General features: G+C 42.1%; 3 protein-coding genes and 2 pseudogenes across 13 annotated transcripts; 4 read left to right on the forward strand and 1 right to left on the reverse strand.

Moving 5' to 3' along the window:
* Window positions 1–5319: 5319 nt before the first annotated feature.
* On the forward strand, window positions 5320–34736 carry LOC147058853 (ankyrin repeat and BTB/POZ domain-containing protein 2-like; annotated as a pseudogene).
* A 4213-nt stretch (window positions 34737–38949) lies between these two features.
* Window positions 38950–185867, reverse strand: LOC147058854 (serine/threonine-protein kinase BRSK2-like). 4 transcript variants are annotated; one of them, XM_085908565.1, is made up of 19 exons: window positions 185495–185867; window positions 134744–134838; window positions 107420–107505; window positions 106331–106471; window positions 104748–104864; window positions 97889–97922; window positions 92403–92471; window positions 89917–90063; window positions 88357–88388; window positions 87850–88014; window positions 87608–87705; window positions 85693–85843; window positions 75977–76037; window positions 53576–54233; window positions 52600–52648; window positions 52362–52485; window positions 50738–50918; window positions 49674–49766; window positions 38950–40086 (listed from the first exon to the last, which is right to left on the reverse strand). In XM_085908565.1, exons 1-19 carry the CDS (start codon window positions 185586–185588, stop codon window positions 39863–39865), a joined length of 2619 nt encoding a protein of 872 aa, XP_085764691.1. In that variant the 5' UTR covers window positions 185589–185867; the 3' UTR covers window positions 38950–39862. The 4 variants fall into 4 exon arrangements, with proteins under 4 accessions (XP_085764691.1, XP_085764689.1, XP_085764692.1 ...); XM_085908563.1 differs by having other exon boundaries at window positions 38950–39580; window positions 85693–85846; XM_085908566.1 differs by having other exon boundaries at window positions 85693–85846.
* On the forward strand, window positions 108936–110129 carry LOC147058855 (uncharacterized; annotated as a pseudogene).
* A 21777-nt stretch (window positions 185868–207644) lies between the features above and the next one.
* LOC147058856 (up-regulator of cell proliferation) lies at window positions 207645–214937 on the forward strand. 7 transcript variants are annotated; one of them, XR_015065696.1, is made up of 4 exons: window positions 207684–207702; window positions 208253–208307; window positions 208388–208459; window positions 208638–210295. XR_015065696.1 is itself a non-coding variant. In XM_085908019.1 (3 exons), the coding sequence occupies exons 2-3, from the start codon at window positions 208423–208425 to the stop codon at window positions 214781–214783; spliced, it is 3288 nt and encodes a 1095-aa protein (XP_085764145.1). In that variant the 5' UTR covers window positions 207775–208307; window positions 208388–208422; the 3' UTR covers window positions 214784–214937. The 7 variants fall into 7 exon arrangements, 1 of the variants encoding a protein (XP_085764145.1); XR_015065693.1 differs by having other exon boundaries at window positions 207673–207702; window positions 208388–210295; XR_015065694.1 differs by having other exon boundaries at window positions 208253–208294; window positions 208388–210295.
* Window positions 214938–216055: 1118 nt separating this feature from the next.
* On the forward strand, window positions 216056–238235 carry LOC147058857 (uncharacterized). 2 transcript variants are annotated; one of them, XM_085908021.1, is made up of 6 exons: window positions 216056–219606; window positions 219715–219747; window positions 219835–219882; window positions 227339–227624; window positions 227709–227861; window positions 236697–238235. In XM_085908021.1, the coding sequence occupies exons 2-6, from the start codon at window positions 219727–219729 to the stop codon at window positions 236858–236860; spliced, it is 672 nt and encodes a 223-aa protein (XP_085764147.1). In that variant the 5' UTR covers window positions 216056–219606; window positions 219715–219726; the 3' UTR covers window positions 236861–238235. The 2 variants fall into 2 exon arrangements, with proteins under 2 accessions (XP_085764147.1, XP_085764146.1); XM_085908020.1 differs by having other exon boundaries at window positions 216056–219747.
* Window positions 238236–288358: the final 50123 nt, after the last annotated feature.

Below are 288358 nucleotides of genomic sequence, written 5' to 3' on the forward strand. Positions count from 1 at the left end.
AATATTGTTGTAATATGATAGTTATTTGAGATACACTTTATATATCCTTATATGGGTCTGTGGAATAATTAGAAATGCAACTTACAACGGGTCCGACGTCAGCATATGCGGCGCATACGCGGCATTGTTTACATAAAGCAAGATCGATGGATTTAATGAATTGGAGTGACACAGATGGTTTGATAAACGTGTTATTTATGTAATACTTACTTGAATAACTGAATGTTACGTCAGGCCCGTTCTCAGCTCCTCGTTTGTGTATATGTCACGTTAGCATACCGGATCGTTTAGCCTGTTGTTGCTGGTTCATCTCTGTTTTTGGTGTTGGATTTTGACAAATAAATTTGCCCCAAAAGTGCGACTTATACTCCAGTGTGACATATATGTTTTTTTTCACTTTATTGTGCATTTTATGGCTGGTGCGACTTATACTCCGGAGCGACTTATAGTCCGAAAATTACGGTATATGAAAATGATATTAAAATATCATTAAAAAAAATAGTCACTGTATGTTTATATTTATTTTTAGATGAGCAGGATAAATAGTATGACGTTATTGATGAATAAAATTGATTTGTTTACCTCTAGCATCTCAAACAATGATGTACAAGTATTTCCGGTGTGAGCACAGCAGACAACAGCCATAGACTCTCATGAATAGTTTGACATGCAAGCTCTGACGACGCAATATTTCAGGGCTTTGAGTAAGCCCTCTAATTTTAATGTACTTGCATTTTCATGCAAGCCTATAGGATATAGTCTGTGGTTGAGCTAGATTTGATCATTTGTCTCAAAGAGTCCACATTTCAAAATCTTTATTGTTGTAAGAACTTGAGTACTATTTACATCAGAGGTTGAGATAAGAGGCCTGAAAGATGACACAATTGCAAAAGCATTTTTTTTTTCTTCGTATAAATGTGATGCAGCTTAAGAGCAAAAACAGATTGCTACAGTTTAGATAAACATACTGTTCCTGTTTGGTGACATAGGGTTCATTCATGTGTTTGGCAATACATTCATTTCAAATGTAATAATTTCAGTTTATGAGCAACTCTTTTTTTCTAAATATTTTACCCAATTTAGAGTGGTGTCGTTTTCTTTTAATATTTGATGATTGAACATTAAAAAATGGACTATATTCACTCGTCATTAGAAAAATAGAACATCCATCCATCCATCTTCTTCCGCTTATCCGGGGTCGGGTCGCGGGGGCAGCAGCTTTAGGTGGGACTCCCAGACCTCCCTCTCCCCAGCCACTTCATCCAGCTCATCCCGGGGGATCCCAAGGCGTTCCCAGGCCAGCCGAGAGACGTAGTCTCTCCCGCGCGTCCTGGGTCGTCCCCGGGGTCTCCTACCGGTGGGACATGCCCGGAACAGCTCCCCAGGGAGGCCTCCAGGAGGCATCCTCATGAGATGCCCGAGCCACCTCATCTGGCTCCTCTCAACGTGGAGGAGCAGCGGCTCTACTCCAAGTCCCTCCCGGATGACCGAGCTTCTCACTCTATCTCTAAGGGAGAGCGGAGGAAACTCATTTCAGCCGCTTGTATCCTGGATCTCGTTCTTTCGGTCACGACCCAAAGCTCGTGACCATAGGTGAGGGTAGGAGCGTAGATCGCCCGGTAAATCGAGAGCTTTGCCATTTGGCTCAGCTCTCTCTTCACCACGACGGACCAGTACAGAGTCCGCATTACGGCCGACGCTGCACCGATCCGCCTGTCGACCTCGCACTCCATCCTGCCCTCACTCGTGAACAAGACCCCAAGATACTTGAACTCCTCCACTTGGGGCAGGATCTCATCCCCGATCCGGAGAGGGCATTCCACCCTTTTCCGACCGAGGACCATGGACTCAGATTTGGAGGTGCTGACCCTCATCGCGACCGCTTCACACTCGGCTGCGAACCGCTCCAGTGAGAGCTGGAGATCACGGACTGAAGAAGCCAACAGCACCACGTCATCTGCAAAAAGCAGTGACGCGATGCTGAGATCCCCAAACCGGACCCCCTCAACGCGTCGGCTGCGCCTAGAAATTCTGTCCATAAAAATTATGAACAAAATCGGTGACAAAGGGCAGCCTTGGCGGAGTCCAACCCTCACTGGGATCGAATCCGACTTACTGCCGGAAATGCGGACCAAACTCTGGCATCGGTGATACAGGGACCGAACCGCCTTTATCAGTTAGCTCGGCACCCCGTACTCCCGATGCACCCTCCAGAGAACCTCCCGAGGGGCACGGTCGAACGCCTTCTCCAAGTCCACAAAACACATGTGGACTGGTTGGGCGAACTCCCATGCACCCTAGAGGATCCTGCCAAGGGTGTAGAGCTGGTCCACTGTTCCACGGCCAGGACGAAAGCCACACTGCTCTTCCTGAATCTGAGGCTCGACCTCCCGACGGATCCTCCTCTCCAGCACCCCTGAATAGACCTTACCAGGGAGGCTGAGGAGTGTGATTCCACTGTAATTGGAACACACCCTCCGGTCCCCCTTCTTAAAGAGGGGAACCACCACCCCAGAGTGCCAATCCAGAGGCACCGTCCCCGATGTCCACGCAATGCTGTAGAGGCGTGTCAGCCATGACAGCCCCACAACATCCAGAGCCTTTAAGAACTCCGGGCGGATCTCATCCACCCCCGGGGCCTTCCCACCGAGGAGTTTTTTAACTACCTCAGTGACTTCGACCTCCGAGATTGGAGAGTCCGCCTCAGAGTCCTCAGGGCCTGCTTCCACAGTGGAAGGCGTGTCGGTGGAATTGAGGAGGTCTTCGAAGTATTCCCCCCACCGACTCACGACATCCCGAGTCGAGGTCAGCAGCACACCATCTCCACTGTAAACAGTGTTGACCGTGGACTGCTTCCCCCTCCTGAGACGGCGGACGGTGGACCAGAATTTCCTCGAAGCCGTCCGGAAGTCAAACTCCTCCCACGCCCGGGTTTTTGCCTCAGCAACCGCCGAAGCCGCGTTCCGCTTGGCCATCCGGTACCTGTCAGCTGCCTCCGGAGTCCCGCAGGCCAAGACGGCCCTATAGGACTCCTTCTTCAGCTTGACGGCATCCCTTACCGCTGGTGTCCGCCACCGGGTTCGGGGATTGCCGCCACGACAGGCACCAACAACCTTACGGCCACAGCTCCGGTCGGCTGCCTCAACAATGGAGGCACGGAACATGGTCCACTCGGACTCAATGTCCCCCGCCTCCCCCGGGACGTGGGAAAAGCTCTGCCGGAGGTGGGAGTTGAAGCTCTTCCTGACAGGGGATTCTGCCAGACGTTCCCAGCAGACCCTCGCAGAGTGTTTGGGTCTGCCAGGTCGGACCGGCATCTTCCACCATCGGAGCCAACCCACCACCAGGTGGTGATCAGTTGACAGCTCCGCCCCTCTCTTCACCCGTGTCCAAAACATAGAACATTTGTGTCAAATAATAACTGCATGAACAACTAGTGTAGTACAATGTTGGCACATTACCTCTGTAGAGGCAGCATCTGTTTTCTTATCTGCATTTACATCCAGTCAAAAAACGTACTTATGTTCAGCTCTAGTTCATGTTCGGCAAGTCTGGCAAGATTAGTTTTAAAAACTTAAATAGTGGTTTGGGTGGATATTGCTTCAATTCCTGCAATTAAGACACACTAATTTTACAGCAATTTGCTGCAGTTTGAAGTTGTGTTAATGATTTTTTTTCAAAAGTGCGCCTACGAGGGAGTTTTAAAATGAGCTTTTACAGTAACTACCCACTAGTTCCTCAAATTGAGAAGAGATGCTTGTTTTTAACAATTATTTGGTCAGTATTTAAAACCCCTCTTTTTAAACAGTTCCACTCTTTGTGTTTATGATCATACTATTCCTAAAATATTAGGATCATTTTCATGTCAAATTTGGAACTTAAGAACCACATTAAGCTTGATGTAACGTTTAGATTAGAGACGTCAAACAGAGGCCTCACTCTTTTTAGACCTATTTTTTTGTAGTTTTGAATTTTTTCATCAGGGAACAAAGGGTGTAAAACTTTTGCTTGCCCTTTTACCTTTTTTACTGATATTTTGAGGCCTTAATTGAATATTGATTACATACTTTATATTTCAAACAGTATCCATCAGACATAAGAGTTAAACTCGACTGAAAAATTAACTTGAGGCCTCTGCCGTGGTGAGCTGGCTCACTGTCAGAATTGCACCCAGTGAAACTGTTTACTCACGCTTGTTTTTTGCTGTTATTTATGGTTTTACTCTAAAAATTGATTCCATCAGTACTGCACTTTGATTATTTAATACAATAAGAAGCTCAAATATGGAGCAGTCCATTTTATTTTGTATGATGATTTTTTCCTCAAACATTGCATTTAACACCCTAACAAGAATGTTTATATCGTTAGTGTACATGTTAAATACATACCAGGACCCACTTTAGTGTCATAGGACAAGGCGGTATAGCTGTGCTTAAAAATGGTAAAAACCTGACATCGTGTGGTTGTTTTAGGTTAAGCAGAGCTAAAGTCATTTGTCAGAATTTATTGAAGTATGAATCCTGTAAATTTTGTCTAATTAAACCAGTGCCAACAATAAAGTGTTGTTTATTCGATCAGCAAAGTGAGCAGAAAACTATTAATTATTCTGTAATGATTTATTAAAAATTGTTGTACATTCAAATGCTAAGTACATTTTATATTACATTGTCTGTTAAACTCGGGTTCTTAAATATTAAAACCTTTGACTACACTCTGTGTGTGATGATATTGACTCTGTATTTCACATCTAACTCACTGTATTGTACAAAATAAATGCACCCGAGAGGGTCCAAGTACATTTTGGTGGGGGTCAGTGCCCTTGTGTGTAGTTAGTTATTTAGTTATTTTGTTATTTAGTTAGTTAGTTAGTTAGTTAGTTAGTTAGTTAGTTAGTTAGTTAGTTAGTTAGTTAGTTAGTTAGTTAGTTAGTTAGTTATTATAGCACAAACAAAAGCAAGGATGAGTTAGAATGATTATAGCATGAACAAAAACAAAGATTACAAACATTCATTTCCTGTTTAGGCCTAATGATGCTGCCACGCTGTTGATTGTATCCTGTAGTGGGTACGCACCCAAAATCGACCAAAATGCCAGAAGGAGGCGGTGTTGTACAGATACACTGTCATTTTTATGGCGCTACTGGTTTTGGGGTCGGTGCATTTGGTCAACTGGGCAACATCGTGGTTGGCTTGCGCCAATCTCACTTTTAATGAGGCCCCACCCCCATTTATTTTCGGCAGTCAGACCAGCCCAGGGATAATCTTACTTTAATTAGCCCGTGATGTTGAAGTGGAAATCATTCATCCCCAATTCTGCATCATGTCGCGTGGTGTGTTGGTGAAAAACTTGGAGTCACTGAGCCTTGATTCAGGCATCGCGGCCCGATACCCTGGGCGTTCTCTCAGTTGGTCTTCCTCTGATGGGTCGACCCATAATCCGCAGGGTCAGGCTGTCTCCTTGAACAGCAGGAATGGAAGTTGGGACACAGTGAGCACACTTCTTGAAGATGTGACAGACCTAGTGGCTAAGTGTCCCATCCTACCTGAACTCGAAGAGTATCCGTGGACCGAGCAGGAGCTAAGAAGAGTCGTGCGTAAAGCAGTCGGTTCGGATGATGTGTTCAATGTGGTAGTGCGCCGATTCTCCATGCTGCTCGGGAGGGCTTTAGTGCGTATCTCCAGAGAAGCGCAACGACTGAGTGAGTTCCACAAGCGATCCACACGCCAGGAGGTCGAGAGCACCGTGAGACTGGTGCTGAGCTGGGCTTTGGCTGACACCTGCATTTCCTCCGCGGTGAAGGCGGTGTCCCTGCACTGCATGAGCTCCGGAGATTCCGTGCGTCAGTTTGGCAAATCTGCGCAGTGCGGATTGTCGCTCTCCGTCGCTCGCTTCTTCAGATGGATGGTGGACACGCGAGTGTCAGAGCGCCTGCACGACTTCGCCGCGCTCTATTTGACCTCATGCATGAAACGTTTGGGGGAGGAGGTGGCGGTTTGTGCGACACAGGCAGCGAGGTGGAGTGAGGAAGACGCCGGCAGCATCACCTGCTATCCAATGAGCGCCGAGATGCTGGAGGCGACCGTCAAGAACGACGCGGAGCTGTGGGGGCTGCTGCAGGTCTACGAGCATCTGATCTGATGCCAAGTACATTTACTACAGTACATTTGTCTCCTCTCTCTCTCTCTCTCTCTCTCTCTCTCTCTCTCTCTCTCTCTCTCTCTCTCTCTCTCTCTCTCTCTTTTTTCTTTAAAAAAAAGGAGTTTCTTCAATCGGTTGAGTTGTAGTGCCTAATCTAATTGGGAAAAAAAATATTATTGTAGACGAATTTGAAAAAACTCAAAGCTGTTTTGTCATTGCCACCCCCCCCCCCCACTGAAAAATAAAACAAGTTTGCACTATGTGTAGATCTAAACTTGCTGCGGCAATTTTATGGATGACTAATTACATTAATTATTAATTAATTACTACCGTAATTTTTGGACTATTAGTCGCTCCGGAGTATAAGTCGCACCACCCATAAAATGCACAACAACGTGAAAAAAACATATATAAATCGCTCCGGAGTATAAGTCGCACTTTCTGGGCAAATTTATTTGTCAAAATCCAACACCAAAAACAGACACAAACCAGCAACAACAGGCTAAACGATACGGTATGCTAACGTGACATACACAAACGAGAGGCTGAGAACGGGCCTAACGTAACATTCAAAGTTATTCAAATGATTATTACATAAATAACACGTTTATCAAACCATCTGTGTCACTCCAAATCATAAAATACATCGATCATCGATCGTGTAAACAATGCCGCGTACGCGCGCCGTCGGATTCGTGATTTGCATGTCTAATTATTCCACAGACCCATATAACGATATAAAAAGTATATTTCAAATAACTATCATATAGCAACAATATTACCAAACCACCTGTCACTCCAATCATAAAATACATCGATCATCGATCGTGTAAACAATGCCGCGTACGCGCGCCGTCGGACTCGTGATTTGCATGTCTAATTATTCCACAGACCCATATAACGATATACAAAGTATATTTCAAATAACTATCATATAGCAACAATATTACCAAACCATCTGTCACTCCAAATCATAAAATCCATTGATCATCGATCGTGTAAACAATGCCGCGTACGCGCGCCGTCGGACTCGTGATTTGCATGTCTAATTATTCCACAGACCCATATAACGATATATAAAGTATATTTCAAATAACTATCATAGAGCAACAATATTACCAAACCATCTGTCACTCCAAATCATAAAATCCATCGATAATTGATCGTGTAAACAATGCGGCGTACGCGCGCCGTCGGACTCGTGATTTGCATGTCTGGCGTGATGTGTGCTCGCATGCTGTCCATCACAAGCAGAGCTTGCATCCTAAATTGCATTGCTGCCCCTACTGTTTTTTTTTTTTTTTTTTTTTACATCACCACACTAAATTCTCTTCACCAGACCTGTGCTTTTTAAAAACTCAAAAAAAAAAAACAGTGCTTTCCAGTCCCAGTTGTTGCGTCACGGCCAATGGTGAAATTTAAATCACCCTCGTTCAGTTTAGTTTGAAAATAACTATATTTCTTTTTCAGTTGTTTTTTTTGTTTTGTTTATTTGTTTCATGAACTTGAATATTGTGCTTTAAAGTGTGAATTGCTTTATTCGTTTTTTCAGTGTATTAAAAATATGTGAGGTGATCAACTGTACTAGTAAGTAATGTGTTAATGATCAAGTAAATTATTTGGAAAAAAAAAGACATATAAGTCACTCCTGAGTATAAGTCGCCCCCCCACCCAAACTATGAAAAAAAACGCGACTTATAGTCCAAAAATTACGGTAATTACTAATTTTGGGAGCTCAAGATCAGGGGATGCTTTGAGAATAATTGGACAAACAATTGACAATTATTCTCAAAGCATCCCCCTGACAATTATTCTCAAAGCATCCCCCTGATCTTGAGCTCACATAGACTATGTGAAGCCCTTTGAGACTGCTTGTGATTTAGGGCTATACAAATAAACTTGACTTGACATAAATATATTTTTTCTTTAAAAAGAATATTTGGGGTTGCAGCGTTACTCTGCGGTAATGTCATCTCCCAATCACGTTACTTGAAATTGAATTTGTACAATGCACAATAAAAAGACACAAGAAGTTAAAAAGAGAATAAAACAAAAACTTAACTTTAAAAAATACAAAACATACTAGAACTAAAAAAAAAGAAACAGCAGTCTTGCTGTAAAGCTCATTCTTGTTGGGTGAATTTACCAATCAGTTTCTCTGTAAAGGGAACCCAAATCAGGGATACTATTACTGTAGAAAGTAGTTTTGGACACATGTCGCAAAACAAAAGAGACTGGCACCTAGGCCTGACATAGTTTTGTTGAACCGCAAGGTTATGTTGACCTTTACCCAAGTTTTTTTTTCAATAAATTTATTTTTACTAATTTCTCGCAGCTAAACACAAGAGCAGCTTTATACTTGGCAGCAGAAAATGACCTTTGTTTTGTTTGAGGCCCTGTTTTCTTTTGGGAGACACACATGAACATGGATGTGTGTGTGTGTGTGTGTGTGTGTGTGTGTGCTTGCATGCGTGCGTGTTTTCAGGGGCCACAGGTAGAATCACAGAACAGAGCAGTGTTTGATGCAGTAGCCAAGGTGGATGTGTGTGTGTGTGTGTGTGTGTGTGTGTGTGTGTGTGTGTGTGTGTGTGTGTGTGTGTGTGTGTGTGTGTGTGTGTGTGCGTGTGCGTGTGCGTGTGTGTGTGTGTGTGTGTGTGTGTGTGTGTGTGTGTGTGCGTGTATATGTTTGTGACTGAGTTTTTAGGGGCCGCAGGTAGAATCACAAAACAGTGGCGTGTGTTTTGTTCTCTGCAGACTGGTCTCCTGTTGTGTACTTATGAATAGATTCCTGTTCACCCTTTAGTAAACACAACAGAGTAATCAAAGCCACGTTCGTTTCAGGTTCAACTCAACTTATTATTATTATTACTATTATTTTTATTGCCCTCAAAGCATCTATTCAGTGGCCTCCGGGTGAGTTTTCTAGGTCACAGTGATAATTCTGGTCAGGCTGATGGACACTTTTCCCCAATTAAAGATCAGCTAAGCTCATGAAAAGTAAAGGAAAATGTTGAAGTTGATTCTTAATTCAATTCCATTCAATATACGGTTAACATTCTTCATTTTATTAATGTAGACTGTACTCACCAAACTTTAAGGTATTGCACAGCATAAATACAATATACAGTTCACATACTCTCCAAATTACAGATGGCTATCTCAAACTCACTAGCTGGGTCAGTGAAGGCTTTTACCAATTGTTCTCACTGCTGTTGTCATTGTCCGGGATGGCAGGGTCAGCAAATAGTTGCTCTAACACAAAAGACATGGATGTGTGTTGTCCATCAGCAAACTTCCACAAACTTTGATTGGTGATGACTTCGAGCATGACTCTGCTGGCTTGGGCTTCTGCTGGCATGTGGCAAAGCAGACCTGATAGTAAACCTCTAAACATTTTTTGTGAACCATGGCCCTTTTATGCAACTTTAAAAGTTTAAAAAATTCTGCTATAGCTTGAGACTAATAGTGTTAGTTACTATTTCTTTAATATACAGGAATTGTATACAGTAGCAAAATAGTAAAGGAACAGAAAACCTTTGGGGAGACACTTCTGGGTCTCGAAGCACAAATGTGGAGTTGCAGGTATTGGACGGTACTTAATGTTTGTATGTACATCCAAAAATGAGTCCATCTTCTTGAAGAGGTCTACTGCATGTGTTATTTACATCGATACATTTTTGATACTGCTTGTTCATATTAGGTGTCCCACGCACTTATTTTGTCAGAATGCAAAAAATATTTCACATCCCACAACTCTCTGCTACAACCATTCATCCTATCATTTAACTAAAAAATTTTGTAAGTAAATGCCTGCATAATATACTTCACCTGCGTGACTTCAATTTGTGTTTACAAAGCCACAGATGGGGTTCAGTTCCTATTCAGTGAGGTCAGGGGCAATGTTTCCTCTAATTTTTCATGTGTCTGGGCATACACAGAAGCTCCCTGAGTACACTGAGAACCACTGTGAGCAACATCAGATGTGCACGCTGTGGCCACACAACAGTATCACACCCGTTCAAAACCTTGGATCATAGCAAGTTACATGGCTTATTAAAAGAATCAAATTACAGCAGCAATTTTCATTAGTTTACTTTTACTATAAGTGATTTTGCCCACTTAAAATGAAAAAAAGACAAAAATCTTGTTCATGAGATGTGTAGTATGTTATATGTGAGAGTCCTGCTTTGGCCATGGGAAGAGTCCTGCTTTTGTCATAGGAAGAGTCCTGCTTTGGCCATGGGAAGAGTCCTGCTTTGGCCATAGGAAGAGTCCTGCTCTGGCCTGGGTGAAGTCCAGTTGTGGCCTGGCTGAGGGTCCTGTTCTGGAAGAAATGATACATATACATCTTTCAGACATAAAATTTTGTTCACATTAAAACATTCATATTTTGCACAATGACATGTGCTGTAGCTTGTGATACAGTGTAAATTCCTGTAACTCTTTGTCTGTAAAATATCTAATTACTCAGTTTTTTATTAGCATTTGTACTACCCAAAAAATATCTAGTAGTAACAGCATTAATGATTAATATCCATGAATAAAAAATCTTAATAAATGTCACTAGAATACGCAAATCGGACTTAAATTTTACCTTATTTTTCACGTCTGTCCTTCTCACTTCTCCAATGGTTGTACACTTTGTCCAGGTTGATGGCTTCGTCTGCTTCTTGCTTTGACTTTATGCGCATCAGCTGGTCCAAATGTGCCACTTCAAGACGATTTCTATACGCTGTTTTGATATGATTCATTAAACTAAATCCTCTTTCACAATCCGCACTGGAAGCTTGAAATGTAGCACAAATATCCACAAGCTGTGAGATCTTTAGCTCCTCACGTCTAAGTGCAGTAGCAACCATATCTGAGAATGTGCTGATTGACCCATAGACTGTGGGTGGTGGAGAATGGCCAAATACTTCTTTGCCAGTGTGGCAATGTCTACTGATCCATAGTCAAAACTGATGTCTGAGCTCAATGCTTCAATGTCAAATGCAGACCAATCCTTTAATTCATCCTCTGGAAAACGAGCATCCATGTGATCACAGAGTTTACTAATGAAAAGAGTAATCTCACCAGCATTTCTGCCATTAGCTGATGAGGTCCCCATTGCCTCTTTGACACGGTCACTCCACTGTACATCCTTCTCCTTCAAGTGTTGGGAATGCAACTTCTCAATCTTTGCTCTAGCAAAGAAGTGTCCTTCCATCACAGTCAGGTTGCGTCTTTGTAAAGTGAGGCAGAGTTGTGCTAGCTCACCAAAACATCTCCCAAAGCAGTGACAGTAACCTTGAACATTGAATCACTCAGCTTTTTGAAGCAGTACTTTGCCACTGGATCTCTGTTATCAGTGAATTCTTCAGCTTCAGCTTCAGCTTCATCTTCTTCCGCTTATCCGGGGTCGGGTCGCGGGGGCAGCAGCTTTAGGAGGGACTCCCAGACCTCCCTCTCCCCAGCCACTTCCTCCAGCTCATCCCGGGGGATCCCAAGGCGTTCCCAGGCCAGCCGAGAGATGTAGTCTCTCCAGCGCGTCCTGGGTCGACCCCGGGGTCTCCTACCGGTGGGACATGCCCGGAACACCTCCCAGGAGGCATCCTGATGAGATGCCCGAGCCACCTCATCTGGCTCCTCTCAAGGTGGAGGAGCAGCGGCTCTACTCCGAGTCTCTCCCGGATGACCGAGCTTCTCACCCTATCTCTAAGGGAGAGCCCGGACACCCTGCGGAGGGAACTCATTTCAGCCGCTTGTATCGTGGATCTCATTCTTTAGGTCACGACCCATAGCTCCTGACCATAGGTGAGGGTAGGAGCGTAGATCGACCGGTAAATCGAGAGCTTTGCCATTTGGCTCAGCTCTCTCTTCACCATGACGGACCGGTACAGAGTCCGCATTACTGCCGACGCTGCACCGATCCGCCTGTCGATCTCGCGCTCCATCCTCCCCTCACTCGTGAACAAGACCCCAAGATACTTGAACTCCTCCACTTGGGGCAGGATCTCATCCCCGATCCGGAGAGGGCATTCCACCCTTTTCCGACCGAGGACCATGGACTCGGATTTGGAGGTGCTGACCCTCATCGCGACCGCTTCACACTCGGCTGCGAACCGCTCCAAGGAGAGCTGGAGATCACGGACTGAAGAAGCCAACAGCACCACGTCATCTGCAAAAAGCAGTGACGCGATGCTGAGGTCCCCAAACCGGACCCCCTCAACGCCTCGGCTGCGCCTAGAAATTCTGTCCATAAAAATTATGAACAGAATCGGTGACAAAGGGCAGCCTTGGCGGAGTCCAACCCTCACTGGGAACGAATCCGACTTACTGCCGGAAATGCGGACCAAACTCTGGCATCGGTGATACAGGGACCGAACCGCCTTTATCAGTTAGCTCGGCACCCCGTACTCCCGAAGCACCCTCCAGAGAACCTCCCGAGGGACACGGTCAAACGCCTTCTCCAAGTCCACAAAACACATGTGGACTGGTTGGGCGAACTCCCAAGCACCCTCGAGGATCCTGCCGAGGGTGTAGAGCTGGTCCACTGTTCCACGGCCAGGACGAAAGCCACACTGCTCCTCCTGAATCCGAGGTTCGACCTCCCGACGGATCCTCCTCTCCAGCACCCCTGAATAGACTTTACCAGGGAGGCTGAGGGGTGTGATTCCCCTGTAATTGGAACACACCCTCCGGTCCCCCTTCTTAAAGAGGGGAACCACCACCCCAGTCTGCCAATCCAGAGGCACCGTCCCCGATGTCCACGCAATGCCGTAGAGGCGTGTCAGCCATGACAGCCCCACAAGATCCAGAGCCTTTAACAACTCCGGGCGGATCTCATCCACCCCCGGGGCCTTGCCACCGAGGAGTTTTATAACTACCTCAGTGACTTCGACCTCCGAGATTGGAGAGTCCGCCTCAGAGTCCCCAGGCCCTGCTTCCACAATGGAAGGCGTGTCGGTGGAATTGAGGAGGTCTTCGAAGTATTCCCCCCACCGACTCACGACATCCCGAGCCGAGGTCAGCAGCACACCATCTCCACTGTAAACAGTGTTGACCGTGCACTGCTTCCCCCTCCTGAGACGCCGGATGGTGGACCACAATTTCCTCGAAGCCGTCCGGAGGTCATTCTCCATGGCCTCGCCAAACTCCTCTCACGCCCGAGTTTTTGCCTCAGCAACCGCTGAAGCCGCGTTCCGCTTGGCCATCCGTACCTGTCAGCTGCCTCCGGAGTCCCGCAGGCCAAAAAGGCCCTATAGGACTCCTTCTACAGCTTGACGGCATCCCTTACCGCCGGTGTCCACCACCAGGTTCAGGGATTGCCGCCACGACAGACACCAACAACCTTACGGCCACAGCTCCGGTCGGCTGCCTCAACAATGGAGGCGCGGAACAAGGTCCACTTGGACTCAATGTCCCCTGCCTCCCCCGGGACGTGGAAAAAGCTCTGCCGGAGGTGGGAGTTGAAGCTCTTCCTGACAGGGGATTCTGACAGACGTTCCCAGCAGACCCTCACAGAGCGTTTGGGCCTGCCAGGTCGGACCGGCATCTTCCCCCACCATTGGAGCCAACCCACCACCAGGTGGCGATCAGTTGACAGCTCCGCCCCTCTCTTCACCCGAGTGTCCAAAACATGCGGCCGCAAATCCGATGACACGACTACAAGGTCGGTCAACGAACTGCGGCCTAGGGTGTCCTGGTGCCAAGTGCACACATGGACACCCTTATGCTTGAACATGGTGTTCATTATAGAAAATCCATGTTGAGCACAGAATTCCAATAATAGAACACCGCTCGGGTTCAGATCGGGGGGGCCGTTCCTCCCAATCACGCCCTTCCAGGTCTCACTGTCATTGCCCACGTGAGCATTGAAGTCAGCCAGTAGAACGATGGAGTCCCCAGAAGGAGCGCTCTCCAGCACTTCCTCCAGGGACTCTATGAAGGGTGGGTACTCTGAGCTGCCGTTCGGTGCATAAACACAAACAACAGTCAGGACCCGTCCCCCCACCCGAAGGCTACCCTCTCGCTCACCGGGGTGAACCCCAATGTGCAGGCGCCCAGCCGGGGGGCAATAAGTATGCCAACACCTGCTCGACGCCTCTCACCGTGGGCAACTCCAGAGTGGAAGAGAGTCCAGCCCCTCTCGAGAGGACTTGTACCAGAGCCCAAACTATGTGTGGAGGCAAGTCTAGTCGGAACCTTTCTGCCTCACACACCAGCTCGGGCTCCTTTCCAGCCAGAGAGGCGACATTCCATGTCCCCAGAGCCAGCCTCTGGAGCCGGGGATCGGACCGCCAAGGTCCCCGCCTTTGGCCGCCGCCCAGCTCACTATGCACCCGACCCCTTTGGCCCCTCCTACAGGTGGTGAGCCCATTGGAAGGGGGACCCACGTTTTCTTTTCTGGCTATGCCCGACCGGACGCCATGAGCGAAGGCCCGGCCACCAGGCGCTCGCCTTCGAGCCCCACCTCCAGGCCTGGCTCCAGAGAGGGGCCCCGGTGACCCGCGTCCGGGCAAGGGAAAACGACATCCATTTATTGTATTCCTCATAAGGGGTCTTCTGAGCCGTGCTCTGTCTGGCCCCTCACCTAGGACCCTTCTGGCATGGGTGACCCTACCAGGGGCATGAAGCCCCAGACAACATGGCTCCTAGGATCATAGGGGCACGCAAACCCCTCCACCACGATAAGGTGACGACTCACGGAGGGGATCAGTGAATTCTCTTTTGCAGAATTCTTGAAGCACAGTGTAGTTCCTCAGAACAGCATTGACAGCTTGGTGCCGCGACAGCCATCACACTTCGTTCAGAGGCCTGAATGACAGTGTATCTTCATCAAGAATCTTTGCTAGGTCCTCCATTTTGCCCCTCTTCACAGTGGACCGAGAGAAAGTGGAATACACAGTTCTAAGAAGAGTTTCCACATCTCGCATCAAAGGTACATTTTTCCAGGCATCATCAACGCCCAAGTCCTCTCTATGGGCCACACAATGCTGTTCAGTTAGGGGTGTTATTTGGCGCTTTAACAAAGCCGCAACTCCGTTGTGTTTTCCTAGCATTACTGAGGCACCATCGGAGGTCAGCATCACCATTCTCTGCATGTCCAGTCCATGTTTGGAGTAAAACTGAGTTATTGCCTGCACAATATCCTGAGCAGTGCATGCTGTCAGCTAGATGATGCCACCAAACACAGTTTTATAGTTAACATCATTTTCCTCCCTATATTTAATATATAGGATTAGCATTTTGTGTACTGATATGTCTGTGCTCTCATCTACTATCAGGGTATGCCAGGGTGCATTTTTAACACTGCACATAGTCTCATTCTGCATTGATTGAGTTCACAAATTCAAAGGCATAGCTTTTGCTTCGCCAGCTTTCTGGTATACTCACATACTTTGCCATGTGACCGTGGATTTGTTGAACTGACAGCATTGATGCATTCATTTTGATGGCAAGTAAAATATTGTCAATGCGAACTTGAACTTGCTCGGGGTCAGATTTTGTTTTGTGTGACAGCTCCTTCCTTTTCTCTCTGTCTTTTGCGCTCTCCCGCAATAATGTACCAATCCCCTGTCCCATCTTGAGTCTTCGTACAATTCCAACAGCTTTCAAATGACTTTTCTGCTGAATGTGACGCTTGAGGTAGTCCAACTTCCATTCAGTCCACATTTTTTCCTTCGAAAGCTCACATGCTACATTGCCTTTATCAAAAGTCAAAGTCCGCTTTATTGTCAATTTCTTCACATGCCAAGGCACACAAAGAGATCGAAATTACGTTTCCCACCGTCCCACGGTGACTAGACACAGTACACAACACTCACATCAAATAGCACCAAGAGTAAAAACGAACAGACAAGAGCAACAAATAAGTAATAAGCAAATAACCCAAATAAATAAACAATAAATAAATAAATAGACAAATAAGAGCAGCAAAATGGAGCAAGCGCGCTAATAGCAGACAGCCAGATCATAGCGCAAAAGAACCGGACGTCATGTAGCAGAGGGTGGAGGGGGGAGGGAATTCAGGATCCGGACAGCTTGGAGCACGAAGCTGTCTCTGAGTCTGGTGGTATGGGAGCACAGGCATCTGTACCTCTTCCTAGAGGGCAGAAGTACAAACAAAGAGTGAGCGGGGTGACTCACGTCACACAAAATCGCGGCCGCTTTTGCGGGTGAGACGGGAGGCGTAAACTTCCTTCAGGGAGGGGAGCCCCATGATTTTACTCGCAGTGGTCAGTATGCGCTGCAGGGCCTTCATGTTGTACTCAGAGCAGCCACCACCCCACACAGCGATACAACTGGAGAGGACGCTCTCAATGGTGCCACGGTAGAATGTGGTCATGACGGCGGGAGGAGCACTTGCTCGCCTGAGCAGAAAGTACAGGCGGCGCTGAGCTTTCTTCGCCAGCCACGCAGCGTTGGTGGTCCAGGAGAGGTCCTCACTGATGTGCACCCCCAGGAATCTGGTTCTGCTCACTCTCTCCACCACAGCACCGTCGACGGTCAGCAATATTAAAACAATATTATTGGTCTAATTCATTAGATTAGATTAGGTCTAATATTAGATATTAATTAATACGTTTATGTTGAATTTTATTTTATGCGCTGCATAGATTTTCTTGTGCGCTGAGAATGTGCAAGCAGTGCGCGATTGCGCAAGTGCGCAGCTTCGAGGGAACATTGGTCAGAGGTGTCTCTCACTTTGATCTACTGTCACTATGATTGACTGGCAACAAATCAGGCTGATATTCTCCCTTTCAGCAAATTGGCTCAAGCGCCCAGTCTCCTGAACAGAGTTTGAAACAAATTCACAAAACCGTTCTCTATACTAGCTCACGCAAGCAGTGTTGCATGCAAAGCCAATAGTGATATTCTGGAGTGTATATAGTGATACAGATATCATGTACCAACTGCTCAATGTCTTTTCGGTGACTTGTTTTGACTGTGTTTAAGAGAGATGTCGTTGCCAGCCCATGTCAAGCCTTCCAAAAAAGTTGCTGATGAATCTTTGGAGAGCCAGGAAGACACATATATTCAAATGGAGCTGCGAATGTTGGAACAGGCCCTACTTGCCACCAGTGTGGGCAGCATTGCGGAGCTCAGTAAGTGTGTGTGTGTAAAGGGGGTAGGGGCTTACTGTGTGTGTGGTGCCGCAGTCACAGTTGGCACTTGTGTTTCGTGTGTGTTTGTTTAAACTGTGAGCAGTGTTAGCCTCATGGGGCCCATCACTATAAGTTGCCAGCTCCCCCAATGTTACAATTTACCGTAATTTTCGGACTATTAGTCGCTCCGGAGTATAAGTGGCACCACCCATAAAAAGTACAATAACGTGAAAAAAACATATATAAGTCGCTCCGGAGTATAAGTCGCACTTTTGGGGCAAATTTATTTGTCAAAATCCAACACCAAAAACAGACACGAACCAGCAACAACAGGCTAAACGATACGGTATGCTAACGTGACATACACAAACGAGAGGCTGAGAACGGGCCTAACGTAACATTCAGAGTTATTCAAATGATTATTACATAAATAACACGTTTATCAAACGATCTGTGTCACTCCAAATCATAAAATACATCGATCATCGATCGTGTAAACAATGCCGCGTACGCGCGCCGTCAGACTCGTGATTTGCATGTCTGGCGTGATGTGTGCTCGCATGCTGTCCATCACAAGCAGAGCTTGCATCCTAAATTGCATTGCTGCCCCTACAGTTTTTTTTTTTTTTTTTTTACATCACCACACTAAATTCTCTTCACCAGACCTGTGCTTTTTAAAAACTCATAAAAAGAGCGCTTTCCCCTCCCAGTTGTTGCGTCACGGCCAATGGTGAAATTCAAATCACCCTCGTTCAGTTTAGTTTGAAAATAACTATTTCTTTTTCAGTATTTTTTTTGTTTTGTTTATTTGTTTCATGAACTTGAATATTGTGCTTTAAAGTGTGAATTGCTTCATTCGTTTTTCCAGTGTATTAAAAATAATATGTGAGGTGATCAACTGTACTAGTAAGTAATGTGTTAATGATCAAGTAAATTTTTTTGAAAGAAAAAAACCACATATAAGTTGCTCCTGAGTATAAGTCGCCCCCCCACCCAAACTATGGGAAAAAAACGCGACTTATAGTCCGAAAATTACGGTATAACAATTTTGGCCTTGTATCCAGAATAAAAAATGGTCACAGCACTCTCATTATATGTGTATATATATATATATATACACACACATAATATATATATATATATATATATATATATATATATATATATATATATATATATATATGTATGTATTTATACTTTGTACATGTTCTATTCAGAGTTGGTAATTTTGCACGTTATTGACTCAGAATCACAACAGTTTGTTCTTGTTTAGGAGTAAATGTTGATTGATAGCTCAGTGGGGTATTCCAGGTAGATGATTTAGCAATGAGTCCAATTGTGACTTTGAGTTTGACTTACCTTGAGACAGGAAACTGAACTCGGATTTCTTACAGAAAACGTTCAAGGAGCATTTTAGCTACCCAGTGTCAGTTGCCTTGGTGAGCAACTCAGAGTTTCACTTACGTCTATTCTTCAAATTACAAACCCAGACATTCCTTTGGATTCCATACTCACAAATTTTCACTAAACCTGCTTTCTGGAATATCCCTCATTTGCGTGTTATTGCCAACAAATGTACAGTAGACGTTTGTCAACATAATCATATTTGAAAACAATGAAACAAATCACAAATTTGTACATTGTGACATTTTTTGTCTATTTTACATGCGTAAATAAAGAAAAAATGTTGAAGTGTGCAGTCTGGAGCCATAATGTGAATGATTATTTTACCATATATAGTATGTGTGCCCAGCCTCTTGTCCCTAGGTCATCTTCGGTTCTCTGTGACCATAACGAGGCCAAGTAGGATAGAAAAATAATGGATGGATATGAACTTCATGTCTTACATTCAAATGAAATAGCAAGGCCTCAGTGCACAACTGACCTTTTTTTCCAAATAACACATTTGCACAGGTGATCTGGTGTCTAGAACGATGCACCACATGCACCGTCTGCGAAGTTTAACTTCTTCCATTAGCCCTCCTCGCTCAGCCAATCAATGCTGGGCGGCTGATGCCCTTCGCTCACTGTACTACTTCCTGTCCAGCCCGCAGATGGAATCAGTGGAAAATCAAAATTTAGAACCTCCAATGATGATATTGAGAAGAGACAGGTGCGTTCTTGTACGTTATAGATTGTTGTGTTTCCAAACACATAAAAGGTCTGAAGTACATCAGGTTCTATGGTGGAACCCGGTTGTGATTCATGGCAGTCAATTTTACAACTCAGTGGCAAAGCCTGGAAAAAGGGGTCATGACTAGCAATAAGCTACTAGCTGTCCTTTTAATCATCAAAGTGGATCCGTCAAAGTGGGGAAGAGGCCAATGGTAAAAAAAATAAAATGATAAGGAATAACCCAACAGTTTCAAACTTAAAGTGCAAAATGCAACTAAATGACACAAGTGGTCAAATGGAGAGGAAGGTCAACAGGTGAAATTGGTTGGGGATTTAACTTAGCTTTACTTCAGTAGGGCTCATAACATTAGAAGTTCGCCAACTTCCTCTGTCATCCGGGATGGAGGAATTAAAAGTAAGTCCAGAGCTGTAATGACATGCAAAGACTATCAGAAGGAAGGACTTTACGAGCATACAAGAGAGACTGGATTAAATTGGAGACAATCAGGTGGATGAGACACCGCGCAGGGGGGATGGGATGGATAAACGTGACAGGCCGTGATTGCCATGGATACAAAGCCAGATGTTTAAACGGTAAAAGAAAAATTGCAACAGTAGTCAATGTGTGCATGAAAAACACACTTAGGCAATTGAAAAGGGGACGAAGGCAACAACATTTGACAGTGTGTAACAGCCCATGATAGTGTGTTGGTTAGTGAGATGTACTTCACATTGCTACAAAACAACATTTGATGGCAAAATCTGACTTTTAAAAGAAAATAAAGACATTTAAAAGCAAAGTAGTACAATTAATAAAAGAATCTGGAGCACACAAACATCATTATTGGAAAAAATATTCTAGAAATGCTTTAAAACACAATTATACACCTTTGAAAAAGCTGGGTCAAAAATATCCTAAATTGGGCCATTCGGATTGGACAGAACTAGCCAATAGGTATTATGGATCATTTGGGCTGGATGATGGGTGTGTTGAGTTGAGCTTGTATACCACAAAAACAGGATTAAATGTGACTTTTTTGTTGAGGTAATCCAGTATGACAGAAAAATGCAATTGTTGTAATATTAATTCCAATGAATAATTAAATATTTAATTCATTTTAACAGAGTCATTTTAAATTAACATACTTAAATAAACATACTTAAAATTATCTGCTCCACTTGGAGATGTTATGTAACACTAGTTCTTCAGGGAAAATATTTTCTGAATCGCATTTACATTATTAAGTAAAATACAGACAGGTAGCTTGAGCTATGCCGCTATCTTGCTGTGACCATTCTCTTGCTTTCACTGACCTTCCCTTCTCTACGACACTCTTTGCACATGCACGTTAGTTCATTTCAGTTACGACTGCAAAGGATCCTTTTCTTCCTTTCAGTGGCCTGTCCTTCTCTATGACACTCTTTGCACATGCATATTAGTTGATTTCACTTTAGACTGCAAAGTCACACATTAACACAGGCTAGGCAGAGCCGTCCCCTTGTAGGTGGGCGGCCAAGAGTACAAAGAAGTTATCCTAGAGGTGGGGGTTAGACTTTCTTCCGCAATCTTGCAGAAAAGGCTCCACAGCTGTGTCTCAATCTTTCTGGCATATTCATTAACTGAGAATTCATCCCGGTAATTACTATTAGCATAGTGAGCATAAAAGCTGGGAAAAACTGGGAAAATATAACAAAAGTTTGATGCTGATACAAGTACTCCACAGTTAGAGAATCCTTGGAACCATTTTTAAGTCCAATAAATTGTCCATAAATCGGTGCAGAGGTGCCTTGGTGGGCGGATGACCCGTCCAGCGGGAGTTGCAGTCAACGGGGAAAGCTGATGGGTGTGTAGGTGGACTCTGCGAAAGCACGCTGCAGTGATCCTAGGCAAAAGGTAGGTAGTTTGTTTGTGTCACAAGTGGAAGAAGTAAAAAGCACACGTCTTTTATCACTGACTGCCAACAAGTAAATAAAGACACAATGACTAAAGACACAAAGACAATATTTGCAACAAAGAACATCTGTATAAATATGCCTACCACTGTATGCCTGTTGGGTGAGAGAGCTCCTAATGTCCAGCGTTTTACTTCTTCCCACACTTGAAGGGTTGTACCAAACTGAACTTGAACTGGATTTCACTCAATAACTGGACTGTTGTTCCATTGTTTCCATTTATTTTCTTCACCTGTCTGCAAGTTAGGTGAAAACCCGTCCGTCTGTTCAGAACGTTTTGTCTCTTTTTGGTACTTTTCCGTATTTGCTCTGTATTCCCGTGCTGCTAGAGGTGATGCCTTTGCTCATCATGTCTTTCCTTCTGGCGTCCTTGATTATATACAGGTGAGCAGCGCGCACACGTCCTGATTGGCTCATTTGACGCAGGTGAGTAGCGCGCGCGCACAGTCAGCTGCCGTTTGCCGCGACACCTAATGACGTCTATCAAAGTCCCAATCTTATGGCCAGCATTTGTAGTGACTTCCAGGATCATCATTATGACGGGGAATTCTTCAAGGCCAGTTTCTGCCAGCAGACTCCTCTCTGGCACGGTTGACCTGAATGTTTGTGAGACAGAATTGCAGAATGCATCTCGTCATCGCTGAGCTAAGTCAGGGGGCAGGCTTGTCAGGAACTCTTTTTGGGCCTCTGTGTACTGTCTCCATCCACCTCTTGCTGGGTGGGGCTCTGGCCTTCTCGGCCCATCTCCCTCACTCCCAGTCTTTGGACAGAGGTAGTAGTGATGACCTTGAGCATCCTTACACCCCTCCTTCTTGCACAGGAAGGTTGTCTTGCATTCTGCATCATTGTCATGAAACTCAAGGCACCTCTCACATGCACCAATTTTCTTCATAGCCTTCTTCTTCTGCGTTACTCTGTTTTAAACTTCATGCAGTAGTAGAGTTTCTTTCTGTGTCCCCTTTCTCCACAGACAACACAGGATTCTTGGGAGCTCTGGGAGTATGTGGACTTTGTGCGCATGCTTTTGCGGGCCTCTTGCCTCCTTCCCTCTCCAGCTGGGGTCATCGTCCTTAACCTGGTCCAACTGCTCGTAAATCTTCTCCTGGCTTCTCAGGAATTCAAGGAGCATGTCGAACCTGTCTTCTGGGGAGGCATCTTCCTCTCCTGACACATGGACCAGCCACTCCTTCTTTAAGCTTGTTTTCTAGGGACTTTGTGACGAGTGGGTTCTTCAAAGCACCAGTATTTCCCAGTCCACTGAGGTCATACAGGGCCTTTTCCACAATTTGTATTAAGTCAAAGTTAAAGTCCCAATGATCATTGGCACACACACATCTGGGTGCGGTGAAATTTGTCCTCTGCATTTAACCCATCCCCATGTGATTTTGATCCATCCACTGGGGGAGAGGGGAGCAGTGAGCAGCAGTGGTGCCGCGCTCGGGAATCATTTGGTGATCTAACCCCCCAATTCCAACCCTTAATGCTGAGTGCCAAGCTGGGAGGCAATGGGTCCCCTTTTTATAGTCTTTGGTATGACCTGGCCGGGGTTTGAACCCACAACCGTCCAGTCTCAGGGCGGACACTCTACCACTAGGCCACTGAGCTGAGCACAGTCTTTCTGGGTTGGTGACTTTTCACTGGTGGCAGCGCCTGTAGCTCCTCAATTATTTCCAGCGCAATTGCTGTCTTATTTCCGAACCTGTTTTCGAGGACACGGAAAATCCCCTCTGCTGTCCCATATATTGACAGAAAAAAGGTTCCTCGCAACTTTGTCCTCCAGGTTGCCCAAGAGCTGGATCTTCTTAACCTACTTGGAGCCAGTCGGTTCCCCCTGCGTTTGGAGTGCATCCCACTCTTTTCTCCAGAGGTAGAAGTTCTGCTTGTTGCCATCGAACCGTGGGAGGGCAGTTGGTTTCAGCTTGATAGCAGGTGACTGGGTTGGCATTTCCTCTGAGAATTTGTTTTGCAGTTTTGTCTGAAGTAGACCAGCTTTCTCAAAGGTTAACTCCAACAGTGAGGCTTCTACGCTCCTAACACGCTGCTGGAAGTCAGATCACTCTTCTTCTGGGACCCACCGAGTCCGTTGGCACATGGATTCTTTCGCCGACTTCACCAGCCATTCAAGGTTGCTGAGCATTAGTTCATACACCTCCAGCTTCAGGTCAGACTTTCTTGCAGCCAGACGTCTGCAGTCTTTCTCGGCTGTTTCCACCGCACGGGTTCAGGGCAGCCAAAACCTTGCCACAGAACTTTTTGGGCGACATCCTCTACTTCCTCCAGCTTCTGTTCGCAGTCCTTTGTTGTTTTCCTCACTTATGCATCGATTTCCTCCTTAGCAGTCGAACCAACCTCTACCTCCTCAGTGAAGTTTTCCACCTCCTAGTTTGCCTCCATTACCTTCTCCGCCTCAAGTGTGACCTTGCTGAAAGCTTCCATCAGTTCTTCGGCCGACATTTTCTTGCAAGACTTCAACAGTGAGTTTGCTTGCCGGGTAAACCTCAGTTTAGCGGTCGTTCTTTCTCTTTGACTTTGACTCGGCCATTTTAGGCTTTGCGGAGAATGTTGGGCTTAGCTTTGCAGTAGTAGGCGAGCTGGACGTGGACAGTGGCTGGCAGGCTGGGCGTGGACTCAGCGGCTGGTGGGCTGGGCATGGACCCAGCGCCAGGCGGGCTCGACGTGGACTTAGCGGCTTTCGGGCTCGGCTTGAGTCTGGCTGGATGGGGTTCTTCAACCAGCTGGACGCGTTTTTTCACTGTCAAGCATTTCACTTCTTCCCACACTTGAAGGGTTGTACCGAAATGAACTTGAACTGGATTCCACTCAATAACCAGACTGTTGTTACATTGTTTCCATTTATTTTCTTCACACGTTTGCAAGTTAGGTGAAAACCCGTCTGTCTGTTCAGAACTTTTTGTCTCTTTTTGGTATTTTTCCGTATTTTCTCTGTATTCCCGTGCTGCTGGAGGTGATGCCTTTGTCCATCATGTCTTTCCTTCTGGCGTCCTTGATTATATACAGGTGAGCAGCGCGCACATGCCCTGATTGGCTCATCTGACGCAGGTGAGTAGCGTGCGCGCGCACAGTCAGCTGCCGTTTGCCGCGACACCTAATGTCCGCCACAATGTTACATCTTAACTGAAAAAACAAAACTCATTAAAATACATAAATCTGTGTGTTTGCAGGGAACGACTCCTCTGATGTATGCTGCTTCTGGAGGAGATGAAGCACTGGTACAAATGCTCATAAATGCTGGTGCTAACCTGGATCTTCAGGTAGAAAAGAACTGCTACTCTGCTCCTACACATTCTTACTCCACAAGTGAAGTAACGTCTGCACTGTTTATGTTGTACAGGTCCCCAGCTGCTCTGCAAGAAACCCATCTGTTTATCCCGGTAGTCGACACTGGGTAGCCTTAACCTTTGCTGTGCTGCACAGTCACTTCTATGTCGCTCAGGTTTGATTTTTACCCTGACTTCAAATTAATTATTTACTGCATCTACCTACCAATTTTCATGTTCAATAGCAAGCAGCAGTCGTAATGAAAACGTCTGACACTCAATGAAATCTTCCAATTTTGGCTGCGGCCTTTCTGTGACAAGTTTCCATTTCTTCCCCAATGAGTACGTGAGTTTTCTATAGGTTAGTCAAGTCAAGTTTATTTATATAGCCCGAAATTACAGACAAGTTTCAAAGGGCTTCACGTGCAAAATTGACAATTATTCTCAACATCCCTGATCTGACCTGTTACCTCTTCATTAGAGTGTGTATATAGACGCCGTTCGCTGGTCAGTCCTCGCCATTTCATCTGTTTTGACACACGCACACCTGCCACCCGAGATCCGTTTGGCTGATCTGCTGTGTAGCGGTACGCCTGGCTGGTTGTCTGCCTTGACTCACCCATGCCTTCCACCTGATTCCCGTTTGTCTGAACGGCTGTGTCACCACAACACGAGCTCGCTGACCGGTTCGTCAGTCACCTCTTGCACCTGCTCTCCTGATGTTCTTGCCTCCCTTTGATGTTCTAGCCTCCCTTTTCCCCTTTTCCGTGTTGCACATGGTTGTCCTGCCTTGTTTGTTACAGGCTGGCTGCCGCGCTTCTCACGCTTGTCCGCAGTGACACACGTTGCTCAGAGGCATGCCATCAGCGTGTATTTAAACACCGTTCTCCCGTCACTTATAAACCCGCGAAGTGCATTCATGAATGGTGCAGCGCAAAGTGGTGAGGGATCACTGTACATTATACAGCGGCACCATTGAGAGAGGATTGCATGAAATCAGATAACAATGGATAATAACAACAATGATGTCGTGTAATTCAAACACAAAGATATGGTAATTTCATAACAATCAAAATCAGCTTTATTGGCCAAGTTTGTGCATGCCAAACAAGGAATTTGAGTCCAGTTGTTAAGTGATCTTAATATTCCCTTTTTATCTGATTCATGAGAAGAGAGTCATTGGAAGTTGAACAACAGAAACTTTACTGCCACGCAGGTTTTCAACACAACCAAATATGAATACAATATATGGGACAGAATATACTAACTAAAAACAAATGAAGTTTTAGACATGTGCACACTGTTCTTGCTACTACAGGAGTAGTTTTGTGTTATCAGACTCAGCGTGTTGAGTGAAATTGTGATTAGGTGTTCTCCGGATAGATAGTGTGGCTGGCCACACCATTTCCACTGTCTTGGATTGATTTACCAGTGAATCCTCAAACCTGGATGCTTGTCAAAGTCTATTGTAAGATGAAAGAATATATCAGATCCACTACATTATTGCGAGCCTGACATCATTGACAGACAGACAGCAAGGAATGATGTAGACTCAATCAACATTAGTGTGTAGTGAATGTTAAGAAGATGCTAACAGTGTTCACTCTTCAATCTGGTAGCTAATGTTGGAGGCTGGCGCTGATGTTGAGGGTGGAGTCCTATTGGATGGGAGAGAGAGTGCCGCTGAGACACCATTGCAGCTTGCTGCTGCTGCAGGTACTTTATTTAATATAGGACTCCATAACATACAGTAAAAGAGATATTCGTGTTCTCCTCATTATTACTTGTACAGTGACACAGTCATGTTATATTTGTTTATTTCAAGAAGGACGACAGAAATTGTAGAATATATACCAGGGGTCGGGAGCCTTTCTGGCAGACAGAGCCATAAATGCCCATTTTTAAAAAAATAATTTCCCATGAGAGTCATACCATTAAAAAAAGACAGGTTAAATACAATAAATGCATGTATTTTAATTAAGACCCACGATTTTTTGTGTGTAATCTATTCTATTACGTTTTTAATGTCGCCAAAAGAGCCATATCTGGCTCGCGAGCCATAGGTTCCCGACCACTGATATATACTGTTGAGAAGCTGAAATTCCGAGTATGAACACCATTTTAAATGAAAAACAAATCATCAAAACAATTAATTGATTATTAATAATAATCAATGGGTTCACAATTAATTGGTAATTATATGTACTGGCTGGTGAAAACAGCATCATGTATGTGATGATCTCATTTTTATGTTAACATGTTTCATGTTTAGGTAGAAACTGCTAACTTTGGGTCTGATTATTAGATATTGCTATTCTACGTTACTAGCTTACTGCTCACCTATGGAGCAGATCCTTTGCTCAAAGTGCATAATAGAAACTCTTTAACGTCACCACTGTATGAGGACATGAACTGCTTCAGTTATGCAGCTGCACATGGACACCAGTGAGACGGTCATCTTTTTTACCCTTTCATTGACATGGACATACGTATGATTTAAATTTTACAATCACATGGCTGGTACATTTCCAACACTAAAAGCAATACACCACACTTGATTCACTCCACGACACATCTTTGATCATATAAACTTCCTGGTTTTCTCTAGAAATATTTTGAGAAGACTGCTGTTTCAACCACAGCAAAGGAAGGAGAACATCCTTTTTCTGGAGGAGATCCTAGCCGAAGGAGTGGAGAACACACCGATTCCAATGCGGTCTCCTGAGACAGACTGCTCAAACACCACTCCAAAACTTTGCAAGGCCAAAATGAAAGCCCTTCAGCAAGCAGCATACTACAGTGCTGAGCACGGTTACCTGGACATTACCATGGAGCTACGAGAGATGGGTGAGCACATGAAACAAACTGCGGTAGGCCATAGACCTGAACGCCTTTTTTTGTATGTATTTCTTGTAAATTAACTTTCACTAATTTGTCCTGGAATCTTTATAAAACGTCCAAGTACACCCCCTAGACCAGGCGTCAGGAACCTATGGCTCTCGAGCCACATATGGCTCTTTTGGTGATGTTATTAAAAAGAATACATTAGTACACTCAAAAAATCCATCCATCCATCCATTTTCTGAACCGCTTTGTCCCCATGGGGGTCGCGGGCGTGCTGAAGCCTATCCCAGCCGTCATCGGGCAGTAGGCAGAGGACACCCTGAACCGGTTGCCAGCCAATCGCAGGGCACACAGAGACGAACAACCATCCGCACTCGCACTCATACCTAGGGACAATTTAGAGTCTTCAATCGGCCTACCAAGCATGTTTTTGGGATGTGGGAAGAAACCGGAGTGCTCGGAGAAAACCCACGCGGACACGGGGAGAACATGCAAACTCCACACAGGGAGGACCGGAGGTAGAATCGAACCCGCACCCTCCTAACTGTGAGGCGGACGTGCTACCCAGTGCCCCACCGAGCCTCCTCACTCAAAAAATTATTGGTCTTAATTAAAATACATGCATTTAATTGTATCTAGCCTATCCTTTTTTTAAATGGTATGGCTCTCACGGGAAATTATTTGTAAAATATGGGCATGTAGGGCTCTGTCCGCCAAAAAGGTTCCCAACCCCTGCTCTAGACAATGATCTCTATAGTAGTTTGTTCAATCCAAAAGTAAATGGGTCAGCGTAACTCTCAAGTGCCTTTGGTACGCTCATGAGATTCACTCTGTCAACAGCAGAATAATGAAAATTTGAGGTCTCATTGTGAGTGGACAAATGTTTGCATATATGTCAGTACAATAGGAAATGTGAAGTAATAATGTAAATATCAGTGCAATAAGAAATGTTAAGTAAGAATGTAAAACTGTAATGAAAATAAGTACCTTGAAATGTGTTTCTTATGATTCATACCATGTACATCATTTTGGCATGGCCACATACTCTGTTAAGTCAAGTCAAGTTTTCATATAGCCCTAAATCACAAGCAGTCTCAAAGGGCTCTGTCCTCTGCATTTAACCCATCCCCATGTGATTTTGATCCATCCCCTGGGGGAGAGGGGAGCAGTGAGCAGCAGCGGCGCCGCGCTCGGGAATCATTTTTGGTGATCTAACCCCCCAATTCCAACCCTTAATGCTGAGTGCCAAGCAGGGAGGCAATGGGTTCCATTTTTATAGTCTTTGGTATGACCCGGCCGGGGTTTGAACCCACAACCTTCCAGTCTCAGGGCGGACACTCTACTACTAGGCCACTGAGCTGGTTACTGTTAAGTAAGGAGTGAGTGAAAAGGGATTAAGTAATACTGTTTTTAAAAAAAAACAACATGCTTTTACTGTGCACAACAAGCTATTTGATGAATTAAGACAGTTGGATTGTTTATTCTCCTTTCATGTTTGGAATGAACAGTTTGTCTAACTGAAAATGCTGCCCACCCTGTGATTGTGGAGGTTAAGACATCTGATTTTTTTCAGTTAGTTGCAACTAGCATTTTGTCTTTCATCAATTGAAGCTGAAACGGTGGGTTGTTGCATAATAAATATTTCCACCCATCTTTTAGAATTTTCTTCATTATAATAAGTGCAATTGGATCATGAATCTCCGTGAGTCGTCACCTTATCGTGGTGGAGGGGTGTGCGTGCCCCTATGATCCTAGGAGCCATGTTGTCTGGGGCTTCATGCCCCTGGTAGGGTCACCCATGGCAGAAGGGTCCTAGGTGAGGGGCCAGACAAAGCACGGCTCAGAAGACCCCTTATGACGAAAAAAATATATGGATGTCGTTTTCCCTCGCCCGGACGCGGGTCACCGGGGCCCCTCTCTGAAGCCAGGCCTGGAGGTGGGGCTCGAAGGCGAGCGCCTGGTGGCCGGGCCTTCGCTCATGGGGTTCGGTTGGGCATAGCCAGAAAAGAAAACGTGGGTCCCCCTTCCAATGGGCTCACCACCTATAGGAGGGGCCAAAGGGGTCGGGTGCATAGTGAGCTGGGCGGCGGCCAAAGGCGGGGACCTTGGTGGTCCGATCCCCGGCTGCAGAGGCTGGCTCTAGGGACATGGAATGTCGCCTCTCTGGCTGGAAAGGAGCCCGAGCTGGTGTGTGAGGCAGAAAGGTTCCGACTAGACATAGTCGGACTTGCCTCCACACATAGTTTGGGCTCTGGTACAAGCCCTCTCGAGAGGGGCTGGACTCTCTTCCACTCTGGAGTTGCCCACAGTGAGAGGCGTCGAGCAGGTGTTGGCATACTTATTACCCCCCGGCTGGGTGCCTGCACATTGGGGTTCACCCCGGTGACCGAGAGGGTAGCCTCCCTCCGCCTTCGGGTGGGGGGACGGGTCCTGACTGTTGTTTGTGTCTATGCACCGAACGGCAGCTCAGAGTACCCACCCTTCTTAGAGTCCCTGGAGGAAGTGCTGGAGAGCGCTCCTTCTGGGGACTCCATCGTTCTACTGGGTGACTTCAATGCTCACGTGGGCAATGACAGTGAGACCTGGAAGGGCGTGATTGGGAGGAACGCCCCCCCCCGATCTGAATCCGAGCGGTGTTCTATTATTGGACTTCTGTGCTCGACATGGATTTTCTATAATGAACACCATGTTCAAGCATAAGGGTGTCCATGTGTGCACTTGGCACCAGGACACCCTAGGCCGCAGTTCGTCGATCGACCTTGTAGTCGTGTCATCGGATTTGCGGCCGCATGTTTTGGACACTCGGGTGAAGAGAGGGGCGGAGCTGTCAACTGATCACCACCTGATGGTGGGTTGGCTCTGATGGTGGGGGAAGATGCCGGTCCGACCTGGCAGACCCAAACGCTCTGTGAGGGTCTGCTGGGAACGTCTGGCAGAATCTCCTGTCAGGAAGAGCTTCAACTCCCACCTCCGGCAGAGCTTTTCCCACGTCCCGGGGGAGGCGGGGGACATTGAGTCCGAGTGGACCTTGTTCCTCGCCTCCATTGTTGAGGCAGCCGACCGGAGCTGTGGCGGTAAGGTTGTTGGTGCCTGTCGTGGCGGCAATCCCCGAACCCGCTGGTGGACACCGGCGGTAAGGGATGCCGTCAAGCTGAAGAAGGAGTCCTATAGGGCCGTTTTGGCCTGCGGGACTCCGGAGGCAGCTGACAGGTACCGGATGGCCAAGCGGAACGCGGCTTCGGCGGTTGCTGAGGCAAAACTCGGGCGTGGGAGGAGTTTGGTGAGGCCATGGCGAATGACTTTCGGACGGCTTCGAGGAAATTCTGGTCCACCATCCTGCGTCTCAGGAGGGGGAAGCAGTGCACGGTCAATTTACAGTGGAGATGGTGTGCTGCTGACCTCGACTCGGGATGTCGTGAGTCGGTGGGGGGAATACTTCGAAGACCTCCTCAATTCCACCGACACGCCTTCCATTGTGGAAGCAGGGCCTGAGGACTCTGAGGCGGACTCTCCAAACTCGGAGGTCGAAGTCACTGAGGTAGTTAAAAAACTCCTTGGTGGCAAGGCCCCGGGGGTGGATGAGATCCGCCCAGATTTCTTAAAGGCTCTGGATCTTGTGGGGCTGTCATGGCTGACACGCCTCTACAGCATTGCGTGGACATCGGGGACGGTGCTTCTGGATTGGCGGACTGGGGTGGTGGTTCCCCTGTTTAAGAAGGGGGACCGGAGGGTGTGTTCCAATTACAGGGGAATTACACTCCTCAGCCTCCCTGGTAAGGTCTATTCAGGGGTGCTGGAGAGGAGGATCCGTCGGGAGGTCGAACCTCGGATTCAGGAGGAGCAGTGTGGCTTTCGTCCTGGCCGTGGAACAGTGGACCAGCTCTACACCCTCGGCAGTTCGCCCAACCAGTCCACATGTGTTTTGTGGACTTGGAGAAGGCGTTCGACCGTGTCCCTCGGGAGGTTCTCTGGAGGGTGCTTCGGGAGTACGGGGTGCCGAGCCAACTGATAAGGGCGGTTCGGTCCCTGTATCACCGACGCCAGAGTTTGGTCCGCATTTCCGGCAGTAAGTCGGATTCGTTCCCAGTGGGGGATGGAACAAAGTCTTGTCCCATTAAATCCTTGCTGCATTCTTCATTTGCATCAAAATCAGAGTGTTTATAGCAAACGCCTGATTACGCCATGCTCAGACTACTTTCTGTTACTAATTTGTGGGATGAGTCGTATGTGAGGCAAGTCTGTGCACTGGACTGCCCAGAAATGTGCAACACGGCCTCCAACATGGTAGTCGAGACATGCACGAGCACAAAAACAATCTTACACCTGTTGTGGCATACAGCGCATGGGCACCAGTCTTCCAACATAGGGCCTATACCCCAGGGGTGGGCAAACGTTTGGACTTGCGGGCCGAATTGGGGTAGTCGAACCAGGAGCAGATGGATGTAGTGTATGTGTGAAGTAATAAAAACGACATTTAAAGGTCATTGCATTAAAGGTTTTGGCCTTTAGTAGGTAGTAAAGCATGGAAATTAAAAAAAATCTTTTTGAAAACAAATGCATTTATTAACAGCATTAAAAAAATATTTCACCAACAAACTACTATCAGAGATTCTCATTAAATACGACACTGTTATTATGAATAACAGTTTCCATCACGTCAGCGCCTGCAAGTCAAATTTATGAATAATGTTTATCTTATGATGCGAAACCACATCAAACGGCAAACATTCTGACCAAATGCATCGTCTTGAAGAATCAGTGAAAGAATACATCTAAAGAAAGTAATATAGAAATCAAAACGGCAACACGGTGACGGATATCTGAAAATCAGAGCAGAGCTTTAACTCACAAACACCTGCTGACAGAGGTGAGGAAACAGGAAACACTTCATGAGAGTTGGCCTTAAGAACTTTAAAAGTTAAGATTAGTCGCAAACAGGTGGTGCATCAATGTCCTTGAGCATCCTGCATTGTTTCAAAATGAGAATTGTCGCTAGTTTCAATCCCTGCTATTTTTATAAATTATTTTCAAAATGCTTTTTTTTTTTTTTTAAATTTATTTGAGAAACGCCCCTTCATTTTCAGTGGGAACAGTGTTGTTGGTCTCCCTTTTTCCCTAGTGCATCATAGTCAAGAGTAAAATTTGTTGTGGCAATTCTTAGGATAGAGCAGAGGTGTTGGTTCTTTAACCTAGATCTGTGACGGGGCTTTGTTGATGTTTATGTGGCTGAACATCTTGCTCACACCCGTGGGTCATGCTAAATTGCCCACTCTTTATTTAAACATTCGGCACTCAGTGTTCACCTTTCTTTTTCTTGGGCCACTCATTTCAATTGAAGGATTCCAGGGGAAGGTTTGTCAGTAGCTTTAGCGTAAAACTGTATCTGAAAGCTCAGTGCGCGAATTACGAGAATGCTGATGTCACAGCCCACACTAGAAATTTGGCACTGATAGAAATAGAGCGCGGAGTGCTACTGAGTACATACATGCACTGAGCTTTCTGACACGGCTTCCGGGAGTAAAGGGTAAATGCGCCGGCGAACCGCAGACATTGCAGGGAAAATGACCCCAAAAAATGTTTGTTAATACAATTTATTCAGGTTTGGCGTGCCGGATTAAACGGCCCCATGGGCCGGATGTGGCCTGCGGGCTGTAGTTTGCCCATGTCTGGCCTATACTGTTAGTATTGTTAACATTTTGGTTTTATTTTATTTTGTAGCTGTTGCCTGCTGCCAGTTTCTTCGAGCTTAAAGGTCTGCAGAGATGCTGTGAGATAAAGCTGTCGCAAAGCACGACTCTGGATAATGTTGTGTGACATCTACCGCAGCAACAAGGTACAAAGCCCAATCAAGTTTACCAATTGGCAGGTCTTTTACAGAGAATAGTTCACATTCAGTGGGTAATTATTCATAGAAGAGACCATTTTACCTAGAATTCCTTCCATCCGTCCGTTCATCTGTCTGCCTGCCTGCCCGACTAGATCCACCGTTAAATCGAGAACTTTGCTTTAGGCTCAGCTGTGTTGATATGATGGCGGTACGGTGGTGCACTGCTTAGCACGTCTGCCTCACAGCTCAGAGGTTGCGGGTTTGTTTACGGCTCCGGCCCTCCCTGTTTCACACAGTGCATGTTCTCCCCGTGCCTGCGTAGATTTTCTCCGGGTGCACTGACTTTCTCACACATCTCAAAAACAACAATGGAATCCCCAGGAGTTGCAGTATCCAGCATACCTTCCAACTCGTCCAAAAGGTTGGGTACTCCGAACTCTTGTTTGGTTCAAGGGAAAAACAACAGTCAGGACCTGTCCCACCGATTGAGGCTACCCTCTTTTCCACAAAAGTGAATCCCTATGTAAAGGAAAAGAGTCCAACCCCTCTCACGAGGACTGGTACCACATCCCAAGCTAAGTGTTAACCAACTGTATGTCCAGTCAAAACCAGCTCAGTGGCCTAGTAGTAGAGTGTCTGCCCTGAGACTGAAAGGTTGTGGGTTCAAACCCCGGCCGGGTCATACCAAAGACTATAAAATTGGAACCCATTGCCTCCCTGCTTGGCACTCAGCATTAAGGGTTGGAATTGGGGGGTTAGATCACCAAATGATTCCCAAGCGCGGCACCGCTGCTGCTCACTGCTCCCCTCTCCCCCAGGGGATGGATCAAAATCACATGGGGATGGGTTAAATGCAGAGGACAAATTTCACCACACCCAGATGTGTGTGTGTGTGAGACGATGATCATTGGGATTTTAACTTTAACCTCTCAATCGCACACACCAACGCTGGCTTCTTTCCTGACAGAAGGGTGACACTCCACATCCTTAGAGCCAGCTTCTGTAGCCCTTCAGCCACCTCCCAACATTGCAATTGACCCCCATGACCTCCCTCACATGTGGTCAGCTCATGAGAAGCCACAACATTCCCATTTACAATAATAAACATGTAGTTGAGGTTTTGAGGTGAAGGAGATGTTGAATGACAAAGTAGATGGTGAATGCATACATTTTTAGACATGGCTCAAGTCACAATCAATATAATGAATGGGTGTGTCTTCACAGGTCGATAGAGCAGCTGACAGGTTTTGTGAAGGCCTCTTCCTCAAGAACATGGAGCTGCTAATAAGCAGGGAGGACTTCCATTGCCTGCTGCTCTGTGCAAGTAATCAGGAGCGGTTCTGTACAGGGACGAGAACGTGGTCTGCACTGAGACTGGACCAGAACCAGCCCAGCCTGCTTAAGAATCTGTAGACGGCATTGATTAACAGACTTTATGTTCTTCACACTACTTGTCGAGAAGAGAGCCATCACATTCTTGATCATACAGTATAGCGTTGAAAACAATGAAAGAGGCCTGATGACGCATGAGGTGACGCTGGAATCGTACTGCTTAGAATTTGATTCTGCTTACTTTGCAATGCACACTGTTTATTCATTCGTCTTATCCTTTCACAACCTTTTCTCTTACCATTTAGTATTGGTCCTTGTCAGGCTGGTCTTTGTTTTGGAATAAAAATAAGCCATTCGTCCATGCTCTGTACTGCTTTATATTCAATTGAATCATGGGGCCTATCCAAGGTAGGCAGGGTATATCCTGTACTGTTTGCCAGCCAGGAAAAAAGCATGATATTTTGGAAGGCAGGAATTGAGCACAGGAAGGCTAGAGCCAAGATTTTAACCCATAGCCTCGTAACTATGAGGTGGAAGTTCTAACCACTTCATCACCGTGCTGCCAACAAAATGAAATACATTTAGCGAAACACACATATCTCACTCATTTGAAGCTTGTGGAAATTTAGGTATTGTAAGGTACACATCTTACATATCGTGAATGTTAGCCGATGGAATACCGAAGGTTTCGCCTGATTTTAGTCATATTGTTTTCTCCCCTCACATCTGGTCTAGTTATGAACTTTATAACCTTAGGGGTGATCGACTTTCAAGGCAACCTTCTCTGTACTAGAATAAAATGACATGTCTTCATTTACTCTTACTCTGTATAATGGACCTTGGATTGTTTTTCAAATCTCCCACCTTTGAATTAACAAATAGCCTATGTAGGCCTACAGTAGGTAGACCTACTATACACTTTAAAGGGAAATGTGCTTTCAGCGGTTTGCAAACATATTTTTTAAGGTTGTGTGAAACATATAATCATATCAATATAATATCTAGTATTGGAGTGCTTGTGTGGATTGGTGGGGGGTGAGGAATGTGCAGGCACACTGCATGAACTTGTTTTCTTCTAAGAGTTATGGAACAGGGAGGCCCAGGAAGAGAGTACCAGACAGGGAGTACGGGATGGCACGGGACGAAGGAAGTACTGGACGATAACACCTCAAGGTCGGTGAGGAACGAGAACAAAGAACAATACCACGTCCAGGTGGTTGGGCTTCGAGAGGAAACCCCCCTGACCACAGTGATGACACCTCGACGGGGAGGAGATGACCATCGACCAATCATCACACAATATTTTGCATGCTTTAATATTCATATTGTGTTTCTTTAAAACTGGGCAACTGGGAAGAATGTGTCGTCTTTTGGTGGTCACAAAAACGCACGAGTTTTAGTGTGAGGGACCCGGGACCCAGGCCTGTATTAGTGCGCTTTGTTAGGAATAAACAATTGGTAAATTTGGTCTGATTGATCTACTGGTCTTCTCTTTGACAGAACGAACTCGCAAAATTGTTAGGTGCGCCAGTGTGTGGATTAGGACATAGAAACTTGTGTTAAGTGTTGATCGCAATTTGGAGTCAGATCAATAGCTAAAATCGGTATCCTAACAACTTTAAGGGTAAGGGGTTTCTAAATATACTGTACGTATGGAACAAAACTACTGCCACATCACAACACAGATGTATTGCACAATGAAAATGTTGTATTTTGAATGACTTGTATTTTTTCCACTCTAATCAGCTTCTGACCCTCCCTGTGTGGAGTTTGCATGTTCTCCCTGTGCCTCCGTGGGTTTTCTCCGGGCACTCCAGTTTCCTCCTACTTCCCAAAACCATGCATGATATGTTGATTGAGCACACTAAATTGCCCGTAGGTGAGTGTGAGTGTGAATGGTTGTTTGTCTATGCGGCCTGCGATTGGCTGGCAATTGGTTCAGGATATCCTCCACCTACTGCCCGATGACTGCTGGGACAGGCTCCAGCATGCCCGCGACCTTTGTGGGGACAAGCGGTACAGATAATAGATGGATGGATGCATATATTATGCCACTGCACAAGAATTATACCCCAACCGAAAATGTAAATCATTGACATGTTCGCAGAAATCAAACAATTGTAATAAAAGAACACCCAGCTCCAAAATCAACAGATTTATTTCCTTTAGCACTGAAGTTGTTCACAGTTACATCACAAGGGAACACATTGCCAGTATTAATCCTGCTCGCTCAGTTGGATGTCCATTCTGTGTGCTCTGGATTCCCAGTGTAGAAAACGAGGAAAGCAAACAATGAAAGATATTGCTTTAAACTTCTCTTTGATTAGCCAACAGCCACACAGCCGAGTGTGGCCTGGTCCCCAGCGAGGTCCCACGTGGAGAGACACAAGTAAGGACGATGAATTGCATGATAATGATAAGCATGTTAAAAAAAGAGTTCTTGTAGGTCAGGGAATGTGAATGAATGAATAAAATAAAACAACATGAGCAACATAAGTTGAAAGAGAAAAGGGAACAGGAGAATAGGTACGACAACGACATGCAAAGAAAAGCCAAATGCTAAACATGCAAACAACCTTCAGAGGTCAAAGCTAAGTAGGAATTCCTCTGGTAGTTAAACAAGCTTGTAAGTTAACTTGTCTTATTTACAGGATGAGAGCTTGGTGAGATCTGAGTCATCATACAAACTGACAATAAGCAACAAAGTTTGAAAGTTCCTTTCAAAGAGCTACCTCTACATTCTTAAATTACGGCAAATGACTCCCCCTCCCCCAAACACACAGTATTACAAAGTTTTGTTCAACAACACAAAAATAGTGAAATCTGACTAAAGATCTCTGCAACCAAATAAATCAAATATGGCAAAAGGAACCCGAACCCTTTTTCTACGCATTGATATAAATAAGTGAAAATAAATTAACAAAAATAAGGTACAAAAATAGACACAGCAGTTCAGTCTTGTCTTAATCCTGCAGTACCTAATAAGATATAATTTGAATTAAATACAGGGGCTTAAAAGTTTTCAGCCACTCATTAAAAGTGCAAAGGAAAATGAGATATAGTGTCAGTGAGGCCCAGTCACACCAGGTCAAGGCAAACAATGCATTAGAATTCCACATTCATTCTAGAAAATGTGTATAATCATACATAGTAAATTCCAAATGGTAATTGGGTTCAGTATTCATTTTGTTTTTAAATGGCTTATTTAAAAAAAATACTCAAGTGAAAAATACAAGTAGTGACGCAAGACATGACATTGTAAATCATATGGTAGATTGTAATGCAAATGTTAATTAACTGCTTTGACACATGCGGAGATGCAGTGTTTTCAAATAGACAACGAATTGTCCTTAAATAATGTCTTGGTAAATATATATATATATATATATATATATATATATATATATATATATATATATATAGTATTATATATATATATATATATATATATAGTATTATATATATATATATATATATATACACACACACACACACACACACACACACACACATATACAGTGGAGCCTCGGTTTTCGAACACAATCCGTTCCAGAAGTCTGTTCGAGAAGTGAAACTTTCAAATTCCGAATCTACTTTTCCCATTACCAACAATGGAAATTTTTTTTAACCTGTTCCAAAAAACAAACAAAAAAAAAGTCTTTTTTTCATTTGCGCATTTTTGTCTGATCGTGCAACTGCAGCGCACCGCCGAACGCGCAACCATAGTGCGTCGCCGACCAGCGCAACTGCACCGCGCTGGTCGCATTATTGTGACAGAGCGGTCGCTAAAATTTAGAAAAATATTTTTAAAGTCCTAATGGACTTACCAAAATTTAAGTGGACCTCAGTGTGCAGGGAGCTTAATTTAGTCCGATCGCGCAACCGCCCGCATCGCGCCGGCTGGGCGCTCACTGTCACATTGCTTTAGTAGCGTCTTTGTTTTAGGATGGTTTTACTGCTCCCACTTACTTCATTCGGAGGCATGATTAGAGTTGATGTAATCTTCAGAGTAGCGAGAATGTAATAACGAACGGAGTCAGTTGGCATGCGGTTCCTCTCGGGTCATCTCGCGAGGTTCGACAACCAAATTTCGTCTGACATCCGAACCAAAAAAATCTAGAATTTTTTGTTCGAATACCGAATTGTTCGAGACTGGGACGTTCGAAAACCGAGGCTCCATTGTGTGTGTGTGTCTGTCTCCATCCATCCGTCCATCCATCCATCCATCCATCCATCCATCCATCCATCCATCCATCCATCCATCCATCCATCCATCCATCCATCCATCCATCCATCCATCCATCTATCTATATATATATATATATATATATATATATATATAGTATGTCAGATATCATAACTACGATAACTTTTTATTGTTACTGGTTTGCTTTCACGCTGTGACCAGGCCTTTACTACAGAGAGCAGAATATGTAAAATAAATTTACATGTTACAACACCTACAAAACAACACATATTTTGTACAACTGAACATCATTCATTTATGCAAGATCCCCACACGTTTGAGCCGCATTAGAAACAAATGTTCCAAAGCTTTAAAAAAAATGTCATCCACAAAGAAAGAGAACTTGATAACGAATCACAGCCTATATCTTTTTCCATTGCTCCATCTGTCTGCTTCATTACTGTTTCCTATTATTTGCATGGAAGTTATCACATCCTGCGTGTTTGTATTTGTGCAACTAGGCGTGTTTTTACGTGGGATATATTACATGGGAGGAACTGAAGCAAAAAACAAAAAAACACAGTCAAACGTGAGCGAATTGACAAACATCACTGTCTTAAGGCTATTTTTTCTTTAATACAACTCTTTCAGAAAGAGATTTGTCTGGTGAGCGGAATGGACTAACAAAAGGCTTGAAGAGTTGGAAGTGGAGAAAAGTGAGGGTGGATGCTCAGTCTGTTCTGCAGACGCTTGTGGTGACGGAAAGCGGCGAGCAGGTTCTCAAGGACGTGCCGGGGTTAATAGTTATTGTGGATGATCCCTGGTGGCAGAGACAAGTTAAGCTATCAAACAGGAGGACCACACAAAGCTAGTGAACACCCCCCAGGACAGCGATTGTGACAGAAGGTTCAGCCAGCAAAGCTACAGTACATTTGCTACAAATTAATTGAAATAGCCATTCCCATAAAGCCGTATAAAATCCCTAGGTAAAGACGAAGTAGTTGAGTTGTGTCTCCCATCTAAAGGGCAACATAAGGGGCTCTCCATCTTGTTTCAGGACCTGTTAACAACCTTTTTCATCTAGATACGCAGTTACTGCTCCTTAAGGTTGTTCTTGTGTCCTGTTGCTGGTGACCATCTTTGTTTTGTCTTTGCCAGTGGGGCATTTCGAGTCATTGGGCGGAGGCTGGTGGGGCTTGCTGCCGGGAGCATGCTTGTCAGGGGAGCTAGACTCGACAGGAGCACCAGGGGAGTGGGACGCTTGGGTGTTCTTGTCGTCTGAAAAAAGCTGTTTAATTACGTCAAAGAAGTTACTCAACGGGCTGCCTACACAGACGGATAAAGAAAAGGAAAAACAGAGAGAGAAAGAGAGAGAACAAAACACATGAGCAATGGGGTCAACATGAGGAGAGGGATGAGAGGAGTGGAGCTGGAGAAAACAAGACTCTTGCACATCTTGGAAAGACATTGTGGGTTAGTTGGAGCCAACAGACTGTATGGTCAACAATCATCTGCTTTGACTGTGAGCATCCTAACTTCCGTTTTTACTGATTAAGGGATTCACCTTGCCATTGTATCTGCCACTAGTGTGGCTTGAAGATTTGAAACTCATTTGAAACAATATATTCAAAAATAGATCGAGACATGATTCTCCCATTAGTTACATAAGGGAATCATAAATATAATCAAACAGCACTCTGCTGTACAGTTTGTACAGGTCACTGTATCCACCTTATTCCCAGGGTCAATTCTGTGTGGACAAATGTGGGAGGAACTTCTGGTAAGAGACCTGCAGCTAAATGCTCCCATTGACATTTGTTTCATGGAGCAGTGTTTTTGAATGTTTTTTTACACCCACTTTCCCAAGCGAAAGGAAAAAGTGCCTCCAATGATTCCAACTAGTATTTGCAGCGGGAGGGACTTTGAGTAGTAGAAGTAGTGATGTTCATATGAACTTTGAAAAATGATTGCAGATGTATGACATCAACATGACGCGTCCCGGTCATGTTATAATGCAGTGGGAAGTAGTTTGGCTGCAAACTGATACGTTTGCTTGAAGCTAAACAAAACTATGTCCAACCTCTTTTAACAAAACGCAACCAACTTTATTACTTTGTCGGTATTGATACGCCTCAGAGGTCTTCAGATTCATCAAGACTTCATTATGTAGTTAGACGTGACTGTAACTGTCGGTGGCCGCATTATTTGTCGTCCTACTACCCCGCTAGATTAGCAGGAAGCGTGATTAAAATGTTTTCTCTTAAAAGTGGAAACAACTGACGTTCCCACATTGATAAAAGTCTAACTGTCATAGAAAGTAAAGTAGCACCAATTGTTCTCAGAGAAGTATTGGGCCTCACACATTACATGTAAAGGATCACAGGGTGTAGGTATAAGGCGGATGGTTTTACAGCTGCAGTCTACAACCACAATGATTGACACATGTACCATATTTTCCGCACCATAAGGCAAACTTTAAAGACTATAATTTTCTCAAAAACAAAAGGTGCACCTTTTAATAAGGTGCGCTTTTTCTGTTGACCGAATTCCAAAATCTATAAATATTGTCGCCACACCGGGGCGTAATATGTACCGTATTTTCCAGAATATAAGGCGCACCTAAAAACCTAAAATTTTCTCAAAAGCCGATGGTGCCCCTTATAGTCCGGTGCGCCTTATGTATTGACCAAATTCCTACATTTAAACTGGCCCGAAGCATTGTGTCATGAAATTAATCATGCTGAAGACTATGAATCATGAATCAAAGACTATGAATCACTATTTTGTGATTATAAAGTAATTTGTTGCGTCTGAAGTTGAAATAAAAAAGATAAATGGAGAATGATTTGATTTGGATTAAAAATCTGACATGATGCATTAATGGTGCGCCTTATAGTCCAGTGCGCCTTATATAAGGACAAAGTTTTAAAATGGGACATTCATTGAAGGTGCGCCTTATAGTCTGGTGCGCCTTATAGTCCGAAAAATACGGTAGGTGAAATATTTAGACCCAATGAATCAATCAGAGGACTACATTTTATGTAGATCGGGCAGTAAACCAATCAGTAGAGTGTATATAATACGTAGAATATTATCCCTCCGCCCTCTGATGAATAAAGACTAGCGGTTTGTGCAAAGCAAACAGCATTAAGGACCCTCTAAGATGGCATCGACAAAAAGACATGCTTATGAGGCACAATTCAAGCTTCCTGGAAAAAGCCGGGATCCTTGCTGAAGAGCAACATGACAATGACGAGAGGGAACTTGGCATGTTTCATGGCGAATTTGCCCAATTGTTTAATTCAGATACAGAAGATGAGGACTTTGATGTAAATCCATCATATTACGTATGAATATCGATTAACAATAATGTGAGTACAGTATATGGTTAAATAGTGGAATAAAATACAACTGAAATCATACAACCAAACTCACTGTCTTGCTTCCGTGACATTTCGTTTTTGGTTTACCTTAAGTCATGCATGGGCCCTATAATGCCGAAAAACAGAACAGCCCACGCAATTGAGTTTACGCCTTTTAACCCGAAGTGCTTTATGGTGTGGAAAATACGGTATATCTCTCTGACAGTGTCGCTAAAAATTGGACATTATTAGCCATAAGAAGGAAAAATATGCTCGTTTACACGTCATCATAAATAGTGTGGCTCTTCATCCTTCGCACGTTTTAGTTTTGAATCTTTTGGAAAAAAAGTTTGCACACATTTTTGACCATATTTAAGACAAGTTTTTTACCTGCAATATTTTTATAGCTACATTCAGACCAAACGTGAGGTGAGCATTTCTGGTGGTGCGATTCTAATATATGTGTGTCATGGTACGGATGACGAGTTTGGAGAAATGTGATGCACGACCGTGTACAGATAATCTGCAAATTGGCTTATTTGACCAAGTTAGGAAAACTTAACTGTTGTCAAACATCACCTCTTGGCGGCCAATCAGCTTTGAACATGTAATACGTCACACACAACGTTCTGTATATCTGTCTGTAGTCATCCTACAACACAGCAATGCAGGGACAAAACCAGAAGACAGCAGGCTTGGAAAATGTTGAGTGAGGAAGTTGCCATACCTGTCAAATGCATTTACTTGTATTTACTGCAGGAGGAAAAAGAGTAGCTCGGCTGCAGTCCCAGGAAAGAAGTGGAAGGACTCTGCAGTGTTGTCTTTTATTGACCCGCTGAAACGCTGTACCAAGCAAAGCCCCTCCCCTTCTCTGCATGTGAGAATGAAGCATCCACAACCCATACAAACTCTGCGGTTAAACTTTGGTGAGTAAAGTGAGATGAAACATTCATCTCGCATTTGGTCTGAGCACAGCATAAGGATGACTTGTGGCAGATATATGATTGACTTGGTCATATCAATAAAGTTATGGGTGCTTTCACTGTGATATTTTCCTTTTCCCATTCAACTATAAGCCCAGAGTTCCAGTTAGAAAAAATTATATGACACAATATGCATCACAACCATATCGTCCACATGTTTTATTGGTCAGGAATGTGAGTAAGAATATAAACATTTTTGCTGTATAGATTAGTAAGCGGCTCGGTGGGGCACTGGTTAGAACGTCCGCCTCACAGTTAGGAGGGTACGGGTTCGATTCCACCTCCGGCCCTCCCTGTGTGGAGTTTGCATGTTCTCCCCGAGACCGCGTGGGTTTTCTCCGGGCACTCCGGTTTCCTCCCACATCCCAAAAACATGCTTGATAGGCCGATTGAGCACTCCAAATTGTCCTTAGGTATGAGTGCGAGTGCGAATGGTTGTTCGTCTCTGTGTGCCCTGCGATTGGTTGGCAACCAGTTCAGGGTGTCCCCCGCCTTCTGCCCAATGACGGCTGGGATAGGCTCCAGCACGCCCGCGACCCCCGTGGGGACTAAGCAGTTCAGAAAATGGATGGATGGATGGATTAGTAAGTGAAGCCGCGCTAATAAATCTGTGTCATGCGATTGACTCATGGTTCACAGTCACTTGTCCTTTTAATTCTTTTTAATGCTATTTTTTATGGAGGATTTAGAACAAAAAGCACTCTCAACAGCCCCGGATACATACAAATGCTGGTTGCAGCACACCAGCAAATAGTGCACGCGACAGGCAAATTAATCCAACATCACATGGTGAAGGAATGTGTATATAAGTCAGTTTTGAATCAGTCAGTTCTTAAGGTCACCAAAAAGTTGGTTTGCGCCAAAACTGATGAGTCAGTTTACTCAGGTTAAGCTCAACCATGCCAGACAAAACAGAAAGCTCACTTTTTGGTTCTTTTATCACAAACACTGTATTTTAGGTTGCATTACCTGACCTGTTTCGGCATGAACTTCCGCCTTCATCGGAGTGTCACTGCTGTAGTTGTGACGCGTCTTTATCAGCTGATCCTTGAATGAAGGCGTGACTCACCTGTCAGATTTGACAGATGAGTCACGCCCTCTGCTGTCCCTTCACCTCTCCAAAATGCTGCTCCAGGTGGTAGAGATCATGTAGCTCCCTCGTCTCTGTTGATGGTACTCGGGCCAAACAACAAAAACACACAACACAAGGGGAAAGAAAAAAGAAAACACAGAGACAAGAACCCAGAGGTATGGTGACGTTGCCGTATGTGAAAGGAATTACGGAACGCATCAAAAGGGCCATGAAAAAATATAACATAAACACACCCATCAAACCACACACAACACTCCGTCAGATACTGGTCCACCCAAAAGACAGAATCAACCCGGAAAATAAATGCAACTCCATATACGAGATACCATGCAAATCATGCAATAAATCATACATCGGGGAGACAGGGAGGAATTTCACCACCAGAAAAATGGAACACAAAAAGGAGTGTGAGAAGGAGACAGCAATAAGACAAACAAGAGCAATAAAACAGCCAGCAGAACATGAACACTACAAGTCAGCCATCACCGACCACTGTAAAAGAGAAAACCACATCATGGACTGGGAAAAGGCCAGAGTCATCCGCACCGAAGAAAATAAACATCAGCATTGGATCAGGGAGACCATTGAGATCCGTAAACGAGGCCCGAGGACCATCAACAGAGACGAGGGAGCCTACATGCTCTCTACCACCTGGAGCAGCATTTTGGAGAGGTGAAGGGACAGCAGAGGGCGTGACTCATATGTCAAATCTGACAGGTGAGTCACGCCTTCATTCATCGATCAGCTGATAAAGATGCGTCACAACTACAGCAGTGACACTCTGATGAAGGTGGAAGTTCATGCCAAAACATGTCAGGTAATGCAACCTAAAATACCTTGTTTGTGATAAAAGAACCAAAAAGTGATTGACAAAGGAAACAAAATTAACTTAGTACAACTAAAACAGAAAGCTGTGAGGGGGGGGGGGTAATCAACTACACTTCAATTACTGTAAAACGTCCCAGTTTGAAAGCACCCAAAAAACAAGAGTGAAGACGCTGGACAATACAGAGCAGACAATGAATGTTGTATTGTGTAAATACTGGTGAGGGATGGGTGGTTGTCAAATTGTTAGCAATGTTTGTGTCTGAGTTTCATTTTCCTCAGTTGAGATGGAGAGCTATTCAACACAGTGGAAGACAACTCATGAGTGGCTCATACGTAGAAAAAAAACACACAACCCATCTGTCTCTACAGCCACCGATTGAATGTATCCAAAATATCTGGACATTGAGTGAAGAGTAAATATAATATATACCGTAATTTTCGGACTATAAGTCAAAAAAATTTTCCCATAGTTTGGGGGGGGGGCGAATTATACTCAGGAGCGACTTATATGTGATTTTTTTCACAAATTTTTCAAAATTAAAAAATCCGCGATGTAGTGAAACCGCGATAAACGAACCGCGATGTAGCAAGGGATTACTGTCATTTGAACTGGAAATGACGTCACCGGTGCCGCGCGGTGGTTGTTTACATAAAGGACAAAGGATGACGAAGATGACGAAGATGACGAAGGGCCCCACGTTCGTTCATTCATTCAGTCAAATTGTTGTTAGGTTTATAGTGTGTTGTCCCATCCTATGTCCAGGTTTTTTTTTACACCTGCAGCTGCGTTTATTTAGCGTTCGATAAATAAAACTGATTTGAGTTGCATTTGACATATTATTCTATCACGCATGTCATGGACCTGTCTTTGATTGTTGAAACGTCTTCCAAACCTTCTTTTAGCTCTCCATCTTCCTTCCACCACAAGACAAAGGCAATTGGTAAGTGCAGTAACACAGTCAATGCAAGAACATGCATCAGTCCAGTTATTTATATCAGTTATACTTATTTGCTTGACTTTGTCTCCAAATGATGCTCCATCTCTATGCGCTGTTATTGTGACTAACTTACCATGCGCATTCTCCAAAAACACAGCGACTTGCATTCATGATACATCATGTTTTACTGCGGAGAATTTTTCAAATGTGAAGCTGATGACAAGGGCTGTACAACACAGCGTTAATGATTACCATGCAAGGTTTGTACATACCATAAACATACATTAAGGCAGACACACAATCTTTTTATTTGTAATTTAACAGATCAGATATTTAATATCTATGTGGTTGCAGAACAGAAAGCAGGGTTCTTTCATCTGATAAATTCCCGTGTCAAATATATTTATGTAGTCTTACTTCCTTGCTATTTATGCTATTGAGTGCTATGTTATGTTGCAATGCTTTTGTCAAATAATACCTCAGCAGTGTGGTTGCTGCATAGTGTATTATGGCAGGTTTCATTTCGGTTCCTTTTTTTTTTAGCCAGCAAACTCCTTACAAACTAAATAAGCTGCATCATCTCCTATCTACTGCCAAGAAGCAATCATACATTTGACCTCTATCCTCAATAAATGTGCCTGTCATCAAAAGTAAGCGACTAGGATTCATTCAAGAAGTGAGTCTGCTGTAAAGAAACAATTATTTGTATGGCTCACTCATAGTTTCAGATTTAAACGTTAGTGCAAACAAGGTGTGCTTGTCAGCGTCTCCAGCATGTTCCCAATGTGGGTTAATGCCTGAGGTCCAGTATTCTAGTCACTCTGGGTCTTACCACGCTTGAAGGGTTTGCTTGGAAAAGGGGTCAAGCATTGACAGCCATCTGAGAGCAGAGTGACTGTCATTCGTTTTAAACATTGGGTTCCAAATAAAACACCACAATCAGTAGATGGTAAAAGAAAGGCGAGAGAACTGCAAGGAAAAATTCCCTTATATAATTCAGAAAAAAAAGTCATTCTGATAGCAGATCTAATTAATCATTTTACACCTTTTAGCTATGTTACTTTGCCTAATAAAATGTGAAAAAAGTGTGGTATTGTACCATTCATAATGCAAAAAATTCCCTTATATAATTCAGAAAAAAAAGTCATTCTGATAGCAGATCTAATTAATCATTTTACACCTTTTAGCTATGTTACTTTGCCTAATAAAATGTAAAAAAAGTGTGGTATTGTACCATTCATAATGCAAAAATTCTAATGATGCTCTGCCTCGAAATAAAGTAATACATATTTGATGAAACTGAATCACTGAGAGCAATTGTACTTCTTTCATTATCCTAATGCATAACAAGCTGAGGATCAGGGTAATAATAGTTAGTATAGTAAGTATTTATTGTATTTAATTTTCATTGTAATAGGTCTTTATTTGAGTTTGATTTTTATGTTTTTTAAATTAATTTAGTTTTAATTAGTTTTTAGATCAGTTAAGTTTTTAATTCTCCCCGAATTGATTAGTTTTAATTAGGTTTATATAAGTTTTACTCATGGAATATTTGCTGAACGGAATATGTAAAAAAAGATCATTGAGTATTGTGTAATATTGATAATGAAGTCCAACAATTCCTAAATGAGTGTTCCTTTTTCTGGACATCTGAACAGTAATAAGAATCAATTTACATTTGAAATAAACCCTGAAAGTTCATATGGGAAATTATCGACAGATGAAAATGAATATATAATTATAATTTTAACTATAGTTTATTTTATAAATATAAAATGTAGTTTCAGTTACTTTTTAAAACACTTTCATCTTTATTTATCAACAAAAAAAATATTCTGTTAGTTTTCATGAACTACAATAACCAGGATATTATGAATTTGAATGAGGATTGAATAGATTGCAATATTCAATCGTGAGCTGTGTTTGCTCACTAAAACACATTGCAGAAATAAATGTGGTTATTTTAAAATAATGTGGCTATCTATTGTCAGGCAGTACATCCAGAACCATCTGCACACACAGTTTTTAACAGATGGACCTGCCCATGCAAAGTCCATATACAGTGGCACCCCGGAAGTCAACCGCCTCGACTCGACATATTCAGTCAAAAATGTCTGGAAATGTTTGCCTCGGTTCTTGGACCCTAACCTTAACACAAAGTTCTAGCTGAAGAGTTGAGTTCACGCAATAACAACCGCGTATAAAAAGAGCTACTGAATTTGTAAACAATAGTTTCAGCTTCACTGGGGTCGTGATAACACGTGATAACAACCATGTAAAAACTGTGATTTTTAATCCATCCATCCATCCATCCATCCATCCATCCATCCATCCATCCATCCATCCATCCATCCATCCATCCATCCATCTATCTATCTATCACACATATTTATTTATTTATTTATTTATTTATTTGTCTTTTAAATATTTGCCGTGTCAAAGGCCGCTTACGGAGCGCGTAAGGCTGTGCTCCAACATTTTGTTGTATCGTATTTTTTGTTGTTTTTGTGGGTTTATGTAGTTTTAGACAAAATTAGACAAATTGCTTCAGAATGTGACGGCTTTGCTTCTTAATGCTCCTTCTGGAGTTAGCGTTGAGATCCGGGATTTTACTGTGTGTATAAAGCTCTGCGTGAGCGTTTAATTCAGCATGCGAGTCTGCAGATCGTTTCATCCAAGTGAGATCAGTGAGAAGCTGTTCATGATAAGACGCAAGTATGCATGGATGAGACGAGTGACAGAAAGATAGACTGAATGTGAGATTTGTGGTCGTGTTCTAAATGTTTGCATATAGTATATTGTAATTACTGATAAAGGTTTAGCCCTGGCTCTAGTCACACTTTAATGATCTGGAACTTTTTGGTCAGTCGGCATTTTCTTTTTTAAGCTGTTCATTATATTGTTTTATTGTGTTTTATAAGGTAGCTATTGTCAATCATTTTCATCTAAGAATTAACTTTGGTAATTTTATTCAGATGCGTATATCTGTAGCGGTCCTTGGCTAAAGCCTGATTCTGTCAATTAGTAATATTTGTATTCCTCCAGTTGAACAAACTTTCATATGGACCACGAACACATTATATTCTCTTCTACATCTCTGGAAAGATTCTTTAAATAACTCAGGGCATTGAAGAAATCACAGCTTTGACCTGTTTGCAAGTAGTACATATACTACTGTATGTCCTCATGGCAGCAATGTATGCAACAAACAGAAAGCAGTGTGAATTTAACATATGGCTGTGGAATGTTATAGCGTCACAATAGTACATAGAATGTGAAGTCACACTTTTCAATTTTCTTTTGAAAAACCCGTCTGTCTACAGGCAGCCCAAAACATTAAGTCCAGTCAGAAATATGATTTTATACCTTCTTTTCTGTTTCTAGTATTCACGTACTGTAGGTATCAACCAAATAGCCAATCATCGGAAAATTGCATCTTCAAATACCTGTGTTTTCTTCTCAAAAGGGATGACTTGTAGCGGGGATGTTTGACCCTGTACACATTTAGAGCCTGGTGCCTAATGCTGTATATTGCAGGTCATGGTATGCTGGTGAGTATATGCACGTTGGAATGCTGTGTGCAAAAGTAGTGTTCTGAGCCGAGCTGAGTGGGTCAAAGCTGCGTGTGTATGTGATCATTGCCAGGATGCTGAGTAAGGCAGGAGGGAGCTGTGAGGAAAAGGTTTGGGGGATAAAGGGATCAACTTACCAGAGATCGGGGGCTGGATGCCTGACTGGTCATTGGAGCTGAGCAATTGGGCCTGAATTATCTCCACCACACGCTTGAAACGTCGACTGGGACCTGATGGGCAAGGACAATATTGTTATAACACTTGAAACGTCATTAAGGGTGTGTATATATATATATATATATATATATATATATATATATATATATATATATATATATTTTACAACAGTAAAAGTGAAATGTCTTCACTCGGTTCTGCAGGAAAACAACTGCAATGATCAACGAACGTCTTCTATCAGTGTTGATATATATATATATAGAGAGAGAGAGAGAGAGAGAGAGAGCCTATCCCAGCCGTCATCGGGCAGCAGGCGGGGGACACCCTGAGCTGGTTGCCAGCCAATCGCAGGGCACACAGAGACAAACAACCACCCGCACTTGCACTCACACCTAGGGGCAATTTGGAGTGCTCAATCAGCCTACCAAGCATGTTTTTGGGATGTGGGAGGAAACCAGAGTGCCCGGAAAAAAACCCCACATAGACAGGGGGAGAACATGCAAACTCCACACAGGGAGGGCCAGAGGTGGAATTGAACCCGCACCCTCCTAACTGTGAGGCGGACGTGCTACCCAGTGCGCCACACATACTCGCACGCGTGCACACAACCACCCACTCACAAGCTTACTGACGGCTGATATTAGAGTTTTCAATGAAACATACAGGGACTTTTTGGCGAGACTATAGGAGAAAACTGGAGTATTAAGGTAGTCAGTAAATCTTAGAATATAGGTCTAATATTTTATAGCTCATTTGTGAACTACATTTATTTTACTTTGAATCATAATTTTCACATTCATGAATTACATTTTTTCTCAGGAGCTAGAGTTGGGACCACGGGTTCACTGGCCCCCCTGAAATATGCGTGGACGCCCCAGGTGTCAGGCCAGAGAATTTCCTTTTGGTATTTTTCCTGGATTTGTTTACAAATTTCTCTCCCTTCCCTGTAGGTGACTTATAATGAATCCTTATTGTTTCTTGGAGAATTTGGGGGGAGGGTTGTAAATTTTTGACCTGACCTGACCTGAGAGCAGTGTGAAGGTGACAGAGTATATGCCGTTCTCCTTGCTGGCACAGGTACTCTCTGAGTAGGTGATGTCCACCTGGAACTTCACAGGCTTCTGGAAAACTGTTGGACCAGTTGTGGACTTGTACTCAGCTCGAAAACTAGTTTGGGATATGACACTGTGGCTCAGACTGGGTATCTGAGGAGGAGATCAGACCATTTACGCATCAGATGTGACGATAGTATGGAGCAAAACAAGGACACATGATGTTGATGTTACATTAAATGTTACATTGTCCGATGTCAGCATTGACAGCACGACAAGAACATCGTACTAAAAATCGAGGTCACACGGTACTGTGTCTTTGAACTGGAACTATGCCACGGAGGAAGAACAAATAAAACTAAACACTCCAATTAGAGGCAAAGCTTACATTTGAGATATTATTTTTTTTTTATCAGAACCAAACATGCTGTTGAGGTAATGAATATTGATATTGATACATATATTTCTATTCAGGGGTTCATCAAATAATGTTCACAATATATATTTATATAATGCATATACAGTCTAAAAACTCCCCTCCAAAAGTATTAGAACAGTCAATATCTTTATTTGTAATGTAGATGGAAACCTTTTGATTTTTATTACTTTGGTCAAGGTTCTTTGTTTGTTTATAAAACGTTCTCTCTACACATTTTGGCAAATTCAAGTTCAGTCTTTCTATCCCTGAAAATGACTGATTTGCATTTTCTGGTTTAGTTTCTGTGCAATTGTTCATGAATTCCTCTCTAAAAAAAGATGGTTGTATCCTTTACCACATAGGTGTCAAACCCAAGGCCCAGGGACCAGATACGGCCCGCGACATCATTTTATGGGGCCCGCGAAGACACATTTTGCATCAACTTTGTGTCATTACAACATTACAAACTGTCTTCACTTTTTAAAAATAGAGATATTGCGAGCAGTTTTTATTACTATTCATCTTTTTAAACTATGTTTACTAGTTTCTGATTTCAAAACTAGTTATTCATTAGTTTGTCGTGTAGCCTATGCTGTAAATAATATAAGGTGTTGACAGTCATAATGGCCCTTTGATGGAAACTATGACGACAATGCAGCCCACGACAAAAATGAGTTTGACACCCTTGCTTCACGAGAAACCTATGGAGACTGTTATTTACTACAAACCTTTGGAGATTGTCTTTGTTGAAGTCATTAACAATTATTTTGAGGCCTTTCCTGGTCACACATTTCTGACATCAGCAGCTTCTACTTTTACTTTCCTGCTTTACACTCCCTATTTTTAATCTATTAGGCTATTTAGTACACCAGTAGTTTCTTTTGTTTTTAGGGAATTCCACATATTTGTATTGTGCATTGTGTATTGGCACTGATTGATTTGAAATATTGTCATTAGCTTCATCTTCACTATTGGTTGTTATTGTCTTATAGACATCCTTATGTTTTGCTTGCTATGGTTTGATTCACTTCTAACTAGTGGATTCAAACCAAATACGTGTATTTTATCTCCTTAAGCTATGATTCTGATGTACAAAGTACGCACATAAAAGCTGAAGTGCTGTAGTTCTAATAATTTACAGGCGGGTGTATCAAGAGGAGACAAAGAAAGACACCTACAGAGAGGAAAGCGTGGACAATGTCTGCTTTTATGGAGCTGAGAGGTTTGTCTTTGATCACAATGAAGATCTGCTCCTCCTTCTCCAAGTTGATGAAGTTACCAAACCAAGATTTTTTTGCAAGTCTACAAAAAACGAGACAGATGACATCAAACCTTGAACTTATAATATGGTATAATCAAAAATACTGCACTTTTGTGAAGGCAAAGAATCATATGGTGTACTGCCGTGTCACTTACTCTGGAGAAGAGTCCGGGGTGAGACTAGACATGTCCTCCTGTGTGGGCACTGCACATGCAAGAACTTGGTTAGTATATACTTGAGTGTGTGTTTGAATCTGTGTGTTTAGAGGTGTACTGTATTTAAATAAGAAAATAAAAACATAAAGAGGCCAATTAATTTTTTTTCATCCAGGTGCCATGACATTTTTGCTCTGTTAAATTGTTAAACATGTTCAGACTAAATGAACAAATTGATTTATCTACACAGTTGATCATCATTTGGGGACATGGGTATGTTGGAGCCTATCACAGCTGGACACCTGCTAATCGAAGGGACCTACAGTATAGTGAACCATTCAATTTACAAAGCAGCCATGTTTTGGGAATGTGGGAAGAAACTGGAGAAAAACCAACATAAGAAGAGGGAAAATATGCAAACTCCATGCAGGAACGCCGGAGTCCGGATTTCAAGCTCACAAGTCGCTGAATTGTGAGCTCTATGTGCTATGAACCACGACACTGAATTGATTCAACACCGAAAAAAATACTAGCTGTATAACTTGCAGATCTGGGTAAATGTAGTAAGTTCTTTTGTAGTAGAAAAGAGCCACATTGTTGGACTGGAACAGTATGTTATCTTTTGTTCCATGATCACCAAACCAAGTCTGTCATTTCATTTTGTGTACAGTATATTAACAGCAAATTGTAAAAACGACCTCTTTAGAATGGTAAGTGATGATCAAGATTGGTAACTAATAATCTCAGGCATTTTCAATTCATCTTTTATCCACAGGTTTGGTCTACACAATGCTAAGTGTAAATGTTCCTTTTTGTCACTGTCATCTGCATGGATATGACTGGGTTTAATGTATGGGTTACATGGATTGTTAGCTCAAAAGCCTGTTTTGGTTGTCTTGCTAACAATTAGAACGCTGCTGCACACATACAAACGGTAAACCAGTTGCAATATGCCAACCTTTCACTCCAACTTTACCTTGCATTTTCTTGCGATGGAAACGAGGGGAGCCCAGGAAGCTGTTCCTGATGGAGTTGAGGCGCGTCCTCCAGGGCATGCCCCCGATCGAGGGGCTGGGTGGAGGTGTTGGGCTAGGTGTGCCTGTTGGGCTGTCCTTTGGCGTGTGCACTGGGGTGCCTTTGGGAGTGGGGAGAGGGCTGCCTCTGGGGGAAGGATGGGGGGTTACCTGTGAGTTGGGGAAAGATTTGCCATTGTGGTCAGGGTGCAGGTGGTGGCGGCGCAGGGGTGACATTGGAGGCGCAGGAGAAAGAGGGATGGAGAGCTTTGGGGGTACAGTAAGGGGGGCGTGTCGCCTCACATGCGTGCTGTCGGGAATGCAGGGTGCTAAAGGATGGCTGGGTGTGGAGGGCTCAGACTTGGGGTTGAAGGTGGTCTGGGCTGTGTTGGGGAGGGGGTTGGACCTGGTAGTCAGTAGAGGCTTTGCAGACACTTTGGGCTTGGCAGGGAGGGTCTGGGTGCGAGGGTGCATGAGGGCAGACCCCATCTTGGGCTGGAAGGAGTTGGGTAAGCGGGGCCCCACGCCGTTAAGGCGGACCTCAAGTGAGTGTGTGGGGCTGCAGTTGGGGGACTGACACAGATCTGGCGACTGGGGTGGTATGAAAAAACGCCGGTTGGGCTGTGATTTGTCATGCGCCAGTAAATATGACAACAGAGTCAGCCAAGAGAAAATGCGGCAGCCAAGGCATCATCATGGCCCAATAAAAGTTCATTCCCATGAATAAAACATAGCAGGAAATGAAAAAGCATGTGGCAGATGGGTTGAGAAGTGGAGCAGGCAGGAGGTGGTGAGAGTGCAAGAAAGAAAGAAAAACAGAACATGCGATTAGCAAAGTGATTATCAGCCAACCAGGAGGCAGCAGTGGAGCATTCGTGATGCATTAACAGCAGAGATGGACTGAGACCAAAACAGCTGATCCGAGCTGCTATCACTTCGACATACAGTACACTGTAAAAAATAAAAGTAAAATATTGGCAGCAAGGATGCCAGTAGATTACTGTCGACCTATTGTAATTTATTACAAGAGTATAGTACTGTCTTTTGGATTTCAGTATATTACCATCAGATAATTTGACACCACTTCTAATATTATTAGTGTGAAGGCGAAGGCCTTCACACTATTGTTATTCTACTTTATTAGTGTGAAGGCGAAGGCCTTCACACTATTGTTATTCTACTTTATTTTTCTTCTTATTATTAGTGTGAAGGCGAAGGCCTTCACACTATTGTTATTCTACTTTATTAGTGTGAAGGCGAAGGCCTTCACACTATTGTTATTCTACTTTATTAGTGTGAAGGCGAAGGCCTTCACACTATTGTTGTTCTACTTTATTTTTTTCTTCTTATTATTAGTGTGAAGGCGAAGGCCTTCACACTATTGTTATTCTACTTTATTAGTGTGAAGGCGAAGGCCTTCACACTATTGTTATTCTACTTTATTTTTCTTCTTATTATTAGTGTGAAGGCGAAGGCCTTCACACTATTGTTATTCTACTTTATTTTTCTTCTTCTTATTAGTGTGAAGGCGAAGGCCTTCACACTATTGTTATTAGTGTGAAGGCGAAGGCCTTCACACTATTGTTATTCTACTTTATTTTTCTTCTTCTTATTATTATTAGTGTGAAGGCGAAGGCCTTCACACTATTGTTATTCTACTTTATTTTTCTTCTTCTTATTATTAGTGTGAAGGCGAAGGCCTTCACACTATTGTTATTCTACTTTATTTTTTTTTTTATTAGTGTGAAGGCGAAGGCCTTCACACTATTGTTATTCTACTTTATTTTTCTTCTTCTTATTATTATCCTACTTTATTCCTCCCACTTTTTTGACACCTAACTACTCCCACATGCTTTAACCGATTCACTCCATTCCAACTTTCACACGTTCCAAAAATTCACGGCATGACTGCTAGTATTTTATTTGTTCATAACATTTACCGTTTTTGCATAATTAGCAAATTTGTGCCTTAAAATCCCCCATTCATTCTTAATGGCACATTAGACACGAGCGACGTTCAGGAGTGAGTTCAAATTTTGACATCTGACAACTTTTTTCATGATTTCTTTCCTTAACTCGTTTATTTAACTCTTTTATTTTTTATTTATTTATTTTCCATTCATTCATTTAGTTATTCATTTAATTTTAAGTTAAAAACATCATTTTACCGATTTAACGGCATTTACCGTTTTTATTTCTTGTTTAATATCACCATTCCACCGCAGCAACACTAAGCCGCTGTTTAGCTCAGTAAGAAGACAATGATCCTAAGAACACGAGCCACGTCCGCGAGCGAGTTCGAGTCCCGGTTGGCCATAATTTTTTTATTCATTAATTCTTCATTCATTCAATTTTAACACATTTTAACAATTATTTTCATCATTCATTTAGTTTTTCATTTAATTTTAAGTTAAAAACATCATTTTACCGTTTTAACGGCATGTACCATTTTTATTTCTCGTTTAATATCATCATTCCACCACAGCAACACTGAGCCGCTGTTTAGCTCAGTAAGAAGAGACTGGAATTTGAAGCACGAGCGCTGTTCCCGTGCGAGTTCGAATCCGGCTTGACCAATATTTTTTTTTCATTCATTCAATTTTAACACATCACTTTAATAATTATTTTCATCATCATCATTAATTTAACATTTTTATTTTATTTAATCATCAATTTACCAATTTTATGTCATTTAATCATCATTTCGAGTCCCACAATAGTGTGAAGTGCCTTCGCCTTCACACGCAATTTCTCCAGAAATTGCCAATTCTAGTTATTATTAAACAATTTATTCCTCCCACTTTTTTGACACCTAACTACTCCCACATGCTTTAACCGATTCACCCCATTCCAACTTTCACACGTTCCAAAAATTCACGGCATGACTGCTAGTATTTCATTTGTTCATAACATTTACCGTTTTTGCATAATTAGCAAATTTGTGCCTTAAAATCCCCCATTCATTCTTAATGGCGCATTAGACACGAGCGACGTTCAGGAGTGAGTTCAAATTTTGACATCTGACAACTTTTTTCATGATTTATTTCCTTAACTCTTTTATTTTTTATTTATTTATTTTCCATTCATTCATTTAGTTATTCATTTAATTTTAAGTTAAAAACATCATTTTACCGTTTTAACGGCATTTACCTTTTTTATTTCTTGTTTAATATCATCATTCCACCACAGCAACACTAAGCCGCTGTTTAGCTCAGTAAGAAGAGACTGGAATTTAGAGCACGAGCGCTGTTCCCGTGCGAGTTCGAATCCCGGTTGACCAATATTTTTTTTTCATTCATTCAATTTTAACACATCACTTTAAGAATTATTTTCATCATCATCATTAATTCATTTAGTTATTCATTTAATTTTAAGTTAAAAACATCATTTTACCGTTTTAACGGAATTCACCATTTTTATTTCTTGTTTAATAGCATCATTCCACCGCAGGAACATTAAGTCGCTGTTTAGCTCAGTAAGAATACAATGGTCCTCTGACCACGAGCCACTTCCGCGAGCGAGTTCGAATCCCGGTTGGCTCTAATTTTTTTATTCATTAATTTTTCATTCATTCAATTTTAACACATTTTAATAATTATTTTCATCATCATCATTAAATTACCATTTTTATTTAATCAGCATTATCAATTTACCATTTTTATGTCATTTAATCATCATTTTGAGTCCCACAATAGTGTGAAGTGCCTTCGCCTTCACACGCAATTTCTCCAGAAATTGCCAATTCTAGTTATTATTATCCTACTTTATTCCTCCCACTTTTTTGACACCTAACTACTCCCACATGCTTTAACCGATTCACTCCATTCCAACTTTCACACGTTCCAAAAATTCACGGCATGACTGCTAGTATTTTATTTGTTCATAACATTTACCGTTTTTGCATAATTAGCAAATTTGTGCCTTAAAATCCCCCATTCATTCTTAATGGCGCATTAGACACGAGCGACGTTCAAGTTCGAATTTTGTCACCTGACAACTTTTTTCATGATTTCTTTCCTTAACTCATTTATTTAACTCTTTTATTTTTTATTTATTTATTTTTCATTCATTGATTTAGTTATTCATTTAATTTTAAGTTAAAAACATCATTTTACCGTTTTAACGTTCACCATTTTAATTTCTTGATTAATAGCAACATTCCACCACAAAAAACACATAGTCGCTGTGTAGCTCAGTGAGAAAACAATGGTCCCTGAACACGAGCCACGTCCGCGTGTGAGTTCGAATCCTGCTTGGCCATAATTTTTTTTTCATTCATTCAATTTTAACACATCACTTTAATAATTACTTTCATCATCATCATTAGTGTGAAGGCGAAGGCCTTCACACTATTGTTATTCTACTTTATTTTTCTTCTTCTTCTTATTAGTGTGAAGGCGAAGGCCTTCACACTATTGTTATTCTACTTTATTTTTCTTCTTATTATTATTAAACAATTTATTCCTCCCACTTTTTTGACATCTAACTACTCCCACATGCTTTTACCGATTCACTCCATTCCAACTTTCACACGTTCCAAAAATTCACGGCATGACTGCTAGTATTTCATTTGTTCATAACATTTACCGTTTTTGCATAATTAGCAAATTTGTGCCTTAAAATCCCCCATTCATTCTTAATGGCGCATTAGACAAGAGTGACGTTCAGGAGTGAGTTCAAATTTTGACATCTGACAACTTTTTTCATGATTTCTTTCCTTAACTCGTTTATTTAACTCTTTTATTTTTTATTTATTTATTTTCCATTCATTCATTTAGTTATTCATTTAATTTTAAGTTAAAAACATCATTTTACCGTTTTAACGGCATTTACCGTTTTTATTTCTTGTTTAATATCATCATTCCACCACAGCAATACTAAGCCGCTGTTTAGCTCAGTAAGAAGACAATGATCCTAAGAACACGAGCCACGTCCGCGAGTGAGTTCGAGTCCCGGTTGGCCATAATTTTTTTATTCATTAATTTTTCATTCATTCAATTTTAACACATTTTAATAATTATTTTCATCATTCATTTAGTTTTTCATTTAATTTTAAGTTAAAAACATCATTTTACCGTTTTAACGGCATGTACCATTTTTATTTCTCGTTTAATATCATCATTCCACCACAGCAACACTAAGCCGCTGTTTAGCTCAGTAAGAAGAGACTGGAATTTGGAGCACGAGCGCTGTTCCCGTGCGAGTTCGAATCCGGCTTGACCAATATTTTTTTTTCATTCATTCAATTTTAACACATCACTTTAATAATTATTTTCATCATCATCATTAATTTAACATTTTTATTTTATTTAATCATCAATTTACCAATTTTATGTCATTTAATCATCATTTCGAGTCCCACAATAGTGTGAAGTGCCTTCGCCTTCACACGCAATTTCCTCAGGAATTGCAAATTCTAGTTATTATCCTACTTTATTCCTCCCACTTTTTTGACACCTAACTACTCCCACATGCTTTAACCGATTCACTCCATTCCAACTTTCACACGTTCCAAAAATTCACGGCATGACTGCTAGTATTTTATTTGTTCATAACATTTACCGTTTTTGCATAATTAGCAAATTTGTGCCTTAAAATCCCCCATTCATTCTTAATGGCGCATTAGACAAGAGTGACGTTCAGGAGTGAGTTCAAATTTTGACATCTGACAACTTTTTTCATGATTTCTTTCCTTAACTCGTTTATTTAACTCTTTTATTTTTTATTTATTTATTTTCCATTCATTCATTTAGTTATTCATTTAATTTTAAGTTAAAAACATCATTTTACCGTTTTAACGGCATTTACCGTTTTTATTTCTTGTTTAATATGATCATTCCACCGCTGCAACACTAAGCCGCTGTTTAGCTCAGTAAGAAGACAATGATCCTAAGAACACGAGCCACGTCGGCGAGCGAGTTCGAGTCCCGGTTGGCCATAACTTTTTTATTCATTAATTTTTCATTCATTCAATTTTAACACATTTTAATAATTATTTTCATCATTCATTTAGTTTTTCATTTAATTTTAAGTTAAAAACATCATTTTACCGTTTTAACGGCATGTACCATTTTTATTTCTCGTTTAATATCATAATTCCACCACAGCAACACTAAGCCGCTGTTTAGCTCAGTAAGAAGAGACTGGAATTTGGAGCACGAGCGCTGTTCCCGTGCGAGTTCGAATCCGACTTGACCAATATTTTTTTTTCATTCATTCAATTTTAACACATCACTTTAATAATTATTTTCATCATCATCATTAGTGTGAAGGCGAAGGCCTTCACACTATTGTTATTCTACTTTATTTTTCTTCTTCTTATTATTATCCTACTTTATTCCTCCCACTTTTTTGACACCTAACTACTCCCACATGCTTTAACCGATTCACTCCATTCCAACTTTCACACGTTCCAAAAATTCACGGCATGACTGCTAGTATTTTATTTGTTCATAACATTTACCGTTTTTGCATAATTAGCAAATTTGTGCCTTAAAATCCCCCATTCATTCTTAATGGCGCATTAGACACGAGCGACGTTCAAGTTCGAATTTTGTCATCTGACAACTTTTTTCATGATTTCTTTCCTTAACTCATTTATTTAACTCTTTTATTTTTTATTTATTTATATTTCATTCATTCATTTAGTTATTCATTTAATTTTAAGTTAAAAACATCATTTTACCGTTTTAACGGCATTCACCATTTCTATTTTTTGTTTAATACCATCATTTCACCGCTCCAACACTAAGTCGCTGTTTAGCTCAGTAAGAATACAATGGCGTTTGGAACACGAGCCACGAGGGAGTTCGATCCCGGTTGGCGATAATTTTTTTATTCTTTAATTTTTCATTCATTCAATTTTAACACATTTTAATAATTATTTTCATCATCATCATCAATGCCGTGCCATTTTTATTTTATTTAATCATCAATTTACCATTTTTATGTCATTTAATCATCATTTCGAGTCCCACAATAGTGTGAAGTGCCTTCGCCTTCACACGCAATTTCTCCAGAAATTGCCAATTCTAGTTAATTTAACATTTTTATTTTATTTAATCATCAATTTACCAATTTTATGTCATTTAATCATCATTTCGAGTCCCACAATAGTTTTTCTTCTTATTATTATTATCCTACTTTATTCCTCCCACTTTTTTGACACTTAACTACTCCCACATGCTTTAACCGATTCACTCCATTCCAACTTTCACACGTTCCAAAAATTCACGGCATGACTGCTAGTATTTCATTTGTTCATAACATTTACCGTTTTTGCATAATTAGCAAATTTGTGCCTTAAAATCCCCCATTCATTCTTAATGGCGCATTAGACACGAGCGACGTTCCTAGTTCGAATTTTGACATCTGACAACTTTTTTCATGATTTCTTTCCTTAACTCGTTTATTTAACTCTTTTATTTTTTATTTATTTATTTTCCATTCATTCATTTAGTTATTCATTTAATTTTAAGTTAAAAACATTATTTTACCGTTTTAACGGCATTTACCGTTTTTATTTCTTGTTTAATATCACCATTCCACCGCAGCAACACTAAGCCGCTGTTTAGCTCAGTAAGAAGACAATGATCCTAAGAACACGAGCCACGTCCGCGAGCGAGTTCGAGTCCCGGTTGGCCATAATTTTTTTATTCATTAATTCTTCATTCATTCAATTTTAACACATTTTAACAATTATTTTCATCATTCATTTAGTTTTTCATTTAATTTTAAGTTAAAAACATCATTTTACCGTTTTAACGGCATGTACCATTTTTATTTCTTGTTTAATATCATCATTCCACCACAGCAACACTAAGCCGCTGTTTAGCTCAGTAAGAAGAGACTGGAATTTGAAGCACGAGCGCTGTTCCCGTGCGAGTTCGAATCCGGCTTGACCAATATTTTTTTTTCATTCATTCAATTTTAACACATCACTTTAATAATTATTTTCATCATCATCATTAATTTAACATTTTTATTTTATTTAATCATCAATTTACCAATTTTATGTCATTTAATCATCATTTCGAGTCCCACAATAGTGTGAAGTGCCTTCGCCTTCACACGCAATTTCTCCAGAAATTGCCAATTCTAGTTAATTTACCGTTTTTATTTTTCATTTAGTTATTCATTTAATTTTAAGTTAAAAACATAATTTTACCATTTTAACGTTCACCATTTTAATTTCTTGATTAATAGCAACATTCCACCACAAAAGACACATAGTCGCCGTTTAGCTCAGTGAGAAAACAATGGTCCCTAAACACGATCCACGTCCGCGAGCGAGTTCGAATCCTGCTTGTTTTTCTTCTTCTTATTAGTGTGAAGGCGAAGGCCTTCACACTATTGTTATTCTACTTTATTTTTCTTCTTATTATTATTAAACAATTTATTCCTCCCACTTTTTTGACACCTAACTACTCCCACATGCTTTAACCGATTCACCCCATTCCAACTTTCACACGTTCCAAAAATTCACGGCATGACTGCTAGTATTTCATTTGTTCATAACATTTACCGTTTTTGCATAATTAGCAAATTTGTGCCTTAAAATCCCCCATTCATTCTTAATGGCGCATTAGACACGAGCGACGTTCAGGAGTGAGTTCAAATTTTGACATCTGACAACTTTTTTCATGATTTCTTTCCTTAACTCGTTTATTTAACTCTTTTATTTTTTATTTATTTATTTTCCATTCATTCATTTAGTTATTCATTTAATTTTAAGTTAAAAACATCATTTTACCGTTTTGGCATTTACCGTTTTTATTTCTTGTTTAATATCATCATTCCACCGCAGCAACACTAAGCCGCTGTTTAGCTCAGTAAGAAGACAATGATCTTAAGAACACGAGCCACGTCCGCGAGCGAGTTCGAGTCCCGGTTGGCCATACTTTTTTTATTCATTAATTTTTCATTCATTCAATTTTAACACATTTTAATAATTATTTTCATCATTCATTTAGTTTTTCATTTAATTTTAAGTTAAAAACATAATTTTACCGTTTTAACGGCATGTACCATTTTTATTTCTCGTTTAATATCATCATTCCACCACAGCAACACTAAGCCGCTGTTTAGCTCAGTAAGAAGAGACTGGAATTTGGAGCACGAGCGCTGTTCCCGTGCGAGTTCGAATCCGGCTTGACCAATATTTTTTTTTCATTCATTCAATTTTAACACATCACTTTAATAATTATTTTCATCATCATCATTAATTTAACATTTTTATTTTATTTAATCATCAATTTACCAATTTTATGTCATTTAATCATCATTTCGAGTCCCACAATAGTGTGAAGTGCCTTCGCCTTCACACGCAATTTCTCCAGAAATTGCCAATTCTAGTTATTATTAAACAATTTATTCCTCCCACTTTTTTGACACCTAACTACTCCCACATGCTTTAACCGATTCACTCCATTCCAACTTTCACACGTTCCAAAAATTCACGGCATGACTGCTAGTATTTTATTTGTTCATAACATTTACCGTTTTTGCATAATTAGCAAATTTGTGCCTTAAAATCCCCCATTCATTCTTAATGGCACATTAGACACGAGCGACGTTCAGGAGTGAGTTCAAATTTTGACATCTGACAACTTTTTTCATGATTTCTTTCCTTAACTCGTTTATTTAACTCTTTTATTTTTTATTTATTTATTTTCCATTCATTCATTTAGTTATTCATTTAATTTTAAGTTAAAAACATCATTTTACCGTTTTAACGGCATTTACCGTTTTATTTCTTGTTTAATATCACCATTCCACCGCAGCAACACTAAGCCGCTGTTTAGCTCAGTAAGAAGACAATGATCCTAAGAACACGAGCCACGTCCGCGAGCGAGTTCGAGTCCCGGTTGGCCATAATTTTTTTATTCATTAATTCTTCATTCATTCAATTTTAACACATTTTAACAATTATTTTCATCATTCATTTAGTTTTTCATTTAATTTTAAGTTAAAAACATCATTTTACCGTTTTAACGGCGTACCATTTTTATTTCTCGTTTAATATCATCATTCCACCACAGCAACACTGAGCCGCTGTTTAGCTCAGTAAGAAGAGACTGGAATTTGAAGCACGAGCGCTGTTCCCGTGCGAGTTCGAATCCGGCTTGACCAATATTTTTTTTTCATTCATTCAATTTTAACACATCACTTTAATAATTATTTTCATCATCATCATTAATTTAACATTTTTATTTTATTTAATCATCAATTTACCAATTTTATGTCATTTAATCATCATTTCGAGTCCCACAATAGTGTGAAGTGCCTTCGCCTTCACACGCAATTTCTCCAGAAATTGCCAATTCTAGTTATTATCCTACTTTATTCCTCCCACTTTTTTGACACCTAACTACTCCCACATGCTTTAACCGATTCACTCCATTCCAACTTTCACACGTTCCAAAAATTCACGGCATGACTGCTAGTATTTTATTTGTTCATAACATTTACCGTTTTTGCATAATTAGCAAATTTGTGCCTTAAAATCCCCCATTCATTCTTAATGGCGCATTAGACACGAGCGACGTTCAAGTTCGAATTTTGTCACCTGACAACTTTTTTCATGATTTCTTTCCTTAACTCATTTATTTAACTCTTTTATTTTTTATTTATTTATTTTTCATTCATTGATTTAGTTATTCATTTAATTTTAAGTTAAAAACATCATTTTACCGTTTTAACGTTCACCATTTTAATTTCTTGATTAATAGCAACATTCCACCACAAAAAACACATAGTCGCTGTGTAGCTCAGTGAGAAAACAATGGTCCCTGAACACGAGCCACGTCCGCGTGTGAGTTCGAATCCTGCTTGGCCATAATTTTTTTTTCATTCATTCAATTTTAACACATCACTTTAATAATTACTTTCATCATCATCATTAATTTACCGTTTTTATTTTTCATTTAGTTATTCATTTAATTTTAAGTTAAAAACATAATTTTACCATTTTAACGTTCACCATTTTAATTTCTTGATTAATAGCAACATTCCACCACAAAAGACACATAGTCGCCGTTTAGCTCAGTGAGAAAACAATGGTCCCTAAACACGATCCACGTCCGCGAGCGAGTTCGAATCCTGCTTGGCCATGATTTTTTTTTCATTCATTCAATTTTAACACATCACTTTAATAATTACTTTCATCATCATCATTAATTTACCGTTTTTATTTGATTTAATCATCATTATTAATTTACCATTTTTCTGTCATTTAATCATCATTTCGAGTCCCACAATAGTGTGAAGTGCCTTCGCCTTCACACGCAATTTCTCCAGAAATTGCCAATTCTAGTTAGTGTGAAGGCGAAGGCCTTCACACTATTGTTATTCTACTTTATTTTTCTTCTTCTTATTATTATCCTACTTTATTCCTCCCACTTTTTTGACACCTAACTACTCCCACATGCTTTAACCGATTCACTCCATTCCAACTTTCACACGTTCCAAAAATTCACGGCATGACTGCTAGTATTTTATTTGTTCATAACATTTACCGTTTTTGCATAATTAGCAAATTTGTGCCTTAAAATCCCCCATTCATTCTTAATGGCGCATTAGACACGAGCGACGTTCAAGTTCGAATTTTGTCACCTGACAACTTTTATCATGATTTCTTTCCTTAACTCATTTATTTAACTCTTTTATTTTTTATTTATTTATTTTTCATTCATTGATTTAGTTATTCATTTAATTTTAAGTTAAAAACATCATTTTACCGTTTTAACGTTCACCATTTTAATTTCTTGATTAATAGCAACATTCCACCACAAAAGACACATAGTCGCTGTGTAGCTCAGTGAGAAAACAATGGTCCCTGAACACGAGCCACGTCCGCGTGTGAGTTCGAATCCTGCTTGGCCATAATTTTTCTTCTTATTATTATCCTACTTTATTCCTCCCACTTTTTTGACACTTAACTACTCCCACATGCTTTAACCGATTCACTCCATTCCAACTTTCACACGTTCCAAAAATTCACGGCATGACTGCTAGTATTTCATTTGTTCATAACATTTACCGTTTTTGCATAATTAGCAAATTTGTGCCTTAAAATCCCCCATTCATTCTTAATGGCGCATTAGACACGAGCGACGTTCCTAGTTCGAATTTTGACATCTGACAACTTTTTTCATGATTTCTTTCCTTAACTCGTTTATTTAACTCTTTTATTTTTTATTTATTTATTTTCCATTCATTCATTTAGTTATTCATTTAATTTTAAGTTAAAAACATTATTTTACCGTTTTAACGGCATTTACCGTTTTTATTTCTTGTTTAATATCACCATTCCACCGCAGCAACACTAAGCCGCTGTTTAGCTCAGTAAGAAGACAATGATCCTAAGAACACGAGCCACGTCCGCGAGCGAGTTCGAGTCCCGGTTGGCCATAATTTTTTTATTCATTAATTCTTCATTCATTCAATTTTAACACATTTTAACAATTATTTTCATCATTCATTTAGTTTTTCATTTAATTTTAAGTTAAAAACATCATTTTACCGTTTTAACGGCATGTACCATTTTTATTTCTTGTTTAATATCATCATTCCACCACAGCAACACTAAGCCGCTGTTTAGCTCAGTAAGAAGAGACTGGAATTTGAAGCACGAGCGCTGTTCCCGTGCGAGTTCGAATCCGGCTTGACCAATATTTTTTTTTCATTCATTCAATTTTAACACATCACTTTAATAATTATTTTCATCATCATCATTAATTTAACATTTTTATTTTATTTAATCATCAATTTACCAATTTTATGTCATTTAATCATCATTTCGAGTCCCACAATAGTGTGAAGTGCCTTCGCCTTCACACGCAATTTCTCCAGAAATTGCCAATTCTAGTTATTATCCTACTTTATTCCTCCCACTTTTTTGACACCTAACTACTCCCACATGCTTTAACCGATTCACCCCATTCCAACTTTCACACGTTCCAAAAATTCACGGCATGACTGCTAGTATTTCATTTGTTCATAACATTTACCGTTTTTGCATAATTAGCAAATTTGTGCCTTAAAATCCCCCATTCATTCTTAATGGCGCATTAGACACGAGCGACGTTCAGGAGTGAGTTCAAATTTTGACATCTGACAACTTTTTTCATGATTTCTTTCCTTAACTCGTTTATTTAACTCTTTTATTTTTTATTTATTTATTTTCCATTCATTCATTTAGTTATTCATTTAATTTTAAGTTAAAAACATCATTTTACCGTTTTAACGGCATTTACCATTTTTATTTCTCGTTTAATATCATCATTCCACCACAGCAACACTAAGCCGCTGTTTAGCTCAGTAAGAAGAGACTGGAATTTGGAGCACGAGCGCTGTTCCCGTGCGAGTTCGAATCCGGCTTGACCAATATTTTTTTTTCATTCATTCAATTTTAACACATCACTTTAATAATTATTTTCATCATCATCATTAATTTAACATTTTTATTTTATTTAATCATCAATTTACCAATTTTATGTCATTTAATCATCATTTCGAGTCCCACAATAGTGTGAAGTGCCTTCGCCTTCACACGCAATTTCTCCAGAAATTGCCAATTCTAGTTCTACTTTATTTTTCTTCTTCTTATTAGTGTGAAGGCGAAGGCCTTCACACTATTGTTATTCTACTTTATTTTTCTTCTTCTTATTATTATCCTACTTTATTCCTCCCACTTTTTTGACACCTAACTACTCCCACATGCTTTAACCGATTCACTCCATTCCAACTTTCACACGTTCCAAAAATTCACGGCATGACTGCTAGTATTTTATTTGTTCATAACATTTACCGTTTTTGCATAATTAGCAAATTTGTGCCTTAAAATCCCCCATTCATTCTTAATGGCGCATTAGACACGAGCGACGTTCAAGTTCGAATTTTGTCACCTGACAACTTTTTTCATGATTTCTTTCCTTAACTCATTTATTTAACTCTTTTATTTTTTATTTATTTATTTTTCATTCATTGATTTAGTTATTCATTTAATTTTAAGTTAAAAACATCATTTTACCGTTTTAACGTTCACCATTTTAATTTCTTGATTAATAGCAACATTCCACCACAAAAAACACATAGTCGCTGTGTAGCTCAGTGAGAAAACAATGGTCCCTGAACACGAGCCACGTCCGCGTGTGAGTTCGAATCCTGCTTGGCCATAATTTTTCTTCTTATTATTATCCTACTTTATTCCTCCCACTTTTTTGACACTTAACTACTCCCACATGCTTTAACCGATTCACTCCATTCCAACTTTCACACGTTCCAAAAATTCACGGCATGACTGCTAGTATTTCATTTGTTCATAACATTTACCGTTTTTGCATAATTAGCAAATTTGTGCCTTAAAATCCCCCATTCATTCTTAATGGCGCATTAGACACGAGCGACGTTCCTAGTTCGAATTTTGACATCTGACAACTTTTTTCATGATTTCTTTCCTTAACTCGTTTATTTAACTCTTTTATTTTTTATTTATTTATTTTCCATTCATTCATTTAGTTATTCATTTAATTTTAAGTTAAAAACATTATTTTACCGTTTTAACGGCATTTACCGTTTTTATTTCTTGTTTAATATCACCATTCCACCGCAGCAACACTAAGCCGCTGTTTAGCTCAGTAAGAAGACAATGATCCTAAGAACACGAGCCACGTCCGCGAGCGAGTTCGAGTCCCGGTTGGCCATAATTTTTTTATTCATTAATTCTTCATTCATTCAATTTTAACACATTTTAACAATTATTTTCATCATTCATTTAGTTTTTCATTTAATTTTAAGTTAAAAACATCATTTTACCGTTTTAACGGCATGTACCATTTTTATTTCTTGTTTAATATCATCATTCCACCACAGCAACACTAACCCGCTGTTTAGCTCAGTAAGAAGAGACTGGAATTTGAAGCACGAGCGCTGTTCCCGTGCGAGTTCGAATCCGGCTTGACCAATATTTTTTTTTCATTCATTCAATTTTAACACATCACTTTAATAATTATTTTCATCATCATCATTAATTTAACATTTTTATTTTATTTAATCATCAATTTACCAATTTTATGTCATTTAATCATCATTTCGAGTCCCACAATAGTGTGAAGTGCCTTCGCCTTCACACGCAATTTCTCCAGAAATTGCCAATTCTAGTTATTATCCTACTTTATTCCTCCCACTTTTTTGACACCTAACTACTCCCACATGCTTTAACCGATTCACCCCATTCCAACTTTCACACGTTCCAAAAATTCACGGCATGACTGCTAGTATTTCATTTGTTCATAACATTTACCGTTTTTGCATAATTAGCAAATTTGTGCCTTAAAATCCCCCATTCATTCTTAATGGCGCATTAGACACGAGCGACGTTCAGGAGTGAGTTCAAATTTTGACATCTGACAACTTTTTTCATGATTTCTTTCCTTAACTCGTTTATTTAACTCTTTTATTTTTTATTTATTTATTTTCCATTCATTCATTTAGTTATTCATTTAATTTTAAGTTAAAAACATCATTTTACCGTTTTAACGGCATTTACCTTTTTTATTTCTTGTTTAATATCATCATTCCACCTCAGCAACACTAAGCCGCTGTTTAGCTCAGTAAGAAGAGACTGGAATTTGGAACACGACCGCTGTTCCCGTGCGAGTTCGAATCCCGCTTGACTAATATTTTTTTTCATTCATTCAATTTTAACACATCACTTTAATAATTATTTTCATCATCATCATTAATTCATTTAGTTATTCATTTAATTTTAAGTTAAAAACATCATTTTACCGTTTTAACGGAATTCACCATTTTTATTTCTTGTTTAATAGCATCATTCCACCGCAGGAACATTAAGTCGCTGTTTAGCTCAGTAAGAATACAATGGTCATCTGACCACGAGCCACTTCCGCGAGCGAGTTCGAATCCCGGTTGGCTCTAATTTTTTTATTCATTAATTTTTCATTCATTCAATTTTAACACATTTTAATAATTATTTTCATCATCATCATTAAATTACCATTTTTATTTTTATTTAATCAGCATTATCAATTTACCATTTTTATGTCATTTAATCATCATTTCGAGTCCCACAATAGTGTGAAGTGCCTTCGCCTTCACACGCAATTTCTCCAGAAATTGCCAATTCTAGTTCTACTTTATTTTTCTTCTTATTAGTGTGAAGGCGAAGGCCTTCACACTATTGTTATTCTACTTTATTTTTCTTCTTCTTATTAGTGTGAAGGCGAAGGCCTTCACACTATTGTTATTCTACTTTATTTTTCTTCTTCTTATTATTATCCTACTTTATTCCTCCCACTTTTTTGACACCTAACTACTCCCACATGCTTTAACCGATTCACTCCATTCCAACTTTCACACGTTCCAAAAATTCACGGCATGACTGCTAGTATTTTATTTGTTCATAACATTTACCGTTTTTGCATAATTAGCAAATTTGTGCCTTAAAATCCCCCATTCATTCTTAATGGCGCATTAGACACGAGCGACGTTCAAGTTCGAATTTTGACATCTGACAACTTTTTTCATGATTTCTTTCCTTAACTCATTTATTTAACTCTTTTATTTTTTATTTATTTATTTTTCATTCATTCATTTAGTTATTCATTTAATTTTAAGTTAAAAACATCATTTTACCGTTTTAACGTTCACCATTTTAATTTCTTGATTAATAGCAACATTCCACCACAAAAAACACATAGTCGCTGTTTAGCTCAGTGAGAAAACAATGGTCCCTAAACACGAGCCACGTCCGCGAGCGAGTTCGAATCCTGCTTGGCCATAATTTTTTTTTCATTCATTCAATTTTAACACATCACTTTAATAATTACTTTCATCATCATCATTAATTTACCGTTTTTATTTTTCATTTAGTTATTCATTTAATTTTAAGTTAAAAACATCATTTTACCATTTTAACGTTCACCATTTTAATTTCTTGATTAATAGCAACATTCCACCACAAAATACACATAGTCGCTGTTTAGCTCAGTGAGAAAACAATGGTCCCTAAACACGAGCCACGTCCGCGAGCGAGTTCGAATCCTGCTTGGCCATGATTTTTTTTTCATTCATTCAATTTTAACACATCACTTTAATAATTACTTTCATCATCATCATTAATTTACCATTTTTATTTGATTTAATCATCATTATTAATTTACCATTTTTCTGTCATTTAATCATTATTTCGAGTCCCACAATAGTGTGAAGTGCCTTCGCCTTCCCACGCAATTTCTCCAGAAATTGCCAATTCTAGTTGTAGTTTGAATTTGTAGTAATGTAGTTTGAAACATGATATCTGTGATTGTATTTTTATAGAACACCCCACTTTAGATATTAAATCGGTATTTCATAATAATGCATTCTATTTGGCACTTTTCTGTCACTCACTCAAAATGCCTTCAATGGATATTCATGTTCATTCATATTCACACATTTACACTCTGTGGAGGTAAACTACAAATTAACCATAATGAGCAACAGCCACTCCGTAGTTTGATGCCTCTTGTATTTTATCCATATTGAGTATTTTGTGCTTCTAAAGCATATAAAAAACACATCCAGCAACATGCTGTATCATGTTCAAGAGTGCCTCCATTTCGATGTTTTGATGTGGAAATGGAGCAATATAGTTAAGTTTGAGGTCGAAACTGGATTGTATTTGCCACAACAGCCTGCCTGGTTAATTTTATTGCAAGATGATTAATAAAGAAGTGGACTGTATTTTCTGTCAAGAGGTGGAAAGCACTGTGGTGCCTTTCCTTTAGAAAATACTGTTTTACTCTGTCAAATTATTACAACTTAAGTATGCATTAACTGAATTTACCTGTATGCATGAATATTTCACGGTTAATTACAAATAAATAAATAAATAAATAAATAAATAAATAAATAAATAATATATTGTTCAAACATCCGAAATTTACAATAAACCATAGTTATATGTTGTTAAATTATATTGATCATCTGTTTATACTAACGGACTGATTTAACTGTTAATTTTCATGCTATGGGTGAATATTTATTAGTATTTTGGATGACTATTTAATAGTATTTTACAACAATTATAAATTAATTAATTATTTAAAAAAACAGGAAGATACTGTTACAAATTCTCCATATTCATTACAGTGTAAAATTACCAACCATGGAAAAAAATGACAAAACTGCCATGTTTCCTTTAATTTCTTTCCATTGTCTATCTATCGATTTAAAACGAAGAGGAAACTGAAGAAACAAGAGTGGTCTCATAGCCATTGTGTTCCTTTGTTCAGACAAATTGAGCAATGCTCAATTTGTCTGAACAAAGGAACACAATGGCTATTAATAATGGAGACATAATGAACACAATTCAACGACTAAGAGTGGTCTCAAATTTTGGTCTTAAGGTCTATTTAAAATGAAGAGGAAACTGAAGAAACAAGAGTGGTTTCAAATTTTGGTCTTAAGGTTTCACCCGTGTGTGTCCTTGTGTGTGTGTGTGTGTGTGCGCGTGCGTGTGTATATATCATGAATCAGAAAAAAAAACAATACAAAAATTAAATGTAACGTATGTTTACAGTCGTATGCAAAAGTTTGGGCACCCCTGATCATTTTTATGATTTTCCTTTAAAAATAATTGGTTGTTCGGATCAGCAATTTCAGTTAAATATATCATATAGTAGACAAACACAGTGATATTTAAGAAGTGAAATAAAGTTTATAGGATTTACAGAAAGTGTGCTAGGGTTACTTGAACAAAAGTAGGCAGGTGCATAAATTTGGGCACCCCAACAGAAAAATCCACCTTTTATACAGGGTCCGGCAAAATGAACACATTTGTAGGTTTAATACAATGCAAATAAATTAAAGAAACAAAAAAGGTTTTTTTTTTTATTTTCAAAAAGAATATATAATGCCATTTTGTTTCGTTTCGTTTCATTTCATTCTTGTTTCGTTTTCAAATAATGTTATTTTGGTCTTACCGCTGCCACATTTTCTGGAGTTCTGGCGAAGCGAGGTCGGTCGGTTGATTTTTGTTTTAATGCTGATCCACTGGCTTTGAAGTTAGTAACCCATAACAAGATTGTGTTTCGAGCAGGAACAGGATCATGTCTACCAAGTCTGAAGCACAAACGGAACGCTCGTTGTCTTGCAGTTACAGATTCGTTCTTGATAAATGTTTCCACAATGAAAGCGCGATGCTCACCGGTCCAATTCATGTTAGCAACTGAAACGAAACAAAATACAGTGGACCCTCAGTTTTCGACCATAATCCGTTCCAGAAGGCTGTTCGGGAAGTGAATCGTTCGAATTCCGAATCATGTTTTCCTGTTACAAATAATGGGGAAAAAAAAATCCGTTACAGGCCAAAAACCCCGCCTTTTTAAAGCATTTTTTTCATTGGTGCATTTTTGTCCGATCGCGCAACTGCAGCGCACCGCTGAACAGCAACCGTAGTGCATCGCTGATCGCGCAACTGCACCGCGGTGGTCGCATTATTGTGACAGAGCCGTCGCTGAAATTTAGTAATTATTTTTAGAGTCCTGAAAACGGGTCTCCATTATATGTTGCCTTAAACAAAGTTTATAATATACTGTTTCATTGTGAAAATTCATTTCGTTAGCAACCAAAGAAACACAACACGAGCATCAATCAGCTTTTATTTTCAGATTCACCCTGAACCACACTTTGATTATTTCCTATAGTATCTCAACATCAAGGTAAAAAATGACTAGTTGCTAAATTCTTCAAGATACTTTCTTGTATAATCATAAGCAGATGTTTCACACTTTCTGAAAATATTGCAATGCCAAGGTAAAACTGACCCCATCTCTGATTGTGACACACCATATACAGCCACATTAAAAAAGCGAGAAATTAGAAAAAGCAAGGTTATAATCTAATCGTGAAAAGTGTATAGTGACAATTATAGGCCCATTGTAGTTATGGGGAGGTGCAAGTCATGGAATGACACCACAGCAAGTGAAAAGTCCATTGTCAACTTGCCAATAAAAAATGAAAACTGACAGTTTCCTCCTCTGAGTCATCAAACTGCACTGAGCTTGGACTATAAATACATAGCTCCAAGCACACTGAAACAACTTCACCACAAACACACTCGTACTGTTGTTCATTTCCACCTCATGCCACCCCACACTCCATCCTGCTATGGGATAAAAATAGCACACACAGAAAGCTGTGTTTGCTTTTTTTGTAAGTTAGAATGTTGCTATATAAAACTGCTAGATATAAAACATTGTTCTGTCTATGCAATAAGCTAAGACTGAAACTATGAGTTATTGACAATTGGGAGGTCAGCAAATATTGTGCAAAGGGACATATGCAATGAATATCCTTCGATACATTCTGTTTGGGAAAGCCTTTATGGACTGTAGTTTTTCAGTTTTGCAATTCATTTTACGTTGATCCCCTGCTTTATGCAGATGAAAAACCCTCCTTGTTAGGTACCATAATTTTCTGACTATAGGTCGCAGTTTTTGTCATAGTTTGGGTGGGGGGACGGCTTATACTCAGGAGCGACTTATATGTGATTTTTTTCACAAATTTTCAAAATTCAAAAATCTGCGATGTAGTGAAACCGCAATAAACGAACCGCGATGTAGCAAGGGATTACTGTCATTTGAACTGCAAGTGACGTCACCCGTGCCGCGCGGCGGATTCGATCACGGGATGACGAAGATGACGAAGGGCCCCATGTACTACCGGCATCATTAGCGTCTTTGTTTGTAAGTGACACGGAGGACGAAGACTTTAAAGGATTTAATGATTTGGAGTGACACAGAAGGTTTGAAAAACTGCTATGGCTTTTACGCATGCCCGGTCGTTCTCGACGGGAGCTCTCTTTCACCTCCGTGGATGGAAGTCGGGGGCCGGCGCTAATGATGCTGGTAGTACGTGGGGCCCTTCGTCACCTTCGTCATCCCGTGATCGAATCCTTTGCCCTTTATGTAAACAACCGTCGCGCGGCACGGGTGACGTCACTTGCAGTTCAAATGACTGTAATCCCTTGCTACATCGTGGTTCGCTTATCGCGGTTTCACTACATCGCGGATTTTTGAATTTTGAGAATTTGTGAAAAAAAGTTACCGTATCTACTTTGCGGAATTTAGTTTTTTGCGGGTGGTTCTGGAACAAATCTCCCACGAAAAAGGAGGGATCACTGTATTCAGATTTTCATCGGATTAGTACTGAGGCATACCAAGTTCCCACATTGAATATCAAGTGTTTTGTAAGCGTCAGGAAAAATTACTCACTCAAGTCCAGTGGTTCTGGAGTTGCTGGAGGTACCGAACACCTCCAGTTTCATATGCGCATTCACCGAACTCCTCTTTAGTTAAAAAATAAAAATTGTTTTTTTCAAACTCAAGACATAGATGATTTTTACTGGTGCAGAAAACGAGCCGTGCATAAACAACACCTTGTTCAAAAAACAAAACCAACATAATGCATGAACTCACAACAAATTACACACCTGCAAATCAGTGTGACTTCTGCTGTTGTCTTTGCGAGATATGCATTATCATGAATTAACACAATAAATCAGACGGTTTGGCCACCCGCAGAGGAGGCTCTGCCGAACCCCTGAGACCGACTCACTGAACCCCTAGGGCTCGATTAAACCCAGGTTAAGAACCACTGCTCTAGTTTGTAGACAAACACGGTGCAGTTTTTTCCTCTTGCTAACAGACATCATAGCTGGCAACATGATTTTAGTGGTAGTGTCAAAGTAATTTGAGACTACATTAAAAATGTAACAAGTATTTTCAGAAACTATTTGTCACTCACCCCCCTTCCACAAAATGCTTCATTGTTCTTAACGTCTATGAAATGGGTCGTAACTTTGCAACAACTGCCTTTGAACCACAGTTTTATACAATTTTGTCACAATATTAGTCAAGGAATAAGAGGCAATTTACAATTTGAAAGAGTTGTTTTTTGAATAATAGTTAACTTGAAATAATTTATTGCATATCATTCACAGCACTACAAAATGCAAATTACTATGCTAAGCTCTGAGAACTCTGAGAGAGAAAAAAGATGCTCTATGAGCTAAACGTCTCAAAAATGTACCAGAATGTGGCCCAAACTTTGTTAACATCCGTGACCATTTCAGGATTGGGGTGTTTTAAAACAAGAAAAGTCTGAAAAAAAACTGTCAGGTTCTGGCCTGTTATACAGAATGATGATGAAGAGTATAATTTATGAGCTGGTGATGAGTGGCTTCCATACAGTACAGTATCTGCATATGTGTGAGCGCCATGACATGGCAGGGAAGCAAGTCAGTGAGGATACACTGAAGAAAACCAATAAGTAGCATGGACAAGACAGACACTTACCCTTGGACTGCTGAGTGGACTGATGGACAGACCAGAGGACGCACCACTGATTGACCGTGACCTACACACATACACACAATACAATGAAAGTCAGTAGTCATTAGTTATTCGATAAACTAAGACAGAATACAAGGCAGAAAGCATACAAGAGGCAGATTTTTTTTTTATTGAAACAACTGATGGCTTGAGTGACATCTGGTTTCAGAACTTTGGAGCAGTGACTCATGTAAGTATGAATGTTCAACTGTTAATAATCAGAAGCTTATGAGACTTGATGGGCATAGTCCAAGCAAAAAAATATTACACTAATTTATTTCTTTTTCTTTATGTTAACATTCAATATCCCATTGCTTTTTTTCATTTTAATCTTCATATACTGCTTGAATTGAACTCACCTTCTAAATGTAACAAAATAGTTGTGAAAAATTCAATTATGTTTGCAGTGTATAAAAAGCATTTGGGTTGTCATGTCATGTCAATCCATTTTCTAATACAGACTCACAAACAGGTGACAACGTCATGTGCGACTAGTAAGCACCACTAACAGGTCACACGTTTTTTTTTTTTTTAGGATGGGCCACGTGTAATCCACAGTGAGAGCAGCACTCAGCTCCCACAGGGCAACCAACACAGAAGCCACTTTCAAGGCCCCACACATTCCAAAGTCCAGTCTGGGTTTCATTCCCAACTTCAACGCTAACGTTTTTTTGCCATACACTGACAGGCAAAATGAAGCCTCCTTAACCACTGGGGTATCAGTTAACAATTTATTAGTCAATGCTTCATTCACATTTGCTCTCTATGAACATATGCTGTACAGTGGCAAGTATAGCAAATGAAATCTTAAAATGTATTTTGAAAATATTTTGAAAGAATCTTCCAATTTGGCAGAACTAAGCTTCATAAACCATTGAGGCTTTCCAACTAATGAGTTTTCACATGCTTTTAAGCAATCATGCTTCATTTTCTCTATGGCGTCGTCAAGCAGTAAGCTACTTCATGTACAGAAAGAATAAAACAAGAATGTATTCTTAACAGTGTCTACAGTTTTAAACTGTCAAAATGATTAGGTACCAAAGCCGTTACCACGTTAAGTAGAGCTCTGCTCAACCAACTATGCCAGGGGTCTTAAACCCGCCGGCCAGTTGCGAAGATAGTTTGTGGCACTCGCCGTAATATCAAAGTTTAATGTTAGTGTGGGCCAAAAATTTGATATAAATGGTTGTGTGCGGAACTGATTTTAATGTGTCTTTTTGGTAGCATATACGTACTTGTGCGAAAAGCTCTTTTCTACCTTGAACTTCAAGTCCAAGTATAGGTTGAGACTTACTGATGAGAAACTTAAAGCTCTGCTGAATGTCTCAACTTCTTCCTCCCTCATGCCAAATGTGACCTAGCTATGCAAGAGGATACACTGCCAGGTGTCTCTAGCATCAAGAAGTAGGCAGAGGCCATGTTCAGACCAATGTTCTTTCCAAGGTTAAAGAACTATTAATACAGACATGTGAATATTAATACATTTCTTTGGTCAGCAACTATATGTGAGTTCTTCAGTTTTCTATGTCTGCTGTATTATTATTGTTTTCATTATTATCATTTTATTTACCTTATTTTCCGGACTATAAGTTGCTCTGGAGTACAAATCGCACCAGCCATAAAATGCATAATAAAGAAGTATATATGTAGAGCGTACGGGTGTCCGAAGTTGCCGCAGCCGCGTTAGCTGGTTAGCTTTCCAGAGAACAACATCGACGTAAGAAGCCCAAAAGAATTTCAGATCTTTCAAAGAACAACACCGGACCTACCCACTCGGCGTTGAAGCAGGAGTATGCATGCAACGCCTCACATATTGAGGCGAACTCTCAAGACATGTCTGCACGTGAGCGTGTGTGTTTTCACCCAGCTGATTGAGCTGTCAAATAGATAGCTGCGACTAACGTGAGCAATATGGGGCCGAAAAAAAAACTAACCATGTCCACGGAGGAGGTTGAGGACATAAAAAGGTCACTTGACTTCCTTTCGGAAGAGGTTTCTGCTGTAAGGATGCAGCAAAAAACATCTTGGCACTGGTGGAAGAGGTAAAGACGCTCCGTATGCTCAATGCTGAGAAGGACAAGCGGCTTGCCTACCTTGAAAGTCGGGTAGCGGATATTGAGCAATATACAAGAATAAATGACATTGTCATCATGGGAATAGCAATTAAACCTATATCTTATGCAAGGGCAGTGACGGCAGGTAACGATGGCTGTGAGCAAGATGCAAGCTCAGCCGAGCAACAGGTAGCTGCGTTTCTGCAAACTAAAGGAATAACTATGGACTCCAACCAGGTTGAAGCATGTCATCCACTGCCCAGAAGAAACAGTAATGACAAGCCAGCAGTCATTCTGAAATTTGTCAACAGGAAGCACAAAGTTGCACTTCTAAAGCAGGGTAAGTTGCTCAAAGGCACAGCAATCTACATAAATGAACATTTGACAAAGACCAATGCGGATATTGCAAAGAAAGCACGTCGCTTGAGAAGAATGGGAAAAATACAGAGTACATGGACCAGAAATTGTAAGATATACATCAAACTAAATGGATCATGGTCCTCAAAAAAAGGGTGGGGGTGTTGCCCTCATCTCAAATTCCGATCTTAGATTTACGCCTCGTTCGATTAACATATTTAAAACATTTGAAGTTCTCACTGTCCGATCCACCGCTTTACCGTCATTTTATCTTGCTGTTATTTACCGTCCACCTGGGGCTTACGCTGGCTTCCTGGATGAATTTTCAGAATTCGTGGCTGATCTAGTGACAAACGCGGATAATATAATAATCATGGGCGATTTTAACGTCCACATGAATTTACCGTCAGAGCCACTTACTTCGGCGTTTCAGATTCTAATTGATACGTTTGGTTTTACGCAAGCCGTACAGGTAGCAACGCATTAGAATGGTAATACCTTAGATTTGGTATTATCCCGAGGACTGGCAACCTCTAATATAACAGTACTGCCATACACTACTGTTTTGTCTGATCACTACTTAATAAAATTTGAAATTTTAGTTCTTAGTCAAAGACAAGAGAGCAATCAGAATTATAGCAGCCGTAATATTAACTCCATGACTGCGACTGCGCTATCTGGGCTACTGCCACCAGCAACTGCCGTATTGCCCTCATATACCGGCTCTATTGCTAATCTTACAAATGAATTCAATGCTACATTGTTAAATGCCATTGATTCTGTGGCGCCGCTACGTCTAAAAACTCGCCGTAGATTGCCTACTCCGTGGTTCACAGATGAAACACGTTCGCTTAAACAATTAAGTAGAAAGCATGAGCGCGAATGGCGTTTAACCAATCTTGAGGTTTTCCATCAGGCATGGCGCGACAGCCTCCTGAAATATAAAGATGCGCTTATCTTAGCAAAAACTCGTTATTTTTCGCAGGTCATTAATCTCAATAGGAACAATCCTAAATACCTATTTGATACGGGGGCAGAGCTAACACTACGCCAGCCAACCCCCGATAGCTCCTTTCACTCGGCTGACGAGTTCATGAAATTTTTTGCTCGAAAGATTGAATCCATTAGGGATGAGATCAAGATGACCATTCCGATCACTCAGTCGGGACCGCCGATTACCGGCGCCGACGATCATGCAATAACCCTTTCAAATTTTAAAAGCGTGTCCCTCGAAAGGCTTACACAATTAGTTAGTGCGGCTAAACAAACAACATGTTTACTTGACCCGCTTCCAACCAAACTATTTAAAGAATTATTTCAAATCTTAGGACCGTCCGTTTTAAATATAATTAATCTGTCTATCTCTTCTGGGATAGTGCCAACAGACTTTAAAACCGCTATTATTAAACCGCTACTTAAGCGACCAAATCTTGACCCGGACTGTCTCAGTAACTATAGGCCAGTTTCAAATCTCCCATTCATAGCAAAACTGCTTGAAAAAGTAGTAGCGCAGCAGCTTATTGATTACATGGTCGCTAATAATCGATATGAATCTTTTCAGTATGGGTTTAGAGCTAATCATTCCACTGAGACAGCACTTGCTAAAGTGACTAATGATCTCCTCTTAGCTATGGATTCAAATACTTCATCGGTATTGTTACTACTCGATCTTAGCGCTGCCTTTGACACTGTTGACTTCAATATTTTATTAGAGCGTCTTAAAGGTTGTGTTGGTATTTCGGGGTCAGCGCTAGGCTGGTTTCATTTGTATCTATCAGACAGGACGCACCGAGTGGTCCATGGCAATGCGTCCTCTGACCTCTATAAAGTTACGTGTGGTGTCCCACAGGGATCGGTACTAGGACCAATTCTATTTAATATTTATATGACTCCGCTTGGGAACATATTACGTAAATATAATATTAGTTTTCAATGTTACGCGGATGACACCCAATTATATATGCCATTATCAATGACAGATCCGCGGGACTGTTGTAATCTTGAGGCATGCCTTGCGGAGATCAAGCAATGGATGTCTCTCAACTTCCTTCGTCTGAACCCAGATAAAACTGAGATGTTGATAATTGGTCCAGCTCGTTATCAACATTTATTTAAGGAAACCGCTATAACTCTAGATAACAGTACTATCACTCAGAGTGATACTGTAACTAATCTTGGGGTAATATTTGACCAAACGCTCTCCTTTCAAAAGCACATTAAGAATATAACCAGAATAGCATTTTTTCACCTTCGTAATATTGCTAAGATTCGCCCAATCCTCTCGACCGGTGATGCCGAAATTATTATACATGCATTTATCACGTCGCGCCTGGACTACTGTAATGCATTATTCTCCGGTCTTCCCAAGTCCAGCATCAAAAGTCTACAGTTAGTACAAAATGCTGCTGCAAGGCTGCTCTCACGGACAAGAAAATTTGATCACATTACCCCAATATTAGCCAATTTACACTGGCTCCCGGTCCATTTAAGATGTGACTTCAAGGTTCTTCTATTAACCTATAAATCATTGCATGGCTTAGCGCCTTCATATCTCGTCGACAGTTGTTCCTTATGTTCCGTCTCGTAACCTTCGTTCGCAAAACGCTAGTCTTTTAGTGACACAGAGGGCCAAGAAAATGTCTGCAGGGGCTAGAGCATTTTCTATTCGGGCTCCAGAGCTCTGGAATGCCCTGCCAATGGATATTAGAACTGCTACCTCAGTAGAAACATTTAAGACACGTTTAAAGACGTATTTCTATGATATGGCCTTTAATTAACCTGTAGTAGCCGATTCGGCTGGAGTTTGTTTTTGCTCCCTCTCCGACCCCACTCCCCCCACCCCTCCCCGGCTGGGGAGGTGGTTAGGTGACACCCAAGCTGACGACGGCTATCGAGATTCTCGTGGACCAATTCAGCATGAGGGAACTGCAGTGGAATACCCTCCTAGAGGACACTGCCAGGACAATCGAAGGCACCTCCGACAGCTCTTCGCTTTGGCCTGGACATCCACTTTTTGATTTCCATATCATGTATTTTATGTGCCCTCTTTGCATCCATTGCAGCCTGGTGATCCTGAAAGGGGGATCCTTCCATCTGTGGTCCCTTCTCAAGGTTTCTCATTTTTCCCCTGGTAGGGGTTTTTGAGTTTTTCCTTGCCCTTTTGGGAGCCCAAGATCAGGTGATGCTTTGAGAATAATTGTCAATTGATTGTCTATGTGAAGCCCTTTGAGACTGCTTGTGATTTAGGGCTATACAAATAAACTTGACTTGACTTGATCACCAGAAGAGGCCAAGATACTGATGGTGAGGAGTATTGAAGAACTGGAAAAGCTTGAATAAGTATCCTCAATAGAAAATCAACTGGAGTGGACTTGGAACTGAATGGAGGTAACAACACAAAACATAAACATAATGCTCAGGGACACTACTCAACCTACATCAAGCAACAATGGACATGTAACACAGTGGATACAAGAACATGAACAACTCCAACTAACGTTTGATTACAGTGAAAGCAGCACTCTGGACATAGATCAGGACATTGACCCAGACAATAATTTCTTCTCCACCACAAACAACACATGTTATTATTACAGCAATGATCAGTACAACACGGACATCTTAACAAAAGATAAACTATCTATTATCCATTTCAATAGCCGGAGTCTATATAGAAATTTTAGTAGCATTCGGGATTACTTAAACACATTCAAACAACCATTTAATATAATTACTATTTCTGAGACCTGGATTACGACTGAGAAGGGAATGCACTTTGAGATGGAAGGCTATGAATTCATACATAATAACAAACAAAGTAAAGCTGGGGGTGGTGTTGCAATTTATGTTGATTTGAATACGAAATTCAAGATTGTAGAGGCTATGACACAGGTGGTGGACAATCTTCTTGAATGTCTCACGATACAGATTTGTGTTAAAAAGAAAAAAGACATTATTATAAGCTGCGTCTATAGAGCTCCTGGTTCTAGCATTGAGACATTCACAGAATGGATAGAAAGTGTGATTATACAAAAAGGCAACAAAAATATTTTTATTTGCGGGGATTATAACATTGATCTATTAAATCCAAACAAGCATCAAAATATTGCTATTTTTTTTAATTTGATGCATAGCATGAGTCTCTTTCCTACAATCACTAGACCTACTAGACTCTAGTAACTAGAGTAACATCACAGAGTGCTACTCTGATCGATAACATATTCACCAATATAATAGAAAACAGGACAACAAGCGGGTTATTAATTACTGAGATTACTGACCACCTTCCAGTGTTCACAGTGTATGACAATAATTTCAAATCTGAAATTGGGGTGTATAAGCAACAAAGAAGATTTACGACAGATGAGACAATTGGTACTCTAAAACATGAATTAATGGAACAGAACTGGGATGCAATATATAAAGAAAAAGATGTAAATAATGCATACCATAAATTGATGACTACATTCACTTTATTATATAATAAGCATTGTCCAATCAAGGAATATAATAAAAAAACTAAATATAAGAACAGTCCATGGTTGACAAAAGGATTAGTAAATGCCTGTAAAAAGAAAAATTTACTCTATTGGAATTTCATAAAACAGAGAACAAAGTACGCTGAAAATAAATCTAAGAGATATAAGAATAAATTAAATAAGATTATAAGATTAAGTAAGAAAGAATATTATAAAAATAAATTTGAGGATAACAAAAATAATAAGGGGATATGGACTCTCCTAAATCACATTATTAGAGAAGGTACCGAACAACACAAATTACCTAAATATTTTGTTACAAATGATACTGAAAATTATAATATGGAAGAAGTGGCAAACAGTTTTAATCAGTTCTTTGTAAATGTTGGGCCTCAAATAGCAAAAAACATACCGATTCCAGCGCCAGATGCAGGCAACAGAGATAAATTAATAGAAAGGCATCCTCACTCAATGTTTTTGAAGGCAGTTGATGAAAAGGAAATTATTAACACTGTAAAACAATGCAAAAATAAAACATCTACCTACTGCAATGGGATTGATATGATGTTAGTTAAGCAATGTGAGGGGATTTCAAAGCCACTTGTGTACATCTGTAACTTGTCATTTTTAACTGGTACATTCCCAAAGAAGATGAAAATTGCTAAGGTCATTCCTCTTTATAAAACTGGGAGCAAACACAACTTTACAGACTACAGACCTATCTCAATATTGCCACAACTCTCGAAAATATTGGAAAAGTTTTTTAACAGTAGAATGGATGGATTTTTGGAAAAAATATAAATTATTTGCTGAGAACCAATATGGTTTCAGAGTAAACAGATCAACAGCACAGGCATTAATGGAATCAATCGAGGAAATCACCGATGCAATAGACAACAAACGACATGCAGTAGGAGTTTTCATTGACCTCAAAAAAGCTTTTGACACAATTAATCATGATATACTATTTAATAAATTAGAAAAATATGGGATAAGGGGATTAGTATTAGACTGGATAAAAGATTATCTGCGAGAACGGCAACAATATGTAAAGTTGGGTAATCACTGCTCTGGATATTTGGACATAGCTTGTGGTGTTCCACAAGGATCAGTTTTAGGCCCTAAATTATTTATTTTGTATATAAATGACATATGCAAAGTCGCTAAAGAACTAAAACTCGTAAATTTTGCAGATGACACAAATATCTTTTGTTCAGGTGACAACATTCAACAAGTAGAATCAGTGTTGAATGAGGAAATGAAAAAAATCAAAATGTGGTTCGATTGGAACAAATTATCATTAAATGTAAGTAAGACCAAGTTTATGGTATTTGGCAAAAAGAACAAAAAGATACGAATAGAAATAGATGGGACTGAAATTGAAAGAGTGCAGGAAAACAAATTTCTTGGGGTTATAATAGATGACAGGCTGAGTTGGAAGCCACACATCGAACACGTAAAGTCGAAAATTTCAAGAAGCATGGCAGTCATATACAAAGCAAAAGAATTACTGGATTATCATTCACTTCGTACACTTTATTGTTCTCTTGTCTTGCCCTATTTGCATTACTGTGTTGAGGTTTGGGGGAATACTTATAAAACTTCACTACAGCCACTTATCATTCTGCAGAAAAGAGCAATAAGGACTATTCATAAAGTCAACTACTTGGAACACACAAATCCACTTTTCATACAATCCAAACTATTAAAATTCACCGACATAGTATCTCATCAAACAGCAATCATCATGTATAGGGCAAAAGCAAAACAACTACCAGAAAATATCCAAAACTTATTTTGGAATCGGGAGGGAGGTTATAAGTTAAGGGGGCATCACAACTTCAAAATCTTAAACATAAGAACAACCTTAAAACGTTTCTGTATAACTATAACCGGGGTTAACCTATGGAACAATCTAAGTGAGGAACTCAAGCAGTCCAAATATCAACCAGTTTAAAAGAATGTACAAAAATATGTTGTTTAGCGCGTACAAAGGCTAAAAGTGCCAAAGGGCTACATGCAGGTAAAAATGAAACAGAAAATAAGTGTGAAAGTGTCTACTTGCGTTCTGTGGTAGAATTACAGTATATGTTGAATCACTGGTTTTAGGGATAAAGTGAAAAAGGGGTAGGAAAATAAAAAGCTATGCTTCCTCCTACTCCTTTTCGAGCATTCTTTATTGATCTATTTATCTATGTATTATTATTATTATTTATTTTAGGCTGTCACATAAGGAATCCTCCTGTATACGAATGTAACACTCATTCAACAAGCAAAACCTTAGAACAAACTGGGCAATATGAAATGAGGATCAATTGCAAATTCCTGTAAAAGTCAAAGTCAAAAAAGTCAAAGTCTGCTTTATCGTCAATCTCTTCACATGTTTAGACACACAAAGAGATTGAAATTACGAATCAAACAACCAATGCGATCTTGAGCTATATAATATATATAAGTAATATCAATCCATTGGTTTCTGAACCGCTTATCTTATCTTCATGATAATAGGCATGGAACTCCCTGAACTAGTTGCACAATCACACCTAAGAACAATTTAGAGCGCTCAATTCACCTTCAAATGTGAGAGGGAACTAGAGTGCTTAGAGAAAACTCAAGCAGGAACGGGAAAAACATGCAAACTTCGCACAGGAAGGTTTAAGCCCGGAATCAAATATGACTTCTACACAGTAAAGCGGATGTGCGAACCAGTCGACCATCATGTCGCCCATATCAGCATACATTTTAGAAACTTTGTGAATTATGTTGTTTATCTCAATAAGGGATCTCCTACCTTTGACCATGAGTTGCGATGTCGATAGCTCGCCGTACTGGGACAGGTGATCCTCCCTCTGTAACGCTAAGCACCTCCATCGACTTCCTCTCTGGTCTCCGCTTCCCGTGCCGACTTAGCATGGGTGAGTCCACACGCTTCCTGGGAGGGTCTGCTGAGCAAATTCAGAGTTCAACAAGTGAATAAGTGGGTAGTGTTTGAATTTTATTCATCCTTGATTGTTAGACACAGCTCCTGTCGGCTGCCTCAACAATGGAGGCGCGGAACTTGGTCCACTCGGACTCAATGTCCCCCGCCTCCCCCGGGACGTGGGAAAAGCTCTGCCGGAGGTGAGAGTTGAAGCTCTTCCTGACAGGGGATTCTGCCAGACGTTCCCAGCAGACCCTCACAGAGCGTTTGGGTCTGCCAGGTCGGACCGGCATCTTCCCCTACCATCGGAGCCAACTGATCAGTTGACAGCCCCGTCCCTCTCTTCACCAGAGTGTCCAAAACATGCGGCCGCAAATCCGATGACACGACTACAAAGTCGATCAACGAACTGCGGCCTAGGGTTTCCTGGTGCCAAGTGCACACACGGATACCCTTATGCTTGAACATGGTGTTCATTATAGAAAATCCGTGTCGACCACAGAAGTCCAATAATAGAACACCGCTCGGGTTCAGGTCGGGGGGGCTGTTCCTCCCAATCACGCCCTTCCAGGTCTCACTGTCATTGCCCACGTGAGCATTGAAGTCACTCAGTAGAACGATGGAGTCCCCAGAAGGAGTGCTCTCAGCACTTCCTCCAGGGACTCTAAGAAGGGTGGGTACTCTGAGCTGCCGTTTGGTGCATAGACACGATCAACAGTCAGGACCCGTCCCCCCCACCCAAAGGCGGAGGGAGGCTCCCTTCTCGCTCACCGGGGTGAACCCCAATGTGCAGGCGCCCAGCCGGGGGGCAATAAGTATGCCAACACCTGCTCGACGCCTCTCACCGTGGGCAACTCCAGAGTGGAAGAGAGTCCAGCCCCTCTCGAGAGGGCTTGTACCAGAGCCTAAACTATGTGTGGAGGCAAGTCCGACTATGTCTAGTAGGAACTTTTCTGCCTCACACACCAGCTCGGGCTCCTTTTCAGCCAGAGAGGTGACATTCCATGTCCCCAGAGCCAGCCTCTGCAGCCGGTGATCGGACCGCCAAGGTCCCCGCCTTTGGTCACCGCCCAGCTCACTTTGTACCCGACCCCTTTGGCCCCTCCTACAGGTGGTGAGCCCATGGGAAGGGGGACCCACGTTTTCTTTTTGGGCTATGCCCGACCGGACCCCATGGGCAAAGGCCCAGCCACCAGGCGCTCGCCTTCGAGCCCCACCTCCAGGCCTGGCTCCAGAGAGGGGCCCCGGTGACCCGCGTCCGGGCGAGGGAAAACTAGGTCCATATATTTTACTCGTCATAAGGGGTCTTCTGAGCCGTGCTTTGTCTGGCCCCTCACCTAGGACCCTTCTGCCATGGGTGACCCTACCAGGGGCATGAAGCCCCAGACAACATGGCTCCTAGGATCATAGGGGGCACGCAAACCCCTCCACCACGATGAGGTGACGACTTACGGAGTAATTGTGCTATAAGAATCACTTTACCCATTCAAGAAAAAACAAATAGATTCAACCATTTAATTAACTTTCTGTTTGCATAATGTACATGTAGTCAGACTTACAGTGAATATTTAAACACTTAGCGGTTTGCCTAACTAATTTAAATACACAAATAGAAAAATCCTTTAATGATAGAATATGAACATCACAGTGGTTCAAAAGAACAGGCTGGGACAGAGTGACGTAGAGGTACTGATACACAGGAGGAAATTTCAAAGGTCATGATGAATTTAAACCACTTCTGTGCTCCAAGAATATTGTGTTTCTGTTTCTGTTTGGATGAACCTACCAGTCTCATTGCGTGGAGGCAGGTTCTGGTCCTCGTGGCTTGGATATCTTTCCTTGCGGTCAAGGAGAAGGAAGTAGATCATCTTTTCCTGATTGTCACTAAAGAGAGGAAAGGCAAAGAGCTAAGTGCATGCTGGTATGACAATTGCTCCAACAACACGTCTCATATTAAAACAGAGGGACTTGTATGCTGCCGCATCAATCACTCCTGACAAACAAGTTGTCCATCTGCTTCTCACTCACTCATCAGAAAGCAGGTCTTTGGTCAGCTTGTCCTTATCCCTGAAGCAGCCTAGAGAATGCATACTCTCCAGGACATCGGGGTCGATCTCTTCTACTGTAGCCAGCATCTTGATCGCCACTTTCCTGGGGACGGGCTGTTCGGGCTCGGGTTCGTTCTTTCCAGCTCTATAAAACAACATATAACGCATACAGAGCAACTCACTCAACACAGCCCAAGAAACTGCTTTCGGTGTCAGTCGTTAGCACAGATTCGGTCTTGTATTGCCTTGTCATGCTAAATAAATGACCCCGAAATGCTGTTTACATGCACATGCGGGGTGCCAACCTACGTATGTTGGAATTCTAAATTCTATTTAAATACAGTGGTAGGGTAGTTCAAAGTGCTCTAGGTCACATTTAACTACAGTAGATAACAAGCAAATATAAACAGTACAAAAATAGTGATGCACAATGTCCATTAAAACTCAATACATTCATTGGCGATTCTGCTCAGGTTTGTTTACTTACAGGTACCATGTATGCTTCTGAATCTGCTGTAACTGCAACACAAGAGATAAAACAAAAACAAGATAAATACATGAACCCAGACGGCACTGATTGAAATGTGTTAGTAGAAACTACTTGAGTGTTTTTGTTTCTATATAATGCAATGATATCAATGCAATCCCCGGCCCAGTCATACCAAAAACTATAAAAAAAAAATGGAACCCGATGCCTCCCTGCTTGACACTCAGCATTAAGGATTGGGGAAGCTGTAAAAAGTTGCACCGTCTTGGGCCGCCCTGCATGTGGCAGTACCTGGACCTGCAGGGCAACAACCCTCTGAAGGCGAGAGGTTGGCAAGGGGACGGCACGACCGCTTTACACCTAAAACAATCTTTGTGCTGGTAAGACTTGCAGAAATAACTACTAGTCTACTCATCCATCGGATCGACGGGAGATTCCATCATCATCATCAATGCAATGAAAACATCTCATCACTTATGCTTCCTGTATTTTCATATTTGATACTTGATACTAAAAATTAACTTCATGATTTTTATAATGCAGCTGTCTGTAAATGATATGTTTTTCTTTAATAACCTAAATGTAATGATCCGTATCCAACAACTAAAGATGTGCAAATTAGTTATCAACCAGATTAACCAAATATAATTTGCATGGATGAACTTCACAAAGTGAAATTGTAAGTTCATTGAGCTCTTCGCCATACCATTCAAAGGAAGATAAGATTAGGAGAAAGCACTGCATCAAAAACGATTGGTTGGGAATGCTGTACTGTCAGGTTGAATTTAAATGGAAATAATGACAATACATCATAAACATGCAGGGTTAAAAACACGCCAATTTGGGTTAAAAATGTAACCAACCCTGAAATTTGCCCCCCAAAAAATTATTTTCTTGCAAAAAAACAACCCAACAACTGGGTAGTGTTTATTTTCTCAAAACAACTCAAAGTTGACTCAATTGACCCTGGGTCAGTCCATTTTTTAACCCAGTAGTTTTAAGGCTGTACCTAATTTCTCTAAAAGTGAGTCCTAAATATTTCATTCTTGTTGGGCCCTACACATTAAATGGATATTCGACTGAACAGAACATTATTTTTCCACTTTTCCACATCCAGCAACATGAAGTGAATTATTACAATATTTGTGAAAACCCATCAATTAATCTCCATAGGGAATGAAATATAAATACAATAATATAAAAAAGTGGGTGTGATATACGTATTTTATTCATTTGTTTTTAAACTAGATAGATTACCCTTGCAACGGAAGCTCTGATGCTAAATTATGGGCTATAATGACAAAAACGTATAAAACGAGAGAAGAGAATGTGCCTCTCCAAACACAACAACATTTTTGTCTTTTTTTAAGCGAAAATTAATAATGGCCACAAAAAGGTTTGACTCAATTAAACCTATGCAAATCTCTTTGTTAAAAAATCTTTGAGACAATACTTGCCGAACTAATACACATTTGTTGTTGCTACTACATATGACTTTTGCCCCAGTTACAAACGAGCAGCAAGGCTGGATGATCAACTTGCATACAGTACATATCTTACCGTCAGTCTCTTGGAAGCGTCCACTTCAATCATGCCCTGAAGGAGGTTCTGGCATTCCGGAGGAATGAAGTGAGGCATGTGGAAAACTCCAAGTTTCACTTTCTCCAAAAGATTCCTCAAGTTGTCGTCATCAAAAGGCAAAGCGCCCTGAGGTCAAAAGCAGAAAACTAAAATTAACTACATATTACATGTACTATAAGTACCCTAATCAACATAGTAGAGCACCATTTCCGGTGTGTTTATTTGGTTAGCGGTTATCTAAATACATCACAAGAAAATTATTATTTAGTATTAATGTACTGCAATGACATTAAACATGCTTATAACAATGGGCAACACAAAAAAAGGCCAGATTGCTAGACAATTTGAAATTATGTAAATTGGTTAATTTTGTTATGTTGTGGTCCCGCTCAAGGCTTGTCCCAACGCAATGGGTTAAAGAACAGTGCAACTTTCCTGTTTCTATACCTATTGAACAGTGAATCTGTTCAAGATCAAATAACTAACTCTGAAAAGTCTCACCACATCAGTAAAAAATCCTGCTATTATTTGAATGAAAATGTCAAACAATATTTGATCACCATTCAACGGGGATTACAAACGGTCACAAATTTAGACTGTTCTGGAGCCGATCTACGTCATCAGCGCGAGAAGTTGTGATGCAACTAGGTCGAACATGGAAACGGCAACTCGTATTTAAAATGATCCCGTGGAAATCTGGCCCACAGTAGTTGAGGGATTTTGAAGGTCTAATGGCAGTGTAATTTGAGAAATCAAGCAGCACTTTCACCAAAAAAAACCCCTATCCTTCTGTTGTCAGAGAAAGAGCATGTCAGATGCTTATTGATTAGTTGAACTTTGACAGAGGATGATGCTATGTGTAAGAGATATTGGTCACCAGTGATGATGAAGCAGCTCTGTAACTCTCTGCTCTCCAGCTGAGGAGATCACTCAGTGACGTCAGTAAAATGAGCAGAATGGAGCCAGATGGCCACTGACTCTGATTGTGTAATCAAAATGAATCACATGGAGAGTGAGCTTTACGCAACACACATTGTGGGAACAACTAAAACATCCTTGAATGTTTTTTTCTGTAGCTGTGTGAAAAAAAAAGAGACAAATCAAAACATTTTGTTACCATTTATTTATTTGTAATGAATCCACTTTACTGAGTGGATATTAAATATTATTTGGGCTCTAATGTATATGTATGTGTATGTAAATTATGTAAAGTACTTTGGTATCAGTGTCTACTTACAAATGCTAATTGTTGGAGTAATCTCGGGAAAGCCTTGGCCTGCCAGACCAGGGGGCCTTATCTTTTACAGGTTTACTACTCTTCTTTGAACTAAATGTTTCCTATTTAGTTCAAAGAATGTCTTTTGATCCCCGTCAGCTTTATGGTTCCTTCCTGTCCTTATGGTACTTTTGTGTTTGTTTTGAAAGAGGTCTTCACTGACAATGAGCAGGGCTTCTTTGTATAGGCAAGATGTTCTTTGTTTAGTTTAAAGGGACTTCATTCCTTTTGGTTAATTGTAGCTTTGATTCATAGATTGTAGATGATCTAAACTGGTTTTCTTTCTTAAAAGCTATATACAGTTTGAAGTGGTCACATTAAAGTTATCCCAAATTTAGTCAATGTTCGTTTAAGGAACTGTATACCAGTTACCTTACATTTACTTAATATGTGTTGAAATGTTTAAGTAGGGCTAGATATTCATTATTATTATGTGTTGTTTACTAAGAAGATAAACTTAGCAAGGGTTTAGTTGCATTGTTCCACAGGTAAGCGGCATTCAACATGCTTCAAGTTATCTGATCACAGTCGAGGAGGAGTCAGCCACCCAATGGAGAAGACAACTGGTTGAGGGAAGAGAACAGACTCGGCAATCCCAATGCGGAGGTCGAGGGCCGACAATTAAGTGCTAAATCACACCACACTACATTCCTTAGCTAATCAGCGTTGCTACAACCACTATCTCCCCTCCCTTTAGTGTAGCAACGCCTTTGTAACCAGGGCAACCAAGACATTAAAAAGAGGAGCACGTGGAGGAGGAACTCAGAACTGGTGGAGATTGTAACTGAGCTTCCTTTCTCTATCGTTCTCCTCGCGAGTAAACTCATCCATGATGTAGTGTCTGATGATATTTAGACCCAACACTAATATTGGTAAATAATGCAACTTCTGTCACTTGAATCATGCGATGAATAAACCCTTGATCGTGTTTACTAAATTCTATCCTGCTCATCTTCTGTTTGATTAGTAATGTTTCTCAGGTGAGCACAAGAGGCTCGGCACAGTGGAGGGGAAAAAGATGACATTCATACAGTTTTCTCGGCGAACAGAATACAGTATTTTAATCAAAACAAAGTTATCCCAAATAAAATAAGTGTCACATGTATTCTGCAAACAGAACACTTGAACACAAGACTTGACAGTATAAACTTTTATGAAACCAACCTGGTGGGATAAAACAACAACTCACCACTAAGAGTGCAAACAAGATGACTCCACAGCTCCATGCGTCTGCTTTTCGGCCATCATACTTCTCCCCCTTGTAGACATAGTTTGAGAAAGAAAAACACAGCAAAATAAATATAATAAAAAATATAACTGGAGACTCTTTACTAAACTACAAATCACTACAATTTGTGTCTTGGCTCCATCATTTTCGGATGGCAAACACAAGCGCACATACTGTATATGGTATGTAAAAAAAGTGTCAGCTGTTGTGTATTCTAGTTTGCATGATCCTGGTAGTCTGTCAGATTGTAATCGGCATCAGACAAAAGTATTTTACACTTTATTGCATCACCCTTTATACCCTTCACAGGTTTATTAAATATTGTATTTCACACAAATGTAACAAAAAGTTGCTTGGCATATCTGAGCTCAGTTAAACAATGTAAAATTTGAACCAATGTCGTGTTTGTTACACATCTAAACAATATTAAAACAGATAAAGAACTATAACTGTTTGAACATATCCTTTTCATTTTTGATAAAAATTAAGCTAATGTTGATATGTTTCATGAGTTACATGTCTTGTTAAGGTTTGGTAAGTTTTGGTCTTCAGCAAACAGTGCGAAGCAGGGGTCACCCATGGTGCCCATGGGCATCAGGTAGCTCCCAAAGACCAGAGTAGCCTGTTGTAAAAATAGCTTAGCAGTGACAGGACATTGTCATATCCTCGGAATATTGTAGGTGGGATCTTTTTGATAATTGTGAACCCTTGCAGAGAAAAAAATAAAGTGCTGTGTCAAAGTCAAAGTCCGCTTTATTGTCAATTTCTTCACATGTTAAGGCACACAAAGAGATCAAAATTATGTTTCCCACCGTCCAACAGTGACTAGACACAGTACACGACACTCACATCAAATAGCACAAAGAGTAAAAACGAACAGACAAGAGTAACAAATAAGTAATAAGCAAATAACCCAAATAAATCAACAATAAATAAATAAATAGACAAATAAGAGCAGCAAAATGGAGCAAGGGCGCTAATGGCAGACAGCCAGATCATAGCGCAAAAGAACAGGACGTCATGTAGCAGAGGGTGGAGGGAATTCAGGATCCGGACAGCTTGGAGCACGAAGCTGTCTCTGAGTCTGGTGGTGCGGGAGCGCAGGCATCTGTACCTCTTCCTAGAGGGCAGAAGTAAAAAACAAAGAGTGAGCGGGGTGACCCACATCACACACAATCGCGGCCGCTTTGCGGGTGAGACGGGAGGTGTAAACTTCCTTCAGGGAGGGGAGCAGAGCCTTGATGATTTTACTCGCAGTGGTCACTATGCGCTGCAGGGCCTTCATGTTGTACTCAGAGGAGCCACCACCCCACACAGCGATACAACTGGAGAGGACGCTCTCAATGGTGCCACGGTAGAATGTGGTCATGACGGCGGGAGGAGCACTTGCTTGCCTGAGTTTTAGCAGAAAGTACAGGCGGCGCTGAGCTTTCTTCCCCAGCGACGCAGCGTTGGTGGTCCAGGAGAGGTCCTCACTGATGTGCACCCCCAGGAATCTGGTGCTGCTCACTCTCTCCACCACAGCACCGTCGACGGTCAGCGGCAGGTGGTGGGTGTGACCCTTAATGTTGTCAATGATAATCTCCTTGGTCTTGTTGACGTTCAGCAGAAGGTTGTTGTCCCTGCACCATGCGGCCAAAAGGTCGACCTCCGATCTGTAGTGAGTCTCGTCGCCCCCGGTGATCAGACCCACCACAGTCGTGTCGTCGGCATATTTCAGCACACGGTTGCTGCTGTAGGTCGCAGTGCAGTCATGCGTCAGCAGGGTGAAGAGCAGCGGACTGAGCACGCAGCCTTGAGGGGCTCCCGTGCTCAGCGTGATGCTGCCGGAGACATTGTAGCCCACACGCACTACTTGACTCTACTCTGACAGAGGAAGTCCAGTAGCCAGTTGCAAAGGGAGGTACTGAGGCCCAGCTTGTCGAGTTTGCAAATGAGACGCTGTGGAACAATGGTGTTGAATGCAGAACTGAAATCCACAAACAGCAATTTCACATACGAGTCCCTGTTCTCCAGGTGGGTGAGGGCAGAGTGGAGGGCAGAGCAGATGGCATCCTCAGAGGACCGATTGGGTCGGAAGGCAAACTGGAAGGGGTCCACGGTGGGGGGGAAGAACAGATCTGACGTGCGTCAAGACAAGCCTCTCAAAGCACTTTTTGACGATGGGGGTCAGTGCCACAGGGCGGTAGTCATTGAAGCAGGAAGGAGCAGGATTTTCCGGCACAGGTATGATGGTGGCTGCCTTGAAGCATGACAGGACGACGGCCTGCTGCAGGGAAATGGTAAAGATGTCCGTGAAGACATCCATCAGCTCCTCAGCGCAGTCCTTCAGCGCCCGTCCCGGGATGTTGTCCGGGCCCGCCGCCTTACGGGTGTTGATAGCAGCAAGCGTCCTCCTCATGCTAACGGCAGAGAGGCACAGGGGCTGCTCGTCCGGATGGGGAGGGGTCTTCAGCGGGCAAGTGGGGTTCTGTGCGTAGAAGCGAGCAAAGAAGCGGTTCAGTTCGTTGAGCAGAGGGACGACGCCCTCACATCTCTGCGGCGCGGGCTTGTAGTCCGTGATGGTCTGAATGCCTCGCCACAGGCCCCGAGCATCCCCGCTGTCCTTGAAGTGGGCAGTAATCTTGGAAGAGAACCCCTTTTTCATATCTTTGATGCCCCGGGACAGTTTCGCCCTAGCTGATCTCACGCCCGCTTCATCCCCAGCCCTGTAGGCTTTGTCTCTGGTCCTCAGCAGCCCGAGGACAGCCCCTGTCAGCCATGGCTTCCAGTTAGCCCGAGTGACGATGTACTTAGTGAGGGTCACATCATCAATACACTTAGCGATGTAAGAGGTCACAGAGTCAGCATACTCCTCAATGTCTGTCCGATTGTCGCAAGTGGCTGCCTGCTTAAACATTTCCCAGTCTGTAGTGCCAAAGCAGTCCCGAAGAGCATCAGAGGCCCCCTCAGGCCACACCCTAACTCGTTTGCAAACCGGCCTGGAAGTTCTCACTCTCTGTCTGTACGCGGGGGTAAGCAGAACGGTGACGTGGTCAGAAAGTCCGATGTTGGGGAGGGGGGTGGCCTTGAAAGCTCCTTAATGTGCAGTGTAGACCAAGTCCAGGAAACTGCCACCACGCGTTGGAAAAGTAACATGCTGGTGAAGCTTTGGAAAGACAGACTTCAGGTCAGCATGATTAAAATCACCAGCGAAGATGATGAGACCGTCAGCGTGCGCCGTCTGCTGATCATTGACAGCCTGATACAGTTCATTAAGGGCTGTGATCCTGTCACTTCCAACGTTGGAAGGCGGGATGTAGACCGCGACAAGCAGAATCGCAGTAAACTCCCTTGGTAGGTAAAAAGGACGGGACTTAACGATCACAAACTCCGCCAGTGGCGAGCAGTGTCTGCATACCACTACAGAGTCCCGGCCTCATTCGTCGCGGGTGTAGACACATATACCTCCTCCACGCGATTTTCCTCCTTTATCAAAGGCCCGGTCAGCTCGATAGCACGCTAGCCGCTCCAGTTGCACAGCAGAGTCCGGAATGTTGACATTCAGCCAAGTTTCAGTAAACACGAGGACACAGCAGTTACTCACTGCCCGGTTTGTGGATCTCAGCAGACAAATGTAATCCATTTTGTTGTCCAGCGACCGGACATTCGCCAGAAGAATGGAAGGCACGGCCGGGCGAGTTGGGTTCGCCGCTAGCCTGGCCCGGACGCCTCCGCGCTTTCCCCTCTTCTGCCTCCTGACACCGCACAGGAGTAGCAGACGAGTCCGGCGTTGATTCAGGTCGGAGTAGTCCCAGTGACTTTAATGTCCCCGTATCAAAGTCCAAAACGCCGCAAAACTCACTTTTGCCGATGTCGAGCAGAACCTGCCTGCTGTACTTGTAGCACAACGTGGTACGATCAGATAAACACATAAAACTGTCTGACAAACACTTATTAAATGAACAAAACACAGATCGGTTGGAACGGAGAGATACTGATCAGTGTTGTCACAAAGATGAATATCTAACCAGTCTAACTCAATATCCTAGATTCCCTCTGCCCCCAAGCTTTTAAACAGACTACACTCATTAGTGTGAAGGCGAAGGCCTTCACACTATTGTTCTTCTACTTTATTAGTGTGAAGGCGAAGTAGGGAATGGCACATTCAACACGAGCCATTTTCTCGAGTGGGTTCGAATCTCACTTGGCTGTTATTTTTTATTCATTCATTTATTCATTTTTTAAATTTAAAACATCATTCTAATAATTTATTTCATTCAACATCATCATAATTAATTTACCACTTTTATTTCATTTAAACATTTTATTTCTCATTATTTAGCATCATTCCACCGCTTCAATAGTAAATCACTGTTTAGCAAATAGAGAATGGCACATTCAACATGAGCCATTTTCCCGAATCTCACTTGGCTGTGTTTTTTATTTATTCATTTAATTTTAACATATTTTAATAATTTATTTTATTCAACATCATCATCATAATTAATTTACATTATTTCATTTATTCATTTTATTTCTCATCATTTAGCATCATTCCACTACAGCAATAGTAAGTCTCTGTTTAGCTCAGTATGTAGAGCATCAAACTTCCCCCCTCAACGTCGTGAGTTCGAGTCCCGTAACAACAATAGTGTGAAGTGTCTTCGCCTTCACATGCAACTTCTCCAGAAATTGCAAATTCTAGTTCCAAATGTTTTTTTCTTATTTTATTATCTAAATCTCATTTGTATATGTTTCTCTTTTCATATCCTATTAATTCATTCACTCACTCAACTGGGACAAGAAATATAAACTGGGAAGCTATAAATGAAGTGTGGGCTAAATAACGTCTGAATCTGATTTCAAACCTAACCCTAATTATAACATATTCGATAATTAAAGTTTATTTGAGTATTTATCTTTTTCAGAAATCTGAAGCAAATGGGGTGGCTCAATGGCACTCCGGTTTCCTCCCAAAAACCAGATTGAGCACTCCAAATTGCCCCTAAGTGTGAGTGCGAGTGTGGATGGTTGTTCGTCTCTGTGTGCCCTGCGATTGGCTGACAACCGGTTCAGGGTGTCCCCCGCCTACTGCCCAATGACTGCTGAGATAGGCGCCGGCATGCCCGCGATCCCCGTGGGGACAAGTGGTACGGAAAATGAATGGATGGATGGATGGAAGAAGCAAATGGGTCACTCAGTTTCAGATAAGACTCCTGGTATAAAACATGCAAACTAGGAGAGCCAAAAATTGTAAGACCATATAATAAATAATATAAAAAGCAGCAGTGACATAAAGTGTATTTTTCCCAGTAAGGCAAAATAGTCTGAGGCCAGAAAAAAATTAATAGAGTAAAGTGAAAGCTGAGAGGATACAACAATGACGTAACAGCTGCTGCAGAAGTTTGCCACCACTATTCATAAAAGCCAGCAAACAGAGAGGGGCCAAAGGAGAGAGCTCTTACCCTGATAACCTCTGGGCAGGCGTAGTGCGGCGATCTGTAAAAGAGGCACACAGGGGTTGATGCTGCGGACAACTTAAAGTGGTTCACTAAATCACACACCATACTCACTCAAAGAGAATACAGCCAGCAGCCAACACACTGAAGAAGGAATGACTGAAAAGCCAACCTTTTAGCTCACCACAGAAAAACGTATTGAATATTTGGCCATTTTCCCACACTGGTATAGCATAAAATTGGAAACCTGAACTTTGTTATATGAACAAAAATAATGCAATATTGCTTAATGAATGTAAAATATTAGTATTAAATATATTATTATTGCTAATTTGAACTGCATGGCAAGACATCATTTTTCTTTATGCTGTAAGTAGATGAGAAAAAGAATGGAAGGCTGGGTGGCCACCATATTTTTTTGCTGGCACAATTACTGTATTGGGTTAAAAAAAGTGAGCCTGTAACACTGTATGAAGGCCAAATACACGGATGCTACATTGTTCAGAGCTCAGCTGTTCTCGAAAAGCATGGAAAAATGGTAAAATATCTATTCCGAAAACACAAACACACATGAAAGAAAAATGTCACTTTGTCAACTTTTGCTGGTTTTTCATGACCCTAAAGACTGTGAAAACACAATAGAGTAAAAGAGTTAACGAATAAATGTTTTTCATGAACCTAAATACTGTTAAAACAGTAAATTAATTAATCATGAACAAACGAAGACGTTAATATGGTTGACTGTTGGAGTAGTAACAAAAAATATTTACATCTTGATTTGCATCAAAGTAAAAATATGAGTACAGATGACACTAACACCAGGCTTAAAATACGGACAGGGGCTCCCTAATTTTAATACTGAAGATAGAAAACAGTTGAAGTTATATGAGATAGAGAGAGATAAAGATAGAGATAGAGAGAGCGAGAGCGAGAGCGAGAGCGAGAGAGAGAGAGAGAGAGAGACCCAGTCAGTAATTTTTCTGAATAGGTTTTTCAAACATGGCTTAATGGAGCCATTATTGTGACATTTGCTCAATGACTTATCGGTCTGTGTTGATTCATTGTAGAATAAATAAAGCAGCTAGCGTGACTCCCTTAAAGTATCTTATCAAATTTATGTGCAAAACAAACACTTATTTGTTTAACTGCTCATTCCATCACTTATTTATGCTAATGAAAATGAACGTGAAGTAGTTCAATTGAATAATTCAGGCAACTGCTATCACATGTTCCCAGTCTTCCTGCTTGGAGCAACACTGAGTAGTGTTTAATAACCCTTATTGATCATCAACAAAAACACTAAGACAAATCATAAAATTGGAAAAAAGTCTAGACTGAAACAAGCCTAAAAAATCTGTGGGAAAGTTATATGGATTGGATTTTCTAGAGTTCAGACCAAAATGAACCCAAACAAAAGTGATGGAAAAGCTCACGTTTCATGAAAGGAAGTATGTGTGTCACGACTCGCCCCCGGTCAGTCCATTATGTGTAGGTTGTCATTAGTTCTGACAGTCTGCTCGCCCCTCCCCTCCCCTCCTGTGTGCCCATGATTAGTTTGATTATTCTCACCTGCCTGTTGTTACCTGTTTTGTATTTAAGTTCTGTCTGACCCTCAGTCCCCGTTGGATCATTGTTATCCTCATGTCTTGATGTCGTACCGTCTGTAGTCTTCTTGTCCCACGTCCCGGTCTGTCCAGTTATTGTTTTGTTAAGTTGTGTCAGTTTGCCTTTTGAGTTTGTCCAATAAACCCCGGTCCAAGCTGTACTTGGTCGCCCTGCTCCATCCGATCCGTGACAATGTGCTCATGATAACAATTATACAAGCTCATCTCTTAAACCCACAATGTCATGCGTTTGCCTTACATGGCTTCTTCTGGCAGAATCTTATTACCGTAATTTTCGGACTATAAGTCGCGGTTTTTGTCATAGTTTGGGTGGGGGGGCGACTTATATTCAGGAGCGACATACATGTGATTTTTTAAAAAAAAATTCAAAATTCAAAAATCCGCGATGTAGTGAAACCGCGACAAACGAACCGCGCGGCGGTTGTTTACATAAAGGGCAAAGGATTAGATCACGGGATGACGAAGATGACGAAGGGCCCCACGTACTACCGGCATCATTAGCGGCTTTGTTTGTAAGAGACACGGAGGACGAAGAGTTTGAAGGATTTAATGATTTGGAGTGACATAGAAGGTTTGAAAAACTATGATGGCTTTTACGCAATCCCGGTTCTTCTCGACGGGAGCTGAATAACTTTGAATGTTACATCAGGCCCGTTTTCAGCTCCTCGTTTGTGTATATGTCACGTTAGCGTACCGTATCGTTGAGCCTGTTGTTGCTGGTTCATGTCTGTTTTTGGTGTTGGATTTTGACAAATAAATTTGCCCCAAAAGTGCGATTTATACTCCGGTGCGACTTATATATGTATTTTTTCACTTTATTGTACATTTTATGGCTGGTGTGACTTAAACTCAGGAGCGACTTATAGTCCGAAAATTACGGTAATCTTCATGTATGCAACACATGATGGCAGCAGGAAAATTAACTAAGTCTACAATAATGTTTTGTTCATGAAGTGAATGAAAATACATCCATAATGAATTGGTAGCGACTTTACTTCGCAGAAAGATAATGAGCCAAAACAAACCCAGGGGCACAAAATGGAATGTTTTTGTCTCACTAGTGGATTTGCCAGCAACTCAACTACGTCATTCCATATGAACCAGTCAAATGTCGTAAGGTTCCTCTGGAGTCGCATAAAAACTATGAAACCAAAATGGAAAATTAGCCTGTTTTTCAATTTGGACCTTCATAGAGAGAATTAGATTCAAATAAGGTCAAAATTTGATTTTTTTTATCCCAAAGCATTCGATTATGTTTCAATCTATTTCACACTGTTCACTGTTCAGAATAACAAAAGATGATATCCTATGAGGTCAAGTTTATTTTTGTTGGTTTGTTGTTGTCTGTGCTTCTGTTTATATTTAATATGTTATGAAATCCCCAATTATAAAATTATGTGGATGCCAGGTATCATAGCTGCATGAACTATGTTTCTAATAAACTGATGTTTTAGCCAATCAGATTTTTTTATGTACTACTGTATAATTGTACTGTAGATGTGACCTAATCTTTTTAGATCAATGTCATAAGACATGTTTTACTTGGCCGTGAAGTGCAACGCTGAGAGGGTTGGAGGTGGTAACAGCAGACCTAAAAAACCTTTACTTGAACAAACACTTTTCCAATCTAAAGGTGTTACACCGTGTTAGCACGCATGATATTGCAAGAATTACGCTAATGTGACCAGTCATTAATTTGAACAAAGTTAGGTTTAAGTTAACCTTCATTCAGCATTAAGTACGTATGCTGCACAAACTCTGGCGCACGAGCGCACGTGACAGCTCTTTCTTTTTCTGTGGTTAGGCGGACAAGGTTTGCAAAAATGGTTCTTGTGATCTCAAAATACATGTTTGAGCTCAAAATATCCTTTCTTTACTTCTTCTAATAGTGATCTTTCCAGGGTAGATATTTTATATCAAAAATGAACATCTCAATATTACAGTTCGGTTTGTTGTTAACCTCTGTATTACAAATGTGCAATTACCGTAATTTTCGGACTATAACTCGCGGCGCATATGCGGCGCATACGCGGCGCTACACGGCGCATACCTGGCGCATACACGGCGCATTGTTTACATAAAGGACAATCGATGTATTTAATGAATTGGAGTGACACAGATGGTTTGATAAACGTGTTATTTATGAAATAATTATTTGAATAACTCTGAATGTTACGTCAGGCCCGTTCTCAGCTCCTTGTTTGTGTATATGTCACATTAGCATACCGTATCATTTAGCCTGTTGTTGCTGGTTCATGTCTGTTCTTGGTGTTGGATTTTGACAAATTAATTTGCCCTAAAAGTGTGATTTATACTCCGGTGTGACTTGTATATGTTTTTTTTTCACTTTATTATGCATTTTATGGCTGGTGCGACTTATACTCCGAGCGACTTTAGTCCGAAAAATACGGTATGTTCAAACTTTGAAGGGAATTTAATGAGCAAACAAAAACAAAGCAAACAAAAACATTATTATTTTCATTTATTGAGGCACAGTATTACATTACAGCAAATTGATATTTCAGTCAATATTATACTACCGTTATTCTCTGTATTACAATGTGAATGATGCATATTCAGAAAACTCAAGTATATCATGACTGTAATTTGTTGGGGTTTAGTGTAGTTTCTTCAATTGGAATTATCACCAAGTCCTATCCAATGTGAATGAGGCATATTCAGAAAACTCAAGTATATCATGACTGTAATTTGTTGGGGTTTAGTGTAGTTTCTTCAGTATGAATTCTCACCAAGTCCTATTACCAAGTATTCCTTTTGAGTACATTTTTCAAGTAAAGGTTATATTAAAATGTTATTTAAAATTATGTGTCTTAATCAGAAGTGGGATTCAGTGCAGCTCTCTTGCTTGTGGTTCAATCAATCAATCAATCAAGTCAAGTTTATATAGCCCTAAATCACAAGCAGTCTCAAAGGGCTCTGTCCTCTGCATTTAACCCATCCCCATGTGATTTTGATCCTTCCCCTGGGGGAGAGGGGAGCAGTGAGCAGCAGCGGCGCCGCGCTCGGGAATCATTTTTGGTGATCTAACCCCCCAATTCCAACCCTTAATGCTGAGTGCCAAGCAGGGAGGCAATGGGTTCCATTTTTATAGTCTTTGGTATGACCCGGCCGGGGTTTGAACCCACAACCTTCCAGTCTCAGGGCGGACACTCTACTACTAGGCCACTGAGCTGGTTAAAAAAGTATTGAGTTTTCCTTCTCTTCCGGACACTTTCCTAACAAGCCCGACATGGACGAGCACCCCGAAGGAGCCACAACCAGAATTCAGCCGCAGCAGCAGGTCCAGCCGGGGGGGTACGGAGGAGCTCACCCAGGCGTCGGCGGCGGGACGGCGCTGGGGCCGCCGCAGACCGACGACTTGCCGCGACCTCAGCAGCAGCAGCAGCAGCAGTACACCATCCCCAGCATCCTGCACTACATCCAGCACGAGTGGGCCCGCTTCGAGATGGAGCGGGCCCACTGGGAGGTGGAGCGTGCCGAGCTGCAGGTGAGCCGCGCTGGGGCGGATGGACGGTAGACACGACCACTGGCCGGGGCGCCGTTGACGTCCATTCAAGGAGTGCTTGGTTGAGTGCTTACACTGTTCATACTGCTATGGCATAAACAGTATTGATTTTTATCGTGATTGATGATGATGATGATGATTACTATATATTATATTATTATATTATATAATATTATAGCGATTACTGTAATTTTCGGATTATAAGTTGCGTTTTTTTTCATAGTTTGGGTGGGGGGGCGACTTATACTCAGGAGCTACTTATATGTGATTTTTTTCACAAATTTTCAAATTTCAAAAATCTGCGATGTAGTGAAACCGCGATAAACGAACCGCGATGTAGCAAGGGATTACTGTCATTTAAACTGCAAGTGACGTCACCAGCACCGCGCGGCGGTTGTTTACATAAAGGACAAAGTATTCTATCACGGGATGACGAAGATGACGAAGGGCCCCACGTTTGAAGGATTTAATGATTTGGAGTGACACAAGGTTTGAAAAACGTATTTATGTTATAGTTATTTGATATATTTTATTTCGTGTAGCAACTTGTATATGTTTTTATCATTACAGTTCAGTAGTTGTTGGCTCATTGAATTCTTGTTTTGTTAAATAACGGGGACGGTGGCTGGGGCTCGGACATGGCTTTTACGCACGCCCGGTCCTATTCTATGGAGCTCTCTTCCACCTCTGTGTCTGGAAGTTCAGTAGTTGTTGCCTCGTTGAACTCTTGTTTTGTTAAATAAAGAGTCGTTTACCAAACACACGTCTTTTTTGGTACTTTGTTAACGCTACAATATAGTTATATACTAGATCTGTGTGGCGTGCGCGGCGTTGTTGACATAAAGGACGAGGAATTTGATCGATGGATTTAATGATTAGGAGTGACACAGATGGTTTTATAATATTGTTGTTATTTGAAATATACTTTATATATCGTTATGAGGGTCTGTGGAATAATTTGAAATGCAACTTACAACGAGTCTGACGTCAGCGGCGCATATGCGACGCATACGCGGCATTGTTTACATAAAGGACGATTGATGGATATAATGAATTGGAGTAACATATTTGGTTTGATAAACGTGGTATTTCTGTAATACTGATTTGAATAACTCTGAATGTTACGTCAGGCCCGTACTCAGCTCCTCATTTGTGTATATGTCACGTTAGCATACCGTATCGTTTCGCCTTTTCTTGCTGGTTCTTATCTTTTCTTGGTGTTGGATTTTGACAAATGATTTTGCCCCTTATGTGCGATTTATACTCCGGTGTGACTCTTTTTTTTTTTTTTTTCATTTTATTGTGCATTGTATGGCTGGTGCAATTTATACTCCGGAGCGACTTATCGTCCGAAAATTACGGTAATTGCCTTGTCAACTGCAACCAGTGGGAAGCAAGTTTACTTGTTACAAAATGCTATGATCGGCACTCATTTGACTTCATTTAAAGGTAAGCCATTTAAATGTGAGCAATTTTATTATGCTTTTCCTTTTGAACCACTTTACAGTGAGCAGATATTTGGTACCAATAAGTAAACCAAGCTACAGTTTGAAGGACAGGTTTTTGTGATACAAAAAAAAGAGATAAAGTTAAAACATTAAAAACTTTTTTTCCACCACTCTGAGGACCTATAACCTGTACATTTCACTGGGGAAAAACTAGATGTAAAAATAGTGGGAAAAAAAACCTAAAACTTATGTAGTTAGCCACTCACCCACAGCTGGTTTCTAGTAGACTCTCCCCAACCTGCAGAGAGGCCATGCCAAAGTCTGCTATTCTAATGTTGTTCTTCTCATCTAATAACAAATTCTCAGGCTTCAAGTCTCGATGGCTAGGTGAGAGGGCACAAACGACAAAAAAAAAAAAGGGTTACAACTCAAACACAAAAAAATAAAACAATTGGGTTTGTTTAATTAATGAAGGAGTTAAAGATTAGCTTGTGACACGAGCATGTATGAGTAACATTTCCTGACCTGACCCAATATTGTATGCTGAATGTGACAACTTTATATGAAAAATGAATGAAAATGTGAATATGTAGCCCTGTCTAATGTGTTTTATTGCTTCTGGAGATTGCAATGTACTGTAAGGACTTGGACTACCAGATTCAGGTTAGTGCTAGCACAATACTCCTCAAGTTCTTCACCCTTATCATTGACATCGAAAAAAGAACCTCATAGAGCAAGGGTGTCAAACTCATTTTTGTCGTGGGCCACATCGTAGTCATAGTTTCTTTTTGAGGGCCATTATGACTGTCAATGCCTTATATTACTATATACAGTATAGGCTACACAAAAAACTGATGAAGAAATAGTTTTGAAATCAGAGACATGTAAAAACTTTAAATATTTTACAAAGATGAATGGTACTAATAGTGAAGACAATTTGTAATTTCAGTATTTACACATGAAGTCGTTGCACTTTTAGTCTTTGCGGGCCACGTAAAATGATGTGGCGGCCGTTTCTGACCCTCGGGCCTTGAGTTTGACACCTATGCCATAGAGTGTGATTTTCATTTGCATCACGATTGATTACAGCTGGAGTCTTTCCTCTATAAGAGACCAGCTCCCAAAGAATGGTTCTCCATCTGCCATATATGCTGAGACAAAAACATTATCTAGCTATTAGCTACCGTCTCCTCATTTGGATATCTCAGCACCATTTGATAGCTAAGGTTAGGGGTTGCATAAATGCATGCCCAGGGTCATTAGTGTACCATACCTGGAGTTTCTCCCTAACTTTGTCTCCATATGACCATGTGAACTAGGACAAGCCCAGACTGTAGGTTTTTGGTAACGTCATGTAAGTAGTAGCTGGCAGCTTTAATTCTATGAAGATTAATTTGCCAGATCATTATGTTGGTAACATTTTAATATAGTTTCTTACCTTTAATCCAGTAGCTGGAATCGTCACCAATGGATTATTTATCAAAAGTCACAAAATAAATAATTAAAATTAATGGCCATATACCCTTTGGTTTTGATATTAACCCCATATATATATATAAGGCAAAGTGGCCTCAGCCAACCTTGCTCAACTTGGATTTGAGTTCTCTTGTCATGGTAGATGCGGGATCCTTTGTCACATTAGCGGATTCGGCATTGGGGCAGGAGCATTACCGACATCGGCTCCCTTCTCCATGAGTTTCTCTGGTATTTAAAGTCTGGATTCAGAGCTTTTTCGCCCACTATCTTCATCTAGAATTGGACTCTTATAGTGTAAGTAGTGACTACACCTCTCAGCTATGTCTCAAAATAGTTGGTGAAGATTATGGGTTAGATGTTCAATGCAACACACCATATAGAATGGCTGTGGCAGAAGTCGAGGGCTGATATGATCTGTCGGAAGAATTTTCTTGCTTCTTTAGGCGTCAACCGGCCTTTCTTGACTAAGTAGTCAAAAAGCTCTCCACCAGACACATGCTCTAGCACCAGGTACCTGAAAAGAGGGGAGATTATACACTTTAAACATTGTTCAACTGACAGGCCTGCTGTGACCTAATTGTTTATTTGTACAGGTGTGAATACAATAAAATTGAGTGTGTCAAACAAATGAAACTATTACACATCAACTTACATTTATGTAATTGGCCCTGATTTCCAATCTGTTGTTTGCAATGTACTGAAATCAGTATGAATTAATTCAATCATGACTATGACAAAATTGTTTTGAAATTTTGAAACATATTATTGTGTAGATCTCAAAACCCAGTACTCTGTGGTGGAAAATACTGCAAATATAACAATCGGCAATAACATTGCTGATATTAATATTTTTTACATTGACCTCTTTGTCATGGCTGATGTCAGCTTAATAGCATACTGCAGTGTTGGCTAATGCAGTTTATGTCTAGAATATGTATTAATTGTAATACAAAATATCCGTTCATAGCCCCTGGTTCTTCTCCTTAATGTGTTTTTAACCAAACGTCTTGTGAGTAGGAAATGAGTGGAAACCATTATTTTCATCCCTAATGTTAAAATGTGAAGACATGGAGCTTGCCTCTTAAAATCGGAATACCATACCATACCAAATCTCACTCTCTCATACTTGGACTGCTCATGAACTATGAATCAACTGCTGTTAAGATGCTCTGAGTCTATTTCTCTCTCCCTCCCCCCTCTCTCACTCCAATTATTGTGCCATTAAAAATGGCTCAGCACCATCCCCTACAAATTTGCAAATACATTTAAACGTGTTTGCAAATACATTTGGACGTGTACTAACTCAAACCAAACAAGCAGATATCTGAAAACCCCCTCCCTACACTCACAAACACATAAGGTACAGCTGCAGCACAAACACGGCAATCGGAATTGTATCACAACAGAATCGATCCTTGTAAACGTTTGCTTACTTTGTTAAAAAGATGTTAATTGTACTTACAGGTATTTCTTGTTTTCGTAGACATCATGAAGCTTTAATACATGTGGATGTTCTATGAGTTTCAGAATGGCTATCTCCCGCTCAACCTGGACAAAAAAGAAGAGGATTAGGGCCAGTGAAGAAGAAAAAACGAGGGGTGACAGAATTCTGACTTTTTTTCTCAGAATTCCGACTTTAAAGTCAGAATTCCGACTTTAAAGTCAGAATTCTGAGCATAAAGTCAGAATTCTGAGTTTAAAGTCAGAAATTGGGAATTCTGACTTTAAAGTCAGAATTCCGACTTTAAAGTCAGAATTCTGAGAATAATGTCAGAATTCTGACTTTATGGCATGGGGTGGCGGAGGGAAAGTCAGTGTGGTGTGGTTTTGACCAGAGGACATTATGTCGTCAACGAGTGACTTTTTGCGTGCCAGAGGATTGCCGGAGGACATCATTTCACTCTTGGATGAGCAGGGGGTGAGTAAATAAAGCATTGTGTTCATGTTGGTGACTGTTGCGTATATAACTGGCTCCGTGTAGCATGTAGCTCCGTTGCTAATTGATAGCTCTTGACGGGATGCGCCGCATTTACACGTAAAGAAGCATTATGCGTATTTTTGTTCATTTAGTAGTCAATCTTAAATTCTTAAAGATTAAACAGTTGCAACATGTTTGTCGAGTGTGGATTTGGTTTACAATAAGTATTATATTTGTGCTTCATTCTTTCAAATTAAGTCATTCTGTGTGACGGATATATATATATATATATATATATATATATATATATATATATATATATATATATATATATATATATATATATATATATATATATTTTGTATCATCGTGCAGATTGACAGTGATGTCATCGCACTGATGGACGATGCCACTCTTGCCAATTACATCCCTCGCTATGGAGACCGCATTGCACTCTAATTTTTGCAAGACGAAACAGCCTATATCCAAAAGAAAAAAACGGACTTTTAGAAAAACTATGTGAAAAAATGAAACTCAGGAAAGATAGTGACAAAGAGGACACCACCTCAAAGACACAACCACAAGAGACAAAGAAGCAGAAAACAACAAGAAATATTGCGATCGGATGGATACACAGTGATGGAAAGATGACCAAACAGGTAAGGGAGAAGCAGGGAGGGGGTACCAGAAAACTTCAAATGTCCACAGAAGCTGGGTTGAAAGACATTCTCAAGGAAAGAAAAAAAACATTTTTCGCAGATGGAATTTCTCCCAAAGGATCACAATTGGACTTTGAGTTTTAGGTTTGGGATTTCAAACAAAACTGCCTCACTGATGACACCTGCCATTCCATCGGCTATATGTACGAGGCTGCAAAGCTAACATTGTTGCGTTTTTCCATTGCAACAAGACCAAAAGACAACCAAGATGATGTCCACACACACGAGGAAGTTACGTCACTCAATGGCAGTGAATACAATGCCGCAGAAAGTGATGAGGTCTCTGTTTATTCAAATGAATTCTACCAGCCATTCAACATTTCTGTTGATTCAAAAATTACCTTGGGTCTCACATATGACACAGAGGAAGATACGGAAGTCACAATGATCTACGATGGTCCTGCTATGCCCCTCAATCCACCTGACCCACAGGATGTGTTGACTATAACTGTCCACTCCACTGACACATTGAATGATATGATAAGAGCATTCTGGAAAGAAGAAATATTGAACAAACCACTCAGTGTGAAACGCATGCTCCCAGATGATAGATAAGAAGCAGGTGTTGGGTCTGGAGTACTGAGAGATGTTCTCACCTGTTTCTGGCAGGAATTCTATGACCGATGCACCCTTGGTACATCAATTAAAGTGCCATTTATCCGTCATGATTTTTCTGCAGCAAAGTGGAAAGCAGTTGGGAGAATACTTATAAAAGGTTACCAAGATTGTTGCTATTTCCCAAACAAACTTGTGTTTCCTTTCCTCGAGCAAGTGCTTTTCAACTGTGTCTACAGTGATCCAAGGGCCCACTTTCTACAGTTAGTGAGCAGCCAGGAGCGTGACGTTTTGATGGACGCAATGAAGGACTTTTCAGAAGTGGACCAAGATGATCTTGTGGAAGTTCTTGACAGCTATGGGTGTAGAAAGAGAATCACACCTGAAACTTTTCCCACAATACTGCAGGAAATAGCGCACAAAGAGCTTGTCAAAAAGCCCATGCTTGTTATTGACTGCTGGAGGGAGGTTACTTTTTACCATGACTTCATAAGTCCTGACGCACTTCACAAGTTGTGCTCTGACTTGCAACCTACTTCCAAAAGATCTGCCATCTGAAAAGGTTCATTAGAGAGTAGGATGAACTCAAGCTTCAGAAATTCCTATGAGTAGGATGAACTCAAGCTTCAGAAATTCCTATGGTTTTGCACTGGATCTGATCTTATTGTCACCGACACCATCCATGTGGAGTTTCAACAAATGACAGAGTTTAGTAGAAGGCCAATGGGGCACACGTGTGGAAAGGTTTTGTACATTGCTGACAGCTATGAAAATTTCCCAGACTTCCGATCAGAATTCAATGCCGTTCTTGAAACCAATATCTGGGTCATGGATATTGTTTAATTCTGTCAATAACCATAACTCCGTTAATTATCCGTTGTAAGTTGCATCAACACAACATATTTTGTTCACTGTTCTTATTGGTTAAATAGAAACAAACTTTGTATTCGTTCCTTCACTGTTTTTAGAATTTTATAGAAATAGCTTGCATTTGGAATTATGTTCCAGTTATATAAAAATTTTAGGGCTTTATTAAAATGACCCAAGATGTTATGCATAACCATTGGATGGTTGTTTTCAGCAGCTACATTGTTCTTCTGTAATAAACGGTAGTAATATTTTATTGCATTCAATAAACTCACTCTTCATCCACTATGTATTTCCTGACTGCACCTGAATGTTGGTATATAAAAATAAAGTATTATAATGTTGTACAGATGCCTTCTATGGAAAGAAACATTTTTTAATATACAGTGAAGCAGTCAATTTCAGGACATTTCAAGCAAAATGTAACATCTATGTTTTTGTTAGTCACAAATGGAAAAGGATAACCATAGATCAGGTAAGCATAGTTAAAAAAAAAAAAATTTTGCAATGAATTATTCTGGAAAATTTGGGTCATTGAGGAATAATTAAAGGTTAAGAAGGCATTGTAAGACTAAAGTAACTAAGTATACAGACTATTGATTAAAAAAAATCTGAAAAAATATTTTCTGAGTTTATATGTTTATTACATCAATACGCTTGTCAAACAATCTTCAGTAATTCCTCTCTCAACATAAGATACAAGTCACTTGTATGCAATGGATCTGATGGAGCGTGCTATTCATTTTCCTCCATTAGCAGACAACACAGTTCAAATACAGTTTCATCGCAAGGAAACTGGCATTTTGGAGTGCACTCTTCCATACATGCAGTGATATCTTGCATTCCAGTGGGTTTCAGTTGATCCTCGGCACTGTGCATGGCAGGGAATGAATACATGACGACTGGCCGGCCTGAAGCTGTATCACCGTTTGACCTTGGCCTTATTTTGTGTGAGTTCCATGTGTTCACAACTTCATCCAGCTCATCCTGCACAAGAGCAGCTTCCATCCATCCATCCATCCATCCATCCATCCATCCATCCATCCATCCATCCATCCATCCATCCATCCATCTTCTTCTTACGCTTATCCGGGGTCAGGTCGCGGGGGCAGCAGCTTTAGGAGAGACTCCCATACTTCCCTCTCCCCAGCCACTTCATCCAGCTCAACCCGGGGGATCCCAAGGCGTTCCCAGGCCAGCCGAGAGACATAGTCTCTCCAGCGCGTCCTGGGTCGTCCCCGGGGTCTCCTACCGGTGGGACATGCCCGGAACACCTCTCCAGGGAGGCGTCCAGGAGGCATCCTGATGAGATGCCCGAGCCACCTTATCTGGCTCCTCTTAACGTGGAGGAGCAGCGGCTCTACTCCGTCTCTCCCGGATGACCGAGCTTCTCACCCTATCTCTAAGTGAGAGCCCGGACACCCTGCGGAGGAAACTCATTTCGGCCGCTTAAATCCTGGATCTCGTTCTTTCGGTCACGACCCATAGCGCGTGACCATAGGTGAGGATAGGGGCGTAGATCGACCGGTAAATCGAGAGCTTTGCCATTTGGCTCAGTTCTCTCTTCACCACGACGGACCGGTACAGAGTCCGCATTACTGCCAACGCTGCACAGATCCGCCTGTCGATCTTGCACTCCATCCTGCCCTCACTCGTGAACAAGACCCCAAGATACTTGAACTCCTCCACTTGGGGCAGGATCTCATCCCCGATCCGGAGAGGGCATTCCACCCTTTTCCGACCGAGGACCATGGACTCGGATTTGGAGGTGCTGACCCTCATCCCGACCGCTTCACACTCGGCTGCGAACCGCTCCAGTGAGAGCTGGAGATCACGGCCTGAAGAAGCCAACAGCACCACCTCATCTCCAAAAAGCAGTGACGCGATGCTGAGATCCCCAAACCGGACCCCTTCAACGTCTCGGTTGCACCTAGAAATTCTGTCCATAAAATTATGAACAGAATCGGTGACAAAGGGCAGCCTTGGCGGAGTCTAACCCTCACTGGGAACGAATCCGACTTACTGCCGGAAATGCGGACCAAACTCTGGCATCGGTGATACAGGGAGCGAACCGCCCTTATCAGTTGGCTCGGCACCCAGTACTCCCGAAGCACCCTCCGGAGAACCTCCCAAGGGACACGGTTGAACGCCTTCTCCAAGTCCACAAAACACATGTGGACTGGTTGGGCGAACTCCCATGCACCCTCGAGGATCCTGCCGAGGGTGTAGAGCTGGTCCACTGTTCCACGGCCAGGACGAAAGGCACACTGCTCCACCTGAATCCGAGGCTCGACCTCCCGACGGATCCTCCTCTCCAGCACCCATAAATAAACCTTAACAGGAGTGTAATTCCCCTGTAATTGGAACATATCCTCCGGTCCCCCTTCTTAAAGAGGGGAACCACCACCCCAGTCTGCCAATCCAGAGGCACCGTCCCCGATGTCCACGCAATGCTGTAGAGGCGTGTCAGCCATGACAGCCCCACAACATCCAGAGCGTTTAAGAACTCCGGGCGGATCTCATCGACCCCCCCGGGGCCCTGCCACCGAGGAGTTTTTTTAACTACCTCAGTGACTTTGACCTCCGAGATTGGAGAGTCCGCCTCAGAGTCTTCAGGCCCTGCTTTCACAATGGAAGGCGTGTCAGTGGAATTGAGGAGGTCTTCGAAGTATTCCCCCCACCTACTCACGACATCCCGAGTCAAGGTCAGCAGCACGCCATCTCCACTGTAAACAGTGTTGACCGTGCACTGCTTCCCTCTCCTGAGACACCGGATGGTGGACCAGAACATGCGGCCGCAAATCCGATGACACGATTACAAAGTCGATCAATGAACTGCGGCCTAGGGTGTCCTCATGCCAAGTGCACACATGGACACCCTTATGCTTGAACATGGTGTTTATAGAAAATCCGTGTCGAGCACCGCTCGGGTTCAGATCGGGGGGCCGTTCCTCCCAATCACGTCCTTCCAGGTCTCACTGTCATTGCCCACGTGAACATTGAAGTCACCCAGTAGAATGATGGAGTCCCCAGGAGGAGCGCTCTCCAGCACTTCCTCCAGGGACTCTAAGAAGGGTGGGTACTCCTAGCTGCCGTTCGGTGCATAGACACAAACAACAGTCAGGACCCGTCCCCCCACCCGAAGGCGGAGGGAGGCTCTCCTCTCGCTCACCGGGGTGAACCCCAATGTGCAGGCGCCCAGACGGGGGGTGAAGAGGGAGCAACGGCAATGTGGACATGTTCTATTAGGGTGGACAATCTCTGTACAATATGATGCTTATATATGTACAATTTTTTTATCATTTCATGCAAACATAACTGCTCATTCAGAACACGAATACAACACACATAACTGTACGAACACACACACATAGGCAAACACACGCACGCACACACAGGGGGGGTGACGCCCCCCACACTCGAACGAACTGGTCATGTGACAAGTTCCCGCCCCAGGTGTGAAATGGTCATGTGACAAGTTCCCGCCTTTCCGGACAGTATAAAACAAGCCGACCTGGAGACAGAAGTTGTTGTTTCATCTGCTGCCGTGCCTTGTGTATTGACTGCCATTAAACAACCCAAGATCTTGCCAATAAAGAACCAACTCCAAACTCCACACCTTTGCTTTCCTGGCTCAACAACGGACATCCCGCACAACACGCAACAAATGGTGACCCCGACGTGGGTTTGTCCAGTTGAGCAGGGTTCGGCCGCTTTCAGGTGAGGCTTGCCGCTCCGGTCCGGGGGCCCCCGCTATCGCAAGGTAAGAGGATTTTGTCCTTCACGAACTGGGACCTCCGCACCTCGGTGGCATTGCCCCGTCTGGCGCTAAGCGTATTCTGCCATGAGTTGAACGGGTTTGTGTGCACAAACTTGCTCTGGCGGGATAAAGCGGGCGGGTGTGGGGAAGAGGGCGGGTGTGGGCAAGAGTTGCTTCATTTGTTGGGGTATATGTAGACGTCGTTTGTGTTGTTTTTGTTTGTTGAGATTTGAGAGAAATTTGATATACGAGTGTCCCGTGACTGACTCTCCTCGGCGGGCTCCCCCTGGTGGCTGCTCACTTCCTCCTGGGATTACTCCCTCTGGGGGCTGCTCACTCCCTCCTCAACGACCCCCGGCGAGTGGCTGCTACCAGCAGCTGCCCGAGACTAATAATAAGTATGATAACTTGTTTGTGCAAAGACCGCCACTCTACCCTACATTGTTCAACCCTTTCTCCCAGGCGGCATCCCAGTCTACCGGTGCAGCTCCAGCACTGCAAGCACAGATTGTGCAAATTACGAGTGGCCAAGTAGATTGTTCCGTTCTCGGTGGAGACATGTTCGGGACCCTTCCCATCGATATCAAGGGCCCCGCGCTTGCGTCTGCTCCGGTGCCTTCACAAAAGGGTGAGGACCCAATGCTAGGAAATCATTTTTACAACTTTTGTCCACCATTACGGAGACGGTTGTAGACATAACGCAGTCCCCTGCGAAGGCGCTTTTGGCGCTTGATCGAATTAGTGGCTGCACATACGACTTTCCTCTGCATGGTGACCGGCGGGCACAACTTAACTCCCTTCTGGCTCATACCCGCTCGGTCATTGATAACCACCGTTTAGGGGTCACACAGGTCCGGCCCTCGATGCAGGACAATTACACAAGCACCCCCGGATGGCCTAGCCACGTGGCGACATCTGGATGGGGCCACCTCTTTCGGGCAATTGATTACGCTTGATCGTTTCTCGCAATCCGGCGGGAACACGCCCCGTTTCTCTCCGGCGACCCCCCGGTCTCCCGCCGCGGATCCGGTTGGGGACTGTGTCAGAACTATTGAGGCTATTCGAATGAATTTGTTGGACGGAAGGTCGTTTAATAATAGCAATGGCCCTCGCTCTGTGGGTCATCCTTCAGGTTGTATTTTGGGAAGAGGTACGGGGGCTGTGGATGCTCAGCAGGAGCCCGGTCCTCTTACCTCATTGGCTATGCCTTTGGTGTCCACGTCCACCGCTGGAGGGATTCCGCAGTTTAAATATACTCCCTGGTCACTTGTGGATTTGGATTTGATTGTAGCCAGATTACCGCCATTGTCCAATGGTGGTGCACCGTGGGTGGCGAGACTTTCGGCTGCCACCGCGGGTCAGATGTTGACCACGGGAGATGTTCTGTCCTTGCTCACGTCTTGCTGCTCTGCTGAGAAGCTGCTGGTTCTCCACCAGAAGTTGGCCTGGCTTAGTTGTCCCGTGGATACTGCGCTCGATGGGAACATGACGCGTGCTCTGTCCGGCGTTATGCGTCTACTTTTTCCTACTCCCCAAGTTGTCTTTGATGCAGGGTCAGAACTACTCCTACACTCGTTTACCCCAGGGATTTGTCCTCTCCCCTGGCCTTTTTAACGCAGCCTTGCGCGACGTCCTGTCCTCAGTGGCCCTTCCCGATGGTGTCGTGCTCGTCCAGTATGTAGACGACATACTTCTTGCTGCCCCCACAGAGGCTGTCTGTGTGGAGGCGACTAAGGCAGTTCTGCTACACCTGTGGTCGCAAGGTCTGAAAGTTTCCCGGTCTAAGTTACAATGTGCCCGCCGGCTTGTTTCTTTCCTTGGCCGGATGGTGTCTTTTGGGGGCACGGGGTTGAGTGCTTCCCATCGCTCTACTATCTTACATCATCCCCGACCGGAAACAGTACGGGAGATGCTTTGTTTCTTGGGTGTTGCCAATTACTCCCATAATTTCATCCCTGACTTTGCCGAATTTACCTCCCCGTTGCGACAGTTGGTCAGTTGGCGCAACCTCGCGGCCCCTCTGGCCTGGACGACGGAGGCGGAACAACTGTTCATTGCCCTGAAATAGTCGCTGTCGTCCGCAAGTGATATGGCCATCCCCCGGTACGACTTGCCCTTTTCTTTGGATGTTTCTGTGAAAGACCGGTCGGTGTCCGCTATTCTTTTCCCCCAACAAAAGGGGGATAGGAGAATCTGCTAGACCCATATGAACAAAAACAGCCTCCCTGTGCGCGCTATGCCTCAGCATTGGCGAAACCTTTGCAAAAGACTGCACACATTACGCTTGGGCATCAAACACACATTTTTGACAACACATGGAGTGGTACAGTATGTCACCAGCCAACTATTCACCATGTCATCGGGCAGACAGTGCAAATTGGAGAAAATACTTACTGCACCGAATTTGAGTTACACACATGAAGGGGTGAATGCGGCACATGGATTGGGGGAGGGTCAGCCGCATGTGTGTGAAGAACGAGACCGGCAGGCACAGAAATTTCGTGAGCATTTGTACATGGAACCGATGACAGATGCAGACGAAGTGCTATTCACTGATGGATGTTGTTTCAGAGGCCAAGAGTCCCTTAAATCAGCTTACACAGTGGTAAAACACGTGAACGACGACGAGTTTGAAGTGATTAAGGCCGAACCGATTGCGGGACCACAGTCGGCACAAAGCGCTGAACTGATAGCCATGACTCAGGCATTGGAAATGGCGGAAGGTAAAAGTGTGAATATTTACACCGATTCTGCATACGTGGTCACGACGGTACATTTTGGTCTGACGGAATGGGAAAGAACCGCGTACGTCACCGCGTCAGGTACCCCGGTACGATACCTGACGGATGTTACGCGACTAAGGGATGCGGTAATGAAACCGACGAGAGTGGCGATTATAAAATGCAGGAATGATGGTGCAGCTGCCCATCCAAGCGGGTGGGCAGGCTAGATGGTCGGTTTCCGAACTGCTGTTACAGCAAAAACGAGCGAGCCCGGAAGAAGTGAGTATCTGGATCTCAAAAGGAGCCCAGAAGGCAGGTGACGGGATTTGGCGTAAGAACGAAATCCCGGCGGCCCCTATGGAACTGTTGAAGTCTCTGATAGATGAGGCACATGGGCCGGGACATGTGGGGAAGGTAGAGACAAAACGGAGAGTGGGAAGGTGGTTGCACTCTTTCATGGAGGAAGTAGTGGGAGGGAGGGTTGAGAATTGTACAATATGCAGTGAGTGCAATGCAAGACCAACCTGGAAGCCACCGGTAGGTAAGAATGCCCCAAATGTGTCACGACCCAGCCAGGAAGTGGTAATGGACTTTACAGATATCGCTCAGACAGTGGGTGGTAACCGATATCTGTTAGTGATTGTCGATGCATACTCGGGTTGGCCAGAGGCTTATCCATGCCGGCGGTAGAATGCAGCGAATGTCACGCGCTGTTTGGTTAATCACTACATCCCGACACATGGGTTTCCGCACATTGTCAAGTCAGACAATGGCACCCACTTTAAGAACAAAGACCTTCAGCGTGTAGAGAGCATGTTGGGGCTGAGACACAAATTTGGTTCAGTTTATCACCCCCAATCTCAGGCCCAGGTGGAGAGAATGAGCCGCACATTGAAAGATAAACTGAACAAGGTGATGGCGGAATCAAAGCTGAAGTGGGTTCAGGCGCTCCCCCTGTCATTGATGTGTGTGCGCATGTCCGTTAACGCCCGAACAGGGTACACCCCTTTTGAGTTGCAGAACGGGCGCTGTTTTCCGGGACCTGCGTCGACCCTTCCGTTTGCAGATTCGGAGGGCGGTAAGCGCTCTCACACGCATCTCCAACCTATTGTCCAGTTCTTTGGTTCCAGATTTGCGGAGCAGACGACAGCGGACCCGGAAGGGACGACCGAGATCCAAATAACTCCATCGGTCTGGCTGAAGGTCCTGAGACGGAAGTGGACGGAGCCGAGGTGGACGGGTCCTTACAAAGTGGTGGAGCGCACCTCACATGCTGTCCTGCTGGCCGGCAGAGGAGAAACGTGGTATCATCTGTCCCAGTGCGCCCCAGCCAAGGGGTCTTGCGAGGAACCGGAGCCGCCATCGACAGCGTCCCCGCCCCCAGTTCAAACAGAGGCAGAATAATCCTCTTCCCCCTTGGTGGCCAGGTAGTCGAGCCTGGCCCACTGAAGACAACGACCGCGCAGCAGACATTTTCCAGGTTCTCCCCGGACGGAGCAGAGCTGCAAAGGGGGTGAGAATTGTGCTCACCCTCCACCAGTGGGCGTGCCAAGCCCCCAACGGTTGAACAATCGCGAGCAATTTTTGTCCTAAATTGATGGTATTGATAATGTTCTGGTCGCCTAAGGCAGAGGGAGCGTGTGAGACTTTTCCTGCATTATAACATCTTGCCGCAGGTTTTTCACTCACACACTGAAACTGAATTGGAGTATTGGGGCAAAACCTCCCCTTCACTGAGAATCACTGAGGTGGCGTTTGGCAGTTTCCCATGTATCCGCGGTACGGGTCGTGGCCAAAGGTTGGGGAATTTAACTGCCAATTGGTGCTCGTTTATTGTGGAGGTAGGCCCGATGTTTAGACCCATCTCCAGGAGCGATGTGTGGTGGTGGTGTGGTGATGATCGTCTTTTCGACCGTTTGCCTGGGGAGGTGAAGAGCCTGTGCGCCCTGGTCACCCTCATATTGCCCACGTCCGTGTACCCAACGACAGCAGAGCGGCTCATGGATAGGGCTGGCAGTATGTTTCCGGCGGGTAGGTCTGGACGGGACAGACGCGATCTGTTTTGGCAGGGGTCTAACAACCCCACCTACATTGATGCTATTGGGGTGCCACGGGGCGTCCCTGATGAATATAAGCTGGTGGATCAGGTGAAGGCCGGTTTTGAGTCGTTCTTCTGCTGGTGGTGCACCATTAACAAGAACGCGGATAGGATTAATTACATCCACTACAATGTGCAACGACTTGGTAATTGGACACAAGCCGGTTTCGAGGCTGTGCATGAGCAGTTGGCTGCAACATCCCTTATGGCATTTCAGAACCGCATGGCATTAGATATGCTGTTAGCCAAGGAGGGTGGTGTGTGTGCCATGTTCGGAGACTCGTGTTGCACGTTCATTCCAAATAACACCGCGGCGGACGGCAGCCTGACTAAGGCCATTCCGGGGCTGCGCACCCTCAATGGGAAGATGAAGGCGCACTCGGGAGTGGACACATCGCACTGGGACGTATTTGGGAGGATGTTCGGAAAATACCAGTCGGTCGTTTTGTCTATTCTTTCTTCTCTGGCCATGGTTAGCTCGGTTTTGGTGGTTTGTGGATGCTGCTGTATTCCATGCGGCCGGGCGTTGTGTAATCGCCTGATAACTGCGGCCATTGAAAAGCGCGATTTTGACCGCCCGCCCGCCTATCAGATGATCCAGTTCTCCCCGGGCGATGTTCCAGAGGGCCTGCATGACGCAGGACCGCCCGACGGGTTTCCTGGCCCTCTTATGTAGCGCGGTTTTCTTGTTTTTTGATGACCTCTTTCGAGGTCAAAAGGGGGATTGAAGAGGGAGCAACGGCAATGTGGACATGTTCTATTAGGGTGGACAATCTCTGTACAATATGATGCTCATATATGTACAATTCTTTTATCATTTCATGCAAACATAACTGCTCAATCAGAACACGAATACAACACACAACTGTACGAACACACGCACACACAGGGGGGTGACGCCCCCCACACTCAGGTACAAACTGGTCATGTGACAAGTTCCCGCCTTTCCGGACAGTATAAAACAGGGGTGTCCAAGCTTTTTGCAAGGAGGACCAGATTTGATAAAGTGAAGGGGCCTGGGGGCCAGTAGTTTTTTCGGACATTTTTTTTAACTACAATTTCATCCAAATAAACACTGTTATAAAACAAATTTCATTCTCCCAATTGTCTTTATTTTTTAAATGACAAAATAACCAAATATAAGCCACTCAGGCAGATGTGAACAACTCTAAAAACACAAATTCTGCCTTTCATTCATATCTGAAGAGTCCCATAACATTGAACAAACTGTATGAAATACCTTAAATTTACATGAGTTTAAAATTATTTTCGCCTCATGAACATTTCACACAGGGTTCACGCAGCCGGTTCGCGCGTACCCTTTTTACAACGGGTTTATTTCCGCATTTAACTTGCGCATGCTCCGCATAGCAGGACAGCTGGAGTCATGTTCTCGCTGTGAAATCACGCCAGGTCGCGCGAGATTACATTTCTGCGGCATAAATATAAAATAGCTTTGGTACGTGTGTATTAAACCGCTGGTCAACAATGGCGGCGGGCCACATACTAAAGATTTTATCACTGATGAAATTTGACCACGGGCCGCAATTGGCCCGCGGGCCGGACTTTGGACATTACTGGTATAAAACAAGCTGACCTGGAGACAGAAATTGTTGTTTCATCTGCTGCCGTGCCTTGTGTATTGACCGCCATTAAACAACCCAAGATCTTGCCAATAAAGAACCAACTCCAAACTCCACACCTTTGCTTTCCTGGCTCAACAACGGACATCCCGCACAACACGCAACAGGGGCAATAAGTATGCCAACACCTGCTCGACGCCTCTCACCGTGGGCAACTCCAGAGTGGAAGAGAGTCCAGCGCCTCTCGAGAGGGCTTGTACCAGAGCCCAAACTATGTGTGGAGGCAAGTCTGACTATGTCTAGTCGGGACTTTTCTGCCTCACACACCAGCTCGGGCTCCTTTCCAGCCAGAGAGGTGACATTCCATGTCCCCAAAGCCAGCCTCTGCAGCCGGGGATCGGACCGCCAAGGTCCCCGCCTTTGGCCGCCGCCCAGCTCACTTTGTACCCGACCCCTTTGGCCCTTCCTACAGGTGGTGAGCCCATGGGAAGGGGGACCCACGTTTTCTGTTTGGGCTATGCCCGACCGGACCCCATGGGCGAAGGCCCAGCCACCAGGCGCTCGCCTTCGAGCCCCACCTCCAGGCCTGGCTCCAGAGAGGGGCCCCGGTGACCCGCGTCCGGGCGAGGGAAAACTAGGTCCATATATTTTACTCGTCATAAGGGGTCTTCTGAGCTGTGCTTTGTCTGGCCCCTCACCTAGGACCCTTCTGCCATGGGTGACCCTACCAGGGGCATGAAGCCCCAGACAACATGGCTCCTAGGATCATAGGGGGCACGCAAACCCCTCCACCACGATAAGGTAACGACTCACGGAGGGGCAAGAGCAGCATAGTTAAGTATTTAAGTACATTGTTATTTTTTACTTCTCATTTATTCATTTCAACTTCAAAAACATGACGGGGAGACAAAATATTTTACCTGCACAAGATTAAGAAAGCAGAACTGACGACTTGTATCCAGAAAATCTCCTGTGAAACAATAAGCTAGTCTGCTGTGTTTGTGAGTAGACATTTTGGAATCAACATTAAGTGCTGTCTGTGTCTGCTGGACTTGTGGAAAGGACCTCTTGATCAGAGTGTCGCCTTATTAAAAAATTAAATAACTCAAACGGTTAAAATGTTTACATATACCTAACTATATAGCGTAATATACGTATACCTAACTGTATAGCATAAGGTCACAAGTGAAAGTCAAGTGCACACACCCATCAGGGCAGAGACGTTCTTAAGACCAGGGTGTCTGCTGACATGCATGGTTTCCGAGAGAAGAACCATTTAGAAAAAAAAAGCATGCCAACCTTCACGATATTAACTTCGGTTTATTGCTATTGCCATTATGTTGTAAATTTATTCACCTTTTTTCCATCCTCCTGAAGAGTTTGAAATAAATTAATCCAGAACTGTACGCTCCGTTTGCGAAGGATGGACCACCACCCTTCAATGCGCTGATTGGCAGTACTTCTCCCATAAAGAAAACTTTTCTCCCCAGCAAAATTGTCAGAGTGTTTTTTTCGCAAAAACACTTGCATCTGTTCAACACAACGATTTTCTGTGCCCTTGTCTGCACGGATCCTCTCTGGACATCCACCAATAAAATAACTTGCAATCACCTTGGGATCATTATTTGTGGTATAGGCCTCTGCCCATACACCCATTAATACAACCATTTATGCAAATCCCATAGGGTTTTAATTTATCATAGCCATCCGTGTGCCAAAGAGCATTTGGGCCTCAGCAGCTGTACTGGCGTCTTCTAAGGCGTCGTGCTGTTCTTAATTCCACGCCGACTGGGTCAACAAATTTTATAATTTGTCTTATTGTATCTTGTGAGACAACAAATCCTTTTTGAATCGCACGTAGATGAAGCCAACGATAACCTTGCATCTGGCCGTAAGTCAGGATTTCATGCTGGAGAAAAGCCAACACATCTCCCAGGTCCGATTGATTCTTTCTTCGGAACAGACCAAGTCTTTCACAAGTTCTCTTCAGAGTCCGAATACTTATAATAGTCTGAGCATTATGTGCTAAAACTGCAAGTATTTCCTTGTTGCTGAATGCAAGTCTAAAGCATAGCTTGATTAAGTCATCCAAATCCGGCTTTTCAGGCACTGGTTGAGTTGCACCCTCCATCAGTCACTTTATCTGCACAACAAAGTAAAAACAATTACAATTTGTCAAACACAACAGTGGGCATTTCGAAAACATGACTTTATGACAGTATGCTTATTGTACAAAGTTGTTTTTAATAATAATGTTCTCACTCCTGGTACGATGTCAGGTGTAACTTCACTAAACAAGTCTCATCCAGTGAGTAAATAAAGGCGTGCGTGTGTGCATGATTATACTTGAAATGATGTAACCTTGAATTGTGGCACGTAGAATCACTGCTCTTAAACAACAGTGTGATCAGTGTATTGAGTTAAATTTAAGGTTCAATGATATTGCAGCCGGCCACAATCAACAAGGCATCGTTTATGCCGCGAGTCGCGGTGTTTTACCGACGCTTTGTGACGTTGCCGTGACGTGTGTATATGTATATTTATAATCGTACATTACGTCATCGGTTTAATGAAACTGACTACTGAATGAACAAAAATACGCATAATGCTTATTTACGTGTAAATTCGGCTCATCCCGTCAAGAGCTATCAATTAGCAACGGAGCTACATGCTACACAGAGCCAGTTATATACGCAACAGGCACCAAAATGAACACAATGCTTGATTTACTCACCCCCTGCTCCTCCAAGAGTGAAATGATGTCCTCCGGCGATCCTCTGGCATGCAAAAAGTCACTCGTTGACGACATAATGTCCTCTCTGGTCAAAACCACACCACACTGACTTTCTCTCCGCCACCCCACGCCATAAAGTCAGAATTCTGACTTTATTCTCAGAATTCTGACTTTAAAGTCGGGTCAGAATTCAGTAGAATGTGGTCATGATGGCTGGTGGAGCACCTGCTCGCCTGAGTTTCCGCAGGAAGTACAGGCGGCGCTGAGCTATCTTCGCCAGTGATGCAGTGTTGGTGGTCCAGGAGAGGTCCTCACTGATTTGCACCGCCCAGGAATCTGGTGCTGCTCACTCTCTCCACCACAGCACCGTCGATGGTCAGTGGCAGGTGTTGGCCGTGACCCTTCCAGAAGTCAGCAACAATCTCCTTGGTCTTGCTGACGTTCAGCTGGAGGTTGTTGTCCCTGCACCACGTGGCCAGAAGGTCGACCTCCGACCTGTGTGTAGTCTTGTGACCCTTGGTGATGAGATTCACCAGAGTCGTGTCGTCAGCAAACTTCAGCATGCGGTTACCGCTGTAGGTTGCAGTGCAGTCATGTGTCAGTAGGGTGAAGAGCAGCGGAGTGAGCACGCAGCCTTGGGGGCCCCCGTGCTCAGCGTGATGCTGGCGGAGATAGTGTTGCCAACACGAACCACCTGAGGCCTCTGACAGAGGAAGTCCAGAAGCCAGTTGCAGAGGAAGCTACTGAGACCCAGTTTGTCGAGCTTGCAGATGAGACGCTGTGGTATAATGGTGTTGAATGCTGAACTGAAGTCCACAAACAGCAATCTCACATACGAGTCTCTTTTTTCCAGGTGGGTGAGGGCTGAGTGGAGGGCAGAGCAGATAGCATCCTCAGAGGACCGTTTGGCTCGGTACGCAAACTGGAATGGGTCAAGGGTGGGGGGGAGAACGGACCTGATGTGCGTCATGACAAGCCGCTCAAAGCACTTCATGATGATGGGAGTCAGCGCCATAGGGCGATAGTCATTGAAGCAGGATGGAGCAGGTTTCTTCGGCACAGGTATGATGGTGGCAGCCTTGAAACACGATGGGACGATGGCCTTCTGCAGGGAAATGTTAAAGATGTCCGTGAAGACACTCATAAGCTCCTCAGCGCAGTCCTTCAGCGCTCGACCTGGGATGTTGTCTGGGCCCGCCGCCTTACGGGTGTCGATAGCAGCAAACGTACTCCTCACGCTATCGGCAGAGAGGCACAGGGGCTGCTCGTCCGGATGGGGAGGGGTCTTCAGCGGTCAAGTCCTGTTCAGAGCGTTGAAGCGAGCAAAGAAGCGGTTCAGGTCGTTGAGCAGAGGGATGTCGCCCTCACAGCTCTGCGGCGCGGGCTTGTAGTCCGTGATGGTCTGAATGCCTTGTCATAGGCTCCGTGCGTTCCTGCTGTCTTTGAAGTGGGCGGTAATCCTCCAAGAGAATGCCTTTTTCGCTTCCTTGATGCTCTGGGACAGGTTGGCCCTCGCTGTCCTCAAGCCAGCTTCATCCCCAGCCCTGTAGGCTTTGTTTCTGGCCCTCAGCAGCCTGAGGACAGCCCCTGTCAGCCAAGGCTTACAATTAGCCCGAGTGGCGATGTAATTTGTGTGGGTCACATCATCAATCCACTTAGAGATGTAAGAGGTAACAGAGTCAGTATACTCCTCCAAGTCCGTCTGATTGTTGTAAGTGGCTGCCTGCTTAAACATTTCCCAGTCCGTTGTGTCATAGAAGTCACAAAGAGCATCAGCAAAGGGCCACACCCTGAGCGAGCCTCTGATGCTCTTCGTGACTGCTCTTTTTAAAGTGATACGCCCACCGACACAGGGCTTCTTCAGTGTAGGTCCAGGTCTCACCTTTCACAAAATGGGGGGAGGGGGGACATGGGGCACCCGTGAGGATGTGTTCCCCCCCTGTAACTTGGGCTAGAAATGAGGCAACATGTTGAAATTTGCCACACCACCTGAACAGACCCCCAGAAAGACAGAAAAAGTCAGTGTAGGTCCAGGTCTCACCTTTCTCTAAATGGGGGTGGGTGGGTGAGGGGGGACATATTCTCACGGGACCGCTGTGAGGATGTGTTCCCCCTGTAATTTGGGCTAGAAATGAGGCAGTCTGTTGAAATTTGCCACACCACCTGAACAGACCCACAGGATGACAGAAAAAAAAGCCAGTGTAGGTCCAGGTCTCACCTTTCTCTAAATGTTGGGGGGCATATTCTCACGGGGCTGCTGTGAGGATGTGTTACCCCCCCCCCCCCCCCCCTGTAACCTGGGGTAGGAATGAGGGAACTTGTTCAAATTTGCCACACTACCTGAACAGACCCCCAGAAGACAGAAAAAAAGCCGGTTGATGTCCAGGACTCACCGTTCTCAAAATGGGAGGGGGGCACAAATTCTCACGGGTTGACATTTTTTATAGGGTTCCTGTTACAATTTTCATCCCCATCCCCACCACCTGTCATTTTGCTTGGGACAAAAGGAGCCTTCAGAACTGAAATTTCTTCTTAATTATTCATTCAAATGAATTCACTCAAATCATTCTTGATATGAAAGATTTGATCACAAAATGTGTGTGGCTTTTTCTTAAATGAACACGTTTGTCATTGCTATAGTGTCAGCTTTTAATTGCGCTGTCATTTTAAAGCAAATTCATAAATGAAACATTATTAATTTGCTTTGAAAATACCTGAGGAATAAAATTGATGGATGAATGATGATCACAATTTAGTATAAAGTCTCTTTTGTAATATATACTCCTTGTAGCATGTAACGGTACCCAAAAAGAGGATTTTCTTTGCATCGAGGTTTATGCAAAGAGCTCACGTAATTATATTGTTGCTTTTTGGTGAAGTCACTGAGTGTTCTGTCTGTACGACTGGTCTTTGAATGCACCCCGCTTCAACGGCAGAACGCGAATGAACTTAAAGACATCAAATGAGAATAATCCTTTCTAAAAATTTAAATTGACTGACGCAAACGTGAGTTCTTCATGGTTTTATTGGAAACATCAAAGTGCTGACGCCGTACGGCATCGGTTTTTCACTTAACAAGCAAGGCGTGCGTGCTTCTGCAGCAGGGGGAACAAAATCTCACGGTGGAACCAAATCGAGCACAACACCTGACCCATCACTACTGCTTGCTGTCCGTGAGCCTCTTTCCCGCCTGTGTCTTTGTTCATCTTCCCGACTTCCCTTCAATAAACCCTGGTCCAAGCTGCATTTGGATGCCCTGCTCCACTCATTCCCTGACAAAAGACACCAACAACTTCAGCGACCAGCGCCTGGACCAAATCGTTACCCGGCTCCCGTAACTGGGGCATGGTCGCCACCGAGCTGGGCTCCAAGCGGCGCAGGACACCACCCAATTGAACTCCAGTGGCACAACTGCGCGGCCGCCACCTGACCCAGTTTCAAAAGCGCAGATCCTGCAGCCACCACCCAGCCGGCCTTCGGCGGCGCGTGATATGCGGCCGCCACCCAGCCGAGCTCCAGTGGCGCTGCACCTGTGGCCACCATTCAACTACCGGACTACCCCTTTTTTTTTTTTTTTTTTTTTGTAAATTCTTTTAGGGATACAGCATCATCAAATCTTTTGGTCTCTTATACATTTGAAACATGATTTAAAAAAAGCACCCTGCTCCGATTCTTGTATGAGATGGGAGAAGCAGGAGACACTTGACAATTAGGATCTGGGGATCAGGGCTTCAGACCAACTATTTTTGCTCAGGGGCACAGTTGCCGCTAACCTGAGATTTTATAGGTAGAAAATTTAGCACCACACACGGTAGGTAAACTTGCAAAGTCAATGTTCACTGTTTTATACTTATGTACTCATTATATAGCTGACAAAAAATTGTCAGCAACCAGAAATATTCAAGAATAGTCCAAATCAAAAAAAAATCTGCAAACTTACTGGTTGCACAGTTGATAGAAAATGTAATTGCAATGTCTCAAATTTTTGGAGCAAAATGATACCATTTAGGTGCAGTCGGGAGTTCTGTAGCTACACCATGAGGTTGGTGACTTGAGATAAACCTATGTGCTATGGATATCAAGAAAGACCACTTCTCTTCCTCTTGCAGACATCTAGTTGGGAGTGAGATAACGTCAAAGTCTCCTCAATGGTCGTGTTGCAGCAGAAGAGTGAAAATGCTCTAACAACTGTACCCAACGATGGCTGGCTGATGTGGTGACCAACTCGATTAAGGTCAGGTCAGCGGTGAATCATTGGAGTGATGAACTGAAAAAAATATTTTCTGCTCCACCAACCCAAGCACTGTCAACATTTGCATTTAGTCTGGATGAAGCAGCATAAGGTTTATTAATAAACAATGATGAAATTTAAAATACAACAATTTTTATTACTATTCTTGATTATGATTGTTGCTGTGTGTGTCACGTATTTGAGTGAAGCGAGAGAGTGACTTTGTGTTTCCAAATTAACAATATTGTTATGGTATCTAGCGAGTGTTCTGACCCTTCTAGCTACCGTAATTTTCGGACTATTAGTCGCTCCGGAGTATAAGTCGCACCACCCATAAAATGCACAATAACGTGAAAAAAAAACATATATAAGTCGCTCCGGAGTATAAGTCGCACTTTTGGGGCAAATGTATTTGTCAAAATCCAACACCAAAAACAGACACGAACCAGCAACAACAGGCTAAACGATACGGTATGCTAACGTGACATACACAAACGAGAGGCTGAGAACGGGCTTAACGTAACATTCAGAGTTATTCAAATGATTATTACATAAATAACACGTTTATCCAACCATCTGTGTCACTCCAAATCATAAAATACATCGATCATCGATCGTGTAAGCAATGCCGCCTACGCGCGCCGTCAGACTCGTGATTTGCATGTCTAATTATTCCACAGACCCATATAACGATATATAAAGTATATTTCAAATAACTCTCATTTAGCAACAATATTACCAAACCATCTGTCACTCCAAATCATAAAATACATCGATCATCGATCGTGTAAACAATGCCGCGTACGCGCGCCGTCGGACTCGTGATTTGCATGTCTAATTATTCCACAGACCCATATAACGATATACAAAGTATATTTCAAGTAACTATCATAGAGCAACAATATTACCAAACCATTTGTCACTCCAAATCATAAAATACATCGATCATCGATCGTGTAAACAATGCCGCGTACGCGCGCCGTCGGACTCGTGATTTGCATGTCTGGCGTAATGTGTGCTCGCATGCTGTCCATCACAAGCAGAGCTTGCATCCTAAATTGCATTGCTGCCCCTACTGGGTTTTTTTTATTTTATTTTTTTACATCACCACACTAAATTCTCTTCACCAGACCTGTGCTTTTTAAAAACTCAAAAAAAACAGCGCTTTCCCCTCCCAATTGTTGCGTCACGGCCAATGGTGAAATTTAAATCACCCTCGTTCAGTTTAGTTTGAAAATAACTATATATTTTTTTCAGTTGTTTTTTGTTTTGTTTTGTTTATTTGTTTCATGAACTTGAATATTGTGCTTTAAAGTGTGAATTGCTTTATTCGTTTTTTTCAAAATAATATGTTATGTGATCAACTGTACTAGTATGTAATGTGGTAATGATCAAGTAAATTCTTTTGAAAAAAAAAAACACATATAAGTCGCTCCTGAGTATATGTCGCCCCCCCACCCAAACTATGAAAAAAAAACGCGATTTATAGTCCGAAAATTACGGTACTCTTTTTCAACAAAAGTGAATCGCGATATTTCTAATAATTGTTTCTGGTGTTGGGTCCAACACTTTGCAAGGCTGACTAAATCCTTCATCAAGGATTTCCCTGTGACACTGAATGACTCCTAAGGCCAACTAAACGAGAGTCTCAATCTCGAACTAGTTTTCTGCCTAAATAGTTGTTTGGATAACTTAAGAAACCATAGTATCTTCTAGAGATTGTGTTTTATATGGGTATGCAATGAAAAAAATGGGTGTAGGCTGTCCCAGGTGTTCACAGCCAAAAGGCTAAGGCTTTGTGTTTGTGTCTTTTGTCATTTGGTTTGCGAAGAAGCACTGTGTATTGATTTGTATGAAAGTATAAAGGGTTTAAATAAAGGTTTGATTAACAGATTAACTACTAGCGACCATATCATTACGAAAATCAACCGTACAAGAAAAATGTGTTTCTCAAGTTCAAACTAAATGTAGACCCGGAGGAAACCAGACGTAAGAGCATAGTTGACTTTTTCCATTCGAGAGGCAACATAATCTCCCTCATTAATTGTACCCAGACCACTTGTAGTATGTTATGTTAACAGGTAACATAACATACTACAAGTGTAATATGTATTATGTTGTCAGTTAACTGCAACATATTCTAAGCAGTGCCATAACATCACAGGTCCAATATAATATACGTACATTTGCAGCTAGTCAAAGGAATCAACTAGTCTTGCACCATGTACTGTACCAGTACTGTAAAAAATTATCCAAAGTCATAATCTACATGGAACAGTACTTGGAAAAATAGGGCAAGAAAAGCACTCCAACTCTGTGTCAGAGTGTGTTGGCCATCCATGATGCACAAACAAGATGGCAGTGGTGGCGCCACTATGGGACTGTGTTGGGGCACTACAGATGCTTACCTGACTGGGCAGGATAAATAGATGGGGAGGTTGGGTCTCAAAATATATTCATAGTTGATGAGCGGACACATAAACAATGTAAAACACAGAAAACATTGCTTCCTTTCAAGAGCACCGGGGCCGCAAGAGCTGTTATTATAAATCTAACCACAATGACACCAGTTATATCCTGTCTGAATGATTGCCAACATGGGCCCTACTTTTGAAGACAGGCATACGTACGTGTTTGGTGTAAAAACTGACACATTTTGGTTTTCACACTGGTGCAAGATGAATTTGGCAGACAGAGCTATGCCTCACCAGGTAATCTCGCATACCTGAAAATGTGGGGAATGTTTGGAAATACGTTTTGAGTTCTATTTTACATCAACCATTCAAAAACTCTGCATGTTGCTGAAATTTGACGTTCAATTAATCAGAGTGCACCAAAAACTGCTGGAGTGTGCACTAGGCACTTTGACTGTGTACATGATGCCCCAGTGCTATGCCTGTCCGAACAGACCAACTCTCAGAGTAATAAATAGAGTCAGTGTGAATTTCCGAACGCGTCTCTAGTGATGGAAAATAGACTAGACTTTAGACCAGTTGTAACCAGATTCAAGTTGTGGTGCAGGTTGTGTAATGTGAGTTAGGTGGATTTTATCCAAATTATTATGATTATGATTATCATTATCCTAAATATACTTTTAAAAGCACTCCAATACCGCATCATAACTGCTATCTATGTGTAGGGGAGAGAGAGTTGTGATGGCAGTCTGCAAGTGCCTAAATCCACAGTTCTAGCTTTTTGTTCAATTTACATTAACGCTGGATTTAATTAGGGCTGTGATAAACCATTGTTTTGCTTGTCGGGGTGCCACAAACGATTATTTTGCTAGTCAACTAATAACTCACAATAGTTGTGATTCGTCGACTCGTCGGGATAACAGTAATTTTCGGACTATAAATCACAATTTTTTTCTTAGTTTGGGTGGGGGGGGGGCGACTTTTCCTGAGGAGCGACTTATATGTGAATTTTTTCAAAACTTTTCAAAAAAAAAAAAAAAAGCGCGATAAACAAACCGGGATTGCTGTAATTTGAATTTCAAGTGACGTCAGCAGCGCGGAAGTTGTTTACATAAAGGACAAAGATTCGATCACAGGATGACGAAGATGACGAAGGGCCCCACGTACTACTGGCATCATTAGCGGCTTTGTTTGTAAAAGACACGGAGTCACACCCAAGAGTTTGAGGGATTTAATGATTTGGAGTGACACAGAAGGTTTGAACTAGCTTTTACGCACGCCCAGTCCAATTCGACGGAGCTCTCTTTCACCTCCGTGGATGGAATTCTGGGGCTGGCGCTCGGCCGGGTGGCTGTCCGGGGACGGTGGATGGGGCTCGGACATAGCTTTTACGCACACTCGGTCATAGTCTACGGAGCTTTCTTTCACCTCCGTGGATGGAAGTCTGGGGCCGGCGCTCGGCTGGGTGGCTGTCCGGGGACGGTGGATGTTTACCAAACTCACGTCTTTGGTTGTACTTTGTTAACACTACAATATAGTTATATACTAGATCTGTGGAATAACGACGAGGCTAACGTCAGGGCCCACGCGCGGCGTTGTGGACAAAGGACGAGGAATTTGATCGATGGATTTAATGATTTGGAGTGACACAGATGGTTTGATAATATTGTTGTAATAAGATAGTTATTTGAAATATACTTTATATATCGTTATATGGGTCTGTGGAATAATTAGAAATGCAAATCACGACGAGTCCGACGGCGCACATATGCAGCATTGTTTACATAAGGGACGATCGATTGATTTAATGAATTGGAGTGACACAGATGTTTTTATAAACGTGGTATGTAATAGTTATTAGAATAACTCTGAATGTTACGTCAGGCCCGTTCTCAGCTCTTTGTTTGTGTTTATGTCACGTTAGCATACCTAATCAACATACTCCCCTCCCCTCACAACCGCTCTGTCCACACCTCCATCACCGCAGTCACCTAATTTCTCTCTTGCAGAGGCCGTGCCCGCACTCCAGTTCCGTGAGGAGGAGGTGCGCCAAAGATCAGGAAGGCACCGGGCCCAGACGGCGTGTCACCCTCCTGCTTGAAAGTCTGTGCTGAGCAGCCGGCGCCCACCTTTGCACGGATCTTCAATCGCTCCCTGGAGCTGTGTGAGGTGCCCTCGTCCTTCAAAAGCTCCACCATCGTTCCAGTGGCCAAGAAGCCCACCATCACAGGATTGAGTGACTACAGACCTGTCGCTCTGACATCTGTGGTCATGAAATCTTTCGAGAGGTTAGTGCTGAACCACCTGAAGCATGTCACGGGTCCCCTGCTTGACCCCCTCCAGTTTGCCTACCGGGCAAACAGGTTGGTGGATGATGCGGTCAACATGGGACTGCACTACATCCTGCACCACATGGACACCCCAGGAACGTACGCCAGGATCCTGTTTGTGGATTTCAGCTCGGCGTTCAACATCATCGCTCCTGACATCCTCCAACAGAAGCTCATCCAGCTCGCGGTGCCTGCCTCCACCTGTCATTGGATCACCAGCTTCCTGACCAACAGGAGACAGCGTGTGAGGCTGGGGAGCATCACATCTGGTTCCAGGACCACCAGTACTGGCGCCCCCCAGGGGTGCGTCCTCTCCCCACTGCTCTTCTCTCTCTACACCAACGATTTCTCCTCAGGTTACTCTCCTGTGAAGCTCCTGAAGTATGCAGACGACACGACTCTCATCGGACTGATCCGGGACGGTGATGAGACTGCGTACAGACAGGAGGTGGAGCGGCTGGTCCACTGGTGCAGCCAAAATCACCTGGAGCTGAACCCGCACAAGACCGTGGAGACGACAGTAGATTTCAGGCGAGATCCTTCACCACTTTCACCCCTCACTATCCGCAGTAATACCATACTCTCCTCAGACACCTTCAAGTTCCTGGGTACCACAATCTCACAGGACCTGAAGTGGACCGGCCACATAGACTCTGTCCGGAAGAAGGCCCAGCAGAGGCTGTACTTCCTGAGACTGCTCAAGAAGTTCAACCTGCCGCGGGAGCTGCTGAAGACCTTCTACACTGCCATCATCCAGTCTGTCCTCTGCACCTCCATCACTGTCTGGTTTGGATCGGCCTCCAAACAAGACAAGCACAGACTGCAACGGACAATCAGGACTGCAGAAAAAATCATTGGAATCAACCTCCCATCTATCCAAGACTTGTACCTGTCCAGGACCAGGAAACGCGCAAGCAACATCTCTACAGACCCTTCTCACCCAAGTTACAGTCTGTTTGAACTACTCCCCTCCGGACGGCGTTATAGAGCTATGTACGCCAAAACCAGCAGACACAGAGACAGCTTCTTCCCCCAGGCTGTTGATCTGATGAACCCACACCACTCTTAGAGTCTCAGAGTCATTGCTGAGCAATAAAGGGAAATGTGCTTTCAGCGGTTTGCAAACATATTTTTTAAGGTTGTGTGAAACATATAATCATATTAATATAACATCTAGTATTGGAGTGCTTGTGTGGATTGGTGGGGGGTGAGGAATGTGCAGGCACACTGCATGAACTTGTTTTCTTCTAAGAGTTATGGAACAGGCCCAGGAAGGGAGTACCAGACGAAGGGAGTACCGGACGATAACACCTCAAGGTCGGTGAGGAACGAGAACAAAGAACAACACCACGTCCAGGTGGTTGGGCTTCGAGAGGAAAAAACCAACCCCCTGACCAGAGTGATGACACCTCGACGGGGAGGAGATGACCATCGACCAATCATCACACAATATTTTGCATGCTTTAATATTCATATTGTGTTTCTTTAAAACTGGGCAACCCGGAAGAATGTGTTGTCTTTTGGTGGTCACAAAAACGCCCGAGTTTTAGTGTGAGGGACCCGGGACCCAGGCCTGTATTAGTGCGCTTTGTTAGGAATAAACATTTGGTAAATTTGGTCGGATTGATCTACTGGTCTTCTCTTTGACAGAACGAACTCGCAAAATTGTTAGGTGCGCCAGTGTGTGGATTAGGACGTAGAAACTTGTGTTAAGTGTTGATCGTAATTTGGAGTCAGATCAATAGCTAAAATCCGTATCCTAACAGCAATAACATCCTGCTCTCCACACACTTTTGGATTGTCTACACTGTGTGTGTTCTCTGCATCCATTGCAACCTGGTCATCCTGGAAGAGGGACCCTCTCATCTGTGGTCTCTTCTCAAGGTTTCTCACTTCCCCTAGTCGGAGATTTGAGTTTTTCCTTGCCCTCATAGGAGTTTAAGTTTAAGACCAGGGGATGGCTGAGAATATTGAGATTGTATTGTCATTTGTCATTTTCACATGTCCTGAGTGTTGTTAGTCACCTAAATGTTGAACAGAGACTGTGATGTAACGAAGTCAAATTCCTTGTTTGGCACGCTCAAACATGGCGAATAAATTCTTCTTGAATCTTGAATCTATCGTTTAGCCTGTTGTTGCTCGTTCATGTCTGTTCTTGGTGTTAGATTTTGACGAATAAATTTACCCCAAAAGTGCGACTTGTACTCCGGTGCGACTTACATATGTTTTTTTCACTTTATTGTGCATTTTATGGCTGGTGCGACTTATACTGCGGAGCGACTTATAGTCCGAAAATTACGGTTTATTTGAATCGCGGCATATCACACCACCAACCAACTCGGATGAAATGTGCCTGGAATTCTTCTAACACACGGTAACCATGTCACTAAACTACCTAAAATGGCAGTGTAATTTAAGAAAACTTAAAAAGGCATTGTTTCTTCGTTTTTGATGCAATTTATAGATTTTCAACTTCAATGTTCTCTGAAGATTAACAAATGGAAATGTGATATAAATCTTCTGTTTATATCACAGATGACCCACATTACGACTATTGGGCATGCGCGTCGCAGATAAAGCACACGGCCAGCGGGAGGAGTGGGTGACTAGGCATTTTTGAGAGAAAAATACCGTTGCAAATAAATAATTGCATAAATAAACAATTTGCCAACGGTTGAAATTAATTGCTGACCATCAAAATCCACATCGTCATGATTTGTCGACTAATATTGTCAGCCCTGGATTTGGTTGACAATAATGAGTCTCCTACAGTGTGAACCAACAGGTAACGCTTCCCTTCTTCAGCAATAGCATTCATTCTAGCTCTTAATCTCATTGTGTACAAATGTCTTACCTTCATAAGAACAGACTCGCTGAGCTTTTCTCTGTTGACTATTTTTACAGCAACCTTCTGGCATGTGACACAATGGATGCCCAGCTTGACAAGTCCTGCAACAAAAGCATAACATTGAATTTAGATCCAGAAAAAATAATGTCATATTTAGGTTTGAAAAGTGTGTTAAAAATGGATTATACGAAGTACGGTGTCAATGTGTCGCGGTTGACAATCTACACTATATCCTTGGACAGGACCGCAAATGAATCTGTCGCAAAACAACACATGGAGCCTGCTTCCTTGAAGAAACCTTTTAAAAAAAGTATTGTTTCTTAATTTTCTTTGCAATTTATGTATTTTCAACTACAATGTTCCCTGAAGAGTAACTAATACAAATGAGCTTGATTTGAATTTGTGGATTCTGACTACTGCTCAAGGAATTTTAAAAAAAGAGAAACATTTTTGTTCGAAACATACTCAAACTTCCAGATATTCTGAGTGTCCTGGTTATGGTATAATGCAATGTAACATATAAAATTAGTTGAAACCACTTTAATTTTCGATAAACAATAAAATAGTTTTATTGTGGATTATGCATCTTACCATAAATACTGCTATAAGTATAATTTATTTCAATAAATGATAACAGTAAACTTACAATATAAAGGATACAATATACATAGAAGCAATAAACAATAAAATTGTTTAATTGTGGATTATGCATAGTACCATAAATGCTGCTATAATTATAATTTACTTCCATAAATTATAACAGTAAACATACAATACAAGGTATCGTATTGAGTATACAATATACTCGCAATATAAAAAAATAATATATATACGTATATTATATATATTATAATATACAAAAAAGAGAACTGTATATTTTTTCATGTGGACCAGCTAGTATTTTGATGCATAATGCCCAACATCCAGTATGTTCTCAAAAGATAGTGTGTCTGTAAACCACAGTGCCAGTATCAACTACTGCAAAAATTATCAAGCAAAGAATCAGAAAGAGAAGGAAAATATTCCAAACTAGCGAGAGACAAAAAAGGCCATCAACAACAAAATTAAATTCCTGTTTAAAACAGATATACCGTAATTTTCGGCCTATTAGTCGCTCCGGAGTATAAATCGCACCACCCATAAAATGCACAATAACGTGAAAAAAACCCCACATATAAGTCGCACTTTTGGGGCAAATTTATTTGTCAAAATCCAACACCAAAAACAGACACAAACCAGCAACAACAGGCTAAACGATACGGTATGCTAACGTGACATACACAAACGAGAGGCTGAGAACGGGCCTAACGTAACATTCAGGGCCTAACGTAACATTCAGAGTTATTCAAATGATTATTACATAAATAACACGTTTATCAAACCATCTGTGTCTCTCCAAATCATAAAATACATCGATTATCGATCGTGTAAACAATGCCGCGTACGCGCGCCGTCGGACTCGTGATTTGCATGTCTAATTATTCCACAGACCGATATAATGATATATAAAGTACATTTCAAATAACTATCATATAGCAACAATATTACCAAACCATCTGTCACTCCAAATCATAAAATACATCGATCATTGATCGTGTAAAGAATGCCGCGTACGCGCGCCGTCGGACTCGTGATTTTGTTATTCTAATTCTGTGTCACTCCAAATCATTAAATCCATCGATCAAATTCCTCGTCCTTTGTCAACAACGCCGCGCGTGGGCCCTGACGTTATTCCACAGATCTAGTATATAACTATATTGTAGCATTAACAAAGTACAAGCAAAGACGTGGGTTTGGTAAACGGCTCTTTATTTTACAAAACAAGAGTTCAACGAGCCAACAACTACTGAACTGTAACGCTAAAAACATAAACAAGTTGCTACACGAAATAAAACACAAATAGCATAACTTAGCATAACTGAATAGCATAACTATAACATAAATAATAACTTTTTCAAACCGTCTGTGTTATCTGTCTAATAATTAAATCCTTCAAACCCTTCATTCTCCGTGTCACTGACAAACAACTCCGCTACTGATGCCGGTAGAACGTGCGGCCCTTCGTTATCTGGGTCGCTGACGTCAGACTCCTCGTCAGTTTCAGTTGGACCTATTCCAGCTTTTCTGAATCCTGACAGAATGGTTTTGAGTGCCCATGCTTTATCAATCCATCCAATGACGTCCAGGAATGTTGCACGTCGCATTCTCCCGGCTGCGGTGAAGCTGTGCTCTCCGTCCATCATCCACTGCTCCCACAGGTTACGCAGAACTGCTTTAAAGCTCCTATTCACAAAGACGTCGAGTGGCTGAAGTATTTTAGTGCAGCATCCAGGGATGATGGCAGGTATGGAGTTGAGGTTTTTTAATTTACTTTTTTATCTCTGGCGTGATGTGCGCTCGCATGCTGTCCATCACAAGCAGAGCTTGCATCCTAAGTTGCATTGCTGTCCCTACTGTATTTATTTATTTATTTATTTATTTATTTATTATTATTTTTTTATTTTTTTTTTACTTACTAGTACAGTTGATCACCTCACATATTTTTAATACACTGGAAAAACGAATAAAGCAATTCACACTTTAAAGCACAATATTCAAGTTCATGAAACAAATAAACAAAACAAAAAAAAAAAAAACTGAAAAAGAAATAAAACTGAACGAGGGTGATTTAAATTTCACCATTGGCCGTGACGCAACAACTGGGAGGGGAAAGCGCTGTTTTTTTTTTTTTAGTTTTTAAAAAGCACAGGTCTGGTGAAGAGAATTTAGTGTGGTGATGTAAAAAAATAAAATAAAAAAAACCCAGTAGGGGCAGCAATGCAATTTAGGATGCAAGCTCTGCTTGTGATGGACAGCATGCGAGCACACATCACGCCAGACATGCAAATCACGAGTCTGACGGCGCGCGTACGCGGCATTGTTTACACGATCGATGATCGATGTATTTTATGATTTGGAGTGACAGATGGTTTGGTAATATTGTTGCTATATGATAGTTATTTGAAATATACTTTATATATCGTTATATGGGTCTGTGGAACAATTAGACATGCAAATCACGAGTCCGACGGCGCGCGTACGCGGCATTGTTTACACGATCAATGATCGATGGATTTTATGATTTGGAGTGACAGATGGTTTGGTAATATTGTTGCTATATGATAGTTATTTGAAATATACTTTATATATTGTTATATGGGTCTGTGGAATAAATAGACATGCAAATCACGAGTCTGACGGCGCGCGTACGCGGCATTGTTTACACGATCGATGATCGATGTATTTTATGATTTGGAGTGACAGATGGTTTGGTAATATTGTTGCTATATGATAGTTATTTGAAATATACTTTATATATCGTTATATGGGTCTGTGGAATAATTAGACATGTAAATCACGAGTCCGACGGTGCGCATACGCGGCATTGTTTACACGATCAATGATCGATGTATTTTATGATTTGGAGTGACACAGATCGTTTGATAACCGTGTTATTTATGTAATAATCATTTGAATAACTCTGAATGTTACGTCAGGCCCGTTCTCAGCCTCTCGTTTGTGTATGTCACGTTAGCATACCGTATCGTTTAACCTGCTGGTTCGTGTCTGTTTTTGGTGTTGGATTTTGACAAATAAATTTGCCCCAAAAGTGCAACTTATACTCCGGAGCGATTTATATATGTTTTTTTTCACGTTATCGTGCTTTTTATGAGTGGTGCGACTTATACTCCGGAGCGACTAATAGTCAGAAAATTACGGTACTTATTTAGCAATTTTGAGCAGTAAAAAGTTACTCTTTTGTCTATAATTAATCTGATAACTTCGTTTTTTTCATGCCTTCATGCCATACCTTTAAAAATGCATTTTAACACTTGCTGTCGACTGAGAATGACACCATATCTGCTTGGGGACAAAGCACGACTCATGACATCACATGAGTCCTGCTTGGTCATTACCTAAGGCCTGAGCACATGTGATGTCATTTTCAGTCGACAGCAAGTGGCAACACAGTTTTCAAGTTATCACATTATAGGCACATTTTTTACTACGCCTTTTTAATGCTCAAAATAGCTAAATAAGTAAAGTGTATCTATAATGCAAATGAATAAAGACGGAAACAGAAAAGATCCTTGAGGAACACCCATCGTGACCAGGAAATGTGCAAAACTGTAATTGTAGATCGAGATCTTCCAAGAGCAACGATACAATAATTGTTGACAAAGGTTTCAGTGCTGAGTCAAAATAAATAGTGGCCAATGCCAAGGAAAGTGAAATGACAGGTTTTGCACATGATCATGCTGCATGCAGTAGCACTAGCTTGACAAATTTGTTTCTGGGCTGTCCAACATTTCCTATTCACTGACTTTATCTGAGGACTAAGTTGTTGACACAACAAAAATGTCAAGATGGCTTTATCTATTGTTTATCTCTTAAAATAATAACCCATGTCCTCCAAAGCCTTGACAAATCAAACAATGTCAGTCTGCACAAAGCAGAATACTAAATGCCAGTGCACCTATGCACCTCTTTATTACCACGCACTGCTCCTTGGGTTTCATACACGATGACTGCTTCAATATCTGAAAGATGATTTCCCAACAGGATCTCATAGGAAAAGAGCGATGGGCATGTTTGAGCCAAAGGACAGCCTTGGGGCTCTTTCATGTCTTCACTTAGAAGTGAAATGACAACATGAGGAACATTCCCTTGGTGACATTATCTTGTCAAAGCAGCACATGGATGCTTGCAACTGGTTGGCATAAGACAGGGTTAGAAAGATGTTAGAAGGTATAAGGATGAGATGCAACTGATCAGACAGACATGGAAAGATGGAAGAATGGACTTGACCTGGACACACACAGAGAGAACAAACAATTAACAATTATTCTCAAAGCATCCCCTGATCTTGAGCTCCCAAAAGGGTAAGGAAAAACTAAAAAAAACCCTACCAGGGGAAAAATGAGAAACCTTGAAAAGGAACCACAGATGGAAGGATCCCCCTTTCAGGATCACCAGGCTGCAATGGATGCAAAGAGGGCACATAAAATACATAATATGGAAATCTAAAAGTGGATGTCCAGGCCAAAGTGAAGAGCTGTCGGAGGAGCCCTCGATCGTACTGGCAGTGTCTTTGAGGAGGGTGATCCGCTGCAGTTCCCTCATCCTGAATTTGGTCCACGAGAATCTAGATAGCCGCTGTCAGCTTGGGTGTCACCTAACCAGCTCCCCAGCCGGGGAAGGGTAAGGGAAGTGTGGTTGGGGAGAGGGAGCAAAAACAAACTCCAGCCGAATCGGCCACTACAGGTTAATTAAAGGCCATATCATAGAGGTATGTCTTTAAACGTGTCTTAAATGTTTCTCCTGAGGTAGCAGTTCTAATATCCATTGGTAGAGCATTCCAGAGTTCTGGAGCCCGAATAGAAAATGCTCTAGACCCTGCAGACATTTTCTTGAAAATAGAAACAAATAAAAAAAAAAGGGAAACCGCGATAAACGAATCGCGATGTAGCAAGGGATTGCTGTAATTTGAATTTCAAGTGACGTCAGCAGTGCGTTGGTTGTTTACATAAAGGACAAAGATTCGATCACGGGATGACGAAGATGACGAAGGGCCCCACGTACTACCGGCATCATTAGCGGCTTTGTTTGTAAGTGACACGGAGGACGAAGAGTTTGAAGGATTTAATGATTTGGAGTGGCACAGAAGGTTTGAAAAACTATTATGGCTTTTACGCACGCCCGGTCCGACACGACGGAGCTCTCTTTCACCTCCGTGGATGGAAGTCGGGGGCTGGCGCTTAGCCAGGTGGCTGTCCGGGGACGGTGGATGGAGCTTGGACATGGCTTTTACGCACACCCGGTCATACTCTACGGAGCTTTCTTTCACCTCCGTGGATGGAAGTCTGGGTCAGACGCTCGGCCGGGTGGCTGTCCGGGGATGGTGGATGGGGCTCGAACATGGCTTTTACGCACGCCCGGTCCTATTCTATGGAGCTCTCTTCCACCTCCGTGGCTGGAAGTTCAGTAGTTGTTGCCTCGTTGAACTCTTGTTTTGTTAAATAAAAAGCCGTTTACCAAACCCACGTCTTTGCTTGTTCTTTGTTAACGCTACAATATAGTTATATACTAGATCTGTGGAATAACGTCAGGGCCCACGCGCGACGTTGTTGACAAAGGACGAGGAATTTGATCGATGGATTTAATGATTTGGAGTGACACAGATGGTTTGATAATATTGTTGTAATATGATAGGTATATGAAATATACTTTATATATCGTTATATGGGTCTGTAGAATAATTAGAAATGGAAATCATGACGAGTCCGACGGCGCGCGTACACAGCATTGTTTACATAAAGGACGATCGATTGATTTAATGACAAAGATGGTTTCATAAACGTGTTATTTATGTAATAGTTATTAGAATAACTCTGAATGTTACGTCGGGCCCGTTCTCAGCTCTTCGTTTGTGTTTATGTCACGTTAGCATACGGTATCGTTTAGCCTGTTGTTGCTCATCCATGTCTGTTCTTGGTGTTGGATTTTGATGAATAAATTAGGACCAAAAGTGCGAATCATATTCCGGTGCGACTTATATATGTTTTTTTTTCACTTTATTGTGCATTTTATGGCTGGTGCGACTTATACTCCGGAGCGACTTATAGTCCGAAAATACGGTATGTACACTTGACAGATGATGGTAAGGCTATATATGAATAGAGAGAAAACAAAGACATTCCTCATTCCCATTCTACAGAGCGTGCTACCGTTTCATCATTAATGAGGTAATTAAAACAAGCAGCACCTATTTCTCTATTCCGATGTTGCCTTCCGTCAGCATAGCAAGAGGGGGAGGGGATGAATATAAGGAGACCAAGAAAGCAATTTAGTCGTTGAGAGACTGAGAGAAAGAAATACTTAAGTGTTCAGCTTGGTAATTAGAAGAGGCAGCAGAAACAGAAATAAATCACAACTAAATTTCAGTTTTAGCAGCATTTAATGTGTACCGTATCTTCCGGACTATAAGTTTTTTTCATAGTTTGGCCAGAGGTGCGAGTTACATGTGAAGTTATTAACACATTATATTATATTACTTGATCATTAACACATTATTTACTTCCTAGTATAGTTGATCACTTCACATGTTATTTTTACTTACCGCATTAGGGCGCACGAGGCCTGTGGAACTGTAACTGACAATTAGTCTAAACTCAGCGCCGCATGTACTTCCGGAGTCAGCAGCGGTGTTGTTTATAAGCGATACGGAGGACAAAGATTTCAATGGATTTAATGATTTGGAGTGACACGGATGGTTCGATAAAATTGTTGTTTATGTTATAGTTATTTGATATGTAGTTTATATGTAGTTATATAGGTCTGCGGAATAATAGGAACCACAACCGACGATGAGTCCGACATCAGCGCCGCATGTACTTCCGGAGTCAGCAGTGGCGTTTTTTTTAAGTGACACAGAGGACGAAGATTTCGATGAATTTAATGATTTGGAGTGACACGGATGGTTTGATAAACTTGTTATTTATGTTATGGTAATTTGAATAACTGTTAATATGTTACGTCAGGCACGTTCTCAGTCCCTCGTTTGTGTTTATGTAATGTAAGCACACCGTATCATTTAGCTTGTTCTTGCCCATTGATGTTTGTTCTTGGTGTTGTATTTTGTCAAATAAAGTTCCCCCAAAAATGCGACTTGTACTCCGATGCGACTTATACATGTTTTTTTTATGGCTGGTGCGACTTGTATTCCGGAGCGACTTATAGTCGGAAAAATACAGTACTTCTGACTGATGTGCAAAGTCAGCTAACATCCATCCATCCTTTTTCTGTACTGCTTGTCCCCACTGGGGCAGCGGGTGTGCTGGAGCCTATTCCAGCAGTCATCGGGCAGTAGGCAGGGGACACCCTGAACCGGTTGCCAGCCAATCGTAGGGCACACAGAGACAAACAACCATCTGCACTCGCATTCACACCTACAGGCAATTTGGAGTGCTCAATTGGCCTACCAAACATTTTTGGAATGTGGGAGGAAACCGGAGTTCCCGCAGAAAATCCACGCAGGCACGGTGATAACATGCAAACTCTACACAGGTTAAATAAATATGATATAATTATGAATTTAAAATAATTAACTGTGAAATGTAACCATCTATTATGGTGGTCTTAGAGTGACAGAGATTATAACAATACATGGTACTACGTCACTTAATTATTTATGTTATGTATTTTATTAAAATGTGAGTTTTAAAACAACCCTTTATGCCCCTTTGTGTGTCTAAAACAAGCCTTGACAACTCTCAAGCATGTGTCATAGAAGGATGACAGAAATGTGGGCTCATCACTGAAACAAGATCAGATAATATTTTACATAACTCAAGATTGAGAGCAGCAATACAATAATTAATTCACTGGAGAGGGACAGAACAGAAGACAAATGTGGGTCGAATTAGAAAAGAATAAATATTAAGGAGAGCTGTAGGGAGCCACAATATCAAAAATGTTCAACTTCCTGAATGATAAAATAAAGTCTTTTTTTTAAATCCCTGGAAGAGCTAGGTTGTAGCTGAAGTTGCACTGTAATTTATATTCATTATACTCATGTTCAGTCTCTGAAAGTGTTAAGCCATCCATATTTTTTCAGAAACTATTCCTGTAGGGGTATTTATTGGTTATGTGGAGCATTTAATCGTCAAAAGGGAGTAATGAAATATGTAGCAGCCGTAATGAGCTTTATCAACAACTATATGTCTTGTCATCCCATCATGAAGGGTGTATTCCAAAAAGAAAATGATACTTGATGTGCTTTGTGTCACACATTTGGTCCTAATGTACTCAGCAGTCACACCGGTTTCTTCTTAATAATCAACAGCTGCCTCGTAGATTGCCTACGGAGAAAAGGGGAAACTGATTGAACAACATTTATGAAGGGCTCTGACCGCTGAAACACCCGCCACACTGTTGGAATAATCTCGGGGGAAGCCTTGGCCTGCCAGACCAGGAGGCCTTATCTTTTACGAGTTTACGACTCTCCTTTAAACTAAATGCTTTGTATTTAGTTTAAGGAATGTCGTTTGATCTCCATCAGCCTTATGGTTCCTTCCTGTCCTTTTGTTACTTTTGTGTTTGTTTTGTAAGAGGCCTTCACTAACAATGAGCAGAGCTTCTTTGCATAGGCGAAATGGTCTTTGTTCAGTTTAAAGGGACTTCATTCCTTTTAGTTAACTGTAGCTTTGATTCACGATTGTAGATGATCGAAACTGGTTATATACAGTTTGAAGTAGTCACATTAAAGTTATCCCATATTTACTCAATGTTCGTTTCAGAAACTGTATACCAGTTACCTTACATTTACTTAATATGTGTTGAAATGTTTAGGTAGGGCTAGATATTATTATTATTATTATTATGTGTTGTGTTAGTTTACTAAGAAGATAAACTTAGCAAGGGTTTAGTTAGTTAGTTGGGTTTAGTTCCACAGGTAAGCGGCATTCAACGTGTTTCAAGTTATCTGATCACAGTCGAGGAGGAGTCGGCCACCCATGGAGAGGACAACTGGTTGAGGGAAGAGAGCAGACTCTGCAGTCCCAATGCGGGGGTCGAGGGCCGACAAGTGCTAGGTCACACTACACTACATTCCTGAGCTAATCAGCGTTGATACAACCACTATCTCCCCTCCCTTTAGTGTGGCAACGCCTCTGTAACCAGGGCAACCAAGACGTTAAAAAGAGGAGCACGTGGAGGAGGAACTCAGAACTGGTGGAGATTGTAACTGAGCTTCCTTTCTCTATCATTCTCCTCGCGAGTAAACTCATCCTGGTTGTCTTCTCTTCGTTCCAGCATGTGATTTAATGTCTGATCATATTTAGACCCAACACACACTTCATTTTAAAATACTGTATTATTCGGACTAAAAGTCGCTTCGGAATATAGGTCGCATTAGCCATAAAATGCACAATAATGTGAAAAAAAAACATATAAGTCGTTCCGGAGTATAGGTCGCATTTTTGGGGGAAATTTACTCGACAAAATCCAACACCAAGAACAGACATGAACGAGCAACAACAGGCTAAACGATAGGTATGCTAACGTGACATGAACACAAACGAAGAGCTGAGAACGGGCCTGACATAACATTCAGAGTTATTCTAATAACTATTCCGTAAATAACATGTTTAGTGTTATAAACTCCAATTCATTAAATCCATCGATCGTCCTTTATGCGTATGCGCCACATATGCGCTGCGCCGCTGACGTCGGACTCGTACGTTTTCTAAATATTGCACAGACCCATATAACGATATATAAAGTATATTTCAAATAGCTATCATATTACAACAATATTATCAAACCATCTGTGTCCCTCCCAATCATTAAATCCATCGATCAAATTTCTCATCCTTTGTCAACAACGCCGCGCGTGCGCCCTGACGTCAGCCTCGTCGTTATTCCACAGATCTAGTATATAACTATATTGTAGCGTTAACAAAGTACAAGCAAAGACGTGGGTTTGGTAAACAGCTCTTTATTTAACAAAACAAGAGTTCAACGAGGCAACAACTACTGAACTTCCAGCCACGGAGGTGGAAGAGAGCTCCATAGAATGGGACTGGGCGTGCGTAAAAGCCATGTCCGAGCCCCATCCACCGTCCCCGGACAGCCACCGGGCCGAGCGCCGGCCCCAGACTTCCATCCACGGAGGTGAAAGAAAGCTCCGTCGAGTCGGACCGGGCGTGCGTAAAAGCCATAATAGTTTTTCAAACCTTCTGTGTCACTCCAAATCATTAAATCCTTCAAACTATTTGTCCTCCGTGTCACTTACAAACAAAGCCGCTAATGATGCCGGTAGTACGTGTGGCCCTTCGTCATCTTCGTCATCCTGTGATCAAATCTTTGTCCTTTATGTAAACAACCGCCGCGCTTAAAATTCAAATGACAGCAATCCCTTGCTACATCGCGGTTCGTTTATCGCGTTTTTTTTTTATCTTGAAAATTTGTGAAAAAATTCACATACAAGTCGCTCCTCAGTATAAGTTGCCCCCTCCACCCAAACTAAGGAAAAAAAACGCGACTTATAGTCCGAAAATTACGGTAATAATGCTGTCTGCACATACACTTTGTATTTTTTGTTGAAGGTGTTTTTTGACAAGCGCTTCAGAAGCACAACTCTGTTGCACACACTGATAACTATAAGGAGTTGCGGGCTTGTACCAAACTATAAGAAGCAACAATAACAACAGCAAGAACCAGGCAAGTTTGACTTCATTACCAGTTTAAGAATCAACGACTGAGGTAAATTTTCTGCATAGACCCATACTTGTATTCTTCTCTACAGCACAAATTTATTTCAGTCATTGGTGGATGTCATGTTCCACAAATTAGGATGAGGCAATCAACAGTGTCATCCTCAGAACAAGTGTCTTCATCCTCTCACTCTGACCAAGTCAAGACACAGAGATGTAGCTGAAACCTAAACACAACAATCCCTCAATTAAAGCCACAATACTAAAGTGATAAATGTATTTCATTTCATATTGTTCATTCTACCCTGAGATGAGATTGGCTGATACACAGCAGGATGTTTTACAATTGAATACTTATACACATTTATTCGGTGAATAATTCACAAGCAGTTATAGTCTCTTGGTTATTATTACAGCAGGGACACTTGCAAATTCACCAAACTGACAGTCAGGTACAATTCAATTACATTTATCCTGAGCAGAAAATAATGAGAAAATGTCCAAGATGAAACCAGTTAAAAGGGACAGATGATTATCTCTCAACACTTGTAGATGAAATAAATTTAACATGAACTTGGACCTATTACAGATTTATCACCAGAATTTAGATGCAAATCCGGTGAAATATTCAGCTCTGCAGGTGGTGCCTCGAGTCAGAGCTTTATAATTAGTCTCTGCATTTTCACCTTCCCCTATTCAATCCTCAGCTCCGCCCTTCACGCCTTCCAGTGCCTCTATCATGTGGAAATAACTTTACATTTTCCGTGCAAATTAATTTCTATCATGATTCTGACCTGACCTGACTTGCCTGCCAGAACACGGCTCTTAATAAAGTGCTGATGTCTTCCTCCCAAAAGCATGCATATTAACTACTGCTAATACAGCATTTCATATAAAGAGGGTTCAAGTCTTAGAAGACTACATACTAGCTTGTTGAGTTGCAATTTAAAAGATGATGCAATGGGTGCACCAATTGTTTTCATGAATACATGTGTGCATGTGTACTGTAAATAAAGAGGAATAGAGCCATTTCAGCTCTTTAAAGAGAATAAAAGATTGTATTTTGAGAATTACACTCTGATTATGCTCTTCTTGTTTTTTTACTCTCATAGCCTAGTTAGTGTTAAAAATGTGGTTCATTAATCGAGTATTAATAATACTTGCAATAACAGTGCATCCAGTAAAATGTTAGTTTTATTATTAAAATTGGGTTTCCAGAATAGTAAGAATTTTTTCTTTAAGATTACAGATTACACACACCACCATCTCCGATTTACACACCTCACCTTTTGTAGTGACACTGACGCTCCCCGAAGCCACAGATCAGCTGAGCCCAACAGCTGCTCAAAGTCCACTATTAAATTGAATGGTGTGTGTGTGTGTGTGTGTGTGTGTGTGTGTGTCTGTCTGTCTGTCTGTGCATGCATGTAAAGATGAGTGCTTAAGTAAATGGTGGCTGTAGACTGTGCGGTGCTGACTACAGAGAGCAGCCAAGGAGCCTGCAGTTAAAGCACGCAACAGCATCGAATTCAGAACTATCTGGCTTTGCTCACTATGCTTGGCCGTTTCAACTTTTCTTCTGATATTACTATGTCTGCATATATTGTCCATTAAATCCGTAGTCCGTTGGTTCCAGGTCCATTGAATTTATGTTCCACTGTATTCTCAATTTTTGGTCTGTAACATTCAGTACAGAAAGAGGCATACCAAACGGTATGAGTTTCTCCTCGGGGCATTACATTACATGACGGACTAACAGACTGACGATTACAGTTTTGTTTGGCTTCACGTGATCACCGATTGACAATGATAGACAGGTGCCCTGGCAGCTGACGAATGTTGCACTGGCAAAATTTTGCAAATTACCGACTTCTGGGTAGAAAAAAGGTCAGTCTAACTGTGCATGGGTGGAGTTTTCTTTTGATATTTTACAAGACTTGGTGCTGGAAGGATTGAGGGTAATGGGCGTTTGCACCTTCAGATGAAAGTAGTCCGACCAATGTTCGTGGCATCCCTTATTTGCATCAAAATTAGGGCAATAACGAGCGTGCAAAATTGAAATTAGACTCACTGGAGTTAGTGCATGACAGTTCAGGGCATGCTCCGCCTACTGCCCAGACTGTCAGGACAGGCTACAGCCCGACCGCGACTCTCGTGAGGATGTGAACGGGAATATCTCCCATTTTGGGTGATGTCGTCAGTCATGTGTGACTGGGGATTTGGAGACCGCCTCGCACCTACCTCTCGTGCATCCGTACCTTATCATCTTAAAATACTTTTAAGATGATAATGATTGTAATTTGTTAGAAACCTGGGAGTCTCAATTTGTGACAATAATAATAATTGAATATATAGAGTAAATAATTATTTGGCTGGGTTAATTGCAATTGACATGCAGTTGAACCTAAAAGCATGTAGATAAACTTAAAGAAGCTTCAGAAGTGCATATGAAACAAAAAGCCCCTGTGATACTCCATACCCAAGACATTGCTCTAAAATTAAAAGCCATTGGTGAGAGAATATCACCCTTTCTTGTGGTATTTCGTGACTATTTTTTATTTGGTTTGGTTTAATCATTAATCGATGGAATAACCAATAGAATAAATCGTAATAAGATTTGATAGTGACAAGCAAGAACGAGAGAGGGAAAGAATGAGATAGATAGATAGATAGATAGATAGATAGATAGATAGATAGATAGATAGATAGATAGATAGATAGATAGATAGATAGATAGATAGATAGATAGATAGATAGATAGATAGATAGATAGATAGATAGATAGATAGAGAGAGAGAGAGAGAGAAAGAGAGAGAGAGAGAGAGAGAGAGAGAGAGAGAGAGAGAGAGAGAGAGAGAGAGAGAGAGAGAGAGAGAGAGAGATAACATCATAACAGCGGTTTATTCACAGTTCATAAAGCGTCCAAGTATGTCTGGAAGGTCATCGTATACTGCACAAAACAGAGTCAATCAGGCTCAATACCTTTCAGTGAAAATAAATCCTTGCAATAGTTGAATAAAAAAACTAGTTAATACAAAACGGTTTGGTTTGGTCACCAAACTTTGGTGGAATCCTACTGTCCTTGCAATTCCATAAAATAAAATCCATGAAGTACAAATCAATGCTGTAATCTGTGCCTTGATTAAATACAACAAAATTGTGCTGGACCACCTCCACTAAAAAATAAATATAAATTTGAAATGTCCACTGTTAGGGTTTATAAACTATCTTGATCGTATGATTATGTTGGGATGTAGACTAGAATGATGAACTTTGTTTGAACCTTTTACCTTTCCTTGACTCTGAAAAGTTTAACCATTCAGTTGTTGAAACTTTCCAAATGGTGTGGAAACATCCTTGTTTAGTTAGTCATCTAGAATGCTCCACTAGGTTTTATTTCCACGACCTCGTAAAACAATAAACTGGGACCCTCTGCACTGGCGAACCATTTGCTGAGGTGACCACCAACTGGGACCCTCTGCACTGATTAACCATTTGCTGAGGTGACCACCAAACATGTCAAATGTCACCCCCACCCTACTTGTTCTCAATAAATATGCTCTTGTAAGAGACTAACGGCAGAGTCTGTTCGAACATTGCTGTACCTACAGTAACGGACAAGCTCTCCACTTGCAAGTGCTTAAAGGGCATACTGTCTCCCGTGTGGTTCTTGCAAAATAAGTTAAAGTCAGAACAACTCTAACATCCACCATTTAGCTTACTTTTGGGTGCAAAAATGCCAGTGGCGCAGTGGGTGAGTGATACAATACGGCGGAACGCCTAGCGAGGCTTATCATGGTCAGCTAAAATCACAAACAGACCTGGACCTGGCCTGCCACAAAATTTACGATGCAGCCTTTTTCATGCAGAGCGCCGTCTACTCTCTGTCACCAAATTGTTAGGTGCTTCAGGAAAGCGGCATCTCTGCGCCGGAATCCCCAAATTGGTGCAACGGAGTCTACCAAAATGCCAAACACAGTAAACTTGACTTGCTTGAGACGGAAATTAATTTGAGCTTGTTTTTGCGCCAGGCGCACGGGCGCCAATCTACCAAAATAGGGCCCAATGTGTGATTGATTTCTCAAGGAAGTCATTTTTAGTACACTGCATGGAAAAGTGTGCTCAAGAATACCAGAGTAACAGTTGGTTTTAATGTCCATGTTGATGAATTATTTCAAAAGTGTTTGCACATCTGACACATTCAGTGGGAGGCTCAGTTTACATGTAAGTAAGCACATTACTCCACATGATGCACATCAGTACGCTCAGTTGCTTCCTACTTCTGTCGGCCGGAGGCTGCGGAGGTGATTCCTCCACTCTCCATGATTTCTTCAGAGACACTCAACTATTTTTAGCTCTCTCATTTAAACATGCTCACCCTCCTCTTGACGGATCACCCTTTGAAACACCCCAGCTGAGTCTTCTCCATCCTCATATTTTCCTTCCCACCTCATTTCCTCTCTTTCTTTTAGTAAGACTCCAAGCAATACATAAATGCTCATTTAAAAACGTGTTCACTTGCAGAGATCTGCGTTCCTTCATTGCAAGATAACGTCATCTTAGCTATAATAAAATGCAGTTACAAGTTTGAAGCCAGTGCATATTGAAACACACACACTGCAGTTGGCTCACGTTTTGCAAGTCTACCACCAATTTCTTCAGCAGAGGTGCAAGCAATAACTCATCACAAACAACTTCTAGTATTGCCTCAAGTGACAAAGTGAGTGCATTTGTTTGACATGCTGTAGTCATTAATTCAGCAAATTTGTGATCAAGTGATTTGTATCTGTAGCAAAAAGAATGGCAGTGAAACATGACTTGACAGCCTCCTCTAAGGTGAGGCATGACCCAGCAATTCCGAGACCTACACTTATGAGCAGAACAATACTGTATATCACATAGCAGAAGCAATGACATCATCCCTTCTCACTACCTCCCCAGAAAGAAAGCCTTTACATACTGCCAGACTGACACTGCTTTGATGAGTTAAAAAAAGTATGCACGTGTTAAATGCCTGTTCCATAAACCATATTAAACTTGTCTGCCAAATGGGAAAAATTGAATGCAGCAGATGTCAAAACAAAATCAGTTAATTATTAATGTTATTATTGTACCCATATTTGGTTGCCAATATTGTGGTGAAATAAAGCTAATTGTGTTGTGCCTCCAATTGGCTTCAGATATCATTTAACCTATGTAACAACACCAATACCTTCCAACAGTTAAAGGAGTCTGGGATGAGCAAGGTTTTTGTTCATTGAAATAACCTTTAGAAGAAACTTTATTAATAATGGCCCGCCTGCACTGTCAAACGGAATAAAAAAAAATCATGAAACTTGAAACTGTAATTTCCGTAATTTTTGGACTATAAGTCGCTCCGGAGTATAAATTGCACCAGCCATAAAATGCACAATAAAGTGAAAAAAAACATATATAAGTCGCACCGGAGTACAAGTCGCACTTTTGGGGCAAATTTATTTGTCAAAATCCAACACCAAAAACAGACATGAACCAGCAACAACAGGCTAAACGATACGGTATGCTAACGTGACATATACACAAACGAGGAGCTGGGAACGGGCCTGACGTAACATTCAGAGTTATTCAAGTAAGTATTACAGAAATAACACGTTTATCCAACCATCTGTGTCACTCCAATTCATTAAATCCATCGATCGTGCTTTATGTAAACAATGCCGCGTATGCGCCGCATATGCTGACGTCGGACCCGTTGTAAGTTGCATTTCTAATTATTCCACAGACCCATATAATGATATATAAAGTATATTTTAAATAACTATCATATTACAACAATATTATCAAACCATCTGTGTCACTCCAAATCATTAAATCCATCTACCAAATTCCTCGTTCTTTATGTCAACGACGCTGCGCGTGCACTGCAGAGATCTAGTATATAACTATATTGTAGCGTTAACAAAGTACCAGGAAAGACGTGGGTTTGGTAAATGGCTCGTTATTTAACAAAACAAGAGTTCAACGAGCCAACAACTACTGAACTTCCAGCCACGGAGGTGGAAGAGAGCTCCATAGAATAGGAGCGGGCGTGCTTACCCCTATTTCTCTCGTTCTTATTGTTAACCCTCAAGGCAATATTGTTCTGGCTCGTCATGGCAGAGCTAAAAAGAAACCTGTGAATGTGTTCTGAGAAAACAAAGAAGCTAAACCTTGACTATTCGGTCTTGCATCCATTCACCGTCCCCGGACAGCCACCCGGCTGAGCGCCATCCCCCGACTTCCATCCATGGAGGTGAAAGAGAGCTCCCGTCGAGAAGGACCGGACTTGCGTAAAAGCCATAATCGTTTTTCAAACCTTCTGTGTCACTCCAAATCATTAAATCCTTCAAACTCTTTGTCCTCCGTGTCACTTACAAACAAAGCCGCTAATGATGCCGGTAGTACGTGGGGCCCTTCGTCATCTTCGTCATCCCGTGATCGAATGCTTTGACCTTTATGTCAACAACCGCCGCGGGTGACGTCACTTGCAGTTCAAATGACAGTAATCTCCTGCTACATCGCGGTTCGTTTTTCACGTTTTCACTACATCGCGGATTTTTGAATTTTTAAAATTTGTGAAAAAAATCACATATAAGTCGCCCCTCCCCCCCCAAACTATGAGAAAAAACGCGACTTATAGTCCGAAAATTACGGTAGTCCTATTACCAAAAGGTGGCAGCACAACCCCTCTCCACTCATTTCTGCCATCGGGACTGCAAAGAAAACGAGGAAATTTGACATTGACGGCCGTCGCTTTCAAGAGAAATGGGAATTACAATACTTCTTCAAAGAAAATCAAGGCAATTGTGTTTGTCTAATTTTTAATTTGCCTTGTTTAAGGATTCCAACCTAAAGAGACACTATCAGACTAAACATGCTAACACATACAACAAGCTAATAATGAATGAATAAACAAGAGTGAAAAATACATATAAATAAATAAACAAATAAGAGGAGCAAACATGGAGCAAGTGTGCATACAGCAGACAGTCAGAATACAGCGCAAGAGTAGTGCAAGGCAGCCAACGTGACCCAAAAGGTCAGGACGTTATGCAGCAGAGGGCAGAGGTGGGGGAGAGTTCAGGATCCTAACAGCCTGGAGTATGAAGTTTGTTCAATGTTATCAGACTCTTCAGATATGAATGAAAGGCAGAATTTGTGTTTTTAGAGTTGTTCACATCTGCCTGACTGGCTTATATTTGGTTATTTTGTCATTTAAAAAAATAAAGACAATTGGGACAATGAAATTAGTTTTATGACAGTGTGTATTTGCATGAGAATTTTGTAGTGAAAAAATGTCCGGAAAAACTATTGGCCCCCGGGCCCCTTCACTTTATCAAATCTGGCCCTCGCAAAAAGTTTGGACACTCCTGCCCTAGGCTAAATACTATGTCCTTCAATGGGTTTTTTTTTCTCCCGGAAGGGTAAATGATTTACAAAATTAGCTGCAAAATAGAGCCTAAATAATGAATCTATTTTGTTTTTAAAAATGTTACAATTATTTTCGATTTCCGGCGGCTCGGTGGTGCACTGGGTAGCACGTTCGCCTCACAGTTAGGAGGGTGCGGGTTCGATTCCACCTCGCGTGGGTTTTCTCCGGGCACACCGGTTTCCTCCCACATCCCAAAAACGTGCTTGGTAGGCCAATTAAAGACTCTAAATTGTCCCTAGGTATGAGTGCGAGTGTGGATGGTTGTTCGTCTCTGTGTGCCCTGCGATTGGCTGGCAACCGGTTCAAGGTGTCCCCCGCCTACTGCCCGATGACGGCTGGGTTAGGCTCCAGCACGCCCGCGACCCCCGTGGGGACAAAGCGGTTCAGAAAATGGATGGATGGATTTTCGATTTCCAATTTTGCAGACCACCTGCAATACCGCCACAGACCACTAGAGGGTCGCGACCACCGGTTGACCATCCCTGATCTAGCTAACCTGCCTTTGTGTCTCAATGTGGAATATGTGATGCGGCTGAGTGTGCTGAAGGGCTGAATTGTGAGTCTCAGTGGGTAGAGGCACAATCTCTGCAGGCGCCGAGCTGCAATCAAAGGTCTCTGCAAGTGGCCCCTCACAATCCATGTGGCTGATGGAAACACAGCACCTACTAACTGTAGCTTTCAGCCAGCAAGTGACAGCTGAAGCACATACACTTATTTGTGTATTTCATGTCGGGTAGCGCCAACTCATAGACATTCAATTGATGAACATGGACTCTTCTGACACAACTGGGACATACGTCAGTGCTATGAAGTGATGCATTTAATTTTCCACAATATACTGTATATAGCTTTGTCTCCAGAGAGTGTATTTGCTCATTAAACATGTAACACATTTTTATTCCTATCCCTTCATCATATTTGTAAAAAAAAAAAAAAAAAAAGACTCCTCTTATTCTGCATTTCACTGCTTCAATTAAATTCTAATTTTTCCTGCAGACACAAAAAGATGGGTTTGGGTGAATGGAAAAGTGGAGCACGAGGTTCATCCGCAGTGTAAAGGGAGGTTTTATGAAAAAGGGGGTCTTGTTGTTTTTTTTTGAGCTGTTACAGACATGCAACATCGGTGTTTGGTGGTAGGACTGATGGGGGTTGGGGTTAAGCTTCCATTGCTCTACATCCCCTTTCCACTGGAATGGCTGGTGTGAAGAAGAAAGGAGGTACATGAGATGAAGTGAGAGGGGACTTGACCCCAGTGCAATCTTTCTCTTTTGTTCTGCAAAAGAATCAAACCCCAAAACAAACAAAACCTTCTGTAGTTCACACTCAATATGGATCCCCCAATCACTCTTATCTCCCTAAAAAGGTCTTTGTACTGATGAAAAATAAAGAGGAAAAATTATCTTGGAGCCTCAAGAACAAAAATGCACAACAAATGTTATTACTGTCTACTACCATTGACAGTATCTTATTTTAAGTCATCCATGATAATTTGAACAACATACCGCCAACAATACGCCGTCAATATGAAAGTTGTGGGTCTCTTCATGAATTTGTAACAAATTGTGTAATAAATAATAAACTACAAAAATACAATTCATTCAATTTGTTAAAATGAAGTAGCCCCAGGCTTTGCTGATTGTTATATATGTTAAATATGTTAATATGTATGATGTGACAGTAAAATATTACTAAAATTATTTCTGAAAATCATCCCTCTCTGGCTGTATCTTATCTGTGTTTTTGGACAAAATATGATAAACATCAACAATAACAAAGTCCAAACATCAGCTAATATAATCTCTGGTGGCTTTGTTGGGGATGTTTTGTCTTAAACAAACCACATTGGGTGCTTTTTGTTGTTCTGTGAATTTCCATTCATTTGACATCATTAAAAAAAAAAAACTCATTTCTAACCACATCATTTGTCATTGAGTACAGGGATTTGGTTTTATTTTATTGAACAAGTCAGGGAGAAAATCTCTTTTATTGCTGCCTGAAGTGTCTTATGTGTCTCACTGAGCATCAGCAAGCAAAAACTGGGATGTGACAAATATCTGTGTGTTAATATTTGTTTTAGCTCGAATATCAATGTATATTTATTGTGGAGAGTCAAAATTACAACAATCATAAACAGGACAGCAATATAAATTGGCTTTTCGTCAGCATCTGCTTTTAGATCTGGAGGACATGCAATGAGCAGTAATGGCAGCTCCAGGGAAACATATATAAAACATAGCATTTATTCATTACAGATATGCAACTATAGCACAGCAGCTTGGCCCAAGGGCCAGCTATGATGCTGATGATGACAATGATGATATACAGTAATCCCTCCTACTTCGCGGGGGTTACGTTCCAGACCCACCCGCGAAATGGGAATTTCCGCAAAATAGAAACTAGATTTTTTTTAGCTATTCTTGGAAGATATTCTATTTTTATCGCTGACATCAACCAGCTCGCTGCTAGGGGACTTTCATATCAATGGACTGTGCGCTCCGCATTCATGCCTTAGCGACGAGACTAACAGTGTATTGCTATGTCCAGATGAAGGCCACCGCCGGTGGAGAGTGTTATATCTTTACTATTTTCCAGGTTCTGATGTAGCAAGCATGGTTCGGACAACGACGTGATGGATACTGCTTTATTCCTTTCATCACAGTCAGTTCACTGGCCGTACATCGCAACACTGAACGTCCCCGAAGCTCCCCCTCCCACATCCGGGGTTTTCCCACTACGGAACATGAGTTAGTCCAAAATATACAACAGAGAGAACGCCCTGAAGTCACATGTGACGATAAAGTATACTGTACTGACTCTTTAATTTATTCATTTCAAAACAAGAAAACGACTTTTAAACATAAGCTATCATTATTAAAGGAAAATGAAGAAACTCAAGTGGCCGCGAAACCTCGTGAAATGATGAAATTTCTGCGATAAAATCATTAATTTATTTTTGAAAACCCGCGATACAGCGAAGCCGCGATAGTTGAAGCCGCGAAGTAGGAGGGATTACTGTATAGCACATCGGACACATTTCACCACACCCAGATGTGTGTGTGACAATCATTCGGACTTTGACTTTGATTTTATTAACAATGTCCTATGAGATGAAACAAAGGATTTGTCATTAGGGGTTGATGTTTTCTATATCTGTGAACTATATTACAACACTGTCATCAAAGATATGCCGACAATCCAACACTAGCCTCAAATCAAATTAATGAACCTGGAAATAGATCTGCTACTGAAAATATGTGTTGTTTTGCACTGAAAAAAATAAATCTGGGGATGGGTCTGTTATAGAAGGAACCATAATAACTAGAAAAAGAGCCAAGTTTTGTAAATAATTAAAGAAGAAAATCTATATTTAAAGGTGGATTCCAACTTGACAAACTATGATATGGACAAACTATATGTCTTTACACATTCTCCAGTCAGCATATCACCATTTGTAGATGTGACACGTCACGGGATATTCATGTGGGATATTACTATTATAAGTTAATTTAGTAGTGTGTCCCTCCACTTCTAATCTGTAAAATTTCCAGGCAGCCAAGGACCCTGTTTTTGTTTGGATGAAAATGCAGCATGGGTCACTGCTTTTTTCACCGCTTTGTGAGCACTGATGAGTTAGTTCAGACCAGACGCTTGAAATATATTTAAAAGTGTGCTTTCTCTTGAGCTTTGTTTAGCAAACTCAATAGCGTACCAAACGAATGTTATTTTCAGACAGTCCAAATATGAAGGATGGATTTTTCATTTGTTTCCTGCAACCAAAAATTCAGGTCAATTTGGGCAGATGTCCAAAAGACCAGTTTAGCAAGCAAGGTGAATATTTTCACCTTCATATGTAGTAAACATTTCGGACAAGGTCCGACAGATGACGATCCAATCTCTTGATGTCCGGCCACCAGCCTGCCCCACAGAAGTAACCCATTTGGATAGCGTTCTTTCTTTTTTGCTTTTAACCCTACTCCTAACCATTTGATGACAATGAATAACGAGAAAAAAAAGGGAAATCTCTCTACCGCAGTTTTTTGGACCTGTGTTTTCGCTTCACACATAATCAACATGTGTGGAATTGCTCTACATTACCATACACCTATCGTGGCAGTGTTATCAGATGCTTTTTTGTGATCTTTTTTACATCTAATACCGTATTGGCAAGAATATAAGACGACCCTGATTATAAGACGACCCCCTCTTTTTCAACACTCATGTCTGAAAAAAGACTTTTGGAACACCAAATTTAATTTTTATACAGAAAATAATTACAGTACATCTGAAATAAATGATTATAACAATATATTCGAGAGAAAAAGCAAGTTATTTTGCCTCGTTCAAATCATGCAAAAACTGTCTATCACATCTTAATATCTGAACATTTAAACATGTAAACTAAAGTGCAATCACATTTGTAAATGAATGGCTTCTGGTTTTTGAAATGTAAATAAACCAATCTACTGTGATAAAACAACAAAATTGCAATAACTGCATTAACCATCAAAGTAAAATCCAACTGTAACTGTAGTCTTGAAAAAATCTGAATCTGAAAAAACATTGCGATAAAGTAATGCAAATTGCTACCGCTATTATTATTTTTATTCTTCGTGACAGGGGTTCGTTTTGGCCTGAGGAGTTGAGTTCAGCATTCACTTTGAAAATATCTGGCGCCATCTAGTGTTGTGAATGGCTATAATGTCTAGACCCCAAATGTAAGACGACCCCCACATTTTCAGTCTTGCAAAAATGCAAAAACACTGTCCTATATTCGGGCCAATACGGTACATTGCCTTTGAAAAGTGATCTGACTGCTGTCGCTCGAGCTGTTAGCCGCTAGCAGTGCTAGGCACGAGTGAAGCCACTGCTTAACACTAGCAACAATCGCTGTAGAATGTCAGCGTAATTAATTCCTTTTTAGCTCCCTTAATCAGCAATTAAACTTTATTTTAGAACGCCGTTATGTCATTAAAGCTGCTATATCAGGTAGTGACAGTTTGTGATGGACGGCAAAGCCTCAAGGCTCGGGCAAATGAGAAAACCCCAACACGCTGCCAGGAACAACTTTGAAATAAAAGTAACTTTACTTTGGACCTTGCTATTTTGGATTTAGTTTCTTTAGTCAAGTATGTAATTTGCCTTTTTGTTCTCTTAAAATTAAAATACTTTGAGAGAGCACACCTGCCTCGCCTCTTTGCTTCCTTGCATTTGAGTCCTTAACCCTCCCTCAACATGACATGCATCTTGTCTGGCAGGTGTATATTTAACTAATTGATAGCCTCAGGTCATTGGAATCAGTGTGTAGCCAAAAAAGTAAATATTATAAATAAATAATGATATTGCGCAAAAAGTTTATTAATTTTATTTTTTCATGTCGGAATGGTTCGAAGTGAGACACAACAAAAATCATGATAAAAAAAGAAATTCCCCTATGCTCAACCCAGAGATGAAAGTAGGTCATGACTAAGTTGTGGCGAGCACAGGACCAAAATCTGTTTGGTTGTTAGAGTGGAAGGATCACCAGACATTATGAACTGTTGACTCTCCAAATAAAGCCATGGTTGACAAGAAGTCAATCCAGTGTCACCCATCAACTCTAAATACAGCTTACATCAGCTGAGTGTCCAAAAATCTCCCAGCATCCAACTGACAGAGCTGCAAAATTGCTGTCTAAACTACAAGATTATAAATCTAAATATACTGTAAACTTCTTAAAAACCAGGAAACCACCAAAAGCAAGATACGTTTGCATTGCCACCGCTGAATGTGTCAAACAAGATGCCAAGTATCCTCTTGGCAACAATAGCCTACAAAGAGTGAATGTTAGACAGCAGAAAGCTCGTCTATTGGTAAAGACTATTGTGCTTGTGTGCTTTCATGGGTTGGTGGACCCTTTTATGTTTAATGAAAACACATTGGTGGCCAAATCATTTGATATCATTCACCCCTTTGGCACCTTAATTTCCTGCAAGAGATGACGAGCCTCTGGCTTTGTCCAGTGTCATTTCGTTTAGATAGCCCAATTCAGTCCTGTTGTGACTTTTATTACTTTCTTCATGTTGCAATCTATGGATAGTGGCGACTCAATTTGCTGAAAGATCCCCATGTGTCTGTTAGATGCTGAGCAAGACTGAAGCTTGCATTGGATCGGACAGTGCTGAGGCAAAGGGATGATAGGGTCAGTAGATCTCATCTCTCACACAGTCACCTTAATTACCGTAATTTTCAGACTATAAATCGCTCCGGAGTATAAGTCGCACCAGCCATAAAATGCACAATAAAGTGAAAAAAAACATATAAGTCGCACCGGAGTACAAGTCGCACTTTTGGGGCAAATTTATTTGTCAAAATCCAACAGCAAGAACAGACATGAACGAGCAACAACGGGCTAAACAATAGGTATGCTAACGTGACATAAACACAAACGAAGAACTGAGAACGGGCCTGACATAACATTCAGAGTTATTCTAATAACTATTACATAAATAACACGTTTATAAAACCATCTGTGTCACTCCAATTCATTAAATCAATCGATCGTCCTTTATGTAAACAATGCCGCATACGCGCACCGTCGGACTCGTCGTGATTTGCATTTCAAATTATTCCTCAGACCCATATAACAATGTATAAAGTATATTTCAAATAACTATCATATTACAACAATATTATCAAACCATCTGTGTCACTCCAAATCATTAAATCCATCGATCAAATTCCTCGTCCTTTGTCAACAACGCCGCGCATGGGCCCTGACGTCAGCCTCGTCGTTATTCCACAGATCTAGTATATAACTATATTGTAGCGTTAACAAAGTACAAGCAAAGACGTGGGTTTGGTAAACGGCTCTTTATTTAACAAGAGTTCAACGAGCCAACAACTTCTGAACTTCCAGCCACGGAGGTGGAAGAGAGAAGCCATGTCCGAGCCCCATACACCGTCCCTGGACAGCCACCTGGCCGAGCACCGGCCCCGGACTTCCATCCACGGAGGTGAAAGAAAGCTCCGTAGAGTATGACCAGGCGTGCGTAAAAGCCATGTCTGAGCCCCATCCACCGTCCCCGGACAGCCACCCGGCCGAGCGCCGGCCCCCGACTTCCATCCACGGAGGTGAAAGAGAGCTCCCGTCGAAAAGGACCGGGCGCGCGTAGAAGCCATAATTGTTTTTCAAACCTTCTGTGTCACTCCAAATCATTAAATCCTTCCAACTCTTCATCCTCCGTGTCACTTACAAACAAAGCCACTTATGATGCCGGTAGTACGTGGGGCCCTTCGTCATCTTCGTCATCCCGTGATCGAATCTTTGTCCTTTATGTAAACAACCACCGCACTGCTGACGTCACTTGAAATTCAAATTACAGCAATCCCTTGCTCCATCGCGGTACGTTTATCGCGATTTCCCTTTTTTGGGGGGGAAATTTTGAAACTTTTGAAAAAATTCACATATAAGCTCCTCAGTAGAAGTCGCCCCACCACCCAAACTAAGAAAAAACAGTGACTTATAGTCCGAAAATTATGGTAAATTAATTAAACTGTTCCATCCATCACACCCTTGTCCAGGCTCCCCCCCTACACAAGACATCACTACATCTTTAACTTGGTCTATCGTGTTAGGACTACAAGAAGGTGGGCTGGGAGATGAATGTCCAAAAGATATCTGAAAAGATGGCCACATAAGTCTGTTTCTATGTGTCGGCCCTGTGATTGACCAGCAATATGTCCAGTGTGTATTGTGTATTGTGTGTGTATTGCCACTATAAAAATATCTGGGCTCTACTGGCAGGATTGTAAAAAAAATATACTTTTTGGATGGCTAAAGTGGAGCATAAGTGCAAACAATAGTGCATTGAGGTGTTCAAGGGCAACACTTGAGTGTTTTGGAGAGTCCCAACAAAACAGCCACAAATTAATCACCACACTTCTTACACGTTCAAAGGCCCACAGTGTGTGACAGATAGGACTCTAGCCAATTAGGCCCAACCTCCCAGCAAGAGGCAACAATGGCCCACAAAGAGCTGGCTCTTCTGGCCTTAGTTGGGGTTGAATTGAACACAGACAGCAGCTGGCACAGAGAGGCAGGCAGTCTGAAGACAGATGGACTGTAATCACACAAATTCAGTTATTCAAGAATAGCCATACTGCAGGATATTTTCTCAATGAAAACATTAAACAAGATAAATCTGTGTATTTGCTATCTTCCACTTTAAGGTAAGGGTGGGTCATTAGTGTCTTCATAAAAAAATTAAACACTGATCAAACACATTTTTTTCATCAATCTGAAATGAATGTTAAAATCGCATGTATGGGCCCATCATATTCTTTTCAAATACACTAAAAAGATGATGTTTATTTATTCACAGTATTCAGAATATAGAAATGAACCGTATCTCTCAGGGGTTTGCTTAGACTATTAATAGGCATGGACAGGACCTGACTTAGAAGCAAATGTTGCTTTTTTCAGATAATCAGAAGTTATGACATCCAAAACAAAGGTGAAAGCTGGCATACAAAAATAAAATCTGAATACAACTTGCAAATTGGGGATTATGGTAGTTTTATCAGTATTATCTATGAAGTTTTGTACGTTTTAGAAGTTGAGTGCTTCGAGGGTTTCTGTGCCATTCCATGCTTTCAAGGCCACTCCAGTACACCCAAGTGGGTGAATCGGGATCTTCATGGTGGCTCGAGGTGTTCATAAGATCTCAGCCCCGGCTGGAATTGGAAAGGAAAGAAGAAGAGCGTGTACTGATGGTTTTCGTGGAAGAAGAGTTCTGACGTCCTCAACAATTTTAATAAGAAATCATGTAATCATTACTTCTTTTTTGAAGACTTTGAACTTGTACAATTCCTTTCGGGACAGTCGTGTAAAATGTTTTATTGTATACTTCTGACGTTACCTCTGCTACTAGCAGGTACTACTACAAAGACCTCTTTCGAGGGTCTGAAAAGCCTTGTGGGGTGTAACTATCACATGGTAGCATTTAATTGGATCTACCACAACGCCAATCAAGCTCTAATGCAAATTGGAGCCAATTAAAGATGATTACATCAATCTCAGTTAGCTTTCACACTTGGCAACCAGGCCATCACACTGCTCATCACAAAGACATCTCTTATTTGTTTATCCCATTTGTGCTATTTCTCACCATGACTTCCCTCATGCTTTAGCTCTTCTTTCATCCATTATGGCAGCTCTTCCATTTTGTTTTTTGCAAGCTCTCAAGATTTTGGACCTCATAATCCCTCCCTCCCCCACTCTTCTATCCTCTCTCCCCATAGCTTTAATTCTTTTTTCAAACATTCATGCCCATCCCCCTCCCACTTTCTCTTGCACCCATCCTCCTCTTGGTCCCACCCACCTGCCTTTGTAGTCCCAGTGATAGCAATGCTGAGTTTTTACTTGCGTGTGAGCACGTGTGAGTGTTCAGAATAAAACAATGCTCGAGTGTGTGCGTATATGTATGTAGGCATGTGTGTATATATGTAAATATATATATGTATATATATATAATAGATTATAAGACTATATATATATATATATATATATATATATATATATATATATATATATATATATATATATATATATATATATATATATATAGCCCCTCCGTGAGTCGTCACCTTATCGTGGTGGAGGGGTTTGCGTGCCCCTATGATCCTAGGAGCCATGTTGTCTGGAGCTTCATGCCCCTAGTAGGGTCACCCATGGCAGAAGGGTCCTTGGTGAGGGGCCAGACAAAGCACGGCTCAGAAGACCCCTTATGACGAGTAAAATATATGGACCTAGTTTTCCCTCGCCCGGACGCCGGTCATCGGGGCCACTCTCTGGAGCCAAGCCTGGAGGTGGGGCTCAAAGGCGAGCGCCTGGTGGCCGGGCCTTTGTGTTGGAATAATCTCGGGGGAAGCCTTGGCCTGCCAGACCAGGAGGCCTTATATTTTACGAGTTTACGACTCTCCTTTAAACTAAACACTTTGTATTTGGTTTAAGGAATGTCTTTTGATCTCCGACAGCCTTATGGTTCCTTCCTGTCTTTATGTTACTTTTGTGTTTGTTTTGTAAGAAGTCTTCAATGACAATGAGCAGGTCTTCTTTGCTTGCGAGATGTTCTTTGTTTAGGGACTTCATTCCTTTTAGTTAACTGTAGCTTTGATTCATAGATTGTAGATGATAGAAACTGGATATATACAGTTTCTAGTAGTCACATTAAAGTTATCCCATATTTACTCAATGTTCGTTTAAGGAACTGTATACCAGTTACCTTACATTTACTTGATATGTGTTGAAATGTTTAAGTAGGGCTAGATATTATTATTATTATGTGTTGTGTTAGTTTACTAAGAAGATAAACTTAGCAAGGGTTTAGTTGCATTGTTCCACAGGTAAGCGACATTCAACGTGCTTCAAGTTATCTGATCACAGTCGAGGAGGAGTCGGCCACTCATGGAGAGGACAACTGGTTGGGGGAAGAAAGCAGACTCTGCAGTCCCAATGCGGGGGTCGAGGGCCGACGAGTGCTAAATCACACTACACTACATTCCTTAGCTAATCAGCGTTGCTACAACCACTATCTCCCCTCCCTTTAGTGTAGCAACGCCTTTGTAACCAGGGCAACCAAGACATTAAAAAGAGGAGCACGTGGAGGAGGAACTCAGAACTGGTGGAGATTGTAACTGAGCTTCCTTTCTCTATCGTTCTCCTCGCGAGTAAACTCATCCTGGTTGTCTTCTCCTCTTCGTTCCAGCATGTGATTTAATGTCTGATCATATTCAGACCCAACACTTTGCCCATGGGGTCCGGTCGGGCATAACCCTAAAAGAAAACGTGGGTCCCCCTTCCCATGGGCTCACTACCTGTAGGAGGGGCCAAAGCGGTCGGGTGCAAAGTGAGCTGGGCGGCCAAAGGTTGCTCTTGTATGTTCGTTTTTACTCTTTGTGCTATTTGATTGTAAGTGTTGTGAACTGTGTCTAGTCACCGGCGGGGACCTTGGCGGTCCGATCCCAGGCTGCAGAGGCTGGCTCTGGGGACATGGAATGTCACCTCTCTGGCTGGAAAGGAGCCCGAGCTGGTGTGTGAGGAAGAAAGGTTCCGACTAGACATAGTCGGACTTGCCTCCACACATAGTTTGGGCTCTGGTACAAGCCCTCTCGACAGGGGCTGGGCTCTCTTCCACTCTGGAGTTGCCCACAGTGAGAGGCGTCGAGCAGGTGTTGGCATACTTATTGCCCCCCGGCTGGGCGCCTGCACATTGGGGTTCACCCCGGTGAGCGAGAGGAGAGCCTCCCTCCGCCTTCTGGTGGGGGGACGGGTCCTGACTGTTGTTTGTGTCTATGCACCGAACGGCAGCTCAGAGTACCCACCCTTTTTGGAGTCTCTGGAGGAAGTGCTCGAGAGCGCTCCTTCTGGGGACTCCATCGTTCTACTGGGTGACGTCAATGCTCACGTGGGCAATGACAGTGAGACCTGGAAGGGCGTGATTGGGAGGAACCCCCCCCCCCCCGATCTGAACCCGAGCGGTGTTCTATTATTGGACTTCTGTGCTCGACACGGATTTTCTATAATGAACACCATGTTCAAGCATAAGCGTGTCCATGTGTGCACTTCGCACCAGGACACCCTAGGCCACAGTTTGTTGATCGACTTTGTGTCATCGGAATTGCAGCCGCATGTTTTGGACACTCGGGTGAAGAGAGGGGCGGAGCTGTCAACTGATCACCACCTGGTGGTGGGTTGGCTCCGATGGTGGGGGAAGATGCCGGTCCGACCTGGCAGACCCAAACGCTCTGTAAGGGTCTGCTGGGAACATCTGGCAGAATCCCCTGTCAGGAAGGCTTCAACTCTTACCTCCGGCAGAGCTTTTCCCATGTCCGGAGGCGGGGGACATTGAGTCAGAGTGGACCATGTTCCACGCCTCCGTTGTTGAGGCAGCTGACCGGAGCTGTAGCCGAAAGGTTGTAGGGGCCTGTCGTGGCAGAAATCCCCGAACCCGTGGTGGACACCGGAGGTAAGGGATGCCGTCAAGCTGAAGAAGGAGTCCTATCGGGCCATTTTGGCCTGCGGGACTCCGGAGGGAGCTGACTGGTACCGGATGGCCAAGCGGAACGCGGCTTCGGCGGTTGCTGAGGCAAAAACCCGGGCGTGGGAGGAGTTTGGCGAGGCCATGGAAAATGACTTACGGACGGCTTCGAGGAAATTCTGGTCCACTATCCGGCGTCTTAGGAGGGGGAAGCAGTGCACGGTCAACACTGTTTACAGTGGAGATGGTGTGCTGCTGACCTCGACTCGGGATGTCGTGAGTCGGTGGGGGCAATACTTCGAAGACCTCCTCAATTCCACCTGGCCTTCCATTGTGGAAGCAGGGCTTGAAGACTCTGAGGCGGACTCTCCAATCTCGGAGGTCGAATTCACTGAGTTAGTTAAAAAACTCTTCGGTGGCAGGGCCCCGGGGGTGGATGAGTTCCGCCCGTACTTCTTAAAGGCTCTGGATGTTGTGGGTCACCACCGGTAGGAGACCCCGGGGACGACCTATCCAGCTGGAGAGACTATGTCTCTCGGCTGGCCTGGGAACGCCTTGGGATCAATCAATCAATCAATCAATCAATCAATCAAGTCAAGTTTATATAGCCCTAAATCACAAGCAGTCTCAAAGGGCTCTGTCCTTTGCATTTAACCCATCCCCATGTGATTTTGATCCATCCCCTGGGGGAGAGGGGAGCAGTGAGCAGCAGCGGCGCCGCGCTCGGGAATCATTTTAGGTGATCTAACCCCCCAATTCCAACCCTTAAATGCTGAGTGCCAAGCAGGGAGGCAATGGGTTCCATTTTTATAGTCTTTGGTATGACCCGGCCGGGGTTTGAACCCACAACCTTCCAGTCTCAGGGCGGACACTCTACTACTAGGCCACTGAGCTGGTGGATCCCCCGGGATGAGCTGGATGAAGTGGCTGGGGAAGATGGATGGATGGAAGGATATATATATATATATATATATATATATATATATATATATATATATATATATATATATATATATATATATATATATGTATATATATATATATTTATATATATATCGGGGGTCAGGTATATATATATATATATATATATATATATATATACCTATATATATATATATATATATATATATATATATATATCGTCTTATATTCGGGGTTGTCATATATATACTGGGTTGGTCTAATTGTTAAGTTGCTTTTGAGTCAAGATTTATACGTAACTTTAATTACTACAGTGATACATTGATTTATCCTGCAGCAAATATTGGTAGAATGATTCCTCATTTACTGCTAATAATTGGTTCCAAGACGATAGATGAAAAGCCACGATGTGGAGCAAATATTCTTAGAATATCCGCACAAGACTTTTATACTTTTATTTTTTAACACTTTATTTTATTATCTTTATTTATTTATTTATTTATTTTGTTTTTAAACACTTTTTAAACATTTTAAAATGCAAACGTGTCACGGCTCTGCTCTGCTCTGACGCGACCCCGCGGACCAGCATATCCAATACGGAGCTGCACGCGCTAACCAGTGCTGATCGCTGCCACTTGTGCCCTTGTTACATTAGGGCGTGTATTGAAACCTCGCAAGCCTGTCTGCGGTGGTTTGTCTGCCTGCCAACTGGTTCTGCAATGCCACTTGATTGCCATTTGTCTGATTTGCTGTGTCACAAGAAGCCTGTTCCCGCAATGCACCGAGGCCGCAATAGGGGAAGCGCAAAATGGCGAGGGATCACTGTACAATGTTCAATGAATGCACATTGACAGCACAAATGAGTGCTGTGAAAAATTTAGCAGTAGAAACATTAGCCACTTTTATATAGAATTTCAAGTGAATTGGCGGCTCGGTGGGGCAGTGGGTAGCACGTCCGCCTCACAATTAGGAGGATGCGGGTTCAATTCCACCTCCGGCCCTCCCTGTGTGGAGTTTGCATGTTCTCCCCATGTCCGCGTGGGTTTTCTCCGGGCACTCCGGTTTCCTCCCACATCCCAAAAACATGCTTGATAGGCCGATTGAGCACTCCAAATTGTCCCTAGGTGTGAGTGCGAGTGCAAATGGTTGTTTGTCTCTGTGTGCCCTGCGATTGGTTGGCAACCAGTTCAGGGTGTCCCCCGCCTACTGCCCGATGACGGCTGGGATAGGCTCCAGCACGACCGTGACCCCCGTGGGGTCTAAGCGGTTCAGAAAATGAATGAATGAATGAATGAATGAATAAAAGTGAATTGGGGCATCAGAAATCTAACAGTAGAGCAAGGATTTATTCTCCTGTTCCTTTCAGTCAGAACTTGCTGAAGCAAGACAATACTGTGTCTTGTGTATGTTCACACAGCCTGACCTCTACTAACATTATTACATGCATGACAACGTCACAGTGACAATAATTGTTCTGAACAAAAAAGTGCTTTACGCTTAGGTTTGGTCGCGGCGGGAGTCGTTCCACCCCTCTTTCAACTTGAAACCATGGTCAAACCTGGCAAATTCACAGGTGGGCTTCAACCCTGAATCCTGCATCGATCCCTGACAAAAAATAAATAAAATGCTAGCATTGCTGGCCATCACAGTATGTTGAATGTTTCCAGTTTTGGGTTTTGATATTTTGATGTGTACGTATGGCTAAAAGTCGCTCTCTGACTAACCTTTCCAGCTCTTTTCATAGACAAACAGACGTCTTTATTTTTGTGTTGGTGCAAGTCTAGTTTACCGTATTTGGGAAATGGCAGAGCACATTGTTGCGCCGCGCTCCCGACACACCTGACAATTTGGTGACAGAAAGTTATTGCGCTCAACTGTCCTTCTCCACAGTATGGTTTTGTTCTCTGACAAAAAAAATTAAACCTACATTCCTTTTGTCTAATCATTCAAAATGTCTCATTCGCACCCTGTCCTCATTTCGTTTGGTGTGGCAGATTTACATGTGTTAGCCTGTCACACACACTGTATTGTTAGATTAGAGTAAGATTAAGGGCACTCTTACATGGCAGGTAGAGCTGGATCCGTCTCCAACCCGAAAACATCCGCACTCCCATTATCATTGCATAGTAGACGGATATTGAATGGAGAAAAAAAATAAAAGGATTCCCCATAGCAACCATCATTGGGCTTCAAGTTTCATTGAGAGATCCTTCTTTTGACGTGATTTGTCTTTAAAAAAAAGTTAGTTGTCCCAAAAGATTCAGTAAAGTGTTGTCGAGATGCATTTGTTTGTGTTTTTAAGCAACAAACCTCAAAGCAATCATCACATAGATGCAAAACTGCATCTACTGATTCTTTTAATGTTTATAAACAATTTTCCATTGTTTCTGTGATGAGGGAAAATTTATGTGTGTGTGTGTGTGTGTGTGTGTGTGTGTGTGTGTGTGTGTGTGTGTGTGTGTGTGTGTGTGTGTGTGTGTGTGTGTGTGTGTGTGTGTCTGTGTGTCTGTGTGTCTGTGCGCGTGCCCGTGCGCGTGTGCGGGCGTGTGTGTATGTGTGGTATACCAGCTCTCTTTGGAAGACTAAACTTTCTTTTTCATAAAACACAAACCTTGTTCTATTTGACTACATTCCCAGTAAATATCACAATACAAACAACCACAAAGGGAGGATATGAACCATTTATTAATAACCAATAAGTTACATTAACCACTGATTCCCAGCAACTTGAACGTGGTACTGGTGTGTTGTGACAAATCATAGGTAATTATGTACCGTATTTTCTGGACTATAAATCGCTCCAGAGTACAAGTCGCACTAGCCATAAAATGCATAATAAAGAAGAAGAAAACATATATGAATCCATGCCCACGAGACCACAAGGTCACGGGAGTTTACACTGAAGATTTGAGTTCATGCGATAACATGTCAAAGAGCTGTTCGTAAACAATAGCTATCCTTTCGTTCACATTGATAGGCTTTTGGGAGATTATTTCCAAAACTTTGGCTCTTCTTCCATTGGTAAGTACCGTAATTCTCGGACTATAAGTCACTCCGGAGTATAAGTCACACCAGCCATAAAATGCACAATAAAGTGAAAAAAAAACATATATAAATTGCACCGGAATATAAGTCACACTTTTGGGACAAATTTATTTGTCAAAATCCAACACCAAAAACAGACATGAACCAGCAACAACAGGCTAAACGATACGGTATGCTAACGTGACATACACAAACGAGGAGCGAAGAACGGGCCTGACGTAACATTCAGAGTTATTCAAGTAAGTATTACATAAATAACACGTTTATCAAACCATCTGTGTCACTCCAATTCATTAAATCCATCGATCGTGCTTTATGTAAACAATGCCGCGTATGCGCCGCATATACTAACGTCGGACCCGCTGTAAATTGCATTTCTAATTATTCCACAGACCCATATAACGATATATAAAGTATATTTCAAATAACTATGATATCACAACAATATTATCAAACCATCTGTGTCACTCCAAATCATTAAATCCATCGATCAAATTCCTCGTCCTTTATGTCAACAACGCCGCGCGTGCGCCGCAGAGATCTAGTATATAACTATATTGTAGCGTTAACAAAGTACCAGGAAAGAGGTGGTTTTGGTAAACGGCTCTTTATTTAACAAAACAAGTGTTCAACGAGCCAACAACTACTGAACTGTAACGATAAAAACATATACAAGTTGCTACACAAAATAAAATATGTCAAATAACTATAACATAAATACGTTTTTTAAACCTTGTGTCACTCCAAATCATTAAATCCTTCAAACGTGGGCCCCTCGTCATCTTCGTCATCCCGTGATCGAATCCTTTGTCCTTATGTAAACAACCACCGCGCTGCTGACGTCACTTGCAGTTCAAATTACAGTAATCCCTTGCTACATCGCGGTTCGTTTATCGCGGTTTCACTACATCGCAGATTTTTGAATTTTGAAAATTTGTGAAAAAAATCACATATAAGTGATTATCGCTTTAGTGTCCGTCGTTTCCATAGATTGAAGGAGCTGAACCATCAATGACACAAAGTCTTTTGGCATATCCTTGTCTATACTGACAAACATTTTCTGAAACACTCGTCCTTGAACAAGCTGGACTTTGCCCACAGATGTGGGAACACTGCTTGAAAAATGAACATTGACCAAGCACTTCTTTGAGGTTCTGATGCTGGGGGCCGGTGGGTGCAATGAGTTGCGTGGCTTGATTCATACAACAACGGAACATTTTGATCTCTTGACTTCGGCATCCTTGAGTTGTTTGGACTACAAAAATCTTCCAGAGTAATAAAGAACTGTTTGGCCACACACAACCTTGTTTGATAGTCCTGCCCCAACGGATGTGATGTAACAGATAAAAATACATAATAGAAAACGGAGAAAACTGAACGCTGTAAAAAATAGCACCCAGACAGATCATAAAAGTATCTCTGCAGCACCTGGAGGGATATGTTCCCTCGTTTGAGAAACGCGATTGTTTACACTTTGCTGAGGCTCATGGGAGTCTGCGAGCTGAGGCGCATGGGAGTTTGCGGGTGGCTAATGCTATAGTGATAGCTGCTGTACGCACGATGCTATTTCATGTCAAAATCGGCTGCTCCGTTAATGTTTCGAGTAAATTTACGGATCGATATGGAAGGGAAACATAGGTAAGCAGTACCAAGGTGTTAGATCGAACTTTAGTCAGTTCTGATCATTTTATAGGATAGTTTGAGAAACGCGATTGTTTACAGAGGGCTCATTGGTTATTGGCTAGTGGATGCATATCGCAACCCTAGTCAGCCGCAGTTTGTTGCAGTATAGCTTCTATTTTATGCGCCTTATAATCTGGTGCGCCTTATATATGGACAAAGTTTTAAAATGGGCCGTTCACTGAAGGTGCGCCTTATAATCCGGTGCGCCTTTTGGTCCGGAAAATACGGTACTCATTTATTTGAAAATGTATTGCTGCCGTTCTTCTGTAACTATGGAATTGTTGTGGGTTCTTTTTTCCAAAATAAAGTGACATCAAAGCGATGATGGTCCATTTTGCATAAACTAGCTATTTGAATTATTTTTTTGATCTGGAAAAAGGCCGAGAGCTGTCACCATTATTCGGACATGTCACTTTTAGATTAAAATGACTTATTTTAATTTTAAACTGGAAATTTGATCACATTTGAACTAAAATACTATATTGGTATATATGTATTTCTATACAAAGTATATAGGTCTTTATTTTATGGACCAAAATATCTAGTGGCACTTAGTATCGGTAGCTCTCCAGAGTATTCACACTGATATAACTAAAAAGTCTGATTAAGTCTGATCTGATTAATTAATGAAACAGATGACACAATATTGCCTTCATATTACTCGATGCACATTTTCTTCTTTCTCTTCTTTCCCCTTAAGCACGAGAAGCACTGGAAACCAATTTCTGCACTGAACCGTTAACATTTAACTATAGTGGGTAGTAACTTTATCATAAGCACAACTTTTTTCTTTTAAATGATAACCACTTAATGTGAACAGAAATATTTCAAGTTGTAAAACCTATTCACTGATGCGATTAAGTGCTGGACCATTTGATAGGTAGAAGTAAATCATCCTGAAGACTATTCTTGCTGCTTGGTTAGTTACTTTAGTGCCTCCACCTTCAGCTGCATTGAGGGTGATAAGCGTTAATTTGAGATTGATAGAAACACATGACTCTGCTGCCAGCAGAATTAAAAAAACTAATTTCTCCTTGAATGATCCATGAAGATGTCAACAACACATACTCAATCTCAAAATAAAAAAAGTCAAAGTCTGCTTTATTGTCAATTTCGTCACGTTAAGACACACAAAGAGATCGAAATTACATTTCCCACCGTCCCACGGTGACTAGACACATTACACAACACATACAGCAAATAGTACAAAGAGTAAAAACGAATAGAAAAGAGCGATGAATAAGTAATAAGCAAATAACCCAATAAATTAACAATGAATAAATGACTCACTGATGAAGGGATGCAAGCTTCCACAGCAGGTGACAACACAGTCCCTTATGTCCAAACAAATATATCGACTCGTGACTACGTATGTATTTACCCCTGAAAAGGAAGCTCCTCCTGCACTCCCAAGTCGATAGTCTAAATGTGCATATTCACTGCGTGGGCTAATTAAAGGTCTTCCCAGGAAACAATAATCATAGTTGTTGAGGGAGAGTGGTCCAAGACACAAGTACATGAATTAACACATGGCTAATTCAAAACAGCTTGGATAGCCAAGAATCCATTCACACAAGGGAAACATCTTCTCAATTCCCACACATACAAGGGATTTGACAAACTATTATGAGGCGGTGTAATTTAAAAAATATATACTATATCAGCTGCCCAGCCGGGTAATGTGACAGCTATAACACAAGCCTTTTTTAGAGATGGAATTTCATATAAAATGCAATCATGTAATGAGATATAATGGAAGATCTACAAACAAGCTGTAAGAACTACATTAACATCTGTATGTTTATGTCACAAATAACGATAATAGTAAAAAACTGAAACGTATTGAACTATTCCTGCGGGGGTTAAAAGACTGCAGACAGGATAATATTTTAGGAAACAAAATTGATTTTAGTAACCCCCCCAAAAACAACACCATGATCAAACAAAAAGTAATAATGACGTCAAATATTTAAAAATATGTATATTATTCTTCAGGGAATGGGCAAATGTTTAACATTCTGAAAAACAAAAGTGTCTCCACATGGTACAGGGTGACCCAAAAAGATGCGTACCCATGAAAATTTCAATTGTGACTTTGATTAAAAAGACAATGTATACCAGGGAAATCCACAAACAATTGAGGAACTGAAAACTGCCATCACAGCAAAAATAAGAGCCATCCCGAAAGAGGAGTGTGTAAAAGTGATTGACAACTTTGTCAGATGAGTACAGGTTTGCTTGCAACGGAATGGTGGACATTTGGAACACATCTTGGGAAAGCCATAAATTGACTAAAAATTGACAGAAATAGCTGGAACTCTGGTGAATGGTCTTCCATAAACTGAATAATGTGTGGTTGTAATTTGAAATAAATAGCTTTTTAATCAAAGTCACAATTGAAATTTTCATGGGTACGCATCTTTTTGGGTCACCCTGTACTATAGTTAAGTTTCATGATTATGTCTGGCTCTGGTATAATAGTGGCTTGAAAATCAGAAATAAAAGCAAACAATAATTGTTGTGAAGTTCATTGCATTCGGTATGAGAGTGAAAGCTGTCACTGGATCGGGATTTAATTTTGGGTTTTGGTCTTTAATTTGAATATTTCATTTGGTTAACAACCCTGGTTGCTCATTAAAACTTTCAAGTACCAACACCTTAAAACAGCTATTGCTAATTAACATCTTATTAATTAATTAAACAAATGACATAGTATTCAATTATGAAATAACACTTGACAGCTAGGATTATGAAATATTTTCATTGGTTGAATTTGTTAAAAGTTAATATAAGAATGGATCAAAGCACTATGAGTGCAATACATCAATAACTTAGTCTGCAAAGTCTGATCTAGATGAAGAAAAAAAAAATACTACAATTTCTGGACTAAAAAACGCACGATTAAAAGTCGCATCACTCTTGGCATGCGGCCAGTTATACTTTGTCACACAAGACTCCCACTGAATTACTCAAATGACTGATGTGAAGATTCCCGATGAGCACGGACTAGAAAAAAAATCATCTGTGACGTGTTCGTTTATTTCTTTGATCAGATGTGACAAGACTATCAGTAAATCTATTCGTGACATGAAGTTCGTTAGTAAAAATCCAGAAATTAACTGTGTCATATTAAAGCCGCATGGTTCAAAGCATGAGAAAAAAAGGCTTATTGTCCAGTAAGATAAGATGAACTAAATTAGCATTTGTTAACGCTCCCATATGTGCATTTGTAATATTGGGAGCTATTGCTCTAACCACTGGGCTATCCGTGGTCCAGTAGCAGGACGAGGATCTTTTGGAACAAGCCTAGGGCACAGGAAAAACTTTTTTTTTATTGTGTATTTATTTACAGTTGTTTTATATGTCACACCCGCATTTTTTTTTCACAAAGTAATCTGCCCTCTACCCCCCCAAAGTATTCTGGAGAACATATTAGAAAAGTCCCTGACTTTTAAATAAAAAAATGTAACGTTTCAAATTTGATGCAAAATAGAAGGGGTCTTTACCAGTACAGTTGGTTCACATGTTCCAAGTCAACTGTATGTATTTTTCTGTGTTACATAAATATCCCTATAATTAAAACCACGTGCCATAAAATATAGACCGTTAAAGAGTGTGCAGACTTCTGGAAACAAATAATATTAAAGCTGCAGCCAATGCTGGTTCTGTCTTGTGTGGCACCCTTGAGTTGAAGCTTATCTTTTCAAAGTCAAAAGTCAAAGTCAGCTTTATTGTCAATTTCTTCACATGTTAAGACACACAAAGAGATCGAAATTACGTTTCCCACCGTCCCACGGTGACTAGACACATTACACAACACATACAAGAAAATAGCACAGAGTAAAAACGAATAGACAAGAGCGATTAATAAGTAATAAGCAAATAACCCAAATAAATAAACAATAAATAAATAAATAGATGAATAAGAGGAGCAAAATGGAGCAAGCGTGCATCCAGCAGACAGCCAGAATATAGAGCAAAAGAACAGGACGTTGTGCAGCCGAGGGTGGAGGGGGGAGAGAATTCAGGATCCTGACAGCTCGGAGGATGAAGCTGTTGGCGAGTTTGGTGGTGCGGGAGCGCAGGCATCTGTACCTCCTCCCAGAGGGCAGAAGATCAAACAAAGAGTGAGCGGGGTGACTCACATCACACACAATCGCGGTCGCCTTGCGGGTGAGACGGGAGGTGTAAATGTCCTTCAGGGAGGGGAGCGGAGCCCAATGATCTTACTAGCAGCGTTCACTATGCGCTGCAAAGCCTTCATGTTGTATTCAGTGCAGCCACCACCCCACACAGCGATACAACTGGAGAGGACGCTCTCAATGGTGCCACGGTAGAATGTGGTCATGATGGCAGGAGGAGCACTTGCTCGCCTGAGTTTCCGCAGAAAGTACAGGCGGCGCTGAGCTTTCTTCGCCAGCGACGCAGCGTTGGTGGTCCAGGAGAGGTCCTCACTGATTTGCACCCCCAGGAATCTGGTGCTGCTCACTCTCCCCACCACAGCACCGTTGATGGTCAGCGGCAGGTGTTGGGCATGACCCTTCCGGAAGTCAACAACAATCTCCTTGGTCTTGCTGACATTCAGCATGAGGTTGTTGTCCCTGCACCATGTGGCCAGAAGGTCGACCTCCGACCTGTATTGGGTCTCGTCGCCCCCGGTGATCAGACCCACCACAGTCGTGTTGTCGGCATATTTCAGCACGCGGTTGCTGCTGTAGGTTGCGGTGCAGTCATTCGTCAGCAGGGTGAAGAGCAGCGGACTGAGCACGCAGCCTTGAGGGGCCCCCGTGCTCAGCGTGATGCTCCCGGAGACATTGTCGCCAACACGTACTACCTGAGGCCTCTGACAGAGGAAGTCCAGTAGCCAGTTGCAAAGGAAGGTACTGAGGCCCAGCTTGTCGAGTTTGCAGATGAGACGCTGTGGAACAATGGTGTTGAATGCAAAACTGAAGTCCACAAACAGCAATCTCACATACGAGTCTCTGTTCTCCATGTGGGTGAGGGCAGAGTGGAGGGCAGAGCAGATGGCATCCTCAGAGGACCGATTGGCTCGGAAGGCAAACTGGAAGGGGTCTATGGCGGAGGGAAGAACAGATCTGACCATTTGAATGTATTGAATTATAAAAATATAATAAATATAAAAATAGATCAAATCTTGCATTGCACGAAAAAAAAACCTCAAGGGAACCTCATTGAAACAATGTTTGCTTTGTTTACCAGCTAGTTTGCGTGTTTTTTTTATTCAGTCAAGAAAGTGGTTTTTAAACTGGGGGGCGTGCCCCCTGAGGAGGTCAGGCGTTATGACAGGGGAGGCGGGGATACCATGAACACTTTTCATTATTAAGGTATGCTACGTGCAGACCGAAAGCATGCTCAACATTCCCGGTGGCACATTTCCATAAATAGTCAATGCACTGTCAGGTGCCGTTGCATGAAGTGGAAACTTTGTTCCCCTGCCCATTGCGTCCACGTAAGATGAAGTTAACCATTGGCCGTTTCGCCAATCGAGATAGAGAACGTACTTACTATCTCACACTCACGCACATGAACAAGCAAACGCAAAGCCTAATAATTATTTTCGGGTTTTGCGTGTGGTGAAATAAAAACAATTTCAGATAATAATGTCATTGCTGTCAGCTCAGTGGCCCAGTGGTAGAGTGTCCCCCCTGAGACTGGAAGGTTGTGGGTTCAAACCCCAGCCGGGTCATACCAAAGACTATAAAAATGGGACCCATTGCCTCCTTGCTTGGCACTCAGCATTATAATTCACCTCCACTCAGGGTGGGAATTGGGGGGTTAGATCACCGAAATGATTCCCGATTCCGCTGCTGGTGACTGCTCCCCTCTCCCCCTGGGGATGGATCAAAATCACATGGGGATGGGTTAAATGCAGAGGACTAATTTCACCACACCCAGTTGTGTGTGTGACAATCATTGGGACTTTAACTTTGGGGCAAGATGCTTACAACACAGCTTACTTTCCCAGGCGGGACTAAGAAAAAAGCAGAGCATTGGGCTTGGAGAACTGGGAGCAAGAAAGTTAGAGTATCTTGTGAGTTTAATGTTGAGCTCTTTCAATATTGGTCACCCCATGTACAAATATGCATACTTATTGAAAAACTGTGCGTGTGTTTGTGTGTGTGTGTGTGTGTGTGTGTGTGTGTGTGTGTGTGTGTGTGTGTGCGTGCGTGTGTGTCTGGGTGCACGTATGTGTGTATGTTTTACTCTTTGTGCTATTTGATGTGAGTGTTGTGTACTGTCTAGTCACCGTGGGACGGTGGGAAACGTAATTTCGATCTCTTTGTGTACCTGGCATGTGAAGAAATTGACAATAAAGCGGACTTTGACTTTGACTTTTTTTTATAGGAATGGGGGCTCAAAAAGGGTGATGCTGCAAAAAAAGGGAACCACTATTTCAAATATTAGTGTTCAATTATTTCCTTGAACTTGTCTTTGAACTTGTCTTACACTTATCTTTACTTTGCTTGAGAGGTAATCGACAGTTTAAAATTCCCCATAAAATAATAATTTAAGGAAATGAAGATTAACCCCGTGACTTCCCAGAGGCATTTTATACATAGTGTTAGGAAGTAAAAGTCCCGGGATTTTTTTCCCATTTTATGCATAACATTGGTCAAAATGAGCGTGTACCAGGGTTTAAACTGGAAATCTACAGTACGGAGTGTGTTATATGCATGCAATAGAAAGGCTTTTAAAATGAGCAGATTTAAAATGAGCAAATTTAAAATGAGCAAATTTAAAATTAGCGTTCTTGTGACATATTTGAAACATCATGGAGGAGAAAAAAAAAAAGGATGAAAATGTCTATTCTGTGGCCGTACGCTGCTCTGACCGCCTCACAGTGCACTGTGCCCGGAGTGTCAACGACCTGCTGATCTAACCTTATGAAGAGACGTAGTAGCCACAAGACGCCCACATTTCAGCAGTTACTAATCACTGCAAAGCTGTTGTCTATACCAAATTAAGGAGAACAACAACCAAGAAAAGCTAATTTACAAATTGAATATTTATGAACAAAAACGACTGTTACGTGCCAGGCGAGAAAGAGCGACTGAAATAGCTTGCAAAATGACATCATGGGCATTTCCAACTCAAACTATATTGCAAACTCAATTAAAAGACACAAGAAAATATGTTTTTTTTTCAATGCGGCACTGTATTGCTGTTTCCTCAAATTATTAGGAATTATGCGTGTTCTTCCTATTTGTTATGTGATATGCTGAAATTTGCATGTTTGTCGCCACTTTGGATCTTTTTGCTCTGCGCCACAAATTAACTGTTGGTGGATCGGAATAGAGAGAGCAATAAAATGCCTAAACGGGAGTGATCGTGTTGTCATCAAGTGTGAATATTACAACTGTTTTCCCGTGCTCAGCCCTACGGAAGAGGATTATGGCCAGTGAAGAAAAAAAAACGAGGGGTGACGGGATTCTGATTCAGAATTCCCAATTTCTGACTTTAAACTCAGAATTCTGACTTTATTCTCAGAATTCTGACTTTAAAGTCGGAATTCTGACTTTAAACTCAGAATTCTGACTTTATCCTCACAATTCTGACTTTAAAGTCAGAATTCCCAATTTCAGTTATACATTTAATAAAATAACTGTATAGTACATTTAAAATTCCTAATACTCTTGCATTTCTTAATTCAAGTCTGAATGTCATTTTTGAACCATTATAATTCTTTTTTGCTCTTACATGTCATATTCAGTTGGTGCCAAGGATTCCAACCATGTCAAGCACGCAACACAGATCATAGCAGCAAAGAAGACTAGATACCACGAAACAGTGCTTTTGCTTATCCGGAAAGAAAACACACACACATGTGTATTAATAAAATATTTTAAAGAAATCACCTTAATCGTATCAGATTAGATCATTAAAAAGTGATGTCGCTTTGTGTAGAATTGTTAGGCCTTGTATCGATAAGTATCGTATCAATCAATAACTGTACTGTTACACCCTAAAATGCAGAAAGAAACTATCAATGGGTCAGTCGCCACATTTTTCCCCCACACTGATTCACTACACAGCTATTGGCAAACACCACCCATCGTCAGGGTCATTTTGGCTGTATGTTCTCAGTGATCCTTTGCTGCAGAATGGCTTACCTATAGCATTTGAACACATGTAGCAAATTGGCTATATCAGGTGAATTTGTCTTGCAAGGAGGAACCTGACGAAGATGACAGACAGAGAGGCATTAGTCTGGTCTGGAAGATAAAAATCAGGCTCCCTCCTAATAATGACTCACTCGAGCTGTAGGGATGCTGAGACAGTGTTGAGCTTTATCCTTGGACCGATTGAGAGAATGAGAGGGAACGTCTGGTGTAGCTGGAGTCAGACAACCATTGAAAGAAATGATGGGATGAAACAGAATTGTCTTTTGTGAGAAGGGGTGGGGGGCGTCACGGCTAACAGGACCCCCCCCGGTCTGATAATATATAGGGGATATGCCCGTGACGTCACAGACCGGCTGACAGTTTGTTTGGGTGGCAAAAAGTGGAGGACGCTAGGTGGCACTCATATGGCCTAGGCTGGATTGAGCTTTAGAGATACGTGTACTGGGGCATTTGTTTAGCATTCTATCGGTGGCAAATCATGGCAGAGTTGTTACGGTGAAACTTTGACCATGGTGAAGAGTTGTTGTGCCGTAGGATGTGCCTATCGCTTCCAAAAAGGCGATACCAAGAAGCTGTATCGGTTCCCTGCGGACCAGACCAGAGAGAATAGCTGGGTGGCGGCGCTTCGTAGGGCAGAACATGGCCGCAACAGCTCCAAGCTTTGGAAGGCAACTATCTATTCTTACATCTCCTCAGATCACTTCATGGGAGGTACGTAATTTTATTTTATTGACGTCAACATTCATCTGTGAGGTATTGCTCGGATATTCCCCTTTTGTCTTGCTGCTACTTGGCCATGACCTAAGGAATGCATAATTACACAACTTCATTACAGTATTTTTGTCCAATTGTTAGTTTCTAATAATTAGATTGGTCACATAATAACAATTATAAGTCAGAATCATCCATTGTCACTGGCGGATAAAGGGTACAGCCACAGGCAGATACAGTTTTGCTCCACTGGCTGTGACTCAACAGAATGGACATAACCAGCAGCCAGGTGGCGATATCCTTGCAAACTCTTGTAGGCTCTGAGGTCTTCCTTGGTATATGGACTTGAACAATCTATCAAATACTTGTAAATGTCTGGATATGTTACTGGCAGAAAAGTCGCCTTAACAGAGGACCAAGCGCTTGCTGTCCCAGCTCCTGCTATGCTTGAGCTGGTGGCGTTCTTACTGCGGATCAACACGAATGTTATGTTTTTTCTACTTTTCAATGTATCTCTTGCGGCTTTCTTGGTCCAACTGGACAAAATAATTACTAACGACACCCACCCAGGCCGCCATCCTCACGAGTCCAGTGGCAACGGACGAGACTTTTTGCCACCCAAACAAAAATGGCCGCCCCGATCTGTGACGTCAGTGCATACATATCCTCTATAGACACACTGCAAAAGTTCAATTAATTATAAACCAAACCTGTCTTGTCTTCTGAGCCTTTTTATCAGAGTTGAATACACAGCAACTTCTCTTGGCAATGTGGTCATTGATGTTTGAGGGAAGGTGTTACTTCTACAGATGTACATACACCAGTTTGGGAACTCATATTGTCTTTTGTGAATCCAAATATGCTCAATTTCACTGCGATTGACTGGCAACCAGTTCACGGTATCCCAGGCCTACTGCCCGAAGTCACCTGGGATAGGCTCAAGCACGCCCGCAATCCTCATGAGGAGAACCGGTCCTGAAAATTGATTGATTGATAATCAATTTCATATTTTTTTTAAAATGGATATTAACAGTCAGTCCCCAAGTTGTCAATTTTCCTAAATTTACCAATCTTAAGAATTGATAACAGCTTGAAAGAGGAATACTGGGAAGTCCAGTCTGAATTCCCTCCGCTGCTACAATATTCATCACAGAGAAGGGCTGCTCATACAGATACGAGCTAGCATTTGATACACAGCATTCGAGCCACATGTTGAAGGAGCAGTGGAATGATTGTGGGTACAGCCATTAAAAAAAAAACGTTTCATTAGTGGAGGAGCCGTTTCCCAGCATGCCTTGCAGTACTTAACATTATTATGGTTAATTATGTTATGTTTTTGGAATATACACTATTAGTTTAGACAGACATGGTGTAATTGTTAAAGTGGTGTTGTTTCTAATTTTGTACATTTAAATTATTGCTGGGTGGTGAATATGGCACGATCAGTTCAAATGTGTAATTAATGACATGCTGGTCTACTGCAGTTGTTAAGAAGATAGATTTTTGTGTCTTATATATAGTAAAACATTCTAAGATAAATAAAGATACATGATAATATTTTCATGCTTACCTGGTGGACTAGTTAAACACAGTATTATTAAATGAACTTTAAATTAAAGACCAATCGAGACGACAAGTATTACTGATTAAATGCCATGAGGCAATATTTAACTCTTATCTAACAAAATTTTGTGATGGACGGAGATATACTCGCTGTGCTTCTGTGTCCGTGCTGCCTGCACTCTCTTCCTGAGTTGAGCTTTCTCTCACACACACAAACTCAGATCGACTCAGATCGAAGACAGGAGTAACCTTTATTTTACTCCATGGTGAGGTGAAACTTTGTAAAACAATACAAAAATTCACTTTTGTCCCTCGTGACATATAATCCTCACACAAACCCGCTATTAAATTGTAATTAATTTATTAATTTATGAATGGATTAAATTGATTTATCAATTTATTGATTTATTAATTTATTAAATTGATCCATTATTTTTTTGAATTCATTCGTTTATTAATTTATTAATTTATTCAATTTGCACATGATTTAGAGAGTGGGTTACGCTGGGGTACATCGCATAAGTTGCATCTTTGTGAAATGTACAAGGATAGGTTAGTTACCATGGCCACAATTATACTATACAAGACTTTTATGTTGATGTTTTTACAGGAAATATGCACCTTTGTGAAATAAAAATTGGACACATAGTATATGTTTTGTACTCGTTTGCATTTAATGTAATTATAAAGGAAGCCCATGTTCGACAAAATATTATACGTGAGTGTGTAATGTTGTGTAACATTGCTGACACAACATCAAGCATGTTGGCGCGCGTGTGCTCACACACACACACACACACACACACACACACACACACACACACACACACACACGCACGCTGAGTCTTCATGTCGAAAGAGGTGTGAGTGGTGCCACCTGCAACCTGCTGATAATGAAGCTTGGTATCTCAGGAACCTAAAGGCAGCCATCTGTGCTGGGCTCTCTCTTCTACATTTACACGGGCACACGCATGCGCAACCACACGAGTACATAAAACACACACAGACACAAACTTTATTACTGGGACCTGGTAAGCGTTTGAATTTTCAGTTCTACAACACAGGCAGGTTATTAAGAAAGAAAGAAAGAAAGAAAGAAAGAAAGAAAGAAAGAAAGAAAGAAAGAAAGAAAGAAAGAAAGAAAGAAAGAAAGAAAGAAAGAAAGAAAGAAAGAAAGAAAGAAAGAAAGAAAGAAAGAGAGAAAGAAAGAAAGAAAGAAAGAAAGAAAGATTGGACTATAATAAGCTTTCAAGAGTTAAGGGCACAAGACACCCTAAAGGACAAAAATAATAAACATAAAAGGACACAATTTTTTTAGTATTAAATACCAGTTACAAAGCTAAATAGAAATGTGATGTACCGGTGATCATTTCACGATCTGCTTATGCTAAGGGAGTGAGCGCAAGACAAAAAGACTGATGGTTGGAAGGAAGAGAGTGATCATTGTCACAGGATGACACATGAAACCATGGCAACCTTGCCTACAGTTGGCCAACACTTTGAAAACGATCATCAGGCCAAGGGATTGAAAATGTGAAGCAGAATTCTTCATCCCCGACATACACTTGCTCACTCTTTCTGTCGCTCTCTCTTGCACGCGCATACACCCACAAACGCCTCAATCTAATTATTCATTCAGCGTAGCCTCGCGTCATTCATTCACTAGATACACACCATGGTTGCATTGTTCAACTCAAGTCTCATAGCTGAGAACAGAGAAGCTAGCCATTTATCAGCGGTGGTGTTATACATGACAGAAGTGAATCCTGATGGCCAAATTAGCTTGGATGATCCCTACCAAAGCTGTCACAATGTTTGAATAAAAAATAATTATATTTGAAAAACGGGAGATTTACTTAACAAAAAAAGAGTGTCAATTTGAACACAAAAAGAAACGCCGTGAAATACAACAAATCATGATCAACAATGTATCTATGCGGTACTGCTTTGCGTAATGTCAATGAATAAAATAAAACGTACAAGAGCGGATGATGTTTACTTCAACAAGCTAAGAATAGCCTGGTACACAGCCTCAGAAGTCCCTTGGGTTCAGAACAGACACACACATACACTCACACACACACACACATTGAGCATTATGGAGAGTTTAATGAATGATATACCATACAGACCTCCCCTTACTGCCAAATAAGCACTGGAGACTTCATTTGATACAAAGTCGTCAACAAACAGATTATGCCTCTTCTTGAAATTCCACAGCAGCTGCCTCACAAGTACTCGCACATTCTTTTATTTTTTTTTATTTAAACTTTATTTAACCATGTAAAAGACAGATTGAGATTAAATAATTTAATTAATGGTGACCTGGTCAAGAGGCCGTGTTACAAATATACAGAAAAACAACCATAAAAAAATATCACATAAAAAATACCATGAGATAAAGGACTAACCATCGATAACAGCAAATCAAACACCATGGCAAGAGCAAATGGAGGTGAGAAATTCGACAATTTTGTGCTTAAAGCACGTCAGAGACTGGAGAGGTCATTTTAATTCTAGTTTGGAGATCGTTCCAGCGCAATCAGGTGCTGGATCTCAGATTGCGGGTGACTTCATAAATACAAATTTTGCTCAAGTATGTACGTATACTAATAATGCAGCCTACGTAATGTTAGTGAGAGAATATATACGGTTGGAAGGAAGAGAGTGATCATTGTCACATACATTGGTGAGTCCTAAAAGCAGATTTTGAAATGAATCTCAACGCAGCATGACACAATGGGCCAAGACAGTTGGACAACCATATCTATACACAGTGTCACCATAATCAAGCTGCGATTAAAAAAAAGTGTGCTATGTCCACATGCGTATGCAGTTAAACTCTCACAGAACTCGAACACTCTGCATGAATACGAGATGCGAAGGTAATTGAATTGATAGAAGGTAAATCAAAGCTTTGTAGAGTGATACCTCAAAGGTTGAGAATCTTATGTAAGATAGATAGATAGATAGATAGATAGAGAGAGAGAGAGAGAGAGAGAGAGAGAGAGAGAGAGAGAGAGAGAGAGAGAGAGAGAGAGAGAGAGACAGACAGACAGACAGACAGACAGACAGACAGTCAGGCAGACAGTCAGGCAGACAGTCAGGCAGACAGTCAGACAGTCAGGCAGACAGTCAGACAGTCAGGCAGACAGTCAGGCAGACAGGCAGGCAGTCAGGCAGGCAGGCAGGCAGGCAGGCAGGCAGGCAGGCAGGCAGACAGACAGACAGACAGACAGACAGACAGACAGACAGACAGACAGACAGACAGACAGACAGACAGACAGACAGACAGACAGACAGACAGACAGATAATATTTTAGTCCCAAACTGTAAGTGTACAGTTGTCATTATGACTGCAACTAACGACTATGTATTTCAAGAATATTTTTTTTTATTTTTTAGCAATCAATGCATCTTGAATTTTTAACTTCAGCTCTTGAAATATAGCAAGAATGTTAACATCAGTTTGTTCTCTTATGAAATTCAAATCCTAAACGCATCACGCACGAGTACTGGCGAAGAAGTAAAAGAAAGGAAAAAAACAATCGCGAAGTTGAATCAACTTGTCGAGCACATAGAATGAGCCTTAACTGATTGTCGAACAGTGCAAGAAGCCTCTGCAGAGAGCAAACCCCTCACTTAGCACGGAGTACCAATGTGACAAATGGATGCTATAAGGGAATTACAGACGAGAAAAATATCAATGGTCCGTTTCAGCGCGTACTCTCTGCCTGACAACAAGGATTAAAGGCATACTCGCACAACTGCTACTGTCATCATCGCCACATTGAGCGCAGCACTTATCGCACAGCCGCAAACGCAACACAGTGCGTACAGTACACATCTGCAATTCCAGGCGTTCCTCACTTAGAAGCAGCCTTGGCGATGCACGCTATGTCAGCTAGGCAGGTGCTGCGATGACGAGGACCAACAAGCAAGCAGCATCCGCCGCTATTACCACTAACCTGTTTGTCCTTTTCCCAGCGTCTTCTCCAAGCGGTAGGGTCCCACATAGTTGGCACAATGCCCGCTGTTGGCCTCCTTGCCCGATGATGACATGTTTAGGCGTGATGTGATACGAGGGGGGAGGGTGTATTTCTTGTCCAACTTGGACACGTTTCTGGAGAGAGAACCGCAACCTTGCTGCGCAGTGGAGTCTGTCGGGGTTTCCGAATGTACGCCCGTTTGCGTGAATATCCACGTCCCTTCCTTGCTGTCTCCGGGATCTCCTTGGTCCCGATGCGGCTCAGTTTAAGGTTTTGAACCTGGGTGTCATGCTGGTCTGGTCCGCGGAGCGGTGCGCTGTAGCGCCGTTGGGTGTGAACTGATGATGGGACAGCATCTACAGCCGTTGTCTCTTAATCTCCCTACGCCAGCATGAAAATTATATGAAGGTGTAGTTCCGGCTGGTGCTTTCAAAATAAATGCCTCAATCCCAGGGATGCACTATTTTTGTCTTGTTCTCAAAGGAACGCCAGGTCGGTGCTCTCTTTTGCTCGAGCCACACTCTCAGAGTAAAATGAAGGGGTACGATACGTACTTTCAAAACAACATACAGTGGAGCCTCGTTTTCCGAACGTCCCGGTTCTCGAAAAATTTGGTATTCGAACCTCGCGAGATGAGCCAAGAGGACCCGCATGCCAACTGACTCCATTCGTTATTACATTCTCGTTACTCTGAGGATTGCATCAACTCGAATCATGCCTCCAAATGAAGCAAGTGAGAGCATCCTAAAACACAAAGACGCTCCAAAAGCAATGCGACAGTGAGCGCCTGGCCGGCGCACTCCGGTTGCGCGATCAGACTAAATTAAGCTCCCTGGGCACTGAGGTCCACTTAAATTTTGGAAAGTCCATTAGGACTTTAAAAATATTTTCTAAATTTTAGCGACCGCTCTGTCACAATAATGCGACCAGCGCGGTGTAGTTGCGCGGTCGGCGGCGTGCTACGGTTGCACGTTCGGCGGTGCGCGATCGGAAAAAATAAGCTTCCTGCGCACTGAGGTCCACTTAAATTTCAGAAAGTACATCAAGACTTTAAAAATATTTTCTAAATTTCAACGACGGCTCTGTCACAATAATGCGACCGGCGCAGTGCAGTTGCGCGTTCGGTGACGCACTACGGTTGCGCGTTCGGCGGTGGGGTGCAGTTGCGCGCTCGGACAGAATTAAACTTCCTGCGCACTGAGGTCCACTTAAATTTTGGAAAGTACATCAGGACTTTTAAAATATGTTCTAAATTTCAGCGGCCGCTCCGTCACAATAATGCGACCAGCGCGGTGCAGTTGCTCGTTCGGCGACGTGTTCGGCGGTGCGCTGCAGTTGCGCGATTGGAATATGCATTATTTGTAATGGGAAAACATGATTCGGAATTCATACGATTCACTTCTCGAACATCCTTCTGGAACGGATTGTGTTCGACGTCACTTTGGCTCATGTTCATTTCTATCTATTGATTTTTTTATTAATGTATTTAATGTGCATACAGACACACCACACGAAAAGTCAAAAGTTTTAAATTAAAAGAGGAAAATCAATACTAGTCATAGTTGGAAGTAGTTTGCCTATTTAAAGAGAGTGGGAAGAAGTACAAAACTTAGCTCGTCCCATCCGCTTGTTTACTGTCATATTTCAACATAAAATATTACCTCGGCAGGTTATTTATGATCAAAATGACTACCAAAACAAAAGCAGACAGGAGAAAAAACTAGACTCCTCTTAATAGTACAAGCTGTCATGGCTTGTACGTAGACTATTTCCAATGAACATTCTATCACCTATTCTCGAACAAAACAAATAAACAATAGCCTTATAAAGTCCCCCCAAAAGTCCCAATGATCATTGTCACACACACATTGGGTGTGGTGAAATTTGTCCTCTGCATTTGCCCCATCCCCATGTGATTTTGATCCATCCCCTGGGGGAGAGGGGAGCAGTGAGCAGCAGCGGAAGTCGTGCTCGGGAATCATTTGGTGATCTAAACCCCCAATTCCAACCCTTACTGCTGAGTGCCAAGCAGGGAGGCAATGGGTTCCAGTTTTATTGTCTTTGGTAAGACCCGGCCGAGGTTTGAACATACAACCTTCCAGTCTCAGGGCGGACTTTCTACTACTAGGCCACTGAGCTGGTATATATATAAGTATACTTACTAAACATAACTACTTTGTACACCAATACAACAATTTCATATATAATGATTAAACATGAAATATGTGTATTATTTATTCATATTTTTATATTTTTTGTAACACAATATCATAAAACCTCTTTATGAACACAAGAAATTCATCCATCCATCCATCCATCCATCCATCCATCCATCCATCCATCCATCCATCCATCCATCCATCCTCTTCCGCATATCTGGTGTCAGGTCGCGGGGGCAGCATCTTTAGGAGGGACTCCCAGATTTCCCTCTCCCCAGCCACTTCATCCAGCTCAACCCGGGGGATACCAAGGCGTTCCCAGGCCAGCCGAGAGACATAGTCTCTCCAGCACATCTGGGTCGTCCCCAGGGTCTATCGGTGGGACATGCCCGGAATACATCCCCAGGGAGGCGTCCAGGAGGCATCCTGATGAGATGCCCGAGCCACCTCATTTGGCTCCTCTCAACGTGGAGGAGCAACGGGTCTACTCCAAGTCCCTCCCGGATGACTGAGCTCCTCACCCTATCTCTAAGGGAGAGACCGGAAACCCTGCGGAGGAAACACATTTCGGCTGCTTGTATCCGGGATCTCGTTCTTTCAGTCACAACCCATAGTAAATTGAGAGCTTTGCCTTTTGGCTCAGCTCTCTCTTCACCACGACACACCGGTACACAGTCCGTATTACTGCCGACGCTGCACCGATCCGCCTGTCGATCTCGCGCTACATCCTGACCGGGTGAGAGACTGTTGCCAACGGATCAGTGTGTAGGTGTTGTATTATAGAAAGAAATGTGTTGATTACCCGAGCCAATTATTATTATATATAATAATTGGGGGGGGGGGGGGGGGGGCTAGTTGTATTGTTTGATGTGTATGGTTTGTTTCCACTGGATGTTGTAAAAAAATATAAATAAATAAATAAATAAATAAATAAATAAAACGAATCAGAGCGTGTGTGTGGGGGGCGGAACTCATTGAACGATTCGTTTGAACGAATCTTTTGAGTGAACTGATTCTAAAGATTCAGTTCACCTAAAAGAACTGGAATGCACATCACTAACCAGAATTTCCTCGAAGCCGTCCGGAAGTCGTTCTCCATGGCCTTGCCAAACTCCTCCCACCCCCGGGTTCTTGCCTCTGCAGCCGCCGAAGCCGCGTTCCGCTTGGCCATCCGGTACCTGTCAGCTGCCTCCGGAGTCCCGCAGGCCAAAACGGCCTGATAGGACTCCTTTTTCAGCTTGACAGCATCCCTTCACAGCATCCCTTCACACAATTCACATTTTTTCAATTCATTCTCGCAGTTTTTCCATAAGTTGACCTCTTTGACAAAGACACATATAATATTATATTACATAATTTAATATTAGTTCTTGTCATTATTTTTCTTAAGTAATAACAGTGACTTTTGCTGATTTCAAACAGCTTCTAAATATTGTGGCAAAGTTGCTCATTGCATACTTTGTACATTGTACTATTTTGGACTTGACCAAACCATAGAATTTGAGAGTGTTTAGTTTGATAAATAATTAATTTGTTGGTTTGACATGATTTGAATGGATAATAAAATGGACATGGATGACGACATCCCGTAAAAAGAGACGCATTGCCATTGTATTTTCAGTTTAGGCTTTAATGCTGGGATACGTGAAAAGTGGCATAATTAATATGACTTTCTCGTGTAATTGTTATTGCTCTCATTATGAGGCATTGAAAATGAGAGCCCATGTCAGTCAGTTTCTACTATATTGTCTTGATGGTGTTCAAGTGTTCAAGCAACTTTATTCCTTTTATTTGTTCCTATTCAAGGCACACATCATTTCTGTTAAAATCTTTAAATAGTATTTTTGTTAAATACTTTCTGGTGAAGGTTGTCCTGTGAAAACATTAATGTTCTTCCCAAAGTGAAGCACTGAGCCGTGTTACTTTCTTTTATCTGACTTTATTGTCAGGTGAATTTTGGTTGTCATTGGGGCAAGGTGCTTCAGGTTGCTTTGTTTGAAACAGGTTTGATTTGGAAACTAAGCAGAGAGAGTTCATGCAATGAAGATGATATGAAAATGTGTCTCCACTTCTCTTGAAACTTCATGTGCTCATCATGCCTCATACTTTGTTTTACTGGGAACACTTCACTTTTTACTTGCTCACCTCCTCTTCTGCATTTTCACATTTTTGTTTTCTTCTTCTTCAAGCTTTTGTTCCTCAATATCTGTTATATTATTGTGTGTCTGTCCAACTGGGGTTGATTTTTTTTAATTGATTAATTTGTGCTCACATTAGCCAGCTAGTAGTAACCAAGCAATAACGAACATGCACTACGATCAAGTGTGACAATCTTATAAATGTAAGAAATGCAGATTATGTTTCAGGTTTGACAGTTCCTTGTTTAGTAAACATCATTAACCAAAGTGGACGGCAAAAAGCAGCTACAAGGTATGGAAATGCACGCACTTAAATCTGTGTACCGTAATTTTTGGACAATAAGTCGTGTTTTTCTTTTTCATAGTGTGGGTGGGAGGGCGACTTATGCTCAGGAGCGACTTATATGTGAATTTTTTTCACAAATTTTCAAAATTCAAAAATCCACGATGTAGTGAAACCGCGATAAACGAACCGCGATGTAGCAAGGGATTGCTGTCATTTGAACTGCAAATGACTTCACCGGCGCCGCGCAGCGGTTGTTTACATAGAGGACAAAGGATTCGATCACGGGATGACGAAGATGACAAAGGGTCCAAAATTCTCCCAGGTTTGAAGGATTTAATGATTTGGAGTGACACAAGGTTTTAAAAACGTATTTATGTTATAGTTATTTGATGTATTTTATTTCATGTAGCAACTTGTATATGTTTTTATCGTTACAGTTCCGTAGTTGTTGGCTCGTTGAACTCTTGTTTTGTTAAATAAAGAGCCGTTTACCAAACCCACGTCTTTACTGGTACTTTGTTAACCTACAATATAGTTATATACTAGATCTGTGCGACGTGCACGCAGCGTTGCTCACATAAAGGACGAGGAATTTGATCAATGGATTTAATGATTAGGAGTGACACAGATCGTATGATAATATTGTTGTTATATAAACCCACGTCTTTCCTGGTGCTTTGTTAACGCTACAATATAGTTATCTACTAGATCTCTGCGGCGCACGCACGGCTTTGTTGACATAAAGGAGCGAGGAATTTGATCGATGGATTTATTAGGAGTGACACAGATGGTATGATAATATTGTTGTTATATAAACCCACGTCTTTCCTGGTACTTTGTTAACGCTACAATATAGTTATATACTAGATCTCTGCGGCGCACGCGCGGCGTTGTTGACATAAAGAACGAGGAATTTGGTAGATGGATTTAATGATTTGGAGTGACACAGATGGTTTGATAATATTGTTGTTATAGAAACCCACGTCTTTCCTGGTACTTTGTAAACGCTACACTATAGTTATATACTAGATCTGTGCGGCGCACGCGCGGCGTTGTTGACATAAAGGACGAGAAATTTGATCGATGGATTCAATGATTTGGACTGACACAGATTGTTTCGTAATATTGTTGTAATATGATAGTTATTTGAAATATACTTTATATATCGTTATATGGGTTTGTGGAATAATTAGAAATACAATTTACAACGGGTCCGACGTCAGCATATGCGGCGTTTACATAAAGGATGATCGATGGATTTAATGAATTGGAGTGACACAGATGGACAGATAAACATGTTATTTATGTAATACATATTTGAATAACTCTGAATGTTACGTCAGGCCCGTTCTCAGCTCCTCGTTTGTGTATATGTCACGTTAGCATACCATATCGTTTAGCCTGTTGTTGCTGGTTCATGTCTGTTCTTGGTGTTGGATTTTGACAAATAAATTTGCCCCAAAAGTGCGACTTATTCTCCGGTGCGACTTATATATGGTTTTTTTTCACTTTATTGTGCATTTTCTGGCTGGTGCGACTTATACTCCGGAGCGATTTATAGTCCAAAAATTACGGTATTTAATATTCTCAGTGGGCACTCACACCTAGGCACCTCTTTCTCTTTCTATTAATATGATGGTAGAAACAAAATATAGTCCTCCTGTTAATCACTATTCAGCAAAAAAATATTCAAGTCTGGAATAATTGGTGAGGAGCTAATCAATATACAGAAATCATCAAAAGAAATAAAAAAAGGTCAAAATCAGGAAGCTACAAATTCAGATATTTTTATTATTTTTACATTACATAAAAAAACCTAAGGAAAATTCAGCCGCAAGAATTGATCCTAAATGTAATTTCTTTGCCTACACATTTAAGTAGGGTTTTCTACAAAATTAGGATATTCTACCATCTTGATAAAACACAAATTTAAGTTTGTTTTTTAGGTTTACGTGTGTTTTGTCAGGCTGTTGTTCTTCTTCTTGCTGTCCATTTTTTTCTCCTTCCCAGTGCAAGCTCTATGCAAATTAAGAAGAAACTAAACTGACTGGTGTGCTCACTGATGGTTTGTTTGGCTAGTATTTTATATGTACTGTCCTCACTCAGACATCTGTACTTAGTCTGTGCTAGAAATGATGACCTTAGAAATGTCATCTTTTAGTTAAATGAACAGTGTTGACATCAGACAGATCATTTGTTCCCGTTTGTTTGTAATTTCAATAAAGAAGACACAAGTTAGTTTTATTGCTAACTGTATGTGATATTTTGTACACCTGCATCTATTTTTCAGATGATAATTATAATTAACAAGACAAGCACAAGTAACTTGGATCTTAGTGTGCCTGATTTATTCCAGATCCAGATAAGGTCTGGAGTGTTAGCTGCTGTTTAACTTCATTTCAAAATTTGAATGACACAAAAACTAAGGCCAGTTTGACACCAATAAATAATAATGCAGCCTGTCATATTGGTAGTTTTATATTCCTATAAATATATCATAACCTTTCTGAATACCAGTCTGTATAAACTGGTGATTTGTAAAATGACTCATTTGATCCATTTAGGGTAGCTGAATAATTATTGACATTAGGATGAAGTGTGCGTGTGTGTGTGTGTGTGTGTGTGTGTGTGTGTGCGTGTGAGCATGCGAGCGTGCGTGTGTGTGCGTGTGTGTGTGTGTGCACGAGTGACAGAGTGAGTGAGAGAGAGAAAGAAACAGAGAGAGGGGGTGGGAAGGGAGAGGAGCAGGGAGGGTGAAAAAAGAGAGCAAGAGAGAGCAAGAGAGAGCAAGAGAGAGCAAGAGAGAGCAAGAGAGAGCGCGCTCTAACGCATTTACCGGATTTGGCAGTTGGTGACAACATTTAGCTATATGTCCCCTACACAACAAAAGGTAACACTTTTTGGCAGATGGATCCGAGCTCTACTACCACCCCCTCCTCTCTCACCCAACCCCATCTGCCTCCCTCTTGTCTACCCACAAATCCTACCACCACCCCCACAACTGTATCCCTAACAAAGACAGGGTCACCATATTACTATGTATGTCAGAGCCAGTTGCCAGGAGACAGCTTCTACCCAAACAATTTCCTTCTAATTAAAAGTGACACCAACAACACAAGTGAACACTCACCCCTTCACACCCAACCAAAATGTGAGCTGGGGGAGGTTGTGACCCTCATGCCCTGATCAAGTTAGAGTTTTACCCGCAATTCAGGACCCCGTGTGTATGTTCTCCCCTTTGGTGGTGGTAATGCACTCTGGCAGTGGCAAACTGTAAAGCTATAAAAAGAAGACATTCTAATTGCCTCAGTGTGGAATAATCCATCATAAACATCCCAGTCTTAAAGGGGCCTGACGGAATGTCTGGGTCTCTGTTACTACAACAGTTGAGTTTTTAGTGAACCAGGAAGGTCCATTAAGGTAATAACATAACAATTGTGGTCTAACAGCCACAAAACTACTACTAGCCAAAAGCTAAACTGAGTAACAACAACAAAGCTAACTTAGCTAATGATAACAATTTGAAAAAATGTAATGTGTATATATTTTTTCTTAGATTGGATGATTTTCAGAAGCATCTGTTTTTTTAGACTGGCACAAGACATCCATCCATCCATCCATTTTCTGTACCGCTTTGTCCCCACGGGGGTCGCGGGCATGCTGGAGCCTATCCCAGCGGTCATCAGGCAGTTGGCGGGAGACACCCTGAACCGGTTGCCAGCCAATCGCAGGGCACACAGAGTCGATGAACCATCTGCATTCGCACTCACACTAGGGGCAATTTGGAGTGCTCAATCGGCCTACCAAACATTTTTGGGGATATGAGAGGAAACCGGAGTGCCCGGAGAAAACCCAGGGAGAACATGCAAACTCCACACAGGGAGGGTCGTAGGTGGAATCGAAACCGCACCCATAAATCATAAACAAATCTTGTCGCCAACAACAACAATAGTTCTGTTAAATGTAGTCATGGATGGGGAATATTAAGCCTTTTGGAATCGCCTTGCCATTATCGTTAATGCTCCCTGTTGTACGTGCCCCCCCCCTCAACTTATATGAGCCCCAAGATCTTTCTGTTTACATCTTTTTTGAGTCATTGTCACCTGTGAAGTGACAAACCTGTTTTGACAAAGTAAAGAGAAGCAAGTAGAGAGACTGGACCTCTTTGCCAATGGGGCATTTTCCAAAAGTCTGGTCTAATTGCATGTTCAAACACGGACTAACTTGGGTGAATATTTGTTATATTTCACTATTTCCAATATTGCAGACATACTGCAGAGTTAAAATATACAATATGATTCAGATTTGTGCTGTCAGTTGCATGTAAATATATTTTGAGCGATAAAAACTAGCGATCGCAGCCACCTGGGGGGGTATTCCAGAAAGCGGGTTACGTGAAAACTCTGAGTAAGTTACCCCGGAAACAAAGGAAACTCTGAGTTATTCGTTCCAGGAAGAGAGATAAGTTCAACTCTGGGTCAGTTACTGCAGTAACTTACTCTGTGAACATAACCTGCTCGCTGGCAGTTTTACTATAAGAGACCCAGTGTTTCAATCTGTCTCCTCCCACACAAAGAAAGCAGTTAATCGTGGATTGGTCCTTAATTCAAAATCCAATCGACATGGAAGCCGTAACAATTTGAAACGCTATACGTCGCGAGAGAATCTTCCGAACCCAGATTAGATATTTCATCATTTCTCGAAGAATATCTTTTCGAGCGCTACTGCTTTCTTTGAACAGTAAAATCGATTTCAATAACCTTCGCTGACCGTGGAAAGCCTCATAGTGTAGTTGTACACTCGCCTGTGTTTTATGCGGGCATCATGAATTTGATTCCCACACATCCCGAACGAGCACTAACATCAGAGCAACCTTTATGCATAGCATGTTTTTTTTTTGCAAATGGAGTTTTCTTTATAAGATCGGGAATGCAGAGCATTACTGTTTTTCTGTTGGCTAAGTAGAACTCAGCGTTTGTTTTAAAACAGTGTTTTGATGTGTTGGTGTAGGCTACAGCGTCACATTTTAAATGACTCTCAACGTGGAGGAGCAGCGGCTCTACTGACCGAGCTTCTCATCCTATCTCTAATGGAGAGCCCGGACACCCTGCGGAGTTAACTCATTTTGGCCACTAGTATCCGGGATCTCGTTCTTTCGGTCACGACCCATAGTTCGTAACCATAGGTGAGGGCAGGAGCGTAAATCAACCGGTAAATTGAGAGCTTTGCCTTTTGGCTCAGCTCTCTCTTCACCACGACAGACCGGTACAGAGGCCGCATTGCCAGCGCTGCACCGATCTGCTTGTCGATCTCGTGCTCCATTCTGCCCTCACTCGTGAACAAGACCCCAAGTTACATTTGGGGCAGGATCTCATCCCCGATCCGGAGAGGGCATTCCACCCTTTTCCGACCCAGGATCATGGACTCGGATTTGGAGGTGCCGACCCTCATCCCGACCGCTTCAGATTCGGCTGCGAACCGCTCCGGTGAGAGCTGGAGATCACGGCTTGAAGAAGCCAACAGCACCACGTCGTCTGAAAAAAGCAGAGACCCAATGCTGAGGTCCCCAAACCGGACACCCTCGACACCTCGGCTGCGCCTAGAAATTCTGTCCATAAAACTTATGAACAGAATCGGTGACAAAGGGCAGCCTTGGCGGAGTCCAACTCTCACTGGGTACGAAATGCGGACCGAACTGTCACGCTTGGAAATAATGGAGCAGGGCGACCAAGTGCAGCTTGGACCAGGGTTTATTGGAGGAACTCAAAACAGACTCGGCAAACTGACATGACTTGACAAAACGATAACATGACTGACTACCTGAAACAGACTTGAAAACGACAGGAACCAAAAAGACATGAAGACGACAGCAACCGCAACAAAAAGACAGAAAGACAATGATCCGACCGGGCATGGGGGGGCAGACAGGACTTATATACATGACAGGTAACAAGAGGCAGGTGAGCATAATCAAACTAATCAGGGGCACACAGGAGGGGAGGGGCGAGCACACGGGCGAAACCATGACAACAGACACATGGAGGAACGGCTGGGTACGAGACGTGACACGAACTCTGGCATCGGTGATACAGGGACCAAACCACCCTTATCAGTTGGCTTCGCCCAACGGACCCTCCTCTCCAGCACCCCTGAATAGACCTTACCAGGGAGCCTGAGGAGTGTGATTCCCCTGTAGTTGGAACACACACTCCGGTCCCCCTTCTTAAAGAGGGTAACTACCACCCCAGTCTGCCAATCCAGAGGCACCGTCCCCGATGTCCACTCAATGCTGAAGAGGCGTGTCAGCCATGACAGCTCCACAACATCCAGAGCCTTTAAAAACTCTGGGCAGATCTCATCCACCCCCAGGGCCTTGCCCCCGAGGAGTTTTTTAACTACCTCAGTGACTTCGACCCCAGAGATTGGAGAGTCCACCTCAGAGTTGAGGAGGTCTTTGAAATATTCAGCAGCACGCCATCTCCACTGTAAACAGTGTTGACGGTGCACTGATTCCCCCTCCTGAGACGCCGGATGGTGGACAAGAATTTCCTCAAAGCCATCCGGAAGTCTTTCTCCATAGCCTCGCCAAATTCCTCCCACCCCCGGCTTTTTGCCTCAGCAACCGCCGAAGCATCCTCCCAATCATGCCCTTCCAGGTCTCACTGTCATTGCCCACAATGAGGCGCGGAACATGGTCCACTCGGACTCAATGTCCTTCGCCGTCCCCGGGACGTGGGAAAAGCTCTGCCGGAGGTGGGAGTTGAAGCTCTTCCTGACAGGGGATTCTGCCAGACGTTCCCAGCAGACCCTCACAGAGCGTTTGGGTCTGCCTGGTCGGACCGGCATCTTCCCACACCATCGGAGCCAACCCACCACCAGGTGGTGATCAGTTGACAGCTCCGCCCCTCTCTTCACCCGAGTGTCCAAAACATGCGGCCGCAAATCCGATGACACGACTACAAGGTCGATCAACGAACTGCGGCCTAGGGTGTCCTGGTGCCAAGTTCACACATGGGACACCCTTATGCTTGAACATGGTGTTCATTATAGAAAATCCATGTCGAGCACAGAAGTCCAATAATAGAACACCGCTCGGGTTCAGATCGGGGGGGCCGTTCCTCCCAATCACGCCCTTCCAGGTCTCACTGTCATTGCCCACGTGAGCATTGAAGTCACCCAGTACCACGATGGAGTCCCCAGAAGGAGCACTCTCCAGCACTTCCTCCAGGGACTCTAAGAAGGGTGGGTACTCTGAGCTGCCGTTTGGTCCATAAACACAAACAACAGTCAGGACCCGTCCCCCCACCCGAAGGCGGAGGGAGGCTACCCTCTCGCTCACCGGGGTGAACCCCAATGTGCAGACGCCCAGCTGGGAGGCAATAAGTATACCCACACCTGCTCGATGCCTCTCACCATGGACAACTCCAGAGTGGAAGAGAGTCCAGCCCCTCTTGAGAGGGCTTGTACCGGAACCCAAACTGTGTGTGGAGGCAAGTCCAACTATGTCTAGTCGGAACCTTTCTGCCTAACACACCAGCTCGGGCTCCTTTCCAGCCAGAGAGGTGACATTCCATGTCCCTAGAGCCAGCCTCTGCAGCCGGGGATCGGACCGCCAAGGTCCCCGCCGGTGACTAGACACAGTTCACAACACTTACAATCAAATAGCACAAAGAGTAAAAACGAACATACAAGAGCAATGAATAAGTAATAAGCATATAACCCAAATAAATAAACAATAAATAAATAAATAAATAAATAAATAAATAAATAAATAAATAAATAAATAAATAAATAAATAGACAAATAAGAGCAGCAAAATGGAGCAAGCGTGCTAATAGAAGACAGCCAGCCCATAGCGAAAAAGAACAGGACGTTATGCAGCCGAGGGTGGAGGGGTGAGGGAATTCAGGATCCTGACAGCTTGGAGTATGAAGCTGATTTTGAGTCTGGTGGTGCGGGACCGCAGGCATCTGTACCTCTTCCCAGAGGACAGAAGTTCAAACAAAGAGCGAGCGGGGTGACTCACATCACACACAATCGCGGTCGCCTTGCGGGTGAGACGGGAGGTGTAAATGTCCTTCAGGGAGGGGAGTGGAGCCCCGATGATCTGACTAGCAGTGTTCACTATGCGCTGCAGGGCCTTCATGTTGTACTCAGAGGGCCCGGCCACCAGACACCACCCCACACAGCGATACAACTGGAGAGGATGCTCTCAACGGTGCCACGGTAGAATGTGGTCATGATGGGGGTAGGAGCACTTGCTCGCCTGAGTTTCCGAAGAAAGTACAGGCAGCGCTGAGCTTTCTTCGCCAGCGACGCAGCGTTGGTGGGCCAGGAGAGGTCCTCACTGATGTGCACCCCCAGGAATCTGGTGCTGCTCACCCTCTCCACCACAGCACCGTCGACGGTCAGCGGCAGGTGGTGGGTGCGCACCGGATTATAAGGCGCACCTTCAATGAACGGCCCATTTTAAAACTTTGTCCATATATAAGGCGCACTGGATTATAAGGCAGATAAAATGGAAACGACACTGCAACAAACTGCGGTTGAGTAGGGTTGCGATATGCATCCACTAGCCAATAACCAATGAGCCTTCTGTAAACAATCGCGTTACTCAAGCTATCCTATAAAATGATCAGAACTGATTAAAGTTCGATCTAACACCTTGGTACTGCTTACCTATGTTTCCCTTTCATATTGATCCGTAAATTTACTCGAAACATTAACAGAGCAGCCTATTTTGACATGAAATAGCCTCGTGCGTATAGCAGCTATCAGTATAGCATTAGCCACCCGCAAACTCCCATGAGCCTCAGCAAAGTGTAAACAATCGCGTTTCTCAAACAACAGCTTATAAAATGATCGAAACTGACTAAAGTTCGATCTAACACCTTGGTACTGCTTACCTATGTTTCCCTTCCATATTGATCCGTAAATGTACTCGAAACATTAACAGAGCAGCCTATTTTGAAATGAAATAGCCTCACGGGTACAACAGCTATTCAGTGACGCCCCCTGACCACGGTTGCCGTAATGCTGGTAAGCGATGCAACCTTGTAATTTACGAGTTGTACTAAAACGTACTGAAAATTTTGGCAGAGCACTGTGTACAACCAGTATGGATCAACAAATTCATAAATTGATCCATATATAAGGCCCACCGGACTATAAGGCGCACTGTCGGCTTTTGAGAACATTTTATGTTTTTAGGTGCGCCTTATAGTCCGGAAATTACGGTAATCCCTCGCTACATCGCACTTCGATTATCGTGGCTTCAGTATATCCTGGATTTTTCCCCCCACAAAAAATTCACTAAACCTTCCAATTGAGAAATTATGGCACAAAAGTTGCCCACATGCCAGCAGAAGGCCGGGAATGTCCACACAATTGCAGTACATACACTTGTACCTTTGTTATAAAAAAGTTGTCATAATAAGAGTTCTAAAAACACATTTACAGTATTGTACCTTGTTATAATTTTTTATAATAATAATGTCACGTGACGGTTGTCTTGGTTTCTGTCTGTGTCTTTGCCTCTCCCCTCCTGTGTGCCCATGATCAGTTTGATTATTCCCACCTGCCTCTTGTTACCTGTCGTGTATATAAGTCCTGTCCGCCCCTCATCGGATCATTGTTGTCTGTTGTTGTGGTGTCTGTTCCTCTCATCTTCCCTTCCAACTCCCTTTTTTCTCAATAAACCCTGGTCCAAGCTATATTTGGTCGTCCTGCTCCATTCCGATCCGTGACAATTAAAAGTGTTCTGAAAACACTTGTACCTTGTTATAAAAAATTGTTCTAATAATAAGAGATAGAATAACATGTTTACAGTATGTAAACTTTAGCTACATATATGTCACACACACGTATCATATTTATATTTACACCATTTATGCATTATTTTCTGCATTTCATTTATACTACGCATTAATATAGTATTTACATGTTTGAAACTATTATTTAATGCTCTAATGATAGCATATGCATTTATATGGTTTAATCAACACTTATTGTTATCACGACCAGTGATGCCGAAATTATTATACATGCATTTATCACGTCGCGCCTGGACTACTGTAATGCATTATTCTCTGGTCTTCCCAAGTCCAGCATCAAAAGTCTACAGTTAGTGCAAAATGCTGCTGCGAGGCTGCTCTCACGGACAAGAAAATTTGATCACATTACCCCAATATTAGCCAATTTACATTGGCTCCCGGTCCATTTAAGATGTGACTTCAAAGTTCTTTTGTTAACCTATAAATCATTGCATGGCTTAGCGCCTTCATATCTCGTCGACTTAGTTGTTCCTTATGTTCCGTCTCGTAACCTTCGTTCGCAAAACGCTAGTTTTTTAGTGACACAGAGGGCCAAGAAAATGTCTGCAGGGGCTAGAGCATTTTCCATTCGGGCTCCAGAGCTCTGGAATGCCCTGCCAATGGATATTAGAACTGCTACCTCAGTAGAAACATTTAAGACACGTTTAAAGACGTATTTCTATGATGTGGCCTTTAACCTCTCCCCGACCCCACTCCCCCACCCCTCCCCGGCTGGGGAGGTGGTTAGGTGACACCCATGCTGACGATGGCTATCTAGATTCTCGTGGACCAATTCACCATGAGGGAACTGCAGTGGAATACCCTCCTGGAGGACACTGCCAGGACAATCGAAGGCACCTCCGACAGCTCTTGGCTTTGGCCTGGGCATCCACTTTTTGGTTTCCATATGATGTATTTTATGTGCCCTCTTTGCATCCATTGCAGCCTGGTGATCCTGAAAGGGGGATCCTTCCATCTGTGGTCCCTTCTCAAGGTTTCTCATTTTTCCCCTTGTAGGGTTTTTTTGAGTTTTTCCTTGCCCTTTTGGGAGCCTAAGATCAGGGGATGCTTTGAGAATTATTGTCAATTGATTGTCTATGTGAAGCCCTTTGAGACTGCTTGTGATTTAGGGCTATACAAATAAACTTGACTTGACTTGACTTGACTATTGATAGTACACTAACAATGTATGTATGTTAAAAAAAGGGTGACACTACTTCGCCGATTTTCACATATTGCGGGTGGTCTTGGAACCAATTATCCGCAATAAACGAGGGATTACTGTACATTCAAACTTGCGCATCGAACAGCAATTTCCTCCCATGAGACCCTCTATTAGATTTGCAGCAAATAAATACATTTGTACTCACCATAGGCCTGCATAAGGACCAATCATGTAAAATAAGGTGATCTGGTTTTCCTCAGTTGTCATGGTGACACGTGGTATCAGGGCTCGAATGATAATGGCTTTTTATAGGAGTTGTGCACGCACGTAACTCCCGGTGGGCATACTCAGAGTTGATTGAACTAACCCAGATAAGCTTTTCTGGAACCGACTACTCAGTCTCCCATCTCAGAGTAAGTCAACTCAGAGTTCAGAGTATGTTGAACCTGCTTTCTGAAACAACCCCCAGATCTATTTATGCCAGCACAGTTGACCAATTTTCTCCGAAGCCGTCCTGGGTGTTATTCAGTATTTTTAACTTATTCATAAAATTATTCAAACAATCTGCAAACAAGATTAGTCTAAGAGGAATACAAAAGCGAATAAAAATGAATAAATAGATAAATAAGAATAAATAAATAAATAAACAACGAATGGAACCCCAAATCTGTAGGCTATATATTTTAAGTTACAAACTTGGGAGAACCTTAGGCTTGCACAGTATTCACATGGTGATAATTACATTGATTTGCTTATATTCATAATGGTGATTTTTGCACTTTCAACATTTTATCTCAATGTTGGTCTTAATGGAGGTATAATTTCTCATTTTATTAATACACTACCATTTTTTGGGGGGAGAATACCTGTCCTGCCTTTTCTGCTAACCATTTTGTCCTCTGTTTTGACAACTCCTTAGCCTCTTAAAGGTCCTCTTCCATGCTTTTGACAGATTTCACAGTACACAGAATTTCAGTATTCTCTGGTCTTCATGTCTTGCCAACACGGTTCATCAAAACCACAGGTGTCCTGGGTGCCAGATCTGGCCTGCTGCATCGGTTTTAGGGCCCTTGAAAGCAAATCATGTGCGTCAACTTCCATAATTCACACTAAAATGTGTACCCAAATATTTGTCATGGGCAATAAATAACATTGAGATTTTGCAAGATTTTATTTAATCTTAACTCAAACACTCATTGAACATCTTTACTTGTCATGCACATGGAATTCATTCTCTACCTTTGTACTCAGTACTGGACATAGCAAACTGTCAATCATAGTGTGTACAAGTGATGTGCCTCCCCTGACATCATGAAAAGGGGAAAAAACAAATTCAATTGTTTTTATCATAAAGTCATTTTCCTTTTAATTTCAGTAGTTTTGTATCATTTTGAACCAAAATCGCTGAATGTTTATAGTTATTTTAAAACCGAAGACAATTCGCTTGGAGGAGCCAACTTCCTGCCTTGCCTCCTCTGAGGATTGCGTAATCACACGCTGACAGGCTATGCAGTTTGACTGAACTGCTGACTGTCTCTATGTCACTGTTTAAGTGTTTAAACACTGTGGCTATATTAACTAATTTCCGTAGTTAAGCTGATGTATGTAATATTTAGTGTTCTTTCTCATCTGTCTGTAACGTCGTGTTTCTTTAGTATCAAGGGTGTCAAACTCATTTTATTTTGCGGGGCGCATTGTAGTCATAGCTTCTTTCGGAGGGCCATTATGACTGTCAACCAAAATAAATGTATGAGCCCCTCATATTATATACAGCAAAAGCTACAAAACAAACTGACAAATAACTTGTTTTCAAATCAGACAAGTAAAAATTGGCCAAATATTAAAAATAAAAAGATATTAAAAGTGAAGACAATTTCAAATTGTAGTACTGACAACTTGTTTTCAAATCAGACAAGTAAAAATTGGCCAAATATTAAAAATAAAAAGATATTAAAAGTGAAGACAATTTCAAATTGTAGTACTGACTCACGGATTTGATGCACAATTTGTCTTTGCGGGCCACATAAAATGATGTGGCGGGCTGTATCTGGCCCTCGGGCCTTGAGTTTGACACCTGTGCTTCAGATGAACAAAACGGCTTTGAAAAGAGACCTTACGGAGGCAATGAAAAAAAGGTTCTCCAGCCTTATGGCAGGGAGTGCTAGTGATCCCGGGATGCTTCATGCGCCCACGTGTAGAATAAGTGATCTCCAGTTCAAATTTACAGTGAACAACTGAGCAGCAGTCGTCCATTTATTTCGTTTTACATTGTTTTTTTTTGTTTTTGTTTTTACATTTCGTTTTACAATGGAGGATGACATCTCCAAACGATTTTCAACGATGGATTTTTGGTCAAAGCAGGAGGTCATCAGTTAAGGAAGACCAACTCCGGAGTTAAAAGGTTTGATTCGGGCAACGGGACTTCGGAGCATGTCTTTTCAAAGGGAGTTGTACGCACGATCTAAAACAAGTTTTTGATTCCATGTGCTTTATTGATTATTTTTATGTGTGAAGACTGATGATATGGGATTTTAATTATAATAGTTCAAACTAAATAATGAATAAGCTACTCTGGAGTAGCATTCCCCAATCTTTTTTGTGACACGGTTAGGTGTCTGACAAATTTTACTGAGGGGGGGGGGGCTGATGTTAGTCCCTCCCCAGTCAAGAACCTCATTTCAAGTCCAATCTCACGTTGTCTATAAATGTGAACATTACGCCATCTGCTGTATGTCATCAACATAGCAGTGGACTGTATATACCCTTTTTCTCTATCCCAGCAATGAATAGAAAATTAAATAAACCAGTACCAACAAACATATTTTTTTATGAATCTGATTCAATGGGTTAAAATACTTATCGCGACTATCCTCTGCTTCAGTAGTCGCTGTGCATGGGCGTGGGAGATGTTTTGACGCACTCGTGGCTCAGACTAGTAATTGTCCTTGGTGTTTTTCTTTCTAAGTGTTGCTTGACATTTAAAATGATTGCGTAATGATGAAACAAAAGATCTACAAGTGTTTTGAGTATCCAAATAACTGAGTGACCGAGTGTCCGAGTAAGTGACTGGTAAAAACCACATGACCTTTCATCCCCACCCCCATGACGTCCACCTGTGTTCATTAAAAGGACAACAGAGTACTCGAACTGCCACCTATGGCTATTTGCTACAAATGTAAAAATAAGATGAACGGCTGGCTCTTACAATACAAGATTCCACGGGTCATCATCAAAACATTACTTCCATGCTTTCTCACGCCATTGAATCGATCAATTATGTGCTTTATTTTTAACTGATTTTGTGGCGTTTTTCTGATCTGCTGAGGATCAGATTACCACACAGAGACTTTTGTTTTAAACACAAAGTGGAGGTGGTGTATCGGTGTGCAATTTTTAAAGTTACATCTGAGCTATATGACAGAAAAGTGTATCATGATACAAAACTAATTATTTGGTTTTTTACTCTTCAAAATACGAATGTGTCATGGAATGAAGCAGGGCAACCAATTGATTGGGGTGAGAACAAGAGACGCACAGGCAGGGAGGGGTGGGAACGAAGACACAACCCGGCACAACAAATACGTGTGCGCGACACATACGGGACTAGCACGTGAGAGGGCGTCAGAAACGCCCAAATTACAACTACAATGCGGCCCGCGCCAAAAATGATTGACACCCCTGCCTTATGGTCTCGAACAACTCATGAACCTTCTTGTCAACCATTCCTTTTGAGTTGTATCGCACCAAGTGGCGAAGGTTTGCAAGCGTGTCAGCACATAGCAAATGTTATTTTGACAGGGCTCCTTCAACAGTTGCAAAGACACTCGCTAGACATTACCAAACAGTTTGAATGAATGTAGTTTTTCTAATACCAATTCATTTTTTAATAACTATCCAAACAATTTCATGGAACGATGTAGTTCACAAAATATTAAAGTTACTGCTTCCTCTTCACACTACATTGATATGTAGTCACATTCAGTAACACAGACGAATGACACGGAAAAGAAAACACTAAAGAACTAGCTATTCAGGTTTCTCAAATGCTTTCTGTTTCTGTTCACTGTCTATATATTCCACATAGCGAATGTGTTTTTGAGAGGGTTCCTTCAAGATTGCAAACAGTTGCAAAGACACACTCCCAAACAGTGTGAATGAATGCAGTTTTTCTCATACCAATTCATTTTTTAATAAATATCCAAACAATTTCATGTAACGACGTAGTTAACAAAATATTAAAGTCACTGGGCCAGGTGAGGGGCCAGACTAACCACAGCTAAAAAAAAAAAAGCCTTATGATTAAAAATATATATGGACTCAAATTTCCCTCGCCTGGACATGAGTCACCGGGGCCCCCCTCTGGAGCCAGGCCTGGAGGCGAAGCTCGAAGGTGAGGGTCTGGTGGCCGGGCCTTCGCCCATGGGGACAGCCCGAAAAGGAAACGTGGGTCACCCTTCCCATGGCCTCACCACCCGTGAGATGGGCCAAAGGGGTCGGGTGCAATGTAAGCTGGGCGGCAGCCAAAGGCGGTGAAGAGAGGGGCGGAGCTGTCAACTGATCACCACCTGGTGGTGGGTTGGCGCCGATGGTGGGGGAAGATGCCGGTTCGACCTGGCAGGCCCAAATGTACTGTGAGGGTCTTCTGGGAACGTCTGGCAGAATCCCGTCAGGAAGAGCTTCAACTCCCACCTCCGGCAGAGCTTTTCCCACGTCCCGGAGGAGACGGGGGACATTAGGTCCGAGTGGACCATGTTCCGTGCCTCCATTGTTGAGGCAGCTGACCGGAGCTGTGGCCGTAAGGTGGTCGGTGCTTGTTGTGGCAGCAATCCCCGAACCCGCTGGTGGACACCGGCGGAAAGGGATGCCGTCAAGCTTAAGAAGGAGTCCGATCGGTCCGTTTTTGCCTGTGGGACTTCGGAGGCAGCTGACAGGTACCTAATGGCCAAATGGAACGCGGCTTCGGCGGTTGCTGGGGCAAAAACCTGGGCGTCGGAGGAGTTTGGCGAGGCTATGGAGAATGACTTCCGGATGGCTCAGGAGGGGAAAGCAGTGCACCATCAACACTGTTTACAGTGGAGATGGCGTGCTGCTGAATATTTCAAAGACCTCCTCAACTCTGAGGTGGACTCTCCAATCTCTGGGGTCGAAGTCACTGAGGTAGTTAAAAAACTCCTCGGGGGTGGATGAGATCTGCCCAGAGTTTTTAAAAGCTCTGGATGTTGTGGAGCTGTCATAGCTGACACGCCTCTTCAGCATTGCGTGGACATCAGGCACAGTGCCTCTGGATTGGCAGACTGGGGTGGTGGTTCCCCTCTTTAAGAAGGGGGACCGGAGGGTGTGTTCCAACTAGAGGGAAATCACACTCCTCAGCCTGCCTGGTAAGGTCTATTCAGGGGTGCTAGAGAGGAAAGTCCGTCGGAAGGTCAAACCTCGGATTCAGGAGGAGCAGTGTGGCTTTCGTCCTGGCCGTGGAACAGTGGTTCTACACCCTCAGCAGGATCCTTGAGGGGGCATGGGAGTTCGCTCAACCATTCCACATGTGTTTTGTGGACTTGGAGAAGGCGTTCGACCGTGTCCCTCGGGAAGTACTGTGGAGGGTGCTTCGGGAGTCAGGGTGCCGAGCCAACCGATAAGGGCGGAGTGGTCCCTCTATCACCGATGCCAGAGTTTGGTCTGCATTTCCGGCAGTTAGTCGGATTCGTTCCCAGTGAGGGTTGGACTCCGCCAAGGCTGCCCTTTGTCACCGATTCTGTTCATAACTTTTATGGACAGAATTTCTCGGCGCAGCCAAGGTGTTGAGGGTTTCCGATTTGGGGACCTCAGCATTGCGTCTCTGCTTTTTGCAGATGACGTGGTGCTGTTAGCTTCTTCAAGCCGTGATCTCCGGCTCTCACTGGAGTGGTTCACAGCCGAGTGAGAAGCGGTCGGGATGAGGGTCGGCACCTCCAAATCCGAGTCCATGGTCCTCGGTCGGAAAAGGATGAAGAGAGAGCAGAGCCAAAACGCAAAGCCTTCAATTTACCGGTCAATCTACGCTCCTGCCCTCACCTATGATCACGAACTATGGGTCGTGACCGAAAGAACGAGATCCTGTATACAAGCGGCCGAAATGTGTTTCCTCCGCAGGGTGTCCTTTAGAGATAAGGTGAAAAGTTCAGACTCTGAGTAGAGCCGCTGCTCCTCCATGTTGAGAAGAGCCAGATGAGGTGGCTCAGGCATCACATCAGGATGCCTCCTGGACGCCTCCCTAGGGAGGTGTTCCAGGCATGTCCCACTGGTAGGAGACCCCGTGGATGACCCAGAACCCACTGGAGAGACCATGTCTCTCAGCTGGCCTGGGAACGCCTTGGTATACCCAGGATGAGCCCGACGAAGTTGCTTGGGAGAGGGCAGTATGGGAGTCCCTCCTAAAGCTGCTGCCCTCACAACCTGACCCCGGATAAGCGGAAGAAGATGGATGAATGGATAAAGTCACTCCTTCCTCTACATTGATAGGTGTAGTCACATTCTGTAAGACAGACAAACTAGCTTTTCAGGTTTCTCAAATGCTTTCTGTTTCTGTTCACTGTCTTTATATTCTGCAGTTGAAAGTAAGATTCAGAATACTACTGCAAGTTGACATGTAAGGTAAGTGAAATATCTCTCTCTCTCTCTCTCTCTCTCTCTCTCTCTCTCTCTCTCTCTCTCCTATATACAGTCGTTTGCAAAAGTTTTCTGTTGGAGTTCCCAAATTTATGCACCTGCCTACTTTTGTTTATGCAATGATTGTACACTCTATGTAAATCATATAAACTTCATTTCACTTCTCAAATATCACTGTTTTTGTCTGCTATATGATATATTTAACTGAAATTGCTGATTCGAACAACCAATGATTTATAAAGGAAAATCCTGAAAATGATCAGGGTGTCAGGTTCAGTAATGGAGCAGGGCAACCAAATCCAGCTTGGACCAGGGTTTATTGAGGGAAAAGAGAGTTGGAAGGGAGGATGAGGGGAACAAACCAACAGGAACCGGGAAACTGACATTAAATGTGGGGACAGAGTGACAGGGGGAACTGACAGACTAACAGAAACCGTCTAACAGACTAAGACCAAGAGACTAGACGAGACGAGGATAACAGAACAGAAAGACAAGCTTGCCTTCCAATCATTTTGGTAATTTCTGTGACTTACAGAATTATCAACAGTTAACCAGCTACATCATGGGTATCTTTGAAGTGAGTTTGTCAAGTGAGTTTTTTTTTTTAAATGATGTTGTTTCAAGTGTTGAAAAGATTCAAAAAAAGTCCTAACAATGATATTGCCTCTAGGTGTTTAAAGACCAGTCATGAGAGGATAACAAACCATGGCTACAGTGAACACTGAAAGACAAAACACAACAGGTATGTTCCTTTTTAACTAACTTTTTAAAATTCACGACTATTTTCTTCACCATAAGGCACATTTAAAAGCCTTTAATTTTTTTCAAAAAACGAAGGTGCGCCTTTTAATAAGGTGCGCCTTTGTGGACCAAATTCCAAAATCTGTAAAGTTGTTTTGTGTGGCTTCCCTAATATACAGGCGTAATATGAAAACCCAATGAACCAATCAGAGGACATGACGTTTTATGTAGATGGGGCAAACAAACAATCAGAGGACCGTATGTAACACATAGTTTACGTACCTCTGCCGCCATTGATGAATAAATATTATCGTTTGTGCAAAGAAAACAGCATTAGGACCATCTAAAATGGCATCGACAAAGAGACATGCTTACGAGGCACAATTTGAGCTTTCTGGAAAGCCGGGATCCTTGCCAAAGAGCAACGTGACAATCACGAGAGGGAACTTGGCATGTTTAATGGCGAACTTGCCCAACTGCTTAATTTGGATACAGAAAATGAGTACTTGGACGGATTTTTGTATGAACATCGATTAACAATAATGTGAGTACAGTACAGTACATGGATAAACTGGAGCATTAAGTACAACCGAACTCACTGTCTTGCTTTCATGAAATTTTTTTGTTTGCCGTAAGTCATGGCATGCATGCCCCCAATAATGCAGTGCGCCTTATATGTGTTTATTAAATATAAGATAGACCCCGCAATTGAGTCTTCGCCTTTTAACCCGAAATGCCTTATGGTGCGGAATATACCGTAATTAAACAGTCATGTTTATTACTGTGGAGCATAAAAACATGAAAGTTGACTGACACAAATAATACCATTAATTCCCCTGAATAAGATGTAGTATGTGTTTATAATACTCTTACTCTTTACTTGTGTATAGTGCAAACTTTCCCAATTTACTGGTATACTTGATTATTATAATGAATAATATGAATAAACAAAGACTTAAAACATACCAATGCGTTTTAAATGCTTTGAAATACAGGTTAAGAACAATGCTCTTCTCTCATATCCGCTGTTAAAATCTTACAGTATTTTTAAAATTGTGTTTTAAAAGAAAATTCACTGTCCACTGAAATGCACTATGAATCAGTGATTCTACCGTAATTTTCGGACTATAGGTCGCGTTTTTTTTCTTAGTTTGGGTGGGGGGGCAACTTATACTGAGGAGCGACTTATATGTGAATTTTTTTCAAAAATTTTCTAAATTAAAAAGAAAAAAAAGAGGAACCCGCGATAAACGAACTGCGATGTAGCAAGGAATTGCTGTAATTTGAATTTCAAGTGACGTCAGTGGCGTGGCAGTTGTTTACATAAAGGGTAAAGATTTGATCTCGGGATGACGAAGATGACGAAGGGCCCCTAGTACTACCGGCATCATTAGCGGCTTTGTTTGTAAGTGACACAGAGGACGAAGAGTTTGAAGGATTTCATGATTTGGAGTGACACAGAAGGTTTGAAAAACTATTATGGCTTTTACGCATTCCCGGTCCTTGTCGACGGGAGCTCTCTTTCACCTCCGTCGATGGAAGTCGGGGGCCGGCGCTCGGCCGGGTGGCCGTCCGGGGACGGTGGATGGGGCTCGGACATGGATTTTACGCACACCCGGTCATACTCTACGGAGCTCTCTTTCACCTCCGTGGATGGAAGTCGGAGGCCGGCGCTCGGCCGGGTGGCTGTCCGGGGACGGTGGATGGGGCTCGGACATGGCTTTTACGCAGGCCCGGTCCAATTCTATGGAGCTCTCTTCCACCTCCGTGGCTGGAAGTTCAGTAGTTGTTGCCTCGTTGAACTCTTGTTTTGTTAAATAAAGAGCCGTTTCCCTAACCCACGTCTTTGCTTGTACTTTGTTAACGCTACAATATAGTTATATACTAGATCTGTTGAATAACGACGAGGCTGACGTCAGGGCGCACGCACGGCTTTGTTGACAAAAGACGAGGAATTTGATCGATGGATTTTATAATTTGGAGTGACAGATGGTTTGGTAATATTGTTGTAATATGATAGTTATTTGAAATATACTTTATATATCATTATATGGGTCTGTGGAATAATTAGAAATGCAAATCACGACGAGTCCGACGGCGCGCGTACGCGGCATTGTTTACATAAAGGACGATCGATAGATTTAATGAATTGAGTGACACAGATAGTTTGATAAACATGTTATTAATGTAATACTTACTTGAATAACTCTGAATGTTACATCAGGCCCGTTATCAGCTCTTCGTTTGTGTTTATGTCACGTTAGTACCTATCATTTAGCCTGTTGTTGCTCGTTCATGTCTGTTCTTGGTGTTGGATTTTGACAAATAAATATGCCCCAAAAGTGCGACTTATACTCCAGTGCGACTTGTATGTTTTTTTTCACTTTATTGTGTATTTATGGTTGGTGCGACATACTCTGGAGCGACTTATAGTCAGAAAATTACGGTAATTATTTTTTGTACAATCCATGTATACTGTCTATGTACTAGAAATAATTTGTTTCTCAATAAGGACCCTGTAATAAACTACTCTTCAATTGGTGATCTATTACGATCATTATCCACCCATCCACTTTCTGCTTATCCTCACGAAAGTCACAGTTGTACTGGATCTTATCCCAGTTGACTTGGGGCAGTAGGCAGGGTGCAGACAAACAACCATTCACACACACAATCACACCCACAGACAAATTAGGTTGCTCAATTCACCTACCATGCACATTTTTTGGAATGCACTAAGGTAGACGTACGAACCAGTTGTCCACCGTGCCGCGTATTATTATAATTATTAATGTTATTATTATTTGCAAAAATTACCGTTATTCACAAGATTTCTTAGTATTTCTGTGGTTGTCTGAGAATTGTAAACTGCTGATACACAAGGGTGCATCGTCTAAAATTAAAAGACCATTCTTGAAACAAAATACTGTACTTTTGCACAGCAAACACACAAGTGTATGCCTTAAATCAGCATGATACAGTTAAGACGCTACAGTATTCTGGATTACACAGCCCACCCTGCACAACCCACCCGCCTAGTGTTTTGTTTGCTCGTAACTTTTTCTCCTTGACAGTTTTGTTGGACTTCCTCTCCAACCTTGGACTACAGAACTATTATCCAAACAAACTCACGCTTCAATCTCTATTGGAAGTCAACAAAAGCAGCATTTCTGAAAATGTTGCTTTATCACTGGAAGAAATACCCTTAGATTTCCTAAGAAAACTGTTCCGAATCAATGCTGGATGCAGGAACTGCACACAGATATTAAGCAATGGTGAAGAAGATGGAGACAGCCTTGACTCACTGGACATTTACACAGCATATGAATCAACAAACGCGGTTCATCCTCTTGACTTGATAGTAAGTTTATTTCTGTGTGCCGACAGTTCCTTGCAGCAGGAAATGGCCCTCAAGATGTCTTTATGCCAGTTTGCGGTTCCTTTGTTGTTGCCCCACAGCACCAACAATCAGTGTACTCTGATGCTATGGGCTCTGAGAGAAATTGTGAAAGAGTGGTGTCCACACGATTTGTGTCAAGAGCGAGGATTTGTTGAGAACAACATTGTGCAAGCAAATGTACCATTATTTTCCTTTGTGAGGCTACAAAACTGTAGTTTATCTAAATCTCAATTTTTAAATCAACTTCTCAGCCGTGGACAGCAGAATCACAATATGTTTATTCACAGGGACATGGAAGGAGGGGCACGGACTAGAAAAATTTCAAATACATTGGTAGAGGTTTGCTGGTTCCTTCCTTGTGGAAGAACAAATCTTGATATATTCCCAGAGCCAATTACATTTGCCAATTTGCGAGGAGATGTTTGTGAGTCACTCACACAATTTCGTTTTCTGTATGAAGTGTCCAATGCAATCTTTGTATTCTTGGACAAAATTGAAGAAAAGGAGCTCAAACTTCTGACAGCCCTTCAAGATGCAAAATCCAAACTCTATTTTGTTGTTAATTGCAAAGAGAGTGCCCGTGAGGATAGGCTTTCTGTCAAGAAAACACTGCAAGAACTGGATTTACCAAATAGCAATATTAAAATCAAAGACTCAAGGGTGAATTTGGCAGAGTTTTCTCAGAGACTTTGCGACACCATCAGGAACTCATTGTGTAACATAAAAAGCACAATGAGTATTGAAAATATGCTTGAAAAGGCTACTGAATTGGGTCTGTCTGTGGATGAAAACAAAACTCTTGACCAGAAAAAAACTGCTGGAGAGATCATGAGGGACATTAGTGTACGAAGCATACCACACTACAAAAAACAACAACTTCCGTTGCAAGGAGTAAATTGGAAAAGGTTGTCACAATTGGAGATGAAGGAATGCAGAATAAATGATGTTGGCAGTGTTGGTGTTGAACATTACAAAGCTCAGCTCCAGAAAGAGAAAAGACAGATTTGGGAAGAACAAAAGAAACAGAAACGGTCCAAAGGAATGAAAGATTTTATTGACACTTTAACAGCAAGTGACAAAGAGACAAGGACCTTTTTTTTGAAGTGGATGAAGTTCATTTTTAATACCCATTCACGTGACAAATTGACTGCCCTGCGTAACAAATTCAAAGAGCAATGCAGAAATAAGGATGTGAAACTCATTGCAGAGACTGATCAGACTTTGTTGGACAGCTCTTTAGGAGTGGAACATTACATGAGAGAAATAGGACTAAATTATGAGGTCTCCATGCAGTCAGATGATACCACAGATCAATTGTCTTATTTGCCTGCTGTAGCTGCTGAAATGCTGTTGGATGGCTATCCGTTTGAGTTTTTGGATGGAGATGCTTCGAACATCCCAGAGAAGTGGGTCACAGCTGTGCTACTGGAGTTTCACAAGAAAGTTGGTGGAAAGAGCAGGCTGAAAGTATTGTCTGTCTTGGGTGTTCAAAGTACTGGAAAATCAACTCTCCTCAACACCATGTTTGGTGTTCACTTTCCGGTCAGCAGTGGCAGATGTACAAGAGGGGCCTATATGCTATTCCTCAAAGTTGGATATGACACACAAATGAGCTTGGACTGTGACTTCATCCTCCTCATTGATACTGAAGGTCTGAAATCCCCTGACCTTGCACAACTAGAAGATAGTTATGAGCATGACAACCAACTCGCAACCTTTGTCATTGGCCTAAGTGATGTCACAATTATCAACATTGCAATGGAGAATGCCGTCGAAATGAAAGATGTCCTGCAAATTGCTGTCCATGCCTTCTTGAGGATGAAACAAATTGGGAAAAAAACAAATTGTCATTTTGTACACCAGAATGTTGCTGGAATCTCAGCTCATGCCAAAAACTTAACAGAAAGACAACATCTATTGGACCAACTGAATGAAATGACAGAAATTGCATCTGAAATGGAGAGACAGTCTTTGATTAAAAAGTTCACAGATGTGCTCGACTATGACTTGGAAAACAATAACTGGAACATCCCAGGACTTTGGCATGGAACGCCTCCGATGGCGCCAGTAAACACCGGTTACAGTGAGGCTGTAGCAGACTTTAAGAAAAACCTTCTGGAGACAATTGGAAAAGAAAAGAACAATTACATTTCAAACATCCCAGAATTTCTTGAATGGATGAGTAGTCTGTGGAAATCTGTGAAATATGAGAACTTCATCTTTAGTTTCAGAAACACACTTGTGGCGCATGCCTATGACAACCTGAGCAAAGAGTTTTCACAGTGGGAATGGGAAATGCGAAGAGAAATTCTCTCTTGGCAGACAGCAGCAGAATTAGAAATCTTAAATGCTAACAATGAGACTGAATTGGACACATGGGACACATTGGTCTCATTAAAGAAATCAGAATTATCAGATGAAATTGAATTACAAAAAAGCAAATGGACTGCAAAACTCTCTGATTATTACAGAAAGAAAGACAGACGCGTGAATTTGATTGAGAAATACAAAATTGACTTTAGCAACAATATCGCACGTTTGTCTAAGGATATTCAATATTCAGCGAAGACTAAATTGGACAGAGCCCTTGAGCTCAAAATTGGCTTGAAAAAGGCACAGGACATACAACAAAAGTACCATGGCGTGATTGAAGAGAGAGTCATGAAACTTCTGCATGACTTCAAAGACATCAGACTGTCTGATGAGCAACTGAGAGAGGAGTTTGACAAAATGTGGGCTACAGCTACTGCCAATGTACCGACACTGAAGGAACAGGATATACCTGCATACTGCAAGATTTACAATTGTTTGCAGACAATATTATCACGATATCCATCAAGTTTGTGGTTGAGCAAACTAAGTCCAATGGAGATTACCATGACTCTTTCTCAAGGGATCTGCTCCAGAGGATTGATGAATTGCTAAATCAAGGTTATAAGTGCCACCAAACCAACATTCAGTTTGAAATTGACCTCAAACTTCATATTTGTGGCATTGCTGCAAGAAAATTCCTCGAGATGCACCAAAGGTTCCTGTCAAATAATGACCCCCGAACACAACTGGAGAAATACAAGCAACAATATTTGTCAGACTTTCTGGACTTATACAAGGACACCGATCATTGCCAACGCAAAGCAAATGACTTTGTCCAGCTTTGTATCAAGCCAGCCATTAATGATTACATCAGCAGATCATTGGGAATTGACATTGTCGATGAAATTTTGACAGGCACTCAGTCAATGACTTACAGTTCACGCTCGTGTTTCCAATACGACATTCAGAAAGAGTTACTGCTAAAAGATGATTTCAAGAATTTTGTCAAGTATATTTGTTCCTACGAAACATATGTTAAGGATCAGATAGTTCTTCATATCAGCCAAAAAATGAACCAGGACAAGTTATTGTGCAGATTGAAAGAGAAGAAATTGGAAGTTATAGCCAGTAAATTATTAGATGCAATGAAGCAGGCCTCAAATATGATAGCAGGCGATGATGACACAAACGTTGCAAATCTTGTCAACCAAATGCGAAACTATCTGATCAAAGACATTGTAATATCAGAGGAGGAACAAAAACACACTCTATTTCAGATCAAAAGCACATGCGATTCATTTATACAAAGCTTCAATATAGCCTTGGATGCGTTAAAGGAAAAACTCCTTGTTGAATTCTCTAACACAGATGACATCATTGAAACGCTAAATGAACTTGCAGTAAAACCACAGAACGAGCTATTCAAGAGAATCTTTGGATGTGGACACCAGTGTCCATTTTGTAAAATTCCCTGCGAAGCAGGTGGCAAAGAACACAAAAAACATCATGCAGCTGTCCATCGACCACAGGGGCTTGGAAGATATAGGAATCGTACCACTCAAGAACTAGTTGAAGTTCTGTGTACAACTGATGTGCAGAGTAATCTTGAATTTCAGAACCCCAAAACCTGTGAGTCCTGGGTTCCATACAAAGACTACGATACCATCTATCCTGACTGGCACATTACCCCAGACCCCACAATAGAAGCGTCTGATTACTGGAAGTATGTACTTGTACGCTACAATAAACACTTTGCTAAAGAGTACAAAGCGAAACCAGCAAGAGTTCCAGTGGCCTGGAAGAGTATTACAAAAGAGCAAGCGCTGAAGGGTTTGAAAGATGCTTTCAGCATTAAAGAAAGTAACACGATGCAGGCTGTAATTGTGTGACGTAGATAAAGTATATGGCACCTATCCGGGTGTGGAATACATTGAGAATAAAAGAACAGAGAACAGTTCAAAAACTGGTAGAGGAGGGTGACTGGTTGACCTAGTCAACCTCTATTGCAATTCTAAATATAACTAGAAGAGGGTGCCAAAGCTAGATTGACTTGACATAGGGGGTAACGTGATGGGAAACGAGTAGATCAATAAGATAAATTGTTAGTGATAAAGGAACATAAGAGTTTGATCTTAAAGTAGTTCATTAGACATCTTGTGTATGAGAGTATGAAACTGTAAAGTGCTGAGTGTGTGACGGTGGGAACAAAACAAGATATGTGGTGCAAGGATGTGTAAGAATGGAATGTTCCAGAACAAAAGATAACCCAGCAAGGAGGACAAGATAACCACAGGGCCAGCTGGTAGATAACAACTGGTGACCCTGTAAGGAAAACTACAACCAGGAGGAGCGAGCGAGCAAGTGATTCTGCAGGAGAAGAAAGACCAATGAGAGCAAGCTAAAGTTAACTGCAGTATACACATAGCCAATAGAATGACAGAATGCCTTTGTTGATGTGCCATTTGCATATTGTGTAGTATAACTCATGGCTGGGCAACTCGGAAGTAGAGTACGTCTGCTGGTGCAACAGAGGCGTACAGAGGTGTATTGAGAGGGACCCGAGACCCAGGTGCTGTATTAGATCTGTGTGTTAGGAATAAATCCACTCGTGTGAAAATGCTGGCTTCCTGATACCTTTCTATTGCAGAACGAGCGCGCATATTGTTGGATGAGTGGCAGTTGGGTAAGGTCACAAATTGGAGTCAGATTAGTAACTTGAGTTTATGTTAAATTAGAAATAAATTCCAACAACATGAAGAAATGACCACCTGAAACGTGATCATTATACATGAAGAAATGACCACCTGAAAGGTTTGGTTTATGTTTTACACGTGTTTTAATTTTTATTGCTGAAATCGCATTTTCTCGCCGAGTTAAGCACGTTTTCTGAAATGTCGCTCTCCCGTCACTCTGGTTAATTTGTAATAAAAAAAGGGCTGCTGGGGGCTCGAGAGTATAGAGTTGATCATTATACACGAAGAAACGACCACCTTCAACGTTTGGTTTATGTTTTACACACGTTTTAATTTTTATTGCCGAAATCGCATTTTCTCGCCGAGTTAAGCACGTTTTCTGAAATGTCGCTCTCCCGTCACTCTGGTTAATTTGTCATTAAAAAAAAGTGCTGTTGGAGGCTCAAGAGCACCAAGTTGATCATTCTACATGAAGAAATGACCATCTGAAACGTTTGGTTTATGTTTTGAGCGCGTTTTTATTTTTCTTGCCTCAATCGCTTTTTTCTCGCCTAGATAAGCACGTTTTCTGAAATGTCGCTCTCCCGTCACTCTGGTTAATTTGGCATAATAAAAAGGGCTGTTGGGGGCTCGAGAGTGTAGAGTTGATCATTATACATGAAGAAATGACCACCTTCAACGTTTGGTTTATGTTTTACACGCGTTTTAATTTTTATTACCGAAATCGCCTTTTCTCGCCGAGTTAAGCACGTTTTCTGAAATGTCACTCTCCGGACACTCTGGTTAATTTGGCATAATAAAAAGTGCTGTTGGAGGCTCTAGAGTACCAAGTTGATCATTATACATGAATAAATGACCACCTGAAATGTTTGGTTTATGTTATACACGCGTTTTAATTTTTATTGCCGAAATCGCATTTTCTCACCGACTTAAGCACGTTTTCTGAAATGTCGCTCTACTGTCACTCTGGTTAATTTGTAATAAAAAAAAGGGCTGTTGGGGGCTCGAGAGTATCAAGTTGATCATTATACATGAAGAAACGACCACCAGAAACGTTTGGTGTATGTTTTACACGCGTTTTTATTTTTCTTGTCTCAATCGCATTTTCTCGCCGAGATAAGCACGTTTTCTGAAATGTCGCTCTCCGGTTAATCTGGCATAATATAAAGGTCTGTTTGGGGCTAGGGAGTATCGAGTTGATCATTATACATGAAGAAATAACCACCTTTAACGTTTTTTTAATGTTTTACACGCGTTTTAATTTTTATTGCCGAAATCGCATTTTCTCGCCGAATTTAGCACGTTTTCTGAAATGTCGCTCTCCCGTCACTCTGGTTAATTTGGCATGATAAAAAGTGCTGTTGGAGGCTCGAGAGTACCAAGTTGATCATTCTACATGAAGAAAAGACCACCTGAAACATTTGGTTTATGTTTTACACGCGTTTTAATTTTTATTGCCGAAATCGCTTTTTCTCGCCGAGTTAAGCACGTTTTCTGAAATGTCGCTCTCCCGTCACTCTGGTTATTTTGGCATAATAAAAAGGGCTGTTGGGGGCTCGAGGGTATAGAGCTGATCATTATACATGAAGAAATTACCACTTTCAACGTTTTTTACACGCGTTTTAATTTGTATTGCCGAAATCGCCTTTTCTCGCCGAGTTAAGCACGTTTTCTGAAATGTCGCTCTCCCGTCACTCTGGTTAATTTGTCATAAAAGAAAGTGCTGTTGGAGGCTCGAGAGCACCAAGTTGGTCATTCTACATGAAGAAATGACCACCAGAGAGAGAAAGACAAGGCAGCTTCCTTTGATGTCTATTGTTATGCAAATGTAGCAGGTGTTTATGCTAATGAGTATGACATCCTTGTGTGACATCTGGTCAGGTGTCACATCCTGATTTGGCATCCTTGTGTGACATCCGGTCAGGTGTTCTATCCAGATGTCTTGTGACATCCTCTGATGTCAGACAGAAAGGCGCCATCTCGTGGGGTCAGGTGTTACATGGTGATACTCGTCCCATCCTGGGACAGGTGTTACATGGTGATGCTCGTCCCATCCGGTCAGGTGTTCTATCCTGGTGTCAGACAGAGAGGCGTCATCTCGTGCGTCCGACAGAAAGGCGCCATCTTGGCTGGCCAAGATGGCGTCTTCCTGGTTGTCGCAGGGGGAGATCGCCCTATTGGTTATCGCGGCCGGCGGCATGTCTGGGCATGTATTTTTTACTTTACCAAGCTATTTTAGCTATTTTAGTTATCGCCATATTGGTCATGGTTAATATTACGCTAGTGTACATGCTAAACATGCTAATGTGTTTGATGGCCTGGTGGTGCATGTATTGGGGGTATCACCAGTCAATGTGTAAATTGATGAAAGCGGATGAAGACAAACTGTCTCCATTTTACCAGAGTGTTTTCGCATCACATATGATGTGTAAATGGATGAAGGTGGATGAAGACGAGCCGTCTCCGTTTTACCAGAGTGTTTTTGCATCACATAACCTTGGAGGTGTGACATTTCCCCCCAGCCAAGTTTGAAGGGCTGATTAAGACAAGCCCCTTCACCAATCATTAGCTTTAGCAGAGTGTTTTAGCATCACATGACCGGGGGGTGTGCTCTTTTCCGCCCGCCAAGTTTGAAGTTAGTTTGGGACAGACAACCATCAATCATTTGAGAGAGCAGACCGGCGCAGAAGCTCTGATCAGCTGAGTCGGAGAGTGCTGAATACTGTACCGAGATGGTTAAAGGTGGGTGTTGCTAGTTTTTTTTATCAATATATTAATACATTAAGCTTATTATCAGGCACTAAGGATATTTGTAAAAACATGATGTAATGTTTATGTATTGTGCCATAGATATCATCGTTTATGCTGATGTTCATGATCCTCGTAAGTAAATGATTTATGAGTTTATTTATATGACTATATTACTCTTATTTTTTCTACTTTATAATACTTTTTTTCATTCACCTACAGCCCCATTCAATGATCTTAGCTGGGTTTTTCTTACACAATCAGACTACGGTGAGTGAATGTGGTATTCATCTAGGGTTGTTAATATAAATGCTACTGGTTTAAGATTTCATTTTATGTATTGTTAGGATACGGATTTTAGCTATTGATCTGACTCCAAATTACGATCAACTTTAACACAAGTTTCTATGTCCTAATCCACACACTGGCGCACCTAACAATTTTGCGAGTTCGTTCTGTCAAAGAGAAGACCAGTAGATCAATCAGACCAAATTTACCAAATGTTTATTCCTAACAAAGTGCTCTAATACAGGCCTGGGTCCCGGGTCCCTCACACTAAAACTCGTGCGTTTCTGTGACCACCAAAAGACGACACATTCTTCCGGGTTGCCCAGTTTTAAAGAAACACAATATGAATATTTAAAGCATGCAAAATATTGTGTGATGATTGGTCGATGGTCATCTCCTCCCCGTCGAGGTGTCATCACTGCGGTCAGGAGTTTGGGGATTTTCCTCTCGAAGCCCAACCACCTGGACGTGGTATTGTTCTTTGATCACCGACCTCGAGGTGTTATCGTCTGGTACTCTGTTGGAATAATCTCGGGGGAAGCCTTGGCCTGCCAGACCAGGAGGCCCCACCCCCATGAGCTTACGACTCTCCTCCAAACTAAATGCTTTCTATTTGGTTCAAGGAATGTCCCTTGATCCCCGCCAGCCCCATGTTTCCCCCCTGTCCCCATGCCACTCCTGTGTTTGTTCTGTAAGGAGTCTTCAATGACAATGAGCAGAGCTTCCCTGCATAGGCGAAACGTCCCCCGCCAGTTCAAAGGGACTCCACTCCCCCTAGTCAACTGTAGCTCTGACCCATAGACTGCAGATGATCAAAATTGGCTATACACAGTTCGAAGAAGTCACACCAAAGCCATCCCACATTTACTCAATGTTCGTCCAAGGAACCGCACATCAGCTACCCCACATCTACCCAATATGTGCCGAAAGGTCCAAGCAAGGCTAGACACCACTATCATCATTATGTGTTGTGCTAGTTCACCAAGAAGTCAAACCTAGCAAGGGGCCAGTCGCATTGTTCCACAGGCAAGCGACATTCAAAGTGCTTCAAGTCATCCGATCACAGCCAAGCAGGAGTCGGCCACCCGTGGAGAGGACAACCGGCCGGGGGAAGAAAGCAGACTCCGCACTCCCAATGTGGGGGTCGAGAAGATCAACCCACACCACACCACACTCCCCAGCCAATCAGCGTTACTACAGCCACCATCTCCCTTCCTGGGCCTGTTCCATAACTCAAAGAAGAAACAAGTTCATGCAGTGTGCCTGCACATTCCTCACCCCCACCAATCCACACAAGCACTCCAATACTAGATATTATATTGATATGATTATATGTTTAACACAACCTTGAAAAATATGTTTGCTAACTGCTGAAAGCACATTTCCCTTTATTCCCTCTCATGACCTCATTTATGAGGTCATCACCCGCGACTCTAACAAATATCTACCAGTGCGCTATCGGTCCTTTCTTCCTCCCGCGGCTCATGTTGAGCCACCAGGGTATATTGGCCCATCGGTGGCAACGGGCCAACGGTTTTCTCGATCAACCGGACAGTGAGTGATCTAATACATGGAACACAACAACAACCGCATAACATCATAATTGTAGTAAAAATAGCCACAGCAACAAGCACAGACATGATGAGCCCTTTCCAGTTTCCAAACGTTTTCATCCAATCAAACCAAATATCGGTGTGTACACCTGAATGATCTTTCATCTTTTTATTCAGTGTCCTTAGTCCTTCCAACGCCTTGGTCAGTCGTCCCCCTGGTGCCGTGTTGTTTGGGATGAAAGTACAACATGCATCACCAAACATTCCACACACACCATGTTCCTTAGCCAATAGCATGTCCAACGCAATTCTATTTTGGAACGCCATTAATGACGTTGCGGCCAATTGTTCATGAACTGCGGCAAATGATTCAGCTGTATAATTACCCAGTCGTTGGACATTGTAATGAACGTAATTAATACGGTCTACATTTTTATTGGGGGTGATCCATAGGAAGATACTTTCGAATCCCGAGGCCACTTGATTAACGAGTTTATACTCATCTGGTACACCCCGGGGCACTCCTATAGCGTCAATATATGTTGGATCGTCGTCGCTCAACCACGGGGCAAAACGTCTCTTTTGGCTCGCTTCAGGAGCTCCGCCAATGGGGACTCCAGGTCCCAATTGAGATTCTGTATTTCAATGGGGACAACCACCACAGGCATTATCAAAGACACGAGGGCACAGATACCTGATGCATTCTTTGGCAAGCGATCATATAATTTGTCATCACCACACCACAACCAGATGTCTGCACGAGAGAGAGGAGAGGTTACAGTCAGTGACAAATTTTTGAATTTGAAATTGAATTTCCACCATGTGGAATCTATTGTCCCAATACTTATGCCGGTCCCCTTTAACTTTAAACATGTCATATTTTGTTGAGTCACATGGTTGTCAAAAACGGGCTTTCTTTTTTAGTGAATAATTGTATGTATGCCGTGACTCTCCAATGCCCTCTCAACCGAGGACAAACCAAACTCATTCCCTAAGCATTGAAAAACCATAAATAAAATAAAACAACCACATTTTTCCATATTGTTAACTTCTTTTGTCCATGACATGAAGCAACTACAAACCGTCCATCCTCTTTACATTGGTGAATACATGTCCCTTCTCTGTCTGGTGGGGCTAAATCCAATATTTCCCTTACCTTTTCAATTTGCTTCCTCCACACCCTTCTCTGGTACTTTTCCAGTTTGTCCTGTAACGTTTGGTTTCTCTCTGTCCAATTAAACAACGTGACATGCATTTGCCAATTTCCGCTGTCACATCTCTGTCTCAAACCTCCCTGTTCCTCTCGTGAGAGCTCTTCTGTTGTGTTCACCTCAGCCTCAAAAACTACTTTTCCTCTGCATCAATATTGTCTATAGGTGGGTGAAATTTGAATCTGGGACGTTTTCTGCTGGATAGTCTCATCAATTGTCATCAATGTCCACACAAAAAGACAACTTACTAAAAATAGCACTACTAAAATTAATTCTGAAAAATCCGAAAATCCTTTCGAGCCCTCTCCTTTACTTTTCCGTATTGCTGCTCCTTCTCCTTCTGTCACCCCCCTTTTGGCCGGGTCCGGGACACGGCCAAACAAGAATACCTTCATCCTGACGGAACAAACTCTGGGGCCGGACGTAGGTGTGTGTAGTGATACCACCGGCGTCCTTAGAACTCGCTCTGGGCCGCGTGAGTCGTCCTGGCCAAGACACGAAATGGGGCCCTTCCACCTGGGCTCCGTCCACTTTCTGGAGATGACTCTGACGTAGACGTGTACATGTGAGCTGTTTCTCCACCGACACGCCTTCCTCCGCCGCAGCCGTTTTCTCTCCAATCTGTGCAGAAACACTGGACACCAAAGCAGACAAATAGGACCCTTATGCTGTATGAGACCAATTTGGTACCGTAACATCCTCCGGTGGGACGAGCGTCGTTGCTGGTCCCGGCATTAGACGACCTGTCATCAATTCAAACGGTGCAAATCCAGTGTGCCTGTTAACAGATTGCCGCACAGACAACAAGGCAAGCGGAATCGCTTGGAGCCAATTCATTCTCATTTGAGCAATAATTTTGGCCAGTTTTTTCCTTCAACGTCCGGTTCATTCGTTCAACTTTGCCCTGGCTCTGAGGATGGTAGACACAGCCGAATCGATGCTTCAAACCCAGAATTGATTCCACCTTGGCCAAGGCTTTGTTGTTAAAGTGTGTACCATTGTCAGAGCGGATCAGGGCTGGAAAACCATGCGTGGGGATGTAATGGGTGATCAAAGCCTTGATCACAGCAGCAGAATCTTCTTTCGAGCACGGATATGCCTCAGGCCAGCCTGAGTAAGCGTCAACCAACACAAGCAAAAAGCGTTTCCCATTCACTCTTGTATACATGTCGGTGAAATCAATGATCACCTCTGCTCCCAGCCACGGGGTCGGCTGAAACAGGCCGGGCTTAGGCTTCAACGTAGGACGCAAACAGGAGTCTGGGTGTTCCCCGTCCAGATTACTGGACCGCGGGACACCAACATCTCCAGCAATCCTGTCTGCCATGGGTTGTTTAATTTGGTATGCATTCTGAGACTCAAACCAGTACAAATTAGGAATGTGAGTTTCCCGCCAATCGGTCTGTTGCAACAACTGCTTGACCATTGAGCCCAATTGTCTGGCCTTGTGTCCTGGGGCAAGAGCTAGGGAAATGTGTGGCACCCCTTTTTCTGTCATTTTGAACCACTGCATTTGTTCATGTGTCAGCTCAGTTACCGCTGCAACTCCCTCTTTACCAATCAAAATGCATGATGAAATTAAATCCCACATGTGCCCTTCAATTTCTTCAAACAAATCCCGATATACATCATCACTTTTTCGGTCATAATATAGAGTGCAATGCAAAGGATCAACAGGTGGGTGGTATGGCGTCAGTGAGCAGATCCAGGGTTTCCACAGTTGGTAGGTCGAGAACACACCACCACCAGCAGGGGTCTCTGGCTCCAGCCTGGCCCAGTAGATGGTTGCAGTTTCTGCTTCTGTTGGTAGGGGCGCCATCAGCCACTGACCATGTTGTTGTATTTGTTGTGAGCACTGGATGCTGATGCCATCTGGAAATTGAATAATCACTCCCTCTGGCCCACACAGAATTCTGGCTTCAACGGCTGACAACAAGTCCCTCCCCATCAAATTGATTGGGGTGTCCGTGGAATGGATGTATTTGTGCCAGAGTCTACACCCCGTCCGGGTGATCACAGTCTCAAGTGGTTTGGTAAAAGGCAGAGTTTGTGGTTTTCCCGAGAAGCCGACCAAAGTTGTTGTTTTCTTTGACAGTGAGGATACAGGAAGGGCAGTGTTTATTGATGAATATGTTGCGCCTGTGTCCACCAGCATCTGCACAGGTTTTCCCTCCACTGTCACATGAAGCATTGGCTCCGCCGGGCCGCTGCTTCTCTGGCTCCCCGGGCATCCCTATTCGAATTGTCCACACCAGAGATCATCATGTTGATAGTACTGACCTCTGTGTGCTTGTGGCTGTTGCCAGGGTCGTCCACTCGAGGGAGCTGTTCGTGTTTGTTGTATCGGCTCCTCGGGTTGGTGTGGCGGGCCTCCGGCTGGACGGCCGGCTCCGTGCGGTCGATACTGCGGGCACTCTCTTGCCCAGTGATCGGTTTCGCCGCAGATGTAGCATGCGTTGGGCGAATGGTTTTTGTATGTCGCCCTCCCCGGGTAAGCAGGTGCACTCCCTCCCCGGCCTCTGTATCCGCCCCGGAACTGGCCCCTTCCGCGTCCCACCACCTGAGGAGCCTGTGACATTTGCATTTCCTTTTTCTGTGATTTAGACTGTCTAGCTTCACCATGCATTTTTGCCAACTGTAATTTCAACAACTGTTTGGATAATGCGTCTGTCTCGTTATCAACTTTAGCTTGTGACTCAGTAAACATTCTGCAGTGATGCAAAAGATGACGTTTAAACCGTTCCTCGGCACAAACCAGAATGTCAGGGTCTGACATTAACTGCTTCTTCACATCTGGCGGAAGTCCATCCACCAGCGCCGTCCGGAAGAGCACCTCTGCCTCGTGCGTGAGAGCCGGATGGCGACCTGTGGTTTCAATCCAACTCTCCACACATGTTACATAATGTTGGGCAGGTGACATTTTCACATCATAAGGAAACATAGTGGGGGCCAAATCGGTGGGTTGTGGGAAAGTCATTTTAATGTTTTCAAACAGGGGCGCTGCTACTTGTGGCAAGGGCACCTCCCTCCCCAGTCTCGCTGTGCCTGCTGCTTCCTCAATCGCCTGCAATTGCACTAGGGAGCATGCTCCTGCCAACATCTGTCGCATGTCACCAAGTGTACAACTCTGTCCACTCATTAGAGCCAAAAACTTGTTCAGCCACACCTTGCCTCCTCTGTGTAGTGGGGGCATCTTTTCCATCATCGCAGTTACATCACGGAGCACCATGGGCTCGTAACGCTGACCATCCGCTGTTGCCACTAGGGGACACATCAACTCATTTTTCTGAACCTCTGCTTGTATCATCTGTCCACGAGTACTCCGCAAATTATATTCTCTCCGTGTCTGGCTCTCTCCCTGTCCGCCCTTTTTTCTACCATTCAGATTCGCGTACTCCAACATTTTCCTCTGTTGCATCACAACATCATCTTCCTCCTCACCTCCGCTACCGTCCCGCTGTGAATGCTCTTTCTGTCTCCACTCACTCTTCGCGTCTTGTCTTATTTTCTCCGTTACCCATTTCAACATCTGCGCTTCCTGTCTACGCTGCTCATCAACTTGATCAACTTTCTTTTTTAGCTCCTCGTTCTCGGCACTTAGTCTATGCCCACCTACTCCTTTCGTTATGTTGGACGTTTGAGGGCTCGGAGCGGGGGTGGAAGTGTCCACGCGGGACGCCTCCTCCTCCCTGATCCGTCGCCTCTCTCTATTTACTGCTTGTTTTCCTCTCGAAGCCCAACCACCTGGACGTGGTATTGTTCTTTGATCACCGACCTCGAGGTGTTATCGTCTGGTACTCTGTTGGAATAATCTCGGGGGAAGCCTTGGCCTGCCAGACCAGGAGGCCCCACCCCCATGAGCTTACGACTCTCCTCCAAACTAAATGCTTTCTATTTGGTTCAAGGAATGTCCCTTGATCCCCGCCAGCCCCATGTTTCCCCCCTGTCCCCATGCCACTCCTGTGTTTGTTCTGTAAGGAGTCTTCAATGACAATGAGCAGAGCTTCCCTGCATAGGCGAAACGTCCCCCGCCAGTTCAAAGGGACTCCACTCCCCCTAGTCAACTGTAGCTCTGACCCATAGACTGCAGATGATCAAAATTGGCTATACACAGTTCGAAGAAGTCACACCAAAGCCATCCCACATTTACTCAATGTTCGTCCAAGGAACCGCACATCAGCTACCCCACATCTACCCAATATGTGCCGAAAGGTCCAAGCAAGGCTAGACACCACTATCATCATTATGTGTTGTGCTAGTTCACCAAGAAGTCAAACCTAGCAAGGGGCCAGTCGCATTGTTCCACAGGCAAGCGACATTCAAAGTGCTTCAAGTCATCCGATCACAGCCAAGCAGGAGTCGGCCACCCGTGGAGAGGACAACCGGCCGGGGGAAGAAAGCAGACTCCGCACTCCCAATGTGGGGGTCGAGAAGATCAACCCACACCACACCACACTCCCCAGCCAATCAGCGTTACTACAGCCACCATCTCCCTTCCTGGGCCTGTTCCATAACTCAAAGAAGAAACAAGTTCATGCAGTGTGCCTGCACATTCCTCACCCCCACCAATCCACACAAGCACTCCAATACTAGATATTATATTGATATGATTATATGTTTAACACAACCTTGAAAAATATGTTTGCTAACTGCTGAAAGCACATTTCCCTTTAGTATGTACCAGAGCTCATAGCCGCCGCTGAAGAGGATATCAGAAAAAACGGGCTGTCGACAGAAGCTGATTCAGAAACAGCACAGACATTAGCAGACATCTCTCAACGGTGTTTCAAAATACCTGAGCCGCAGGAGTCAAGCGCACCAGAGTCACGTGCTAGCATTGGGCCTTGTGCAGACCGGCAGAAGGTGGAGCCGGAAGCGTTGACGGACACAGAATTGGCGGATGCTTTAACTGCATACGAAGGTGTGAACCACCCTCACGAATCGACAAACAAAGTTAAAGGTATACTTTTTTATATGTTATCATTCGACTAACCATTTTTTGCTATTATAGCGGTTTTACTGATTTTAAATATCTACCCTCCAGCTAAACGCCGTTTCACAAGTCGTGGGGTTCAAAAGGAAAGGAGGAGGAGGAGCTGCTGGGCCGCCATCTACAACGCGAGCCGTCAGACCAACAGCGCGCGAGAGTCGGCACGCGAGGGTCATCACCATAACAATAGAAGACGAGAGTGTGGTGGTAACTGCATTTACAAAAGTCGACTCCAAGAGTCTTTTAGGGTTATACGAATCCTGACGAAATTGGCTGAATCAACATAGATCACTGTTTGTACTATTTCTGTTGTGTTTTTTTTAAAGAAATATAATGGAGCGTTGTAACCTGTCGTCAACAGAGTCAGATTTCCTAACAAGCATGAATGAAATAGATTTGCAACCATGTTCTGAAACGGGCACAAACCAAAGAAGTAACGCATCTGAGTTAGATTTGCTTAGCGTTAACAATGATATTGATTTGCTATCGGCTGATGCGTCTGACGATCATGTGTCAGATCTGCTCTTGGTTCTCAACAATATGAATGCTGCTGTGTCGGGGGGTGAGTCAAGTCAAGTTTATTTGTATAGCCCTAAATCACAAGCAGTCTCAAAGGGCTTCACATAGACAATCAATTGACAATAATTCTCAAAGCATCCCCTGATCTTAGGCTCCCAAAAGGGCAAGGAAAAACTCAAAAAACCCCTACAAGGGGAAAAATGAGAAACCTTGAGAAGGGACCACAGATGGAAGGATCCCCCTTTCAGGATCACCAGGCTGCAATGGATGCAAAGAGGGCACATAAAATACATCATATGGAAACCAAAAAGTGGATGCCCAGGCCAAAGCCAAGAGCTGTCGGAGGTGCCTTCGATTGTCCTGGCAGTGTCCTCCAGGAGGGTATTCCACTGCAGTTCCCTCATGGTGAATTGGTCCACGAGAATCTAGATAGCCATCGTCAGCATGGGTGTCACCTAACCACCTCCCCAGCCGGGGAGGGGTGGGGGAGTGGGGTCGGGGAGAGGTTAAAGGCCACATCATGAGAGCCCCCTAACCCCCGATATGCTTACACATTTACAAGCTGTCGTAGATGATTTGAACAATCAAAGTTTGAATGAAGGTAGACAGAGTCCTACACCGATCCCGCCACAATTGGTAGAAATTATAGAGGAATTAAACAACCATGCCAATGATAACAACGGCCATATCAGTCCTGATATTCCTATACACCTGCTAGCTATGATCAGAAATCTAAATACACAGCCCATGGTTGACCAGTTGCCCGTTAATCCTGTTGACCCTCTTCCATCTGCTATCAAAGTCGACACACCAACATTTCAACACATGCCTCACCAACTTAGCAACTGTTCTGTAATAATTGATCATCAAATAGATGCTATCGATGCCGACACATCAACATTTCAACACATGCCTCACCAACCTAGCAACTGCTCTGTAATAACCGAGCATCAGATTGATGCTATTGATGCTAATGATGAGAACACACACACAGATATGTTTGTGAATGATGTAAATTCCCAACAAGGTGGTTCTGTTGTAGTTAGCAGACCGCATTTCAATAATGTGGAGGTAAGGAACCAGCTAAATATACCATCACAAACGAACATCAATGATTTTGCAACCTTATACCTCCAGATTGAGGATAAGATCGATGATGTCATGCGCGAGGTGGATAGGCTGGCACAACAAGGTGATGTGATTCAGGTTGAGTTAGTGGGTGGTAATGAGAAAGCGCATATCTACAGGCAAAAGAGTGACATAAACTCTATCAGAGATCATGTAACAGACATGCTCGAACATCTAGCTCAATCAAACACAGAGCTTCTTGCCGACGACAGCTTAGAGCTTGTTATGCAAATAGTCACACCATTACAAGGTGGTGGTGGAATGCGGCGCAGGCTGGTAAACAGTACCAACAGAGAAATTTTGAGGTTGAAAAAACGGCATTTACACATACCCCGTAACAAAGACAACAAGCTATGTTTTGCTTTGTCGCTAACCTATCTGCTAAATAACACACTAACAGCAAAACAGGCCACAAGGCATGCACGACTTTTACACGAGAGTGTAGGGTTGAATTGCCAGACCCCTGTGAGTCTAGGGGATGTCCACAAATTTGAAAAAATCCTCAAACGGAAAATAATTGTAATGTATTGAAAAGAGGATTGTCGTCCGATGACTTTTTTTGACACGCGTTACCCCGCATCAGATGAAGACACTTTATTTGTCTTACTACTTGAGGGTCATTTCTATGGTGTGAAAGCTATAGAGGCATTTGTTGGTCACGCTTACTTTTGCAGACATTGCTATAAGGGGCACGAGAATTGGCATCAACACCGTTGTGCAGGGCATTGTGATGTTTGTCTCGACCCGTTTTGTAAACAAAAGCGGTTTAAGCGAATCATCTGCCCTGATTGTAACAAAACTTGTCGTAATGAGGAATGCTTTGCCAAACATAAAGAGGCCCGGGTGGCGAATCGTGTGAGCAACTGCAGCTCATACAAAAATGCATCCAATGTGGTCTGCAATATTATGTGAAAGCTGATGGCACAGGTGTTAAACATCGCTGCCCTGTTAACAGGTGTACTGTCTGTGACGAGGTTTTGAGTCAAAACGGTGCTCTGTTAAACCCTCATGTGTGTTACATTCAGCCCATCAAGCCTCATCCACCTTGCAAAGATGTAGTCTACCACGATTTTGAAACCTATGTAGATACAGATGGTTTACACAAACCTTTTCTCATCTGCTGTAAATCAAATAGATTGGAGAAACATTGGTTTGGTGACGAATGCGTTGATGATTTTCTTAGTTTTTTTCAAAACCCCCGGTTTAAACAAATGACATTTGTCGCGCATAATGCGAGAGGTTTTGATTCATACATCTTGATAAAGAGAATGCTCGAATTCGGTATCAAACTTGACATTCTGATGCAAGGGAGTAAAGTTCTGTCATTTGTCGATTTAGACATGAAATCTCGATATATAGACTCTCTCTCATTTCTGACCATGCCCCTAAGTGCGATGCCTAAGGCCCTCGGGTTTGAAGATAAATCAAAGGGGTATTTTCCGCACAAATTCAGCTCTTTAGAACATCTAAACTATGTAGGGTGTTACCCTGACCGTGCACACTACGGTGTCGATCGGATGTCACCCTCTCAACGAGCTAAGTTTGATGAATGGTACGACAATGAAGCTAATGGTGTGTTCGATTTTGCTAAGCAGGCGATAGCCTATTGTAAGAATGATGTTGACCTGTTAATGTTGGGGAGTGAGAAATTCAGGGGTGAGTTTTTTGAAGCCACAGGAACAGATCCATTCAAAGCTGTGACAATTGCGTCGGCGTGCATGAATGTTTTTCGCGCTAACTTCCTCACCCCTCAAACACTAGCCATCACACCTTCAGACAACTATACGGGTCAGTATAAAGCCTTCTCACATGATGCTATACAATACGTGCATTGCCAGAATATTCACATCAGACATGCGTTGAACGGAGGTGAGGTCATGATAGATAAGTACACTGTGGACGGTTATACCGAAATTGACGGTGTAAAAATAGTGTTTGAGTATTTTGGTTGTTATCACCATGGCTGTTCAGAATGCTACGATCCCACCAAAATATGCCCGACAACAAAACGCCCCTTTCAGGAGAGGTTTGATAGCACCCAAAAGAAAATTCAGGAACTACAGCTTAAACAGGATGTGCACCTTGTAATCATGTGGGAGCACGAGTGGTTGCAGATGAAAAAGGTGAACATACAGATGAAGGAATTCCTGAAAAAGGCCAAATTCCCCACACCTCTCAAGCCGAGGCAGGCCCTCTTTGGAGGTCGAACAAACGCGTTCATTTTAAGATACACAGCAGAACCTGACGAGTGTGTGTTGTATGTTGATGTAACGTAATTATACCCTTACATAAATAGCACAGGCATCTACCCCATCGGGCATCCGACGATTATCCATGATGGTTTTAAAGACCCCAGATCGTATTTCGGCTTCATCAGCGCCACAGTCAACCCACCACGTGGTTTGTATTTGCCGATCTTACCCTTCAAAACAGCTAAAGGTAAACTTGTCTTCACACTGTGTCGTAAATGCGCTGAGCTCGATAATCAACAAACAGCATGTAGACATGATGATGATCAAAGATCGTTAACAGGTGTTTGGACAACCCCTGAATTTGTTAAGGCACTTGACCTTGGCTACACGATTGCAAGTATTACAGAAGTATGGCACTACACAAGAACAAGCGACACAATTTTTCAGGGTTATATGCGTACATTTCTTAAAGGTAAACAAGAGTCTTCAGGTTATCCGGCTCACGTGGTCAACCAAGCTGATTGACAAAAATACATAGAAAATTACGCAACTCACCAGGGTATCCAGCTCGACCCTTCTAAAATTGCTGTAAACCCAGGAAAAAGACAAGTGTCAAAACTCTGTCTTAACAACTTGTGGGGTAAGCTCGCGCAGCGTGAGAACATGGCAAACACCAAAATTGTGACAAAATCTGAGGAGTTTTTTTAACTTCTGTTTTCAGGCCTGTACGATGTGAGGTTTTTCCACTTCATTAGTGAAAAGCTTTCGATTGTACAGTATTGTCTCCACACAAACACAGAGATACCTGCGTCAAAAACATCAAATGTGGCTGCAGCGTGTTTCACGACAGCCTATGCGCGCTTGAAAATGTATAGCTATTTGGAGGTTTTACAGAGGAGAGTGCTTTACACCGACACCGACAGCATCATGTGCACCGTGAAACCGGGTGAAAGTGTTCTTCCTCTAGGGGATTATCTGGGTGATTTGACAGATGAGCTCTCGAATGACACCATTCAAGAATTTGTCTCTGCAGGGCCAAAAACATACGCTTACTGTTAGGGTTCATGAACTATCTTGATCGTATGATTATGTTGGGATGTAGACTAGAATGATGAATGAACTTTGTTTTAACCGGGACCCTCTGAAGTGGTTAACCATTTGCTGAGGTGACCACCACACATGTAAATTGTCACCCCCACCTTGGCCACCACACATGTAAATTGTCACTGGCTACTCTCACCCCCACCCTTCTTCTCTCAATAAATACTGTCTTGCATGAATGCAACGGCAGACTTTGTTCAGACATTGCTGTATCTACAGTAACGAACAAATTCTCCACTTGCAAGTGTTCAAAGGGCATACTGTCTCCCATGTGGTTCTTGCAAAATAAGTTAGAGTCAGAACATCCCTAACATTTTGGTGCCGTGACCCGGATCCAACATACCCACCGCTGATCGACGGAGGACGACGTGCTGCATTGTCGACAAGCCAGCGTCCATTAGGAGGACCTGGTAAAGAAAAGTCCTGGCAAGAAAATTCTTCGCTGGGCCAGCATCTTAGGTCTGCCTTCGTCGGACAACAGTGGATTGACGGGATCCGGCAGTGCAACGAACCAGGGGACAAGTAAGTTAAAGCCCTAAAATTGTGTGATTGTGTTGTTGTGAAACGCGTAAGAGTGGAAAATGCACGGAATATAGCTTGGGTTCAAGTCCCAGTGGAAGGAACAGACTAAGAAAAACAGAGCTTCCTTTTCGTTCATCGATGTGCGTAGATTCTTTGTCTGTTCTTCCAAGCTACAGGATCTGGCTTGGGTTCAAGTCCCAGTGGAAGGAACGTGCTAAGAAACACAGAGCTTCTTTTTTGTGATTCAAAGAAGGGTGTAGATTTTTCTTTGTGCGTTTTTCCGAGCCATAGAACAGCTTGGGTCCAAGACCCAGTGGAGGGAACGGGTTAAAAAAGACAGAGCTTCTTTTTCTTGATTGGAGAAGGGCGTAGATTCTTTTTTGTCCGTTTTTTCCCAGCTGTTTGGAAGGGTTTTATACCCATCCGAGATAGGCCTAAAAGTTAAAAAGCGCTAAGTTGTGTGGTTGAGTGTGTGACTGGTAGGATAATTTGACTAAGAGGCAATTTTGTTGAAGGGTCAATTTAATCCTACATTGAGGATCCTCAAAAAAGTAAAACAAAAAATTGAATAAAAATTGGAAACATCTAAAAATACCAAGTTAAGATAGGAAATAAAAACGGTAAATCTCTAGCTCTTGAAGGTGATGAGAAGTACATGGCAATCAGATTTCTTAATTGTATGCGATACATGCCAAAGTGGAAGAAAAAGTATGGAGTAGAAGGGAAGTTGAAAGTTGAAATGTGGAACGTAGTGGTAGATGATTTGGAGGAGAGTGTGGCTAGGAAGCCAAAGGGATTGAGAAAGGAAAGAAAAGAGGGAGAATTGCAATGTGCTAGAGTGTGGTTGAAAACTTCACAAGTGCGAAGAGAACAAATTCAAAAGACCAAAAATGGAAAGATAAAAAGTGATGAGGCTGCCATTCCATTAACATTTGAAAAATAATTTAGGGTGCATAATGGCATCCCATTCAAAGATGCAGCTGAGAGTGCTTATCAGCAACAGCTAAAATATGCGCTCCTCACTGGTTCCCCCCCTGAATTAGACAACTGGGTGCGGAAACACTTGGTGGAAGCACACACTGCTTGTGTTACAACAACCATGCAGTGGGCCAGAGACGCTGACAAAGTGATCAAGAAAGGCAAAAGTTCTGATGTATTTCATCTAGATGATGATGATAATCATGTAGATGAAGATGCAACAGTCTTCTTCCAAAGTTCCCAACGGGGCAGAGGAAAAGGTCAAGCCCAACAAGGTCGCAGGCCACCATACAATTCAAAACCCCCACCAGATTCTGACAACTGTTGGTACTGTGGGAGACGAGGACACTTTGCGAGAGTGTGTCGTTATGCAAAACGAGACCAATCAAAGGGTGGAGGAAGGGGCAGAGGAAAAGCCAAATTTTCAGCATAACGGGCTTCATCCCCTTTGACCGCTCATGCTCCTACTTTTGGTTTAAAACATTTTTTTTTAGATTATTAGAACTCCTGTACATACAATGAAATTATGACAATGCTGATTGTAAGTTAAAATTTGCAAACCAAGTGCTAATGAAATACAACTTGTTTCTAAAAGATAAATTGAAAAATTAGAATGTGGTGTCCTCGCGTGCTTGGGTGGGACCAGCTTCATGATCGACCGCAAGAAATGGCCAGCTTGTGACGAATCATTGATGCCAGGTCCCCTCCCCTCGCACCGAGAGCTGTGCATGTGTGTGCATATTTGTTAAACTGATAAAATTGGCTAAACCTGTGTACAAAGAAATTTGTTAGACTGTGGTCTATCCAATTTGCACCGAAAACAGAAACAATTTTGAAGAATAAAAATAGATTAAAAAAATACAAAAGAGAGGAAAAGAAAACTGTTTGTAGGCAGAAACTGGTTTACACTAGTGCTCATTAGTGTCTCATCCTGATGACAAATTCGAAAGACAGAGAAAACATGTTTTCTGGAATTGGATGAAGCAAAATTGTGGATTTCACACACTGCAAAACTAAATTTGGAAAAATAATTGATTAGTTGTGTTGTAAGAGTCTACAAACTTCTATATTTTAGTTAAATCTGAGAGATTGAGTTGGTTAATTAAAAAAAAAATCTGATTAATTCGCAAGCTGATTTTTTTGTGTTGACTTTTTTTGGATTGGTGAATTGTTCTATTGTGTTGAGAATGGTATATGAATGTTGTGTGGAGGACTTGGATAACTTGAGACCAATGTGATGAAAAGACTCCTCTTTGGTGACTGTGTGTGAGATGCAAATGAGCAGGGACGAATGATTTCCTGAATGAAAGGAGAATATAGGTTGAAAGGTTGAAGTTGTTGGAGACTACTATGGGAGATTGGTAGAGCAACTTTGATGAAAGAGTGATTTTGTGCGAGTTAAATGCTAAGAAAACAAAAACGAAAAACCCAAAGAAAATGTTGTTTTTGGACTGCTAATTACTAACGAAGCTGTGAGGAAGTGGTGTGGGTGTTTAGAAGGGCACGCGCTTATGCGCTTCCCTGGCTCATCAACATTTGTTTGACTGATCAAGGGAGCCATTTGTTACAGGATTTAACATCCAAATCTAACCGGGATCAGAGAATCTCCTTTGGGCCAGGAGGCAATAAATGGGATAGCCCCTGTCGTAAATGGTCTTTTGTCAGGAGCAATCTTTAGGAAGTGCTTGGATTCTCCTTACAAGACTCCTGTTTTTCCAGTCCAAAAGGCCAATAAAATTGATTGGCGAATGATACAAGATTTCCGAGTGGTAAATGAAGCAGCACCTAATGTGCCTGACCCACACACGCTTCTAAACACTTTTTGAGGCAGCAGCAATTGCGACACATGGGCCTTGCCATGTGTCAACAGGAGGGATGAGGACAATTCACTACCTTTGGTTTAGATGCTTACTTAAACTTTTTTTGTAAAGCATGTCCTGTTTGTGTGAAACATAATCCACAAGGGAACATGAGACCTAAGAGAGGCTCATTTCCAAAACCGTCTTACCCATTCCAAATCATGCACATGGATTTTATTGAACTCACACAAAGTGGACCTCACAAATACTGTCTAGTGATGATTGATGCATTTTCCAAATGGGTTGAAATAGTTCCATCTAAACGAGCAGACGCCTTAACAGTGGCAAAAGCCATTTGCAAAACCGTCATACCGGTTCATGGCATCCCGCAGATCATTTACAGTGACAATGGTCCACACTTTGTGAACCAAGTTGTACAAAACATGGCTGTACACCTTCGGATAACGTTAAAAAACCACTGTGCTTGGCACCCATCCAGTGCAGGCCTGGTTGAACGAGCAAACGCTACTATCAAAAACAGGTTGGAAAAAAAATGTATGGAATCAACAGGCGGAGCCTGGCTGGAGTGCCTAGACTTGGTGAAACTCTATATGAGAATCACCCCCAATTCAGAAGGGCCTTTTGAAATTATACATGGGAGACCATATAGACTACCTGTGTTACCTGCAGATTTGCAAAAAGCAGATGAAGAACAGACCTTGGCAGATTACATGATCAGAACGCTCAAAATGAAAGATGTGTTAAATGCAAATTTACTGCCGCTTGATTTTTATTCCCCACAGGTCAACAACCGCTCCAAGCCAGGAGACTGGGTCTACATCAAGGTCATCAAAAGAAAGAACTGGGCCAGCCCACGGATGGGTCTGGACTTGATGACTGCAACACAACGGTTCTAGCAAGAAAGCAGATCCACCATCGACAGCGTTCCCGTCCCCAATTCAAATAGAGGTAGAATAATCCTCTTCCCCCTTGGTGGCCAGGTAGTCTACCCTGGCCACTGAAGACTGAAGACGACAACCAGACACTTCCAGGTTCTCCCCCGACGAAGCAGTGCTGCAGAGGGGGTGAGAATTGTGCTCACCCTCCAACAGTGGGCGTGCCAAGCCCCAGACGGCTGAACAATCACGAGCAGTTTTTGTCTTGACTGTTGTTATTGATAACATTATGGTCGCCTAAGGCAGAGGGACCGTGTGAGACTTTTCCTGCATTATAACATCTTGCCGCAGGTTTTTCACTCACACATTAAAATTGCTCTACGTAGATTGCGTAGATGATGTTTAGCCGAGCATGTTTTACAGAAACTTAATGATTTGGCAATCGAAAATGCTTCGCAAGTGATGGGTACAATGATATGCTGTTTCTGTGTGTTGATTTTATTGTTGTTTTTCTTTCTTCATTATATTTTCTTACTTATGTTTGATTGATCGGGGTGGGCATAATCATATGATAAACAGGAGGGATATGTTAGGGTTTATGAACTATCTTGATCGTATGATTATGTTGGGATGTAGACTAGAATGATGAACTTTGTTTTAACCGGGACCCTCTGAAGTGGTTAACCATTTGCTGAGGTGACCACCACACATGTAAATTGTCACCCCCACCTTGGCCACCACACATGTAAGTTGTCACCCCCACCTTGGCCACTCTCACCCCCACCCTTCTTCTCTCAATAAATACTGTCTTGCATGAATGCAACGGCAGACTTTGTTCGGACATTGCTGTATCTACAGTAACGAAGAAATTCTCCACTTGCAAGTGTTCAAAGGGCATACTGTCTCCCGTGTGGTTCTTGCAAAATAAGTTAGAGTCAGAACATCCCTAACACTTACCGAATGAGGGAGACAGGTCGCGTTGTAATGAAGGTTAAGGGGATCACGCAGACTCACGAGAGCAGTCAAAACATCAATCTCGATAGCATGCTCGGTTTGGTTCAGGGTTACATTGACACAGCAGGTGCACACTCAGATGTGCTATACGCCCCCCAACACAGCATTGTTCGTGATAAGAGGGGGTTTCATCTCAGAAACACGTCATTCTCCAAACGGCTTCGTGTGGTCTATGATAAAAGGAGGTTACTCAAGCGAGGCCCCACTGAACCGTTTGGTTATTGACAACTCTCTATCCATACGTGTGTGTGTTTGTGTGGAAATGGCTTTTAATCAGGTTGATTTTGACCCTAGATTAGAACTTCCCTTTTCATCTTTAGTAGCAGGGCCTTCTGGTTGTGGCAAAACCTTTTTGGTAAAAAATGTATTGGAAAATCCTGAACATGTTTTGAGAAAAAAAACTGAAAATATTGTTTGGGTCTACACATCATATCAACCGATGTACGATGAGCTCAAAAGGCTGAATAAAGAAATCACATTTATCAAAGGACTGCCTGAATCTTTTGATGACGAGAAGCTGTTCCCGCCGCAGCAACATCATCTGCTGATTTTGGATGACATCGTCTTCCAGGCTTCGGATAATCCAGAAGTGGTTCGAATATTCACTCAATATCGACATCATAAAAATTTAAGCGTTATAATGCTGACACATAATGTATTCCACCAGGGGAAATTCAGCCGTACAATCAGTTTAAACAGTAATTATTTGATTTTGTTCAAAAACCCGCACGATAAATTACAAGTGAATGTTCTGGCAAATCAGATTTGCCCTAGCAATCGGAAGTTTTTCCTAGAGTGTTTTGAGGATGCTACAAAGGACCCGCATGGCTATTTACTGATAGATTTGACACCATCTTGTCCAGAACAATATAGACTGCGGACAGGTGTACTACATAACCAGTGGCCTACTGTTTATATCCCTAAACAATAAAACCATGACAAAGCTATTAAAAACAAACGCATCGCTACTCCGCTCTCTGTTTACATCCAAACCTGCCAAACGTAAGCATTTACTCCTTAGAGGTCCTGCTAGTCTAGTGAAAGCATTGTGTGAGATCTGTCCACACATCCGATCTCGCCTTCGCAATTTTTTGACAAAATTGCGGACCATAACATCGTTTTTTAAAGGGTCAGTAGTGTAATGAGATAACACCTCCTGGTAGGTAAGGCCGCATCCGCGTTGACACAAATAATACACGCAATGCTGTCCGCAGGTGTCCGTCAGTTCGTGTTGGAGTTGTCTGTTGTGGTATGTTATACGACTCGACCGTTTTTTCAGAAATCCGTATATACTAGCGGGGTAGTATGGATTATTCGGTGGTAAACCAAAAGGATCAAAGAATGGGGCCGTTCCGTCGTTTTCCAGCGTTATGGCGAGCCAATGCTCCCCTGGAAGATGGCGGGGGTCGGTATTCACAATATAATGCTTCGGGGGGGTGTCTATGATGTCACTGATCTCATCCGATGCAAACACTCCTCCAAAAAGGGATCTTTGTTTTCGAGTCATGATCAAATCTAATTCCCGTCCGTTCATCTTGTTAGTAATAATCCATCAAGACTTCTCTCTTTGCATTGATTTCTATAATTGAATCATACGCCGCATACACAATAAGCGTAGCTGTGTGTGGGAGGGGCACACGGAAGCGCAAATCAAGTCTTAATACGCCATTATTAATCCTCGATAAAGCTCCCGAGTCATCTGCTTGATTTAGATTGAAAACAAAAAGGGAGTAGCCGTGATTAAAGTCTTGTTGATCGATACATAGAGGTAAATCTTTTAAAAAACGTCCAGATGCGGTGTATAAATTATGCAATTCCCGTGTACATATCCCAGCATCGAAATTGGGCTGAAAAGCTTTAGCCGGAATTTGACGGCCCTCATGGCTCAAAGCCAAATACTCTATGTCATGGTGGTGAATGGGTTTAAATCACGACGCCCCGTAAAACTGTTGTGATTGACCAAACCTATTACAATTTGCTTGGGTATATGTCCTAGAAAGAGATTGTCTTGGTGGCAAATCCGTGAGTTTTGAGGTATGGAAAAAGATTTAATATTTACTCTTGTAAGAGGGTACAGAGCATTATTTTTAAGTAAGCATGACCAAAGCCACCGCTGGGGACACTGTAACTTTTTTTACAAACAGTGAAGCTCCAAGTATCTTAAGACAAGAATCACTGTCAGGAGGGCTCATGATACAGAAATCATCAGGGCCTCTAGTCAACTTCACACGAAGATCCACGTTATTCAACAGATGCCGTTCAGAAAAAAATATGTCGGCATGAAGCGGGCCTAGGAGATGGAACTCACGTGACCCGGCTATCCGCTGTGCGCGTTTGAGTAAACCCTCATTCACCCCCGCCCCTTCGAAGGCGATGGAATCCATAAGCCCGCTTGTATCTTTTGCAAACATACAGGCTGTGAATTGTGACTCTAACGAGCTTTTTGAAAAGTTTAGTAACAATTCTATAATAGACCTATAACCATGTGTAGCGCTGGATTGTGAGATGAGCCGATCTCCGAGAGATATATATCGACTTGACCGAAAATGTATTTAGCGGGAAGTTGATTCAGCTTACAGGTTCATTCGGTGGTAAATTACTCCCGTCTCTCCGTGTAAGTTTTAAACGTAGGTGTAGTAGCGTATCCGATAAATCCAGATATTTTGAACCGTCTCCAGGGAAAAAAAATTCAATTGGACCTTGGTCCAATATAGCGGATAAAGGCTGAACCTCTACATATTGATTGTTCTCGATAGATAATTGTGTCAATGGCGCTGTAAACAAATCTAACTCGCTCAGAACACACTCTTGTGAGCGATAGTGGAGGAGAGCCATTTCTTTCAAGAGAATATATCTGTACTCCTCCTCGAACGCTTTCGTCTGACAACTGACTTGCGGCTGGTAGAGCGCCTTTTCTTTTTATTCTTAACAACTCTCTTCCTCCGCCCACCAGGATGCAGGCCTCTGTGTGATAAAACTACAAGTCCCGAGCCTTCTTGCGTTGTTTCCGGTTTCCGTTGTATCCTCTGTATAACACGACCCGCTACATCCGAAGTTATGTTTTTAGCAGCGTTTTGGAGGTGTGGCTTCGCCAGGTTAAAACCGCTTTTGAACATAGGCGTGACAAAACGGAAAAGTTTAGAGAAGATAGAACCTAGGCCTCGTCCGTATTGGACGGGGCTACCTTGAAAGCCTGTAAATGAGCCACCTGCTTGGTTCTCGTAATAGTTTATAAAACGGTTCAAGTCGGGATGTGTAGTTAAGGGCATCATTTTTTTTTTATTTCAATCTAAAATGCAGAATGAGAATTACTTTGCCGTATTCAAAATCTAACGGAGTGTTTTGATCTGACCGTAGACTGATTGTAATGGTCTCAATATGCCTTCGGCTTACTTTTAAATAGTAAATCGGATTAAATGTTTTGCAAACAACATCACCGTATTCACCCTCGATAGCGACTGTTCTAAGCATGGGCGCGAACGCGTCTCCGATCGTTTGGTGGTGAATTAAATCACTGTAAACAAACATGTGATACCGTCCGGCTCTCTTGTCAGCGGGGTGGTGAGCACTGACCCCTTCCGGTTTCAGTGATATCCATTGCTCATGGTTCATTCCAACAATGTACGCTAGGGGGCTTTTAAACATGATTCTTAAACCTTCTTCCCCCGTAAACATGAACCTTTGCTTATGATGGTCAAATTTCACAGCGGTCTTTTTATTACTAGCTTTACTTAATAAAGTTTGAATTTCAGAAGCCAAAGAGTCGTAGCTTTTGAAGATCCCACCTCGTACTTTCAGCATATGACGTCATTCCAGGTCGCTCTGAAACACATCTCCGCGGGCGCATCCGTCTTGGGTTGTTTGAGGTTAAAGCTGCGTTTTTTCTCAGGGATGTCGAGGATTGAATTAACGTAGGATATTTCGCATAAACCGACTTCCCATGACCCCTCTAACTCTATGTGTCTCGCTAACTCAATTTTAAATTCGGATAAGCTATTATCCTTGAAAACATGCATGCTAGCATTCGAAGCCAGCGTGACGTAGAATTCTCTCTGAACTTCACTCATCTTGTATGTTTCACACAATGGTTGTTTTATCTTGCATCATATGTTTTTGACACTGCTCGCTGGTACCCAACTGTTAAATTTGGACGGCCAACCGACCAAAGGTTGCACCAGCATCTCACGTCTGCCTGCCACGACGCGTGATTTCAAAATTCGATGTATGCGGAAAATTTTATTATTACTAATTTTCACGTTTTGCAATTGTGTTTCATAAAAAGTACCTTCTATTTCCACATCATCTAAATCAGCTATCTTTTAGACGGGTGGAACACGGCGTAGACATTTTGTTATTCTGAATACCTCATCACTAAAACTTTGCAGATATGCCTTATCAAAAACCCCTCTTAATTTAGAAATCCTCACAATTTCCCCCGAGGCAAAACGGGGCTTTTTTCCATGATGGATAGGAGCCTTTGCATACAGATGACGGAAAACAGTATCTATATTATCAACGGTTACGGCACTTGGGGCCATTTTTATACTAGTGTGATAGCTGTTGTTATAGCTGGTTAGAAGGTTCGCAATCACGTCCACGTAACTATGTGTATTTTTAGCTGTAAAATATCTCCACATGCGTGTTTTTAATGTTTTGTTGAATCTCTCCACAGTTTGCGCTTTCGTATCTGAAGACGTTGAAAAGTGCTGGATATTATGGTGGGTCATTAATTTTTGGAAGGGCTTGTTGAAGAATTCTTTTCCCTTATCTGTCTGGAGTCGTAAAGGAGTACCGCTATCTGATAAGACAGATTCAAATGCCTTTGTAACATGCACTCCTGTTTTAGCTTTCAAAACTCGAGCATATGCATACTTTGTGAAAATATCAATCAAGGTTAAAATATACTTATAGCCGTCGTTGTACCGGGCAAACGATTGCATATCACACAGGTCTGCTTGAAATTGTCTTTTTGGGGCTCGGACAAAAACTCTGTTTCTAGGAAAGTTTATTCTGACCGGTTTATGTAAACTATAGGTGTCTTGTTGTGATAAAAATGCTTTCACTTTTTTAATATTAGTGTTTTTACAGCTAACAACCGCGGCTCTATGTAAACGCTCTGGACCACCGAAACTACCTGGATTCTTAGCATTATAATAGACTCTCTCGAGACACCTCTTCCGAGGCATTGTTAGGTTTGTTATGATGCAAATCGGCGTGTGGTGGGATTAATGAAACACACACAGAAACGCTTTTTTCTTTTTTTTAATAGATTGAACATAGAAAAGCAATCAGATCACATTAGTGTTTAAAAGAAACAACAACAATCAGATCACATTAGTGTATAAAAATACATAATACACTTTATTTAAAAAAAAAAAAAGAAATCCAGTTAGTTCTTAAAACAAAAAAAAACACTACTAACGAGTAAAAAGCAATCAGGTCACATTATTAAAACACTACTGAGTAAAAACACTGATGAGAGTATATAATACAGAGGGGGAAACTTTTGACTCAATTAGATTTTAAAATCTCTTTAACTCTCCTGTAATATGAATTGGCATATTGTTTTGTATGTGAAATTTAACACAATCTGTAAACAAAGTCAAAACAGTCATCAATTGCCCTACACCAATTTGAGCCCACACATTAAGAATGCAGTTCATTTTTTCAGACAAACCTGCTAAACTTGACATGACAGAGTGGATGACTAAATTGTCCCATGGTGTTTGAAACAATGATTCTGACAACGATCGGACTTTTGACATTATTGCAAGCATAGCTGGCGAGAAACATCATTGACATTGTTTTGTGAGATGACTTTCTCTAGAATATCCATCCAATTTTGGATACGGTAGTAATATTTTACAGTCATTTTTCTGATAATTGTTGGAATATATTTCTAATTTAACATGAACTCGAGTTACTAATCTGACTCCAATTTGTGACCTTACCCAACTGCCACTCATCCAACAATATGCGCGCTCGTTCTGCAATAGAAAGGTATCAGGAAGCCGGCATTTTCACACACGAGTGGATTTATTCCTAACACACAAATCTAATACATCACCTGGGTCTCGGGTCCCTCTCAATACACCTCTGTACGCCTCTGTTGCCACCAGCAGACGTACTCTACTTCCGAGTTGCCCAGCCATTAGTTATACTACACAATATGCAAATGGCACATCAACAAAGGCATTCTGTCATTATTGTATTGGCTATGTGTATACTGCATTTAACTTTAGCTTGCTCTTATTGGTCTTTCTTCTTCTGCAGAATCATTTGCTCGCTCCTCCTGGTTGTAGTTTTCCATACAGGGTCCCCAGTTGTTATCTACCAGCTGGCCCTGTGGGTATCTTGTCCTCCTTGCTGCTCCTGGGTTATCTTGTACTCCTTGCTGCTCCTGCGTCATTGTTTGTTCTGGAATATTTCATTCGTGCACATCCTTGCCCACATATCTTGTTTTGTCTCCACCGTCACACACTCAGCACTTTACAGTTTCATACTCTCATACACAGGATGTCTAATGAACTACTTTAAGATCAAACTCTTATATTCCTTTATAATGTTACCCATTCTTTTTTTCCAAAAGTTCTCAATAGAAGATCAATGTCTGATTCGGTCAATTCCACAATAGCTTTATATTCTTTTTTATAGCCCTTAATCGCGTGAAGATACTGCACTCTGGGGCCAACTCTTGTAAAATGAGTGTAGCCGTACTGCAAATGGTTTTAAGAGGGGCTGCTGTATTGAAATAGAAAAGCATGGTCGATAATGTGTGGAGAAAATTCGTGTTGCATAGTTCAGCCATTACCTTAGCGTAATTATTGTAAAAATAAAAGTAGATCTCTTCAACATATAGGCAGGTATGATGCATTTGACTCAGATCATCAAGAATACAGCCGTCACACGTCTCCTTAGCATGCTCCATCAATGTATTGTACAGAAGATGAACAATCAAAAGTTTGACACACATGTAATCTTCAACTACTAACCAGTGTAATTGTGGTATTTTCATAGCGAATTCATCCCAGTCAGCATCCTCACCCAGCGGGACAAACTCCTTTGGTTGGTTGTTGCAGGCCTCTGTCGTTGTAGGTTGTTCCAGGATATCAAGGTACCATGCTATATCCATGTCCTCTGTTGATATGAGCTCCCCGGCCATTGTAGGGTCCATGACGAGGTGTTGGTCATCGGGCCTTACGGGTTGGCTCGCAACGGCATCCTCATAGCCAGCAAAACCACAGTCACCGGCTACCATGATGCCCTGGTCTGGACTGAGCACATGCGTCACGTCACCCTCCGTTAATGGCGGCAGGTACATACCAGCTATCGGATATGACACGCATGCGTTATCAAACAGCTCTACGGAAGGAGACGCTGACCAAAACTCCTCCTCCTCCGCTGTTGCACATCTTGGTCCGTCACCCCTCCGTGGTGATGGCTGTGGGGGGCTTGCAGGACTGCCAAATGCGTCGAAGGCTGATGATGATGATGATGGCAAAATGACGCCGGGTCCTGGGAAGAGACGGTCGAATCGGATGGCTTGTGCGTACACCTTTGCCTCCAGGTCGGTTTGCTGCAATAGCGACGGGGATACAGCTGCAGACGTGAAGAGAGGCAGCCCCAAAGCTGAAGGTGACACGCGGACGCTCGGCCTCGTTGCAGTTGTTGAAAAGTCGACGCTTGGTCTTTCTGGCTGCGGCCTCGTTGTAGACACGGATAAGCTTGGTCCTTCTGGGTGTGGTGATATGCTCCCCAGACCCGACTCTGTGTCGGAGCTGTCAGTAGTAGACCAGAGTGTAACTGTACAATCAGGCACAGTCTGCACACCTCTGGAAGTCTTTTCTCCTGGACCATGGCAGGAAAACTCGGCAGAAGCCGTCTTGCTGGTCTTCTTTGAGGCATCGCTGCTTTCAATCTTCGGTCTCTCTTAGATGGGTGAGCTGTGACGGCTTGGGAAGGCTTGTGGGACGGGCCATACGACCATGACCTCTCATACAATTTACACAGGTATGCTAATGACTACGATCACGCCTTTCTATGACAAGAGGTGAAGGGGGGGGGGGGGGGGGGTTGGGGAGGTGGGGGTGTAGAGAAGGTGTGATTTGGGGTGAGTTTTTGAACAATTTAAAGTTAATTTAGTCTAAAACTAACCTCCGCTTCACTCCTACAATGTTGACCCAAGCACGGCTAGAAAGAAAGAGTTCCGAAATAGTGTCTCCACAGCCTTCCATTCTTTGATACCATTCAGAAAGCGGTATATTCAATAATGTCTGAAAAATCCCACATTCACTGCTAAACACTTGTATGGCAAAATACAGTATTTCATTCACCTCCCCATCTTCCGGGCCATCGATAGTTTGAGGAGAAACTTTAAGACGTAAAAAACATTTCCCGCTCGCTGTAATCCTTGAAACCCATGTGATGTACAACTCGCCCTGTGTTCCATACTCATCAAGAAAATCTTCCATCACTTTGGGTGCCAGCTCACTTACGATGGCCCAGTCAATTGAGTTGAGTTCAAAGATCCTTTTGAGCTGTCATCGCCACATGCTGTGCTTGCATTGTCAAACCGGTAGACGTTGGGTGCTCCTGGCGGGGCTTCGTCTCTCATGTAGAATGAAATCTCACCAACCTCATAAGAAAATGTAAATCCCCACACGGCCTCCGGTGTTAAACGCCAGTTTTGCTCAAGTTTCTCTGTAGGAGGCCTCTGTACACGTTGGAGAAACATTTTCTTCCTCTTGGGAGCATCTGCAAGTCCAGCTGAGCCTTTGTGGCATAGGTGGATGCTGACCGGCGTTTCCGCAATCATGATCCGATCTTCAGGTTTGTAGTTTAGCAGCGTAGCTTTAGCTTAAATTTTTTCTGTGAACTTACCCCTCAAGTGAGCCGTAATATAGATGCTACCGGTCCCACCCCTTTTCAAACCACACCTCTCTGTATCACATGTTTTTTTTTTAGTCAGGAAATGCTATTAATTTAAACAACTTCCATAAACCCATCTAAACAAATTATAACTATCAGAGATACAACCGGCACTAGAACGCTCTGCTAAAGCTAATGGTTGACGGAGACGGTTTGTCTTGAGACACCTTCAACAATTTACACATTGACGACTCATACGACGGCTCCATCCTGTCTGATCATCAACCCCCTAAGAAGACGGCTAGAGCCATCAACACCAACACAGAAATGGAGACAATCAAATGGAGACGGCCAAGGTGGTCTAGTAATGTGAAAAAACATATTGACCATGCTTTCTTTTGCAGACATTGCTACAAGACGCATGGATACAACCAAAAAATACAACCAAACACATAAACATGCCCCAACTTACCTCCACCAACGGCTCCATCCTGTCTGATCATCACCCCGCTAAGGAGACGGCTAGAGCCATCAGCACCAACACAGAAACGGAGACAACCAAATGGAGACGGCCAAGATGGTCTAGTAATGTGAAAAAAATATATATTGACCATGCTTTCTTTTGCAGACATTGCTACAAGAAGCATGGATACAACCAAAAAATACAACCAAATACATAAACATGCTCCAACGGCTCCATCCTGTCTGATCATCACCCCCCTAAGGAGACGGCTAGAGCCATCAAATGGAGACGACTAAGATGGTCTAGTAGTGTGAAAAAACACATTGACCATGCTTTCTTTTGCAGACATTGCTACAAGAAGCATGGATACAACCAAAAAATACAACCAAATACATAAACATGCCCCAAACACTTCCACCAATATGGCTAAAAATAAAAATACCGTCAAACACATTAGTATGTAGGGCCATCAACACTACAACCAAATACATTAACATCCTCCAACAGGCCTCCAAAGGGCATGGCTACAGCCAAAAAAAATGCAACCAAATACATAACCATCCTCCAACATGCCTCCAACAATATGGCTTAAAATACCACACACTAACATGTAGAACCGCAGATAGAGGCACTATAAGAGACACGGTTACAGTCATGAAATGCAACCAAATACATTAACGTGTTAAAATACCACACATTAGCATGTGGGGCCACAGACATTGCCTCCACCAATATGGCTAAAGCTATAATACCACCAACCAATATGGTGACACCCCAAATACATTTACACATCATATGTGATGCGAAAACACTCTGGTAAAATGGAGACAGTTTGTATTCATCCGCTTTCATCAATTTACTCATTAACTGGTGATACCCCCAATACATGCACCACCAGGCCATCAAACACATTAGCATGTTTAGCATGTACACTAGCGAAATATTAACCATGACCAATATGGCGATAGCTAAAATAGCTTGGTAAAGTAAAAAATACATGCCCAGACATGCCGCCGGCCGCGATAACCAATAGAGCGATCTCCCCCCGCGACAACCAGGAAGACGCCATCTTGGCCAGCCAAGATGGCGCCTTTCTGTCTGACGCACGAGATGACGCCTCTCTGTCTGACACCAGGATAGAACACCTGACCAGATGGGACGAGCATCACCATGTAACACCTGACCCAGGATGGGACGAGCATCACCATGTAACACCTGACCCCACGAGATGGCGCCTTTCTGTCTGAAATCAGAGGATGTCACAAGACATCTGGAAAGAACACCTGACCGGATGTCACACAAGGACGCCAAATCAGGATGTGACACCTGACCCAGGATGCGACACCTGACTGGATGTCACACAAGGATGCCAAATCAGGATGTAACACCTGACCGGATGTCACACAAGGATGTCATACTCATTAGCATAAACACCTGCTCCATTTGCATAACAATATACATCAAAGGAAGCTGCCTTGTCTTTCTCTCTCTACCACCTGAAACGTTTGGTTTATGTTTTACACGCGTTTTAATTTTTATTGCCGAAATCGCCTTTTCTCGCCGAGTTAAGCACGTTTTCTGAAATGTCACTCTCCCGTCACTCTGGTTAATTTGGCATAATAAAAAATGCTGTTGGAGGCTCGAGAGTACCAAGTTGATCATTATACATAAAGAAATGACCACCTGAAACGTTTGATTTATGTTTTACGCGCGTTTTTATTTTTCTTGCCTCAATCGCTTTTTCTCGCCGAGTTAAGCACGTTTTCTGAAATGTCGCTCTCCGGTCACTCAGGTTAATTTGGCATAATAAAAAGGGCTGTCGGGGGCTCGAGAGTATAGAGTTGATCATTATACATGAAGAAATGACCACTTTCAACGTTTGGTTTATGTTTTACACGCGTTTTAATTTTTATTGCCGAAATGGCCTTTTCTCGCCGAGTTAAGCAAGTTTTCTGAAATGTCGCTCTCCCGTCACTCTGGTTATTTTGGAATAATAAAAAGGGCTGTTTGGGGCTCGAGAGTATCAAGTTGATCATTATACATGACAAAATGACCACCTGAAACGTTTGGTTGATGTTTTACACGCGTTTTAATTTTTATTGCCTCAATCGCTTTTTCTCGGCGACATAAGCACGTTTTCTGAAATGTCGCTCTCCCGTCACTCTGGTTAATTTGGCATAATAAAATGGGCTGTTGGGGGCTCGAGAGTATAGAGTTGATCATTCTACATGAAGAAATGACCACCTGAAACGTTTGGTTTATGTTTTACGCGCGTTTTTATTTTTTTTGCCTCAATCGCTTTTTTCTCGCCGAGATAAGCACGTTTTCTGAAATGTCGCTCTCCTGTCACTCTGGTTAATTTGGCATAATGAAAAGGCCTGTTGGGGGCTCGAGAGTATAGAGTTGATCATTATACATGACAAGATGACAACCTGAAACGTTTGGTTTATGTTTTACACGCGTTTTAATTTTTATTGCCGAAATCGCTTTTTCTCGCCGAGATAAGCACGTTTTCTGAAATGTCGCTCTCCCGTCACTCTAGTTAAATTGTTATAACAAAAAGGGCTGTTGGGGGCTAGGGAGTATCAAGTTGATCATTATACATGAAGAAATAACCACTTTCAACGTTTGGTTTATGTTTTACGCGCGTTTTAATTTTTATTGCCGAAATCGCTTTTTCTCGCCGAGATAAGCACGTTTTCTGAAATGTCGCTCTCCCGTCACTCTGGTTAAAGTGTTATGAAAAAAAAGGCTGTTGGGGGCTAGGGAGTATCGAGTTGATCATTATACATGAAGAAATAACCAATTTCATCGTTTGGTTTGTGTTTTACACGCGTTTTAAATTTTATTGCCGAAATCGCTTTTTCTCGCCGAGATAAGCACGTTTTCTGAAATGCCGCTCTCCCGTCACTCTGGTTAAAGTGTTATGAAAAAAAAGGCTATTGGGGGCTAGGGAGTATCGAGTTGATCATTATACATGAAGAAATAACCAATTTCATCGTTTGGTTTATGTTTTACACGCGTTTTAAATTTTATTGCCGAAATCGCTTTTTCTCGCCGAGATAAGCACGTTTTCTGAAATGCCGCTCTCCCGTCACTCTGGTTAAAGTGTTATGAAAAAAAAGGCTGTTGGGGGCTAGGGAGTATCGAGTTGATCATTATACATGAAGAAATAACCAATTTCATCGTTTGAATTATGTTTTACACGCGTTTTAAATTTTATTGCCGAAATCGCTTTTTCTCGCCGAGATAAGCACGTTTTCTGAAATGCCGCTCTCCCGTCACTCTGGTTAAAGTGTTATGAAAAAAAAGGCTGTTGGGGGCTAGGGAGTATCGAGTTGATCATTATACATGAAGAAATAACCAATTGCATCGTTTGGTTTATGTTTTACACGCTTTTTAAATTTTATTGCCGAAATTGCTTTTTCTCGCCGAGATAAGCACTTTTTCTGAAATGCCGCTCTCCCGTCACTCTGGTTAAAGTGTTATGAAAAAAAAGGCTGTTGGGGGCTAGGGAGTATCGAGTTGATCATTATACATGAAGAAATAACCAATTTCATTGTTTGGTTTATGTTTTACACGCGTTTTAAATTTTATTGCCGAAATCGCTTTTTCTCGCCGAGATAAGCACGTTTTCTGAAATGCCGCTCTCCCGTCACTCTGGTTAAAGTGTTATGGAAAAAAAAGGCTGTTGGGGGCTAGGGAGTATCGAGTTGATCATTATACATGAAGAAATAACCAATTTCATCGTTTGGTTTATGTTTTACACGCGTTTTGAATTTTATTGCCGAAATCGCTTTTTCTCGCCGAGATAAGCACGTTTTCTGAAATGCCGCTCTCCCGTCACTCTGGTTAAAGTGTTATGAAAAAAAAGGCTGTTGGGGGCTAGGGAGTATCGAGTTGATCATTATACATGAAGAAATAACCAATTTCATTGTTTGGTTTATGTTTTACACGCGTTTTAAATTTTATTGCCGAAATCGCTTTTTCTCGCCGAGATAAGCACGTTTTCTGAAATGCCGCTCTCCCGTCACTCTGGTTAAAGTGTTATGAAAAAAAAGGCTGTTGGGGGCTAGGGAGTATCGAGTTGATCATTATACATGAAGAAATAACCAATTGCATCGTTTGGTTTATGTTTTACACGCGTTTTAAATTTTATTGCCGAAATCGCTTTTTCTCGCCGAAATAAGCACGTTTTCTGAAATGCCGCTCTCCCGTCACTCTGGTTAAAGTGTTATAAAAAAAAAGTCTGTTGGGGGCTAGGGAGTATCGAGTTGATCATTATACATGAAGAAATAACCAATTTCATCGTTTGGTTTGTGTTTTACACGCGTTTTAAATTTTATTGCCGAAATCGCTTTTTCTCGCCGAGATAAGCACGTTTTCTGAAATGCCGCTCTCCCGTCACTCTGGTTAAAGTGTTATGAAAAAAAAGGCTGTTGGGGGCTAGGGAGTATCGAGTTGATCATTATACATGAAGAAATAACTAATTTCATCGTTTGGTTTATGTTTTACACGCGTTTTAAATTTTATTGCCGAAATCGCTTTTTCTCGCCGAGATAAGCACGTTTTCTGAAATGCCGCTCTCCCGTCACTCTGGTTAAAGTGTTGTGAAAAAAAAGGCTGTTGGGGGCTAGGGAGTATCGAGTTGATCATTATACATGAAGAAATAACCAATTTCATCGTTTGGTTTATGTTTTACACGCGTTTTAAATTTTATTGCCGAAATCGCTTTTTCTCGCCGAGATAAGCACGTTTTCTGAAATGCTGCTCTCCCGTCACTCTGGTTAAAGTGTTATGGAAAAAAAAGGCTGTTGGGGGCTAGGGAGTATCGAGTTGATCATTATACATGAAGAAATAACCAATTTCATCGTTTGGTTTATGTTTTACACGCGTTTTGAATTTTATTGCCGAAATCGCTTTTTCTCGCCGAGATAAGCACGTTTTCTGAAATGCCGCTCTCCCGTCACTCTGGTTAAAGTGTTATGAAAAAAAAGGCTGTTGGGGGCTAGGGAGTATCGAGTTGATCATTATACATGAAGAAATAACCAATTTCATTGTTTGGTTTATGTTTTACACGCGTTTTAAATTTTATTGCCGAAATCGCTTTTTCTCGCCGAGATAAGCACGTTTTCTGAAATGCCGCTCTCCCGTCACTCTGGTTAAAGTGTTATGAAAAAAAAGGCTGTTGGGGGCTAGGGAGTATCGAGTTGATCATTATACATGAAGAAATAACCAATTGCATCGTTTGGTTTATGTTTTACACGCGTTTTAAATTTTATTGCCGAAATCGCTTTTTCTCGCCGAAATAAGCACGTTTTCTGAAATGCCACTCTCCCGTCACTCTGGTTAAAGTGTTATAAAAAAAAAGTCTGTTGGGGGCTAGGGAGTATCGAGTTGATCATTATACATGAAGAAATAACCAATTTCATCGTTTGGTTTGTGTTTTACACGCGTTTTAAATTTTATTGCCGAAATCGCTTTTTCTCGCCGAGATAAGCACGTTTTCTGAAATGCCGCTCTCCCGTCACTCTGGTTAAAGTGTTATGAAAAAAAAGGCTGTTGGGGGCTAGGGAGTATCGAGTTGATCATTATACATGAAGAAATAACCAATTTCATCGTTTGGTTTATGTTTTACACGCGTTTTAAATTTTATTGCCGAAATCGCTTTTTCTCGCCGAGATAAGCACGTTTTCTGAAATGCCGCTCTCCCGTCACTCTGGTTAAAGTGTTATGAAAAAAAGGCTGTTGGGGGCTAGGGAGTATCGAGTTGATCATTATACATGAAGAAATAACCAATTTCATCGTTTGGTTTATGTTTTACACGCGTTTTAAATTTTATTGCCGAAATCGCTTTTTCTCGCCGAGATAAGCACGTTTTCTGAAATACCGCTCTCCCGTCACTCTGGTTAAAGTGTTATGAAAAAAAAAGGCTGTTGGGGGCTAGGGAGTATCGAGTTGATCATTATACATGAAGAAATAACCAATTTCATCGTTTGGTTTATGTTTTACACGCGTTTTAAATTTTATTGCCGAAATCGCTTTTTCTCGCCGAGATAAGCACGTTTTCTGAAATGCCGCTCTCCCGTCACTCTGGTTAAAGTGTTATGAAAAAAAAGGCTGTTGGGGGCTAGGGAGTATCGCGTTGATCATTATACATGAAGAAATAACCAATTTCATCGTTTGGTTTATGTTTTACACGCGTTTTAAATTTTATTGCCGAAATCGCTTTTTCTCGCCGAGATAAGCACGTTTTCTGAAATGCCGCTCTCCCGTCACTCTGGTTAAAGTGTTATGAAAAAAAAGGCTGTTGGGGGCTAGGGAGTATCGAGTTGATCATTATACATGAAGAAATAACCAATTTCATCGTTTGGTTTGTGTTTTACACGCGTTTTAAATTTTATTGCCGAAATCGCTTTTTCTCGCCGAGATAAGCACGTTTTCTGAAATGCCGCTCTCCCGTCACTCTGGTTAAAGTGTTATGAGAAAAAAGGCTATTGGGGGCTAGGGAGTATCGAGTTGATCATTATACATGAAGAAATAACCAATTTCATCGTTTGGTTTATGTTTTACACGCGTTTTAAATTTTATTGCCGAAATCGCTTTTTCTCGCCGAGATAAGCACGTTTTCTGAAATGCCGCTCTCCCGTCACTCTGGTTAAAGTGTTATGAAAAAAAAGGCTGTTGGGGGCTAGGGAGTATCGAGTTGATCATTATACATGAAGAAATAACCAATTTCATCGTTTGGTTTATGTTTTACACGCGTTTTAAATTTTATTGCCGAAATCGCTTTTTCTCGCCGAGATAAGCACGTTTTCTGAAATGCCGCTCTCCCGTCACTCTGGTTAAAGTGTTATGAAAAAAAAGGCTGTTGGGGGCTAGGGAGTATCGAGTTGATCATTATACATGAAGAAATAACCAATTGCATCGTTTGGTTTATGTTTTACACGCTTTTTAAATTTTATTGCCGAAATCGCTTTTTCTCGCCGAGATAAGCACGTTTTCTGAAATGCCGCTCTCCCGTCACTCTGGTTAAAGTGTTATGAAAAAAAAGGCTGTTGGGGGCTAGGGAGTATCGAGTTGATCATTATACATGAAGAAATAACCAATTTCATCGTTTGGTTTGTGTTTTACACGCGTTTTAAATTTTATTGCCGAAATCGCTTTTTCTCGCCGAGATAAGCACGTTTTCTGAAATGCCGCTCTCCCGTCACTCTGGTTAAAGTGTTATGAAAAAAAAGGCTGTTGGGGGCTAGGGAGTATCGAGTTGATCATTATACATGAAGAAATAACCAATTTCATCGTTTGGTTTATGTTTTACACGCGTTTTAAATTTTATTGCCGAAATCGCTTTTTCTCGCCGAGATAAGCACGTTTTCTGAAATGCCGCTCTCCCGTCACTCTGGTTAAAGTGTTATGAAAAAAAAGGCTGTTGGGGGCTAGGGAGTATCGAGTTGATCATTATACATGAAGAAATAACCAATTTCATCGTTTGGTTTATGTTTTACACGCGTTTTAAATTTTATTGCCGAAATCGCTTTTTCTCGCCGAGATAAGCACGTTTTCTGAAATGCCGCTCTCCCGTCACTCTGGTTAAAGTGTTATGAAAAAAAAGGCTGTTGGGGGCTAGGGAGTATCGAGTTGATCATTATACATGAAGAAATAACCAATTTCATCGTTTGGTTTATGTTTTACACGCGTTTTAAATTTTATTGCCGAAATCGCTTTTTCTCGCCGAGATAAGCACGTTTTCTGAAATGCCGCACTCCCGTCACTCTAGTTAATTTTTTATAAAAAAAAAAAAAAAAAAAAGGGCTGTTGGGGGCTAGGGAGTATCAAGTTGACCTGCTTAGCCGGGGTCCTGGAAGCCTAACCCGGCGTGATCTTGTGCAAAAAGCCACTCCCGAGCTCCAGCTGGAAGTGTAAAAAGAACCGGGGCTGGATAAAAAAAAAGAACCAGGCGGCCCGGTGGAATTGCTTAGCCGGGGTCCTGGAAGCCTAACCCGGCGTGATCTTGCCCAAAAAGCCGCTGCTGAGCTCCAGCTGGAAGTGTAAAAAGAACCGGGCCGGTTAAAAAAAGAACCGGGCGGGCCGGTAAAATTGCTTAGCCGGGGCTCTGGAAGCCTAACACGGCGTGATCTTGTCCAAAAAGCCGCTCGTGAGCTCCAGCTGAAAGTGTTAAAAGAACCGGGCTGGTTAAAAAAAGAACCGGGCTGGTTCAAAAAAGAACCGGGCGGGCCGGTAAAATTGCTTAGCCGGGGCTCTGGAAGCCAAACACGGCGTGATCTTGTCCAAAAAGCCGCTCGTGAGCTCCAGCTGGAAGTGTAAAAAGAACCGGGCTGGTTAAAAAAAGAACCGGGCTGGTTCAAAAAAGAACCGGGCGGGCCGGTAAAATTGCTTAGCCGGGGCTCTGGAAGCCTAACACGGCGTGATCTTGTCCAAAAAGCCGCTGATGAGCTCCAGCTGGAAGTGTAAAAAGAACCGGGCTGGTTAAAAAAAAGAACCGGGCGGCCCGTTAAAATTGCTTAGCCGGGGCTCTGGAAGCCTAACCCGGCGTGATCTTGTCCAAAAAGCCGCTCGTGAGCTCCAGCTGGAAGTGTAAAAAGAACCGGGCTGGCTAAAAAAAAGAACCGGGCGGCCCGGTAAAATTGCTTAGCCGGGGTCCTGGAAGCCTAACCCGGCGTGATATTGTCCAAAAAGCCGCTGATGAGCTCCAGCTGGAAGTGTAAAAAGAACCGGGCTGGTTAATAAAAAGAACCGGGCGGGCCGGTAAAATTGCTTAGCCGGGGCTCTGGAAGCCTAACACGGCGTGATCTTGTCCAAAAAGCCGCTCGTGAGCTCCAGCTGGAAGTGTAAAAAGAACCGGGCTGGTTCAAAAAAAGAACCGGGCTGGTTCAAAAAAAGAACCAGGCGGCCCGGTAGAATTGCTTAGCCGATGTCCTGGAAGCCTAACCCGGCGTGATCTTGCGCAAAAAGCCGCTGCTGAGCTCCAGCTGGAAGTGTAAAAAGAACCGGGCTGGTTCAAAAAAAGAATCGGGCGGCCCGGTAAAATTGCTTAGCCGGGGTCCTGGAAGCCTAACCCGGCGTGATCTTGCCCGAAAGTCGGCCTCTATACTTCCATATTAGGTACCAGGCGCTCACAGCCAACTTGGCGAAAATTTTCTAAGTGCCCACGGCTCTGCGGGGATTGTGCGTCCGACCCGCGCCGGTTTTCCAGCCGGCCTGAAATAATGCAAAAGCAGCCTCTCCCCCTGGAGCTCAGAGCAAAAGGCGAAACTTTTCTAAGTGCCTACGGATCTGCGGGCTTTTGAGTCCGCCCCGCGCCGGTTCGTCGGTCGGCCTCAAAAAGCGAAAAATCAGCCTCTCTCCCTGAAGCTCAACTCGAGTTGATCATTATACATGAAGAAAGAACCAATTTCATCGTTTGGTTTATGTTTTACACGCGTTTTAAATTTTATTGCCGAAATCGCTTTTTCTCGCCGAGATAAGCACGTTTTCTGAAATGCCGCTCTCCCGTCACTCTGGTTAAAGTGTTATGAAAAAAAAGGCTGTTGGGGGCTAGGGAGTATCGAGTTGATCATTATACATGAAGAAATAACCAATTTCATCGTTTGGTTTATGTTTTACACGCGTTTTAAATTTTATTGCCGAAATCGCTTTTTCTCGCCGAGATAAGCACGTTTTCTGAAATGCCGCTCTCCGGTCACTCTGGTTAAAGTGTTATGAAAAAAAAGGCTGTTGGGGGCTAGGGACTATCGAGTTGATCATTATACATGAAGAAATAACCAATTTCATCGTTTGGTTTATGTTTTACACGCGTTTTAAATTTTATTGCCGAAATCGCTTTTTCTCGCCGAGATAAGCACGTTTTCTGAAATGCCGCTCTCCCGTCACTCTGGTTAAAGTGTTATGAAAAAAAAGGCTGTTGGGGGCTAGGGAGTATCGAGTTGATCATTATACATGAAGAAATAACCAATTTCATCGTTTGGTTTATGTTTTACACGCGTTTTAAATTTTATTGCCGAAATCGCTTTTTCTCGCCGAGATAAGCACGTTTTCTGAAATGCCGCTCTCCCGTCACTCTGGTTAAAGTGTTATGAAAAAAAAAGGCTGTTGGGGGCTAGGGAGTATCGAGTTGATCATTATACATGAAGAAATAACCAATTTCATCGTTTGGTTTATGTTTTACACGCGTTTTAAATTTTATTGCCGTAATCGCTTTTTCTCGCCGAGATAAGCACGTTTTCTGAAATGCCGCTCTCCCGTCACTCTGGTTAAAGTGTTATGAAAAAAAAGACTGTTGGGTGGCTAGGGAGTATCGAGTTGATCATTATACATGAAGAAATAACCAATTTCATCGTTTGGTTTATGTTTTACACGCGTTTTAAATTTTATTGCCGAAATCGCTTTTTCTCGCCGAGATAAGCACGTTTTCTGAAATGCCGCTCTCCCGTCACTCTGGTTAAAGTGTTATGAAAAAAAAGGCTGTTGGGGGCTAGGGAGTATCGAGTTGATCATTATACATGAAGAAATAACCAATTTCATCGTTTGGTTTATGTTTTACACGCGTTTTAAATTTTATTGCCGAAATCGCTTTTTCTCGCCGAGATAAGCACGTTTTCTGAAATGCCGCTCTCCCGTCACTCTAGTTAATTTTTTATTTAAAAAAAAGGGCTGTTGGGGGCTAGGGAGTATCAAGTTGATCTGCTTAGCCGGGGTCCTGGAAGCCTAACCCGGCGTGATCTTGTGCAAAAAGCCGCTCCCGAGCTCCAGCTGGAAGTGTAAAAAGAACCGGGGCTGGATAAAAAAAAGAACCGGGTGGCCCGGTGGAATTGCTTAGCTGGGGTCCTGGAAGCCTAACCCGGCGTGATATTGCCCAAAAAGCCACTGCTGAGCTCCAGCTGGAAGTGTAAAAAGAACCGGGCCGGTTAAAAAAAGAACCGGGCGGGCCGGTAAAATTGCTTAGCCGGGGCTCTGGAAGCCTAACACGGCGTGATCTTGTCCAAAAAGCCGCTCGTGAGCTCCAGCTGGAAGTGTTAAAAGAACCGGGCTGGTTAAAAAAAGAACCGGGCTGGTTAAAAAAAGAACCGGGCGGGCCGGTAAAATTGCTTAGCCGGGGCTCTGGAAGCCTAACACGGCGTGATCTTGTCCAGAAAGCCGCTCGTGAGCTCCAGCTGGAAGTGTTAAAAGAACCGGGCTGGTTAAAAAAAGAACCGGGCTGGTTCAAAAAAGAACCGGGCGGGCCGGTAAAATGGCTTAGCCGAGGCTCTGGAAGCCTAACACGGCGTGATCTTGTCCAAAAAGCCGCTAGTGAGCTCCGGCTGGAAGTGTAAAAAGAACCGGGCCGGTTCAAAAAAGAACCGGGCTGGTTCAAAAAAGAACCGGGCGACCCGGTAAAATTGCTTAGCCGGGGCTCTGGAAGCCTAACACGGCGTGATCTTGTCCAAAAAGCCGCTCGTGAGCTCCAGCTGGAAGTGTAAAAAGAACCGGGCTGGCTAAAAAAAAAAGAACCGGGCGGCCCGGTAAAATTGCTTAGCCGGGGCTCTGGAAGCTTAACACGGCGTGATATTGTCCAAAAAGCCGCTGCTGAGCTCCAGCTGGAAGTGTAAAAAGAACCGGGCTGGTTAAAAAAAAGAACCGGGTGGGCCGGTAGAATTGCTTAGCCGAGGTCCTGGAAGCCTAACCCGGCGTGATCTTGCGCAAAAAGCCGCTGCTGAGCTCCAGCTGGAAGTGTAAAAAGAACCGGGCTGGTTCAAAAAAAGAACCGGGCGGCCCGGTAAAATTGCTTAGCCGGGGTCCTGGAAGCCTAACCCAGCGTGATCTTGCCCGAAAGTCGGCCTCTATACTTCCATATTAGGTACCAGGCGCTCACAGCCAACTTGGCGAACATTTTCTAAGTGCCCACGGCTCTGCGGGGATTGGGCGTCCGACCCGCGCCGGTTCTCAAGCCGGCCTGAAATAACGCAAAACCAGCCTCTCCCCCTGGAGCTCACAGCCAAAGGCGAAACTTTTCTAGGTGCCTACGGATCTGCGGGCTTTTGAGTCCGCCCCGCGCCGGTTCGTCGGTCGGCCTCAAAAAGCGAAAAATCAGCCTCTCTCCCTGGAGCTCGACTCGAGTTGATCATTATACATGAAGAAATAACCAATTTCATCGTTTGGTTTATGTTTTACACGCGTTTTAAATTTTATTGCCGAAATCGCTTTTTCTCGCCGAGATAAGCACGTTTTCTGAAATGCCGCTCTCCCGTCACTCTGGTTAAAGTGTTATGAAAAAAAAGGCTGTTGGGGGCTAGGGAGTATCGAGTTGATCATTATACATGAAGAAATAACCAATTTCATCGTTTGGTTTATGTTTTACACGCGTTTTAAATTTTATTGCCGAAATCGCATTTTCTCGCCGAGATAAGCACGTTTTCTGAAATGCCGCTCTCCCGTCACTCTGGTTAAAGTGTTATGAAAAAAAAGGCTGTTGGGGGCTAGGGAGTATCGAGTTGATCATTATACATGAAGAAATAACCAATTGCATCGTTTGGTTTATGTTTTACACGCGTTTTAAATTTTATTGCCGAAATCGCTTTTTCTCGCCGAGATAAGCACGTTTTCTGAAATGCCGCTCTCCCGTCACTCTGGTTAAAGTGTTATGAAAAAAAAGGCTGTTGGGGGCTAGGGAGTATCGAGTTGATCATTATACATGAAGAAATAACCAATTTCATCGTTTGGTTTGTGTTTTACACGCGTTTTAAATTTTATTGCCGAAATCGCTTTTTCTCGCCGAGATAAGCACGTTTTCTGAAATGCCGCTCTCCCGTCACTCTGGTTAAAGTGTTATGAAAAAAAAGGCTATTGGGGGCTAGGGAGTATCGAGTTGATCATTATACATGAAGAAATAACCAATTTCATCGTTTGGTTTATGTTTTACACGCGTTTTAAATTTTATTGCCGAAATCGCTTTTTCTCGCCGAGATAAGCACGTTTTCTGAAATGCCGCTCTCCCGTCACTCTGGTTAAAGTGTTATGAAAAAAAAGGCTGTTGGGGGCTAGGGAGTATCGAGTTGATCATTATACATGAAGAAATAACCAATTTCATCGTTTGAATTATGTTTTACACGCGTTTTAAATTTTATTGCCGAAATCGCTTTTTCTCGCCGAGATAAGCACGTTTTCTGAAATGCCGCTCTCCCGTCACTCTGGTTAAAGTGTTATGAAAAAAAAGGCTGTTGGGGGCTAGGGAGTATCGAGTTGATCATTATACATGAAGAAATAACCAATTGCATCGTTTGGTTTATGTTTTACACGCTTTTTAAATTTTATTGCCGAAATCGCTTTTTCTCGCCGAGATAAGCACGTTTTCTGAAATGCCGCTCTCCCGTCACTCTGGTTAAAGTGTTATGAAAAAAAAGGCTGTTGTGGGCTAGGGAGTATCGAGTTGATCATTATACATGAAGAAATAACCAATTTCATCGTTTGGTGTATGTTTTACACGCGTTTTAAATTTTATTGCCGAAATCGCTTTTTCTCGCCGAGATAAGCACGTTTTCTGAAATGCCGCTCTCCCGTCACTCTGTTTAAAGTGTTATGAAAAAAAAGGCTGTTGGGGGCTAGGGAGTATCGAGTTGATCATTATACATGAAGAAATAACCAATTTCATCGTTTGGTTTATGTTTTACACGCGTTTTAAATTTTATTGCCGAAATCGCTTTTTCTTGCCGAGATAAGCACGTTTTCTGAAATGCCGCTCTCCCGTCACTCTGGTTAAAGTGTTATGAAAAAAAAGGCTGTTGGGGGCTAGGGAGTATCGAGTTGATCATTATACATGAAGAAATAACCAATTGCATCGTTTCGTTTATGTTTTACACGCTTTTTAAATTTTATTGCCGAAATTGCTTTTTCTCGCCGAGATAAGCACTTTTTCTGAAATGCCGCTCTCCCGTCACTCTGGTTAAAGTGTTATGAAAAAAAAGGCTGTTGGGGGCTAGGGAGTATCGAGTTGATCATTATACATGAAGAAATAACCAATTTCATTGTTTGGTTTATGTTTTACACGCGTTTTAAATTTTATTGCCGAAATCGCTTTTTCTCGCCGAGATAAGCACGTTTTCTGAAATGCCGCTCTCCCGTCACTCTGGTTAAAGTGTAATGGAAAAAAAAGGCTGTTGGGGGCTAGGGAGTATCGAGTTGATCATTATACATGAAGAAATAACCAATTTCATCGTTTGGTTTATGTTTTACACGCGTTTTGAATTTTATTGCCGAAATCGCTTTTTCTCGCCGAGATAAGCACGTTTTCTGAAATGCCGCTCTCCCGTCACTCTGGTTAAAGTGTTATGAAAAAAAAGGCTGTTGGGGGCTAGGGAGTATCGAGTTGATCATTATACATGAAGAAATAACCAATTTCATTGTTTGGGTTATGTTTTACACGCGTTTTAAATTTTATTGCCGAAATCGCTTTTTCTCGCCGAGATAAGCACGTTTTCTGAAATGCCGCTCTCCCGTCACTCTGGTTAAAGTGTTATGAAAAAAAAGGCTGTTGGGGGCTAGGGAGTATCGAGTTGATCATTATACATGAAGAAATAACCAATTGCATCGTTTGGTTTATGTTTTACACGCGTTTTAAATTTTATTGCCGAAATCGCTTTTTCTCGCCGAAATAAGCACGTTTTCTGAAATGCCGCTCTCCCGTCACTCTGGTTAAAGTGTTATAAAAAAAAAGTCTGTTGGGGGCTAGGGAGTATCGAGTTGATCATTATACATGAAGAAATAACCAATTTCATCGTTTGGTTTGTGTTTTACACGCGTTTTAAATTTTATTGCCGAAATCGCTTTTTCTCGCCGAGATAAGCACGTTTTCTGAAATGCCGCTCTCCCGTCACTCTGGTTAAAGTGTTATGAAAAAAAAGGCTGTTGGGGGCTAGGGAGTATCGAGTTGATCATTATACATGAAGAAATAACTAATTTCATCGTTTGGTTTATGTTTTACACGCGTTTTAAATTTTATTGCCGAAATCGCTTTTTCTCGCCGAGATAAGCACGTTTTCTGAAATGCCGCTCTCCCGTCACTCTGGTTAAAGTGTTATGAAAAAAAGGCTGTTGGGGGCTAGGGAGTATCGAGTTGATCATTATACATGAAGAAATAACCAATTTCATCGTTTGGTTTATGTTTTACACGCGTTTTAAATTTTATTGCCGAAATCGCTTTTTCTCGCCGAGATAAGCACGTTTTCTGAAATGCCGCTCTCCCGTCACTCTGGTTAAAGTGTTATGGAAAAAAAAGGCTGTTGGGGGCTAGGGAGTATCGAGTTGATCATTATACATGAATAAATAACCAATTTCATCGTTTGGTGTATGTTTTACACGCGTTTTAAATTTTATTGCCGAAATCGCTTTTTCTCGCCGAGATAAGCACGTTTTCTGAAATGCCGCTCTCCCGTCACTCTGTTTAAAGTGTTATGAAAAAAAAGGCTGTTGGGGGCTAGGGAGTATCGAGTTGATCATTATACATGAAGAAATAACCAATTTCATCGTTTGGTCTATGTTTTACACGCGTTTTAAATTTTATTGCCGAAATCGCTTTTTCTCGCCGAGATAAGCACGTTTTCTGAAATGCCGCTCTCCCGTCACTCTGGTTAAAGTGTTATGAAAAAAAAGGCTGTTGGGGGCTAGGGAGTATCGAGTTGATCATTATACATGAAGAAATAACCAATTGCATCGTTTGGTTTATGTTTTACACGCTTTTTAAATTTTATTGCCGAAATTGCTTTTTCTCGCCGAGATAAGCACGTTTTCTGAAATGCCGCTCTCCCGTCACTCTGGTTAAAGTGTTGTGAAAAAAAAGGCTGTTGGGGGCTAGGGAGTATCGAGTTGATCATTATACATGAAGAAATAACCAATTTCATCGTTTGGTTTATGTTTTACACGCGTTTTAAATTTTATTGCCGAAATCGCTTTTTCTCGCCGAGATAAGCACGTTTTCTGAAATGCCGCTCTCCCGTCACTCTGGTTAAAGTGTTATGAAAAAAAAGGCTGTTGGGGGCTAGGGAGTATCGAGTTGATCATTATACATGAAGAAATAACCAATTTCATCGTTTGGTTTATGTTTTACACGCGTTTTAAATTTTATTGCCGAAATCGCTTTTTCTCGCCGAGATAAGCACGTTTTCTGAAATGCCGCTCTCCCGTCACTCTGGTTAAAGTGTTATGAAAAAAAAGGCTGTTGGGGGCTAGGGAGTATCGAGTTGATCATTATACATGAAGAAATAACCAATTTCATCGTTTGGTTTATGTTTTACACGCGTTTTAAATTTTATTGCCGAAATCGCTTTTTCTCGCCGAGATAAGCACGTTTTCTGAAATGCCGCTCTCCCGTCACTCTGGTTAAAGTGTTATGAAAAAAAAGGCTGTTGGGGGCTAGGGAGTATCGAGTTGATCATTATACATGAAGAAATAACCAATTTCATCGTTTGGTTTATGTTTTACACGCGTTTTAAATTTTATTGCCGAAATCGCTTTTTCTCGCCGAGATAAGCACGTTTTCTGAAATGCCGCTCTCCCGTCACTCTGGTTAAAGTGTTATGAAAAAAAAGGCTGTTGGGGGCTAGGGAGTATCGAGTTGATCATTATACATGAAGAAATAACCAATTTCATCGTTTGGTTTATGTTTTACACGCGTTTTAAATTTTATTGCCGAAATCGCTTTTTCTCGCCGAGATAAGCACGTTTTCTGAAATGCCGCTCTCCCGTCACTCTGGTTAAAGTGTTATGAAAAAAAAGGCTGTTGGGGGCTAGGGAGTATCGAGTTGATCATTATACATGAAGAAATAACCAATTTCATCGTTTGGTTTATGTTTTACACGCGTTTTAAATTTTATTGCCGAAATCGCTTTTTCTCGCCGAGATAAGCACGTTTTCTGAAATGCCGCTCTCCCGTCACTCTGGTTAAAGTGTTATGAAAAAAAAGGCTGTTGGGGGCTAGGGAGTATCGAGTTGATCATTATACATGAAGAAATAACCAATTTCATCGTTTGGTTTATGTTTTACACGCGTTTTAAATTTTATTGCCGAAATCGCTTTTTCTCGCCGAGATAAGCACGTTTTCTGAAATGCCGCTCTCCCGTCACTCTGGTTAAAGTGTTATGAAAAAAAAGGCTGTTGGGGGCTAGGGAGTATCGAGTTGATCATTATACATGAAGAAATAACCAATTTCATCGTTTGGTTTATGTTTTACACGCGTTTTAAATTTTATTGCCGAAATCGCTTTTTCTCGCCGAGATAAGCACGTTTTCTGAAATGCCGCTCTCCCGTCACTCTGGTTAAAGTGTTATGAAAAAAAAGGCTGTTGGGGGCTAGGGAGTATCGAGTTGATCATTATACATGAAGAAATAACCAATTTCATCGTTTGGTTTATGTTTTACACGCGTTTTAAATTTTATTGCCGAAATCGCTTTTTCTCGCCGAGATAAGCACGTTTTCTGAAATGCCGCTCTCCCGTCACTCTGGTTAAAGTGTTATGAAAAAAAAGGCTGTTGGGGGCTAGGGAGTATCGAGTTGATCATTATACATGAAGAAATAACCAATTTCATCGTTTGGTTTATGTTTTACACGCGTTTTAAATTTTATTGCCGAAATCGCTTTTTCTCGCCGAGATAAGCACGTTTTCTGAAATGCCGCTCTCCCGTCACTCTGGTTAAAGTGTTATGAAAAAAAAGGCTGTTGGGGGCTAGGGAGTATCGAGTTGATCATTATACATGAAGAAATAACCAATTTCATCGTTTGGTTTATGTTTTACACGCGTTTTAAATTTTATTGCCGAAATCGCTTTTTCTCGCCGAGATAAGCACGTTTTCTGAAATGCCGCTCTCCCGTCACTCTGGTTAAAGTGTTATGAAAAAAAAGGCTGTTGGGGGCTAGGGAGTATCGAGTTGATCATTATACATGAAGAAATAACCAATTTCATCGTTTGGTTTATGTTTTACACGCGTTTTAAATTTTATTGCCGAAATCGCTTTTTCTCGCCGAGATAAGCACGTTTTCTGAAATGCCGCTCTCCCGTCACTCTGGTTAAAGTGTTATGAAAAAAAAGGCTGTTGGGGGCTAGGGAGTATCGAGTTGATCATTATACATGAAGAAATAACCAATTTCATCGTTTGGTTTATGTTTTACACGCGTTTTAAATTTTATTGCCGAAATCGCTTTTTCTCGCCGAGATAAGCACGTTTTCTGAAATGCCGCTCTCCCGTCACTCTGGTTAAAGTGTTATGAAAAAAAAGGCTGTTGGGGGCTAGGGAGTATCGAGTTGATCATTATACATGAAGAAATAACCAATTTCATCGTTTGGTTTATGTTTTACACGCGTTTTAAATTTTATTGCCGAAATCGCTTTTTCTCGCCGAGATAAGCACGTTTTCTGAAATGCCGCTCTCCCGTCACTCTGGTTAAAGTGTTATGAAAAAAAAGGCTGTTGGGGGCTAGGGAGTATCGAGTTGATCATTATACATGAAGAAATAACCAATTTCATCGTTTGGTTTATGTTTTACACGCGTTTTAAATTTTATTGCCGAAATCGCTTTTTCTCGCCGAGATAAGCACGTTTTCTGAAATGCCGCTCTCCCGTCACTCTGGTTAAAGTGTTATGAAAAAAAAGGCTGTTGGGGGCTAGGGAGTATCGAGTTGATCATTATACATGAAGAAATAACCAATTTCATCGTTTGGTTTATGTTTTACACGCGTTTTAAATTTTATTGCCGAAATCGCTTTTTCTCCCGAGATAAGCACGTTTTCTGAAATGCCGCTCTCCCGTCACTCTGGTTAAAGTGTTATGAAAAAAAAGGCTGTTGGGGGCTAGGGAGTATCGAGTTGATCATTATACATGAAGAAATAACCAATTTCATCGTTTGGTTTATGTTTTACACGCGTTTTAAATTTTATTGCCGAAATCGCTTTTTCTCGCCGAGATAAGCACGTTTTCTGAAATGCCGCTCTCCCGTCACTCTGGTTAAAGTGTTATGAAAAAAAAGGCTGTTGGGGGCTAGGGAGTATCGAGTTGATCATTATACATGAAGAAATAACCAATTTCATCGTTTGGTTTATGTTTTACACGCGTTTTAAATTTTATTGCCGAAATCGCTTTTTCTCGCCGAGATAAGCACGTTTTCTGAAATGCCGCTCTCCCGTCACTCTGGTTAAAGTGTTATGAAAAAAAAGGCTGTTGGGGGCTAGGGAGTATCGAGTTGATCATTATACATGAAAGAAATAACCAATTTCATCGTTTGGTTTATGTTTTACACGCGTTTTAAATTTTATTGCCGAAATCGCTTTTTCTCGCCGAGATAAGCACGTTTTCTGAAATGCCGCTCTCCCGTCACTCTGGTTAAAGTGTTATGAAAAAAAAGGCTGTTGGGGGCTAGGGAGTATCGAGTTGATCATTATACATGAAGAAATAACCAATTTCATCGTTTGGTTTATGTTTTACACGCGTTTTAAATTTTATTGCCGAAATCGCTTTTTCTCGCCGAGATAAGCACGTTTTCTGAAATGCCGCTCTCCCGTCACTCTGGTTAAAGTGTTATGAAAAAAAAGGCTGTTGGGGGCTAGGGAGTATCGAGTTGATCATTATACATGAAGAAATAACCAATTTCATCGTTTGGTTTATGTTTTACACGCGTTTTAAATTTTATTGCCGAAATCGCTTTTTCTCGCCGAGATAAGCACGTTTTCTGAAATGCCGCTCTCCCGTCACTCTGGTTAAAGTGTTATGAAAAAAAAGGCTGTTGGGGGCTAGGGAGTATCGAGTTGATCATTATACATGAAGAAATAACCAATTTCATCGTTTGGTTTATGTTTTACACGCGTTTTAAATTTTATTGCCGAAATCGCTTTTTCTCGCCGAGATAAGCACGTTTTCTGAAATGCCGCTCTCCCGTCACTCTGGTTAAAGTGTTATGAAAAAAAAGGCTGTTGGGGGCTAGGGAGTATCGAGTTGATCATTATACATGAAGAAATAACCAATTTCATCGTTTGGTTTATGTTTTACACGCGTTTTAAATTTTATTGCCGAAATCGCTTTTTCTCGCCGAGATAAGCACGTTTTCTGAAATGCCGCTCTCCCGTCACTCTGGTTAAAGTGTTATGAAAAAAAAGGCTGTTGGGGGCTAGGGAGTATCGAGTTGATCATAATACATGAAGAAATAACCAATTTCATCGTTTGGTTTATGTTTTACACGCGTTTTAAATTTTATTGCCGAAATCGCTTTTTCTCGCCGAGATAAGCACGTTTTCTGAAATGCCGCTCTCCCGTCACTCTGGTTAAAGTGTTATGAAAAAAAAGGCTGTTGGGGGCTAGGGAGTATCGAGTTGATCATTATACATGAAGAAATAACCAATTTCATCGTTTGGTTTATGTTTTACACGCGTTTTAAATTTTATTGCCGAAATCGCTTTTTCTCGCCGAGATAAGCACGTTTTCTGAAATGCCGCTCTCCCGTCACTCTGGTTAAAGTGTTATGAAAAAAAAGGCTGTTGGGGGCTAGGGAGTATCGAGTTGATCATTATACATGAAGAAATAACCAATTTCATCGTTTGGTTTATGTTTTACACGCGTTTTAAATTTTATTGCCGAAATCGCTTTTTCTCGCCGAGATAAGCACGTTTTCTGAAATGCCGCTCTCCCGTCACTCTGGTTAAAGTGTTATGAAAAAAAAGGCTGTTGGGGCTAGGGAGTATCGAGTTGATCATTATACATGAAGAAATAACCAATTTCATCGTTTGGTTTATGTTTTACACGCGTTTTAAATTTTATTGCCGAAATCGCTTTTTCTCGCCGAGATAAGCACGTTTTCTGAAATGCCGCTCTCCCGTCACTCTGGTTAAAGTGTTATGAAAAAAAAGGCTGTTGGGGGCTAGGGAGTATCGAGTTGATCATTATACATGAAGAAATAACCAATTTCATCGTTTGGTTTATGTTTTACACGCGTTTTAAATTTCATTGCCGAAATCGCTTTTTCTCGCCGAGATAAGCACGTTTTCTGAAATGCCGCTCTCCCGTCACTCTGGTTAAAGTGTTATGAAAAAAAAGGCTGTTGGGGGCTAGGGAGTATCGAGTTGATCATTATACATGAAGAAATAACCAATTTCATCGTTTGGTTTATGTTTTACACGCGTTTTAAATTTTACTGCCGAAATCGCTTTTTCTCGCCGAGATAAGCACGTTTTCTGAAATGCCGCTCTCCCGTCACTCTGGTTAAAGTGTTATGAAAAAAAAGGCTGTTAGGGGCTAGGGAGTATCGAGTTGATCATTATACATGAAGAAATAACCAATTTCATCGTTTGGTTTATGTTTTACACGCGTTTTAAATTTTATTGCCGAAATCGCTTTTTCTCGCCGAGATAAGCACGTTTTCTGAAATGCCGCTCTCCCGTCACTCTGGTTAAAGTGTTATGAAAAAAAAGGCTGTTGGGGGCTAGGGAGTATCGAGTTGATCATTATACATGAAGAAATAACCAATTTCATCGTTTGGTTTATGTTTTACACGCGTTTTAAATTTTATTGCCGAAATCGCTTTTTCTCGCCGAGATAAGCACGTTTTCTGAAATGCCGCTCTCCCGTCACTCTGGTTAAAGTGTTATGAAAAAAAAGGCTGTTGGGGGCTAGGGAGTATCGAGTTGATCATTATACATGAAGAAATAACCAATTTCATCGTTTGGTTTATGTTTTACACGCGTTTTAAATTTGATTGCCGAAATCGCTTTTTCTCGCCGAGATAAGCACGTTTTCTGAAATGCCGCTCTCCCGTCACTCTGGTTAAAGTGTTATGAAAAAAAAGGCTGTTGGGGTCTAGGGAGTATCGAGTTGATCATTATACATGAAGAAATAACCAATTTCATCGTTTGGTTTATGTTTTACACGCGTTTTAAATTTTATTGCCGAAATCGCTTTTTCTCGCCGAGATAAGCACGTTTTCTGAAATGCCGCTCTCCCGTCACTCTGGTTAAAGTGTTATGAAAAAAAAGGCTGTTGGGGGCTAGGGAGTGTCGAGTTGATCATTATACATGAAGAAATAACCAATTTCATCGTTTGGTTTATGTTTTACACGCGTTTTAAATTTTATTGCCGAAATCGCTTTTTCTCGCCGAGATAAGCACGTTTTCTGAAATGCCGCTCTCCCGTCACTCTGGTTAAAGTGTTATGAAAAAAAAGGCTGTTGGGGGCTAGGGAGTATCGAGTTGATCATTATACATGAAGAAATAACCAATTTCATCGTTTGGTTTATGTTTTACACGCGTTTTAAATTTGATTGCCGAAATCGCTTTTTCTCGCCGAGATAAGCACGTTTTCTGAAATGCCGCTCTCCCGTCACTCTGGTTAAAGTGTTATGAAAAAAAAGGCTGTTGGGGGCTAGGGAGTATCGAGTTGATCATTATACATGAAGAAATAACCAATTTCATCGTTTGGTTTATGTTTTACACGCGTTTTAAATTTTATTGCCGAAATCGCTTTTTCTCGCCGAGATAAGCACGTTTTCTGAAATGCCGCTCTCCCGTCACTCTGGTTAAAGTGTTATGAAAAAAAAGGCTGTTGGGGGCTAGGGAGTATCGAGTTGATCATTATACATGAAGAAATAACCAATTTCATCGTTTGGTTTATGTTTTACACGCGTTTTAAATTTTATTGCCGAAATCGCTTTTTCTCGCCGAGATAAGCACGTTTTCTGAAATGCCGCTCTCCCGTCACTCTGGTTAAAGTGTTATGAAAAAAAAGGCTGTTGGGGGCTAGGGAGTATCGAGTTGATCATTATACATGAAGAAATAACCAATTTCATCGTTTGGTTTATGTTTTACACGCGTTTTAAATTTTATTGCCGAAATCGCTTTTTCTCGCCGAGATAAGCACGTTTTCTGAAATGCCGCTCTCCCGTCACTCTGGTTAAAGTGTTATGAAAAAAAAGGCTGTTGGGGGCTAGGGAGTATCGAGTTGATCATTATACATGAAGAAATAACCAATTTCATCGTTTGGTTTATGTTTTACACGCGTTTTAAATTTTATTGCCGAAATCGGTTTTTCTCGCCGAGATAAGCACGTTTTCTGAAATGCCGCTCTCCCGTCACTCTGGTTAAAGTGTTATGAAAAAAAAGGCTGTTGGGGGCTAGGGAGTATCGAGTTGATCATTATACATGAAGAAATAACCAATTTCATCGTTTGGTTTATGTTTTACACGCGTTTTAAATTTTATTGCCGAAATCGCTTTTTCTCGCCGAGATAAGCACGTTTTCTGAAATGCCGCTCTCCCGTCACTCTGGTTAAAGTGTTATGAAAAAAAAGGCTGTTGGGGGCTAGGGAGTATCGAGTTGATCATTATACATGAAGAAATAACCAATTTCATCGTTTGGTTTATGTTTTACACGCGTTTTAAATTTTATTGCCGAAATCGCTTTTTCTCGCCGAGATAAGCACGTTTTCTGAAATGCCGCTCTCCCGTCACTCTGGTTAAAGTGTTATGAAAAAAAAGGCTGTTGGGGGCTAGGGAGTATCGAGTTGATCATTATACATGAAGAAATAACCAATTTCATCGTTTGGTTTATGTTTTACACGCGTTTTAAATTTTATTGCCGAAATCGCTTTTTCTCGCCGAGATAAGCACGTTTTCTGAAATGCCGCTCTCCCGTCACTCTGGTTAAAGTGTTATGAAAAAAAAGGCTGTTGGGGGCTAGGGAGTATCGAGTTGATCATTATACATGAAGAAATAACCAATTTCATCGTTTGGTTTATGTTTTACACGCGTTTTAAATTTTATTGCCGAAATCGCTTTTTCTCGCCGAGATAAGCACGTTTTCTGAAATGCCGCTCTCCCGTCACTCTGGTTAAAGTGTTATGAAAAAAAAGGCTGTTGGGGGCTAGGGAGTATCGAGTTGATCATTATACATGAAGAAATAACCAATTTCATCGTTTGGTTTATGTTTTACACGCGTTTTAAATTTTATTGCCGAAATCGCTTTTTCTCGCCGAGATAAGCACGTTTTCTGAAATGCCGCTCTCCCGTCACTCTGGTTAAAGTGTTATGAAAAAAAAGGCTGTTGGGGGCTAGGGAGTATCGAGTTGATCATTATACATGAAGAAATAACCAATTTCATCGTTTGGTTTATGTTTTACACGCGTTTTAAATTTTATTGCCGAAATCGCTTTTTCTCGCCGAGATAAGCACGTTTTCTGAAATGCCGCTCTCCCGTCACTCTGGTTAAAGTGTTATGAAAAAAAAGGCTGTTGGGGGCTAGGGAGTATCGAGTTGATCATTATACATGAAGAAATAACCAATTTCATCGTTTGGTTTATGTTTTACACGCGTTTTAAATTTTATTGCCGAAATCGCTTTTTCTCGCCGAGATAAGCACGTTTTCTGAAATGCCGCTCTCCCGTCACTCTGGTTAAAGTGTTATGAAAAAAAAGGCTGTTGGGGGCTAGGGAGTATCGAGTTGATCATTATACATGAAGAAATAACCAATTTCATCGTTTGGTTTATGTTTTACACGCGTTTTAAATTTTATTGCCGAAATCGCTTTTTCTCGCCGAGATAAGCACGTTTTCTGAAATGCCGCTCTCCCGTCACTCTGGTTAAAGTGTTATGAAAAAAAAGGCTGTTGGGGGCTAGGGAGTATCGAGTTGATCATTATACATGAAGAAATAACCAATTTCATCGTTTGGTTTATGTTTTACACGCGTTTTAAATTTTATTGCCGAAATCGCTTTTTCTCGCCGAGATAAGCACGTTTTCTGAAATGCCGCTCTCCCGTCACTCTGGTTAAAGTGTTATGAAAAAAAAGGCTGTTGGGGGCTAGGGAGTATCGAGTTGATCATTATACATGAAGAAATAACCAATTTCATCGTTTGGTTTATGTTTTACACGCGTTTTAAATTTTATTGCCGAAATCGCTTTTTCTCGCCGAGATAAGCACGTTTTCTGAAATGCCGCTCTCCCGTCACTCTGGTTAAAGTGTTATGAAAAAAAAAGGCTGTTGGGGGCTAGGGAGTATCGAGTTGATCATTATACATGAAGAAATAACCAATTTCCTCGTTTGGTTTATGTTTTACACGCGTTTTAAATTTTATTGCCGAAATCGCTTTTTCTCGCCGAGATAAGCACGTTTTCTGAAATGCCGCTCTCCCGTCACTCTGGTTAAAGTGTTATGAAAAAAAAGGCTGTTGGGGGCTAGGGAGTATCGAGTTGATCATTATACATGAAGAAATAACCAATTTCCTCGTTTGGTTTATGTTTTACACGCGTTTTAAATTTTATTGCCGAAATCGCTTTTTCTCGCCGAGATAAGCACGTTTTCTGAAATGCCGCTCTCCCGTCACTCTGGTTAAAGTGTTATGAAAAAAAAGTCTGTTGGGGGCTAGGGAGTATCGAGTTGATCATTATACATGAAGAAATAACCAATTTCATCGTTTGGTTTATGTTTTACACGATGCTGAGCTCCAGCTGGAAGTGTAAAAAGAACCGGGCTGGTTAAAAAAAGAACCGGGCGACCCGGTAAAATTGCTTAGCCGGGGCTCTGGAAGCCTAACACGGCGTGATCTTGTCCAAAAAGCCGCTGCTGAGCTCCAGCTGGAAGTGTAAAAAGAACCGGGCTGGTTAAAAAAAAGAACCGGGCGACCCGGTAAAATTGCTTAGCCGGGGCTCTGGAAGCCTAACACGGCGTGATCTTGTCCAAAAAGCCGCTGCTGAGCTCCAGCTGGAAGTGTAAAAAGAACCGGGCTGGTTAAAAAAAAGAACCGGGCGGCCCGGTAAAATTGCTTAGCCGGGGCTCTGGAAGCCTAACCCGGCGTGATACTGTGCAAAAAGCCGCTGCTGAGCTCCAGCTGGAAGTGTAAAAAAAACCGGGCTGGTTAAAAAAAAGAACCGGGCGACCCTGTAAAATTGCTTAGCCGGGGCTCTGGAAGCCTAACACGGCGTGATCTTGTCCAAAAACCCGCTGCTGAGCTCCAGCTGGAAGTGTAAAAAGAACCGGGCTGGTTAAAAAAAAGAACCGGGCGGGCCGGTAAAATTGCTTAGCCGGGGCTCTGGAAGCCTAACACGGCGTGATCTTGTCCAAAAAGCCGCTCGTGAGCTCCAGCTGGAAGTGTAAAAAGAACCGGGCTGGTTCAAAAAAAGAACCGGGCGGCCCGGTAGAATTTCTTAGCCGAGGTCCTGGAAGCCTAACCCGGCGTGATCTTGCGCAAAAAGCCGCTGCTGAGCTCCAGCTGGAAGTGTAAAAAGAACCGGGCTGGTTCAAAAAAAGAACCGGGCGGCCCGGTAAAATTGCTTAGCCGGGGTCCTGGAAGCCTAACGCGGCGTGATCTTGCCCGAAAGTCGGCCTCTATACTTCCATATTAGGTACCAGGCGCTCAGAGCCAACTTGGCAAAAATTTTCTAAGTGCCCACGGCTCTGCAGGGATTGTGCGTCCGACCCGCGCCGGTTCTCCAGCCGGCCTAAAATAACGCAAAACCAGCCTCTCCCCCTGGAGCTCACAGCCAAAGGCGAAACTTTTCTAAGTGCCTACGGCTCTGCGGGCTTTTGAGTCCGCCCCGCGCCGGTTCGTCGGTCGGCCTCAAAAAGCGAAAAATCAGCCTCTCTCCCTGGAGCTCGACTCGAGTTGATCATTATACATGAAGAAATAACCAATTTCATCGTTTGGTTTATGTTTTACACGCGTTTTAAATTTTATTGCCGAAATCGCTTTTTCTCGCCGAGATAAGCACGTTTTCTGAAATGCCGCTCTCCCGTCACTCTGGTTAAAGTGTTATGAAAAAAAAGGCTGTTGGGGGCTAGGGAGTATCGAGTTGATCATTATACATGAAGAAATAACCAATTTCATCGTTTGGTTTATGTTTTACACGCGTTTTAAATTTTATTGCCGAAATCGCTTTTTCTCGCCGAGATAAGCACGTTTTCTGAAATGCCGCTCTCCCGTCACTCTGGTTAAAGTGTTATGAAAAAAAAGGCTGTTGGGGGCTAGGGAGTATCGAGTTGATCATTATACATGAAGAAATAACCAATTTCATCGTTTGGTTTATGTTTTACACGCGTTTTAAATTTTATTGCCGAAATCGCTTTTTCTCGCCGAGATAAGCACGTTTTCTGAAATGCCGCTCTCCCGTCACTCTGGTTAAAGTGTTATGAAAAAAAAGGCTGTTGGGGGCTAGGGAGTATCGAGTTGATCATTATACATGAAGAAATAACCAATTTCATCGTTTGGTTTATGTTTTACACGCGTTTTAAATTTTATTGCCGAAATCGCTTTTTCTCGCCGAGATAAGCACGTTTTCTGAAATGCCGCTCTCCCGTCACTCTGGTTAAAGTGTTATGAAAAAAAAGGCTGTTGGGGGCTAGGGAGTATCGAGTTGATCATTATACATGAAGAAATAACCAATTTCATCGTTTGGTTTATGTTTTACACGCGTTTTAAATTTTATTGCCGAAATCGCTTTTTCTCGCCGAGATAAGCACGTTTTCTGAAATGCCGCTCTCCCGTCACTCTGGTTAAAGTGTTATGAAAAAAAAGGCTGTTGGGGGCTAGGGAGTATCGAGTTGATCATTATACATGAAGAAATAACCAATTTCATCGTTTGGTTTATGTTTTACACGCGTTTTAAATTTTATTGCCGAAATCGCTTTTTCTCGCCGAGATAAGCACGTTTTCTGAAATGCCGCTCTCCCGTCACTCTGGTTAAAGTGTTATGAAAAAAAAGGCTGTTGGGGGCTAGGGAGTATCGAGTTGATCATTATACATGAAGAAATAACCAATTTCATCGTTTGGTTTATGTTTTACACGCGTTTTAAATTTTATTGCCGAAATCGCTTTTTCTCGCCGAGATAAGCACGTTTTCTGAAATGCCGCTCTCCCGTCACTCTGGTTAAAGTGTTATGAAAAAAAAGGCTGTTGGGGGCTAGGGAGTATCGAGTTGATCATTATACATGAAGAAATAACCAATTTCATCGTTTGGTTTATGTTTTACACGCGTTTTAAATTTTATTGCCGAAATCGCTTTTTCTCGCCGAGATAAGCACGTTTTCTGAAATGCCGCTCTCCCGTCACTCTGGTTAAAGTGTTATGAAAAAAAAGGCTGTTGGGGGCTAGGGAGTATCGAGTTGATCATTATACATGAAGAAATAACCAATTTCATCGTTTGGTTTATGTTTTACACGCGTTTTAAATTTTATTGCCGAAATCGCTTTTTCTCGCCGAGATAAGCACGTTTTCTGAAATGCCGCTCTCCCGTCACTCTGGTTAAAGTGTTATGAAAAAAAAGGCTGTTGGGGGCTAGGGAGTATCGAGTTGATCATTATACATGAAGAAATAACCAATTTCATCGTTTGGTTTATGTTTTACACGCGTTTTAAATTTTATTGCCGAAATCGCTTTTTCTCGCCGAGATAAGCACGTTTTCTGAAATGCCGCTCTCCCGTCACTCTGGTTAAAGTGTTATGAAAAAAAAGGCTGTTGGGGGCTAGGGAGTATCGAGTTGATCATTATACATGAAGAAATAACCAATTTCATCGTTTGGTTTATGTTTTACACGCGTTTTAAATTTTATTGCCGAAATCGCTTTTTCTCGCCGAGATAAGCACGTTTTCTGAAATGCCGCTCTCCCGTCACTCTGGTTAAAGTGTTATGAAAAAAAAGGCTGTTGGGGGCTAGGGAGTATCGAGTTGATCATTATACATGAAGAAATAACCAATTTCATCGTTTGGTTTATGTTTTACACGCGTTTTAAATTTTATTGCCGAAATCGCTTTTTCTCGCCGAGATAAGCACGTTTTCTGAAATGCCGCTCTCCCGTCACTCTGGTTAAAGTGTTATGAAAAAAAAGGCTGTTGGGGGCTAGGGAGTATCGAGTTGATCATTATACATGAAGAAATAACCAATTTCATCGTTTGGTTTATGTTTTACACGCGTTTTAAATTTTATTGCCGAAATCGCTTTTTCTCGCCGAGATAAGCACGTTTTCTGAAATGCCGCTCTCCCGTCACTCTGGTTAAAGTGTTATGAAAAAAAAGGCTGTTGGGGGCTAGGGAGTATCGAGTTGATCATTATACATGAAGAAATAACCAATTTCATCGTTTGGTTTATGTTTTACACGCGTTTTAAATTTTATTGCCGAAATCGCTTTTTCTCGCCGAGATAAGCACGTTTTCTGAAATGCCGCTCTCCCGTCACTCTGGTTAAAGTGTTATGAAAAAAAAGGCTGTTGGGGGCTAGGGAGTATCGAGTTGATCATTATACATGAAGAAATAACCAATTTCATCGTTTGGTTTATGTTTTACACGCGTTTTAAATTTTATTGCCGAAATCGCTTTTTCTCGCCGAGATAAGCACGTTTTCTGAAATGCCGCTCTCCCGTCACTCTGGTTAAAGTGTTATGAAAAAAAAGGCTGTTGGGGGCTAGGGAGTATCGAGTTGATCATTATACATGAAGAAATAACCAATTTCATCGTTTGGTTTATGTTTTACACGCGTTTTAAATTTTATTGCCGAAATCGCTTTTTCTCGCCGAGATAAGCACGTTTTCTGAAATGCCGCTCTCCCGTCACTCTGGTTAAAGTGTTATGAAAAAAAAGGCTGTTGGGGGCTAGGGAGTATCGAGTTGATCATTATACATGAAGAAATAACCAATTTCATCGTTTGGTTTATGTTTTACACGCGTTTTAAATTTTATTGCCGAAATCGCTTTTTCTCGCCGAGATAAGCACGTTTTCTGAAATGCCGCTCTCCCGTCACTCTGGTTAAAGTGTTATGAAAAAAAAGGCTGTTGGGGGCTAGGGAGTATCGAGTTGATCATTATACATGAAGAAATAACCAATTTCATCGTTTGGTTTATGTTTTACACGCGTTTTAAATTTTATTGCCGAAATCGCTTTTTCTCGCCGAGATAAGCACGTTTTCTGAAATGCCGCTCTCCCGTCACTCTGGTTAAAGTGTTATGAAAAAAAAGGCTGTTGGGGGCTAGGGAGTATCGAGTTGATCATTATACATGAAGAAATAACCAATTTCATCGTTTGGTTTATGTTTTACACGCGTTTTAAATTTTATTGCCGAAATCGCTTTTTCTCGCCGAGATAAGCACGTTTTCTGAAATGCCGCTCTCCCGTCACTCTGGTTAAAGTGTTATGAAAAAAAAGGCTGTTGGGGGCTAGGGAGTATCGAGTTGATCATTATACATGAAGAAATAACCAATTTCATCGTTTGGTTTATGTTTTACACGCGTTTTAAATTTTATTGCCGAAATCGCTTTTTCTCGCCGAGATAAGCACGTTTTCTGAAATGCCGCTCTCCCGTCACTCTGGTTAAAGTGTTATGAAAAAAAAGGCTGTTGGGGGCTAGGGAGTATCGAGTTGATCATTATACATGAAGAAATAACCAATTTCATCGTTTGGTTTATGTTTTACACGCGTTTTAAATTTTATTGCCGAAATCGCTTTTTCTCGCCGAGATAAGCACGTTTTCTGAAATGCCGCTCTCCCGTCACTCTGGTTAAAGTGTTATGAAAAAAAAGGCTGTTGGGGGCTAGGGAGTATCGAGTTGATCATTATACATGAAGAAATAACCAATTTCATCGTTTGGTTTATGTTTTACACGCGTTTTAAATTTTATTGCCGAAATCGCTTTTTCTCGCCGAGATAAGCACGTTTTCTGAAATGCCGCTCTCCCGTCACTCTGGTTAAAGTGTTATGAAAAAAAAGGCTGTTGGGGGCTAGGGAGTATCGAGTTGATCATTATACATGAAGAAATAACCAATTTCATCGTTTGGTTTATGTTTTACACGCGTTTTAAATTTTATTGCCGAAATCGCTTTTTCTCGCCGAGATAAGCACGTTTTCTGAAATGCCGCTCTCCCGTCACTCTGGTTAAAGTGTTATGAAAAAAAAGGCTGTTGGGGGCTAGGGAGTATCGAGTTGATCATTATACATGAAGAAATAACCAATTTCATCGTTTGGTTTATGTTTTACACGCGTTTTAAATTTTATTGCCGAAATCGCTTTTTCTCGCCGAGATAAGCACGTTTTCTGAAATGCCGCTCTCCCGTCACTCTGGTTAAAGTGTTATGAAAAAAAAGGCTGTTGGGGGCTAGGGAGTATCGAGTTGATCATTATACATGAAGAAATAACCAATTTCATCGTTTGGTTTTTATGTTTTACACGCGTTTTAAATTTTATTGCCGAAATCGCTTTTTCTCGCCGAGATAAGCACGTTTTCTGAAATGCCGCTCTCCCGTCACTCTGGTTAAAGTGTTATGAAAAAAAAGGCTGTTGGGGGCTAGGGAGTATCGAGTTGATCATTATACATGAAGAAATAACCAATTTCATCGTTTGGTTTATGTTTTACACGCGTTTTAAATTTTATTGCCGAAATCGCTTTTTCTCGCCGAGATAAGCACGTTTTCTGAAATGCCGCTCTCCCGTCACTCTGGTTAAAGTGTTATGAAAAAAAAGGCTGTTGGGGGCTAGGGAGTATCGAGTTGATCATTATACATGAAGAAATAACCAATTTCATCGTTTGGTTTATGTTTTACACGCGTTTTAAATTTTATTGCCGAAATCGCTTTTTCTCGCCGAGATAAGCACGTTTTCTGAAATGCCGCTCTCCCGTCACTCTGGTTAAAGTGTTATGAAAAAAAAGGCTGTTGGGGGCTAGGGAGTATCGAGTTGATCATTATACATGAAGAAATAACCAATTTCATCGTTTGGTTTATGTTTTACACGCGTTTTAAATTTTATTGCCGAAATCGCTTTTTCTCGCCGAGATAAGCACGTTTTCTGAAATGCCGCTCTCCCGTCACTCTGGTTAAAGTGTTATGAAAAAAAAGGCTGTTGGGGGCTAGGGAGTATCGAGTTGATCATTATACATGAAGAAATAACCAATTTCATCGTTTGGTTTATGTTTTACACGCGTTTTAAATTTTATTGCCGAAATCGCTTTTTCTCGCCGAGATAAGCACGTTTTCTGAAATGCCGCTCTCCCGTCACTCTGGTTAAAGTGTTATGAAAAAAAAGGCTGTTGGGGGCTAGGGAGTATCGAGTTGATCATTATACATGAAGAAATAACCAATTTCATCGTTTGGTTTATGTTTTACACGCGTTTTAAATTTTATTGCCGAAATCGCTTTTTCTCGCCGAGATAAGCACGTTTTCTGAAATGCCGCTCTCCCGTCACTCTGGTTAAAGTGTTATGAAAAAAAAGGCTGTTGGGGGCTAGGGAGTATCGAGTTGATCATTATACATGAAGAAATAACCAATTTCATCGTTTGGTTTATGTTTTACACGCGTTTTAAATTTTATTGCCGAAATCGCTTTTTCTCGCCGAGATAAGCACGTTTTCTGAAATGCCGCTCTCCCGTCACTCTGGTTAAAGTGTTATGAAAAAAAAGGCTGTTGGGGGCTAGGGAGTATCGAGTTGATCATTATACATGAAGAAATAACCAATTTCATCGTTTGGTTTATGTTTTACACGCGTTTTAAATTTTATTGCCGAAATCGCTTTTTCTCGCCGAGATAAGCACGTTTTCTGAAATGCCGCTCTCCCGTCACTCTGGTTAAAGTGTTATGAAAAAAAAGGCTGTTGGGGGCTAGGGAGTATCGAGTTGATCATTATACATGAAGAAATAACCAATTTCATCGTTTGGTTTATGTTTTACACGCGTTTTAAATTTTATTGCCGAAATCGCTTTTTCTCGCCGAGATAAGCACGTTTTCTGAAATGCCGCTCTCCCGTCACTCTGGTTAAAGTGTTATGAAAAAAAAGGCTGTTGGGGGCTAGGGAGTATCGAGTTGATCATTATACATGAAGAAATAACCAATTTCATCGTTTGGTTTATGTTTTACACGCGTTTTAAATTTTATTGCCGAAATCGCTTTTTCTCGCCGAGATAAGCACGTTTTCTGAAATGCCGCTCTCCCGTCACTCTGGTTAAAGTGTTATGAAAAAAAAGGCTGTTGGGGGCTAGGGAGTATCGAGTTGATCATTATACATGAAGAAATAACCAATTTCATCGTTTGGTTTATGTTTTACACGCGTTTTAAATTTTATTGCCGAAATCGCTTTTTCTCGCCGAGATAAGCACGTTTTCTGAAATGCCGCTCTCCCGTCACTCTGGTTAAAGTGTTATGAAAAAAAAGGCTGTTGGGGGCTAGGGAGTATCGAGTTGATCATTATACATGAAGAAATAACCAATTTCATCGTTTGGTTTATGTTTTACACGCGTTTTAAATTTTATTGCCGAAATCGCTTTTTCTCGCCGAGATAAGCACGTTTTCTGAAATGCCGCTCTCCCGTCACTCTGGTTAAAGTGTTATGAAAAAAAAGGCTGTTGGGGGCTAGGGAGTATCGAGTTGATCATTATACATGAAGAAATAACCAATTTCATCGTTTGGTTTATGTTTTACACGCGTTTTAAATTTTATTGCCGAAATCGCTTTTTCTCGCCGAGATAAGCACGTTTTCTGAAATGCCGCTCTCCCGTCACTCTGGTTAAAGTGTTATGAAAAAAAAGGCTGTTGGGGGCTAGGGAGTATCGAGTTGATCATTATACATGAAGAAATAACCAATTTCATCGTTTGGTTTATGTTTTACACGCGTTTTAAATTTTATTGCCGAAATCGCTTTTTCTCGCCGAGATAAGCACGTTTTCTGAAATGCCGCTCTCCCGTCACTCTGGTTAAAGTGTTATGAAAAAAAAGGCTGTTGGGGGCTAGGGAGTATCGAGTTGATCATTATACATGAAGAAATAACCAATTTCATCGTTTGGTTTATGTTTTACACGCGTTTTAAATTTTATTGCCGAAATCGCTTTTTCTCGCCGAGATAAGCACGTTTTCTGAAATGCCGCTCTCCCGTCACTCTGGTTAAAGTGTTATGAAAAAAAAGGCTGTTGGGGGCTAGGGAGTATCGAGTTGATCATTATACATGAAGAAATAACCAATTTCATCGTTTGGTTTATGTTTTACACGCGTTTTAAATTTTATTGCCGAAATCGCTTTTTCTCGCCGAGATAAGCACGTTTTCTGAAATGCCGCTCTCCCGTCACTCTGGTTAAAGTGTTATGAAAAAAAAGGCTGTTGGGGGCTAGGGAGTATCGAGTTGATCGATTATACATGAAGAAATAACCAATTTCATCGTTTGGTTTATGTTTTACACGCGTTTTAAATTTTATTGCCGAAATCGCTTTTTCTCGCCGAGATAAGCACGTTTTCTGAAATGCCGCTCTCCCGTCACTCTGGTTAAAGTGTTATGAAAAAAAAGGCTGTTGGGGGCTAGGGAGTATCGAGTTGATCATTATACATGAAGAAATAACCAATTTCATCGTTTGGTTTATGTTTTACACGCGTTTTAAATTTTATTGCCGAAATCGCTTTTTCTCGCCGAGATAAGCACGTTTTCTGAAATGCCGCTCTCCCGTCACTCTGGTTAAAGTGTTATGAAAAAAAAGGCTGTTGGGGGCTAGGGAGTATCGAGTTGATCATTATACATGAAGAAATAACCAATTTCATCGTTTGGTTTATGTTTTACACGCGTTTTAAATTTTATTGCCGAAATCGCTTTTTCTCGCCGAGATAAGCACGTTTTCTGAAATGCCGCTCTCCCGTCACTCTGGTTAAAGTGTTATGAAAAAAAAGGCTGTTGGGGGCTAGGGAGTATCGAGTTGATCATTATACATGAAGAAATAACCAATTTCATCGTTTGGTTTATGTTTTACACGCGTTTTAAATTTTATTGCCGAAATCGCTTTTTCTCGCCGAGATAAGCACGTTTTCTGAAATGCCGCTCTCCCGTCACTCTGGTTAAAGTGTTATGAAAAAAAAGGCTGTTGGGGGCTAGGGAGTATCGAGTTGATCATTATACATGAAGAAATAACCAATTTCATCGTTTGGTTTATGTTTTACACGCGTTTTAAATTTTATTGCCGAAATCGCTTTTTCTCGCCGAGATAAGCACGTTTTCTGAAATGCCGCTCTCCCGTCACTCTGGTTAAAGTGTTATGAAAAAAAAGGCTGTTGGGGGCTAGGGAGTATCGAGTTGATCATTATACATGAAGAAATAACCAATTTCATCGTTTGGTTTATGTTTTACACGCGTTTTAAATTTTATTGCCGAAATCGCTTTTTCTCGCCGAGATAAGCACGTTTTCTGAAATGCCGCTCTCCCGTCACTCTGGTTAAAGTGTTATGAAAAAAAAGGCTGTTGGGGGCTAGGGAGTATCGAGTTGATCATTATACATGAAGAAATAACCAATTTCATCGTTTGGTTTATGTTTTACACGCGTTTTAAATTTTATTGCCGAAATCGCTTTTTCTCGCCGAGATAAGCACGTTTTCTGAAATGCCGCTCTCCCGTCACTCTGGTTAAAGTGTTATGAAAAAAAAGGCTGTTGGGGGCTAGGGAGTATCGAGTTGATCATTATACATGAAGAAATAACCAATTTCATCGTTTGGTTTATGTTTTACACGCGTTTTAAATTTTATTGCCGAAATCGCTTTTTCTCGCCGAGATAAGCACGTTTTCTGAAATGCCGCTCTCCCGTCACTCTGGTTAAAGTGTTATGAAAAAAAAGGCTGTTGGGGGCTAGGGAGTATCGAGTTGATCATTATACATGAAGAAATAACCAATTTCATCGTTTGGTTTATGTTTTACACGCGTTTTAAATTTTATTGCCGAAATCGCTTTTTCTCGCCGAGATAAGCACGTTTTCTGAAATGCCGCTCTCCCGTCACTCTGGTTAAAGTGTTATGAAAAAAAAGGCTGTTGGGGGCTAGGGAGTATCGAGTTGATCATTATACATGAAGAAATAACCAATTTCATCGTTTGGTTTATGTTTTACACGCGTTTTAAATTTTATTGCCGAAATCGCTTTTTCTCGCCGAGATAAGCACGTTTTCTGAAATGCCGCTCTCCCGTCACTCTGGTTAAAGTGTTATGAAAAAAAAGGCTGTTGGGGGCTAGGGAGTATCGAGTTGATCATTATACATGAAGAAATAACCAATTTCATCGTTTGGTTTATGTTTTACACGCGTTTTAAATTTTATTGCCGAAATCGCTTTTTCTCGCCGAGATAAGCACGTTTTCTGAAATGCCGCTCTCCCGTCACTCTGGTTAAAGTGTTATGAAAAAAAAGGCTGTTGGGGGCTAGGGAGTATCGAGTTGATCATTATACATGAAGAAATAACCAATTTCATCGTTTGGTTTATGTTTTACACGCGTTTTAAATTTTATTGCCGAAATCGCTTTTTCTCGCCGAGATAAGCACGTTTTCTGAAATGCCGCTCTCCCGTCACTCTGGTTAAAGTGTTATGAAAAAAAAGGCTGTTGGGGGCTAGGGAGTATCGAGTTGATCATTATACATGAAGAAATAACCAATTTCATCGTTTGGTTTATGTTTTACACGCGTTTTAAATTTTATTGCCGAAATCGCTTTTTCTCGCCGAGATAAGCACGTTTTCTGAAATGCCGCTCTCCCGTCACTCTGGTTAAAGTGTTATGAAAAAAAAGGCTGTTGGGGGCTAGGGAGTATCGAGTTGATCATTATACATGAAGAAATAACCAATTTCATCGTTTGGTTTATGTTTTACACGCGTTTTAAATTTTATTGCCGAAATCGCTTTTTCTCGCCGAGATAAGCACGTTTTCTGAAATGCCGCTCTCCCGTCACTCTGGTTAAAGTGTTATGAAAAAAAAGGCTGTTGGGGGCTAGGGAGTATCGAGTTGATCATTATACATGAAGAAATAACCAATTTCATCGTTTGGTTTATGTTTTACACGCGTTTTAAATTTTATTGCCGAAATCGCTTTTTCTCGCCGAGATAAGCACGTTTTCTGAAATGCCGCTCTCCCGTCACTCTGGTTAAAGTGTTATGAAAAAAAAGGCTGTTGGGGGCTAGGGAGTATCGAGTTGATCATTATACATGAAGAAATAACCAATTTCATCGTTTGGTTTATGTTTTACACGCGTTTTAAATTTTATTGCCGAAATCGCTTTTTCTCGCCGAGATAAGCACGTTTTCTGAAATGCCGCTCTCCCGTCACTCTGGTTAAAGTGTTATGAAAAAAAAGGCTGTTGGGGGCTAGGGAGTATCGAGTTGATCATTATACATGAAGAAATAACCAATTTCATCGTTTGGTTTATGTTTTACACGCGTTTTAAATTTTATTGCCGAAATCGCTTTTTCTCGCCGAGATAAGCACGTTTTCTGAAATGCCGCTCTCCCGTCACTCTGGTTAAAGTGTTATGAAAAAAAAGGCTGTTGGGGGCTAGGGAGTATCGAGTTGATCATTATACATGAAGAAATAACCAATTTCATCGTTTGGTTTATGTTTTACACGCGTTTTAAATTTTATTGCCGAAATCGCTTTTTCTCGCCGAGATAAGCACGTTTTCTGAAATGCCGCTCTCCCGTCACTCTGGTTAAAGTGTTATGAAAAAAAAGGCTGTTGGGGGCTAGGGAGTATCGAGTTGATCATTATACATGAAGAAATAACCAATTTCATCGTTTGGTTTATGTTTTACACGCGTTTTAAATTTTATTGCCGAAATCGCTTTTTCTCGCCGAGATAAGCACGTTTTCTGAAATGCCGCTCTCCCGTCACTCTGGTTAAAGTGTTATGAAAAAAAAGGCTGTTGGGGGCTAGGGAGTATCGAGTTGATCATTATACATGAAGAAATAACCAATTTCATCGTTTGGTTTATGTTTTACACGCGTTTTAAATTTTATTGCCGAAATCGCTTTTTCTCGCCGAGATAAGCACGTTTTCTGAAATGCCGCTCTCCCGTCACTCTGGTTAAAGTGTTATGAAAAAAAAGGCTGTTGGGGGCTAGGGAGTATCGAGTTGATCATTATACATGAAGAAATAACCAATTTCATCGTTTGGTTTATGTTTTACACGCGTTTTAAATTTTATTGCCGAAATCGCTTTTTCTCGCCGAGATAAGCACGTTTTCTGAAATGCCGCTCTCCCGTCACTCTGGTTAAAGTGTTATGAAAAAAAAGGCTGTTGGGGGCTAGGGAGTATCGAGTTGATCATTATACATGAAGAAATAACCAATTTCATCGTTTGGTTTATGTTTTACACGCGTTTTAAATTTTATTGCCGAAATCGCTTTTTCTCGCCGAGATAAGCACGTTTTCTGAAATGCCGCTCTCCCGTCACTCTGGTTAAAGTGTTATGAAAAAAAAGGCTGTTGGGGGCTAGGGAGTATCGAGTTGATCATTATACATGAAGAAATAACCAATTTCATCGTTTGGTTTATGTTTTACACGCGTTTTAAATTTTATTGCCGAAATCGCTTTTTCTCGCCGAGATAAGCACGTTTTCTGAAATGCCGCTCTCCCGTCACTCTGGTTAAAGTGTTATGAAAAAAAAGGCTGTTGGGGGCTAGGGAGTATCGAGTTGATCATTATACATGAAGAAATAACCAATTTCATCGTTTGGTTTATGTTTTACACGCGTTTTAAATTTTATTGCCGAAATCGCTTTTTCTCGCCGAGATAAGCACGTTTTCTGAAATGCCGCTCTCCCGTCACTCTGGTTAAAGTGTTATGAAAAAAAAGGCTGTTGGGGGCTAGGGAGTATCGAGTTGATCATTATACATGAAGAAATAACCAATTTCATCGTTTGGTTTATGTTTTACACGCGTTTTAAATTTTATTGCCGAAATCGCTTTTTCTCGCCGAGATAAGCACGTTTTCTGAAATGCCGCTCTCCCGTCACTCTGGTTAAAGTGTTATGAAAAAAAAGGCTGTTGGGGGCTAGGGAGTATCGAGTTGATCGTTATACATGAAGAAATAACCAATTTCATCGTTTGGTTTATGTTTTACACGCGTTTTAAATTTTATTGCCGAAATCGCTTTTTCTCGCCGAGATAAGCACGTTTTCTGAAATGCCGCTCTCCCGTCACTCTGGTTAAAGTGTTATGAAAAAAAAGGCTGTTGGGGGCTAGGGAGTATCGAGTTGATCATTATACATGAAGAAATAACCAATTTCATCGTTTGGTTTATGTTTTACACGCGTTTTAAATTTTATTGCCGAAATCGCTTTTTCTCGCCGAGATAAGCACGTTTTCTGAAATGCCGCTCTCCCGTCACTCTGGTTAAAGTGTTATGAAAAAAAAGGCTGTTGGGGGCTAGGGAGTATCGAGTTGATCATTATACATGAAGAAATAACCAATTTCATCGTTTGGTTTATGTTTTACACGCGTTTTAAATTTTATTGCCGAAATCGCTTTTTCTCGCCGAGATAAGCACGTTTTCTGAAATGCCGCTCTCCCGTCACTCTGGTTAAAGTGTTATGAAAAAAAAGGCTGTTGGGGGCTAGGGAGTATCGAGTTGATCATTATACATGAAGAAATAACCAATTTCATCGTTTGGTTTATGTTTTACACGCGTTTTAAATTTTATTGCCGAAATCGCTTTTTCTCGCCGAGATAAGCACGTTTTCTGAAATGCCGCTCTCCCGTCACTCTGGTTAAAGTGTTATGAAAAAAAAGGCTGTTGGGGGCTAGGGAGTATCGAGTTGATCATTATACATGAAGAAATAACCAATTTCATCGTTTGGTTTATGTTTTACACGCGTTTTAAATTTTATTGCCGAAATCGCTTTTTCTCGCCGAGATAAGCACGTTTTCTGAAATGCCGCTCTCCCGTCACTCTGGTTAAAGTGTTATGAAAAAAAAGGCTGTTGGGGGCTAGGGAGTATCGAGTTGATCATTATACATGAAGAAATAACCAATTTCATCGTTTGGTTTATGTTTTACACGCGTTTTAAATTTTATTGCCGAAATCGCTTTTTCTCGCCGAGATAAGCACGTTTTCTGAAATGCCGCTCTCCCGTCACTCTGGTTAAAGTGTTATGAAAAAAAAGGCTGTTGGGGGCTAGGGAGTATCGAGTTGATCATTATACATGAAGAAATAACCAATTTCATCGTTTGGTTTATGTTTTACACGCGTTTTAAATTTTATTGCCGAAATCGCTTTTTCTCGCCGAGATAAGCACGTTTTCTGAAATGCCGCTCTCCCGTCACTCTGGTTAAAGTGTTATGAAAAAAAAGGCTGTTGGGGGCTAGGGAGTATCGAGTTGATCATTATACATGAAGAAATAACCAATTTCATCGTTTGGTTTATGTTTTACACGCGTTTTAAATTTTATTGCCGAAATCGCTTTTTCTCGCCGAGATAAGCACGTTTTCTGAAATGCCGCTCTCCCGTCACTCTGGTTAAAGTGTTATGAAAAAAAAGGCTGTTGGGGGCTAGGGAGTATCGAGTTGATCATTATACATGAAGAAATAACCAATTTCATCGTTTGGTTTATGTTTTACACGCGTTTTAAATTTTATTGCCGAAATCGCTTTTTCTCGCCGAGATAAGCACGTTTTCTGAAATGCCGCTCTCCCGTCACTCTGGTTAAAGTGTTATGAAAAAAAAGGCTGTTGGGGGCTAGGGAGTATCGAGTTGATCATTATACATGAAGAAATAACCAATTTCATCGTTTGGTTTATGTTTTACACGCGTTTTAAATTTTATTGCCGAAATCGCTTTTTCTCGCCGAGATAAGCACGTTTTCTGAAATGCCGCTCTCCCGTCACTCTGGTTAAAGTGTTATGAAAAAAAAGGCTGTTGGGGGCTAGGGAGTATCGAGTTGATCATTATACATGAAGAAATAACCAATTTCATCGTTTGGTTTATGTTTTACACGCGTTTTAAATTTTATTGCCGAAATCGCTTTTTCTCGCCGAGATAAGCACGTTTTCTGAAATGCCGCTCTCCCGTCACTCTGGTTAAAGTGTTATGAAAAAAAAGGCTGTTGGGGGCTAGGGAGTATCGAGTTGATCATTATACATGAAGAAATAACCAATTTCATCGTTTGGTTTATGTTTTACACGCGTTTTAAATTTTATTGCCGAAATCGCTTTTTCTCGCCGAGATAAGCACGTTTTCTGAAATGCCGCTCTCCCGTCACTCTGGTTAAAGTGTTATGAAAAAAAAGGCTGTTGGGGGCTAGGGAGTATCGAGTTGATCATTATACATGAAGAAATAACCAATTTCATCGTTTGGTTTATGTTTTACACGCGTTTTAAATTTTATTGCCGAAATCGCTTTTTCTCGCCGAGATAAGCACGTTTTCTGAAATGCCGCTCTCCCGTCACTCTGGTTAAAGTGTTATGAAAAAAAAGGCTGTTGGGGGCTAGGGAGTATCGAGTTGATCATTATACAT

This window comes from Syngnathus leptorhynchus, chromosome 3, assembly GCF_054491065.1.
Source record: "Syngnathus leptorhynchus isolate UIUO chromosome 3, UIUO_Slep, whole genome shotgun sequence".
Classification (NCBI taxonomy): Eukaryota; Metazoa; Chordata; class Actinopteri; order Syngnathiformes; family Syngnathidae; genus Syngnathus; species Syngnathus leptorhynchus.

Bases quoted from the DNA above. Each gene is read 5' to 3' on its own strand.
- LOC147058854 (XM_085908566.1), bottom strand. From the start codon at position 185,588: ATGTCATCATCGGGCAAGGAGGCCAACAGCGGGCATTGTGCCAACTAT. The intron at 107,506-134,743 runs GTAAGACATTTG...TTTTTTGTCCAG, and splicing joins GCGAGTCTGTTCTTATGAAG to GTTGAGCGGGAGATAGCCAT. The intron at 88,015-88,356 runs GTAAGTAAACAA...GTTGTTTTATAG, and splicing joins CAGAAGCATACATGGTACCT to AGCTGGAAAGAACGAACCCG.
- LOC147058856 (XM_085908019.1), top strand. From the start codon at position 208,423: ATGGCTACAGTGAACACTGAAAGACAAAACACAACAG. The intron at 208,460-211,532 runs GTATGTTCCTTT...TCTCCTTGACAG, and splicing joins TGAAAGACAAAACACAACAG to TTTTGTTGGACTTCCTCTCC.
- LOC147058857 (XM_085908020.1), top strand. From the start codon at position 219,727: ATGCTGATGTTCATGATCCTC. The intron at 219,883-227,338 runs GTGAGTGAATGT...ATTTCCCTTTAG, and splicing joins TCTTACACAATCAGACTACG to TATGTACCAGAGCTCATAGC. The intron at 227,625-227,708 runs GTATACTTTTTT...TCTACCCTCCAG, and splicing joins ATCGACAAACAAAGTTAAAG to CTAAACGCCGTTTCACAAGT.